The following is a 259764-nucleotide window of genomic DNA, read 5'->3' on the forward strand; positions in this document are numbered from 1 at the left end:
AAAAAGGAAGAATAGGAAGAAAGAAAGAGTGGCCGAGCATTCTCTTTCTCTATCTCGAGATAAACCGGTGGCGGCGCTGTCACACGCTGGGTGTGCCAAACGGGATCGGCAGGAAGGTGCGAAGAAGTTGCTGCTCCTGACGCGGAGGCCTGCGAGAGAAGTTGGAGAAAGAGAAGCGTTTCAGAGAAAGAAATCCAATAAGTCATATTCATTCTCTAATTGAATTTCAAAGCTTCAGCCACCCACAGTAAACAGGAAAAATGCCTAACAGGGTTCGTGTTTGTTTATCCGGCTAACACAATTATGACTGCACGTGGAGTGGACGCTCAACTTCAATGATTTAAAGGTCAGACAACATTTTCAAGTCAACACACTTTTAGCAGGCGTAACCTTTTCTGCTTTCAAATACAGATATAGACATGACTAACTTGAACTTTGCATTTCCCTTGCATAGTCAGGTTCATAATTATTGAACATCCGTCGCACTTAAGCAGAGTAAAAAAAAATGATATTGGACGTCTTTAGCCGTCAATGGCAGTAAATGAGATGAGTATTTGTACAGTAGCTGTTCCTCTTCATTCTGTTTTGGGGCAAAGTCCCCAAAACAGATTTTCATGTCCCCGCACTTGGAAGTGCAATAAAATATGAGGACTTAGTTATCCTAGCTCTGAAACGCCAGCCCATCCCGAGGCTCTCCCCGCATTCACATGGCGGTTGTCAAGGCTGCTTGCACATCCCTCCCGCTAATACAGCAAGCTGCTGTATTTTTATAGACCTTTCCTGAATGTCAAGTCAACTTCCTGTGAAATGTGATTGACAAATTATCAAAAGCGCTCGAATAGTGGCAGGATGGGAACGTATTCCGAGCAACCATGACAACAGTATCAACACAACAATTGCATAACTCTGAATGAGACAGACTCAACAGCCATGACACCCCCCGAAAGAGATTATTTCTGTTCACGGTACAAAAGGTATTGGTGGATACACTTACTGATGTTGAATTAGTCAAGCGTCGGCAGAGTGGGACACCCTGGAGTACGCAGTAAGTATTGCATATACGTGAGGCTTAAAAAGGCGAGAGAGTTGGAAAATTTGATTATTCACGTTCACATTCTTAACAATTCACAATTTAAAAGCTTCACCGAGGCCAACATGAATGCATGTGGAAGTATCCTTGCGAACGATTCAAATCGGGAACCGCAAACCTGCGAGGCAGGCGTGCCAACCACTAGCGCGCCACGTCATTTAAAACCAATTAAACGAACAGCGGCTAATTGTCCCTGACTTGTGACAATCGAGTGTTATAATTCGCGACCAATGTGCTGCAGTAATTTGCTTTGGCACAGGGCAACGTTGAAAAGTAGCAGTGGCAGCGAGCTGCTGTGCACGTGCTGGTGCCAAGTGTGATTCTTTGCCAGCCGAGCTACAAGCAGGATGAGCTCAGGTGCCAGAAGCGCGCCACATGTCTGGTCATGTGACTTGACGTACTGTGAAGTTCCCCAGGGATGGATGAGAGACACACAAATTATTTTATATTTTAAATTAATAATTGGTCATTTAACTATAAAAAATGAATAAATGATTCCTTTTGTTACAATAAACTAGTTTATGAAATGTGAATATTAGCTGAATCTATCTATCTTATACCCTAAATAATTGGTTAATTATATTTAACAGTAATTATAAACATTAAAAGTGAGTATGATTAAAATTTAAATGAAATATTTGTCACAATATATTCATTTTTGTATAATATTCCGTGATCTATTGGCAACTATTTTTATTTTATTAAATAACTGGTTAATTACAATTGAATTAAAATGAACACAAATATCATTTTAGTAAAATATTCAAGCAAATGCTTGGTTAATCATTTATTTAAATTTAATTGAATATCATATATTAATTGATTAAATAAATAAATAAATGAACAAATTGGACTGAATCAAATTAGTTACAAATAACATTTAAAAAAAAAATCCTGAGCATTATCACCCCCTGCAAAACAATATCTAATTTTTGGGAATAGCTGACCTACGAGTCAAACGTTTCCTTTGAGCACAAAAATTTGCCCAGCCCTGATTTCGGTCGTTTTGAAGGGATTAGCAACACACACACACACACACACACACACAGACACACACACACACACACACACACACACACACACACACACACATCTGGCAAGCTTGGCACAGTGACAGGAAATGGCAGTCGCCCGCGCAACAGGAGCCCACTTGCCAATTTCCTGCTCGGCTTTCCACCCATGTAGAGACCCCTAAAGTGGGAGTGCAAATGAAGAACGGAGCATTTCAGTTGCTACGGCTCCACAAAGCCTAAAAACAAAACAATTATTTCAAAGGAAATATTTTGGATAATGATGTCAATAAATAGCATGAGATGTTTTTATCTTTTTCAACATGCATGGTTTGGTTTCCCCTGGGAGGTTTTTACGACAGCTTTGAACAACGCTGTAAAGTCAAACTTCACTGCGCCGTAAGATGATGCGCAGGCCCCATTTTTTTATCTTGCTGAAATGAACCTGTTTTGAGGGGGGTGGTCCCATGTCCCCGCTCAACATACTGCAGACCAATGGTGACTATGGATTTCGTTACTATGACTGCAGCATCGAACCCCTCTTCCGCTTGGAAACGGGCCAAAATGACGACGACTGAATCCGATGCAGTTGCCGTAAGGTTCTGCACCATCCGACCCCCGACGAGACCTGAGGTGGACTCAGCTGCTGAGAATTTGAATCCACTTCTTGCACAAGTCAGCTGCGAGAGTCTCCACAATCTTGATGAAAAGGCCAACTCTGAAACTCACTGTGCAACATTATTAGAGTGGCACTTTTAGTGTTGCACTTGAATGCAGTTCCTCCAGAGCAGCCATGGCAGGCAGCCGTTCGCAATCACCATCATTTTGCCTCCACGAGCCCGAGGGGAGCGTTGCACGCCGCAAGAATTTGCTTGGAGCAACAGTGGGACACCGAGTTTGATCTGGCGCTAACGGCAAACAAAAGCGGTCAGGAACTTGTGCCGCGTTTCAGAAGAGCAGATGTGCACATTTCGTGCATCAAATGTCATGAGGCGTAAACACGTTGACGATTTGCTGCTGGCTGTGAACCACAAATATACTGGTTTGTTTGTTTTTTCAGTTTGGTATCACTAGTGAGCGTACACAAAATCAGCTGATTTTCAATTTTACAGCTTGGGGCTACTGCGGCTGTGGCTCTGTTCAATAATCACATTCCAACTGATTTTTAATGGAAGTCAGCACACATTTGCCATCAAATTACCTCTTATTAACCTCAAATGTTCTAGTAGGCTGTTCCTGGCAGGTTTTGTACTCACAGTCACTGCTGCAATTATGGTGGATAACAAAAACGGCAAACCCAACTCTTTTTTTTTTTTTGTTTTATTATTACTCATCAGTTTCAAGTTATTTCAGAGACCGTGTTTGTGGGGTTTTAAAGGGCACCAACACTTTTATCCACATGAGTAATTCCGAGTGGATGTTTTGCATTTGATTCCAACTGTGTTGCCAAAACATGTTGCCAACAGACACGATAACACAAATCTGCTGTTGTTGTAGCACACACAGCTCGCCTACTTCTCGGTATTCTACAGCTGGATTCACGCTGTATGTTTCCCGTAATAAAATTTCCCAGCTTGTATTCTCAAGTGGCAGATTTGAGCAGATTTTATCAAAAACACTCAGAATCAGATATCGTTGGATCCGGATCAGGCCTCTTCTGGATAATAAGATTAGTACACAGACAATAAAAACAGTTTTGCTCAACACGTCCACATATGCACTGACACCAAAAACACAAAAAGTTGGCACATCATCACGCGGCTTTTTGTAGTCATAACAGTTGACAGTGTTTAGTTTTTTTTTTTGTTTGTTCTTTTTAACAAAACCCAGCAAATGAGTCCCACTTGCTGCCTTTCCAAAGGACGACATGGGTTGTTATTTTTCCAAAGAGGCACTTGAAATTAAATGATTTCACACACCCAGCTCATGACATGTAAGGTCAGCGTAGTGTGCTCAGCCCTCTTGTTATGTCGTTTAAAGTCATTTATCAACATAAAACTTCCGCTTTGCTTGAGACGTCTTCTCAACATTTACAGTTTCATTTCATACGTTTGCAAGTTTTGCTAATAATGACAAACTTTTGAGGACTTACTGACTCTTTTGTATAATTACACACACCCCGCGGTCAACGTCTGTGCTGTTCCTGAGAAACAAACATAACAGGAGGGTTAAGCAAAGCAAAGAGGCACACAGTGTCGGACAAGCTTTGTGTGTAGTTCCCACGCAGTCAAATATACAGCAACTTGGTCCATTTTCAGCGTCAGTCTTTCGGTCATTTTGTGCATCACTATTAAAATCCACACTCTTGGATTAACCACTTGAATTATGAAAGGGGATGTCAACCCCCAAAAATCCTTAACAGGAATATGTTATGTGAGTTCACTCATTAACTGCCGTTGACGGCTTAAGACGTCAAATATCCTTTTTTCTTTTTACTCGGCTGGTAGTGAATGAGTAAAGCAGCAAATGCCATCCATTTTTGGACATCTCAGAGGGCGGCCATTTTGGCACATGCAGTCGACTGAAAATGACATCACAGTTACTCATGGCTCAGCTAACGACCAATCATGGTTGAGCTTCAGGAGAGCCGTGATCGGTCACTACACGAGCCTGGAGCAAACGTGCTGTCATCTTAAGTCGTCAGAAAGTGACTAAATGGCGAAGGTGAGCACGACGCTTGAAGGTCTGACAAATGGCTGACGAGCAATGCTCCATTCAGGGTCTGAAGGCATCTGGTGTCCACACAGACAGAGGTCAACTGATTGCTGTTCAACTTCAAGGAGACATGAAGCATTTTCTCCACAATTTAAAGGGGACATATTATGGGAAAGCGCTTTCTATTGTTTGGATGCAAATAAATAGTTGGGCTCTTGAGTTCCGAAAAGATAGGTTGTGTAATTTCACACTTGGCGGGTGGACGGTTCCTCCAGTGATCCAATTATTTCCATATAAGTCCCATTAAAAAGTCACCTTTCCTTGATATGTCCTTTTTCATGAATGTAAAGGAGCAACGGGAGCGCTGGAGAAGGGGCGGCCGTTCAAAAGCAGGACGAAGACGAGGATGAGGAGAACTTCAAAGAAGAGGGTGAAGTAGAAGAGGAGGAAGTGGAATACTTGGCAAAAGAAGAAGCCAAAAGTAACAAAGAGGAGCCGCATAATGAAGAGGAGGAGCAGGAGGACATTAAAAAAAAAAAGAAACATAAAGGAGAGGAAGGAGAGAAAGACATGAAGGCTTCCATATGTTGTATGATTCATTTTGCTGCAAATATTACTTGTAGTGTTCTTCAAACGTGGACTACTGTACTGCATTGGCTTGTATGCGTAAACTTTGGGTTTTCTTAAGTTAAGGAATGTATGACGACTGGCAACAGATGAGGCCGAGCTTAACAGTCCATCGGTAAAGGCAGTGTAGGACTTTTAACACAGTGAACAGTATCACGACAAAACAAAACAAAAAAAAAAAACATTCAGACGGGTACAACCCTGTCGATAAGCTTTCTTATCAGCGGCGTAACTCGCTCCATGAAGGCAAGCAGGCGGGCAGAGCGATAGAGATACAGCGGAAGGCAAACTTGGTTGAGCAGATCGGTCCTGATTGGCAGCAAATGCGCCACATGCTTTAAAGTGGAGAGCTTTTCATGCAGATAGTGTTTGTACAGTGGTGCCTTGACTTGGGAGCTTCATTTGTTACATGAGAATGCTTGTAACGCAAAACATTTGGTTCTCAACTCCTCTTGTCGAATACTTGATACGGCCCAGACGCACTCAAGACTCGGTCTCTAGCGGCCTTCATATACGTTGAGTTTGGAATACTTGTCTTATAAGGGTTAGAACTAAAGGGACATCAATCGGCGTCTTTGGCATTTTGCATTGAGTGTTACTTTTGTTAAGTTACGTGTGATTGATTAAAAAGATGCAGTTGTCATCACTCGTTAGTCAAGGCGCCACTGAATAACGAGACAGCGGTTCACCAAGTAATGTATGTCTATGGCTCTGCTCCAAGGCAAACAAAAAATTAAGACATTATTACCAAGTGTTCACAAAAAAGAGGCTCGATAGAAAGATAAAAAAAAAAATGGGACTGTCAGAGGATACAACATAATGTCAGGGGGAAAAGGGCTCCCAACAGAAAGTACGTCAATCTGTACAGGTGCATCGGGCAGAAGATCACCATAGCGACAGCCATCGGTAACAGCAGAAATGACGTCGGGGGCAGCAGTTTGCTGGAAGGGGGGGAAGTAAACTTTATGTTGGGATGGGAGGGCGTGGCTGTGTAGCCCCAGATGGGTTTGCAAGTGTGTGCAACTACCTGTTGGTGAGCTTCTGAGTGTCGCAATTAATGAGCTTCAAGTACATGACGCAAAGGGGTACAAAGTACGGCCAGTAGGGGTCAGGATTGAGCTGGGTGGAGTAGCTGCAAAACAAGAGAGAGCAAAGGGTAATTATTCGCTTTGAAGACATCCAAAAATCAGGCCCTTGCTTCATAGGAAGAGAAGAGAAAATGCTCTAACTCGCCCCAATTATTTTCTACAGAGGTGCCGTGAGATCCCATTGATGTGCTTTGAGAAACGAGCTGTCATTCTTTTTTTTTTTAATGCTTTGACCTGTGAGCAAAAATCTGCGATACGCATAACTTCACACTCATGAGTTATAAACACTAAAACTTCTCGGTGACAGTATTAGTCTCCGAACACCTTCCTGTGGCCACGTCAAAGCGGCGTCAGGTTGTACCCCAGGTTGCGGGTCCAGTAGACGAGCGACGGTCCGCTGAGGATCACGGGGACAGTAAAGAGTGCCGACAGACACAGGTGGAGCTGCAGGTCATCTTTGACCTCACGAAGAGCCAACTCTGACAGCAGCGGTGCTCTGGCACATTCTTTGCCCTCTGTTACAGAATCTTTTTTGTGCTTCTGAGGAGCCTGAAAACAGTTGGAGGAAAGATGAAAACTTGTTCTTAATAAATTACATCGTCATTATGTGACGAGTTTGACTTACCAGATTGAGAATGTGACGCAGGGACCTTTCTGTCATCTGGAGTCTCAGTACCTGGACACGCAATTGCAAATATGCTGCAGTGAGTGGAACGGCTATTCTTATTTACACAAAATACAATTTAAATATAGGGGGATATAAATGCATCACCATGTGGACGTAATGCTCCGCAGGTCCGAGAAAACGTTTGCAGGACCTTGTTCACTCACCCGGTACAGGTGCAGCGCAAAGGCAGCCATGATTGACATTGCTCCACAGGTGTTCCATCCCAAGATGGTCAGAAATATCGTGATGAGGATCTGGCTGCGCTGGCGCAGAGTGCCGCAGTCTCTTGAGATGGACGATCTAGAACAGGAACAATTGATAACCCCCTTGTTGTGTTTCTTTGATACACTAAAATGTTCCTGCTGAATACCTAACTGTCATCATCTTAAAATAGCTATTCTGTTTCTATTTTTATCATTGTAGTAATTCCCCCGTCCAGTGCAGGGGTTACATTCAAGACCACCCCCACAATTGGTGATATTCGCTATTTAGAAATACCGATTTTAATTTCCTCCTAGACATGTTTTCATGGCATTAATCTTTATCTAATTAATTTGATCACTTCATTATTTTTCATGTACAATTAATACATAAAAACACATTTTGCTGTCAACTGAAAATTACATCACGTAACTATTTCCTGCTGAAAATGGCAAAATTAGTAAAGTAGGCCACATTTCAACAAATTTGAGAGCAAGAGCACAACACAAAAATATTGAACGGTGTACAGATCCCTCTTATCAAATACCACTTTTTTCCGAACCAAACTTTTAACTTATCTTTCAATATTCATCAATAATCAAGCCCAAAGATGTACATTATAAAATTAACTTATAGCCCTTACTTTCTCTTGGCATGAAAAGCAGGATTAAAGAGGATGACATTCCTTAGTTTTCAAATAAATAAATAAAAGAGACTGTGCTGAAATCTTTTCATTTTTCTTTCAAATTTCCACCATCTCAAACTAAATATTGTGCCACCATCTAATGGTTAACTGAGGAATCAAACCCTAAATAAATACCCATTAATTCAAAATAGAGTTTAACTATATCAAACCATTTCCATGATCTCCTGACTTATTTGTGTTACTCCCTCCACCACAGATGTACACTTGTATACCGCGCAACTGCAAAAAGTGAAGCGCGATATGGCAAAGGACGACGGTATCGTTGATACCTGTGCACCACAGCTAAGACCAAGGAAACAAGCCGCGTGCAGAGTCGGAGCAGCACCGTGCCCCAGAATGCCACAGCTGCGCCGATGATGTAGAGGAGCGGGTGCAGGAGGTACGGCCATTCCGCACATGGCACCGTGTTGTCGTCAAGCACCACGTCGGGGAAGATGGGCGGGGCGACATCCATCATGGGAAGGCAAAGCAGCGACCATGTGTTTTTTAACCAACTACAACTGATGAGGAGAGAAGACTTTGAATAAGGCTCACCTACAAACGGGCCCCAGCATCACCACGCCTACCTGAATAGGATGTGTAGGATATAAACAGACAAGTTGACTTTATGGGGTTGGAGGCCTTTGCAGAGCACAAGGCTCATGGACGCAGCTCTCCGTGACATGCAGATGTTGGACAGTTGCCCACCGCAAGCCAGCAGGAGAGTTACAGTCGTGTACACCGGCACCATGGGGACAAAGAAGCGCAGGATCTGTGCGGGCAAGCAAACAACTCATTAGTCTTGGTAAAGTTCAACATTACGGCATGTCAACAGCGCAACCCGGAACTCAAATTCTGTGACTATTCCATTTCAAGTCTCCTTGTATGTTTGTTACACAGGGCAGCAATTATCAAAAAGTGTCTACATTTTGAGATTTAAAAAAATGTTATCCCAACAAACATAACTCAATTGCAAGCATGAACTATTACGTAATGAATAGTTCAATATGTAAAAAATAATGGGGGTTTTTTCACTTCAATTTGACCCAAAACATAAAATAGACACTCGATCTTAAATAAGAAACAAATGAAAAAAAGTAATACCTGTCCTAACATCTTGGGTAATGACGTCCTCACAGAGACCTGAGGCAAAAGATAAAATATTACAGATTTGAGCTCAACATTAAAAATATACATGGACATGTTTTAAACTTTCTTGCTTTTTTTACATAAACAAAGACCCCCAAAGGGGGTCCAAAATGTCTCCTTTCTACGTTGCTTTTACTTTTACAAATACACATTTAATGACAAAGGACATTTCAGATCTGTTTTTTAATGAAAAACGAGTAAATCCTCCTCATTGAACTATGACCTGTGAGAGGCCATGCATTGAATATGGATTAAAATGTGACAAACTATGGTAAAAAAAAAATTTTGTCCCATTTCTGACATGACTGAATCTATCTGTGTTGGTGGATTGCTGCAAAGTTGGCATACGCAACCTTGTACTGGCAGTTGGGGGAAGTGTGGAGCTGAAGGACGACAGCGGAAACGTTGTCAGGACGATTAGTGTGGAGCATCCCTGACATTTCCGTCACTGATGGTACACTGTCGGAGCAAGCACACATTGCAGGTCAAAATGGGAATATGAATGACAACTCAGCAGGACACACTAAGTATCACAAACCTGGCTGTTGTCAAAACATCTTCCAAGAACCACGGTACCTTCATTCTGTAGACACTGGGCAATCTACCGACTGACAAAAAAAAAATTTGACGTCAAGTTTATTATTCCCTACTTCTACCTCATCAAACATTTGCTGTAAGAAGTAACACAACTCACCTCTCTGCACCTTACACTCACTTGCAATGTTAATTCTGAAAGCCTGATAGACCTAAACACAAAACAATATCAGCGCTACACTGACAAAACTAGAAAACAATGACTGCTTTGCCACATACCTCGTGAAAGTGTTGCAACTTGACGGTGTGGAAAAGTCCACTGGAGATCACTGTCGCTTCGCTGACTGTCATACCTAAAAAAAAATGTAAACAATAAATAAATAGTAAGCTCACTCACTCACTCATCTTGAATGGAGATCAGAATGGTAAACGCATCTCACCTAAGGAGAGGACGTGTGGGACAGAGAGCGACAGAGCCAGCGACTGCTGTCGTTGCCACTCGCACTCCACCGTGAACTGCAATCCAAAAAACCACAATGTGATTCAGTCAAGTGAAACCATGAAGTGACGCGGCACGATATAAAACCTAGCCACTGCTCCCCCAAAAGCTGTGGAACAATGAGGCCATTCCTTTAGTTGGAAGTGAAAACATTTGGCTCGCCAAAGATTTTAAAAACTCAACAGTTCAGTTTTTAAACCTTGATTTGACACAACTTGTGTCCTTCTCGAGACATACACGCTATAGACGTAAGGCAGTTCAATAATAAGGAACGTAAATCTGTGTCACCTGTTTGCCACTGAGGTTGGATGCCGACACCACCAGATGAGTGAATGAAGACAGGTCACTGAGATTCAGCGTCAACACCTGAAGATGGTGACAAAGCATTGAAGCAACCACCAAAAAGCACCGTTCAGAGTAGCAATGTCCTTTAATGACCTTATAGAGAGGAAGAAGCTCAGTCCCATCGGACAAATCCACTGCATGCTCACTGTGAAAAGAAACATTTCTACTGTGCTACAGAACAGTGACACTATTACACGTCGAATGTTGAAGCCGCTGCAGTGTGCTTGCACACTTACCATAAAGAAGCATTCTGCCGCACACAGCCGTATACCCAGCTTGTCATCTCCTGGTCAAGAGTAGTTAGAGTCAGTCTTCCACATTTCAATTAGGTTTGTTAATAATCAAAAGTCACCACCGTTTATGACAAAAAAAGCTGCCCATATTTGTGCAATACTTGACAACAGCAACCAATTGTGGTTACATCATCTACCCCAAACTCCTACGATTGCAATAAATAAAACGCCGGACCGACTGAGCAGTGCAATGTGCTGACATTAATTTGCTTGCATTTCCCTTCATGGCTGATCAGTTCCTTCAGCACTGAAGCATTACAGCAATCCTTGTCCCCAAAAGACTCAATGGTTTTTATAGGAGAATTTAAAAAGTAGCAGAACATTTTCCATATAATTTGTCTCCTTTGACAACTTCCAATCCGTATGAGCATGAATTCATCTTCTATCCTGTTTGTCCTTTCGAGGATTTAAATATTCGGGTGGCAACAATGTATCTGTAAAACTCACAAGGTTGCTGCTCCGACAGTAGAAATGACTGTAGGCTTTCCTGCGACTCGAAAGGGCGAACATAAAATATTTGATCTCAACTTCCTGGAAGCACAGAGCAGTACGGAATAATTTCAGTGACACAAAAAAGCAGCCAATCAATGTTTTTAATGCATTGGAGCCAAGTGTGCAGTACCTTTGGTGTGCTATATGCCAGACGTAGAGTGTTTACTTCAGTCCAAGCCTCTGGAGCATCTGCATCTGCAATTATGCCAAAAGGTTCAAATCACTATAAAGAAAATGAACGTGACTAAATATGAGTCCATCAGCCGAGCACAAAACTACCCAGCATGGAAATAGAAGCTTCCTGAGTGTCTCCCAGCATTCGGGCAGGGTGTCGAACAAAGTGGTGGTTCAACACAGCACTCTTCTTAGCTAGGTTGTCTGTGAACTGAAAAAAAAACACTCAATTAAAAAAAAGCAACGACAACAAAAGTTACCACCACAATTTTTAGTCAAATTCAACCAGCCAGGACAGACTTGTCTTGTTTCAGGATCGATGAGATCAAAGAAAGCCCTGACTGTCACAAGAACCAGCTCTTTGCACCTAAGGAAAAAAAATGGTGTGCTTGATAACTTGGTTAAAAAAAAAAAAACAACTACACAAAAAATGTCGTTTTTTTTTTTTTACCACACTATGGATAGGTGGTCAGTGGAAGCCCAGGACCTTGGAATTGCAGTGGCCTTGGAAAGAAAGAAAAAAAACACACACGTGGTTTATTGGATGGCTTTTAGATGTACTTTTGTGAGTGACGACCCACCAAAGTGCAACTTTCAACTCACCACCAAGGACAATTTAGTTTGGTCTCCCGGAGAAGAAGGTATGGAGATGAGACCAGAGCGCACTTGGTAATCGCGGTATCCACCGCCAATTGACAGGACTGTGACGTTCCTCAGCTCATCTGCCTGCTTCACCCACTTTTTCCTCAGCGCCGAATAGAAATCTGGCACCCAAAAAAGAACAGGTCAGGAAAAAGCGCTTAACAATGAGCAATGAGTTCCTCTTACCTTGCAGGTAATGATCCAAGACCAGCACTGGGGCCAAGTGGGGGGTCGCTTGGGTGATGATAAGACGGACCAGACTGGCGTTGAAGTTGGGCAACGTGAAGAGCGCCCGGGCTACCAAACCGCCCATGGAGTGGCCCACAAGTACCACGCTGTGGGGCGGAGTCTTCAAGTGCTACGAAAAGAAGCAGACTGTTAAAATCTTAAAGTGGGCATACAGTAGCCACTCATTTATTGCGGCGGTTACCTTTGAGAAGCCCCCCGGCTATAAAAAACAATCTGCGACGTGACGACATCTATTTGATCATTTATATTTACAGTGGAACCTTGGACCCGAGTCAACGGACAGAAAACGGTGTCCAGACCACTCATACATTTACGCAGTTCTCAACACAGATAATCAGACTAACGGTGGACTAGAGCTATTTTTGGTACAGCAAAGAGATGATTTTTGGCAAATCCCTTTCCTTGGCAGCCCATCGTAACTGAGGAGAAAAAGAGGAAGCAACATCGCGGCTCATGACGCCATTATCCTCCCGCCAAGCACAGACAAGGTAGGTTTGAAGCAATTCTTTTTAACAATTTTGAGCTTTTATTATATTTACAATAATTTTGCACAATATTGGGCATTATTTGAGCTACAAGAAAAGTACAAAACAATAATTTTGCCATGTGTTGGGTGTTGTTGGGCCAGCAAAAATGTGTGACCTTTGCTCCAAATTAGTTGTTTAAATTGACCTTCCAGCGTTTATGCATCGTACTAATATGAAATGTATAGCCTGTGTGTGCTATAAACAAAAATATCAAAATAATCCTTCCTGAGTGAGGGTCCTGTAACAATGACCAAGTGACGAGAGTTTGTCATTTGAGGCCACACCTTGTAAAGTTTCAGGATAGCCTTGATGCTCTCGTGTAGGAAGTGCGTCTGCCGCCGTAAACTGCCGCCGTACAGAGCCACCAGTTCTTCGTTGAAGTCCACGGTGAACACGTTGAAATGGAGACCGCCTTCTACGTTCTCCGCCTTCCTCATGGCCACCGAACCCAGAGAACGCGCTTGAATGAGGAGACATGAGAACACAAGGTAAGGCAAAGCGAGATACACACATAACGACAATCGGGCCAAATTGGAGCATTTTCCCTCGCTTGCGATCTAAGTCCGCAGACGCCCGATTATTGGATGTTTAAAATCTGAATTGCGAAACCCGCTTACCTTTGGGCGGAAAGCAGTTGTCTCGGTTCAATGCTTGTGTTTACCTTGCTTGTAGCTTCCTGAATTTCCATGCAGGAAGATTACGGGGGCGCCAAAGAGCTGAAGTTCACGGGTCTCCTGAGCGTACACACCTTCCCCGTACAGATAGAGCTCGTACGACGGGTACAGTCTGGTCACGCGGCGAGGCAACGGCACACGCTAAACACACCAACAGACATGGACTCAAGTTATGTATTACCACATTCACATTCAAACGCAAATGGTTTCTTCAGACTATCAGGTGGATGGCAGACATTTACTTCTATCTTTAATGTTTTGTTTTTTTCTGAATGTATTTATATTTGACTCATTTCATTGTAACTCTTTAATGTTCAAATACATTTATAAATTTAAAAGAGCGTTTCAATAAGTTTAAATGGCCTTTCGCTCATCACGGGTGGTTCTGGAACATAACTCCCGTCATTACTTTAGATGGATAGCACCTTCTTACTGAAAAGTACTTGCAAGCAGCCGCTTGTCATGAGTATGCAAATAATTCCTGCCTGACTTGCTTGACAACTGTTTGCATCTGCCAAGAAAAGTTGACTGCCCACCAGAGTATCAAGAATTGGAAGCATTCTGACACAACTCGTAAAGTGGCTCATCCACTGACCACTGATGTGGCAGCTATGTGGCTGCCATGTTTATTTTTATACAACTACACGTTATAATGCTACAAATTCTGATTTATTGTTCAAAAATATGAGGTGCAGGACAACAGATAAGGCACGATCCCCCCTGAGGCTGCGTTCAGCCCTCGGCACCTCCAGCAGTATTTGGTCCGCAGACCTGAGGCAGCGGGCAGGTGCGTAAGGCAGGAGGATCTCGAGAGGAATGCTGGGCGAGAGATTTGAAGATGAACAGAAGTATCTTAAAGCGAGCTCTAAAGTGCACTGGGAGCCAGTGAAGACAGGCCAAGATTGGGGTGATGTGATCCATCTTCCAAGATCTAGTTAAAAGACGAGCAGCAGCATTTTGCACAAGTTGGAGGCGTTTGCGGGAGGACTGGCTGACTCCAAAGTAAAGTGCATTACAGTAATCTATCCAAGATGTATCAAAGGCGTGGATTACTGTTTCGAAGTGCTGCTGGGAAAGAAAGGAGAGAAGTCTTTAGTCAACTGACTAAGACGAAAAAAGCTGGAACGAACAAGAGCACTGATTTGCCGCTGTCATTTAAAATCACTGTCCAATTCAAAAGCCAAGTTCGAGACTGTTGGCTTTAGATAAGATGCCAGACGGGCCAAGGTCAACAGGGTTGAAAGTAGGAGGGCCAATGGGATCGAACACCATAACTTGTGTTTTATTTTCGCTGAAATTCCAGAAATTAAGTGACATCCAAATTTTGATTTTGTCTAGACAGGACAGAAGTGGTCTCAATGAGAGAGTGTCGTTTTGCACAGCAAAACAAAACATTCCTACTTCACACTGACTTAACATCTCAGCATTTAAATCAACAAATCATGACAGCATCGAAATGAAATTGAATCACGCACTACTGAACCGAAATCTAACCCAATCGACACTCTGTCGTAACGAATCCAAGTGCAGTAGTAAAATGAACTTAAATTAAATTCACTACTAGCCTGTAAATAATACAATTACGAACTGCAGTAACTGAGGGAACCTTTATGACGTCTTCTTACGCCGCTGTCAAATGTATGTAACGAAGAAACGTCTACGTCGAGCACCTCTGCATTGTTTACAACAAGACCGGGTTTCATTTCATATGTACGGTCTTTTAAGTTCATTCTACACAAATATTTACAGTTTACTACGGCGTTAGCGGTAGAGCGTTCCGGTCGCGGTAACGAATCTTCGCTTTATGGATATTTCAATCAATGCTTAATTGGACAAGTCGTGGAATGGCGGCCTCGTTTATTCTCCACCAGCATTTTAATGTCCACGTCATAGTTTCCTTACATGTGGATAAGCAAGATAAATCAACATTGACTGTTGTGTTTAGTGGGCTTCTAAAAGCTTTTAGCCACCTACCCGATACTCGGGGTATTGGAACATGTAGGTCATACTGCATTGGTCATCCTCAAAGCCAGTGAGCACCTCTCTCAGGCCGACAGCAACGAGCCCAAGAGCGAAGCCGTAAAAGAGCAGCGTGGCCAGCTTCATGGTTCTTCTCGACTTTCTCAACCGGTCGCACCTTGTCGGTGACCGCGTGTCAGTTGTCATGTTGCCCGCTCGAGTCGAGCCTTCGCCGGGTTGGCACGCACAGCTGCCGGGGAAGTCCACTGAATCCAGCTGGCACCATGACGACGGCGAGCCACCATGATGTTACTTCCGCAATGTGGCGGAAGTGAATCATTGAACCCGCAACTAAAAACCCAAATATTTTCTTCCTGATGCATATATATTTATTGAATTATCTATATTATTTTTGGTTATTTTATTTTATTTTTCAGCTCCAAGGATGGCGGAAGTGACGGAGCTGATTGGAAAACATGAAGAAGCGGAATGGTTCTTTTTTTTCCCATTTATTGTATCTGTTATGAGGATATTAATTTCAGTGTAATAATTATTACATTACATAAACATTGTTTTGGTTGCATGAGCTGTTTTTTCTTCCCAATATAGGCATTATGCAAGCTAGTAAAAGAGGGAAAACATTTGTGTGCAGTAAAGTTCTTTATTCAATAATATCAAAACAGATTTAGATAGAAGGTAAAAACAACTCTAAACGGTAATTAAATTTTAATTGAGGATTAGTTCGTTTAACTTTTTTTTTAAACACACGTATCGACTTCGCTGCTATTTTGCCAAAGTTGATCATGGCTGCATGTATTTGAGCAGCGGCGCGGTGCCCAACCGGTGAGCAAATACACGAGAGCTCCTGAGTTTGAATCCGGCCTTTCTATGTGGCCGTGGTATGTTCTCCCCTTGGCTGCGTGGGTTTTCTTTTCTACGGGTACTCGCCCGAAGAAAGCTGTGATGTACTCCAGTATGTCTCTGATGAAGAGATGCGGCTCGTGGAAGGAATTAATTTACCCAAAGACCTCCAATGCTGTTGGTGGCGCTGTTGCGCATTTTCATTAGTTTGACGATCAGCTCAGCGGGTCAAAGTTGAACCCACAGCGAAAACATGGTGGAACAGGGAAATATCCGCGTGGTTCACCGTGGTGGCAGTAAAATTAACTTTCGAACGCCTGTTGTCACAACCGACTCCAAGTAAGTGCATGTTGCTCCAACTTCTATCGCGGTCCGCGTGCGGAGGCGAACAACCATCACAGTTGTCAAGTATTACATTCATGCCGGGGCTAGCAATTAGCATTACACGTCTCTGTAAAACGCTTTGCGAAGGAGCGCAAAATAAATAACACGCATGTAATGTCCATATGTATGTTTAACAATTCAAAACTTCCCAAATGTCTTAATAACATGTCCCCGGCATAATTTGGTCAAAATAGCCCCAAGCATCGTGGGGGGAAAATGATATTTTGACAGTATATTTATTGTTATTGGCTCGTTTTTAGGGCGTTTGTGTCTCCTGCAGTGCACCAGCTTCCATCCATGTTTTTGTTAAAATACCCCAGCGATTACTACGTTTGTTACACTTTGGTCACTGCTACTTGTTCGCTGAAACAGGCTTGTTTTTTTTTAAGCCAACCCTGTCTCATGAAAGTAACATTGTAGAGTGAACATTTACAGACATTCCGTTCCATTCCATTGCTTTGCATTACCACTGGTCATCAGCGAAATACTGTTTGGTCACTACAGGTTCCTCCTGTGCGCCTCCGGCGAGTGTGTGAAGGTGTACAGCACGGCCACAGAGGAGTGTGTTCAGGAGCTGCAGGGACACACCGACCTGGTCACGGGTGTGTTGCTCAAGCCCTCAAACCACCTACAGGTATGATCAACAGTGACATATTGATTCAAAAGTCATTTTTGGCACATGTTATGCTTCCTTAGCAGTCCAACTTAGCCTTAAAACTGTTCTCGAGTGTCTTTTTAATACGTTTATATCAATATTTAATGAATTAACTCTGAAACTGAAACATTTCAAATGTGCAACTCTATGAAATGAACCATTTCCATGGAATATGTAAAGTGGAAAACCTACTACTGACCTGCAACAAAGCAGGAGACTTAAGATGCTGTTTGGATTATTAATTATTCATTATAATTGTGCAACTTGTGTTGTTGTTCCAGGTCTATTCTTGCTCTACAGATGGCACGGTCCGGGTCTGGGACTTTGCAGATGGTATCCTCATTAAGGTAGCGAAATGGAACCAGAAGACGTATATTTCGGGTCATCTTCTCTCAGAAGGAAAGAAATAGCCCCCTGACACAAGTTTCACCAACCTAAGTGTAATTGGGATGTCATCTCTTCAAGAACAGAATACACCCAAAAAGCCATTTGGGGAAATTGAACAGGAAATCTGCCATTTTGGTTTGCGGTAGCCTTTTGGGGAATTCCATCAGTAGTGCTTCCAACACCAGTTTTACAGATTGACACAAAATTCGATGTACTGTATTTGCAAAACTTTGTTAGCCAATTTTATTTATATGGCCATGGTCCGCCTTCAAATTTCATGAACCATTACAATGATAAAATGCAAAATAATTGACCCCCTGTTTTCTTGACTCTTGACTGATTTCTGTTCTCTTCCAGTCTTACTTTGTTGGACAGCCAATTTATGCCATCTACGCCTCTGCACACCACAAAGGAGTTGTCTTCATTGTCGTCCCTGACAAGGCAAAAGGTAGGCGATTCTTCAGATGCACAACATGTCTCCCTCACCAGCCGATAAAAAATAAATCGATAAATATAAAAATCCTTGCTCAGTAGCGCCCCCTGGAACATTAGAAAAAAACACAAGTTTCATTAATCGACATGACATGCGTTATGTAACTGGACGCATGAAAAATCTCGAACCCTTATTGGAAATTGAACAGGACCACAGACATGCACGCACACAGTCAGTACATTTCAGGTCTCTTTTTTTCACCACTAGAGTGTGCCAGAGACAAACCAACAATACAGTGAACTCATCACTGTTTGCGAGGCAGAAATGAGGTAAAAGGTCACAAGTTTGTGTTGTATGTGTGTGCACGTAGAACTGTTCCAACTCGTGGCGCTACATCTGCCTCAGAGTGGAGACCAGCAAGTGGAGAATCTCGAAACTTTGGACGTGCTATCAGACGTCAGCGCCAATCCAGAATCCATCGCCTTTGGCAGAGGGGTGTGTACGCTGCTTCTTTCAGACATTTTGAACGGCCACAAAAAGACACATCATGCATTTTAGTGAACTATTACAAGCAATTTCTAGGTGTATCAAAAACATGTGTGACTTGCTTTCATCAAAATACCATAAACATGAAGAATTATAAAACACTTGTAACTTGGGCGTGTAAAAGAAACATTTTATTAGACTTATCAAAGCAAAAAAAAAAAAACCCAAAAAGTGACATACTACATCACAGGCATGTAGAAAGCAAAAACAAAAATGGTGCATTTAATACAGGTGTGCAGACTTGTATGATCCATTGTCCAAAACTCTTTGTCGTCACAGGGGGAGTATGTTGCCTCCGTCAAGGGTTTGCGTTTGGTGGTCTTTTTCTTCAGGAAGCAGGAGGCATTCAGGTGAGCTACTTTTACTTAACTGTGTCATGATGAGCACCTCTTTGCGTGTCTACTGTCTGACTTTCTTTGCTGTGTTCTCAAAAGCTTTTCCCTGAAACAAGTCAGCAATAAGGGTGGCAACAACACTTTCACGTGCGTCACCTGTCACCCAACGGATGACGTCATTTCCACCGGGCACGAGGATGGGAAGATTCGCTTGTGGTGAGTCGCGTACGATTATAACGCTAATTTTGGTGTATAGATGGTTGTTTATGTTTTATTCATTTTTGTATTGCTCATCTAGGAGAAACTTCAACCACAAGAAGGAGTACACATATTCAACACTACACTGGCATCACAGCGCTGTCAACTCGCTGTGTTTCACTCCGGAAGGTACGCTGCATGACTCCTTCCACCCAGATCCATTTGCAGCAGGGATGTGATGTGCATTCTGGCGGCCCACGGGCCACACTCATATATATGAATATATATTTATGTGCGGCTTGGGTAATGGATGACCATTTATTACAATGTATTAAATAGGTGCAATACCATCATTCACCAGTAGATGGCATACATTACTGGGTTGCAAAGGCTGGATCTTTTTTACATGCACAAGAAATGTATTATGAAAAATAAAATGTACCCCAATCTACCTTGGTTCAATTAAAAAAAAAGAAGAAAAAAAACATATTGATGTATTTTGTCCATAATTAAAATGGCGTTTTGGTCAAACATCTGGGTAGGAAGTGGGTCGGCCTATCTGGTCCCTCAGTTGCGCTGATGAAAAATGGCGGCCCTTCGCCATAATTTTAGTTAATCATCCCTAATTTACAATATGTGTTTGGGAATTTTGAAATTTTTTATTTGTATTATTTTTCATGAGCAGGTACCAACCTGCTGAGTGGGGGTGTGGAGTCTGTGCTCGTCCAGTGGAAATACGGTCAGGAGAGCCGGCGGGACTTTCTTCCTCGACTCGGAGCCGCAATCACACACGTCACCGTCTCACCTGATGGCTCGCTGTTCTGCACCTCACACGCAGATAACAGTAAGACATTTTGCGTTTGGTCTTTAAAGTTGCTCTAATTATGTTGGACCGTTCAAAAGTCAAGCAAAATATTTCAGAAAGCGTGTTTAAAAGAAGTGTTCTTTCACTGACCTTTCTTTTTAAAACCTATTCATGAGTGTAAAGGATTGTTAGTCGTGGTTAACTGTGTGTTTTCCCCTTTTCCAGAAGTCACAATTATCGAGAGCCCCGTCAAAGTGTCTGCCGTCATTCAAGGCCTCGTCAATGGTGAGTAACTAACTGAAGAAGATGCATTGTTAATGGTGACTCCCAGTTGGACAGCAGACCATATTTTCCATTGAGATCAATTAGATTTGGCTTCAAGCAGCGATGAACGCCCCTTTTTATCATTCCTTATTCATGTCATAATAAAAGAAAAAAATCTTTAGCTTCACGCGTTGTTTGCATCTGTGCGCAGAAGAAAGCATCACCACAGACTTGATGGTGGACCCTCGCAGCAAAGCGCTTGTCCTGAACGGGAAGCCAGGCCACTTGCAGTTTTACTCCCTTCAAAGGGATAAGCTGCTTTTCAACGTAAGCATTTTCCGCAGTCGCTCGACCACTCATTCATTCACTCATAATTTGTCAGATTGTCTTCACGTCTTTTCTTCCTGTAGTTGGACATCGTGCAGCAAGAGTACATCCATGAGCTGGGATTGCAGCAGTTTGAAGTGGTGAGGGCTGCTTTCGATGACTCCGGAGATCGGCTGGCGACGGTTGAAGAGAGGAAACTGAAAGCTGCCGAGTTGGAGCTTCATTTGAAACTGTGGACATTTGACCAACAAACGCAAAGGTAACCCAATGACGTTCAGCACACAATTGCCTCCTTGGTCAAATTGGCGCCGCTGTTATGTTGCTCTCTCAGGTACAGCAATAATAATCCTGGGTCAAGATGATCCGCAAGTATGTTTTATTATGCCAATCTGTCACAAATTGCACAAATCCCAATAAACTTTAATAGTCATCATTAGTGTGTTATCTCTCTAAGCTAAGAGGAAAATCTTTTTCCGTGTACAACTTTGTGAAATTAAAAATCGAAAAGATAATCTCCGCTTTCCCTGAGTCAGTGTTAATTCGACATATTAATTAAACAAATTATAATGAATAGTTTTGAACTTAAAAATACTTTCAATTGTGTTTCTTATGAGTGACTGGGTCAATTTGACCCGACAGTGACACAAGAGGGTTAATAAGGGGAGCAGAAATGTGCAATTATTGCCTTATCATTTGCAGTTTTGTGCTGGACACAACCATCTCAGCCCCCCACGAGGCCAGGATTACGGCCATGTGCTTCGGCGCGGCCGCGGATCACCACAGCGCTCTACTGGTCTCAGCCAGTAAGGATGGACACTTCAAAGCCTGGCAGCAGACGGTGCCCCCCACCCACACGCAAGGTGAGATGGCCGGTCCAAAGTCTGAGGCATAACTCTTAGTGTAGTTACTACATCGTGTGGACGGGGCAAATTGACACAGAAAGATTATATCTTGCAAAAATATTGGAAATTAAAAAAAAAAAAAAAGACATTTTCTTTTTTGCTTCTATTAAAATGGGTTAATTTGACCCAGAACAGGAAGGTTCAATGTATTATAAATGGGTGCAAAACCTCCTTGGTACACCTTTGCCCGTCTATTACTTCCAATTTCAAGAAAGGGCAAGACAAGCGTTCACAGGAACAGCAAGTATGTGGGTCAGTTTGACCCGTACATGTTTTAATGATCCCAAATTGTCAGAACACGAAGAAATCCGATTTGAAATTGCTTATGTCATTCTGAACTCAGCTTACAACTTTGTGAAAATGTGACCTGCTCATTTGTTATTTGTTTTTAATATTAGAATGGGTCAATTTGACCCGCAGCAATCCGCAGGGGGTTAAGGATATTCAAAATGATTGCAAAGCCTCTTTTACGGCACCTTTACTCTCTTTTTACCGTTGGCTGCCAGCAACAGCAATAACATTCCTGGTCAATTTGACCCATTGATTGTTTAATAGGTACAAAATGTCATAACATAAAAAAAAAATGTCATCCTTTATTAACATATTAACGTTATGATACGCATTTTTTTTTTTTTTTTTTTTTATAAACAGGGCAGTTTGACCAGGCACATAACAGGAGAGTTTAACACACAAACAAGAAGCTTGGTTTTATGTCTTTTGGCTCCAATTTTCCATTACAAGATGTTGATTATCATTCTCAGCAAAATGATTGATCGTATTCTGCTGTTATCCATTTATGTTGATATTCTCTCTCTTGCTTTTTTCTCATGATGGGACTAACTGATCCAGACACAGGTCCAATGTGGGCGTGCGACTTTGTGGGCTCTTACCACAGCCTGGCGCCTCAGTGCTGCTGCTTCTCAGCCGACAGCTCCCTGCTCGCCGTCGGCTTCCAGGAGGTGGTGACTTTGTGGAGCCCGGCCAATTGGGAGCTCTTGACCACGTTGTCCCAGCCGCCGGGTGATATCAGGTCAGATTAAAAAAAAAAAAAAAATGTGGGTATGTTTATAGTTGAGTGTGGGAATTGTGCCCCAGATTGTTGCGTTGCCAGCTCGCTGCTGTCATGGCAACCAAAGGAGCCCTTGAGACATCACTGTGCTCAGTCGTAAATATGTTCCTGTTGTAGAGAGCCAGCCGACAACACGTCCATTACTATTCGCTTTTTAATAACGACGTGCCAACCGTTGCTTAACTCTTTCTCCACACCTGAAGCTGTTGGCATCACAGTCCATTAGTTTCAGAACCTCGGAGTTCAGTGTTTTCATCAGTAAGAGGTCTACTGTTGCATCTTTGACATGGTCAGGTCCTTTTTTTTTGGGGTCTCATGTCGGTTTGAATGATTCCTGGAATGAAGTCAAAAGTGACTTTTGGGAAATGAGTTATGAAGAGAGGTTATGAGGATTTCTTTTTCATTTCTGCCACTTTTCGATTATAAAACCAAACAACAACAACAATCAAATTAGCGCTGGACTAAATAAAACCGGTACTTGAAAAAGCACTTGGCGAAAAAAACCCTCAAATAATATGAAAGTTTCTTTTGAGATCTGCCAAGGATTTATTTCTTGAAGTAAGGAAGGGGAAAAAAATACTTTCCACTGTTTTGACAGCTGCCAGCAGCACCGTCTTGTATAATCACCGCCTGCCTATGGATGTGTTGAGCCGGCCGAATTGCTTGACCTCAGAAGCAACCGTCTCCTGACTCATTGTGAAACGCTCAAATATTGAATAATGCTGAGCTCAGCTGCTCGGCGCAGAGGCCCCAGCCTCGTGATGCACGAAGGGAGGTGCACACGTACCATTTTTAATTTTTTTTTCTTGTGTGTGTGTGTGAGTGAGTGAAGTCCATCAAACGGCAATCGCGAGTCTTGGCGTCAACATCACAAGCGCTTTGCTGAAATCAACAGGTGGTGTGTCGGCACAGCCAACTGACAGCGGTACCTCAAGCAGGTGGAAATGTAACCACCCAAAAAATTGCCTGCTAGCACATTTTCTTGCAATATAGGCCATTAAGTTCTCCAAAAAAAAAAAAAGTGCCGTGCGCAGCCATCTGGAAAGTCATGCGCTAAATCTAGCTGATGAGCATCCTTTGTTCGCACATCGTCCATCGAATAACAAAATCACCAAACACCCTTCTGCAACAGATAAGAATATTTTGTAGCTTTTCTGCCACAATCAACAACCACTTTATGGTGAAAATGAACAATGAACGTCTGTTGTAACTTTCTCAGAAGAAAATATCAAACAGACCTTTGCTGATTTTGAAAAATGCTCAATTTAGCCCCGATAATCAAGACACGTAGCCCGCCCGCTTTTGAGGTGCACAGGTTCTAACCCCTTGATTAGCTTGAGGTATTTTTTTTCAAATTTGGCATCTAATCATCTTTGTGGGTGTTCACGTCTGGCATGCGTGTTGAAAGCCTTCACGGCGTGGGTGAAAAAAAAACAAAACAAGATAATCCTTTAAAAAATGTGTGAAGCTGGCTTAGGAGTCTTAAATCACGCACCAAAAGAAACAAAAAAAAACTAACGGCACTTTTTCTCCTTTTTTTTCGACCAGGAATCTTTGTTTCGGCCGATTGAGCTGCTCCAAATACTTGCTGGGGACAACGACGAAGAACCTGCTCTGCTGTTGGAATCTCCTCACGTGCTCGCGTAAAGTTCTTATGACGATAAAGCACGTACGGTGTACGTACTGGACGGAATGTTGCTCATGGCGTTTGTTCCTGTCCTCTTTCTACTAGTGGAGTGGAGCACCTCCATGGACGTCAGCTTGCTCTTGTCTGACCCGCTGTCTGAGAACATGGCAGCGTTCTGCAGTCTGGACGAATCTACTGACTGTAAGCTTGAAATTTGTTAACCCCCGAGTTACATTTGTTGATTGACAGCCTGTTTAATTCTTTTTTTTTTTTTTAAATATATAATATGTCACTGTTGGGTGGAATCCTCATGCTATCAAATTACAACTTTACAAGAAGTTAAAAAAAAAAAAAAGCAGCTTGTTTGATGCTTTTTCTCAAGTTGTGGTATATCTTTTACGTCAAACATGATACCACCTAAAAAAAGTACATTCAATCGATTATTTAACGCTGGCGTTGATTAAGACACAAACACAATGCTGAGTATTTCAAAGTCTGCGATAAACGTGAAGTCCCCTCCGTTGAAAACATCACAAAAGCAAACGTCTGCCCGGCAACATATTCACAAACGGCTTCCTAAAGCTCAAAAGCAATGAGTGATGCAATAAATAAACCAACGAGCTAACTAACTAACTTAATTATCTCCGTGACGCACAATCAGGGAAGCAAGGAAGCGTTGCAAAGCTTAAGTTTAAACAAAGTAACCAACTTAATCCAGTGAATTTTAATATTTTCACTCATTGTCTAAAAAAAACAAAACACCCCGATGTTAAATTGAGGCGACAATTACGCCACACAGCTTCCGCAGAATGAGGAAACTGAAGTAACTTTGCAGCACTTTTCCATCAATTCTCAAATTTAAATTAAGTTCAAGCAAGTGCGGCAGCTTATTTATGTTTGTATTTGGACTCACGCTATTTTCACTATTTTAAAATAGCTAAAATTCAATAAAATCCATTTCTGGTCCAAGCTGACCTCTTTATTTTAAAAACGGGACCGTTGCCAGTTGGATGAATGTAATTCATTTCCTTCTTCTGCCCAGTGTTTGTTTTTAAGCCCTGCGAGCCACGGCCGCTGTTTTGCCAAAAGGCCGTGTGTACGGGAAAGGTGACCCGAGCCGCCTTCTCCCCGAGGGACGCCATGCTGGAAAGCTCCGACGAGAGCTGCCAATGGCTCAACCGATCTCAGCTGTACTTCCTCAGCCAGCGGAAGGTGGGCGGGCAAACACGATTTTCAGAGTGTGTTTATCTTTTACGTGAGGCTGTAATTGATTGAACGTGACACGTACTCTTGCTATGTAGGACCTCATGACGTTTATCACCAAGGCACAGGAGAAACAACTGATGGCTTCGAATAAACAGGTACAGTCTATATGGCGTTGGGTGTCTTTGGCAACAATACTGTAAACATTGATGTCCCTTTCACTGCATTTTATGGCAGTACAGCAGTGCAAGAACTCAGTAGTCATGTTTTTTTTTTTTTTGGAACACAAATGTTCATGGGCCTTTGTGGCCTGTGCAATCTCCTTAAAATGAATATATAATCATACAAATAGTATGAAGAAAAGAACAGACGCTTCATTAATTTTTTTTGTTCAACTGTTAACTTTGACCTGCAGTATGTTTTGTTTTTATTTTTATTATTTCTTTTCTCAATTTTAACAAAAAACGTGTGCGGTTGTATTAACCAAGTAAACAACAAAAAATGCCCCCCCCCCTCCTCTTTTTTCCTTTTTTTTTTTTTTTGCTGTTTTATTAAATATTTGTTCAAATTCTAACATCGTGTTACCTGGTTGCGCAACATTAATAAAATGTCCTCATTGAATTGAGCAAAAATGCAGACGATCCGTTCCTGTGTTGTTGATTAAACGTGCACCGGGTCATATTGACCCATTAGCATTTTGCCTGTCTTTTCAACCTCCCGAATTGATGTATTGATCATGTACATCCGATCTCTTCCTAGCTCGCCATTGACGACACCGTTGCCATGACGCCGTTCCACCTTTTGCTGGGCCAACAGCGGCAAGGAGGAGGCAATCTCGGCCAACCAGATCGTCCCCACGCCGCAGCGAGAGTGCAGGTTCCACAGGGATCCGCTTCCATGAAGGAGGTCGGCTTTGGAAGAACAATTAGGCGCAGGTGTCACAATACTCTGATTTGATTTGAATCTTTTTTGTTTTCCAGCTTCTACAGTCCCCCGCCCACGTCCTCCCTGCCGCCACGTTCCTCTGCTCCATGTTTGTGCAGTCGCTGCTCATCTCAATCACTGACTCCAGGTCAGTACACACACTCCCAACCCAGTACTTTGTTACTACACGAGTACTTGAGCATACAAGTTTATTTTTTTCCCCGCTAGAAGACGTCGACGTTTTTTTTTTTTCATTTTTCCCCAGGAAAAATAATTGAAATAAAAAGTATACATTTCATGTAACGTTACCACTAGCGAGTAACTTATCGTTACCACTAGCTAGTAAACCATCAGTTGTTAGTGTTAACTAGCAACTATAAGTTTAATGTTAGTGCTAGTTAGTGAATGTTTTATGTTGGCCCTAGCTAGTAATTATTTGTTAGCACCAGCTAGAAACTGGTAGATGTTAGCGCTAGCGAGTAACTTTTTTTTCTAGCAATAATTACTAACTGGTATTTGTTAGCTGTAGTACTTTTGCTTGTTACTACTTTCTTAGAATTGTTGGATGTTTGGAAATTTTAAATAGTTTTATCCAAATATTTCTACTCGGTAAAACAATCCTAAGCTTGGTCCAACACAATTTTTAAATGAAGGGGGGTGAGCTAACGCAGTTGTTTTCGTTTGTTGGCGCTCAGAAAATTGCACAAGCAGACCAAACAACTTCTGCAGTTTTTTTTTTCTCAAATGGGTCACGTTGCATGAAAAAATGTTTTTGGTGAAAAATGGCTGAGTCACGCTGAAGCCCCTTTTCATTGTTTTCATGCCCTTTAGTAAAACAAAAGAGGTCGAGGAGGAAATGGAGAGTGAGAAAGAGGAAGAGGACTCCTCCGACGAGGAGCAAGAAATGGAAACTGGCGCTGTTCGAGCCAAGCGGCCGTCGAAGGAAGCGAGCGAGGCGGCCGAGCCCGCTGCACAAGCGATGACGAGAGCGCAGGCCAGAGAAATGAGACGAGTGAAAAAAATGGAGCGCGGATGGCTGAGTGACCTCCTGGACCACTGAGCAAAAACGGAAAGATAACTTTCAAGTTACGGAATTGACATTTTTATTGGGACTATTTTACAATAAATGTGAGCAGCAGCTGTTGTCTCACAGGCTGAATTCACAAAAAGTTGACCATTTTTGTTCGACGCTTCCATTTTTAGCGAATTCCCTCACTGGTGCTCTTTTGCCAAAAATCATCCCGGCCACCAATTTGACCAATCTGAATGAAATTAGGTGGACATGTATTTCATAAAAGGACACATGAGAAAGTATCATTTGAGTGACCGCCGAAATTGAACGGCAGGTCTGCCATTTTGGTTTAAAGCAGCCGTTTTGGGGGAATGGAATTATTCTTTCTTGCATCACAATTTGCAGTAAAATGGCATTTTTTAATGTTCTGTGACATCATGATACAATAATTCTCTCAATAGCATCATTCTTTTCTTCGTTTAACAATACACTTTACAACAGCACGTGCCTCTTACTTGATATTTCTTGGAATTGTAAGGGGTCAATGTCTACAGACAAGAAGGCAAGATAAACATGGCAGATAAGTCCGTCTTCAGGTGGAAGTCTTTATTCTTTTAAAAAAAAAATGTAAGGCTTGAGAGCATGCTTGGATAAAGTTCTTTCCATATTTCATTGTGGCGAGGGAGGCTGCGAAGAAGACATTAAACTTGATGGTGACATCACAAGTCTTATTGGATGTGATACCGCGGCTGATTAGAGCGCACCAATTAAAAGCTTGCTCAATCAGGCAAAAAAAAAAGGTGAATGAGTCTACAGTACACCCATACAAAGTCCTCCGTCGTGGATTGAGAGAAAAATAGAAAAAAAATGTGAAGCTTACCAGCAGAGTGGTAGTTCACCGTCAATGAACAGCTGTGTGCAATAAGGAAATATAAGTTGAGCCACTTTGACCACCGGACAGAGAAGAGAAGCGTACCAAACCTTGACATTGTTAGATAGATACACGATTAAACTTGTAAATTATGCGGTGGATCATTTTGTTTTCTTGCTAGCCTCAACGACCTGCCAAGGAGGGAAATGAAAACTGCTGATGAAAGTCACATCTTATCTGAATCCGGGACCAAAACGTGATCTTATGAAACTGCAGTCTTAGGACTTTGAAAAGTGTTACTTAAGACAAAAAGACTTTTTTTTTTTTTTTTTTTTTTTTTTTTTTTTTTTTTGCTGCTGAGTCACACAGTGAGGCGGATACATATGCCACTTCGTGTCTCACAGTTTTGCAGGGGATACGATTACAAACAAATGAACAACAATGTAGTAGATAAACTGAGAAGTTTACATTTGGAGTTTTTTTTTTTTGATAGACATTGACTTTTATTGGAAATGCAGAATGAGGTTTAAATGGGTGGAGGCAGTACAAGAGCAATAAGCCAGCCAGTCCAGTTTTTTTTTTTTTAGGTTGAACATAAATTGTCATGCGAACAACATTGAAAATGTGAAACGAAAAAGGCTCGATGAGTTTACCTAATAAAACCAATTTCACTGAGTAACTGACATTCTAAATTTGCCAACATATTCAGTTTTGTTTTCGGTAATTTGCAGAAATTTCCAATTTGATAAATGTTTTCAAATTTCAAGATGCCAATAAGCATCCAATAAATTCAATTATCGGAATGTGACCTGTGGTGCAGCGGTGGCACTTTCCACAATTTAGTGTGCGTAATGAGGCGTGACAAATGACCAAAGAATTATAAAGCTTATCTTGATGCTCCAGATGCTCACTTTACGATTTAGTCCCTCGAGTAGATAGTTCACTGTTGCATTAAATGACAAACTAAACCTTTATGAGGTCATATTTCTCAGGTTCACTGTAGTCATTATGTATCAATTAACGTGTGTCAAAAACAAATTCATTCTGTCATACAAGTGGCTGGAAAACAGTTAAGGAAGCGGCCCATGATGTATGCAGTCCATAGTTAAAAATAAATAAATTGAAAACATTAATGCCATGCTCCATCTTCTCTGGCATCAAGAAAAATAATCATATTCTTCACATTTATGTCATATTATATCCTAGTGATGTATTTTTAGGTGAGAGTTTTTATCCCATTGGAATTCAGCCAGCCAGTTTTCAGAGTTGATAGACAGTTGCGATAGCCAATCAGAGCACCAGTTGGTTAGAGTTGAACCTAAAATGATGAACGGGTCTTGTGATTGGATACTCACTCGTGAGGGGGCAGCGCTATGCGCAGTCAACACACCGGAAAGTCATAACTGGCGACCTTTCGAAAATCTAAAATATACTCTTGCTTTTTTTTAACCACAATGGCCAAAGGAGGGAAAAGTGTGGATTTAATTCCGGATACACTTGATAGGCATTTTCAAGACCAACTTTTCAAGAGAAGCTAGGTTGTCCAACACCCAACTCAGTACTGAGTAAGTGTGTTTTTTGTATATTATTTGTCCAGCTATAAATTATGCTATTATAAAGGGGGATGTATTCAAGCGGGACTTCACTGAAGGCCTAGGTGTGAAATGTACAGCTCGTCACCGTTCAGATTTCAAACCAAAATGCCCAACTTCCTGTTCAAATTAAGGCATTGGTCGTGAAGCACCACCAAATTTCACTTCAGTTGGTGAAGTTAGTGACTTGGGCATTTTCACAAAGATACACAGTTAGCCTAAATGTAGTGTCTCGTCCTAATCTTATTAACCTCGAGACCTTTTCCCTTTAAATGCGTCCCTCCCGTTTTGATCAACACATCCACCCACCTTTCATGTAACTGCAGTGGAAGGCCTATTTTTAGGTATTTTCCCAAGTTTCCAGCTACATGAAAGGGAGTCATGTGAGCCGCCCTACTTACTACCAGTGACATCAAAATCCATTGCCCCCCCCCCAACACGCACACCTCAGACAGAAACTCTTACGCCACTTTGAACAAAAAGGATTCTGTGACAGGAGGAATGTGCAAGGCAGACTGCAAAGCCCAGAATCCCTTCAACACAATTCAGCACCGTATATAAAATACTCAACACCTCCTATAGAAATGAAGGTCCTTTATTTTAGATGCCTCTTGCATTACAAACAGTTCCCTCAATTTATGGAGTGATCCATTAAAAAAAAACAAAAAAACAACTAATTTCTCTGATTCAATGAAACACATTATCAATAGACAAAACAGTGTCAGGTTCATGCATATATCGGAAATCACAACAATTTGACAACACAAGGAATATAAAAACATTCAAAACTCACAATGACATTTTTTTTCAAACATTTTTGCACTTTGATATATAGATTCTGACTGGCATTAAATGTTACCGACATAGAATATTTGTATGGCCTTTTGCAATCATCCTGACGAGCTTACAGCGATTTGGAATTAAAGTCTGGTAAGAAACTGGAAAACCAAGCTGCGTTCTTAAGGCAAGTTTGCACTTCGTTGCACAACTTGGACACTCCCAACAGGAAAAAAAATGGCCTTGCTTTCTTCTACATGTGGTGTCGCCCTCCCACACCGTAACCAAGCCAAGACTAGCTTATTTTTCGTGGGTGGCCAGCCACTCTGTGTTGAGCGGCCGTCATAAATTACAATAAGTCACCAAGTGTTTTTTTTTTTGCCTTGCTGAGATGCTTTGGCCATTTTCACCAATCAAGCTGTACTTCAAGTAAAAATGGCACGCATACGTGTTTTGAGGTTCTCCCCCAGTTGGAGAAACTGCAACTCCTGCATCCTGAAGACACCTTGGGGCATTGCCAAGCTAAACATGGCCTACATTCAGACCTCACAGGGACCGTTACGGAACGTCGTTCTGCACTTTTTCCAGCCACACCTCAAACCTGTGGACTTGAGTCTTGTGCAAAAACAAACGCCTGATCAAACATTAGATGTCATGACAGATGTCAATCATGTAAAGTGCTGGCGTGAAACAATTACGAATGGGGGAGGCGAGTGAGAAAAGAAAAGTCCACCTAGAAGAACTGCAACAAATCTCAATGGGGTGGTTAGAATAACAAGTAAACAGAAATGACAATGACATTAGTATAGCCTTAGTAAAAGATAGCCGTAGTTGTTTTTTTTTTTTGTCACCTGATGCAAAGATAGCTGTTTGGAATGCTTCAAGACACATCAGCGGATTTCCCTCTCTTCTTCCTTTCACACCACACGTATGAACCTGGACTTTGGTAACTGAGAGCTATTGTCGCGGCTGTTTTTAGTTCTCCCCGGTTAAGCACAATATTGCTGACATTTTCCTGAATAAATAGTCCTTTGCGTAACCCTTTAACCACAAAAGAAAAAGAAAAAGGACTCGGGATCCCGGTGTTGCTGTTATTGAGATAGTTTGGTTGAGTACTTAAAAAAAACAAAGATTATATATATGTATATACATATATATATATATATATATATATATATATTTATATATATATATATATATATATATATATATATATATCCCAACCTGTGAGCTAACACGGGACGATGAAAGTTGCTTGAAGCATCATCACTGCATTGTTGAACGTGTTAACCCTCTGGTTAGGTTTTCGTTCTAGGGTCAATGCAACCTACTTCATGTTTAATCATTAAAAAAAAACAAAAGAAAAGAAAACAAGTTTGAGATTTTGTTTTTGATCAAATAATTAAACTGGGTCAATGCACCCCGCTTCATGTTCCAGCACCAAAAATATTTTAAAAAATGCATGTACTTTTTTCATCTGGGTCAATTTGACAGGCAATATAAGAGGAGCATAAGGCCGTTTAGAGAACAATTAATCCTCACTGTCATTCACCAAAAACTGGTTTATAGTCCGAAAAATAAAAGTGACCTTCCAATTATTTTGCAGGTCAAATTGACCTCCATTTTTGGGCAGGTCCAACTAACCTTTTTTTTTTTTTTTTGTGGTTAAACATGTCACAAGTCACGTTAGCCCATGAATATTTCTGATGTAGCAAGGAGGACGACCATTACAGGAGGGTTAAGAGAAAGCTGCGCCTAATCTAACATTTAGATTAGTACTCAACCGCTCAGCTCCCGACCGACTCTTTGCTAGGGCTTCAACGCAAGCTTTCGCACTCAACTGGCTACATGTGAAGTCGTTAGTAACGTAGGCTGTAGAAGATATATATTTGCTGTGTATATATACCAAGCTTGATGGATGTACCAAGGGTGGCCCATGTGAAAGGCAGCTAGACATTGGTCGGCGAGGGGCTGTCATCCGTTTCTACCTTCTGCTCCGGCGAGCAGCAGAGGAACAGACGATGGCCGAGACTCTTGAAGGCGAAGTAAAAGTACATGATGTGGCCCGCCGCCACGAAGGACACGGAGATGATGACCAGCAAGCCGAAGGCCTCCGGGTTGGGCGCCAGGATCACCATGATGAAGTGCAGCAGGTCCAAGAGGTAATTCATGGAGTTCTGGACGCCGTTGATCACACCTCGCTCTGACTCGATCACGTTCTCCTGGATCAGCTGAGTCACCGTTAGATCAAAGGACCACAAGCCTGGACGGGAGGAAAAGCGGGTCAGAAGTCACCACGGAGTCATTTTACGATGACTTTGCAGCTCGGCGAACGGAAATTATTATTGGCATCAAGGGTTGAATGTTATTGCACTGACGTGCGGTACAGTCACCAGGGATGTGTGCAAAAAGGCCGCTTGGGTCACAAGTGACACAGTTCCAATTTATTACTCTTGAGCGGCACAGTGGAAAGAGGCGAAACACAAATGGAATCGGATTGGGGCCTCGTCTAAAGCAGATGATAGAATATATAGAGAGGCACCTCGACTAAGAGTTTCATTCATTCGGTCACCAAGCTTGTAACTTAATGTGCTCATGTGTTTTTCGGACTATAAGGCGTACTTAAAAATTATTTAATTTTCTCCAAACTTGACAGTGAGCCTTTGAAAAAGTAACATTTTAATATCGTCAAACAAAGATGAAGCAGTTACTCACCGACCCTCGCAGCAATGACGCCAGCAAACAGAAAACTAACAGACATGTAGGACTTGAGGCTGGGTAGCTCTTCAGTCGGTGCACTGGTGGCGGTCACGTTCTCGACAGAAAGGCTGCCGATGAGGTGCTCGGCCTCGGGCAGCGGCTTCTCCCCGACAAGGTGGGAGTAGATGTCCTGGAAGGGTGAAACACTGAGATCCAGGGGGCTCCCGGGAGCGAAGACGGAGAAAACGCACAGCATGAGGCAAGAGAGCTGCGCCACGCCGGAGATGAAGCCGGTCCGGATCAGGCCGCACTTCTTTCGGACCCATGTGAAGGCGACCGTGCCGCAGATGCCCGACACGGCCGAGGCGCCCATCAAGAGGCTGAGGATGGAGCCGTTGAGGCCCTGCGTATAGGCGTAGCCGGTGGTGATGCAGTCGAATCCCAGCACGGTCATGTAGAGGAAGGCCAGCGACATGCCGGCGAAGAAGATGCTCTGGTTGTAGTACGCCTCCCAGCCGGCCTTGAAGGTGCGCAGGGGCTCGGTCACCTGGTAGCAGCAGCCTCGCTCTTTAGGGGCCTCCGTCTTCACCGTCGGTAAGATTGCGTTCATTAGAGGTTGAGAGGACTCCTCCGGACTTTGGCCTGTCTCGGATTCTGCAAAACAGACCTGGGGATTACCAAGGGTGACTGCAACTACAATCGGACCGCATTGAACATGGAAGTCCGTGATCCCAAGGTGCATAAACATATCTGTCAGAAGCCATTTCAGAGGGGACACAGGTTCATGTCTTGGCATGTCGCAATTTTTGGTTTCAATACTGTAGCATTTACACACCTAGTCGCAGTTGAGGTGGAGCCTATGCCAGCTAATTTCTTGTTAGTCTTCAATGAACCGAAACTGACTTTTGGCAAGAGAAGGACACATTAGAGCCAAACAACCGTTCAAACAAATGGATATTAAACAGGACGTTAGCCATCTTGAGCAAATTCCCAGAGTAGTACCCTAAACGAGCCCCTGATGGCAGTTTCACCAAGTGGCGCGAATTCCAGGACTCGTACTTGAACCAACTTTTAATCGGCAAAATGCCCCAAATGTTGTGGTTCTAGATACCTTTCACAAGGCTGAGTTGTTTGAGCTCCAGCTCGTGCTGCTCCTTCTGGCCGGCTTTGATGGCCAGCGCCGGCGTCTTCTGGTAGACCTTCCACAGCAGCATGTACTCCATAAACATGGAGAACAGGTTCCAGCCCGAGATGAAACCGCAGCCAATGAAGTGCGAGCCGAAGGCCATGATCTGGCCTACCAGCATGGGGGCCAGGATGTTGGTCAGCTGATCGATAATCCGCACCGTGGCATTCATATCTGGTTTATGAGTGGAAAAGCGTATTGCACTTGCTTACGAGATCCCGACATCAAATGTAAAACAGGAGAACAAACGGGGGTTCAAAGTCTGACACGGACGTGATAAAGGATCACGCGAAGTCCACATTTGTGAGCGCAAACACTGACCTGCCAACTTGCTGCTGTCCTGGCCTGCCACAACCACCACCCAGTCCCGCTGGATGGTGATGGACATCGCCGTGCTGGCCAGGTTGGCCATGTTGGCAATGCTGATCACCAGAATGTAGCAGGTGGTCTGGAAAAGAAAGAAGGAAAGCTCGTCTCATATTGCGCGACAGAGAGAGTTCAAATAAAAGTGTTGGACATTTGGTAAAACCACTGAGAAGAGAGTTGTACATAAAAGGGATTTCTATTCTATTCTATTCTATTCTAAAATGAATAGATATGGTGTTAATTCATTCAAGCCCGACCCCAAAAGTCTTGACAAATAAAGTCCACTACAGTCATGGCCAACAAGTGCCTAATTAACAGCCATAAATATGAAAATATATGGAAGACTTTGGGGCGAAGGACCCGTGCTGACTTTGTTTCTCTTGTGTCGGCCGCCACCCAACACAGCTGCCGCTGTTGCTGCTGTCTGGTCAGAATAGCAACAACAAAAATGCATCAACAGGCCTGGCCGCATTTCACTGTCATCTGACCGGCCTTGATGAACCCGTTGACTTGCACGGCCCGTCGCAAAGACCCTCAAGAGTCGTTCAACAAGTCTAAACATGCCTTTGGCACTAGCAAGGCTGCTTTTGTTGCTTTGCTCAGGACACAAGCTCTGTTATTCAAAAAAAGCTTGCCGGGAGGCAGTGATTGACAATTTTTGTTCTCTTCAGTCTACATTTACATGCGCAAATAATTCTTTCATGCTGAATACCAGTGGCTACTTTTCAAAAGGTCAAAAATAATACCGACGTGGAAGTCCATTATCAGTTAGCGAGGAGCAAGCGGTGGGTCGGGCGGGCTGTTGCACTTGAGGTGAAAGGTCAAAGCAAAAGCTTCCAGAGAGATCACATCGCCAGAATTTGAGCGTCTTACCAGCAACCATCCGTTGTAGGCCTCCACGAGCTGCTCTTTGAATCGGAAAACCACCATGAGGATAATCCCGCACACCATCACGCAACTGTTCTGGACGATCAACGACATCTGGGCCACTGCGGGTGCGCAAAAAAACGGCCATTAGGGACAGACGTGACCAAATAGTTTGTTCCGCGGCTTCCGCTGCGCTTTTTTTTCCCCGATGATTTTATTGCACCCCGATCCACCCGAGTGCCTTCAGTCTTTGCCAAACGTGGAATTGTTTTATAACCAAAACAGACGGCCCTCCTAATAGACGTACTACTGAAGTAAATATAGCTCAAGAAATCATAAAACTTGTTTTTTTGTTTTTTTGATGTTTTAATCAACAACCTCAAATAGAGCTTTGTGACCTACAGGGAATCAAGATGAGCTGTGGTATGTACCGGATGCAGAAAAAAAGAGCCTCCAAGTGACACAGTGGGTACAATATTCTTTTTTGTCTTTGTATTTACGGTACTTTTATACAGTACACAGCTTTTATGCAACTGGTGGCTTGCTTCCCCTAAATAAGACAAGTCATTGATTTTTTTTTTTTTTTTTTTTTTTGCACCTCAGTAATATCGTTGTTTGCCTCTTCCAGTTAAAAAGTGCAAAACCATTGTGTGGTTTGTGTGCAAAAAAAAAAAAATATCCCTACTGAAGGCCCATACCTTAACTCATTCACTGCCAACCCAGGTAAAATGAATGTCCTTTTTGACTTCCATATCCGTCAATGGCAGTAAATGAGTCAAGGGTACAAACGGCTCGTGAGCAAAGAAGGGGAAAAAAACATGTGCAGTTGCAGTTTGCTTGAAGCTGTTTTAGTGCTTCACTTGATACAGTTGCTATATCATGTGGTTGCAAAAGTTAAATCTTTCTTCAGCACTAAAGGAAGAGTTCAATTTTTTGGAGACATTTTTACAATTATATTTGATCAATTTCACTTTTTTTGCACGGTATGCACAAAAGTCCACGGCAGTTTAAGGACAGTGAATAACTACTTGTGTTTAGCATTTGTTAATGAATAACTTTGACAAATAAATGAAAAGCATGTCGGAACTACTAGTTGCTCCTCTCTTGCAGACAGAATCTCACCTTTTAACCTCAGACTGTCACAATAATGTGTCAAATGTCAGACTGCTTTTTCTGGTTTTAATCGGACTAAACAAGGCATAATTAATTTTCCTAACAGTGAACACATACCGAACTGAACCGAATACTGGGGATTGTGTGACTCGTTCCAAATACACAAACATAAAATCCGTTCCAAAAAATATGCCTCACCTTTGAGTCTGGGATTCCTGTCCACCCAGTCGCCAATGATGGCCCCAAGCAGCAGGACGGAGCCGGCCACCACCAGCCCGTACACGGCCGTGAGCAGCAAGCTGTTGCCGTACAGCTCCACCAGAAACACGGCCACGGCAAAGTTCCACATTCGGTCACCCTGCAAGTTGAAACCGAAGCGTGTGTTAAAGGAGGCCTACGGTGATTTTCAATGGCTTGTATACAAATTGCAAAGTCTCTGGAGTGGCCATCTCAAAGTTTCGTTTGCAGCCTGTTTGAGGAAATGCGTCTGAGTGAGCCGTTATGAATTTTTAAAAAGACATGTTTCTGGACGCTTATAATGTTATAACATGGTCATCCAAGAGTTTATTTCCATTGTGCTGGAGCCAGTTGTAGATATGATCATTTGAAAAATAATAATAATAAACAGACTGGCAAACATGTATAGAAATAGTGTTTTCTAATTCTAACTTTCTAAATCCTTAGTGTGATAGTGTCTTCAAATAAGTGAATATCATTAGTTTATTAATAATAACATAGTAATAACAACAATGTTTAAAGTCATTTCAGCCAATTAGTTATTTCAGAAGTGGGTATCAAACTGGAAGTCCTTCGCCTTAATTAGCACCCAAGAAGTAGCTGTTTGTTTCAAAAAGGTTGCACAGTCTTCAATTACACTAAATATTGACTTCTGGTGAGAGAGACTTGTTTTGGATTGATTGCCAGGCAACTAACATCCCCCACACAAATTCACATTTGCACGAAAGGACAATTTAGTCTTCAATGAAAAGCGATGTGCTTGTTTTTGTCATGTGGAGGTCGAGAATTCAAACTCAGAACCTATTAACAGTGAGGCAGACGTAATAACCACATTATCCCAAACATGATACTCTAGCACTTTAAAATGAAATGGGTTCACTTACCCAAGTGGACAGAGCATGTCCCAAATAGATTAGGAATTTTGCTGAAGTGAAGAATTCTTGAAGGTATTCTGCAAAGGGGGGGAGGGACAAATATACAAGAGAGGAATTCATTTAAAAAATAATACGGGGGTACAATAACAGTCATATGACACTTACCACAGCATGTCTTCTTGGCTCGAGAATTTTCCATGTTTAAAATTTGGTTATGGAAGAAACGCAAAAAGCTTTTTTTCCTGACGTTACTGAGCTCGACAACAATAAGAGCACAAAAAAGGGAGCAACAAAAATTGCAGGCGACGTCTCTTGCTCTCGTTGTTCTCCTCTCCAAACTTAGCTATCACTGTAGCTGAAGTCGGAGAGAAATGTCTCAATTAGGGGGCGAGCGGCGTTGACTTAGCAGCCGAAAGATGTTTGCGTTTTGGCGTTGTTGTCTCCCAAACGTCACTGGGCTGTGAGCGTCTCTCTTACGCTATTGCTGCCGCTGCTGCTGCTGTGTTTACGTCCAGCTCGGATTTAAGCCTTCTCCACCCCCACCCGAACCCACCCCCTGCTTCCACCTCCTCCTGTCACGTGAGCCACCTGGGCGTCACGTGACGTTTCTGTTCTACTCCAGTCATGTTAAGAACTGAGCTTATTATCCTTCTCTTTTGTTTGTTTTTTTTTCTATTAAAATTACATACTCGTGGTGATTGAACTTTATTTTCATGAACGCATCACCATAAGGTGTTTGTATCGATGTCGCTATGCAGCTGCTGTTCTTTTTTTTTTTTTCAAATTTCCAACCAATTTAGCTAAAATTTTTGCTTCAAACCAAAATAGCAGTCTCGGCAAAGGCTCCTTGAGACTTTTTTTGTGCCGTCTTGTTCCGAAAGAAATTCGTGCTGATTTTTTTTTTCAAACTTTCCTTGGGGCTTCATGGAGTGACTTTGGTGGGGCAAGATCATGTGGGAATCGTAATACAATAAACAATACCTCATTTTGTTGGTTTGCAGGAATGGAGTAACCAAACATGCTGTTGTGTGGACTTAACTGCAAAGATTGATTTAACTTTTTCTCCCTCGGTCAAGTGTATACTTAATAGTAACCCCCCCCATGTGCCTTATCTTTCAACAAACACCAGCTGGTAACAGCAAATGTCGGTTAGGGAAAATTAGAACGTATTGACTCCCCCATATAATAAATCATTAATTGTAAAGTATCATCTTTATATTGATAATAATTACATTTATTACAAATAATTGTAATGAATTAACAAATTATTTGATCAAAATATTAATGGTAAAGCCATCCATATGGAAATCAATTAACCAATTATTTGATAACGTACAATTAAAATATAACAAATGTGTAATGCATATCTCCATTTTAATCAACCAATTCTGGTCTTGGGGGGGGGGACAACTAAATAAATGCAACTGCCATTACAAGCCTGTCAATAATGAATATGCTTACTTTGCACAACCCTGGTCAAGACTGGGCAGAATATTAGAGTAAAGGACTGGTCAAACTGGGCCATCCACGTGACCAAGCAATGCTATTAGTGGCCAGTGTGTCAGCAATTATCGTGACTTGCATTGTCTCGCTGTCAAAAACACACTGACACACCCTAAAGCCCAACGTAAAGAAGGATTAAGTGCTTGGGGGGAGGTTGTCAAATCCCAACCAGAGAAGATGCACCACCCGGGTGACCAAAACGGCACAACTGAATTTTCTTTCCTTCCTCACATTTGGAACATAACATGGTCACGTCCTTGATGCGTGCACGGCCGCAAATAACCATGAAAAGGTCATTGTGCGTCTGCTTTTCATTTGAAAATGTTCACCCTGCTTTCCAAGAAGAAACATGGTCAACATTTAACAGCTGTTTGAGATCAATACATCATATACAGCTCATTATGCAAAGCTTACATGGTTGTTTTGGTGACACACTGCAGCTCCCAATGGTAAATCGGTCCACCAGATGAATTGATCGATACAGTTGAGTACAACATTGTGGAACAACTGTCATTTTTGTACAAATTGCATGTTTCAAAATCTGACAGTGAACCGAAAGGATGTAAAATTTATTGAAATGTTACTAAATGTGGTAAGATTAGGCACATTTGGTAAACGTGACGACTTTCTTGCGGAAAATGTAGAATCATCATCATTGTGAGAAATAATCCCCAGGATGTCCTGAATGAGTTTAACCGTGCAGTTTGAAGTTGGAATGGTGTGCAAACAGTTAAGAAATGTAGAAGGATTCCGTACACATTTTGCATTTCTGCATTCATTAAGCAATTTTGTTGCTTAAATGTTGGATGTGAGTTGTTATGGGATGTGTAACCAAGAGTTTCCAAGAATAAGATTAACAGTTTTAAATAGGAACTATTCAGAATAAAATGAGACATCTGGGGGGTTTTGCCCAAAAGTAACATATCTGCAGTATGATTTTTTAATATCCGGGAGCCTTCATGAGGAAAATGTAGAATAATAAACAATGTCTGAATCTGGGGAGTGTGAACCCCCTTAAAATGTCCAGAATGAATCGATCAGTTTGTCATTGGAATAGTTTAGAACCGGTTGAGAAATGTTGAAGTACGCTATGTTGATAAATTGGATATACTGCCCCCTTGTGCCCAAAAGAACAAAACACCGTTTTATCTCAATGTTCGAGTAGTATGTTTATAAAATAAAATGTGAGTTTTATTTATAATTCAGGCATCTTTCTGGAGCATTTTTAATTTATTTTATCTTATTTTATTTTACAATTCGAGCGACCTGTCCTGCAAGCACTTCCGGGTCACCTCGCTGTGATCAGGAAAGAAAGCAGAGTTGCTAGGCGAAAACACGAATTCGAAAAGAGACAGTCCTCCTCATCATGCCTGCTGCTGTGATTATGGAAGAAAACTTTGACAAACTATTAGAACAGTGTGAAGCTCAAGAACTCGAGGTATGTTCCGAAAACATTTGAGTCTTTCTATGGATGTGCGTTTTGTCCCTGCTGACGCTTTAGCGTAGAACAACAAATACACGAAAAAAAAGCAAACAGTGTCCGTCTAGCTGGGGCTAACAATCTCGACACACGTTCTATATTTTGCTAAAAAATGTCGTTGCTTTCGCCCCGTGTTGGAGTTCACCAGTTTGTTGGCGAGTCGCGGGGTTGTGGTGGGCGGAACAATCCCAACGTCGCTGTCATGGTTACCAACATAGTCGTCATCAATCGCTCGTGTAATTGATCCATATTTTACGGATTGTTGTCCAAACATACCATCGTAACTGTGAATGGTTGTTTACCTATAAAGGTAAAACCTACCCCTCTCCCAAAATTTCTTGAGATTAGGGATGTACAATCCCGAATTATGAGCCTGATCGCCGGCTGTTAATATTAAACGTAGTTTAATTACAACCACATTTACAATAACAACAAAAACAAAACATTTAGTTCCCAAATTCCCATTCAGTTAATGCCTGAAAAAAATGACACTGGTATAGCAACCAAACAAAACTGAACATATTTCTTGAACAGACTGGATTGAGTTATTCTTTTAAATGTGATGTCTGACTTGAGTTCTTGTATTTCTTTATTCAAATGTTTCCATAAAATTATTTATTTTACAGCAACACAATGTTCCATCAGTAAATATTGTTTGTACCACGCACCACTTGTAAATAGCAAGTTTTCCAGTCAATTTTAATTGCACTTCTAGTATTCCATTTTATTACTTATATATTATTGTTTTGTTTCAACAGGCTCCAGGAGGCATTACGACCCCTCAAGTATATGCTCAGCTTCTGGCGCTCTATTTACTACATAATGATATGTAAGTCACGTGTCATCAAAAAAACAAACAAAAAAAAACCAATGAAAGGATGCACTTTGTTTACTGACGTGTCCCTGTGGGTTGTACAGGAATAACGCCAGGTATCTCTGGAAACGGATTCCTCAGGCAATAAAAGCGGTAAGAATCATTATACTCTCCATCCGACTGTGTAATGTCAACAGTGTAATCAAAGATAGTTCATTAAAAAAAAAGGTTGCTAAACTTCCCTCATTTGATGTTTTTAATGATGTTAATTTATTATTGTTTTGGAGGGATAGTGTACGTGCTCGTACGTGACAAATAAAATATTATGACTGGCGGTCATGATGATTCTTGCCTGAAATATTCCAATGAAGAAACAGAGTGTTCATTTCTTATTCCACATAAATCATAAATGCATTTGCTAACAAAAAAGAAGAGGCTTGATCAATTTACAGAACTCTTCAAACCACGTCGTGCTTTTAATGCTTGTGAGTGAATTTCCAATGTTGACAACTTTCTATTTTGATTTTTCTTCATTGTACTCAGGCAAATCCTGAATTAGCAGCAATTTGGACAGTTGGCCAACACATTTGGCAACGAGATTTCCCTGGCATCTACACATCTATTGCGGCTTATCAGTGGTCCGAAAATATTCTCCCGGTAATGGAGGGCCTCCAAGGTACGTTTTGCATTGTGGCTGGAGGACTGTGCGTCAATGTTGCCCACTTGCTGTCTTCAATGAACCTAACATGCTTGCAATGGGAATGTGAATGTCCATTGCGAGCACAGCAATAACATTCAAACTCCACAAACAGAGGCCTTAGTCGAGTTTCGAACCCAGAACGTTGTACTGTGAGGCAGACATGCTGACAAGCCACCATAGTAAAACTGCCCTGTTTCAAATTGTGTGTATTTGGCGTCTGTGCCTGTGTTCGCCAGCAGGGGGCACCAATTGAACACTTCTTCAAATCAGATAGGAAGTCAGAATAGAATGGGAAATAACAGACTATTTTAATCCCGCTTTGAACACCAACGCCAGTTTAATTTTTTCATGCAGACGAAACACAACCTGCAAAGGTTTATTTTGTTCTTTGTTGTTTTTTTTCACATTCACAGGTTTTTTTATCCATACTTTGGACCATTAGCATCATGTGACGTTCTCTTGTGCAAGCATTTTAATAATAGCGTCTCCGTCATGTTTACTGTGCCGCCTCTTGTTGATGTGCAATTGGTGTGTGTGCAAAGTGACGTACAGTTTGTCACAAGACACTTCGTGGAACTGGCAGGATGATAATTGCCGGTGGACGTGTTGATAGATGTTGAAACTTTGGAATTACAAGTAAACAATGCTGTTATGTTTGTTTCTTTAAATGTTCATAGTTCAGTGTGACCTGATGTATGTTAAACAGTAAAAAAAAATACAAAAAAAAACCCCAACTAATTATTCTAGTTTTAGCGCAATTATTTGTTTTGACATTCTATTCTAAATTGGAGTTATGTTTAGTTTTTGTGTTAAACTGAGGTGAATTGAGTGTGTTTAATAGATAATCAGAATCAGAATCAGAAATCCCTTTATTGTCATTGTACTCAAGTGTGCAACGAGATTAGAGAGCTCCCCTCTCCAGTGCAATACAACAATAATTCAGATAAATATATAAATTAGATAAATAAGAGAATAGTTAGTGCAATGGAAAATAATACTGGATAGGATATATAAAAACACATCACGTTGCTGTTCTGCAAGGTAAGGGTGGTCGTGTGTGTGTGTGTGTGAGAGTTTAGAATGGAGATGGCTCTTGGAAAGAAACTGTTTCTCAGTCTATTAGTCCTTCATTTGATGCACCTGTAGCGCCTGCCAGAGGGCATCAGGTCGAACAGGTGTGAGTTTGGGTGGGTATTGTCTTTGACGATATTGAAAGCCCTGCTGAGGCACCGGGCGGTGTAGTGACAGTGAGGGGAGAGGGCAGCCAATAATCCTTTGCGCTGTTTTGACCGTCCTCTGAAGCCTCACTCTGTCCGCCTCAGTGCAGCCGCTGTACCAGGTGGAGACACAGTACGTCATAAAAGAATGAACGTAAAATATTTTATGATTGTGACATGTCTTCCCCCTACTCAGTCAGGTAGTACAAATGCAGTTCAAACAAAAGTATATTTTTATTATAAAAATATTTATCCTCATAAAATAAAATACAAAAACAAACCTTTTTTTGAATTTAAATTATAAATACATTTAAAATGGGTCAATTTGACCCAAAATATCAAAAGCCTTCCAAATATAAATGTTATTATGCTCACTAAAATCTCTCAAGGAAAATGTAACAATCAGTATATTTGTATTTTATATTGTATGTATTGTAGTCTAAGGCCCGCTGCACATTCGATGCAGCCGGGGGAAAAAAAAACAACAACCAAACTGTCTTGTGGTGTACACGGTTCAGGAACTTGAAGGTATATTGTGTTTTACAGGATACTCATCCATTTTTATAATTTCATATGTACCTATGAGGAAGTAAAGTGTGGAGAGTCTCTGCCGCCAAAATGCACAAGTGCAGTCATTGACTGGTGATTGCCAACAGGTCCCAAAAATATTTTGGCCCATTACCTGCCTTTGTAGCAATCTGCTTCTTTCTTGACAATGGTGCCATGTATTTGTCGTTCAATCAAAAAATAATACGGTACAATATATTGTATGAGGAGAGTCAAAACCGGATAAAGAGCCTCACATTTTCTATTGCAGTACGTCAGTAGATGTTCAATGACGACCAGCGTGCGTTTGTCTCAGGTTAACATCGAGGCGTAAGAAACAAACACGAGGGACGGACGTCGAACAACATCTGCCTCACACAATGTTCACTTACTCGTTTGGCATCCTTTTGCGTCCGTCACATGCACCCTGTTTATTTCTCTGTCCGTCCACCATGTCCAGCTCTCGCTTTGGGTGCCGCAAACAGCCAACTGGGACATGTGACACATGCTGCACTGCAGAGGTGGGAGGGCATTTCTGTGAAAGGTTCCCCGGGCTCGCGAGCAAGCAGGCAGGAATGTGCGCTTTGGTTGGTCAGCTCAAATGTCACCAGCTGGAAGGGAGGCGCTATAAAGGACAGCGCCGCGATTTCACCGGCCAGAGTAAACCTATAAGTGATCGAGTGGCAGCACACCCCCAAGGATAACAGAGCTTCTTGTCTGACTCATTTCAAAATCCTTTCCCACTGACCAACAAAGAAGTCCGCCATTTATTTTCCACCATGGACGTCCAGAGGACCGGATCCTTGGTTCGCCCTCCGAGCCCCATGGACAGCCTGGAGAAGCAACTGAGCTGCCCCATCTGCCTGGACATGTTCACCAAGCCCGTGGTCATCCTGCCCTGCCAACACAACCTGTGCCGCAGCTGCGCCAGCGACCTCTACGACTCGCGCAACCCGTACCGCTTCTCCGGCGGCGTTTTCCGCTGCCCCACGTGCAGGTTCGAGGTGGTGCTGGACCGCCACGGCGTCCACGGGCTCCAGCGGAACCTGTTGGTGGAGAACATCATCGACATCTACAAGCAGCAGCAAGAAGTGAGCGGCAACGGCAACACGGAAACCTCCCTCAAGCCCAAAGAGTCCAATGAGCCCAAGTGCCCGGAGCACGAAGACGAGCGAATCAACATCTACTGCAAAACCTGCCAGACTCCGACGTGCTCCATGTGCAAAGTGTTTGGGCAGCATAAAGACTGCGAGGTGGCGCCTTTAGAGAGTGTCTACCAGACCCAAAAGGGCGAACTGAGCAACGCCATCGACAGCCTGGTGGCCAGCAACGCACGCCTGCAGTCTCTGCTCATCCAGATGGAAGACGCCTGCCGCACCGTCCAGGAAAACGCCCAGCGCGCCAAGCAAGGCCTCTCCGAGCGCTTCGACCTGCTCTACGCCGTCCTGGAGGAGCGCAAGACCATCCTCCTGGAGCAGATCGGCAAAGAGCAAGACGGCAAGGTGGCCACGCTGCGGGCGCTGTCCCAGCGCTACGGCGAGCGCCTCCAAGCCAGCACCGACCTCACCGATTCGGCCGTCAGGGCGCTGGAGCAGAGCGGCGCCGCCGAGTTTCTGGTGGCGGCCAAAGGCCTCATCACGCAGACCAAAGACGCGGCCAAAGGCTCCATGGGCGAAGAGCGGCCCGAGCCGGGTTTCGAGAAGATGGATCATTTCGCCGTGTCGACGGAACACGTCGAAGCGGTGCTGGCGAGAATGGACTTTGGCTCAGACGACGAAGATGATTTTGATGACGCAGAGGAGGAGGAAGAGGAGGAATGAAGTGGTGGTGGACTTATGTGCTTGTGAAGGTGTTCTGACAAGAGTATGGCGGGGACTCGAGGATGTTCATGATATCAAGTTATGCGGAGATGTGGGCGAGCGTCACTTGCCAGTACTTTCAGTGCAATATTTAACATCAATGTTGAATACATAACTTTCCTTTTTATACTTTTGTACTTCTGAACCACTTGAATGTTGGTGTTAAGAGGAGATGTCAAGTTTTGAAGAACGAATGTCTTCGATGTGTTGCTTTTTATTTCAAACGTAGCAGAAGGTTATTGATCATTTGCAGTCTCTCACTTTGTCTTGGTTGACTTACTTGGACTTGAATGGAACCCGAAATAAAGCTGCATGACATGAAATTGTGAACCGTCTTTATTGTTCGCTTCTACAATCGCTAATTCGAGAAGCGCCCATTGTCCTTTTTTATTTTTATGTGTTTCGATCCGAACGTGTCCGCCACGCTCTTAGGCTGCATTTAAAAATAACGGCATTGCTATGTCCTGCCCGCCTTGCCTTTGCCGGTGAAAAGCGGGAGGCTATTTTTAAGAGGTGAGAGGGTGAGAAGTGATAGCTGCCCTAGAATAGACCGCCAGAGAAGGACAGGCCAGGTCCTGCTCGCCCCCTCCCACGCAGCTCCCGATTAACTTGGACGTCTTTTCGCAGCACGCTTCAGAAAGGCCGATGCAGTTGCCGCTCTCGTCATCGCCCCCGGGGTCGAGAGACTGCGATAAAAATACATGTCTGCTTCGGGACCGGGTTACAGAAAGCCCCTTGAGATGACCTGCTTGGCTTGCTTGCTTGCTCACGCGTTCTCGTCGCTTTCCAATGCGCAGCCTCAAAATGGTTCCGACGTCGGCAGCCGTTTCATTAATATCGCTCGTGTCATCTTGCTGCTCCAATTGACCTGGTTTAAAAAAAAAAAGCACCTGAAGATAAAATATGATAAAACATCTGCTGGCCTTACTTTGTTTTTTTTTTCCTTCGTACACACAATTTTTAGTACCTTTTGTGTTAATGAAAGAAAGTCTGTCGCAAGCTGTGTGGAACTTGGCCCGACGGCAAAGAAATCTCTAGACTATCGCAGTCGTCGGGAGCCAAAGTGCTAGAAAGCGGGCTCGCGGTTGCAGGTCGCGGGAGTTAGCATTAAGCTAGCGGATTTCCGTAAGGCAAAGTTATATCGTTGTGTTAAATACACTATCTGTGATAAAAAAAATTTACGTTTAGTTTTTCATTAAAGTGGCAATAAACAGGTTCAGATTCAGCTGATGGTCTCTTTCTTTTCTTTTCTCATTTTTATTTACCATATGACGAATCACGTTAGCGACCGCTATCGAGTTTCTTACTGTTTGTCCAATTTGATAGTTTTGTTATCGTGGCTCCCAAATGATTTCTCATCCAAATATATGTCATAATAATGACTTCATTAGTGGGACAGCGAGGTCTTCTGACTTCCGATGTACGGCACGCGACATTGCTGTCGTCTTATTGTATTTGCGTTAGCCGTTAACATAGCCGGAGGCTTCAAAGTGTCATTTTTTTCCCCTTTCAACAGAAGCATATTAAGTACCGATTAGACACGAGACCATAAGCACTGTCGACATGTGCCATACAATAAACAAACTGACTGACACCATGATGAAAACTGCTCAAGTTTCGACATCTAAACCGAGAGGAAGTTTGCTGGACGGGAGTATGGGAAAAACAGTCTTGACAAATCTTGGGACTTCTCCTCTCAGCTGTCTTTTCTCATCCGACGATGTTATTGTCACGGCTGCTGGCCGCCGGCCGCACAAGTGGGGGTGTTGATACACATAAGCAAGGTTGCTAGGAGACCAAAAATGCAGGGCCGCAACCCCGAGGCGTTCATGTGGAGGGCTGCTGGAGGCAACGAGCGCATTTTGCCTCGCGGCTCTCGATGCACTTGACTCTTATCTTCCCGAGCGACGGCAGCCTGAAGGAAGAATAGATCGGGCGGTTTTGACAGTGGAGACACTCCAGCCGTGGGGTAGGCAACTGGCAGCTTGCGGGCCTCATTTGGCCTGCGCCCACACGTTGAGTGGCCCCTCATTTTATTTAATATTAATACATAAATAACTTAGAATATTTATGTACTTGTTTTTTTAAAGGGGGGGTGTAATTGCAAATATGTTTCCTCTACTACAGTGGACCTCCGCATGTTCCAAATTTGGCACCTGTAGAGTCACATGTTCGTGAATTTTTTTTTTCCCTGCGATTTAAAAAATGTTTGTTTTTTTTTTGAGGGGAAGAGAACCCCCGTTCTTTGCAGAAAACACTTATCAAAGCCGACTAAATCAGACAATTTCACCCCCCCCCAACTTCCATAGAGTGCAGCGAGTCGGGAAAATGTCACAAAATGTAACAAAGTTACAGTTTGAAAAATGGTGACATTGGTGGGGGGAAAACAAATATTAAAAGGCTGTCAATGAAAAAAGGATGAACGGGAACTCTGGAGACTGACATAAAAATAATATAAATGAAATCCAAACATCAATTTTATTTTCCAATGGAATGGAAGTATCAGTGTCAATCCTTGTTTTCTTGCCAATCCAATTAAGTTGTCATGATTTAATTTTGCCTTTTCATTCCATCCACAATTCATGCAAATGGGGTTGCCAGAAACTTTTGTCCACTGATGTCAGCGCTCTCTATTTTGCTTCCCAGAGAGTACGCGGCAAAGAGCCTACGGGCTTGTGGCGCAGGCGTACACGTCCATTAGCGCAGAAGATTTTGCTGCCTTTGTGGGCTACTCGGTGGAAGAAGCCGTAAAAGGTGAGTCGCGACACGAGCGCCCCGCCGCGCCGCGCGGAATCCAATATGATGCATTGTGAAAACGTGGTGGGCGTTGTCTTTCTTGTCTTGACCGCTTCTGTTTGCTCGAAGGTGTGGTGAGTCAAGGCTGGCAGGCCGACCCCACCACCAGGATGGTGATGCCAAAAAAGCCAGGTAGGTGCTACATACTTTCGAGTTTTAAACGGTCGACATTTTCACACTACTTAAGTTCTTCTACCAGCGGTTGGTACTCAAAATTGTAGCGCGAGTAGCACGAGTGGGACGCTGACTCCCCCTAGTGGTGATAGAAAGAATTGCTGCTTAAGTACAAGTTGCTTGTAAATGAGACATTTGCGCTTAATCTTTTAGAACTCTGTTTTGAAACTTTTATTTCGGGACAGTTTTCGTTTCACTTTTAAGAACAGTACATTTGAATAATATCATTTAAGTACATCTTTTCTTTTTTTTCCCCCCATATTTAACGCGCAATATTGGTGTTGAAACTGTTTAACGTTATTGTAATGTATGGTACTGCTGCTCGATTATGAAAGAAATATTAATTAATAATGGAAATCTTGATTCTGTAAATGATTGTTTTTTCCTCCGGTGTTATTAAATATATATTACTAGTCACATGCTATTCAACTTCAAACTTTTGCCTGCTACTGTCGGTTACTTCTTCTAATAACTTTTTTTTTTTTAACCCATTTAATTTTCACGTATTTACATTTTGATGTGTTGTTTGATCGCACCTTTTTATTGGAGCCCACCCACTTTCACTTTCACTTTTGAAGATGAAATTTGTGCCTCACCAACCATATTAGAAAATGCAAAACACTTATTAGCAAAAAGAAAAGAAGACTAAACTGGAACTCAGTGTTGTTTCATAGCTTCTTCCTTTTTTTTTTTTTTAATTTATGTATTTTTCAAGTGCCGTCACGTGTCTTCATTTCTGTGAACCGATGAAAAACACACATTTGCTGCACACATGTTCAAGATGAAACCCGCTCCTCCCCCCTCACTCCTCCGACTGCCATGAAGGAGTCATCTTAAGTTATCGACTTAATCCCATGAAGGGGGAAAAAAAAATCTGTCTGGACGCGAGGTCGCGCTTTCAAGTCAACTCGCTCACCTCGGTGTCGTCAACAAAACACGGGTGGCTCGGGATCCTTTGCCCATGTTGACACCCGACTTGAAACACGTGGCGGCCAAAGTGGCGAGTTAAAATCGGCGCCATTCAATGCCTCTCCACCCCCCCGCCCACGACCCCGTTGTCTCTCTGCTGTCCTCTGCGCAGATCTTCCCCCGGTTTCGTCGGTTCCCAACGAGCAGCAGTTGGCCAGACTCACCGACTACGTGGCTTTCCTGGAGAACTGAAAAGCGCGACCACCCTTTCTCCTTCTTTTTGTGCAGACTCATCACCGTGCGTGCATCATTTTCTGATTTAAAAACATACCCAAAAAAAGCACTCTGGTGTGATGACTATTTGTTTTTTTGACGTGCAACATCAATGTCCTCGCTCCATCCTCTTCCTGGAGTCCTTCATTGGCCGCTGGACGATGCTCCGCTGGAATCGAATGCGTAGAGTGCAAAATTTACTCAACATCATTTTAAGAATGGGCTGATAGTGCTTTCAGTTTTTGTTATGGAACTCTTCAGACGTTAGCCTAATCCAATTCAATTTTATAGATCGTGCTTCCTCTTCCAATTCCGTCTTTGGGCCCTTGAGACTTTTCCACGTATCGTGTCATGATTGGCACGTCCACCCAATTTCGTTTTGCTCAGTTTTTTTATTCCCGATGCAAGTGGCCTTTCTCCCATCTTACCCGTGCACCGTTTGACATTTGGATCTGGTAATATGTTTACGTGCATACGTAGTGACTCATGTATATCGACGCATGCATGTGCGGCCATGTGTTGCGGGCCTTCTTGACGGTGCACATGCCAGCGGCAGTGTGAGCGTGAGAAGTTACCCGACTCCCCGCTGGCCTTGGAAGACGTCTGCCAGGACTAAATTTGCTTTCTTGTGACACGTGCACACCAACAGATAAACATATCGGACCAAATGAGATGAGGAAGATGAACTTTAAGTTTGATTTTTGTATTTTGATTTTATTTTTTTAATCTGTAGGCGTAAGATGTGTGTCAAAATAGAGAACGAGAGCACAACAGAGAAAATGGTGAGGACCGCGCGTTGAAACAAATGTTTACATTCTAAAATGTCTTGTCCCAAATATAAGTTGAAAGGGATTGGAAAATAAAAGTCAAGTATGCGGTGATCAAGATGTCGAGTTACATTGTGCACATGTCACTGCACTGCGCCGCCGCTTCGTAAACATGTGAAGAGGACCGAGAAGAACTTAAACGTTCCTCAAAGTTGACGACGCTTTATAACGCTATCGAGATTGTTGACCTTTTGGGAAACCACATGCCGAACATTAAACGTTCCTTTTACGACATTCCAATTTGTTTTGATGCAATCAAAAAGATCGTCGACTGTTCGCCCACCGTGTGTCGACTCTTACTTTTGCGACATTCTAATTAAGATTGTCGACCATGTGCCGAGCGTGAAACGTTACGTTTGTGACCTCAAAACGTGTTTTGGTGCGTCCGTGTTGAAAGTTGGCAAAGCACACGCAAGCGTTAAGCGAGACTTTTAAAACGTTAAAATGTGTTTTGATGCGGTCGAAAAAATTGTTGACCTGTCGGCAAGCGTGCGTCGAGTCTTACTTCTGCGACATTCAAATGTGTTTCGATTCAGTTCGCAAGATTGTTGACCGTAGCGCAGCCAGACATGAAACGTTCCTTTTTGCTACATGAAAATGTGATTTGCTGCGCGTTGACCATTTAATGAGTGACATCAACTCGTCACTAATTGTGTATTTTGGCATGAGGCGGACATGCAAACGAGTAGCTTGTTGAGGTTTGAGCAACCAAGTGTCCAAAAAGCAAATGTTACTTTTGGGACATTTGAATGTTTTTCAATGCGTGAATGCACTCGGCGAGGTCGTCTGAAAGACAAGCCGACTTGGGATCCTGCTGGTGGGAGCTGTTTATATCGCGAGCGAGTAACTCGATGCGCTCAAACAAATTGACACGTTATTATGATGATTACAATCCGGCGAGGTAATGCTGCGAATGCTTGTTTTGAAATGTGGACTTGACCAAAATAACTTCCTTGGATTTCCTCACTGCAGGTTTAGCGCTTTAGCGGCAAAATAATGCTATGGCGAACGAGAGCTTATGACGTTACGCCGCAAAGACGATGCTGGGATTGAGGTCAGGGTTCGAGGGAACAAAAAACTAACAAGGCAAATCTTGGCAATAAATTGTTACACCTCTGCAGTGTAACAGAAGTCTAAATATGCAAATGAAACAAAACATGGCTACAAAGAATATGTTAAAACATTTTTAGAAAACACAACAACCCAAACAAATGGGGGGGTGAACAATTATATTTAGAGAGGAAGTTGAATATTAAAGGTGTCAAGCACAAAGTGTTATTTCGTGCTTTTTATATTTGAATGACTTCGTGTCCTGTAAATAGAGACTGCTACCGGTGACGTCACCTCCATAAGAAAGGATGACCTCCGCTTGATGGCACGGCGCTCAATGCACGCGCGTGTGGCACATTGCAAACAGCAGGGGGCGGTCTTGTGCAACTCTTAACATGATGTCGCCCTGGAAAAGGACACAAACTAAAGTTGTACGAGGAAACGCCGTCCATCTTTATGATCTATATTTGTAAAATATGTGTGGTCCCTTCTCAAGGTTTCTCACTTTTCCCCTAATGAGGTTTCTTGAGTTTTTCCTTGCCCTCCTGGGGGTTAAGATCGGGGATGACGATTGTTGTGATTAAGGGCTATACAAATAAAATTGACTTAAAAGAAATACGTCATTTGATGGAAGGAGAGGCAAAATACAGTCATCTATATCATGGCCCCCGAAAATACAATGATAGACAAATTGATAAAATGGTATTCATAGGTTTTTTGTTGGGGGGGGGGGCATGCTTTCTAACCTGGATTAAAAAGTAAAAATAATCGCAACAAATACTTGATGCGAAATATATACATATTTTAAATAAATACAAAATTGACAAAAAATGACAACATTAGATAAAAATACAATTCTTTAAAAAAATTCAATAACTCGGAAACTATAAAACCAATACAACAAAAAAAACCGATATGGTGAATAAAAATAGTAGTCAAACAAAAGACAAAAATGTCAGCTAAAAAAAATCCGAAATTATTATAAAATACAAAAAAAGTCACAAAAATGAATCGAAAATATTAAAGGAAATTACACACATTTTAAAAAATACAAAAACATCAGACAAAAAAACCCACATTTTTTTTTGTTTTTTTCGTAATACGATCATAACCTCTCTGTTGAATTTGGTTATGGTTTAGAATGTATTTTCGTGTTTTCCTTTTGTTCCTTTGACTATGTCTGTCTCGTTCGTGATTAGGGCCTCCTGTGCTTGTCATCCCGGCCCCTCGTGTTAGCCAATCAGCTCCCTCCGAGCACTTGTGTCTTGTCCAGGTTGTTTTGGACATATGTTAATTTGTTTTGGAAGTCAAACACATTTGTGTTTTGAACGCCTCCCTGCATTTGGTCCATCAGAATGTAGCTTCTCTACTCGTAAGTTTGGCTTCTTCTTCCTCCGTTTGCTTGCTGTTGCTGACGCCAAAAGGACAAGGGCCACTCATCTGAAAATATGTCATTTTCAACAATCATACAGTGGAAGCGCTTATATGAACACTCTGAAATGTTATTTAGAGTTGTATAATGATAAAAGTCTGTTTTAAAGATTTACTCCAGAATTTTATTGGTAAACTAACATCTGATGCCTTCTCTCTTTGTTTAATGTGTCCGTCTCACATCCACACAGTAAAAACGTTTCCATGTGGGGAAACAAGATGAGTCATACGCATGAGAACGTGGGAGACTCGGAGGAGAGCGGAGATGAGAAAAAGATGGAGCACAAGAAGGCAGGCAGGGGAGTCCGTTAGAGAAGGGGAAAGTGCTACGAGGGTCCGGTAGGAGCCAAAGAAAAGTGGTGGGTGGGAGCGAGAGCGCACCAAAGAGCGCAGAGTCGTTGCTTTTGACTCACTCACTCGCTAACGTGAGCCAGCGTTGTTGCCTGCTAACCGGAGTCGATGAACCGACACAACTGAATCATCAGGGTCTCCCATCTTGACTCACAAGAGAGTCTTCAGAGTCCGTAGTCTTCTTCACATTGATCTCGCTAACTTGAGTGAGGGAACTAACACAACTGAATCGTCCGAAATCTCTTGAGTCAGCTGAGAGTCAACGGAGAGTCCGCTCATCTGAACTGTTACAACCGAATCATCCGAATCTGTTTACTTGACTCTGTGAACCCTCATTAGCAAATCTTCCAAAGCCACTGTGATGTCAAAAACAACCAAAAATCATCGAGTCAGTGAACCGATAAAACTAAATCATCGTTTTTCATCATTTCTGGTGAGTCAGCTAATTGGGTCCAGTGGAATGATGCAAGAGAACTTTTCAAGTCTCCTAAATGTAGTAGCCAAACTCATAAAACCAAGTCCTGTGATTCCACATACAAACTATTCATTTGAGTCTGCTGCCTCCCGTCAATCAACAGATACAATTGAACATTTATTGCGAGTTAGCTCATTAAAACGATCCAAACAAATCATGGAAGAGTGCTCATGCGTTTGAATGCGCCTATTCAACGCAATCATCTGAGTCCGCTCAACGTGAGTCGTCGGCTGAACTGATAAAACTGAATCGTCCGAATCAGTGGTCTTTGCGGTGAGTTCGCTAACGCAGGGCAGCAAACATTTACAACCAAATCAGTTGAGTCAACACTGAGTCGGCTCATTCAAGTTCGGTGAATTCACGCAAGCGAACCCTCTTCCTTTGTGGGAGCTGTGGCTGCTTCAAAACAAAACATGGGACTTCCTTTTCAATTTCATGCCAGGAGCCCTGAGAATTTTCTGTGTGTCCTCTCCTGATAATTTGCAATTTTGTATCTTTCAATTAAACTACCAACTGGGCCTAACGTATTTTTTTTCTCTTTCCACTGTGCTTGCACCTAACCACATAAAAGTGTGTGTGTGTGTGTGTTTGAATCCGTTTGTTGGGCTGCCTCCGTAAGCCTGCTGGAGTGAATTTAACAGCTTACTGCTGCTCAATGTGAAAGTCATTTACAACCCGTTGACTTTTACGGCTCTTGTTGGAAAGACGCAACGCCAGCGGTGTTAGTCATCGGGTGCATGTGTGCTGCTTTCGTACTTTGCGTTGAGCTAGAAAGTGACGAGAAAAAAGGAGTTGTGCTTTATCATTTTACATCTGACATCAGAGAAGCCACAGGAGGAACTACGACCTACTTTCTGACGCAAACGCGCCGTGCCGGAAGTAGCAAAGCAGCCCCAAAGCATAAACACCTTTTGTGTTACACAGTAGGACACTTTTGAGTGGCAATCTGTGTTTTTCATAAAGTGATTTTTTTTTTCTTCTTCCGAGTTTCAAGCCAGAGCTGAGATGTTAATTGAATGGGGAGTAATACAGGAAATGAAAAGTTTATTGCTTTAATATTTCAAGCATCCCGAGAGATGTAACATCTGGAAAAACTGCTCGGTTGAAAAGAAAAAAAAAGAGACATCCGTTTCTCGCTTGGCAGGACAAATTTAGTTGGATTTACTTTTTGAAGCATGATAACATACAACTTTTTAAACTGAGCACTCCAGTATTTTTTTCTTTAGAAGTGTCTGAGAGGTTTTATATGAAATAAGTAAATCCAGTAGTGTGACTAAACACTTTGATTATTAGCGTTCAAATAAATCATATAAAGATGGGGCGTCTCAGATTAAATTCAAATGCAGTCACTCTCAGTCCCGTTTGGCCCGACCTTGAAAAAAAAAAAATGTGAAAAACTGATGAAGGGGAGAAAAAAAAAACAGAAGTTGTTTATTAGAAAGTCTATTTTATTTTGTGTTCTATAGTCGGATGAAACACAAGTTTCAGTAAATGAAACCAAAACAGCTCAACAAATACATTCTATCTTGAGATTGCTTTTTGGTTTGTTTGAGGCAGTGGATCAAGAAGTGCACTTCATGTATTTGCATTCAAGCCGTTGTGAGCAATTTAATAGACTTTGTGTGTGTGTGGAGTGTTAGGCTAGAAAGAAAAAATAACACGGGCATCAAATGACATTAAAAGGAGAGACAAAAGCCAATTGGTGAATGTGCAACAAAAGAAGCTTGGTGAAGTGATTCATGCAAGTCCTCAATGTACGGGACATATTTTACCGCTTGCTTAAGTATAAATCTGCACGACGAACATTCGGACAACTTGGCTGTACAAAACAAAATGCACATCATTACCATCTGTAAAACAAACGCTTTAAGTAGCACCAGTAGATAAAAAAAAAAAGAACCAAACAAAACAATTCATGCGGCAATGATTGTTGCTTTTCATTTGTGACATGGAAAATAATAAAAAAACAAAACAAAATGACCAGCTGAAGATATTGGGGCGGAGTCAAGTCCATTTGTGTGGAATCCAGTGCAGCCTCCATTCATACAGTATGACCAGTGTGGCTTGTTCTCCTCAAAACACAGATAAAGGCTGGCCACGGGTGCCACCCGTCTCCTATGTGCTGAGTGAAGCCATCACCCTTTGCTTGATGGGCGCTGGGAACAAAAGGAAAAAATAACATCAGACTGTCAATCGTGCAACATTGAACCCCAAGTTGAACTGGATTCCAAATGTTGATGTAATATTATTTGTTATTATGTAGTAATATTATTCTAAGACACGTTACGTTATGCGAATGTTAACACGGCGATTAAATGTCGGAAAATAAAACGATCCCTTTAAATAATAGTGCAATAAAAATGGATGGCACATGAAAGTAAAGTTGAAATTTTGACCTAAAACGGTACTTATTAGTAAATATTTTAAAAAATATATTTTTTCAGCAAAGCTCTATTGAAAATCTAAAAAATAATAATAATAAAAGAAAATTATATATATATATATTTTTTTTAAATTTATTTATTTTCTCTCTCATGAGCACTTGTTTTGTCGCCTTCTCGGAAAGCGTATTCTTGAATTTGGCATGCACCAGTGTGACGACCTCCTACCTGGTTTTCCACAAGCCTTGGCGCACTGTTCATGTGTGTCGAAGCGATTCTGGTTCCCGCCGCAGCCTCCGTACCAGAAGCGCGCGCAGCTCTTGCTGGGCGTGTCGTAGTGCCACTTGAGGACAAACTTGGCACACGTGCCCTCCTCCTTGGGCAGCTGGCAAATGTCCACGGCTGTGGAGGCCGCAGTTGAGAAGCCAAATATCATTTTTCCAGTTGGAGTCGGAATGCCGAATTATGAGATGATGAATGTCAGGCAATGGAAATTTGGGGGATCTAACCTGGAGCCGGGTGGAGCTCCACCTTGTCCACTTGCTGCTGTTGAGGCTCAGGCTCCTCCGGCACTGTCACCACAGCACATATGGAAATAAGTGCATACTTCAAACTAAATATTTTCCGCTGATGATCTTTCAAAAGATATTCTCACTATCTCTGTGGTACAAACACAATTGACAAATTCCTTTCATTTAGTTGCGTATTTTTGTAATTGTAATTATTTTTGACCAACGTTTCCAATATTTTGTCGAGTTGTACAATGTACTTTTTGTAAATGTTTACGCTTTTTGTCATTTTTTAATTATTCCCAAAATTTGTGTACTTTTCCTCTCAATATTTTAGTACCTTGTGTCTTATTCCCAACATTATTCAAATGTCTATTTTATTCTTGCAGGATAGCGTTTTCTTTGTCCTTTTTTTTTAATTTTTTTTTTAGTTAGGCCTGCTTACCCGTGTCTGGTTTGTCCAGTGGCTTGTTGACTGTGGCGGTGATGACCCGGCTGTTGATGACTGGCCGTTGCGCCGCTGCCTCTGTCAGTGACACAAGCAACAATGTTTATCTTCTGCCGAGAGAGCCTCATTGAAATATTCAACGAGGTTGGCATGTGAAAAGTTTGCCGACTGACTAGTGGTGACGACGCCTTTGTGGGTGGCGAGCACGTGGCCGTCGGCGCCGTGGCCCGTCACCACGGCGTGGTACGTCTGCCCGCTTTCCAGCTTGTCCACGGAAATCTCGGACGCCGACACGTTGGTCTTGACGGCCACGGCGTGGTCGCGCAGTCGCGTCACCGTCACTTGGAAGTAGACAAAGTTCTTGGGGTCCGGGTTGGTCCAACGCAACTTGAAGCCGCTCCGGGTCACGTTGGAAACGTGAAGCTCCTCCGCGTCCAACGCTGAACACGGCGGAAACCCCCCCAAAAAAAGTAAGCAGCATTTTAGCAGTTGAGGACTCAAACACTGAAAATTTGTTCATCTACTATGAGTGTTTTTTTTTAGTGGGGGTCCAATATGTTTCTATTTTTTCACCCCAATATTTTTATACTTTTTATATAATATTTTTGCATGATTGCTTTAATATTTCTTTATGACATTCACAATATTTTGGAACAAGTACGTGTGTATTTTACATGAATATTTTTGTATTTTCAATCAACTTGTTCTTTATCTCCTGAACTTTATCCGTTTTGTCATTTTCATTTAACCGTCTAGTGTCCAATTAAATTTTTTTTTAATTAATCATGAATTAATTATTTATTTTTTATTTTATAAACATAAAATATATATGTACATTTTATTTTATTTTATTACTTTATTGTTTTCTGGCATCTTATATTTTTGTATTTATTTCTAATATTTGTGTTTTGTCTGGGGTTTATATTTTATGGCTTGTGATTATTGTTTGTAACTCTTTGCTAAAAATAATAATAATCCCATCAGTTTTTCCTTTTGTAACAATAGAGCATACATTTGTGCTTGACTGGATGAGTTTCCTGCTGCTTTTCGTGATGTTTTGTCTGGCTCCTGTAAACAAGAAGATCACGTGGAAAAGCGAGGAAGATAATGATTATGCCGATAATGCATCAATAAATCTATGAATAAAAATGAAGAAAAGAACTCACTGTGGTTGGCGTGCTAAAGTGGTGAAAGGGTGTTTTAGGGGCTGGTCACTCTGGAACCACTTGCAGTGTTTGGAAACTTCGGGGGACATGAAGAAAGCGTTTTCGACTGCAATGGAAGACAAACACAATTAGACAGAAATGACCAAATCATTGAAACATTTCACGACAAAAATAATAACGATAAAATATAAGACATCCGTAAAAAAAACAATAGAAAAAAGCTAAAGAACCTAAAATGTTAACATTTCGAGGGCTCTATTTTTGTAGATGGTTTTTCATGCAAGCAAGCAGTGACAATGCTCCGACAGATTGTAGCGTTCTTGTCCCCACCGAAATGCATGTGTGTGTGCTCTCTTTAAAGGGAATGAGAGGCGACAAATGGAGTCGGATGTGTTCACTCCCACAACGGCGCAAACATATTTTTTGGACTGCAACTATGAGCTTCTGTAACCTTCCTCCGTACAGGTTTACGCCGCGCCAGATTTGCACCATCTATGAAAATAGAGTCCAGAATGTTATCAAAAAATATATAGTAAAGAAAAACTAAAAATGTTTGCATACAGAAAATTAGACAGTCATACAATAATATTGTAGCAAAAAAAAAAAAAAAAAACCCTTACTGCTGATGTACTTGGGCAGCATCTGTCCAAAGGTGAGCAGGTGCTTGTCGTAAAACTGCGAGATGGTGTCCAGCCTCTTGAAGAAGACGTCGGAGGGCTCGCTAGCCATGCGGGCCAGGACGCGAGCGTCCGTGGCGCTCAGCTTCTCGCCGACGCCGAAGATGACCAAAAAGTAGCCTCTGCACTTGATCTCGGTGGCGACGCGCACCAGCTGCTCCTCGTCCTCCTCCACGCTGCCCGTCACGAAGAGCATCAACACCTTGCGCGGGCGCTGCACGGGCGCCTTCTCAAACACGTGCTCCACCGTCCACTCCATGGCGGCCGCCAACGAGCGTCCTCCTTCCAGCTGGGGCGTCTTGTCCAGCAGGAACTTGACGATGCCCTGCGCCGACCGGTGCTCGGTCAGGCCGATGTCCACCCGGACGGGAGACTTGGTCTGGTTGTTGAGGAAGTGGTAGGGCGCTTGCTGGAGGACGGCCACTCTGGCGTGGTGAGCGGATGTCTCGGGACTGGAGGACACCTGCAGGTGCTCCACCATGTGCGCGATGTAGCGTTTGATCTCTGTGAAGACGACGGGGTACGTGCTTTCTGAGCTGTCCATCACGAAGCTCATGTCGATGTCCACGTCGGTGGTGAAAGACCTTCGGTCTCGACCGGATGACGGCGGGATGTAGTCGCACATTTGGTCTGGGGCGCAGATGTCTGCAAAAGAGCGAGGCCCGTTCTTTTTTTTTAACACCAACAGTGGAGCAACTCATGTAACAGAAAATATAACATAAAAATGTCCTAACTTTGAGATTTTTGGATGCTCTTACCAAAACAGAGATGGCAGTTCATAACTTTAGTCATGACTGAATCGAACTGTGCGCTTCCCGGGCTGGGCAAAACGATGACCTGGGCTAGTGCCGTATTGTTCACCTTATGGAAATAAAGAAAATCTCATGAATGTGACACATCAAACTTGAAATTTGACCCTTAATCCACACCTAAGAAAAACTCAACCCTACAAAAAAATGAATACAAATCCGAACCCTAAACCAAACCAAAGACCCAGCCCCAAAAAAAGCCTCAAAACCAATCATCATTACCTGCAAGGCTCTGGCGAGGGCCCTGTCGTCACTCTTGACTAGAAACAAGGTGGCCACGCCGGAGTCGTGGAGGCGCAGCGCGGCGTTGGTGACCGCCTGCGCGTTGGCTACCGAGCCACCCACGAAGAAGACGGCCACCTTTCTGACCAGGAAGCCGCTGCGCACCCTCTTGAAGGTGTTGTGCGCCACGAAGCTCATGGCCGTCTCCAGGCTGCGCCGTTTGTTGGTCTGCAGCGTCTGCAGACCCTCCACGCGCCGCAGCAGCGCCCGCTTCTTCAGCGCGTCGGCGAAGCGCACCTCGGTAGTCACCTCGCTGTTGTAGAGGGCCAGGGCCACGCGGGCGCCCCGCGGGCAGTTGCTTTCCGACACGGTGAGGTCGCGCAGCAGCCGCAGCACGGCCTCGCGCATGCCGTTGAAGGCCGGCCGCCCCACGTCGTTGGACGCGTCCAGCACAAAGGCCAACTCCGTCGGGTACAGAGGGCACTCCAGCTTGCCTAAGGGAGGTCACGCATACATCATTTATTTATTTTTTGGGGGTGGGGACATGAATGCTAAAAGTGGAAACGGCGGCGGCGTTTGCTACTTACCGTAGCAGCACGCTGTTCATGAAAGGGACAAAAACGAGAATTAGAGCACATCAAACGTTGAAGCAAATTGCGGACGACTTCTCGAGCAAGAATTTCTGGCGCACTTGAAAGTAAACTTTTAATTTTACACTTAATACAGCACACTGTACAACGTTGCTATATTTGGTAGTACTCATCAATATTTCTGTTTAATACATTTTACTCTTCCTCTAAATTTTGATATTTTCTCTAATATTTCATATAGAAATATATGTTGTCTTATGGTATGAATGCCCTAAAATATTCATTTTGGTTTTTCATATAATAGTCCCAAACTGCATTTTTCAAATATTGAGGCATTTTTAAGAACAACTTTTAATCTATGAAGTTGCTATGACACCTGGTAAGTGTTTTAAAACAGAATGTCTCCTTCAGCTGTGTCGATGAACTGAACGTGTGACACTTACGACAATTGTCTCGGATCTTCTTGACGAGGTCACATTGCTGAAGAGACAAAAAAAAAAAAAACCCACATCAATCTGAATCTCTATTCCAAGTAATGAGCTGTTAAAAGTGTTCGTACCACAACTCCCGGTCCTCTCGGCCCCTTCTGACCCTAAGACACCAAAAGGATAGACGGGGATGTTAACGTTTGGACAACATCAAGATTATCGGATGAAGTGGAAGTGAAGGACGCTGCTTACGTAAGGCCCCGGATAGCCGACCTCTCCTCTCTGCCCAACTGTTCCGGCATTTCCAGACACGCCCTGGCGGGAAAATAGATGGCAGCTTGTGATTGTCACCATAGAATGACGGCAAGCTACCGTGGCTGGACAACTCATGGACTTCCGATTTGGCTTCACGCGATCATATTAACATTAAGATCAAGACAAAGAAACAAACGCAACACAAAGCCACAACTAAAAAGAATTATATACTTAAAACCAAGACATTTTTTGTTTTAGAAACATCCTCTGCGCTAATGCTAGCAGTCAATGTAAGATCCCATTGAGAGGCTAACAGGAAATTCGAGGTGTGATATTCTTGCTAATCTTTTAAAAATGAGTTATTATTAAAGTGCCATCTCGAATGACTTCTGCCATTCTAAACCTTAATGAGAGTGACCTGTTTTGAAATCAAGGTTTATTCATTGTGATGTCAATATCAATCAAAATAAATATGATGATCATAAATCACTCAGCTCTAACCCTACTTTGAAAGATTCAAACTCGAATTTGAAACCCTAACCCTATCTTGAAAACTCGAATTTAAAACCCTAACCCCTATTCTAAAAACCTACTTTGAAAAATCAAAAATATCTTTCAGCTGATGATCTCCTGAGGCGTGTCCGTTACATTTGCTGTTATAACAATGTAGCATTCTATAATGGAAAAATAAAATCAGCAGAAATGATGCTGACACTTCTCTTCTTTTTTGTTCAACGTACACAGTGCTATATGCAATACTGTGCCTCCGCTTAGTGGCCAAAAGTGGAATCACACCCCACAGTTGAAAACAAAAAAAACAATAACGTAATATTGCAGTTTACCCTCTGTCCACGATTTCCTCGAGGACCAGGTCCACCCTTGCTTCCTGCGTTACCAGCTTCTCCCTGCATGGTTAGAAAAAGGAGAACCCGGACACATCAGCAGACAGCAACTACTCAGCAACTCTTTGAATAGGTGGACGTAGTTTTCTCTTGCTTAATTTAAATTAAGTAGCAATATTTTTTCCCAACAGTCATTTTTCTTAATTTCATTTAATTGTCATGACCGTGCCACTTTCTGTCGTTTGTGTGTTTTAAATTGTAATTTCTGTTTATTTCTTGATGTATTTATTTTTGTCCAATCAGATTGCAGCTGATACGTGTTGCCATGCGAATATTACTTCGTCCAACGCTTTCACAATCTCGAGTGCGGGCGTCGACTTTTAGCCAATCAGATTGCAGATTCACTTCCTCGACACCATCTGGAGACAAGTGAGTTTCTCCGTCCTCTCGGTCGTTCATCCACTTCTCGTTTTCTGATTGGTTGAGATCTAATGTGCACCGAAACTTGATTTATGTTGGAAGACGACATTAAAAATGAACTTCCAAGGCGAACTAGCAGAGAAGAAGTGGACTTTATGAGGCTGATCAAGCAGCACTGCTTTCCTGACTGGCTTGTTTCAATCCGGAGATATTTCTGACGGGCACTTTTAGTTTCGTATGAGTGGAACAAGTCGCATACCGACAGGCAGGTGCCTCTGCATTAGAATCTGTGGTAAGCACGATGTGATCTGTTTGTTTAAAATTTTTATACGGATACAAATTGATTGTGAACGAATAAATTATAGTTTACATGTTTAGAGTTGTTGAGGTGATGTATTGGAAGATACAGTGAAGTGTGTCTTGCTTCAGTCATAATGGTATTCATCCTCAAACACGCGAAATGCTCTTCTTTAATGCCACACATTGTCCTTTTTCGGAGTTGAATTGTTCCACTTGGAATTGAAGCGTCCTTCAATCCTATTGTTTTGTTGAGATACTTATTGAATTATCTTTTAGACACACACACACACACGGACCTACACAGAATGCTTACAGTTACACAGCTATCTTAAATGAATTGGAGGCAAAAAACAAGCTGTAAATATTTTTTCTCATGTCAGTGTTTTGCTTACCTTTGGCCCTGGGAACCCTGGAAAGCCTTCATCACCCTAGGGATGAAAAACATGTCATTGTATCAAAACGAGATCATTTGTGGTAATATGATAACAGTCGTATATGAGTATGTTCGAAGTCCAAACAACAGGATGACCAAATGGACTTGCCCTTCTTCCTTTGGCCCCCAAGATCCCGAAGCCATCTCTGCCATCTTCGCCCTTCGAGGAAAACGCGACACATCCTTTTGAGCTGCTCGCCATCTTTCATCAGCATTACAATACAAAATAAAATCTGTCTTACAGACTCTCCGCGGAGTCCGAGGGGTCCCACAACGCCTTTGATGCCTGGATCGCCGGGCTCTCCCTATGCAAAGACACAAACCCGGGACAGAGCGGGACGAATAGAAAAAAAAATGTCAACGTTAAACATCTCTTAGGTATGTATATAAACATTTGATCGCAATATTTTTTTTGTTCTGTCTACGGAGCGTTGTTTTCCTCGGATAGATTACTCATGTGTGCTCAGTAACATGAGAGAGGGCGAGGCTTAGGCTCTACGTGTTTAGAAATTAAACAAGGCTGTCGCGGAAAGAACACAAAGCCACGCCAACATCGGTTCCAGTGCGTACCTTGCGACCGACGGCTCCTCTCCTTCCCTTTTCTCCCGCAGTACCCGGGCTTCCCCCAGGACCCTACAAAGGAATAATATCCCCACATTGGAACAAGACCTTACTTGCTGTTATGATTTTAAATATACAGTGCATCCGGAAAGTATTTACATTTTCCATATTTTGTCTTACTACAGCCGGAATGTGGAATGGGATGCCTTCATTTTTTTCAAAATTCTACACATATCACCTCAAAATGTGTCAATACTTTCTGGATGAACAGTTAAAGTTGACAATTGATTTTTTTTGTAACAGAAAAGCGCGACTAGGCTTACTCACTCTAGGTCCAGGATTTCCATCTTCTCCTCTGGGTCCTGGTGCACCGTTTGGTCCTGCTGGACCCTTGTCAAGAAGACAAATCAGGCAATTGTTACGATGCACCGGCTTTCAGGATGGTACAACTAGACATGATGTAACAATATGTGTATTGAAAAGACCAGACCACCTGTTCAATTTCTCGCATGAGCCCTTGAGACTTTTTTATGCGACCTGTTACAAGAGACCTGTCCACCCAATTTCGTGTCTGCCTGTGAAACTGGTGTCAGGGGCAATTTTTTTTCAAAGTGTCCAGGGGGCCCTACTGAGAGAATTCACCCAAAATGGCTCATTTTCTGTTCAGTTTCTAACATGGGTCCTTGAGACTTTTTCTTGCCTCCTGTTAACGCAGACATGCTTACTCAATTTCATGTAGACTGAAGAAACTGGTTTTGGGAGCTGATTTATTGTTTTGTTTTGTTTTTTTTTTAAATGTTTTTTAACTTTCCTGAGCTTAACACTAACGTGCATGTCATGGCTTTGCTCTAAATTTGAACACTTTCTAAACAATGGCAAAGAGGACTTACTCTTGATCCTCCGATTCCAGGTTCTCCCCTCACACCTTCAACTCCAGGCGGTCCTGCGTTTCCCTTGATTGGAAACAGCGAAATATTAGAACGAGGCGACATTATCACCCTTAGTCATATCACGTCACAAAAAAAAAAAAGCAGACTTACAGCTTGTCCCGGTGCACCTCGTCTCCCATCCCCTCCCTAATGAAAACATCAGCATAAATACAGCGGCCACATGGCAAACCCGACGAGTGGTTGAACATGTTACCCTTCTTCCTGGCTCTCCGGGGGCTCCCTTGTTTCCGTCCTCGCCGGGCTCGCCCTAGCAGTCAAAAGACACAAGCGTACAAAGTCAAGATGAGTTTTTTGCGCTGTACTGTATGGGTCTTATGGATCAAATGTACTCAAAACTAATTACATCACTTTGATTTAACACCACGCGTCGTGGTGCACGTATGGGGTGTGTGTGTGTGTGTATGTGGTGGTTTCATGTGTTTATTCATGTTAGTATTTGATGTAGGAGTGTGTGTTTATGTGTGGGGTGATTGTGTTTGTGTGTGCGTTTTGTGTGGAGTGGCGTGTGCGTGTGTGTTTGAGTGAGTTTGTGTTTTGTGCCCGTTTGGAAGTGTGTTTGTATGTTTCGTGTGTGTGTGTTTGGAGTGTTCTGAGAGTTTATCTCATACTAGTTTCTGTTCCCTGAATTGTTATGATGTCGTATGCTACGTATTATGTTTCTATATACTGTATGCAACTGGGGACATTACCGCTGGTCCAGCATCACCAGGGTCTCCTTTTGGTCCAGGTCGGGCGTTATCCCTTCCACTTGTACCCTATTCAAAAAGAAACAATAGCCAAATTATTTTATTATCACTAATAAACATATTAAAGACTCATTTGACTAAACTCACAGGGTCTCCTCTGATTCCCATTTCTCCTCCGTCTCCTGCTTGGCCTTTGATGCCTTTAGGACCCTGGAAGATTGAAAGACAAAAACGTCAGATGGGAAAATATTGCCTGGGAAATAATCCTACCAAAAAATCCATTACTCACTCTTCTTCCAGAATGTCCTCTGTCTCCAGAGGGCCCAGCTACTCCACTTTTGCCCTGAGAACAACCCCACAAATGCAAATGAATCCAAATCCAAATCCATGTCACAATACTATTCTTTGACTACATTTTAAAAGATTACCTCTTCGCCGTTGATACCGTCCAGGCCGATTTCTCCAGATTCACCCTGCGACAGGTTAGCATTTTTTGATTAGTGCTTTTCAAATAGCTCAGTCTCACAATTTTAATTTGAAAAGGAAATGAAGTCACCTTTTCTCCAGAGTATCCCCGAGAACCCTAAAGAAAGTATGTCGGAAATCATAGTTAGCAGATAGCAAAGTTGACATCATTCAGTGATAAATAGTACGCATAAAAGTTCCCTCTGCGTTTATGTCATCAAAATTTGCCGTGTGCTGCCCACATGCAAAAACGAAAACTCAATTGTTTCGCCGTTTTGCGTCGCCCATCTGTCTATGAAGTTCAAACTTAGTCGCAATCGGCTAACATTTCAAGTTCGTTCTTAATATTTATACATCAAATTTATATAGTGCTTTTCTCTACACTGCGACCAATTGTCTTCAAAGCAAAATGGCAGACTCCTTTTTTTTTTAGGCACGGCTTCTCAAGAAATAAAGAGTATTTCTGTATGGGAAAGCTAAAAAAAAAATAGTGATTCACGTAGCTGCTCTGAGAATTCTAATTTCAAGCTCATGAAAGCAAATTTTGTGTTTCAAAGTTAAACAGCTTTGTGGACTTGACTTTAAGACAATTCAGAGCCGTTTTGAGGTTTAAACTTGTGATGTTCATTTTCACAAGGATTACAATTGTCTGAGAAACCCCCAAAATAATAATGAAGCACTTTCAAGAGGTCTCTGATTCACCAGAAATGTGTACAATCGATGAAATGATTTTTTTTTTTTACCTTGAAACCTCTCTGTCCAGGACAGCCCTGGAAACCTTGAGTTCCATTCACACCCGGAGGACCTCGCTCTCCCTGTTATCAGAGGATTTATCACCAAAATATGTTAACACATGACAATAAAGAAATGAAATAATTCATGAAAACCGAATTATTGCAAATTGTCTAGTAAGTAAACACTGTCAGAAAGGGAACACAAATAAACTTACCGGTCCACCCTCATCACCAGGATGTCCTTGGCTTCCTGCACCACCTGGACGACCCTAAAATAGCACAACAATCCTAAATTATCAGCATTTTTTTACATACTTTTTCAAGGTATTTTGATCTGGTTTTTTTTGCCCAATGATTACCTTATGCCCTGAAACTCCTATGGAGCCCCGGTCTCCTCTTGTGCCCGTACATTTACACGGCACTCCGCAGCACTCTCTCTCTGCAATATTGTCCTTTGTAACATTAAGGAAACGTCGTGTTAGTCAATATACATTATTTTGCATCGCTCTACGCATTGTAGTTGTCCACTTACAAGTTCCTCCATTAGCTCGTAGTCCAAGTCTAGGATGTTGAGTCGTAGGGGTCTGGTGTACCTGAAGCCACGGCCAAATTCTAACAACGCAGCTTCTTCAAACTTGGGCACCCGTTCCAGCCCGACCAAGATCAAACTGTTGACTCCTGGTTGTAGATGGAATATTTGTCTTTTGTCATTTCAGTCAACACCCTAAACCGTCACGGGGGTATGATCTTTACACACCCGTAAAAGGTGCAAAAAAGTTTCACACGTTTCACATGATTTAAGTACATGTAAACGTAATGAATCCAGTGTTGTGTCTTTTAGATATGTGAACGTAAAGAGGTGCTGTCTGGTCGGATGACATGTGGCATGTTAAGATGGAGGGAGCTTGGCCAGTTGTCTCATCCTGTGGCGAGTCTGCATTAGTTTGTGCATGCATGCGCTCATTTTGTTTGTTTTACTGTTCGTCTAGCATTCAATACACAATGGCATTACTGATATATAGAGAGTTGATTATGTTGAAGTGTAGTTGTCACCTGATTGCCGGAGCTCTTGCACTCGCCTTTTCATTTCGGCATAGGGTGCATCAATACCGTCAGTTAGATGAACAACAACCTTCAATGAAAAAAAAAAAAAAAAATCAAATGTTAACATCATCACTCCAAGTACACTCAAACCCAAGTTGACAGGCGCCCCCTGTTCAAGAGCAAATCGTTTTTTTGAACAGACTTTTCAAACTCAGTTTGTGAGCAGTCTTGGCATTGCCGCCGTCAACATTATTCGCTCAGCCCAGCACACACTTCAGCAAAAGGTACTGCGGCTTACTGTTTTTTCTCTCAATTAGCCCTCACTGAGACTATCATGATAGTGAAAAGCGATAGTGATGAGTGCTGTTAGGATCTCTATCTAATGTTTCTGATCTGCACATCTTGTTTTGGCTGAATCTACCATCTGCAATATTCTTAGGAACAAAGAGGCAATAAAGGGTTCATTTATTTGTTCATTTCTTCTCAGCCAAACCCATGGAAATAAGTAAAAGTTTACTTGGTACTGGAATGGAATAAGTATCTCCATTTACGTAAATGGAAAAAAATGACTTTGGTTCGCAAACCGAATTGCTGAAGGAATGAAATTAGTGAACTGATGTTTGACTGCACATGTGTCTCATGAACTCACCTTGACAGTGTCATCTTGTCTGTTTCTGAATCTGTCAGTGTAAGCTGAGATGGTCTTGCCGCTGAGAACGAAGGGGCCTCGCGTGCGAAGGCCTCTAAAGGCATCCAACAGCTGGTCGGCATTGTCGGAGAAGTCCACCTGGACCGGCTGGCCGGTGGAGCCGATGGCAAGCATTCCAATTTGAATGGAGGGAATTTGCCCCGACGAACAACTAATGGTCGACATTTTGGAGATCCTCTGCAGAATGGCAGCCATCTTGCTCAGAAGGTTGGTTTGGGTACTGAAGATATTTTGGGCAGAAACGTCGAAGCCCACTAACACTTCGAGATTGCAAGCTAGAAAAGCCAAGATTGTCAGATGAAACACCAACTATATAGTCCATTATCATCATTCACACGCTTCACAATTCATCGCTTTAACAATTGAGCACTGTACGAGAGCAATACTTCTGGACTCTGTGCAATAATCCTATCCATATGACATATTTACAATCATTATACGGAACGTACTACTGTACACCCATCCATCCATCCATCCATCCATTATCTGTACCGTTTCTCCTCCCAAGGGAACCGGGGGGGTGCTGGAGACTATCCCAGCTGTCTTCGGGCAGTAGGCGGGGGACAACCTGAACTGGTTGCCAGCCAATTGCAGGGCACACATAGACAAACAACCATCCGCGCTCACACTCATACCTAGGGGCAATTTAGAGTGTCCAATCAACCAGGCATGCATGTTTTTGGAGTGTGGGAGGAAACCGGAGTACCCGGAGGAAACCCACGCAGGCACGGGGAGAACATGCAAATTCCGCACAGGTAGGCCGGAGACGGATCGAACCCACGACCTCCGCATTGTGAGGCCATCGTGCAAACCAGTCAGCACCCACCGTGCTGCTCATGGTTGATTCTATATTGTACAATTAATTGTATTATTAGTTGTATTGCGGTTTACCTCCCACAGAAATATGCTGTTCATAGCAAAAGTTTTTTTTTCCACCCCAATTGTTTTTTCTGTATATCTGCCCGTCTGTCTGTTTGTTGATCTATTGAGCTGTTATGATGACGAAATAATGCAGTCACATTTCTTACCTTTGGGAGCTTCCTGTACACCAACGCACAACTTGCCCTTCACTTCGTCGTCTAACGTCCCCAAGATTTGCTCATTGAGCTCGGAGAGCTCCCGGAAGGTTCTGGCTCTGGCCACAGTAGTGGAGTCACTGGCAAGGGCCTCTAACTCATTCTCCGTGTCGCCCACTCCAACGGCAAAGACTCTCACACCGCTCTTCTTTAAGCCGAGTACCGCTGATTTGCTGTCATCAGACGACGGTCCTCCCGTGATGACCATGAGGATCTGAGGAGTGCCTTCATCTTTCCTACTGCCCTTGTCTTTGGAAAAATGAACATTTTGGATGTGTCGAATGGCTGCCCCTGTGTTGGTTCTTCGGCCCCCTTTATAATCGGCACTCTCAATGGCACTAATAATTTCTGGTTTGTTTTTGTAAGTGTTGAGGTAGAACACATCCGACACGTCTGTGCCATAATGCGCCAGTCCAATCCTCAGGTTGTCTCGGTCGCTGTAAAACAGATCTACTAGTTCGGCGACAAATGCCATCACTTTATTGAAATTTTCTCTGCCCAGATTTATGGAGCCATCCACCAAAAACACAATATCAGCCTTCTTCGCTGCAGGAAGGCCTTGTGCTGGGATGAGATGAGACAGAGACGGAAAAAGGGTGTGTCATTAGTGATCCTAGCTGTTAGAACATACTTTAAAAATGCGTTCATTTCCATAACACTCACTTGGAATCTCGTCTGGGGTGGGATCAGGGAGGGTCCCCCTCAGTCTTGCCACAAATCTGTCATTGATTGCAGGCAGGCCAGGGAACGTAGGAACCTGAAGGACGTCTTCCGGTGACTTAGCAATTTGGGCAAGTTGCCTTGTGTCTGCGCCACTTGCTCCAATACCAATACAGTTGACCTTGGATCCCTTGAGCAAAGGCCCATAGAGCGACACATCTTGCGGGGAACGTCCACCTGTGAGAACCACAAGATGCTGGGAGGCCTCCGTAGGTCGAACACCGGCAGAGGGCTTTAACTCATTCTGTATGACATATTCAATAGCGTCTGCTAGGTTGGAGGAGCGGCCGCCCATTTGACGGAGTTTTCTAACAGCCGTGATAACGTCTGTCTTGGCATTATGTGAATTTAGTGAGAACTCTGGTTTGACTCGGTCTGCATACTGGACGAGGGCCACGCGCACTTGGTCAGGTCGTACGTCAAGTTGTCGGACAAGATTCAAGATGAAGTCACGGATGTGAGCGATGCCCGTGACACCTGTGTTATCTGAGCCATCAATCAGGAAAATGATGTCCTTTCGGCCGACGTCTAACACATCTGGAACAAGATAAAAAACGGAGGATGTTTAGTTATCTATTCAAGCAAAGTCAATTAAAAATTGACATCTTACCAAAGATCACATCAGGAGGGCGATAACTTTCAATGATATCAGTGGCGGATATTGTTTTGACTGAATCAATGAGCCGCTGCTCCACGGCTGGAAGCTCCTGGAAACTTTCAACTGTGTATGCAAGTTCCGGCTTCAAGGAAATTTTCCTCAGCTCATCCAGGTCTGAATTCCTTGATCCGATGGCGATAGGTGCAACATGGCTTCTCTTAAGTTGGTCCGCTGGAGCTGTAACATCATCTGTAGAGCTTCCTCCGGTAACTACAATCAAAAACTGAGGCACTCCGTCTTCGATGCGACTTCCGGCGGACCTCTGGTAGATGTTCCGAGAGACCCACTCAAGAGCGCGACCTGTGTTCAGACGACTTCCTCCTCTGCTTCGAAGTTGCGTTACTGCCTGGCGTACTTCGTTTTTAGTGGAATATTCATTCAGGAGGAACTCTACCTTTGCATCGTCGCTATACTGTACAACTGAAATTCGGACTTTATCCAGTCCAACATCTAACTTCTCCACAACTCTTTTGATCATTTCACGAATGGAAGGGAAGTCATTTCGTGCTGTACTTGAGCCGTCGATGAGAAACACAACATCCCTCTTTTCTCCACCTGTGCTTGGTACAATTTCTGTAAAAAAAAAAAAAAAAAAAAGCATTTTGCAACATGAGCTAAGAAACGATATACAGTTGATCCCCACATAATTTTTGCAGAATTTATTTTTCCAATTTCGCCACTGTTTTTTGAGAAAACGTGAATGTTCCTCAGCCTTTTTGGAAAATTTGTTTGGGTTTGAAAACATCAATGGCCATTAATTATACATTCTTAATAAATAGGTGTGGTCAGTCACTGTATAACAAGTTCAACAATCAAGTTCACATCAGTGCAGTAGAATATATATCTACCTTCAATTACTGGGAATTGTGGGATGATCCTGGCAATGTCATCGTCTGATAATTCAGTAAGCGTATTGATTATTGTTTCTTGAACTGTATCCAAGCTTGGAAGATCATCAACAGTGTAGGCAAAGTTGGGTACAAAGGACACGATTTGCAGATCCTTTGTCTTCACATCTCTGGTTCCAATGCTGAATGGAATAACTCTTGATCGCTTGAGAGTGGATGCCGGACGATTAATGTCATCTGTCGGAGACCCACTGGAGATGACAACCAAAAACTGAGGTACACCCTCTTGTTTCCTGCTACCTCGTGCAGCTGTCAGCACATCTTCACTGACAAATTGTAAAGCCTGACCAAGGTTACGCTGTGTGCCTCCCCGCTGCCTTAAGCCCCTGACAGCATTCATGACGTCTTCTTTGGTTGTATGTGTGTTCAGATACATGTCAGCCTGCGCATAATCAGCAAACTGAACCACGCCAATTCGGATCTTATTTTCGCCCACGTTCAGATTGTCCACAGCCCTACGAATGAACTCCTGGATGATAGGGAAATCTCTTCCAATGCCATCAGATCCGTCGATGACAAAGATGATGTCCCTTCGGGGGCCTTGTGACTCGGCTAAGGAAAGAGGAAAATAGTATGTTAGTTCCATTTTTTCCAAGGGAAATTAAAATGTTAGGTTAAAGCCTTTGGAAAAATAGCACCGGGAGCTATTCCATTACTGCTGAAATTAAACACAACAGTTGGAGAATTTATATCACATAAACAGAGTTAGGCATTTGGTTGGTTGAGTAACTGACAAAGGCTATCATTAGGGCCGGAGCCGGAATCAAACCCTACACCTCCTAACTGTGAGGCGGACGTGCTAACGAGTCGCCCACCATGCTGCCCCGTATAACAAACAGTAAGGGGCAATAAACTTGGAACATGAAATGACAGGAACAGAAAGGAAAACATCCGCAGGGTTCAGATTCTTTGGAAAGATTCATGGGTAACATTTAATCTGAATTAGAAGAGGAGAGGGATGTGGGAAGGGAAAAGTTTTAAACACTGTCAAAACATTTGGTCAAACCCTTCAACAAGGAAGTGATGTGTTGTTTAAATTTCATTTTTCTTAAATGTTACTGATTTATACCCATCCTATAAATGAGCTGCAGATGGATGGGAGGAAAAGTGCTGAAGAATTTACTTACCAGTAACTGTTGGTTTCATGGACAAAGCACTTAGCATCCTGCTCATTAAAGAGGAAAGGTCTGTGAATTCAGGCACAGAAAAAACATATCTGGGATCGTGGGCTATCTTCTGCAACTCTCTGCTATCAGAGCTTCGGGTTCCGATGGCAAAGATGAGAACACCCAACTGTTTAAGAGCAGAAGCTGGCACATCCACACGGTCAAAAGACCTTCCGCCTTTGAGAAGGATCAAGAGCTGTTGAACACCTTGCTGACGCCTGCTGCCGGCAGAGGCTGTAAAGACATTTTCCCTCAAGTACTGGAGAGCTGCTCCGGTGTTGAGGGGTCTTCCACCTTTGTGCCGCAATCCTCTGACAATGTCAAGGATCTCGTCCTTTGTTGTGTACGTGTTCAGATAGAATTGGACGGCTGCATCTCCGCTATACTGAACAAGGGAGACGCAATCTTTGTTGTCATCCAAACTCAGTGTCTCGATGACTCTTTGGACAAAGTCCCTCATAGCTGGGAATGAGTTTCTTGTGGCATCAGAGCCATCCAACAAGAAAACAACATCCCTTCCCGATTTGTCTGCTACGGTAACAAAATCAGAAATATTAAGAACCCATCTTCTACCATCTGGTCGCCAAATGTTGATGCAAGCCTGTTTACACATTTGAAAAACTGTGAACTTGTCATTCTTTTGGGATTGATATCTTACATACCCGTTACTGTTGGTGTCATGGGTGTTGCTCTGAGTAGCCTGCTGATCGCTGAGGTGAGCTGTTCTTGGACACTGGGCAGGTCAGAGAGCTCATAAACTGCTATAGCATGACTAGGGTCATGGGAGATCTTTTTCAGCTCGCTGCTGTCAGAGTTCTGTGTTCCAATACTGATTGTAAAGACGCCCTGCTGTTTGAGAGCAGAGGCTGGCGCATCAACCCTGTCAAAAGACCTTCCCCCGTTCAGCAGGATCAAGATTTGCGGGACACCTTGCGAGCGCCGACTCCCTGAGGAGTTTGTAAAGACATTGTCCCTGACAAATCGGAGGGCAGCCCCTGTGTTGAGGGGTCGGCCTCCTCTGTGTCGGAGCCCTCTGACTGCACCCACAACATCCTCTTTTGTGGTGTATGCGTTCAGATAAAAATTGGCATCTGCATTGCTGCTGTACTGGACTACAGAGACACGGTCTTTGTCTACGCCCACATTGAGCTTCTCCACCACTTGCTCAACAAAATTGCGCACGGCTGGGAAGCCATTCCTTGTTCCATCAGAACCATCCAGAAGGAATACAATATCCTTTTTCGCGTCACCTGAGAAAAGACGGGAGGACAAGTGATAAAGAGACACTGACCCTACCTGAAATCTCATTTTATTGGGAAACAGCTGCCTGTTTCCCCGTCAGTCATTTCTAAAGTCAATATTAACTTGTGACAGGATCAATGACTGTAAATGGTGCTTGGGAACGGAGATAAGATAGGCCGCCCCTGTCCACTGAGTGCTGTTTTTGTACACGTACCAAGTACTGATGGCGTTTCTGGCGTGACGTCCATCACAACAGCCTCCACGGAAGACTGAAGCTGTTGTTGGACACTGGGGAGGTCAGTGAATTCAGACACCGATACAGCGTATCTGGTGTCGTGGGCTACCTTCTGCAGCTCTCCGCTATCGGAGTTTTTGGTGCCGATGGCAATGATCAGCACTCCCAGCTGTTTGAGTGCAGAAGCTGGCGCATCCACACTGTCAACAGACCTTCCGCCGCTAAGCAAAATTAGTATCTGTGGGATGCCTTCAAGGCGTCTGCTTCCGGCAGGGGTTGTGAAGACATTATCCCTCAAGTACTGGAGCGCTGCTCCGGTGTTGAGGGGTCTTCCACCTCTGTGCTGCATTCCTCTGACACTGTCAAGGATCTCGTCCTTTGTTGTGTATGTGTTCAGATAGAACTGAATGGCTGCATCTCTGCTATACTGAACCAGGGAGACGCGATCATTGCTGTCATCCAAACTCAGCGTCTCTACGACTCTTTGGACAAAGTCCTTCATAGCTGGGAATGAGTTTCTTGTGGCGTCCGAGCTATCCAACAAGAAAACGACATCCCTTCCCGATCTGCCCGCTACGGTAAACACAAAATGAGACGTATAAGAACCCAGCTTATACTACTTGTTAGCCAAATATAGACACAAACCTGTTCACCTGTTTGAAACTTAGTCAACTTGTCATATATTTGAGATAGAATTCTCGCTTACCCGTCACTGTTGGCGTCATGGATGTGGCTCTTAGTACCCTGCTTATCGCAGAGGTGATCTGTTCTTGGACACTGGGCAGGTCAGAGAGCTCAGAAACTGCTAGAGCATGACTAGGGTCATGGGAGATCTTTTCCAGCTCGCTGCTGTCAGAGTTTTGTGTTCCAATACTGATTGTAAAGACGCCCTGCTTTTTGAGAGCAGAGGCTGGCGCTTCAACGCTGTCAAAAGACCTTCCGCCATTCAGCAGGATCAAGATCTGCGGGACACCTTGCGAGCGCCGACTCCCTGAGGAGTTTGTAAAGACGTTGTCCCTGAGGTATCGGAGGGCAGCCCCTGTGTTGAGGGGTCGGCCTCCTCTGTGTCGGAGCCCTCTGACTGCACCCACAACATCCTCTGGTGTGTTGTATGTGTTCAGGTAAAAATTGGCATCTGCATTGCTGCTGTACTGGACCACAGAGACGCGGTCTTTGTTTACGCCCACATTGAGCTTCTCCACCACTTGTTCAACAAAATTGCGCATGGCTGTGAAGCCATTCCTTGTTCCATCAGAACCATCCAGAAGAAATACAATATCCTTTTTCGTGTCAGCTGAGAAAAGACGGGAGGACAAGTGATAAAGAGACACTGACCCTACCTGAAATCTCATTTTATTGGGAAACAGCTGCCTGTTTCCTTGTCAGTCTTGTCTAAGGTCAAGATTAACTCTTGACTGGACCAATGACTTTAAGTGGTGATCAGATAGGTCGCCCTGCCCAGTGAGTGCTGTGCTTGTACACGTACCAATTACTGATGGCGTTTCTGGCGCGACGTCAATCACAACAGCCTCCACGGAAGACTGAAGCTGTTGTTGGACACTGGGGAGGTCAGTGAATTCAGGCACTGATACAGCGTATCTGGGGTCATGGGCTATCTTCTGCAGCTCTCCGCTATCGGAGTTTCTGGTGCCGATTGCAATGATCAGCACTCCCAGCTGTTTGAGAGCTGAAGCTGGCGCATCCACACTGTCAAAAGACCTTCCACCGCTGAGCAAGATTAGGATCTGTGGGACCCCCTCAAGGTGTCTGCTGCCGGCCGAGGATGTGAAGACATTATTCCTCAAGTACTGGAGAGCTGCTCCGGTGTTGAGGGGTCTTCCACCTCTGTGCTGCATTCCTCTGACAATGTCTAGGATCTCGTCCTTTGTTGTGTACGTGTTCAGATAGAACTGGACGACTGCATCTCTGCTATACTGCACCAGGGAGACGCGATCTTTGTCGTCATCCAAACTCAGTGTCTCTACGACTATTTGGACAAAGTCCCTCATAGCTGGGAATGAGTTTCTTGTGGCGTTTGAGCCATCCAACAAGAAAACAACATCCCTTCCCGATCTGTCCGCTACGTCAAACAAAACATGACATGTATTAAGAACCCAGCTTCTAGTATCTGATAGCCAAATGTTGACGCAAGCCTGCTTACACATTTGAAAAACTGTGAGCTTGTCATCTGTTTCTGACAGAGTTCTCGCTTACCCGTCACTGTTGGTGTCATAGGTGTGGCTCTGAGTACCCTGCTTATTGCAGAAGAGAGCTGTTCTTGGACACTGGGTAGGTCAGAGAGCTCAGAAACTGCTAGAGCATGACTACGGTCATGGGAGATCTTTTTCAGCTCGCTGCTGTCAGAGTTCTGTGTTCCAATACTGATTGTAATGACGCCCTGCTGTTTGAGAGCAGAGGCTGGCGCATCAACCCTGTCAAAAGACCTTCCCCCGTTCAGCAGGATCAAGATTTGCGGGACACCTTGCGAGCGCCGACTCCCTGAGGAGTTTGTAAAGACATTGTCCCTGACAAATCGGAGGGCAGCCCCTGTGTTGAGGGGTCGGCCTCCTCTGTGTCGGAGCCCTCTGACTGCACCCACAACATCCTCTTTTGTGGTGTATGCGTTCAGATAAAAATTGGCATCTGCATTGCTGCTGTACTGGACTACAGAGACACGGTCTTTGTCTACGCCCACATTGAGCTTCTCCACCACTTGCTCAACAAAATTGCGCACGGCTGGGAAGCCATTCCTTGTTCCATCAGAACCATCCAGAAGGAATACAATATCCTTTTTCGCGTCACCTGAGAAAAGACGGGAGGACAAGTGATAAAGAGACACTGACCCTACCTGAAATCTCATTTTATTGGGAAACAGCTGCCTGTTTCCCCGTCAGTCATTTCTAAAGTCAATATTAACTTGTGACAGGATCAATGACTGTAAATGGTGCTTGGGAACGGAGATAAGATAGGCCGCCCCTGTCCACTGAGTGCTGTTTTTGTACACGTACCAAGTACTGATGGCGTTTCTGGCGTGACGTCCATCACAACAGCCTCCACGGAAGACTGAAGCTGTTGTTGGACACTGGGGAGGTCAGTGAATTCAGACACCGATACAGCGTATCTGGTGTCGTGGGCTACCTTCTGCAGCTCTCCGCTATCGGAGTTTTTGGTGCCGATGGCAATGATCAGCACTCCCAGCTGTTTGAGTGCAGAAGCTGGCGCATCCACACTGTCAACAGACCTTCCGCCGCTAAGCAAAATTAGTATCTGTGGGATGCCTTCAAGGCGTCTGCTTCCGGCAGGGGTTGTGAAGACATTATCCCTCAAGTACTGGAGCGCTGCTCCGGTGTTGAGGGGTCTTCCACCTCTGTGCTGCATTCCTCTGACACTGTCAAGGATCTCGTCCTTTGTTGTGTATGTGTTCAGATAGAACTGAATGGCTGCATCTCTGCTATACTGAACCAGGGAGACGCGATCATTGCTGTCATCCAAACTCAGCGTCTCTACGACTCTTTGGACAAAGTCCTTCATAGCTGGGAATGAGTTTCTTGTGGCGTCCGAGCTATCCAACAAGAAAACGACATCCCTTCCCGATCTGCCCGCTACGGTAAACACAAAATGAGACGTATAAGAACCCAGCTTATACTACTTGTTAGCCAAATATAGACACAAACCTGTTCACCTGTTTGAAAATTAGTCAACTTGTCATATATTTGAGATAGAATTTTCGCTTACCCGTCACTGTTGGCATCATGGGTGTGGCTCTTAGTACCCTGCTTATCGCAGAGGTGATCTGTTCTTGGACACTGGGCAGGTCAGAGAGCTCAGAAACTGCTAGAGCATGACTAGGGTCATGGGAGATCTTTTCCAGCTCGCTGCTGTCAGAGTTTTGTGTTCCAATACTGATTGTAAAGACGCCCTGCTTTTTGAGAGCAGAGGCTGGCGCTTCAACGCTGTCAAAAGACCTTCCGCCATTCAGCAGGATCAAGATCTGCGGGACACCTTGCGAGCGCCGACTCCCTGAGGAGTTTGTAAAGACGTTGTCCCTGAGGTATCGGAGGGCAGCCCCTGTGTTGAGGGGTCGGCCGCCTCTGTGTCGGAGCCCTCTGACTGCACCCACAACATCCTCTGGTGTGTTGTATGTGTTCAGGTAAAAATTGGCATCTGCATTGCTGCTGTACTGGACCACAGAGACGCGGTCTTTGTTTACGCCCACATTGAGCTTCTCCACCTCTTGTTCAACAAAATTGCGCATGGCTGTGAAGCCATTCCTTGTTCCATCAGAACCATCCAGAAGAAATACAATATCCTTTTTCGTGTCGGCTGAGAAAAGACGGGAGGACAAGTGATAAAGAGACACTGACCCTACCTGAAATCTCATTTTATTGGGAAACAGCTGCCTGTTTCCTTGTCAGTCTTGTCTAAGGTCAAGATTAACTCTTGACTGGACCAATGACTTTAAGTGGTGATCAGATAGGTCGCCCTGCCCAGTGAGTGCTGTGCTTGTACACGTACCAATTACTGATGGCGTTTCTGGCGCGACGTCAATCACAACAGCCTCCACGGAAGACTGAAGCTGTTGTTGGACACTGGGGAGGTCAGTGAATTCAGGCACTGATACAGCGTATCTGGGGTCATGGGCTATCTTCAGCAGCTCTCCGCTATCGGAGTTTCTGGTGCCGATTGCAATGATCAGCACTCCCAGCTGTTTGAGAGCTGAAGCTGGCGCATCCACACTGTCAAAAGACCTTCCACCGCTGAGCAAGATTAGGATCTGTGGGACCCCCTCAAGGTGTCTGCTGCCGGCCGAGGATGTGAAGACATTATCCCTCAAGTACTGGAGAGCTGCTCCGGTGTTGAGGGGTCTTCCACCTCTGTGCTGCATTCCTCTGAAAATGTCTAGGATCTCGTCCTTTGTTGTGTACGTGTTCAGATAGAACTGGACGACTGCATCTCTGCTATACTGCAACAGGGAGACGCGATCTTTGTCGTCATCCAAACTCAGTGTCTCTACGACTCTTTGGACAAAGTCCCTCATAGCTGGGAATGAGTTTCTTGTGGCGTTTGAGCCATCCAACAAGAAAACAACATCCCTTCCCGATCTGTCCGCTACGTCAAACAAAACATGACATGTATTAAGAACCCAGCTTCTAGTATCTGATAGCCAAATGTTGACGCAAGCCTGCTTACACATTTGAAAAACTGTGAGCTTGTCATCTGTATCTGACAGAGTTCTCGCTTACCCGTCACTGTTGGTGTCATAGGTGTGGCTCTGAGTACCCTGCTTATCGCAGAAGAGAGCTGTTCTTGGACACTGGGTAGGTCAGAGAGCTCAGAAACTGCTAGAGCATGACTAGGGTCATGGGAGATCTTTTTCAGCTCGCTGCTGTCAGAGTTCTGTGTTCCAATACTGATTGTAATGACGCCCTGCTGTTTGAGAGCAGAGGCTGGCGCATCAACCCTGTCAAAAGACCTTCCCCCGTTCAGCAGGATCAAGATTTGCGGGACACCTTGCGAGCGCCGACTCCCTGAGGAGTTTGTAAAGACATTGTCCCTGACAAATCGGAGGGCAGCCCCTGTGTTGAGGGGTCGGCCTCCTCTGTGTCGGAGCCCTCTGACTGCACCCACAACATCCTCTTTTGTGGTGTATGCGTTCAGATAAAAATTGGCATCTGCATTGCTGCTGTACTGGACTACAGAGACACGGTCTTTGTCTACGCCCACATTGAGCTTCTCCACCACTTGCTCAACAAAATTGCGCACGGCTGGGAAGCCATTCCTTGTTCCATCAGAACCATCCAGAAGGAATACAATATCCTTTTTCGCGTCACCTGAGAAAAGACGGGAGGACAAGTGATAAAGAGACACTGACCCTACCTGAAATCTCATTTTATTGGGAAACAGCTGCCTGTTTCCCCGTCAGTCATTTCTAAAGTCAATATTAACTTGTGACAGGATCAATGACTGTAAATGGTGCTTGGGAATGGAGATAAGATAGGCCGCCCCTGACCACTGAGTGCTGTTTTTGTACACGTACCAAGTACTGATGGCGTTTCTGGCGTGACGTCCATCACAACAGCCTCCACGGAAGACTGAAGCTGTTGTTGGACACTGGGGAGGTCAGTGAATTCAGACACCGATACAGCGTATCTGGTGTCGTGGGCTACCTTCTGCAGCTCTCCGCTATCGGAGTTTTTGGTGCCGATGGCAATGATCAGCACTCCCAGCTGTTTGAGTGCAGAAGCTGGCGCATCCACACTGTCAACAGACCTTCCGCCGCTAAGCAAAATTAGTATCTGTGGGATGCCTTCAAGGCGTCTGCTTCCGGCAGGGGTTGTGAAGACATTATCCCTCAAGTACTGGAGCGCTGCTCCGGTGTTGAGGGGTCTTCCACCTCTGTGCTGCATTCCTCTGACACTGTCAAGGATCTCGTCCTTTGTTGTGTATGTGTTCAGATAGAACTGAATGGCTGCATCTCTGCTATACTGAACCAGGGAGACGCGATCATTGCTGTCATCCAAACTCAGCGTCTCTACGACTCTTTGGACAAAGTCCTTCATAGCTGGGAATGAGTTTCTTGTGGCGTCCGAGCTATCCAACAAGAAAACGACATCCCTTCCCGATCTGCCCGCTACGGTAAACACAAAATGAGACGTATAAGAACCCAGCTTATACTACTTGTTAGCCAAATATAGACACAAACCTGTTCACCTGTTTGAAAATTAGTCAACTTGTCATATATTTGAGATAGAATTTTCGCTTACCCGTCACTGTTGGCATCATGGGTGTGGATCTTAGTACCCTGCTTATCGCAGAGGTGATCTGTTCTTGGACACTGGGCAGGTCAGAGAGCTCAGAAACTGCTAGAGCATGACTAGGGTCATGGGAGATCTTTTCCAGCTCGCTGCTGTCAGAGTTTTGTGTTCCAATACTGATTGTAAAGACGCCCTGCTTTTTGAGAGCAGAGGCTGGCGCTTCAACGCTGTCAAAAGACCTTCCGCCATTCAGCAGGATCAAGATCTGCGGGACACCTTGCGAGCGCCGACTCCCTGAGGAGTTTGTAAAGACGTTGTCCCTGAGGTATCGGAGGGCAGCCCCTGTGTTGAGGGGTCGGCCTCCTCTGTGTCGGAGCCCTCTGACTGCACCCACAACATCCTCTTTTGTGGTGTATGCGTTCAGGTAAAAATTGGCATCTGCATTGCTGCTGTACTGGACCACAGAGACGCGGTCTTTGTTTACGCCCACATTGAGCTTCTCCACCACTTGCTCAACAAAATTGCGCACGGCTGTGAAGCCATTCCTTGTTCCATCAGAACCATCCAGAAGAAATACAATATCCTTTTTCGTGTCGGCTGAGAAAAGACGGGAGGACAAGTGATAAAGAGACACTGACCCTACCTGAAATCTCATTTTATTGGGAAACAGCTGCCTGTTTCCTTGTCAGTCTTGTCTAAGGTCAAGATTAACTCTTGACTGGACCAATGACTTTAAGTGGTGATCAGATAGGTCGCCCTGCCCAGTGAGTGCTGTGCTTGTACACGTACCAATTACTGATGGCGTTTCTGGCGCGACGTCAATCACAACAGCCTCCACGGAAGACTGAAGCTGTTGTTGGACACTGGGGAGGTCAGTGAATTCAGGCACTGATACAGCGTATCTGGGGTCATGGGCTATCTTCAGCAGCTCTCCGCTATCGGAGTTTCTGGTGCCGATTGCAATGATCAGCACTCCCAGCTGTTTGAGAGCTGAAGCTGGCGCATCCACACTGTCAAAAGACCTTCCACCGCTGAGCAAGATTAGGATCTGTGGGACCCCCTCAAGGTGTCTGCTGCCGGCCGAGGATGTGAAGACATTATCCCTCAAGTACTGGAGAGCTGCTCCGGTGTTGAGGGGTCTTCCACCTCTGTGCTGCATTCCTCTGACAATGTCTAGGATCTCGTCCTTTGTTGTGTACGTGTTCAGATAGAACTGGACGACTGCATCTCTGCTATACTGCACCAGGGAGACGCGATCTTTGTCGTCATCCAAACTCAGTGTCTCTACGACTCTTTGGACAAAGTCCCTCATAGCTGGGAATGAGTTTCTTGTGGCGTTTGAGCCATCCAACAAGAAAACAACATCCCTTCCCGATCTGTCCGCTACGTCAAACAAAACATGACATGTATTAAGAACCCAGCTTCTAGTATCTGATAGCCAAATGTTGACGCAAGCCTGCTTACACATTTGAAAAACTGTGAGCTTGTCATCTGTTTCTGACAGAGTTCTCGCTTACCCGTCACTGTTGGTGTCATAGGTGTGGCTCTGAGTACCCTGCTTATCGCAGAAGAGAGCTGTTCTTGGACACTGGGTAGGTCAGAGAGCTCAGAAACTGCTAGAGCATGACTAGGGTCATGGGAGATCTTTTTCAGCTCGCTGCTGTCAGAGTTCTGTGTTCCAATACTGATTGTAAAGACGCCCTGCTGTTTGAGAGCAGAGGCTGGCGCATCAACCCTGTCAAAAGACCTTCCCCCGTTCAGCAGGATCAAGATTTGCGGGACACCTTGCGAGCGCCGACTCCCTGAGGAGTTTGTAAAGACATTGTCCCTGACAAATCGGAGGGCAGCCCCTGTGTTGAGGGGTCGGCCTCCTCTGTGTCGGAGCCCTCTGACTGCACCCACAACATCCTCTTTTGTGGTGTATGCGTTCAGATAAAAATTGGCATCTGCATTGCTGCTGTACTGGACTACAGAGACACGGTCTTTGTCTACGCCCACATTGAGCTTCTCCACCACTTGCTCAACAAAATTGCGCACGGCTGGGAAGCCATTCCTTGTTCCATCAGAACCATCCAGAAGGAATACAATATCCTTTTTCGCGTCACCTGAGAAAAGACGGGAGGACAAGTGATAAAGAGACACTGACCCTACCTGAAATCTCATTTTATTGGGAAACAGCTGCCTGTTTCCCCGTCAGTCATTTCTAAAGTCAATATTAACTTGTGACAGGATCAATGACTGTAAATGGTGCTTGGGAACGGAGATAAGATAGGCCGCCCCTGACCACTGAGTGCTGTTTTTGTACACGTACCAAGTACTGATGGCGTTTCTGGCGTGACGTCCATCACAACAGCCTCCACGGAAGACTGAAGCTGTTGTTGGACACTGGGGAGGTCAGTGAATTCAGACACCGATACAGCGTATCTGGTGTCGTGGGCTACCTTCTGCAGCTCTCCGCTATCGGAGTTTTTGGTGCCGATGGCAATGATCAGCACTCCCAGCTGTTTGAGTGCAGAAGCTGGCGCATCCACACTGTCAACAGACCTTCCGCCGCTAAGCAAAATTAGTATCTGTGGGATGCCTTCAAGGCGTCTGCTTCCGGCAGGGGTTGTGAAGACATTATCCCTCAAGTACTGGAGCGCTGCTCCGGTGTTGAGGGGTCTTCCACCTCTGTGCTGCATTCCTCTGACACTGTCAAGGATCTCGTCCTTTGTTGTGTATGTGTTCAGATAGAACTGAATGGCTGCATCTCTGCTATACTGAACCAGGGAGACGCGATCATTGCTGTCATCCAAACTCAGCGTCTCTACGACTCTTTGGACAAAGTCCTTCATAGCTGGGAATGAGTTTCTTGTGGCGTCCGAGCTATCCAACAAGAAAACGACATCCCTTCCCGATCTGCCCGCTACGGTAAACACAAAATGAGACGTATAAGAACCCAGCTTATACTACTTGTTAGCCAAATATAGACACAAACCTGTTCACCTGTTTGAAAATTAGTCAACTTGTCATATATTTGAGATAGAATTTTCGCTTACCCGTCACTGTTGGCATCATGGGTGTGGCTCTTAGTACCCTGCTTATCGCAGAGGTGATCTGTTCTTGGACACTGGGCAGGTCAGAGAGCTCAGAAACTGCTAGAGCATGACTAGGGTCATGGGAGATCTTTTCCAGCTCGCTGCTGTCAGAGTTTTGTGTTCCAATACTGATTGTAAAGACGCCCTGCTTTTTGAGAGCAGAGGCTGGCGCTTCAACGCTGTCAAAAGACCTTCCGCCATTCAGCAGGATCAAGATCTGCGGGACACCTTGCGAGCGCCGACTCCCTGAGGAGTTTGTAAAGACGTTGTCCCTGAGGTATCGGAGGGCAGCCCCTGTGTTGAGGGGTCGGCCGCCTCTGTGTCGGAGCCCTCTGACTGCACCCACAACATCCTCTGGTGTGTTGTATGTGTTCAGGTAAAAATTGGCATCTGCATTGCTGCTGTACTGGACCACAGAGACGCGGTCTTTGTTTACGCCCACATTGAGCTTCTCCACCTCTTGTTCAACAAAATTGCGCATGGCTGTGAAGCCATTCCTTGTTCCATCAGAACCATCCAGAAGAAATACAATATCCTTTTTCGTGTCGGCTGAGAAAAGACGGGAGGACAAGTGATAAAGAGACACTGACCCTACCTGAAATCTCATTTTATTGGGAAACAGCTGCCTGTTTCCTTGTCAGTCTTGTCTAAGGTCAAGATTAACTCTTGACTGGACCAATGACTTTAAGTGGTGATCAGATAGGTCGCCCTGCCCAGTGAGTGCTGTGCTTGTACACGTACCAATTACTGATGGCGTTTCTGGCGCGACGTCAATCACAACAGCCTCCACGGAAGACTGAAGCTGTTGTTGGACACTGGGGAGGTCAGTGAATTCAGGCACTGATACAGCGTATCTGGGGTCATGGGCTATCTTCAGCAGCTCTCCGCTATCGGAGTTTCTGGTGCCGATTGCAATGATCAGCACTCCCAGCTGTTTGAGAGCTGAAGCTGGCGCATCCACACTGTCAAAAGACCTTCCACCGCTGAGCAAGATTAGGATCTGTGGGACCCCCTCAAGGTGTCTGCTGCCGGCCGAGGATGTGAAGACATTATCCCTCAAGTACTGGAGAGCTGCTCCGGTGTTGAGGGGTCTTCCACCTCTGTGCTGCATTCCTCTGACAATGTCTAGGATCTCGTCCTTTGTTGTGTACGTGTTCAGATAGAACTGGACGACTGCATCTCTGCTATACTGAACCAGGGAGACGCGATCATTGCTGTCATCCAAACTCAGCGTCTCTACGACTCTTTGGACAAAGTCCTTCATAGCTGGGAATGAGTTTCTTGTGGCGTTTGAGCCATCCAACAAGAAAACAACATCCCTTCCCGATCTGTCCGCTACGTCAAACAAAACATGACATGTATTAAGAACCCAGCTTCTAGTATCTGATAGCCAAATGTTGACGCAAGCCTGCTTACACATTTGAAAAACTGTGAGCTTGTCATCTGTTTCTGACAGAGTTCTCGCTTACCCGTCACTGTTGGTGTCATAGGTGTGGCTCTGAGTACCCTGCTTATTGCAGAAGAGAGCTGTTCTTGGACACTGGGTAGGTCAGAGAGCTCAGAAACTGCTAGAGCATGACTACGGTCATGGGAGATCTTTTTCAGCTCGCTGCTGTCAGAGTTCTGTGTTCCAATACTGATTGTAAAGACGCCCTGCTGTTTGAGAGCAGAGGCTGGCGCATCAACCCTGTCAAAAGACCTTCCCCCGTTCAGCAGGATCAAGATTTGCGGGACACCTTGCGAGCGCCGACTCCCTGAGGAGTTTGTAAAGACATTGTCCCTGACAAATCGGAGGGCAGCCCCTGTGTTGAGGGGTCGGCCTCCTCTGTGTCGGAGACCTCTGACTGCACCCACAACATCCTCTTTTGTGGTGTATGCGTTCAGATAAAAATTGGCATCTGCATTGCTGCTGTACTGGACTACAGAGACACGGTCTTTGTCTACGCCCACATTGAGCTTCTCCACCACTTGCTCAACAAAATTGCGCACGGCTGGGAAGCCATTCCTTGTTCCATCAGAACCATCCAGAAGGAATACAATATCCTTTTTCGCGTCACCTGAGAAAAGACGGGAGGACAAGTGATAAAGAGACACTGACCCTACCTGAAATCTCATTTTATTGGGAAACAGCTGCCTGTTTCCTTGTCAGTCTTGTTTAAGGTCAAGATTAACTCGTGACAAGATGAATAACAAATTTTTGCTGGCTAATGGGAATCATATACGCCGCCCATGCCCAGTGAGTGCTGTGCTTGTTCACGTACCAATTACTGGTGGCGTTTCTGGCGCGACGTCAATCACAACAGCCTCCACGGAAGACTGAAGCTGTTGTTGGACACTGGGGAGGTCAGTGAATTCAGGCACTGATACAGCGTATCTGGGGTCATGGGCTATTTTCTGCAGCTCTCCGCTATCGGAGTTTCTGGTGCCGATTGCAATGATCAGCACTCCCAGCTTTTTGAGAGCAGAAGCTGGCACATCCACCCTGTCGAAAGACCTTCCGCCGCTAAGCAAGATTAGAATCTGTGGGATGCCTTCAAGGCGTCTGCTGCCGGCAGGGGCTGTGAAGACATTATCCTTCAAGTACTGGAGAGCTGCTCCGGTGTTGAGGGGTCTTCCACCTCTGTGCTGCATTCCTCTGACAATGTCAAGGATCTCGTCCTTTGTTGTGTATGTGTTCAGATAGAACTGAATGGCTGCATCTCTGCTATACTGAACCAGGGAGACACGATCTTTGTTGTCATCCAAACTCAGCTTCTCTACGACTCTTTGGACAAAGTCCCTCATTGCTGGGAATGAGTTTCTTGTGGCGTCCGAGCCATCCAACAAGAAAACAACATCCCTTCCCGATCTGGTCGCTATGGTAAACAATACATGAAATGTGTTAAGAAACCAGCTTTTACTACTTGTTAGCCAAAAAACATCCAGATTGTCCTTTGTTTGGGATAGAAATCTCCTTTCCCTGCTTCTTGAACGTATTCTCCCAAAAAAATGCACACTCTTTTCTGACATCCATTCCTATCTTCTATATACGTGTTCATACTTTTCAATATTCAATTTTTCATATGTTTGGATGGAGAACATGCTTACCAGTCACTGTTGTCGTGGATGTGTATCTTAGCGCTCTGCTCATTACAGAAGAGAGCTGTTCTTGGACATTGTCTAAGCCAGCAAAGTCAAATACTGCTAAAGCATAGCTTGGGTCATGGGATATCGTCTGCAGCTCGTTGTTGTCCGAGCTCCGAGTTCCAATGCTGATCGTCAAGACGCCCTGCTGTTTGAGAGCAGATGCTGGTGCATCTACACCATCAAAAGACCGCCTGCTGTTTAGCAGGATCAAGATCTGTGGAACACCTTGCAGGCGCCTACTCCCGGTTGAGTTTGTAAAGACTTTGTCTTTGACGTATCGGAGGGCAGCCCCGGTGTTTAGGGGTCTGCCTCCTTTGTGTCGGAGCCCTCTCACTGCATCTACAACATCCTCTTTTGTGATGTATGTGTTCAGGTAAAAATTGGCCTCTGCATCTTTGCTATACTGGACCACAGAGACGCGGTCTTTGTTTATGCCCACATTCAGTTTCTTCACCACTTTCTCAACAAAGTCTCGCATGGCAGGGAATCCATTTCTTGTGCCATCAGCACCATCCAGAAGGAATACAATATCCTTTTTGGTGTCAGTTGCCGCTACGAAAATAAGGAAAGTCTTTAAACAAGTCTCATCGTTGGTATCTTTGGTGTTTTTACGTTTAACCAAAAACTTTTCCTAAATTTATATATATATATATATATATATATACATATATATAATTATTTTATTTTTCCCAGAATTAGTAATTGACTTAATGCCACTCACCAGCACCAGGGTCGGCTATGCCTTTACGGGATAAAATTGCAGAGAGTAAATGTTTAGTCAACACAGGCAAGATAGATGATTCGTTGATAAAATGTAAAGTTTCAACACTGTGTGCTATTTCCTCCATTTCTTGTTTATCTGCATCATTTATTCCAATGCCATAAAGGACAATGCCAGCATCTCTTAGGCCTTGCAGCGGCGCTGCAACATTATCGTCAGACTTTTTTCCACTTAAGACAATCATTGTCTGAGGTATTCCCTGCTGGGCTCTGCTCCCGGCTGATGCAGTAAACATGTTTTTTGTAGCATAATCAAGGGCTGCACCAGTGTTCACAGTGGATCCTCCTCTTAGTTTTATGTTGCTCAAATGAGTCATTAGATCATGTTTCTCGCCATAAGAATTCAAGACAAACTCTGCTGTGGCCTCTGTGCCGTACTGAATGACAGCAACTTGAACATTGCTTGGCCCAATTTCTACTTCTTGAACGAACTTTTTTACAAAGTCCAAAACAGGTCTTTCATTTGCTTGCATATCATCAGATCCAGCAAGTAGAAAAACAATATCAGCAGGACCACCGAGTTCTAATTGTGTAACAGTAGAAGTCCCTGAAATTGCACACAAATACTGTTAAACAAATGCATTTTCATACTTGCAAATGGTGCAATGTTTCTTTCAAACAAAATCAAAGAAGAAGTCTACATCTTACCAACAGTAGGTGTATATCTGGTTGTATCATCGTCTCTCAACATGGCTTTGACAGATTCATGAACACTTGGCAGACTTGTAAAGCTTGTGATGGAAAAATAGTGTGATGGCGTAAAAGAAATATTTTGCATTTCCAATGCATCTGCATTTTTTGTTCCAATAGAGAATGTCTTTATTCCATTTTCTTTGAGTGATTGTGCTGGCCCTCTTACGTCATCTTTGGATCTGCCACCACTAAAGACAAACAGATACTGAGGAACCAGAGATGCTCGTCGGCCTCCAACCGAAGCTGCAAATACATTGTCTCTGACAAACTCCAGCGCTTTGCCGAGGAAGAGGGGTCTGCCATACTTATGTCCGATTGTTCGGATGGAATTGAGCACATCCGTCATAGACGAATAAGAATTCAAGTAGAAATTGACAGTGGCATTGCGGCTGTATTGAACGACAGCCACCTGGTCTCTGTCATCAAGGCTTTCCACCATTTGCTCAATGAATTGGCGTATGGCTTCAAAATCGTTTCGTGAGTCATATGATCCATCAATCAGAAACACTACATCATTTTTCCTTGGCTCTGTCATAAAGAGAAAAATGTAAAAAAATAAATACAAGTCAGCTGCCATAAGGAATCAGAGGAGAGTAGAGGAAAATAGTTTCTCATCTTGAATAATCCTTTTGATCCAATAAAATTCTCTCGTAAATGTAGAAAAAAAAAGCCACACTGCACAGCTTACCAAAACTCGCCACTGGGGTTGATTCCTCTAAATGGTGGTCTGCCTCTTTAAGTAGCGACAAAATACCTTCCTTAGCAGTTAGGAGTTCCTTGTAATTGCTCACAGAAAGTGCATATTTAGCATCGTGAGACATTGTCTGAAGTTCTAGGGTATCGGCATTAGCTGTTCCAACGGCAATTATGATCACGCCAGTCTTTTTCAGCATTCTGACGGCCGCTCTAATGTCATCAGCTGACCTGTCATTGCTCAGCACAAAAAGGATTTGCGGAACACCCTGTTGGTATCTACTACCTGCTTCAGGGGTGAAGACATGCTCCCTCAAATACTGGAGAGCCGCGCCAATATTGTTTGGCGAACCGCCTTTGTGAGTCAGGTCTCTTATTTTGTCGACAACAACGTCCGCTGAGGAAAAACGCCCCAAGCCAAAGTGAACCTGCGCCGTGTTGCTGTACTGAACCACAGCCACTTGGTCGTTGTTTGCATGAATATGCAGCTCTGCCACTATCCCTAACACAAAGTCCTTAATATCTTGGAATCTCGGTTCAGACTTATCGGTTCCGTCAAGTAAAAATACAATGTCTCGTCTCATGGAATCTGTATCCAAAAAGGCAGACAGAAAACAAATAGATAGTTAGATAGCTTGATAGATTGATAGATTAATAAGTAGGTAGGCTCTATGCGGGTGGGTGGAGTGCTTTGTGGCTTAACAGAAAACAAAGCTGCAGGCGGGAAGTAAGGTAGGAATCTATCTAGCTAGCTAGCTCGCATAGTAGATGTGTGGCTGGCAATAGTAAAAGATTTTGTCAAAACTGGGAAGGAGTAAGTGGTTCGGAGGGAGGGAGGTAGGTTAGGTAGGTAGGTGCCTGGCAACAGAACACAAAGATGCACTTTGGCAGATATCATAGGGAGGTAGGTAATCTGCTTACCTAATACAGTTGGAGGCTTTGATCTGGTCTGTCGAGGCACTCTTTTCACAAAAGAAACTAGCTGCTGATAGATTCTTCCAACATCCTCAAACTGGGGTAAAGCAAAGGCGTAAGATGGTACATGCGCAATGGTTTGTAGCTCAAGTAGATCAGAATTTTTGGTTCCAACACAGAAGGTGACAACTTGGTCCTGTTTAAGAGCAGTAGCAGCACTCGAGACCTCATCTTCAGATACACCACCACTCAGCAGAATCAATATCTGAGGCACACCTTCTCTGTGCCGACTCCCAGAGGACTCTGTGAAGGTGTTGGTTCTGACATATTCAAGAGCTCTCCCAGTGTTAAGAGGCCCACCACCTTTATGTTTCAACTGCTCCACGGTAGTAAGAACATCTTGTAAACTGGTATAGGTATTGAAACTGAAATGCATCTGTGCATCGCTGCTATACTGCACCAAAGAGACCTGGTCCCCATTGTCACCGATATTGAGTGTTGCAACCACTTGTTTAATGAAACTTTTGATGGCCGGAAAGCCACTCAAAGTTTCATCTGAACCATCCACCAGAAACACTATGTCTTTTTGTGAAGACTCTTGATCCACTAGAAAAAAAGAGTGAAACCATGTTATAGGTCAAAAACACTTCTTAAAGTTACATCATGTAAATGGTTGTTATAGTTTGGTTTATACAGATAAATCTTTGAAGAAAGACAAGTATTGCGCTTGAAAACAAGAATGACAAGGGACATCCTGTGTAAATGGAAAAAAAGTTGGCCAATGAAACAAAAGACTTCCATCAAATCTATGTTCGATGTCAATGATGAGATAATCATTGGCTCAAGGAAGAGCTTCAGAAAGGGAGATGATGTGGAGCTATCAAGAGAAGGCTTTCCATAGAGGAAAGTAAGTGAGCCATACAAGAAACAGGGTAACCAAGTTTCTCTGAACAAGTGGAGAAACTTTAAGCGAAACTGACTGAAACTGATCGTTCCAGATGTTGATACAGTTTCATGAAGCTCGAAAAAGGAGGGAATCTCTCATAAAGCAAAACCAGATTCAATTCTTACCTACGGGAGGTTCAAGCGCTTTTCCAACCTGAACAAATGACACTATCTCTTGTTGGACAGACAAAAGTTCGCCAAAGACAGGTAGATTAAAAATATAAGCAGAAGAAGATGCAATTTTCTCTAGCTCCTCTTGCTTTGCGTTTTTCATTCCAATAGCAAAAGATATCACGGCATGTCGATGGAGGTCAGCTGCAGCTCCTGAAATGTCATCATTGGATGCGCCTCCGGTCAATAAAAACAGAATCCGAGGGACTCCTTGGGCAATTCGGCTTCCGGAGAGACCGTTGAAAATAAAATCCCGCACAAACTCAAGTGCAGCTCCAGTGTTTCTTGGTCTCCCTCCTTTATGTCGAAGGCTTCTCACAGCATAGATGATGGCACGTTTGGAACCGTGGGCCGTCAAGTTGAAGTAAACACTGGTGTCGTCGCTATACTGAAGGACGGCCACTCGGACCTTATCATCATCAATGTCTAGCTCTTCTACCATTCTTCTGATGAACTCCCGAATTGCCGGTAGTCCGTTTCTTGAGTCGTCTGAACCGTCGAGAAGGAACACTATGTCCCTCTTAGTGCGGCCTGCGTCAAGTGTGTAGATGCATAATGACTATTCACAGACCATAAATGCAAAGAGAATGGAAGATACACCCATAGTATGTCAAAGTATATAAGGAATTGTGATGTGTAAAAAGAACTATGGTTGGAAGACTTAGACACAGAAAGCAGTCTAGAGTATATCAAATCCAATAAATGTCGTTATGGATCATGCAAAACCAAGAGAATTTGTCAGAATCATTGGAATTCATGATAGCAACTGTTACGATGGGATTCTTACCTATTAAATCAGATGTTGTGGATTCAGTGGCGTCTTTATTTGAGTTCAGTGTAGCAACGAGTTTAGATTGGATTGAGGGCAACTCCGAAACACGGGTAACCTTGTATATGAAACCAGGTTCAAAGGCAACCATTTCCAAGTTTGAAAAATCAGCATCGCCCACTCCGACCCCCACAGACACAATTTCATGGTCCTTAAGCGCAAGAGCTGGGCTCCTCACGTCATCGGTGGATGGGTTGGTAGCTAGAAGAATCAAAATCTGTGGCACGCCTTCCAGCCTTCTGCTGCCAGAGGAGGAAGTAAAGACGCTGTGCCTCACAAACTGCAAGGCCGCACCGACATTAAGGCGTCTCCCGCCGCCACCATGCCTTAAATTCTTAATGGCATTCATCACGTCACTCTTGGTCTTATGGGAGTTGAGATAAAAGTTGACATTGGCCTTATCGGCAAACTGAACCACAGACACTCTGTCTTGGTTTTCACTGACATAGAGACTCTCCACTATGCTCTTAAGGAAGAGTTTTATGTCTGAAAACCCATTTCGGCTGTTTTCAGAGCCATCCAGTAGGAACACAATATCTCTTTTTACCGCATGACCTTGTACTATAAACGGAAAACATATATGCAGATTTTTAGGAAACCCTTGAGCAAACAGCAGAAATAATTTTTTTTTTCTTACCTTCTCGGAGGACAATCTCGAGCTCGGCTGTCGGAAGGCTCACAAACGTATTGAGTTGTTGAGGCACGGTGTCGAGTTCGCTAAATTCGTTGACTTTGAAGGCAAAGGAAGGGTTGTGTGAAATCTCCTCTATCTGCTTTCGGTCCGCATCCTTGACGCCTATGCCAAACGGCACAACTCCCTCAGTCTTCAGCACACCGGCAGGCTCTTTCACATTGTCCCTGGATCTGCTTCCGGTCAGAACGATCAAAAACTGCGGCACACTCCGTGCCTTGCGGCTGCCATATCTCTCGGACAAGATAGTGTCCTGCATGAACTTCAGAGCTGAGCCCGTGTTGAGATTGCGTCCTCCGGCCAGTGTCATTTGACTGACGGCTCTCACAACCTCATCTTTGGTCTGATAGGTGTTCAGGTAGAAATTAGGTGTCGGCCTCTCACTGTGCTGAACCACAGCAACTCGCACTTTGTCACCTCCGATGTCCAGTGGTTCAATGACTTTGAGGATAAAATCCCGGACATAAGCAAAGTCTGGCTGAACAGAGTCTGTACCATCAATAAGGAAGGCGACATCCCTTTCAGATCCGGTTACCACTGTGGAAAAAAAAAGTTATTAAAATTACAATTAAGTTTTACACAGAAATCATTCACAGCTGCTGTCCATCTAAATCGCAGATTCTGTTTTTGTATTGCTGAAATGTGCAATTTACATCTTTTTGATAGGTTTCTACATTTCTTTCTTTTCACATTAAAATTTGTATTTCATATGCTAAAATATTAAGAATTATAAATAGTGCTCTTATGTTTTCTATGAAAATACATGCACCTGATGTAGCTAAAGAGTTTATACGTCGGACACAGAAAACTCACCAGGTTCCTCAGGGACTACTGACAAGTCCGTATCACCAACCACCGTTATCAACTTTGGCATGATTTGTTCAGCCATAGCTGGCAAATAAGAGAAACTTGGCTCATGGTACGCCAAGTCTGGCACAAAGGCGACTGTTTGCAGCACGGCTTGGTCTGCTTGCCCGGAACTGACCACAAAGGTCAGAATACCTCCAAGAGCCACCTTATCTGCAACACTCTTCATTTCATCCTGGGTTGGACCACCTGTGATGAGAACCAACACCTGCTGGACTCCTTGCCTCTTACGAGAGCCCGCTGCCACACTGAACATGTTGCGGAGGGCATATTCCATGGCAGCACCCGTATTCAAAACTGAGCCTCCTGTCAGTCTGAGTTGTGAGATCCGGTCCACGACATCTTGCCTGTCACGCAGGGTGTTGAGATAAAACTCAATTTTGGGCTGCTCGGCAAACTGCATGAGGCCAATCTGGACTCTGTTAGGGTTCACTTCCAGTTGATTGACCACGTTAATCATGAAGTCTCGCACATATGGAAAGTTATTGCTGCCGATGTAGTTGGAGCCATCCACGAGGAAGACAATGTCTCTGGTCACGGTATGGGTGTGCACTGTTGTTATCTCCACCACTGAGGAGTAAAAATTTGAAAAAAAATATTTCATTATATAGATTGTCACCAAATTATCTTATTACGCACTTTCTTTTTGGGTGGTTGCAAAGTTTTCTTTAAAACGAGTCACTTCAACCCTTAAAATGTGTAGGGGCAGCACAGTGCCTGATTTGTGAGCATGTCCTCACCACAGTTCAAAGTTTCTGGGTTTGATCTAAAATTCTGGATTTTAATCTGGACTATGGCGTTCCTGTTTGGAGTTTGCATGTTCTCTCTGTGCTTGTGTGTTTTTTTTTGCACTTACTCCGGCTTCCTCCCACATTCCAAAAGTGTGTATGTTCGGTACATTGAAGAGTCTAAATTGTGAATAGGTGTGGATTAAAACGTGAATGGTTATTTGACAACCAAGCGAGGGGTAACACTGCATCTTTCATCAAAAGTCATCTTTGGTTAAATGAAGTCTGAAAATTGTCCATAGGTGTTTCTGTGTCTGAAGAGTTGTAACTCTATATGAACGCTGAAATTGACTGGCGACCAGTTACAGATTTAATCCGCATGTTGCCCAAAGTCCGTTGGGATTGGCTTGATCATGACCGCAATTCTAATGAGGACAAATGCTATCAAAAATGGATGAAACGGTGAAATGTATCGACCTTACCTGGCTCAGTGGGCACTTCAGTCACCACAACGCCGGCTAGAGTGGAAAGTGCGTCAATGATCATCTTTGGGCTGCGAAGTAGCATACGAAAGTCCCTCATCATGAACACGACACTCTCGTCAAAGGCAATCTGCTGCAACTCTTGCTCATCAGCCGCCTTGGAACCAGCAGCCAAAGTTAGTACGCCCATTTGCTGCAGAGCCCTGGCTGGTCCAATCACTTCGTCGGTGGACTTTTTAGTTGTCATGAGGAGCAAAAGCTGTGGGACGCCTTGTTGAAGGCGACTCCCCTTATCAGGCCGCAACATGTCTGTCCTCACAAAGTCCAAAGCTGCTCCAATGTTGACTGACTGGCCCTGTCTAGGTTTGATTCGACCCAAAGCGGCCATTAGTTCATCTCTGGATCCATAGGAGTTGAGGTCTATCTCCAGTCGGGGGGCATTGCTAAACTGAGCCAAACCCACTTGCACGCCGTCCGGGCCGATGGGCATGGTGTCAACGAACCTCCGGATGAACTCGCGTACGGAGTTAATAACGGTGGCGCCCATTGTGCTGTCAAGGAGGAAAATGATGTCTCTTTGTCCAACGGCCAAAACTGAAGAAGAGAGAACATAGATTAGAAGGAAGCTCAAAATGAACTGCAACTCTTGATAAGGTGACCTTTCTATGCGCGTCAAATTGCTAATTCCCCATTAAAATCATAACGTTGTGTTGGGTTCATTTCATTGAGTCACTATATACGGTGCTAAACAACCAATAAGGATATTTATGTCAATGAGCAATGGTGATTACTAAGAAGATTTTGTGGGGGGAAAGCATCCACATTAAAGCACTTTGCAATGTTGGATTCTCTCGTTATTTCAACAAACATATTAGACCACCAGCCATAATAAAAGAGAAGCAAGCCCCCACCATCATAAAGTGCTTTAATGGAGACGCTTTCCCCAAAAATATTTTGTGGAAGACTTTTTCTGTCGACAAATCTAGTGTAGCATTAACACTATAATATTGGCCTCCAGCTAATTTAAGGTTTAAAAAAAAAAAAACGAGCTATGCTAATGCAAGTTCTTGATGTTTTTCCTCTTTGGACGCGAATGACTCATTTCAAACCCTATTCACGTTTCTATTCAAATATGAGCAGGCTGATTATAAGGAATATATTTAAACAAATCATCTTCAACCCAGATGATATTTGTAATGCATATTTTAGCATTGGAAGTCATTATTAATTAATTATCCCTAAATTTTGAAATGGACCCTTCTACAAGAAAAAACTGTGACGCACATGTTAAGGATCATTGGACACCCCTCATAACCACAATTACATAAACGTTACCTACCTCCTGTGAACTCATTCTGTATTATAATGGTGCGCTGGACCACACCCTGAACGAACGGCGACAGCTGGTCAACCACGCTCGTCACTGCACTGAAATCCGGGGCCGACAGGACAAACGACCTATCGGTAGCGACTGCTTCCAAATCTGCAGTGGCGGTGTTACCGATGACCACGCCAAACGTGATAACTCCAGCCCTCCTAAGGGCCCGGTCGCCAGCACCGGTATCATCAGTGGATGGCCCAGCACTGATCACAACCACCATCTGGGGTACGCCCTCCTCTGCCCTGCCTCCTGCCGATTGGCTCAAAAGGCTCTGGGCTACTTCCTCCAAGGCCAGGCCCAGGTTAGATTGGGGACCCCCTGAGTATGTAAGTTCCTTCACAGCCTCCAGGACGGATGCTTTGCTCTCATAGCTACTGAGATAGAACTTAATGTCTGGGTTGGCGTGGTACAGGGCTAAGGCCACCCGAACGGCCTCCCTGCCCACATCGAGCCCCTCAACGATTCTCAATGCCAAATCACGCACGTATGGAAAGTTTGCTGCTCCAACGTTCTGCGATCCATCAATTAAGAGTACAAGGTCTGCGGAATCTTGCGCTTTAAGGGGGAGAAAGAGAGAGAGAGAAACAGAACAAAATGGAACTTGTGAAAGGGTTAACGGTGAAAAAGCGGGGAAAGGATCTTGGGTGTCAAGTCACATTCAGTGTGAACAAATCATTGCAAAAACATCATGCTGCATGTTGGCTGAACCAAGGAGATTTGCCCAAGTGATTCTAATTGCTTTGTGACTCTACTTGATTACAGTATAGAATAAGGTGCTTGGTTTCACAATGATGGCTCAAGGTACATCACTTTGCAGGTCTTGTCAGTTTGTCGGCGTTGAAAATAAGCTACCAATAGCTTACGTCACAATTTTCCACAATTCACGAGCTTTGGTTAAGTCGAAAAAAAAAATCCACTCCCTTCCAAAAATATTGCAACAGTGAGGGCATTTGATTTATTGTTGCTTCTGAACCAAAAAACATTAGACGCCAAAAGATGACTATGAGACGAGCGATCAACCTCTCGGTCTGGAGCAACATCGGCGTAACACCCTGTCAAAAATCAGTCCTTCAAAATAAAAGCACTGATAACAGTTTCACCACACTTTTCTGTGGTAGCGTATTCAGGAATTGCATTCAAAATATTTTGTGCCTGTTTATTGAGTGCTATTTTTAAATAAGCCAACACTTAGCCCAAGAAAGTGTGGTGAAACCATTATGAGACACGGGGCTCTTATTTTGAAGGCCTGACGTTACATTGATGATAACTGAGTGATGCAGAGGAGACCGGGAGGGTTATGGCTTTGAGTGCATGCCTACCAAATGTTGGTTTTGACCAATCCCGTCAATGGATGATGATGTCGTCACCGGCGTGCACCTTATTTTGACAACCTGAGTCCTGTTATCTCGATGATTGGCACAGATGGGATTGTGGCGTTGAATGATGGTTGTCAATTTTGCCATGTGACTATGCGATGAAGGGCGTATTAAAGAAAATTTTTGAATCAAGCCGAGAATGTTTTTTTTTTTGCAGCTGCGTAACCCACGCCCAAATACAGTTAGAATACGCCTGGCCATCCGTTGAACACTGATTACGCAACTTTCCAAAATGCTTCGTATGAACGTGCTTCGATTCTAGGAAATAAATGGCCGCGGCAAAATTTTTTGGGGTGGAGGGGGCAAAAACTGAGAAAATTTACGAAAACCCGGACAAAATCTAGGCGGGAAAAAATTGTTGAAAACCAAATCATACAAAGACCAAGGGTCCATTGTGAATGTAATATTGCTCTGGTCTCATATTCACCTTTTGATGTCAAACCCCAAATTTGTCAAAATAAAGAACTTGACTTCCCTGTTGCTGTACCTTTGGAGCCGAGTGTAAATAATCATGATTTGAAAATCAAAAGGGTGAGGAAAATATACCTTTTTAACTTTGTCTGAAAACAATGGAAGGCAAAAAAAATAGAACATACTCTACAGTACATTCCATTGATGACGCCAATCAAAATGTGTTTCTTGTACAAACTCCATGGTGTCAGCCAGCCATGCAGACTCGTGTTACGGACCGCAGATAAAATGATCAATAATGATTCGTTGGCTCATCCTTGTTTGTGCAGAAGTTCGTACTTAGTCAGTTTGTTTCCATATCTGTCATTGTATTCAGTACCTATCCCAAATATAATCATTGGTCAATCTCTGGGCTGACTGACTTTATTATCAATTTTGTTCTCTTTTGTCTTTTCAACTTCATGAATTTACTTCCATATCTGAATTGTGTCAGAACTTTTCAAAAATGACGATGTGGGCCAAACTGACTTGTTTTTAGTACTTGTTCAGCAGGGTAAGGATGGAGACCAGGCCGATTCATCACTGTCTCAGATGCATATTGCACTTTTTTCAAAAAAACAAAACAAAAAAACAGCAACACATTTAGAACATTGTGGTGATTAAGGTCAAACATTTACAAGACACATAAGCAAGTGGGTATCGAGTGGTTAGCCATTGTTAAAAGGTCACTGATTGGTGTAAAAGTTGGGATACGAAATGTGCTCTTGTGGTAGACATTATGAGAGCTGTTAATTATGCAATTGCTAATAACTGCATGTAGGTGGTGCAAATAAGTCCAATATTTCAAACCGGGAGGTCCAAAATATGAACAATTCAATGCTTTCAATTGCAACTATTTGTTTACAGCTCTCAATCACATGCATCTGAGGTGATTTTCAAAATGTCAGGTGATGTTAATTTTGTGGATAATAGAAGGTTATTGTGGGTAAAAGTGTATGTGATTGTGTTAATGAATGAAACAGTCAGCCACATGTGCAGCGGATTCCATCCGGCACATGCGGACACATTAGTATGGTAGTGGAGGACCGTCCCATTTCATTACCTGTCCCTCCTCTACCCCTGGGGCCTTCGTTTGGCATCGGCGCGCCCCCGACTGTGCCATTGTGTCGCAAAAAAACCACCACTAAATCTTGGCTACGCTGAACACGTGAGATTGATGAGGTTGGCTAGCAATCTCCCTGAGCTCCCAGTCCACAGCGTCCTGAACCCCGACTGAAAACACCTCCACGCCGTCCAATCGCAGCACTTGGCTCGGCTCGGCCAGCGAGCGTCCGTCCGTTAGCACCACCAGCACCTGCGCCGTGCCTTCGCTAGCGCGGCTGCCGGCAGCGGCGTTCATATGGGTGCGGATCAAGAAGTCCAAGGCCAGGCCATTCCGGGTGCCACCGCCGAGAAACCGCATAGCCTTGACGTGTGCTAGGACTTCCTGCGTGGGTGCTCTTGAGTTGGAACTCTGTTTGCGGTTTGGTGTTGTACCACACCAAACCAAATTTAAATCTCCTCCCTCCGACCCGGTCCAACGCTTGTATCGGACTGTACAGAAAATTTCTGACATGCTCAAAGTTCTCCTTTAAAATAGGCAATCCTAAACATTTTTAGAGTGGGTGCGTCAATTAGCTTGTTTTTTTTTTTCTGTCCCCCATTCCATGCAATAAGGAAAGCCATACTCAACAAAGTTGGTAAGGAGACCCTAAGACCTATGGTCAGGCTTTTTTTTTATGTCGAGTCATCAAACTTTGCCCCCATTCTCCTCCTCCACACAATGACAAAAACTCAAATATACATCAATTGAGCGCCGCCAATCTGTCTTGTTCCAATTTGGTGGCAATTGGAAGAACTTTGAGGTCAGACTTGACTTCTGACCGTCCCTTGGAAAATCAGCCTGAAAAGCAAAATGACGGACTTCCTGTATCGTTGCAGGTATGGCTACTTGAGACTTTTTGTGGGTCTACTCATGATGGCCCAAACTACAAAATGTCACATTGCTAAATGGAAGTGTTTTGGACGCTAAATTTAAAAAAAATGTAGGCAATTCCACGAGCGCCTCATCATTGTTGAGAATCACCTGTAAAATTCAACTGTTCTGATTGCACTTCAACTTACCATCCTGAGCATTGAGTTTTGGAAGAAATCCTGCGAGCAGGACCCCCACAAGGGTGCAGAGCGGTATCAACCGATGCCTGGTCATCTTCACAAGAAAAATGGGAACAAAGTTGAAATTGTTAGTCTATGCACATAAAATCCAAATCTGATTTACACCAACAAACACAAATTAAAGGTGCAAGCGATGAAGTGTCCATCGTCCCCCTTATTTAAATTCAAATATTTGAAATGATCCTTAAACATGACACGCCCACTTTACACGCTTTTGATTGTGGCTCATTAGGCCGAATTCTGAAAGTGCTAGCTCTGAAAATGGTCTCAAAAGTTTTGAACCACAATGGCTCACTTCCTGTTCAATTTGGAGTATGGCTCTCTGAGGCTTTTTTTGTGAATTCTGTTCTGCTGGAAATTTACTTTTACTTTTAAATGACCAGGGGGTGCTGCTGAGTAAGTTTTGGGATGGTTGTTGGTTATGTTGAGGGCCCCCAAAAAGGTGATGAATTTTCCAGAACAATAACATTGAGAATTTCTTCACAAGTATTCATTTAGTCAGCTCTAGTCCTTTTTTGAACATCCACCCATTCATTTTCTATCGTGCTTGTCCTCATTCTCGTTTTGGGTGAGCTTGAATTTATTAACCTTTTAATATTTTTGCCAGTTTTGTCCAAGAAAACGGTATTGGTCCACGGGAAATCCCATTTGCTGACTGCCAACCCAGAGAGAACATGCAAAGTCCCTCAGAGAAGTTGAAACCACACATGCCGGAACTCTCTCTCGCTATGAGGTAACAGTGCTGACCACTCTTCTACGGCTGTCCCAGAAAAATACATGTTTGTAATAATACCACTCTGCGTGTGTTTGCCTGTAAGCGTGTGGACATGTCAAAAGTCGTCTGTCGTTATGTAACACGCGAACAGAAACACAGTTTTGATGTTTAAAGCACTCGCATGGCACGAATCTCCACGCTGCAACTTTTCTAATCTAAAGTGTTAAAGTGGGATTGCAATGGACCACACACACACGCACAAACAGAACAGAGCAGACTGCACCCATAACGTCACACTTAATCGAAACAAAATGTTATTAAAGCTTGAAATGGTGATGAACGGGCCCTGGAAGCAAGCCCCTGAGATTTGCCCAAAATGAGTGGGCTTCCAACCAAAATGGCTGACTTCCTGTTCCATTTCAGACATGGGTCCTTGAGACTTTATTCAAAGTCCTGTTATGATAGCGCAAAATTTTTCAAACTTTCCAAAATTGAACAACGCTAATCTTGAAAATCATCAAACTTTGACAACAGGCACTGCCCGTATCATTGTCCATGTGTCTAGTTGACCTCCTTCCACCGCCTCACATTAGCGAGGGTTTCAATTCCCGGCTCTGGCCGTCCTGTGTGGAGTTTGCATGTCCTCCCCGTGCTTGTGTGGATTGTTTTCCTGCTACTCTGGTTTCCTTCCACTTTTTTTGAAAATATGCATGGTAGGTTGATTGAGCACTCTAAATTGTCCCTAAATATGATTGTGAGTGTGAACATTTGTCTGTGTGTGCACTGCAAATGGCTGGAAATCAATTTAGGGTGTAGCCCGCCTACTGCCAGAAGACGGCTGGTAGATATTTGCTGCAAATATATTCATAAACACCAATTCCATGGGAGTCTTCACATTGGCCTAATAAGGGAGAAATAGTTCCTGAGCGTTGCTGAGGCGTCTTTTGAAGCATTGTATGTTGACACACCCAGTGATTTATTCTATTCATTAAAAATAAACACTTTTCCTTCCTGACAGTTTTTCTACACGGATAAGGCAGAGCTGACTCAGTCGTACTGACAGGAAATTTGGTGCAAGTCTTTCTTAATAGGATGCCCCAAAAATGTGACAGACTCATGCCTGAAACTGAAATTAAAAGTTTTCCTTCAGTAGTGTCCCTTGCAAAGTAAGAAAATGTGCGGTGTGGATAATGATATGACATGACTGCAGATAAGACACACTTTCACACCTATGGTGAATGCAGACTTTTCAAGCCAACTTGTGAACTGCATAGATTCAAATCCAGTAACTCCTGAGGCACGAGCTCACCATGCTGGCCAGACTCAGGACTTGCCATAGTTAAATAATTGTATCAATGGATAAAAATACCTGCATTGACACAAGAGCTGATTATTGCATATCTTTAACTTCTCCCAACAACAACAAAAAAAACGTGCAGTAAGAGGAATATGCAACTAAGAAGCCACATCAGTGACATAAACTGCAAGTGTAACTCCACACTGCCACCTACTGGCAAAATGCAAGTGCAGGAATCAATTCCAGACTTAAGTACAGCCTCCCAGCTGGAGGATGTGACTTGCACAAGAGAGGAGGCTCCATGATAAAGTTACAAGCTCAGGGGGGAGTTTTCGCTTCACAGCTGCTTCGTGTTAGTCTGTCTGACACGGAGCAGATGTGCACTGGCTGGATTACGGTGCCCATCGTGGGCCTTCATGCCGGCCTACGGGTCAGCTTGACAGACTGGTGCACCGCGGCAACAATGGCGACCATCAACGTTGAGCAAGACGTTGGAAATGTGACATCTTCTAAACTGACGAGTCACACTTGAAACGCTCGCCGTTGATTTACACCGACCCATTTACCGATAGCCGCCGCCATAAAAAAAATGGAGCTTTCAGAACGGTCCAAGTTTCCACACATCTGCGCTGCATCATGGAAAAAAAAAAGCATGAGAGAAGGGAATAGCCATTAAACATGCTGATTTATAGTGTATTTCTTCCAACGGTTTGTTTGCCAGCAACCATACGAGCATCCAAGAGGGGGGGTGGCACTCAATGATGTGAACACCAACTAGGAGACCCTGCAAAGTGGCCCTCTTTCTCCATCTTACAATCCACATCTGACAACTTACAGGAAAACATAAAACTAATTCTTTTGGGGGGTAGGGGTGGGGGGGGCGTGGGGGATTGTAACAGTGTGTGCAGTTTACATGCGCTGGCATTGCTCATCTACAACTATTTTACTAATCAAGTAATCCTTTGGAGATTTTGTTTAACTTTACATTGTCTAAATGCTTTGATTTCAACCCCTCCACAGTAATTATTAATTGATATCTGTCGTCCTTCGTGTAAGCAGACTGATTAATTTTGTTCTATTTAATACAAATAAGGCATTTGCAAATGTCGATTGGATTCGATAGGGGCAGGCAGCATTGAATAAAAAAAACCTTGTTTTAATGTTTTTAATTAGAATTTCATGGATTTACAAAAATAAGCAAAAACTCCAATGCAATTCAACGTGTATAAATGATTTGTGGATTTTTGCCAGGCGCCGTCCAGCCCAGTCCAGATCCTTTGCCAATAGTGGGCTTCCACTGTATAGTTTTACGTAAAATTGAACGCTGACAGATCACACCTGGTTCTCCAAGTACCACTTCACAACCTCCCCCCACCCCATTCCCCTCCCTCCACTTCGTCCTCCTCCTCTTCTTCTTCTTTCCCTTCTGAACACAGCTTATCTGGCTGCTTGGGTGGAAAAAACGGTCTTCGCACTTTTCCATTCTCTTGCTCACTTGTTGAGAGAGTGAAAGAGAGAGCGAGAGAGAGAAAAGAGGAGGAGGAGGAGGAAGGTGTGGTTTTGGGCGACTGCTGCAGTGGAAAGATCTTGCCCATCCAAAAAGATTCCTCTGCTATGCAACTGTTGGGAGTCGGTGCAGCCTGAATGTGTCTCCAAACTGCAATTTATCCATCTTTTATCTCCAGAGTTGAATGCAAAAGTCAGAAAAACAAATGCAACTTCAGCAAGTGTGATTTTTGGACAATACCCAAATTAAACTCAACTTGATTTATTGCATTAAAAATCTGAATTTGGATGACATAAATTGGATTTTTATTGTTTAATTTGAATCATTGCATTGTAAAATTGAATCTGAATTTGAATATATTAGTTTTGTATTTCAATAAACCGAATTTAAAATGAAGAAATGTATTGCGTTTTCTCCGAAACTGTATTTGATCCTCTCAGAAAACGAGAAAAATGTTTTCACGTTCAGCTCAGTTAGGTTCTCCTCAATCCAAATTCAGTTCACTTGACAGGCAGAATTTTAAAACTGATAAAACATCTCAACTTTTCTATTTCAATTTCTAATGTGAGACAGTTTAATCATCCCAAAATAGAATATTTAAAAACAATTTAAGTTAGAAAAAAAAGGCCATCTGTATTCCGACTTTTCCTCCAGATTGTAGAATACATTTAATCAGAATGTTAGATTTTCTGAATTATTTTATAAATGTTTATTGTCTACATGATCTGCTCTGTATTTAATTATTATAAAAATCTAACAACGTAATACATTTTTTCCTTTTTTGGGGGGAAGAAATAAAAAAAAACAAAGAATGCAGAACAAACATAGTCTAAATTGTATTTTCAATTAACTTCTTTGTGTTCAAAGCAGTCAATTTGCAGAACGCCAAAGGCACACAGCGGTGCAGTTCCATTCGAAAGTTTAGAAACATCGACTGAGGCAGCAGCATTTCCACTTGTGCAACAAACCAGAGCAGCATGTGTCCACCTTTTGCTTTGCATTTAGCCCAACTTTGATGTGCAGCTCACCTTTCGGCCCCCCTTAAGTATAGCCTGGGGAGCCAAACTGACAGCGCGCTAAATAAATTGACAAGCCTGTGATTACCGCATGTATGAGACACATGCATGTTATGACTGGAACTGTGGTCAAAAATCAACGTGCGGCAAAAAGTCGTTGAAAAGGCTTACCCTGAGCGGATGCGGCGGCCACTCCACACTCGACTTGCTTCTTAAGTTGAAGAAAAAAAAAATAATCGTATCAGTTGGAAATGACAGCAAGCAGACTTGTGGTCATTATCCTCTTGATAAGGTCCGAAAGGGGGGGGAAGGAGTTCAGGACAGGCAAGCAGTCACCCTCCCGGTCTCGACCCAGAGGAACTGTGGCGCCGAGTTCAAGACTGGGATGGGACAAATTTCCAAACTCTTGGAATTCTGCCGCCTCACTCTATTCCTCCCTCCCACTTCTCTCTGAAGGCAGAAGAGGAAGAGGGGGGAGTCAGGAGATGGAGTGGGGACTAAATGAAAAGCAGACACATACTGCTGCCCTGTTTGGTCTGGATCTGAAGGCACTGAGATGATGTCACAAATTAGTTTCTACCTCGCTTGTCATCTCCACCGTCTCGGAGAGCGACTTTCCGCACAAAAAGCTTCGTTTGTTAGCATTTTTCTTTGATCGCTCTGTCTCGGACGCACCTTTCAGCTTTTTGTATCCCAATGACCTTTTTTTTTTTTATGCCAAATAAACTCAAATTTCTTCCCAAATTTAATATTCCCCAAAAAATTTTAGGGTACAGGAATACTGTGTGCGAGTAAAGCATGTTTTCTAAATTTCATGCGCGTGCTTTCCTGTGATGGACTGGCGACCAGTCGAGCATATACCTCGTCTCGGATAGGATAGGTTACAGTTACACATGACAACGAATCGGACAAGCAATAGCGGATCTGGATGTATGAAAGGCCGTGATAGAGCTGAATCTAAATATTTATTTGAAAAAAAAACAAATCTGTGTTGCAGGATATGCGATTAACCGGGTGCTTATTTGGCCTGTTTTACTGCTGCTTCTCTTTCAGCCACCCCCACCCTCCTCCAACTTGGGGGAAGGCGAGAGTGTCTGTGGGCAGTGCACTGGTACCAGTAGCCAACTTTTGGTTTTTGCAATCACATTTTAGAGCCAAATAAAGGCAGAAGTCTCGGGGTAAGGTTTAGGCTCAGGGTCAGGGTTAGAGTTTTTAAGAGGGTGAAGAGTTTGGCTCAAAGCGAATTAGCTAGCAAGGCGCAACGTGAGAGTCAAGGTTTGAGCAGCCGGTTTGGAGTTTTGAAAATATAAGTTTGACGGTTAGTGGTTAGCTTGGTTAGGTAACGTATCTGACCTGGCCTGTCGTAGATGGTTGTTAGGGAAACTTCTTGTTTGTGTTTTACATTGATACGACTTCTTGCCAACGTGCCTCCCCACATGTGGCGCTCCACGTGGTTCTTCTGGAGGAAGAAAGTCATCAGCTTGCTGTGCTTCATTTCATGTAATGGACTTTCATGCTGCTTAAGCTAACATTGTTTAGCGTCACTCGATGTGGTGAATGTTGCCCACTTGGCTTCCAATGCAGTCGGTACATCCCGGAATGGGGATCCCTCCATATGTGATCCTAATTAGTTTGAACTGAAATAGCTAGAATTTCTGTTTCTTGTGTAGATTTGTGCCGTTTTAAACACTCACACATTAAGACAGAAACATGGCATCCCCCCCAAAAATTTCACAGTCAGGAATGTACATCACAGGACATTGTACATAATTACGCTGCGGTGTGAATGACATTCTTTGGCTACAATGGGAAAAAAAATAGGTTAGGTGCAGAAAAAGCATCTTTTTTTTTTTTTTTTTCAAAATGGCTTTATAATGACAGCTTACAGTGCACGACAGGGGGCCTGCTTCAGTTTACTGTGCATATTGCACAAATGCCTCCACGCCGAATTAACATGAACGGTAAACGTAGTGTAACCTTTTATGAGGTGCTAATTATTAAATACATACTTAAACGCTGCTGTGTTGGCCCCCGAGTGACTCTATTCCGACTGCAGGCACGCTGACAGTCAACAGCAGCAATGTGGAGAATTTTGTTGTTACATGTTTCTTTAAGGAGGAAAAAAAGGGAGAAAATCAAGTTTATTTTTCTTGGCTGGATTAACACCACTGTGTGTGTGTGTGTGTGTGTGTGTTGGTCATTAAGTACATCCACTAGAAGTGTTCATTGCACAGTGGCCTAGTCGAGGGCACTCGATGCATTTATAAATTAATGCTTTTCAGGGGTGGACGTGTCAATCATAACACGGCAAGGTTGAATTTTTTTTTTTTGGGGGGGGGGAATTCCAAGGCCCGTAGTTTTACGAATTCCTACCAGGAAATTCGTCCAAGTAAGCCCAATTGGAAGCAGGCAAACTTGACAGATGGGTGACGCTGAATTACACAGATTGTTTTGCTTATACCATCGCACGTGGGAGGACAATGGTGGCAAAATCTGAGCCTTAGGAATATTCTTCAATGGCCACTCACCTGAATTCAACCCAATCGAGAATGCTTTCCCCAAACATTTTAAGGTATGCGCCCCCTTCAACATCCACATTGAGAATAAATGAAGTCAATTGAAAGGCCGGATGTTTAACAGTGAAAAATAATGAAGAATTACCACAAGCAAGAGTTTTGATGGGCAGTTGATTTGAGTTGTCATTTTGGGTACTGTGGTTTCTATCCATGCATCCATTTTCTGTAGCACTTCAGGTGATTTAGTGTCTATCCTGGCTGACTTTGGGCAAGAGGCGGGGTTACCCTGGACTCACAGGACGCTCAATGACGAACAACCATCCATACTCACACTCAGAACCTACCATGAATGTTTTTGGAACGTGGGAGAAAACCGGAGTACCCTGCGAAAACCCACGCAGGCAAAGGGAGAACATGCACCTCGGAAGACCGGAGCCGGAATTGAACCCTGCCATTCTGCACTATGAGGCAGACGTGCTCACCCGTCGTCCACTGTGCCACCCACATAAAGAACAATCATTCATATTCCATTGACACAGATGATTTTTTTTTAAGTGGTTTTTGGGAGTGTGTAAGAAAACATCTCCATGAGACTTTAAGCATCCCTGCAAGAGAGCCTGCAGCTTTCCAGTAACCAAAGACAAAATTGAGGAGATCAGGACCCACTAACTGCGGTGAAGACCTGGCAAAGCATCGCAAATCGAATTCGGTCATATCCACAGCCCTCATACTTAGTTTGCTACTTTGTCCGCTTTCCGTTGAGCCCCCAAAAATGGAGGCACTGCAAGAAATGCCATCTCAAATATTTCTGTTACGATTGCACAGCTCGGTGTGAAGAATATGAAAGATTCCCAAAGCTCAACAGCAGTACGTTGCTAAAACAGACGTTCTCCGGAGAGGTCAGTGTGTTGTGATACCAAGCCAACACATCTGCACATCTGTTCGCTCCCCTCTGTCGGCAGGCAGCGATCGGCGAAGGTAAACCCTCGCATCCTCAGCGGCTCTACAGTTACACACAGTTCTTTATTCATCAAGTGAACACAGCTTAAAAAAAAGGGAAAAAAAGAAAGAAGTCTCAAAATGTCCCATATGGAAGTACTTATAACACTGGCCCGTGTGTGTCCGTGTTCTGTTCACTGAAAACCATTACTCATGCGAACGTTTGCAGCAAAGCAACGCTCTGTTGTGGCGGCGGCTGCTAAGCAACCGCCGCTGGATGATCCACTAAGTTATGTTCGGAGAGAATCTGATAAGCAGCAAGATCCTACAAAAATTCCCCAGATATCACAAAAGTCATCTAATAGGCGAATGGAAATTGGCTTTATTTTAGAATTAACCCTGAGCTTATCTTGACGCTAAACTTGATCCCTTCTCTTCTGTAAGCATTATTATTAAAAAAAAACAGTTGACAAGAAATGACCTGAAAGGTACTTGGATATCGTATCAGAAAGCAAGGAAAGGTCACAAGGACCTAAACCAGGAATTGAACATTAAGTTCGCAGTTTTTGTTTGAAGCCGCGGAGTAACGCTGTTTGATGATCGATCTGAGGATTCTCCAAATAAAATTTAAAAAATTGCACACAGGACGACTGGTTAGCATGTTCGCCGCACAGTTCGGAGGTGCAGGATTCAATTCCGGCTCCAGCGTTCCTGTGTGGAGTTTGCATGTTCTCCCCGTGCCTGCGTGGGTTTTCTCCGGGTACTCCCGTTTCCTCCCACATTTTAAAAACATGTATGGCAGGATGATTAGACACTCTAAATTGCCCCGAGGTGTGAGTGTGAATGATTCTTTGTCTTTGCGTGCCTTTCGATTGGCTGGCAACCAGTTCAGGGTGTCCCCCGCCTACTGCCAGAGACAGCACTCCGGTGACCCCTCTGAGAAGCGGCGGTTCAAAAAATGGATGGATGGATTTAAAAATCCAGTCACCGTGACGAGCTTTTGTCAGACTCAGCACTCCCAGTGCATTTATCCTGTTGAACATGTACTTATTTTAGGGGTCCCCCTCAAAAAAGTCAGTCACTAGCATCCTCTGGAAAGTTTGAAAAAAGGAGACACCAGTTGACACAAAATTTGGGGGACGGTACCCCCAAAAAAGTCTTCGGGAGATTGGTGTTGTGAGCTTCTAGGTGGCTCAGTGTCGACAGCTGTGAAGAGACTCTTTGATGGACACTATGGTTTGGCTGGATAACAAAGCCGTACTTGTTGTTAATCCCCTCTGACTTATCGTTCCCTCGGTTCAAAAATAAAAAATGAGACAAACGGCCATTTTCCTCAGTGTTCTGGGAGGGGTTCTCCCGCACTGTATATGTGGAAATTCTGAAGAGCATAGCCACATTAGTCATTAACTTGCAGTATACTTGGCGTTTCTACTCATACCAAAATGACATGATCACTTAACTGTCCTTGCTTCATGAAGACATTTGATACAAAGTCACCCGAGGAGAACATGTACTGGCGTGCACGTTGGGGACGAAATCCTTCTTACAAGTCTCACTGCAAAAAGAAACACTGAGTCACGCTGTATGTGCGGTAATATCGACTAAACTAATAATCATCATTTTCGGAGCTTCAGGATGAGAGCTTAGCTGAAGTGACTTCACCATCATTCCTAACTAAATGTGTGCAGCGACCAGTCCAGGGTGTACACCGCCTTGCAATCAGCTCGAATAGGCTTCACTTCTTCACCTTATGCACAATCTTCAGCCGGCTGAACATTGGCCCTCATATGATGACATCAGTAGTCAAATTCACCCCTTAAAAGACTCCGATTGAGCTGGTTATCGAAACGTGGGCCATCACGGCTGGATGATGCCTCTGATGAAGAGAAGTGCTTTTGAAAACGAATGAATAAAAGATTAAAAACGTATTTGCAAACACTGTTATGATTTATTTGACAGTTGTATAAATACACTAAATTAAAACACTGAATGTTTTTTTTCCAATGCTGAGAAACATTGTTGGCAAATGTTTCATTCTTAATATTCTCTTCTTTTCCATTTTGTTAAAGCTGAAAGTTGATGCATGCTGAATGTATTCTAATCACATAAATATGGGTATTTATAAATAGTTCTAAAGGTTTTGGCAAATTTGGCAAAACGGCCATGTAAAAGTAAACTAAATTCATTTAAAATATCATCAGCGGGTTGCATCTGTGAAAATTCTTTGGTCCAATCATGCTTCAAAATTTGTCCTTAAGCTCCTTGTTAGAGACCAGCAAGTCGTGCAAAAAGAACTGAAACTCTGAACAGTTGGAGATGCGCATTCAGAAGTCTCTCTCAACTTTCCACCGACTTCGCTTCCACACAGCATCCATTCACGCCTCTGTCGCACGTCACACAAAGCACTTGAAGTCCTGGTTAACCAAGACTCCTCCCTCGAGGCGTCCGCCCTGGCCAAACTGAGTAATCAGGGGAGAGACCAGCCATGGTGAGAGAGGTGACTGAAATAACCTAACGGTCACTCTTAAACGATCCTGCACGATGATGAAAGTCCCAGCAGATTCAGCACCAAACACCAGAGGATAGAAAAAAATATCTGGACTGATGGAATCTTAAACGAAAACCAGCGAAGATTCTCATTCATCCAGATGATTTTATTTTCATGGCACTACTGTAAATCGATTGGTTAGCGCGGCCGCCTTACAGTTCAGAAGAGGCAGGGTTTGATTCTGGCTTCGGCCTTCCTGTGTGGAGTTTGCATGTTCTCTCCCTGTGCCTGTGTGGCTTTTTTCCGGTTATTCCTGTTTCTTCCCACTTGCCCCCAAAAAAACATGCATTGGACGCTCTATGTTGTCGCTAGGTGTGAGTGTGAGCGCGAGTACAGATGGGTCGGTGGCCAGCGTTTCTGCACGTTGGGGGACCGGAACCCCAGTTTAGTAAACACTGCCTTACTGATTAAGGCCACCTGGGAAAATGGTTTCAGTTTTACACAAAAAGAAAAACATTGACTCATTTCCGCATGGACTCTGGACTCTTTCAGGCCCATCTCGTGTTGGTAGGCCAACAAACGCAAACAACAATCTCCGATGCGTCGTATTAATTCTGACAAATTTCATTTCATCCTGCTCTGTTTTATTTGGCTCGGCAATACAGCTGCTGCAGAATCTCTCATCAATTCTCCGCTGGTTTTCTCGCAGATGTTCCAGTCTGGTATGTGCACATGTTGTGTATTAGACACTTGACTCATTATATTCAAATATTTTAGTGTCAAGTTTTACACCAGGCTGTATGTATCTACACGCTATGGAAATGTGGAACGCATTAACACTTGGTCCTTACATCAAAATAAATCTTACATCTCAGTCTGTTCATATCCTGAAAGCTGTGAAATTGTTAGCTGTTGGTGGCTAATACGGAAATCTGACTTCCTGTTGTGCAACGGTTGAGTCGAAGCAAGACGTTTCACCTTTTATCCCAGAAAGGCTTCTAAACTTGTAAAATTGGAGGTGTTTATGCCTCTGTTGGGTGTGTCCCCTCAACGTGGTCATTACCCAGCAGAGGCATAAACCACACCTAAACATTTCAAACTCAAGAAACATTGTGGATTAAATATGGAACGTCTTCAACAAACAAGAAAGTCAACCTTGGCGGATGACCATGACCTGGATGTCCGAGGTCCATGGACATACAAGAATGCCTGCTTCCCAGTGGAGATTAATTAGCTTGGGGTCTTTACCGGTCCGTTTACGTTCCCCTATGGTCACGAGCTGTGGGCCGGGACCACAAGAACAAGATCTCGGATACAAGCGGCCGAAATGAGTTTCCTCCGCAGGGTGTCCGGGCTCTCCCTTAGAGATAAGGTGAGAAGCTCGGCCATCTGGGAGGGACTCAGAGTCGACGCTGAGAGGAGCCAGATGAGGTGGCTCGGCATTCTTCTCTGGATGCCTCCTGGACGCCTCCCTGGTGAGGTGTTCCGGGCATGTCCCACCGGCAGGAGGCCCCCGAAGACGACCCAAGACACGCAGGAGAGACTTTGTCTCCCGGCTGGCCTGGAACGCCTGGGGTTGAAAGATGTGGCTGGGGAGGGAGGTGTGGGGGCTTCCCTGCTGCTGCCTCTGCGACCTGACCCCCGGATAAGCGGCAGAAAATGGAATGATGGATGATTTGTTTTAATATTTTTTATTTTCAAATATTATCTTGTTTTGTCGCTGAAAAACAAATGAATAATTGTGATTTAATTTCTGACTAAAATAATCATGACTAATAATAAATCAAAAGTTGTGTAAACAAATGTCGAGAGTGTTTGTTTCTATTTAGACGCCACGTTTGCATGGTTCCCTCCATGAAGAACAGTAATTGCTCCGTGCCAGGTCCAAAAGGAAGGCCCCAAACGATGGCAAATGATTTATCCAGTCCCGTTTCCTCCAGCGGGATGAACATCTGCTTCCACAATCTTGTTGTGCTCTTCACATGTTGTATCTGCTCACGTCTCCACTGACATCCTCCGCAAGACTTTCGCCATCCAAATCTTTCATCTGCAACTAAATAACTTTGTTTGTCATGTTTTCTTGTTATTCAACGAAACAATTGGGAGCACATTTTGGAAAAACACGACAACCGCATACTTCAACTACAAGCCGCAGTGTTCAGCTTTTTTATGCAATTATTTAGATATCCTTTTTATGATTATGTATCGCCGTCTTTGTCCACCTAAACATATTTCGATGCCCATGATGGATTGATGAACAAAGTGTACTCTATATTATTATTATTTTTATAATGAATGGGCAGGCGGTTCATAAAATGGATGGCTGGATGGAAAAAAACGGTTGAAGACTCCAAGGAATCTTAACATGGAAATGTGTTGCACATATGCGAGCGCAGCTGCATACCATCTTTCGAGATCGCATGTCCTTTGATTTGCTTCCTCTCACATGATCTACGCTTGTGGACCGCCTCAGATTTTTCGGACATTTCGCTTTTCGACTGCCTTGGTGTATTTGTGCATGCACTGCTCAAAAATCTTTTCATGTGCCGAGCCACAAACTCCCATCGCATTGCCATTATCATCATTTCATTCTCAAGAGTTCCTGATTCCAGCACATCAACGTGCAACAACGTTGAGTTTCGTGTTTTGTGGCCAGTCATAAAGCTTTACAGTGTCAACATTTTTTCGTGGTTGACCATCCTCCGGTTCATTTTGTGTATATGTTGTTCACATTTGGTAACAATTGGCATTTTTTCAAAGGGGGCACTGAAAATAGCTAAATGTTATCCTTAAATGTCTGTTTGAACACAAAATGGCTGCCGCTCGAAAAAGGCGTCTTGAGACTTTGCTAAGTGAAACCGGCTTTGAGAGCTGAACTTTAGTTTAGTTTCTGAGCAGATGACTCCCGTTCGTGGAGGATGATGAACAGATGGGCGTCACCATTCGGATGTTTCGTCGCCAAACAGAATTTGTGTGTTTCGGGTCTTTGTCCGGTGAGAGGAGCCATCAGACTTGCAGCTTTTTGACATTAATCAGCACGTTTCGCTTGAGAGTGCCTCGAGAGTCTTTGGACTTTGTTGTACCCTGACCACATTTAAGACCCGTCCAAAACACATTTTCCAAGAGGCTTTGTGTGTTAAAAGCTCTTCAAAAAAACGAGATGAAAACTGAAATAATAGTTGACAGTCATTCTTTCTTTTCGTTTAAAGTGGCATCGTAACAAGTGAACTTTTTTCCAATGATTCACTTAAGAGTGGACTGAAAAAGAACTGTGTGTCTCCACAGTCACGTTTTGGGAGAAAACGCTCTCTCTTACATGGGCCGTTTTGTGATGCACACATATTTCCACAGCCAATTTGGGGTTTGGAAACACATTCTGGAATATTCCTCTCCCATTTTTTTCCCCCGGCCTGTTATACCTCGAACTCAGTCTCTTTCCCACAATGCCCATTTCATCACTGTTGGAGGTAACTGACAAGCAACATTTTTGCAAGCGCATATATGCCGCTCAGAATATAAATCTTAAATGGCCCAGCTCCACAAAACTTTGTCAGTAGCATCCAGGCCGGCATGACATTTAGTGGACGTGATGCGGGAAATAGTCTTGGGTTGTTCAGAAAGAACGAATCTTTTCGATGAACGTGAGTGAACATCTCAAACATGTCATTTCCCGTTCAAAAACTAGATCTTGATTTTTGTGTTCATTTTCACGTCGTTTTCATGATGTGAAATGATTGATGCGCTGTCTGATGATAGCAATCTGCCACTGAAGCAAATTAGCCATCTCAGCCGCTTCGTGCCACTTTGACAGCTTTGCTGTCATTGCGAGCATGTCCACTCCGGGGTCCTGTTTGCACGTCCGAGCTTCGACTCCAGCTCCCACACAGAAAGTCGACTCTGCAAAAGAGTAAGTGCCGTTGGCTCCGGCTCGCTCCTCTGGTGGATCACGTCAAATTCTGCCAAGCAGCCTCCCACCCTTAAGCTCCCCCGACGCAACCATCCAAGCGAACAATGCCTGCTATTGAACGCTTTCTGTGTGTGTTTAATTGACAGCTGGAGTCGATTAATGTTCGGGCCAACGGGCACGACAAGTACACGTCGCAAACATAGTGAGTATGCTAATGAACGGAGGCGTCCTCTTCCTTCTTCCTCCTTCCAGGAGACTTTGCTGTCCTTAAAAGGCCCCCCTCCAGCTTTACAGATGTGACTCACTGCACGCTCGCTCGTCTTTTCCACCACCCTGGTTTACCTTGACTTGTTAGAATTTCCATGGAATGACTTTGGCTTTCTCAGCATCTGGAATTCATTTGGGCTCATCGGGTTTACAGTTGCATCCTTTCAGTTCTTCTGAATATGTAACGCATATTTCTTTTTTTTGCATTAATTAGGACATAAAGGTTGACATGAAAACGTATATCAATCCACGTGTTGAAACTTGCAAACAGATGTTCACATTAATTTCATAAGAAGTTTTTAAATCGTTGCTGAGGCATGACGACCACTTTAACACGGAATATGTATATATATATATATAAAACTCACCTAGTGTGTTTCTAAGTTTTCATTGCGCACCAATCCAAATCCATTTCCTGCGCCGCCAGTTTTTTTTCGCTTTACCTTCTCCTCAACCCCGCCCGCCCAAACCCATCCAAAAAAGTCACAATTTCATCTATTCCCCAATTAAATTGAAATCTTTGACTGTATCGACACATTTTTGTTGACTTTGTTGCCAGCATTTTAGTCCGATTTTACTGAAGTGCCATGACAAGGATTCTATTTATCTAGCAATTACTAAAATACCACTTCAGGAAATTGCTCACAATCTGATGTTGATAAACAAGTTTCTAATGGTTACAATTTGGCCGTAGAGCTCCAATAATTTCTACGGGGAAAATGGCTTGGAAATTCCGTAGCAGGATCTTGTGAACGAGTGTCTGAGACATCCCAGCGCATAGTTTGGCATCTCCTACTGATTGACAAAGCGCATATGGCAAAGCGGACTGTGTGAAAGCATCAAGTGCACTGTCCTTCTGTTTCATAACAACAGATGTGCTCGCTGTTACTTCCAATACAATTAGTCCTCATCTCATCGTTCGTGCTCAATCCAGTAAAACAACAAAAAACATTTTGATATGATATGCAAATTTTGAGGTTCGGACCTTTTCACTAAAAATAATCCCGAGCAACCGGGCACCTTCGAATTTGAATGGGACATCCCAAACCTCAACAAAGGAGGTCTTCAAAAATATTTACGACTAATAATAATGTGATTTATTCGCAATATACAAGAAGTTGTTGAATTTTCGTTGAGGTGTCTGAAAACTGAAATTACTCCCTTTGCAACTATTTTGTGGGCTTTGGATGCTTTTGGTCTTCAATGTTCTGCACAATACACGATCTTCCGCCCAAACGTAGATGACTTTCTATTCTGTGTGTGTGTGTGTCAAAGGTGAAAGGCTTTCTGAGCAACCTTTACACAAGCACATATTTTACAGGGTGTGGAGGGAATGATGTGAATGAAAAATTTGAATCTGCCGGTGGCCAAGCAAGACAGAAAATTGAGTTATATGTGGTTGCTTTCTAAACTTAGCTCATGACATATTAACGAAGGTTAGTGTAAAAAACAAAAACTCCCTGTTATTTATTACATTTTGCAATTTTGTATCATAGTCATGAAAAAACATTCGATGGTTTTACAAACCTCAAAATCAGCTGGTGTGTGTGTTGGCCGTATTACAAATTGTCCGCGTGTGCGCGTGTGTGTGTGTGAGTGAGTGTGTGAGCCTGCATGTAGCAAACAACTTAAGAGCTCGCATAGTTTTCATGCTGTTTGACAGTCTCATCCATTACTGTTTTCCACTGGGGATTGTTGCCTTCAAACAGCCACAGCTTCCAAACCTGCAGCGCAAAAGTGCTACTGTCCGCTACTTAAGTTAGAAATTTTGTTCTGGGTGGCCCTTCAACACCCCAAAATTGAGAACATTTATTCGTTTTAATATGAAAAGCTCAAAGTAATTCATCGCTAGTGGTTGACGATAGCTGTAAAAATGATCTCACTTGCCCGAAATTGCTACTTCAATCCAAAATGGCCGACTTCCTGTTCTTGAGACTTTTTTGCAAGGCCTGTCATGATAGATATGTCCACCAAATTGGTGTCGGGGGCTAATCTTTTCCAAAAATGATCAATTTTACATAAACCTCGATTTTAAAATTGCGCCCCCGAAGGAGCATGGAATTTGGTAGGCATGACAATCGGGATTAGATGCACCAAAAAGTGTCAAATGGCCATGCCCAAAAAGATACAGGATGTTTGCCAATTCGTTTGAAAGCCAACATTTTAGGTTCATCTACAAGGCTCACACCTTTATTTTAAAAAAATTCTGGTATTAATAAACCTTTTGTTCTCTCTCTCTCGCAATTTTTTTGGGTGAATCAGGCGTGGGCAAACTACGCCCCGGTAGCCACATGCGGCCCGTTAAACGTTTTAATCCCGCCCGCTAAATTTGAAAAAAAATTAAATGAAAAAACCTTGTTAATGTTTTATTTTCTAAATACTGTGGTTTTCAAAGATGTGTATTTTGTTGTAATGTTTCTGTTCACACTCGTTTATTTTATTATTTTTTTCTCCGATGAGGTGAGGTTACCAAAACACTCCATCCATCTACTTCTGGTCCGACCCCTCTGTCAAATTTCAGAACCCATTGTGGCCCGCCCATCAAAAAGTTTGCCCACCCCCCCTCTAGATAGAGCTCATAGACTTCCATTTGAGAACCACCGAACAAGACACCAAAAAGAGACCACATGCTTTGATTTGTCGTGCAAACCAAAGGTTGTTCCATACACTTGAGATTCATCTTGTTGTCTTGCTCCAAACAGTGTCCATATGGAAGAAAAACTCCACTCTCAACTATTCCTCATTGGATGCGTGGAGGGGAAACTTTGAACGCATCCAAAAACTATAAAATTGAGGTTTTCTCATAAAACCGCTGGAGATCATCCATGTTGCGTAACACACAAAGATCCTTTGAATACGACGTTGAAACATCTCCGTTGCAGTCCAAAGGCTGACTTCACTAAAAGTTTCATATACTGGATGGAATTTGGGAGGGAGGCTAACTCCGGCGCACCTTTTGCAACCAGTAGGCAAATCCTGTTGGTCTCATGGTGTGTACACATGTACAACGTGCATGTTTGGGTTCCCGTGCTGCCTTTTTGTAAACATCCACAAAGGCCCGGGAGGGGTGCAGGAGAAGAACTGCACGGCGTGCATTTGAGTGCATGCAGGTCTGTGGAGCGGAAGAGGAATGCGAGCGTTTCCTGCAATTATGGCTTCATCGCAACACTTTCTATCGCCTTGTCTCTCGATAATTAGCGGCAACTCCTGCGCTCGTGGGGCAACTCGGAGAGGGAGATAATCCGAGAGGCCAATGCTTACACTCGAGGATCTTGATCTGTCGACACAGGAAAACAGTCAAGCAAGACGAGGAGACGCCCAAACGTCATCAAGTTATTACTCAACAATTTTTAACGAAGGAACTAACTAATTGGATAGACGTGGATCATAACAGGTCATGCGAAAAAGTCGAAAGGCCAGTCATTTGGGAGAATTCCCGGGAATGCGAGAGCCCTTGCATTAAATTGACAGGAAATCAGACATTCTCAGACGTATTTTGAGGAAGAACATTTAAACAAGTTTCACCAATCAATACCAAATTGCGTATTTATTGATCTCATTCTTAAAGAGAACACAGACCATTAAAACCAAACAATCCTGTCACAGCACTGTCTGCTTCGTTGGTCGTCACATTTCAGTCATCCTGTAGGTGGAGCTAATGCGCAACATAAGCATTGTTGACAACGACCAAACAACTGAAGGAGAAGAAGACATCCAAACATTAGCAACTTGCTAATCAATGCTCGCTTATTGTCATTAAACCACGTATGGCGTTCGAGACCAGTCTTTATTGGGGAAATTAAAAAAGGAAAAAAGCCCCCAGAGGCAAGAACCCCCCCCCCCCGACTGACCATATATCCTGCTTTGTCGTCTTACAAGCCGATTGTTAAAAGGCAATCGTCACATGTTGACGACAACCAGCTGCCATAATTAAAATGTACAGACTGCTGGCAGGGGAAAGCCAACACATGAACATATGGAACAGGGCCAGTAAAAAAGGAACATGACCGCTTACACATACATGTAAACAACAAACACACGGGGGGGCAAAGAACACAGGCCTGCACTTTTACTTCCATTTTTGATTATTAATTCCATCGGATCAAGGATAGAATTTGGTTCTTACATATTCTACCTGAGTACTTTTTGCACCCACATTCTTGAATTAAATTAATAAAACACTCTATATTGTGATTGTGAGGGTGAATGTTCGTCATTGTGTGCCCTGCGATTGGCCGGCAACCAGTTCAGGGTGTGCGACACCTCCAGTCCAAAGACAGTTGGGATAGGCTTCGGCGCAAAACCCACCAAAGCAAAATAAAAATGAGTAAAAACAATGGTACAAGTCAAGCAAAGCAATGAGACAATTTAAAATTGCATAACAAACAAAAATATTAGAATTCAAATCAAATTAAACGACAGACGTTCTATAATGGAAGTCATATGTGACCTATTCATATTTTCTTGTTCCGCCATTTGGACTGTTTAATTTCTCAGCCACTAAAAAAATCATCACAATCCACAGACCTGTCTTGGATTAGCCAGGACAAAAAAAACAAAACAAAAAAAAAAGCCGCATAGCGTTCCACATGAGTTGCAACAACGGCGTTGGTGTGTGTGGATGTAGTCGGCAGGAAGACGTAAAAGAATGTTGTCCGAACAAATGAGAAAACAGGATTTCTGGCCGGGGGTCCCGTGGCTCAAATTAGCCACTTTGAAAACATCAACCAGTGAGTGAGGGAGAGGAAATTGGACAAATGACTTACTTAGGACGCCAACAATAAACGCTTACCACTCAGATGCCTTTTTTTTTCATCTGTACTTTGTGTTGTCACGTTACATCAAAGGGATTGTGACCATTCAACATTTTCACATCCACCAACAAGCAAAATTAAACTAAGTTTTACAATTGTCAACCGTTTAAACAAGAGCACACGTATGACACGAAGTCTCAGCAACGTCATGCATAACATGCGTGTCATGTGACTTGAGATTTAAGCTCCCTCTCAGTTGACCTCCACACGACCCCGCCGTGCTGTCCATTTGATGCGCTCTCCAAGTCGACTGCCTTCAAATACTGTACGTCTAATAAATGTGGGCAGACCCCCCCGCCCCCCACCACTCACCACACTCTTCTTTTTCTTCTTCTTGGGCCCCGTGGTAACCAGACATGTGATTAGAATTGCTGCCGGCCACTGCTGGCGTTTGCCCTGCAGTCAACTCGGTGTGCCTTCAGACGAAAAGCCGCTTTGAGGCTCCTCGCGCCACAAGGTAAGCCAGACACACGGAGCGTCTTTTAGATATACTCGACTCAAAATAGATATAAATTATCACTGTCTGTTCTGTAATATTTGACAAATGCATCTCTCTGTGAAGCTATCACCATATAATTTTGCATTGTCTTGAAAATATACCGCCTTTTAGAAAATGACTCCGATTAATTATTCAAAATACAACTTTTTCCTTTCGGATAAGTTTTTTTTTTTCCAAAAATAAAAATGCACCTGGCTTCCATTTTTACAGTGAAGCTACAACTTTTAGTCAATGTATTTTCTCAAATTTTCTTAATAAAAATAAAATTGAAAATAATAATTAAAAAAATATATATTTAAACAACAAACTCCAACTGGTTTTGTTTAAAATAGCCCTCTCCTGTTGATTTTTTTTCATACATAATATTGCTGAAAATGTTTAAAAATAGAAACATTCTCCAAAAAATATGTTTTCAATTTAACAATAAGTTAAATATGTATACTTTTTTTACCCTCCAAATAAATTTGCATTTCTTTTACTGAGAATGTTCCTCGCCAACTTCTCTGGAAAATACGCAACCACCGCCGGCCCCCGCCCCCATACCTGTTTAGCTCATCCACGTGAAGTTGTCTGGACATGTCATTACAGCGGGACGCATGGAAAAGCCGCACGGGGCCTTGGCCCGAAACTGAACAGGAAGTTGACCATTTTGGTTTGAAGCGTTGACATTTTGGCCACGTTGCAATATTCAGACTTGAGCAAACAAATGTTGAGAGGAGGTCGTCCTAAACATGTCCTGCCATTGCCAAGCTGCCGCTCAAACTGTCTCCATTTTTTTTCCCCTCGAGTTCTCCCTGAGAGGTTCAGACTGCTCAACTTTTGTGTCGACTCAATTTAAAACTGTTAAATTGCATTTGTGAATGATACGCTGTATTTTTTCCTGCTGAGCCTCAAGGTAGGCTGAACGGCATCTGTGTCACTTCATGCATTACCCCACCGAACAAATTGATTTGGGATTGTTTCAACAACTCGAGCAATTGTCGTGGTTGTGCAATGATGAACTGATAAATTGTTGCGGTTTCACCACAAAATCAGCAGCACCAGCGCAACACTGATGCGTTATAGAATTCTCTTCTGATATTTTACAGACACCAAAGAGCTGTCAGGTTGGCGACACGACCTTTGAGGGCCTTTTCCCGAGAATGTTGGGCGTCATGACCGGCAAGAAGCTGGATCTTTCCAAGCTCACTGACGACGAGGCCAAGCACGTGTGGCAAGTTGTTCAGCGAGATTTCGACCTGAGGAAGAAAGAGGAAGACCGGCTTGGGTAAGAAAGTGGATGCAAATGCAGTGTTTTATCTTATCAAGTTGCCAGCAGAAAAGCCTTCACTTGCAAGTCCGAATTGCAGAGGATTGACCTCCTCTCCAAAAATATTGGAACAGTGAGGCCGAGTCCTTCTGCAGTGGGCTGAAAAGGTTTGAGTTTGAAAATATGAAGGCAAGACAAGAGATCAACATTTCTGCTTTGGTCTGAAGATATCAGAAGAAGGTAAAACGCGTGCTTCATCAAACCTTCGCTTTGCTTCCCCTGATGTCGTTTTTTTAAGTGTAGTTTGGGTCATTCTCTTGTTGCCTGAAGAAGGATCTCCCGATCGTTTTTGGTCATGTCAGTGTTTTCTCCAGTCACCAACTAGTTGTTTTAGAAGCTCGAAACATGTTTCTCTCTGAAAGCTATTTCCCTTGATCTGCCCATTTGATACTTGCTACTACCCGTGGTCGATTTGAGCTCCAGGAAATATTCGAGCAGTAAATCAAACGGTTGTTTGGTACGTCATCTGCAGTGATGCGGAATTTGTGTCGGTCTGCCGTTGGTGAAGACGACACTGAGCCAAAAGGCTGAATCTCTCGATTTAACGGTCGGTCTCCATTCCCACCGTCTCTTGTGGTCACGAGTTGTAGGGCGTGACCGATAGAACCAAAATCAGTTTCCACTAGAAGTTGTCCGTGCTCCTCCTTGGAGATGGTGAGAAGCTCCTGAAACCAGGAGGGCCTCGGATTCGAGTCACTTCTTCCCCGCATCGAGAGTAGCCAGATGAACCGATTTGGGCGACGAGTTTGGATGCTTTCTGCCTGGTGAAGTGTTTCAGGCACAACCCATCGGAAGGGGGCACTGGGGAAGACCAGGACATGCTGGCGAGACTGAATGTTCCTTATGCTGGGCTGGGGACAACTCGGGGTCCTCACACAATTAAGTGGACGGGGAAAGGGACGTCGAAATAAATCCTCCGATGTTGCTCTCGGTCATGTCACACTCCAATGTTTCAGATATTTCCCGGTATTTCCGACAGCCTCTGCTCCATAATTTGTTTGTCACGTGAAGAAAAATTTGGGAAAATGCTTTGTTTTGGGGTTTTGCCTCTCAAGACTACAATTACAAGAGTTGGAGGTCTCAATAAGATGGCAACAACAACAACAATAAATAAGCATTTGTAATGCTGAGAGTCGATGGAAAATCAATCACAGCTATTTTTTTTTACCATGACGACTACAATAATTTTTACTCAAACATCCCTAGTCTATAGCAAACAATCTGCCTGAGTGTTCCAATACTTTTGGAGGGGAGTGGCCATCTAAGTAAACGATAATCTAACTGTCTCTGTTATCTAACAGTTCTGGTCAAATGAAATCAAAGCAGAAGCTGCAAAAATAAACAAATAAGAAAATTGAATTGTCTGACCGGAAGTGTGTGTTCGGAATTCAACTCGGGATGAGGTTCTGCCCTGAAAATGCTGCAATGTTCCTTTCAAAAATGGTTTCATAATCTGAAAATTTGACTGGGAGTGCCAAATTGGATTCACATGTCTGATCATAACACCCTTTTCCGCCACTGCCATATTTCCACATGATGCTTATGCGGCTATTGGGCATTTTTTTTCTTCTTTTTTTTTAATATGCATCTCAAGTCGCAAAAAAAAAAATCTTTGGCAAGATTGGTCACGACGTCAGATCAGTGAGCATCAAAGACATCCTTGTCGGCTTTCTGGAGTTTTCTTTGGCTTTTCTGGCTTCTTTTTTCAACTTCTGTCTTTGGAAAACACGAGGATTAGATGTTCAAGATCATAAATTGCATTTTTTTTCATTTGGTGATTTCCTGGCTATTCACACTCGATCAGGTCACGTAACTTTCTTATTCCACGACGAGAAGCTCATTTTACTCGATGTGATCAGACGTGCCTGCCTGCCCCCAAAAGAGAGTTGCAGTCTGATTTCGATTGAACTCAGAGAAACGAGTCGAGCACTTGGACATTTTGCCGAGTTCCGTTCGCATTTTAACCGTGCACCTTTCCGAGGTCTTATGTTTTGCGGTGACGACATAGGAGACCGATTTGTGCAAAAAGGACACTGAGACGATCACTTTGTCTGGGAACAATCTGTTGCTTAAGTCTTTACAGCTGTTCGAGTCTAAGTGAACGTTTGGCTCATGTCCTCACATTCCGGAGGCTTCCCAGTGAAGCAAAAAAAAAAAAAAAAGAAATCCCCTAAAATAAAGCTGCCTGCTTGAAATGAAATATTAACGATAGAATGCGTTGGATTGACGCTGGTTTCACTCTTGAGGCCTAATTAGAAGATCACTTTCTGATGCTGAAGCGCATTGAAATCTGCTCTCTTGGGTGCCCTCTAGTGGCTGTCGAGAGCTCATTCAATCGCCATCCTGCTGCTTGAAACCAAAATGGCCGACTTCCCATTTGGTTTTGGTACGTGTCCTCGAAATTTTGACCGTGTCCAAATTCTCAGGCTGCATCCTCCGAAGGCCACATTTTCGAGCGCATTTTCGAGCCAAATGACGTCACCGCCGCCGCGACTTGGCCGCTTGTGGTTTCCAAATTCTAGAAAGATAATTCTGGGTTCTCTCCGTGGACCGCATATTTGTAGAGGATTAATGTGAATTTGGGCACAACGTGCGGTCAAACCACACCGGAAGTGATTACGACCTTCAGAGGATGAAGCCTGCGAATTCGGACACGACCTTGTTCTTAGATTTCGTGTTGGCCTTTCTCTGATGATTTTTTGTTCCCCTGACTTTCTTGCGGTCGCTTATTTTTCCAATGTTATCTTAAGACAGTGAAGAAGCTGCCACTTGTTCCCCTTTTGTTTTTATTTTCACATCTTGTAAATGTTTATTAGCTTGCTGCAGCATTCAAGCATGCATTCATTCTCATTGACTACCTCGAGCAGGCAGTTACGATCCAAATTGTTTCAGACCGTGATCCCAGAAACAGCAAGGAATTATTTGACCTGTCAAATCCACAACATAAACATAAAGTGGCATGAATAATAAACCCAATCAAGATACTGGCCCAAAGAAAATTGGGTTGAATTGGAAGCTAATGCTAGCCAGGGAAAGAATGGGAAAAGCTCAAGCTGGAAACGAGACGCATGCATCTCATTTGCATAATTGAATCTCATCTTGTTTACTGGATTAGTGCAGGACGTTTCAGATCAAGCCACAGTTACACGATTATTCATGGCCGGCATCCAAATCGGCTGAGGTTTAGCAAGGATATTAACAAAGTAGTTTATTCCGTTTAACCTATTGATCTGGACAATGATCTAATGAGCTGGCCCGAACGGAAGGCTAAATGAAAAACAAGCATCCTCTCATCCTTCCTGGGTGTTCTGCCAGATTCCACCAAACAAGCCCACGTCTGATGTCTGGGACTATTTACCTGATTTATTTTTCTTCCATCCTCTTCTCTTTCTCGAACTGTTGGGGCCAGTGCGTATTAAGTAATCAGCACAGTTTTGCTTCAGGTCATGCCGCATTTGCTCAAAGCACTGAAGTCATTCATAAAAGAAACGTGGCCAAGTCACACTAAGGGAGAGGAAGGCCGTGTTTGTTTGAGGAGGCCTTTTGCTTGAATTTGCAAGACTTTTGAGTATAAAGCCTCTCTGTGGTACAAAAAGCAACTTGCCACATGTGCTCGGCAGTTATTTACGCAAAGTTTTTGCAAAGTTCAAATGAATTCGGGACACTCAACATTGTCCTCGCCACAGCGTTATTTTTTGGGAAGGAAAGAAAGCAACCAGAGAACTGAAAATGAATCCATAGGCCTGATTTATTTATTTGCATCGTGCCTAGAGACAAAAACGACCCTCTTGTAAAGTCGCTTTATTTCTTCGTTGTTATTATTATGCCTAGAGACAAAAACTTTTCATCGTTTTCATCATCTTGTAAGTTGATTTTCTTTCTTCATTTTTTTTGTTATTATTACAGCAAATGTGCATTTTGAAGGAAAGGAACGTATTTGGAAATTCACCAAATTGTGAACGAGTGTCTTCCATATTGAATGTTGAGTTGTCAGAAAATTCATCCCTAAAAGCCATTTTCACTTTGCAATCTGGTAGGTCAATCAATCACTAGTAGACCCACAAAAAAGTCTCAAAATGCCACGGCTGAAATTGCAATTTTGGTTTGAAGTGAAACTCCATCTCCATCAAGCCCACTGAAACTTTTTGCTCGTCTCACATAATTTTGTGAAACTTGGTAGGCATGTCTATCATGAGTAGACCCACAAAAAAGTCTCAAGAAGCCATGAGCAAAAACAGAAGTAAGTCTGCCACTTTGGTTTGAAACCGAAATCTTCAAAGTAAAGTAACCATTTTCCGAGGTTCTACAAAAAAGGAGTCTTGCTTGCAACGACTTTTGAATATTTACTAGACTGATAGGAGACGCTAAATTGTGATGAAATTATGTTGGAAGAGCACAACGTCAAAGTCTGATGAGCTGCCATGAAACACAAAACTGAGCCTATTCCAAAATTTCACAGGTTGACGAAATGACCGTCCCACTCTGAAGAGAATCGTAAGGCAGCAATGTATAGATGCTCCTGACAAACGTTCAAGTTTGCCTTTTCTGTTCTTCCCTAGAGAGCTGAAGACCAAGATTGAGCACGAAGACTGTAAACGAGAGATGCTGGGTGACTGGGCCATTTTGACGCAGTCTCACTGCATTCGCTGTCTGAAAGCTTTCAAATTTCTGGTCAACAAGAAGCGCCAATGTCTGGATTGTCACCTGTCCATCTGTGGCTCCTGCAGCCGTTTCAACAAAAAGGAGCACGGCTGGGTGTGCGATCCTTGTCACATGGCCAGGTAGGAAACATTGTCAAGTTAACAACCCTTTGTCAAGATAAAACTTGCTCCATTGTTGGCCTCAAGGAAGACAATGGGAAAAATCTTCATTTCGATCTTGTAATGTCATTAAAAAAAATCCCAAAAGCACAATAAAAAATGAAAAGACCAGCAGTCCCTCCCGACTACTTTTACATGACTTCTTCTTCCTTTAGACAAAGTCGGTGGCATTTTGCACCCGAAAACAAGCAGAAAACGCAATCAGCTCCAAGCAGCCCTCTTGACAAATTTGGTGCTTCAAACTCACTTCCCCGTTCACTTTCGGGCAAGAGTCCTTGAGACTTTTCCGTGCGTCCTGTTATGATCGACGTGTCAGTTTGCAATGATGACTAATTTTTTTTTCAACCTTTCCAAGTAATGAACTCTCATCAAAACTCGATAACATGCCCTGCTCACATTTGATGGCTCACACACAAAAGGACTGGCAGCTTAGAAGTAATAGCTGATTATGCTGATTATGATTCACGTTCATTTGAACAAATTCAATCGTTGGACTTTGCCAAAGTACAAGTCCTGGAATTTTTCCCCAAATTTCCATTTCAAACCAAATTAGCTTCTCGAGTGTGTTTTGGGTGGTCGTGTTCACTTTCACATTTCCTCGGAGCGGACGGCCAACTTCACATAGGTAATGAAGTCTGGTGAGTCTCCTGCATGTGTCGGATACACGTTGAAAGACTGCAGAGCAAACATGTTCATTCGGATTTCTGTTTTTTATTTCCATTTGCTTCCAGGACTCATAGCCGATTAGCTCTTTCAACCAAAGTCTGGGAAGTCTTACGATCATTTCAGATGCTAGATGACTTACCAGCATCAAATTTGAGCCCAGCAGCAGGGAAGAGTAGTTTTGTTCGTTTGTTTGCCAATCATTCCATGTATTGTATTCTCCAAAAGGGTCCTCAAGATTGGCACCCTGGAATGGTACCACAAGAACGTGGGGCTGCGCTTTAAGCGTTTTGGCAGCGCCAAGGTGATGCGATCACTTTTCAAGAGACTCGGTGGAAAGCACGCATACTCTTATGATGATGATGAAGAGGAGGAGGACGCAAGTGAGTAATGCGTATCGATCCATTTTCTGTTGCAATTGTCCTCATTATGGTGCTGAGTGAGCTGGAGCCGTTTCCCCGCTGTCCGGGCTCCACCCCAGACTGGTTGCCAGCCAATTGCGTTGCTCGGCACTCCCACACCATTCGAGTGAATTATCTTTTGAGTGACAAACGGCTCATCTAATTACTGTTGAAATTCTGGATCCATGTGAAACGCTGCAGGAAGTCAAATAAAAAAAAGTGGCACTCGAACACTTTTTTGGCCTTTCAGTCCAGAGACTGTATCTCAGCTGCTGATTCCAAAATACTTGGCAGTCACCAATTTAAAAAAAAAGCTTTGGCAAGTGGGGAAAAAAAGATACAGTACTCTGTTTTTGGGTGCAGTGAACGACCTTTTTTTGGATTAATTAAATGTTACCAATTATCAGTGTTCTGCCACTGGAGCCTCTCCCAGCTGGTTTGGACCAAGAAGAGGGGTACACCAAATACCATGGGTCCCCACGTTCGGTTCTCGGGAATTCCTGCTCAGCCTGATTTAAATGTTAAATGGGCTGTCACTTGTATTACGCTTTTCCACCCACGGTACTCAAAACGATTCACACTATTACCTCATCTACCGACTGATGACATCCGATGTTTCTCTGCTACAAACACATCTGGTTCAAATGATCAGCTCATCAGCAAGCTTCGCACAGGCCTGTCAACGATCCCTCATTTGAATCAGGTGTGTTGCGGCGGGGGGAAACATCTAAAACAAGCTGGATAGGGGCTCCCGATAACCCGGGGAAAATGCTTTTTTTCCGCCGTACTACAATAAAGTGTAATTTCACATCCACTCCAGTAGTTGGCAGTGGTGCTCGCCTTTCCCATTGTGCGAAGCGAGTATTAACTCTGCAATGTCGATTTGCAAATTGCTGGGGGGGGCGTAACGGAAAATAATTGTGAAGCACTGGATTAGGATGGGTTTGTTCCAAATTGTCGTCTTTCCATGCAGGTCTACACGTTAAGACGTGTAACCTTTTGTGTGTTTTCTGGGGAACGATCCAGTCTTTGTGCCCCAGAGGACACGCATGGAGCAGGGTTGAGCTGAACCGGCTCAACATTGTTCTTTACAATCTCCCATGATGTTCTTCTGAGGTTGAGCACGCAATATGTGGAGGGAGCCTGTTTCCACTTGCACAACAAGTCAACCCCGTTGAGTGACATTATTAAACAGCTGGATACGGAACTGTAACATCAAGTTGGCTACGCACCTCCATGACAAATGGCGCAAAGTCAAAATGAACTCATTTGTGTGTTTGTGAAGAAAACCACGGGGAAAAGATCCCGTACTTCCCTCCAGGTAAAAACGAGAGACTTTTCAAAATGCAAATGGGGGATGAATGGTGCTACTCAAGGAGCTAACACGTCCAGAAAAAACGATGTGATTTGCGTGAGCCTCTTCATTCTTGTGACATGGAGTCAGGGTTTTTTTGGATAACAAGTTACACATTAGCGGTCTGCCAAATCTCTGATGGGACTTAATCTTTTCCATCTTTTCCTGTTCCCCCCATTCTGGCTCCTCGCAGCTGCAGCCACAGCCTTCATAGGGTCTCCGTTTTGGATCAGGCCTCACATCGTCAGCTTTTTTTCCTGCTTTAGTCCTGTCCTCTGGAAATATCGCATGTTCTTGCCACTCGGGACCAAGGAAGTTACGACGTACAAATACTTGATTACTCTACTTAAGTCGAGTTTTCACATCGTTTTATTGAAGTATTTATCTGCGGATGATGACACAATGTAAAAAAGATGTACAACGGAGTGAAGTCAACCACGGTTGGGATTTTGATTCACTGAGAAAGCATCGATTCAAAGCTAGCATTAGCAACAAGCCAGCATTAGCCACTGGTGCAATGTTGGTAGCATGACTTAGTTCAGGTTTTCCCTTAAACACTTGAAGTTGGATTTTTTGGGGGGATATCCATTAACACTGATAGATCAAATTAGCTATGACGCTAGTTTTAAACCCATTTGTTAGCAAACAATAAAAGCCCAAGCTAACAGGTCAGCGCGAGGCTCTGGGTTGTATCATCAACGGCTATGAGTGCGCAGTAAATGATTGGCACATCGTACGTCTTTCACTAATGTGTGCGCTGGTTACTTAAAAACGGGGGTAGAGAGGGATGCTAACTTTTCAAAGTTTATTTTACTACTGTTGGATTCATATTGACACTTGAAACAAATTCACTACAAATTCACACTTCAAGTAAAAAAATCAAATTAGTACTTCTACTTTTATCAGTCTGTTTTAAATGTACTTTTTCCACCTCGGGGACCAACTAAGCGACACTCGATTGTGACAAAACCGCACCCTTTTGTGATTTGGTGTTGATGAACTTTCCAAAGCCTGGCCAGTACATCCTCACACCCGAGCATGTAAATCAAGTATCCTTGTGAGATCATCGATAGGCGAGTGAATTACGCAGACGCAGCTGTGTCCCGGTACCGCTTGGACTGAGTCACACGGTTGGGAAAGGATGCAGAGCGAGCGTCGGTTGGCAGGGCTTAGCCAAGGAGACCTTGTGATCATCCAGTCACATGTATGCTTGGGAAATGATACAATCTGCTCCAAAAAAGAAAGCTAAACTTCTGTAATGTTTGTTTAGATGAAATCGGTTTCCGAGTGAAGTGGTTGCAAGATACAAAGCAACTCATGACATGGAATCCAATTCGATTCCCCAAAATAAATATTCAGTAATCAGTGGCTGGTCCGCATCACACGTTCATGTGACTGCGGGGATTAAATGCAACTTGCGTGACTTCACACACACACACACACACCCTTGCACGCACTTTACTGTGCTTTCATGCACTATGCTTCCTTTTGTGGTCCTTTGGGCCCCAAAAGCTTGGAGGGTGTCATCTTATAGGAGCACACTGTGCTTTTCATTTGTTTTGGGTTTTTTGTTCTAAATTGTCAGAAAAGGAGATCTGTTGGGAGCAGCTCGGTACTTAAGTGGTTAGCTTGCCTGCCTCGCAGTTCTGAGGTTCCAGGATCGAATCTCGGCCCTTGAAATCTTGCGTCCAGTTTGCACTCGGGGACATTCCAAAAATATGCATGTTCGGGTTACCGCACTTCTCTTGTCGTAATGTCATCCTGAGAGAGGCTTCAGCTCTCCTGCGACCCTAATGAGAAAAAAAAAAGAAAGTGGATTTTAAGTTTGTCGTCTAAAAAAGATAATAATGCAAATCATCCCTTTTTTTTTTTACATTTTTGTCCCCCAGAGCATCACAAATACGACACGCAGAGCAACCCCGAAGTCCACAGTAAGTCGATCTAGAGATCGTCGATTTACTTCAAAACCAAGGTTTGCAACTACCTGAAACGCCGTTCGAATGGAGACATATTATGCAATTTGGATCACAATTCAAAATTTGTTGCTGTTCTTCTTTTGTTACGTTGACAACCAGGGCACGGAGCTTGGACTTGCTCGCAAAGCAACTTTGTCGCTGGATTTAGCGGTCATTTTGACCGAGACAAGCCTGACTTTTTTCGCTACCAAATTTTAACCTAGTGGGCAGATGGATGCTGCTCAATCATTTTTAAAAAAAATAGACAACAAAAATAAAAAAAACAACAGATTTTTCATCATTGTTTGTGTATGGAGCATGTGGCAACGTTTAATATCTCACCATTGAACAAACAATTCAAGGTCAGATCTTGAAGAAAAACACCCTACTGTCAAAAACGTATCAATGCATTGATAACATATTTTTTCCACCAGCTCTTGGATTTGAAGACGGTTGTTTGGCTTCACAACGCTATAATAAGGTACAAGACGCTGGAATCTCGGAAGCCGTTCTTCCATTTATTTGATTTTTGGACTGAATAAAAAATAGTTTCTTTCCTTTCTGCTCCCGCCAGATGAAAAAAAACAGAAGGCGTCTCACTGTGGACCCAATCGATTTCGGCCTGGACTGCGACTATGTCGCCAAATCCAGACGGCACTCCCACCAGGTATGTGCTATGCAACTACATTTTGCCTTCAACCAAATTTACTTGCAGTGTTTTTTCTTACTTTTTTGGGGGGCCTGATTTATGATAAACATAACAGAAGGTCTTTCTTCTTCTAGATTCCGCCATCTGATGACATCATGATGATGAATCTGGGCGTGAGGGAGACCGACATGGGTTCTGTTTTCCAACAATTTCTGAAGAACCAACGCAAAGTTCAGGACGTTGGGTCTGACCCGAGCTTGACTCCACAACACGGTAAAAGAAAAATGTGGGATGAAAATATCTTTGGATATGATTTGGATTGATATGTGTCGCCATGTTGTTTTTATAGATGACCTCGTGTACTCGGACAACCGAACCGTTCGGTCTCGTTGCGCGTCCGGGCTCAGCTACTCTTCTTGTGGCAGCGGGAGTGCCGGTGGGCCGCGCGGGGGAGGCGGCGGCAGCGTCTTTTTGGGCCCTGATGATGACGACTCCGAGGAGGACGATGATCTCAGACGGGCCTATCCGGTCTACCATGCTCATTTGGGACCTTGTGACAACGTTTCCCAGGAGAGCCTCAACTACCCCAACCAGCCACCACAGGTCAGCTGTCCTTCGTCAGTCCTTCCATCTATTTTGCTGCTTGTCTCAATTCGTGTTGAGCTGGAGTTGATTTTGAAAGAGATGAGGGCGACACCCTGGACTGGTCACCAGCTCATCGCAGGGCACACATAGACAGCCAATCATACTCACGTCGCACCTCTCAGAGAAGTTTGAGTCCCATTCACACTCAATTCGAAGAAGTGTTTTTGGGACAACCCCCGTTTTCTGATAAAAGGGCCTCGAGGATGTTATCACAGCAATTCCACAATGCGCATCTTGTGTCTTGGTCAATTTGTCTCACAGCGAGCGGCGCTGCACAAAACGATTCCGGAGCAGATGTGAAACTGTCAATCATCCGAGACTGTTGTGACAGCTCCCACTGGCTGCAATCTGAGTTTGGACTCAAACGACCTCTCCAATTGCAAGTGAACAACCGGAGAAAAGCTCAGCGTAAACAGATTGAGCTGCACTAGGAAATGCAAAAAAAAGTGTTTTGTTAGGAGACTTGTCAACTTTCATAAATTTCTAGTGGCTTTCACAACCAGAGGCCGAGCTACACGACTTTTGTTTTCCTTCACGTTGGCGGTGCTTCTTCACCAAACAGGGTTACTTTCAGTTTTTAACAGAGCCAGTCAGCGCCGCGCCCTCCGGCCGCGATCTCAGTGCCGTTCCGGCCTCGACCCAGCGGCCTTATTCATAAAAATTGTCAGCCCCCGCCCCCGTTGGATGGGGGCTGGCACAGTCTGATCATCAGAGAGTCACATGGCACAGAGTAGAGTGTTTGTGGGAGGATGCCGGAGTACCTTGAAAACATGCAAATGGTTGAAACCCAGAACATCAGAAGTGTGAGGCAGACGTGCTTACCACTTCCACCGTGCTGCCTCGATTCTGTAGTTTTCTATTTGTCATCCTCCTTCATGATCTGGTTCTACAGATCACAGACCTGAACCGGCGAATGTCAGCCATCGAGAGCCTTTTAAGCTGCCTGCAGGTCACTCTGACCTCCGAGCAGGTAAATATGATGTTATGGTTCTCTCAAAGCAACAATCTTCTATATTTGTATGCTGTGACGGCCGACCCAAAAGGGGAATGATTGTTTTTCTTGCAGGACACAGAGGCTCCTCAAGGCCGAGAGAGTACCTCTCCTCTTTCCGGGTGGGAGGACGTGGACTTTGAGGAGCATCAACTGAGACAAAAGCTGATCGCGATGGCGGGCGACATAAGCGACCACAGCCCGAGTTCTGACGAGGAGGAGTCCGACCGCTCGATCTCCTCGCAAGCGGTCTGTGTGGCAGCGATGGCGACGAGTCGGGAGGCAGACAAAATGTCTGCCAGAGTCCCTTCCAGACCTTCTTCCAGAAGAAGCGTTGTGACCCCCAGATTGAATGAGCTGACAAATTCTCAGAAGGTACGGATGCAAAGATAATCATCAAAAAAGTTGGGCAGGGAAAAGTCGCCAAAATTGGCGGACTTGAGGTGAAAAAGCAAACGGGCATCTTACTGCTGATTGGCTGCTACCCACTGCACAAGGAACCAATCAGATGGTGTTGTGGGCGGGGCAATCTGCTTCTGCAGGCAGGGCCACCAGCACATGAAGGAGCGAGAGAGAAAATGTTGTGTGCTACAGCGAGCTAAAATAAAGCATTTTTTAATCTATCGGCCTTGAGAGTTATTAAAAAGGCAGATGCCATTATCTGCAAAATGCCAAATATCGGCCCCGATAATCTGCCCGGCCGATAATCGTTCTTCCACTAATCCACAGCCATTGATTTTAACCTCGTGCTAGTCGAAAGAGAACTGGCAGAAGGACCATCCAAATACTGGATGGTTTTTGAAAATTCTGCCACTACTTTGCACGCTGTTTTACATTTTTTTCTTTTGGACGAGTGTCATCTATCAACTCATTGTATACATTTCACTTTGTACATTTGGATAAGTGTAGCATGTCTTTTTTTCAATCTTTAGAACAGAACACAAATGAAAGCCAGAACAGCAGTTGGTGCGATGACACTTTTATGGCTATGCTATTTGACGCGTTTGCCTCCCATCGAGAGCTCGTTTTTCTTTTTCATTTTACACACTTCACCACTACATAAGATTTGCCACACCAACCGATTGTTCCACTTCCATTCAGAACTCTAATTGTCCTTCTTCCAAACCTCTCGGGATGATTGTTCCACTCGAGGCAAACTTGTCAAGAAGGGACCAACACAGCGAGAAAAATGATCAATTTTTAATTGGTCCAGTTTGTTTTATTGCAGCAATATATTGGATTGACGTATTTGTTTGCCTCTTGTATCTTCAGACCGACAATTCAACAGAAAGCTTGGAGAATAAATGTCAAGAGGAGGGCTCAAAGTCGAGCTTCAAAGGTTCCACAGCGTTACTGTTTGAGCTGGAGGGCAAAATAGCCCGAGCGGCCGCCGACGTGCAGAACGCTCAGACTCAGGTGAGGGAAATATTTCCCATGCACTGTATTTTGACAACTCTCAGCGAGGCATCACCAGCGTTTCTTTTTATTCTTAGGTGTCGTATATTGAGAACAGGATCGCCGCTCTCAACCCTGGCGGAATGCCGCTGGAAAAAAGGCACAAGGTAACGACTCTGAATTCCACTGGTGTTTATTGCATACTCCAGAGAAAGTGTTCAGTCCGAGAATAATTCTTGGCCTGTTGTTGTACACAGTAGAGAATTTCTTCATCTTCCTGTGGGGCAGTTGACAATAAACAACAGTCATTATGTTAAGATTGATTACAAAATGAACCTTCAGACCAGAACAATGCTCAACAAACACACTTTTTTCTTTAACTGACATTGTGATTTGTCTGCCTTTACATCTGATTTTTTTTTTCAGTAACTCCGCAAATGTTTGCTATTGTTTGCTTCCATCTACTGGAGGAGCAGCCTCTCCTTCCAAATGTACCAACCCCCTTTTTTTTTTATTAGAAGTGGATAAAATGATTCAGACACATGGAAGGGGTTTGGTCTTTTTGTTTCTCTCTGAGAAAACCCCATCAAACATGAATTTAAGGTTGTGGTTCAGGGTTGCAGAGAGGAGATTAAGGTTGAGGTTTATGGCGTTTGGATTTAGGGCCTGGGTTGGGATTCGGCTTTAGAGTGTAGGGCAAGGCATGTGCAAACCTTTGTGCCCATAAAGGCGACCTTTGAGTTTTAAAATGGACACATCATTCACAGATGAAGTAAAAAGAAAAAAATTGTTAAAAAAAAAAATAACAAGCGTATGTAAAATACATACAGTTGTTTATCTTAAGAAAATAATTCATGCACATTTTAAAATAGATCATGAATTCAATTGTAAATAATTAAAAAAATATATTCAAAATTATGTTTATGTATAGAGTTGACCAGTTTTTCTATTTTTTGTGCAGTATATATGATTCATAGTAAGTAGACAAATGAATTACGTACATTTTAACTATGCCAGTAGGGAAAAATAAAATGAAAAAAAAACAATACAATAATTCCGGCTCATTTTTAAGTATAAAATCTTCTAATTAATGTAATAATATTTTTTTCAACCAATTATTTAGAAACTATAAAAACCATATTTATTTATATTTAACTTAATTTAAAATTGTTCAAGAAAAATTAACAAAGGAATACCTTAATAAAAATCAAAAATTAATCAGTACATTTAAAAAAAAAAAACTAAATGAATAAATTGCAATAAATGTTCTAGGACTCTTCATTGTGTAACTTCTCAGTGTCAAGTCAGGTCAAGTCAATTTTATTTGTATAGCCCTTAATCACAGACAGTCTCAAAGGGCTTTACATAGCCACAATCGACATCCCCGATCTTAACCCCCAGGAGGGCAAGGAAAAACTCAAGAAACCTCATTAGGGGAAAAGTGAGAAACCTTGAGAAGGGACCACAGATGGGGGAATCCCCCTTCCAGGATGACCAGGCTGCAATGGATGCCAACTGGGCAACATTTGACACATACAATGATGCTATGCAATATTAGATGAGATAATATAAGAGTCAATTGAATGAAGTGCTGCAGGAAGATGACTTCAGTGGAGTGGGTCCTCATCCAGGGCCGTAATATCCATGGCAGCATATCCGAAGATGAGCCTTCGATCTTGTACCGGTCAGTGGGCTGGATTTAAGAATGGTGCAGGCCACGGTTTCGGGTCATAGTTTTGGAACTGAAGGATTAGGATTACTGTTATTTTTTGCAGTTATGGGTTAGGATTGGGCGTTTGTAGACCTCCGAGTTAGGATTAGGGTTTCCTCACGTACTCACCATTTTTCAATTTCTTTCGTCTTCTATAGTCTGGAGTCCTACACAGATCAAGAAGCCTCTCCCAACACTTTCTCACAAGTAAGAACCGAGACTTCTGCAGGCCTTGAGCCTGATCCCGAAGGGGCTTTCGCTTCATTAAAAAACATCTTAACCTCGTTAAACCCCGGGAACAGAATGAACTGTTTTGTGTGTTTCATGAACAATGTGCGCTTATGCTGAAGCGCTCTTTGTTTGATGGAAAATGTTCTCTCTGGAGCGGCATTGCCATCACGGCAACGAGCCCGCTTGGACACAGCATTCGAAGTTTTCCAAAGCGTTGGTGTTGACCACCACGAAGCGCCGAAGTGATCCCGCTTTTGCTCCTTGCTCCACCACTCGCATGTTGTAGTTTCTGCATATTTATTTCCAGGCCAGATGGATCCGTTTGCACGGAACTCCCTCTGCAGGGGCTCTCTGACCAGTGCAGTGGTCATACTCAAGAACAGGGCGATGCGTGCGGTATGTCGCCTCCGTGTGCTGCAAGGCCGAGAGAAGGCTTCATTTCCTGCTCTTGTAACGTAGACTTCAGTTCAGCGAGCATCACATGATTTTTAACAGCTTTTTCTTTTCTGAAAAGACTTAAACCGTGGATTCATCAGGCTTAAGGGAAGATTGTGAGAAGAAAATAATCATTCAAGCTCAAAGCAACAAGGCGAATCCTTAAAATGATTCGGAGGTTGACAATTTCATCTCGACTATGCGTCGCAAAGTCTTGCTTCTGATCGGGGGCTCATTTGGGCATGTTGCCTTGGACAACTTTGCCATCGCACAAGTCCTGGAATTCAACCCAAATTATTTCTGTGTGAAGTTGAACTGGGAGTCGACCAGTTTGGCCTGAAGTTGCCATTTTGGCGAACTCCGAATAGGAAATTCATCCAAATGAGGCCCAGTCCGAAGCCAGAAAACGAGATGGACTTGAAGACATTTTCAATTTTGTGGCGGCGTTTAATATAATTTGTCAAAACGTAAATCTTCTCACAGCACTGGAACTTTTTCTTTGCCGTGGCGGCTGCTTTCCAATCAGGCTTTGGGCTGCTGATTCCAATCAACATCGAGGATTTGACTTTCTCCGTCAATCCCAGCATAAATTCCCCAAATCACTCCAATCTTTAACTCTACTAACACATATGTTGACTGCTGCCGCTTCACATTCCCTGCTTTAGATCATTTCTCATGTCATTGTTGTTTGTCTTTCTTTTCTCTCTGTTTTTGCAGGAGGCGGTTACGAAACAGGACTCATGAGGAGAAGACTAAGCCTGATGTGAGATTTCATGCAAAGATATTTGACGATTAACCGTCCTGTTGTGGTTGTTGCGAAAGTTTATTACACCTAAAATGTTCGTGGGTCAATTTTGAGTCGTTGCAACATTTTGACATTTTTGCCACTCTCACAGCGCTTGATGTCACCAGTGGGACAATCTGCCTGACATATAATAGTATGTAAAATTCTTTAAAAAAAAAAAAGTAGATTTGTATTCTGCATATTAATTTTGATTTTGAACCCATATAGAATGCATTTAACAGACATTCCTATTTATTTTTGTCTCTTCTACACTGTGTGCACTTTAACATCAATTCATGCCCTTTTTAACCTGACTAATTTTGAGTCATTTTATGCCATAACGTTCCTTGTCTTATTAGTCTTGATAGAATTATCATAAAATAATCATTTCATTTTCTCTTTGAGACAAAGATTTTCTTGCTTGATTATTATTATTGTTCTGGTTTTCTTTGTCTTGACTTGAACTGCATTACATTTGAAGCATCACACACACACACACACACACACAAAACGACAGCACTTGAGTGTCATGGTGAAATGAGATGCTCAAGAGAGTCCGCCAGATGAGGAGGAGGAGGAGGAGATCATCTGGCATTCGTCACATGCGTGGCGAGTTTACACAGCTGCGAATGTTTGGATGGTACGCAGATATACGCAGTGTGGAATTGCTGACTGATTAAAACATGAACATGACGCTACAATAGCCAGGATCAGACATAAACTACCACCAGGCTACCACTGGGCCACGACCCCGCCCCCCAACTACTACTTAATCCTCCTCCTCCTCCTACTGCATACTAAACACCACTACCAGCACCTCATCCTCCTTTTACTACGTATTTATGACCGACTACTACTACTAACTACTTGTCTGTCTTACTGTACTACTGCATGTGCATGTTTTTTTTTCAAGGCGGGGGTGGAGGAAATGCCAAGTCTTCATTGTCAGCTGCAGGACGCTGCTTCCCATGACCTCAGTGAGGTTTACAACTCCCGTGTGCTTGTCTTCTCCAGCTTGTGCACCCCTCTTATCTAAACAGAGAGAAGATGACTGCAGAAAAGAAAAGTAGTGGAAGCGGTGCTAGTGCTGCTACCACACGTGGCTTGTGACAACACATCAAGAGATGCACAGCAGTTTGGTCCATTGTTCTCACTACCTGCCATCATCTCATGATTTCGGTTTTCATGTGCTCAGCACAAGATTGATGACGACTACTATTACAAATACTACTGGTACCTCAAGTACTACAACCTCAACTACTACTGCCACTACTACCACATACTTACCACTTCTAGTACTAATCTGAATCTACCATACTACTTGTAATCCAGCTACTACCTTTTACTGCTACTATGACTTCAACTACTAGTAGTAAGTGCATGAGAAAAATTATAATTCAATGAGTGTAATTATTTTTGCACGTGTTCAACATAAATGACCTTCATGCTCGTGGATGCTTTATAGTCATCACTACAAAGAATGAAGTGTGTTTATGTTATCTTTTGAGATTATTAGAGCCGATTCACTGCTGAACATGTTAACATAAATATAGAATGCACTACCCCAATTAATTTCAAATTAATCAGACATGCAAGTAAACATGCCACATTGCTCGTAGTGTGTATAACGTTACTTCTGATGAGCTGCGCGTGTCCAGCACGTATAGTGTATTTTGCCTGAATTCAGTATTGCACTTGCACAAAATTGACACATGAGGGCGCCATGGCCTTCATATTACACTCGCGAGCTACAACAAAGTACGTACACTTCAAATATCTGACGTCAGATAGAAATGAATCGTTCTTCCTCTATTTAAATAATAATGCCCACATTTAAAATGCTTGCAGATACGTGTTAATTATTTCGGTTTGGGCATACTGTCTCTTTAAGAAGAGTATGTCTTATTTTAGAAGTTGATGGCGATGGGCTTTAAAAATAGAAAAGGGCGTTGCGTTCAAATGCCGTTTTCAACACGCGTGAAGTATCTGGTGAAATTCGTCACTACAAATGAACTCATTTAAATGGTTCGACCGTATTATACAGGCGTGTCAAAAGGCACATGGTGACGTGGTCATTCAGCAACGTTACTCCTCACGTCACTGCATATTGTGCACGCGTGTCGTGTAGATAGTTGCGTGGCGTTGTGTCAAACAATAGACGACATGGACATATTCCCACGTTCACTGAAGGCAGCGTGATTGAGTGACGACTTGTGTGAAGTTCGTCCTCCCCACCGCGACGTTCCACTTTCAACTTCAGAACTATTGAATTCTTTTTTTTAACGTTTTTCGATTTTAAAATAACAGTGTGGGTTTAAGTTGAGTTAATTGCCGGGTCAGGTAGTAAATCCGTGGAAAGTAAAATGTCTTCCCACGTGGGGAAGATGCGGACTTTTGAAATGTATCTGGAGGCGACCCGCGCGTGAGAGTCGAGTGGCTCCTGAGTCACGAAAGAAACACAGGAAGACGCGTGAACAACGGATGTGTGGCCGTGACGACCGCGGACGCGTTTTGTTTCATGTACTCGTCTGAAGTTGACGTGCTGAACATTAGTTAAGCCTCCCCGAGGCTTCTTCCCGCTTCGGGCTTGACCGAACGAACGCAAGCCCCCCCAGCAGAACCGCGTCGTGTGTGTTCGGACACGTCCTGCTGTGGCTTTCAAACATGGGCACCCAAGGCACGGGACGGAAAAGAAACAGCAACAAGGAGAGATCCACGGCAGAAGACGATGCCTTAAATCTCATCGCCAGAGAGGTGAGTTCATTCAGTCTGTCCGCAAAAAAAGCAACTGTGTGTTTTAGGCTTGGAAAGAGTGACAGATGTCCAATATGCTATCGTTTTCTCATTTGAAGTGAAAAAGAACCAATTGTTTTGGTTGTTAGTTGTGTATTCCGAGCTCAAACCAAGTCACCAAAGTCATACATTGACCCCGATGTGACTCAGAGCAAATGTTCTGGTTGACAGTCATTGTGTATTCTTTAACTTAAACCAGCCTTATATAAAACAGTATTTTTCATATTAGGTGCAAAACAACCAATGGGTTTTGTAAGACTCCCGATGTGTGCGAGACCCATTAAGTGAAAAACAACAATTTGTTTTTCACATCCCCAACGCTGCTCGTGTAATATTGACCCGCAACATACATCATCATCTCATTTACTGCAGTAACGTCATTTATGAACAGAAATATGTTATTAGTTTTTTTTTTTATTTTAAAACTATTCTTTTACATTAAAAATGTCAATTTGACCCGCGATGTCACATGAGGGTTAGATGTCTGCAGTTCATGTAAACATGAGCCACCAGTGATGAAAATGATGTTCCTGCTAATCATCAAAACACACAAGTACTAACTTGCACCACAACCATCTGGATTATTACTATTGTGACACAAGACTGCACGGAGCACAATTTGTTCGATGCTGTTTCTAAATGTACCAAATTCAGCTTGGGGCAAGTTTTTTTACCGCTCCTTTCAACTGATGAGTGTAACATGGTGTAATTTACGCTACTGCTCTGGAGACTATTTATGCCGGTCCTCAGGATAGATAGAGATAAGAGCAATAATAGATAGCCGCCACTGAACACAAGAGAAATGAAAGGAACGGCTACAAATAATCCCACCCAAAATGTAATAAATGTCTCCGCATTGTTGATGACATCACTGAATTCATAGTCCCCTCCGGCACACTTGGAAGAGGTGTGGAGCTGCTGTCCGGCACGATTAGTCATGCGAGCGCTTCACTGGTCAGTCATTCATGCGAACCGCTTCTGTGCACAACTGAAATAAGCAGAATGGCTCGAAATAATCCTGTTGGTAACCGAATACATATTTCCCACAATGTTCGCGATGCCACTAATTGTCTGGCATAAAGTTGACCGTTGAAATAAATGGAACGGATAACGAACAATGGGAGATCATTCTTTCTCAAGTTTTCTGGCCTGAGAGGAGCAGAAATGCTTGTGTGCCTTTTCAAGTGGCGGAAAAGTCCCGTCCGTCATATGTGACGAACTGGGTGGTGGTCCAAGCACCCTGATGAGTTGGCTTGTGCTGCTAAAGAGTTTAAAAATAGCATCCTGAAAAGATCAGCTGTTGCAACACCCCGGTTTTAAACCAGGCCTGTATGGAAGACGCTTCGCGGGGGTGCACCGTGTGCTTGAAAAGGTTTGCTGTACTCTGCACTATTGTTGACCTCATCTCTGACCGTGAAGGAGAGGGTTAAGTGGACATGAAATGAAAAAAATAATTTCTTAAATGAAACTATTACAAAGTGTCTCACGAAAGACATATTTCATATTGATCGATAGCAGGGATTTTACTTTTTACTCGTCAAAATAAGGAGGCGAGAAAAAAAGGCTGAAATTACTTCATTTTATTTGAACATATAATATTTAATCTTTAATTAATAAGAGGTCAATGCAACTATGAAAATGTCCACTAAATAGGTCAATAAAACAAACAAAATGTGCTCATTTGGGCTCGGCGATATAGCTGAAAAATGATTCACTATTAATTTAAGTATTTCATATCAGTCAATATTGATGATTATTGATTAAAAAAATCTATTTGATATAAGAAAGGAAACATATATATATATATATATATATGGGGGATAACACTGCCACATTTTATTTGCTGCATCAGCTGCTTCATTTAGAGAAAAAACAAAACAAAGAGAGGATTCAAATGGTAGGTTGTACGTGTCGTCTCACCGGGGAAGCTCAGTGGGGCGTTTTAAGAGTGTGACGAGTGGATTAGTCTGGCGGGGTTTGGTGGTGAAGATGGGGTGAGCAGCCCATATGTAGAGAGCAGGCCAACAAACATCGGTCCTGCATCCAAATCCAGCACTTAAATCATTGTTATGAGGAGACAAGTAAAGTTCACGTTAGTCAACAGACATTGAAAGAGTACGATTTTGTCCGGCGAGACATTAGCGCAAGGTGCGCAAGGCCAACAACGTCCCTGCTGGTCTATTTCATGACTTTGGTCCTCCAAAAGTCGCCAGGACTGTTTCTCCTTAAAAGGATGTGGTCCAGTTTGTGTTCACTTCCTTCTCGTGACATCATCGCATCAGATTGTTATCGCCAACTGCTTCCTGTTTATTTCTCTGAGCCAGGTTTCACCGTCAGCTTGAGGAAATGGATGGTAGGAAGTCAAGTTCAGGTGTTGTGGCAAACTCGTCCCGACAAGTGCTGTACACTTCGAGACTTAAAAAGGAGCCAAAACGGTAATTCGATGAGTCTCGGATTAACAAAAACAAAAGTCTACAATGAAGTCCAAATCAATATTTAATCACTTCTAACATCTGGAATATCTGAATGAGTGAATGAAATTGGTTTAGGAAAGTGCAGCATAAATTGTTTATCTTCTTTTTAGGAAAGTGTTTTAAGCGCTGCACCGTGTTTGTTTACCGAAGCGACCACTGCTTGCGTTGCAAGTTGGTCACGTCCTGTCTTCTACCGAAGTGGCATGTAAAGTTGCTTTTAGTGTTGCTGTTTGCGTCGTATTTCTTGTTTTGTGATGAGGCAGCTGTTTTCACGTTGCTCATTTGAGTCCTCCTGACCTGACGTCGCCTGCACATTTGCTGATTGCAGGGGTGAAAGTTCCACAGCTGTTCTTATGTTTGCCTTGAGGCCTCGTTGAACTAGCGAGCTTCCACCTCCATTTCTGAGATGAAACTTTATTGACAGAAAACGTAGTTATCAGACATGGAGCGACTGAGTAAAGATTGGATTTATTGTATGAAATGATATCTGTAGAGAACACAGATTTATTTGGTACGTTGCTTGAGCTCTCCACATGGTCCAAAAATGGGATCTTTGTCTTCATTTGCCCCCCTGGGGGAGTCGTCCTATTGAAAATGTGCTGAATTACGTCCCTTTTAGTCCATTCAGGGCAATATAAATAGCTGTAACGGCGGCCCCAAAAAAATGGTGCCACATCTTTCGGCCTAGTTAGGTTAATCCTTCTCGAGGTGGCTGCACAAACAACACCCAAAAGCTCAAGCTGTGTGACGCATCGCTATTAGAAGTAGTCATACGAGTTGTTGGAGTTGTGTCGTTTCTGAAAAACAAAGATTGGGAAAAACCAAATGGGTGGTTCCATCCGGGCAGAGTGAGTTGACATTCAAAAGAAAGCCACTTTCATCGCCATTTGCCGCCTGTCACGACACGCATTGTATTGCATTTTGGCACCGCACACCCTCCCTTTTTTCCTGCGTTGCTTACGCAAGCCGCAGTAGCGCACTTCACAGTTGTGCAGGCTATGCTGGCGACGGCGACCAATAATATTACAGTCCACCAATCGTGTTGTTATCAGACGCTAACGCTATTAGCGCTAATCTCTGCATCCGACACCAGTGCAGCTCTGCTTAGCTTTGACATGATAGTGGTTGATTGTGTCATTTCCCACATGGTGGGTGGGCAGCCAGCCCTCCCCGCCACCCCCGTCGAGGTCCCACTATTTGAATACAAGCAATTAAAAAGCCAATTCCCCATAGGACATTCTTTGAAATGTAAAGACAAAAACTAGTCAGAGGAACCTTGTGGTGTGCTTGTGTGTTCCCGTTGGTTGGTTATGCTGACTGACATGAAGGAAATGCATTAGTGCAATCAAAGGAGGGGTTCTGTTGCCCTGCCCGGAGGCAAACAAGATGTCTCTCCACACATCTACCACAATGTTTGAGGAAGGAAATGCTTACACATTCTTTTGAGTCGCACACACGCGTCAACGCTTTGAGAGGTCCTTATAAGGAAAAGGCCCTCCGTTCCATTCTTTGCCGAGTGAAGCAATGGCGATGTTCTCTAAACACGACTCTAAATACATCCGACAATTCCCTCATGTTGAGTATTTATATGCAACGTTAGAAGCTTATGAATAATTCATTGCAATGACGTTCTGCTGTGTGAAACTCAATAACGACACATTATGGGTTACCTTCTTGTCTTTGGCATGTACATCAAATAAATCAAATGTTCCTATTTTAACGATTTCCTTTTTTTGTGTTTTTTGTTGTTGTTTTTTTTCCTCTTCCCCTTCCAGGCTGAGGCCCGACTGGCAGCCAAGAGGGCAGCGAGGGCAGAAGCCAGAGAAATCCGCATGCGGGAACTTGAGAGGCAACAAAAAGAGGTGAAGTTGGGCTTTCATCTTGTGTTAATCAAGCAAAATGGAAGCACTCTGCCAATTACAATGTCCCATTTTAATACAGTTTGTGTTTTGGCCCCAAAATTCAGCAACCATCAATGAGATGCCTCCTGTCAAGTCAACACATTGACGCTATTCCGTTTTAATTTCAGCGTGTTTGCGCTCGTCATCGGTTTGTTTTTGTGGTCTTTCTTGTCTGGTTTAGCACGTCGGATCTGCACCAGGGGGGACTTTTTTTATAGCTCCCTATTATTAGCGTCACGTAATCTCATACATGCAGACAGACCTCTGCCCCCTGCTTGCTACGACTTAACTATGAAGAGTTACCGCCGCTTAAAGCATACGTTACGATGTCGTCAATATGTCCGCGGCCTTTTTGTTACAGCAAATAATGTGCATGTTCTTAAATATGTAGTCTGCTCGCGACCAATGTGGTATTCAGTCAAAACCTGAAGTCATATGCATGGGATTACTGATCATTGTTGTGCGAGTGTGTGTGTGTGTGTTTCCGTTAAATCCTTTAACTCAGTTCTAAAGTAGCTTAGCAGGTTGCGCTCCTTGCTGCACTCAGTTCATTTTGTTGACTCGAGCAACAGGACTACCGCACGCCGGCCACTGTCGGGTGTTTTTGTAATGGATGATTCATTGAAAACTGAAGACTTGCGACTCAATGGCTGATGGATTATTGATTTTCAATTGGTTTGAGATTGTTTGGCTGTCCCCCGTTTGAATTGAAATTGCTACCTTCCCGCACTGGTGCCAATGCAGTCTGCCCTGGTACCCTGATGTCGACAAAAACAGCCGGGCGTCTCCTCGCCGGGAGGAGACTGAGGGCGGCCTTCACCAGGCGCCCTCGGAGCCCCCCTGTCAAAACGGGCAGCACGGTGAGTTAAATAGCGTAGGTAACGTACAAACGTGACAAGCAACTCATTCTATGAACGGGCTTATTTGAGCACTTGGCTTTCGAGCTAATTCGTGTCCAGACGCAGATAAGCAATAGTTTTGTCTGAGTTTCTGTTGGGCTTGGTGACCCTGACCACCCCCTACCCCAGTCCTCAAATTTGAGAGACTGAGGGATCAATGGTGAGGTTGGTGTCAGGATTTGGGCCAAACTATTAACTCATTCACTGCCAGCCCAGGTGAAATGTACTTTTTGGCGTCTATATCCGTCAACGACAGCGAATGAGTTAATAAAAACCCCATTAAACCTCATTTAAACTCTGCATTGCTGAAAGACCGACCGTGGTCGGACTGGCCTACTCGCAGCCCGGTTCTGTCCCTTGTAACATTTGTGAATCGGTGGTGCGGCAGTGAAAAAAATCGGAGACGGCGACCTTCACCACCAAAATGGCTGATCGCAGACAAACGCACTCCTAAGCTGGCAACTTTGCTCCAGTAGCTCATCGGTACGGACTTGACCCGACAGAACCTGAGCCAGAACATTGGATGCAAGGGCATTACTGCTATCGAGGAGAGCGTTAATGAGGTCGCCAAGGGGGTAAGCGGCAAATCTGCTCCCGAAAGCCAGAATTACAAAGCAGTCAATCCAAGTATTGGGCAAGCATACAGTACAACAAGGACGGCGCTCGTAAATCTGGATTTAAGTGTGGCGTTGCAGGAACGGAAAGGTTAGCGACTAGCAAGCATGCCGGAGGAACTTTAGAGCTCAGAGTGGAACGACAACGAAGTCAAAGGAAAAGCCTTCACGATGTCCATTTTAAAGCTGATCAAACGGATCGTCACGACTTGACTTCGGTGGACGATCTCCCGCTTGGAATGGAAAAAGTGGCTTAGCTTAGCTTAGCTTTAGCATAGGCGATCAACTTTGGCCTTGACTCGGTAAGCTTCCTCTCGCTTCAGGGCTCCTGGCGACAAGCCATTTGGAGCAGCCAACGAATTGGCAGCAGCAGAGCTAGAGCAGAAGTTTCTACACACAACCGAGTGAAGGGCGAATATTACGACTGCCTGGATTCAAAGTCGCCTGATGCGTGACAAAGAATAAATTGTGTCACACAGTGATTGCTTATTGTCTTTCATCATCCCATCTCTACTGGGGCTGGGACACGACCTCCGAAGGAGTAAATTGGTTTTGTCTCTTACGCTGTTTGGAACTAGAGTGAGGCAGAAAAAGGTAGAGTGGTGCCTTACGCTTAATTTGTTCTGTGACCATGCTCGTATCGAATCATCTTTCCTCGTTGAGATGGAAGCAAATTCAATGAATCAATTTCCGTCCCCCGAAAAACACCAACATTGTTTTTTAATGTTGATTTGTTAGAAAATGTGTACTCTTCGTCCTTGTCGTTTTGTGAGGTCTCCTGACGTTTGGCAGACTATCCTATTGGCATCTAGACAATCGTTGGCATTCTCATTGGCAGTGTGGCCAATTTAGAATCTTCATTCAACTGAACAACAGGCTACGTAAAAGTGATGATCCTGAATGGGGTCCCTGTGGATCAGTCTGGTGTGGACTAGACCGAGCTCTGGACATCGTTGAGGTTTGCGAACGTTGGTCGTGCAACTTGTCCAATTTTTTTCATTTTAATTTATTCCCCCCCCCTCTCCAATATGCGTTATTTCATGTTCCCAACTGCCTCTTAACTGAATCTGAACCATCACTCTTGGTCTGTCGCTGGCTGCTCCTGGTTCAGTCGCCGTTTTCAGACATTCTGACTGTTATATTTCTGTTTCTGTACTTTTTGACATCCTCCAATCTCTCTCTCTCTCTCGCTCTGTGTTCCCCCCCCCCCCTTCCTTTTCCCCGATTGCTGGTGGTGTGCAGATCTTTCAGGTGCAGAAGGTATGCTTCTTAAAGTGTGTGCTCCAAGCAAGTCAATATTGGTGGTGGTTTAACTGTTTCATAACTTCATATTTTTTTCTTTTAGAAATATGGCTTGAATCCCAAATCAGATGACAGATCAGACAGCAAATGGGGAGATATTGAGCAATGGATGGTACCGTTTTCGGACTGCAATGGCACTGCCTTTTCACTAACTTGAATACCCGTTTACGTGTGTGATTGTTTTTGAGTGATTTGGGCATGAGGCATTTACGGTCTGGCTCTGTTGTTGTTGTTGTTGTTTTCCTTTATAAATGGAGACCACATGGTCATGAATTCAAGCAAGATCGCAGTCAGCATGACCATCTGTCCTCTCCGTGTGGATTGCATGAAATTTGCTGTGTCTCATTTCTCACGTCATGACTGCATTTATATTTCACCAGGAAAGTTTGACGGTAATGTTGACTGTTTGATGTGAACAATGACTAACCATGACTAAAAGGTAACTTTTTGGCATTGGATCAGCCACATGGAGCTTGAAGTCTTTGTAAAGTGAAAGTAAATGTGTTGTGTACTTTAGTCACAGGACAGTGATACTTGGTCAAACATCTTTCTTTTGACTACATATAACGTTGTCATAATGTGACGACGAGGCGCTTTTTTGGAGGTAAAAATGTCACCTTGGCTCTTTGCTCTTTAGTCTTTGTGTCAAGTATGCACACTTGTGGTGGCCAATGAGGCACTCCAAACTGGCCACACCAACGCAAAGCCATTTTCTTTTAGTTGTCGGCATGGCTAGCTTGTGCTAATTGCACATCAAAAATGCGCTGGATAACCTCTGATGCCAATGAAGGCATTCACGTTCCTATATAGTGGCGGAATGGCGACTCATGCCGAAGTCGCATTGCATCAGAGGTTGTTTTAGCAATGGCCCCAAAAAAAAATCAAGAAAACTGAAAATAAGCTGTTCGATGCTGATTCTCCACAATTCAGTACTACACAGTTCACCGTCTTTGCACATTCTCGGGAATTGTCTTCCACTTTACACGGTCTTTCCTTTCTGATCGGTCGAACTTGGACCAGGACCAGGACGTGAGCTGTTACAACCCAAAAGCATTGAGATCTTGCAATGTATCAGAATCCTAAACGTGCTGATCAAATGCATTTGACGGCGTCACAAAGAGAGCGTCCAGCATCATGAAGTGCTTTAATGTGAACTCTTTCAAATCGTGTGTGTGCGAGTGACCTGCATGTTTGTGGCGTCTCCTCCTGCCCGCTTCATCTCCTTTCCGCCCACCCTTCATGACCTTTTGCCTTCCTCCCACCATGCAGGAGGACAGTGAGCGATACTCACGACCCTCGCAGACGCACACGGTTTGTAGCCCTCCCTCCTGTTGTCTTGCCAGATCTTCCGTCACAAATATTTTCAGTCCTTCGTCAACTGGAAGCTAAAGCGACCATAACGTGTTGCGATGAGCAAAATGTGCACAATATCGACTGCATTCAAATTAAATGATTTCAGGGGTTTGATCACATCTGCATTATGTAACATCTGCAGTTTCAGTAGTTTAAAAGTGAATATTTTTAAGATTCTCGAGACATCATTTTCAGAAGGCCAATCAATAATCAAAATTATAAAAAAAAAAACCTCTGTTTAGTGAATCGTAATAATATGATTCTCCCTCTTTCATGCAGCCACTGAAATGAATTAGATATTCCCAAATATCCAAATTTGATTTAGATCTGTAGTCCGATACCGGGGTACGTATACTTGCTGTGTGAGTGTGTGTTCACCTCTTGTTTCCACAGCTCCGCAAATTAGCAAGAATATGAAATATTCTGTCTCAAGATGACTCTCCATATCCGACATAATTAATTTTCATCCACAAAATAAAGTTGTCAACCCATTTGAAATGTGTCTCGTTTCTTCACGCAGCTTTCCGATGATGACGAACGGATGTCTGTGGGAAGCCGAGGCAGCGTCAGGGTCAGTATCAGAACGCTTGCCGATGTATTTTCATGTTTCAAAAAAGTTGAGCTAGTGAGAGAGGACATGAAAGAGTATTATGGGAATTTTCCTTCTGTGAAATATGTCTGGGTTGTGACATGCAAATATGCAAACGAAATGTTTCGAATGTTTTTTTCGGGGGCACTTTAGTGCACCAAATGATACACAAATAGCTTTGCCTCCAGTCGTCATGACAACCAATGTCATGCGTTAATTCTTGATGTCTGGAGTAAAGACATTCTTTAAAGGACGCATGAGAATCGTTCTAAATTGTTGGGAATAAAATATTTCTTTTTCAAAGCCAGTGATATTTTCGTATCTCTTACACAGTCGGATCGTGATGGGATTTACGGCGCCGGGGTAAGGCTGGTGCTGTGGAATGGAAACGTTTTAACAACAGAATAATTCTGTGTGCTGTGCTGTGTTGTTTTTTTTTTTTAATCTGTGTCATGGCTATTGACCTCAACTGGTTAATATTGACATTTGCTGGTATTTACTAAGAAAATGTCTTTTGCTCAATATTCACACCCTGTAACCCAGCTGGTTTGTTTTTTCCTTTTCTTGGTGTTCTTTGTGCATTTGAGCCGATGGCCAGGATTGTTTACTCGCGTGTTTGTCAACCTTGACATCGCAAATCCTCAATGCATGGAATAATGGTGCGTGCCGGTGTGTGTGTTTGTGGAAGTACACGGCTGCGTTTTGGCAAAATAACCTTGTGCTCTTTGTTCGTATCATCACATTGATCTCATTCTTTCTGCCACTCTTAAAGGGCTCTTCCGTGCTCTCGCATAAGTCCAAGAAAAAGAAGCATAAGCACAAAGAGAAGGAAGTATGTCACTGATCAAACGATTGCCAACTGAGTAACGTTTGAAGAAAATGACTTTTGCACTCTTGCTTTGTAGAGGAACGGCCACAATGACGAGTACAGTGTTCTCTCCAGCCGGGTTAGTAGCAGTTTGGCAAAATGATGCTCCGCTGTAACATGTCAACAAGTCAGTCAAATCATTCTTTTAACAACATTGCGCTTTGGAAAAAAAACACTAACTCTGGATTGATTTGTGCTCCGATTTTGTGGGCTTGAACAAAACCGGTTACACAGTTAATAGTTTTTATTGAAAGTGAAAGCGGAGTGTGATGTGCGTGCATGATTTTTTTTTTTCTCCTTCTGAAATGAGCAAGTGTTGACCTTCTGCGTGTTTGTTTTGTGGATTGCACCTAATCTTTCAGGCTGGGTTTGATAAGATTTACCTTGTGACTGATGGATGACGCGTCATTAAGGACACTTGTGTTGTTTCGGCACAAACGTTTGTGTTCTTTTGGTGTGAGGCGATTACAAAAATGGGCGAAATTATTCTTGGAAATAGATTGCCACTGGAAAATTCAATAGTTTACAATTTGCAATGATTTTTATTTTTGCAATAATTCCCTCAGATGACAGAAAAACTTTCTATCCAATTGGAGGGGCAAAAAAGTGGTACCATGAGTTTGGCTTTTTTTTTTATTTTTGCTTTGACTATCAAGCAAAAATTTGAAAATGAGCACTGTATGGTAGCTGTGAACTCACTTCTTATCTATTATCCGGCTGAGTGAGCAGTGGTTCATTTGTATGAGAAAGGATCGCCCCCGAAAAATTGTCTTGATTCTATTAACGCTAAAACTAACCTTTCTCAGACGAACTCATGGCGGATGTCTCTTTTTCCAAGTTGTCTTTTCTTCCAATCTTATTCTTGACTTTTTCATGCCGCATGTGGGCTTCCTCTCTCAGGCATCTTACGCCTCGTCCGACTTGTACAGCCTCAACGGTCTGCCCGCCGGCAGGAACCCGGGTTCAACTGGTTCCTACCAGGTTCGTATAAGGGCTGCCCTCCACTTGCACCTCTGTCAAGCCACTCTTTTGCCAACATCACACTTGATCAGCCAGTCATATCGGAGCTTTTTATGGGCTCACCATCGTGAGCGACACGCATTTGGATCATTCTTAAGCACCGGATTGAGGATCGGAAATGCGGTGCTGCCAGTTGACCACTTTTTTTTATCTTGCATGAGGTTTCTTTGTACTTTTTCAAAATGTGAACATGCTAAAGCGTGAGCAAAAAGAATGTGTGTCGTCTGTATCATGTCGCATCAAACACAGAACTCGTTATACGAGGACAGTCTCTGTTCCGGCTCGCGGCGAGTCTCCGGCTCCAACTCTGGCTCCCATGTAAGTTTTGTTTTGTTTTGGGTTTTTTTTGGCATGGAGACATTTTTGTGGGGGAGTGTGATCTTATCAATGAAGGATTTTGTGACTTGTTGTGATTTGCTGTGTGGAAAGTTAGCATTTGTTTTGACATGAATGCACCCTAACAGATTTTTGAAGTGGAGGTGATCAAATGACTACTGTTGCTCGCCACAATTTTTATTTTTATGTACTCATTTGTTTTCAAAGGTCATTTTATTGCCTGCCGATTTCGAGCATGTTGACTCACTTTCAAGACTCACACAATATTGCTTGACAACTTAAACACCAAATCTACCAAAAGAAACAGCGGTCTTATTTCTTTTACCAGAAAAAAATGTGTAACTTTGGGGAAAAAAAACTTTACAATTTCCATGCGGAAAAAGCGTTTTGTGAAATTCCAGAAGAAATCCAAAAGCGTGAAAAATCCTGCCTGCTTCTGACGCCGATTTGAGCATGTGCATGTTCCGACACTTTGCTGGATGGAGGCATAACCGCGTGTTTCCTTGACAGCCTTTTGAGTACGGTAGCCTCCGCAGCTCCAACTCCAGAACGTCCAGCCGGGCCAATTCCGCCCGTACCAGCCCAGTGGTGAGCCGTCCAGATAGCATGCCCGCAAGTCGGCAAATCCAGCAACTTTAAAAGTCTTAAATGTTTTCTTGGTGGATGGATGGATCATTTTGTGAACGGCTGTGTGTTGCCTGTACGGCGTGGTGGGCAATCTAGGACAACGGTGGCTCCGTTGCCAGTCTGTTAAGAAGTGCTTCCAGTAGCAGAGGACTCCCCAGAGATCTGGACGATGTTACTATTCCCGATTTTTCTGACGTGAGTCTCGTTTCCACCCGCAGGAGGCCGAAGCCTTCAAGATTGTTGTTTTAGTCTCCCGCATCCTTCCTTCCGTGCGCCCAACCTAACAATTGTGTGGATTGTGTTTGTCTTGTCTTTGTTGTTGCTTCGTGTGTCGGACTAGAAAGATTTCGATAAACTCAACTCACAAGAGAACTTTGAAATAGGGGTGTTCTGATCAGGTTGTTCGTCTGCCGATTCTGATTCCGATACCGACTGACCATGAGCTAGATTGCCTGATGCTGCGACCAATCGCATGGATTTGCTGCAAATTTTTCAATTTAGAGCTGCTCACTAATGATTAGTAGAGTAATCGACACATTTTTTATTCATTGTTGGCGAGAGGGGGGGGCGAGTCGCGACACTATTCTGAGGCTGGTCTCTAGTTGGCCGTAGGCAGCAATTTACGAGCTGCGGGTTTATTTTTTTTGTGTGTGATTGGCAATGAAAGTCATTGATCGGCAAATGCAGATTAAATCAATTGCAGTGGCTCTTATAGAAAAAGGTGAACTGCTTGAAATTGTGGGTGGGGGAGGATATATGTCCTTAAAAAATAAGTGTTCTGCTGTGTTTTTGGACTGGTGTCTTTCTTTGCATGGTTGTGGGCCCAGTGGCCTACATGTCAGCCTGGCGTAACTAATAGCTTTTTCCTTGCCTCCGCAGGAAGACGACCGTGTTTATCTTGAGAAAGTAAGGAGAACAACAAACCCTGAGCAGGTTGTACTACTTTCTATTTGCATGACTCGACTGTGGCTTGGCAATGTCACTTTCTTGCAGGGCTCCCGAGCGGCTTCTGCATTAACAGCGACCACTCTCGCCTCTTTGGGCGGGACTTCCTCGCGCAGAGGAAGTGTCGAGACCGCCATCACAGTCGATGCCGAAACGGCGACGAGAGAAATTAAGGTAGTGCAAAGGACCATTTGCGTTCTCTCCGCAAACGTGTTCGCACCTTCCTTTCTGCTTTGCATCTGCTGATGGCGCTCACTTGACGCTTCTCTTGCTCACTGCTGCTGCTCTTTTCACCAGGAAATTCATGAACTGAAGGATCAGATTCAAGATGTGGAGTCCAAGTACACTCAGAACCTAAAAGAAGTCAAGGTATAAGAACCTGAGACTGATTTTTAATTTCTTTGCTGTCATTTACTCATCAAGGTTAAAAAAAAAAGGCTGTTTTAGTAGCATAGTAACGTCTGCGTCTGACATTGCATCCTCTCCTTCTACAGCGTACGTATTCTTTGTTTGCTCGCTGTTAACTTTTGGCAAACCAACACCGTAGATTTAATACTCGCTGCGCGCAATGGGCAAGGAGAGCACCACGGCCACCTACTGGAGTGGATGTGCAATTACACTTTATTGTAGTATGGCGGGGGGGAAAAGCATGTTCCTCAGGGTCACACGCACCCCCCTCAGCATAGAACCTTGCTCATGAGCTGATCATGTGAATCACGATACGCTTGAGGCAGGCTGGATCGAGGCTCTTGAGGACCGCACGTGGCCACCCCTGACCTATACGTGTTGTCGTCCACTTTTCAACTTGCATGTATGCTCACCACTGCATCAATGCCTTTTCTTCATGTTTCGACGATTTCATCCGACTTAACCTTCTTGAGTAACTTGGGAAAAATGTCATGAAATAAAAATGAATCGCTCCGATGTTTTCAATTTGTGTTCATTCTTATAGGACGCATTAACGGAAGTGGAGGAGAAGTACCGCAAGGCCATGGTATCCAACGCCCAGCTGGACAATGAAAAAAACAACTTGATGTACCAGGTGGACACACTCAAAGACTCTCTAATAGAACTAGAAGAACTCCTGTCCGAGTCAAGGCGGGAGTACGAAGAGAAGGTCAAGGTATGGCATGCAGCCACAACAGTCAAGTGTGATTATTTTCTATTGGCTTTTACAGGTTGACATTAAATGTACGAACCGATTGTCGGATTTATTTTTCTATACGCATTCATTTCCAATCCCCGCAGGACTTTGAACGGCAGAAACATGCCCACAGCGTTCTTCAGTTCCAATTCAACGAAATGAAAGAGACACTGAAACAAAGCGAGGAGCTGCTCAACGTGAGTAGCAACTTGAAAATGTGAATGAACGCTAGTCGCTGTACGCAGAGAGGCAGACGAAAGCAAACCCGTCACTTGCATGCTACGATGTCACCTCACAGATTTTCCTTTCACGCACTGCTTTCCTTTTCTTTGGCTTGTATTTCCTGTCTTATCTTGCCACTGTAGGAGATCCGTCAGTTGCGTATGAAACAGGAGAGTTTTTCTAGGGAAATATCGGATCTACAGGAGACGTTGGAGTGGAAGGATAAGAAAATTGGGGTACGGCCCGCTTCTCCACCTTCTGTTTTTCTGTCATCTTCTTTGGCCTGCATGAAACTGATCTCACTGTTCTGACTTTCTTTTCTAACGCCAACACGTTTTCCTGTCCCCTGCATTCTGCAATGCAAATGTGCTCAGGCCTTAGAGCGACAGAAAGAATACACGGATGCAATCCGAACTGAGCGAGACGAACTCAGAGAAGAGGTGGTGATGCTGAAAGATATTCTAAAGGTACTCCCTTTCAAGACCTTTGTCCAGCTCGGACCTCGGGAAGCTTTGCCACGCCCACAGAGAATTTTCCTCAATTTAACATCATCCATCTGTGTAGTGATGCGTTTTCGTTAAATTGGGTAGAAATTGAAAGAACACGGCCAAGTTTGTCTTGAAGACATGCCTTCTACAATGTTGGAGTTAAACTAGATTTGGAGGCTCAAGTGTTTCAAAGCAATGGCTCACAATGGCGTTTTTATTCGGTCGAAGAATGATGATGACAAAGGAATGAAAAAAAGTATTCATTTGGTACTTTTGCACCTGAATATAAAAAGCAAAAGCTTTTATCTTGATTTTTATTTTTTTTATTTCCAGAAACACGGAATAGTGCTCGGAGCCGATCTGAGCATCAATGGCGATGCCAGTGAGACAGAAACAGACGTCGCCACCAGTGGCGATGCCGCCCCCCAGCCAGCTCAGGGTTCGCAGACGTCCTCGTCGGAAGGAAGCAGCATGCTCGGTAAAACTCTTGGAAACGAAACATCTTTCCTCCTTTTGCATGGCTTTGCATCAACCCAACTCAAGATGTTCATTTCCAAAATGTACTGTTGGATTTAATTGAGTTAGAAGCTGAGTTATGGAAGGAATTAAAACTCACAAGACATGAAACGTAGCACCTGATTTTGGTTTTGAATTTTAATAATTGTACTTTTGGACAAACATCTTGAGTTTTCATGCTCTCCTTGGTGCTTCTTAGGATACCTCTGATTTCTTTCAAAGAGCTTAAAGAGGAACTCCACACTTCTGCCAATATGAGCTCACATATTAATCCATTTGAATGACATTTCTATGAATTTTGACCAAGTTTCTACATTATTTCATCAAGTGAGTCAAAGCTGCTAGATGTGTGTAATTTTTCTTCAAAAAACCTTTTGCAGAACAAGTGATTTACTTTGGGGAGAAAAACTGCACTTCAAACCTTTTCTATATTTTAAAATCTTGATATTTTTCCTCTTTTTCGTCATCTTATATCCACAAAAGCTGTGAATGTTACTGGTGTCATGTGAGGTGGCGACTCAGGTAACTGGTGCTGCTGTACAGACACCACTCAGATGCGCTGCTTTTCTCAAATGCGGTCTTCTCCCTGCCTTCTTCTACACCTCTCGTGTTTCCCCTTGATCCTCCTCCTCCTCTGCGGGTTTCTGAATCAACCAGGTTCTTTGCCTTGTCTTCTGCTATCGCTCTCCTATTGAAGGTTACTCTTGAAAATGGTGTCTCCGTTCAGCCTCCTGTCATAGTATGCTCTTCATGATTTCTCAGGAAGCTCAGAGGAGACTCGGTTGAGAAGTAGAGGAAAGGAAGAGGTGGATCAAGCACAGCATGGAGAAATGTTTGAGGAAGGCCAGATGAGTCACCGGAGTGCCGATAGGCTCTCGAATACTGACGAGGAATCAAGGTCCATGATAGAAAATGAAAGTGACCTTAGCCAGAGCTTGCCGATTGCACTGCAAGTCACAAATTCCAGGGATGAACAAGTTCTCAGTGCCATATTTCCAGAAAATGCATCAAGTCCTGCTGAATCAGTTCCACAAGTCAACTCTGATTTAGAGGAGACAGATACACAAATAAGTGATAACAATGAAGAGAATTCTAAAAACCAACATGAAACCAATGAGGAAGGTCATTTGATGAAAGAAGATCCAGCTGTCAAAGACTCGTGCCCCCAGGAAGATCTTAAAGATCATGAAACAAGTTGCCAAGTAGGTGTTAATAAGTCCGAATCAGGTCGCCAAGAAGGAATAAAAGATTCTGAATCATGTCCCCGTCAAGAAGTCAGTTATGATTCTGAACCATGTCTACAAGTAGATGTCAGAGATTTTGAATCTTGTCCCCACCAAGATATACAAGATTCGGAATCATGTCCCAAAGAAGATCATAAATATTCCGAACCATGTCTCGATGTACAAGGTGTTAAAGATTTTGAACTACATTCCCAAGAAGACGTAAACGATCCAGAATTATGTCATCAGATGGATGGCAAAAAATCGGAATCATGCCCTCAAGAAGACACACGCGATTCTAAATTCTATTCGACGTGTCCCCTTGTGGATATAGAATATTGTGAACCATGTACCCAAGTACAGAGCATCAAAGGACTGGAAACTAATCTCCAGGTAGATGAACACGATTCCAAATCACATCCCCAAAAAGAAGACACAAAAGATCCAGAATCTTGTCTCCAAGTAGAGGTCAAAGATTTTGTCTCACAACACCAAGAAGACATAAAAGATCCAGAATTTTGTTTCCAAGTGGATTCCAAAGATTCTGAACTATGCCGTCAAGAAAATATTGAAGATTCTAAATCCTGTCCACAAGTACAAGATGTCAAAAATCCAGATGATGTCAAAGGTTTTGAATCGTGTCCCCAAGAAGAAAACAGAGTTCCAGAATCGTGTCCCCAAGTAGACGTAATAAACTGTGAATTACGTCCCCGAGAAGAAGATCTAAAGGATTCTGACTTATGTTCCCAGGAAGAAATGAACAATTCTGAATCATGTTCCCAAGTACTAGTTACTGAAGATTCTGAACCTTGTGTGCAAGTAGTCGATCCTGAACTGCCGCATGAAGCCAGCAGCGACGAGGCAGAGAAGAATGTAACCACGCCAGCACGGAAAGGTGCTAATGCCCGTGGGAAAAAGAAAAAAAAGAAGAGGAGAGGCAAAAGGAAAGGAGGCTCCCTTGAGGAACCAAATCACCAAAAGGAAGAAAATGTGACGGATCATGAAAGCATTCAGATGGCAGGCAGAAGTGCAGGTTTAGGAAACAATGAGTCTGCTGCAGGCTGTGGCACTGATGGACACACCCTCGAATGCCTCCAACAATCAACTGTTCATCAAGTCGATGCGTCCGAACAGTTGGATCACTCTGAAACCTCAAATGTTCAAAATCCCAAAGAATCCAAGATGGGTCAAATGCTCGACACGGATGATTTGGAAGCTGGACAGATACTTCAACTGGAAGCCCCTAGTAAGACTTTTTCTGTGACTTTGCCTCTCATTCAGGCAAAAACGGATCACGATACAAATAAAGGAAAAGAAAGTTTGGATTCTGTAGTAGCCCAGGAAGGATGTGTGAAGTGCCCTGAGCCAGAGATCGGTCACAGTGGCGCTGATCTTATTTTTGACTCTGGAAGTTGCTGCAATGACTCTATTCTAGATGACAACACTACCAGAGACTTTTCAGTCCAAGGTGTTGTCCATAATGAAGGCGAAACAACTTCTGAAACTACGAGCTATAATGAAGAAGACTCCGTAGCCAAGTTGGAAGTCGGAAGCAAAGGTGAAACAGAACCTTCTGAAAGTCAGAACCAAGTCTGTGTGATGTCTACGGATGACTTCGATGATGATCACCGAGAGGCAGCGTTGTTGCCATCTGAGTCTGTTGCCATAAATCCTGATACCGTTGAGGTTTTTAAACAGGAAACTTTTACGAACCAAGAAAATGAAGCAGAAGCAGAGTCTGAGTACAGGATCAGAAAGGAAAATGAAGTGTTGGAAAATGAGCAATTGCTCAATTTAGGCAAGCTGGACAATTCCCCGTATGACCTTGACAAGGAGGAGATCGTCTTAGAGACTCGTGCTGAACCGATTGCCGATAATCCGACATTGCTGTGCGAAGATCGTGTTGCTGACGCTGCCTCAGACACCCAGGTGCAGACCCCAGAATCCGAGAAAGTTGAGCAGCATGAAAGCAGTAAAGGTGATCAGGAAGTCACTGATCAAGACGTTTACCAACAGGACAGTGAGGAGGAAGCTGATGAGGATGAGAAAGGGCAGTCCTTTGATTTTGATGACATGGATCTAGATGCAGCCGTGGAGATGCAGACAGTTGAAAACACGGAGCAGAAGGACGTTGAGGTGGCAGTTGAAAAAGTTGTGTCCCACGAACTGAATCTTGATCATGAGAGTAATGTTGCAGAACAAAAGGATAGCGAGGCGTGGACCCGTGTGGCCACACCAGAGACTCCAGATCAGCCAGATGTCGAGATGGCTGTTGAAGTCCTGCCCGATGAATGTAGGAATAATAACAACAGTAATATTGACAAGCCAAAGGACAGCGAGGCGTGTGCACGTGTAGCCGCAGCAGATAACGAGTACGAACAAAACATTTTGGTGGATGTGCAATCCACAAGCGAACAATTGGGAATTGAAGACAACATGAAAGAACAAAGCCACATGAAGGAGGACAGAGAGTCATCCAACACTGGAGTTCCGGAAACCACGGACAAAGACCAAATCCCACCCCAGGCGACGCCTTTAATGGAGGAAACATCAGAACTCGTTGAGAACGCGCAAGATTTAAGCATGACCCTCAACAACCGAGACACGCCCCTTTCTGGAAAAGATGGGAAGAAAAACGGAAAGAAGGGCAAAAGCAAGGGCAAAGATGACTGCAAGGTGACCTAGCGCTTAAATCTCAAAACAAATATGCAGCGTGAGACTGTTTGTTATTTTATTGTTTCTGTTCAGGCAGGCTTTTTACCTGATTTCATTGATGGCTGTAAAGCTTTTCAGTTGACGTCATGAACTTTTAATTTTTTGCAAATTGTATGTGACAAAAAACAATGACAATGCAAATTGCGAGTATTTTCAATAATGCTGTTGATCATTTTGGTTCACGATTCTTTTTTTAATTATTTTTTTATTTAAATCACCCTTTCAGCTCTTTGTGTTTTAGTTAACTGAAAAAAGAGAAAAAGACTGAATGTTTTCTATGCAGGTCCAAATGAAACACTTGTTTATTCAGTCTGTAAATTGTATCCATGGCAACTTTCTGTGTTCAGGTGAATAGAAATAATTAATGAATTAATTTGAGTTAGAATTAGGATAAGGGTTAAGAGTTTGGATTGTGGTTGCAGTTTCAACGTCGTTTTCGGTCGAGGAATATGGGGTATTGTTGGGATTAGGTTTCAAGGGTCTAGTTGGGATTGGGTTGGCTTTAGGATTATAGCATGCACAAAACAATGCAAACTCAATGTCGCTTTTTTGTTGCACTTAATGAATGTGGTCCATTCACAATAAAAAAAAAGATAAAACAAGAAAAGAAATACACTCATGTCATAATTGGGAAATGTTGATCTTAAAGCATTTCAATGTATACAGTGAACCCCATCATACTCAGTTATTTATGATTTTTTTTCTCTTTTTAAATCATTTGCTACCATTGATGGCTAAAAGACGTCAAAGAGCTTTATTTTTTTTTTTTACTTGGCTGGTCGTGAATGAGTCGCTATTTGCTTGTCTATGGACCAAAGCAATAAAATTATTATTTTTGTGTCATCTGGTGGAATCTCGGTGGTGGTGTGAGGTATTCTCTAACATTTATTAGTCTGTTTAAAAAGTGAGTTCAATATCTTTGTGTTTGTGTACGGCGCTCGTGCACATATTTGCCCATGTGTGCTGTCCTGTCAGATTGTGCAAGCATGTCATTTTGTTATTCTTGGGGCGGTACTGTGTGCTGTCGTTGTCTGCGTTGTGCGGCCTCCTCTCCTGAGTTTGTATGCATGTTAACCGACCTCCCTCACGCTGTGCTCCGTCAACCCCTCCATGGATGCCTGCACCTTTTTTTTGCATGCATCTGCCTCCCAACACAGCCCCCCTCACACCGCACCTTTGGCTCCACCCACTCCTGGTATGTTCACTTATTTATCCTTGTGCAGTTCTGATTTGTGTTGTGTTAATCCAGAAACCCCTGATATTCTTTGTGGCTTGTTGCTGTTCTCAAAACTTTCTTTTTACCCCCCCTCCCCAACAGAGATTCGTCTCAGGAAACTAGTGGACGAGCGTGAAAAAATGATAGAGCAGGTATGTTGACGTTTTAACTGAATATGTATAGAATGCCTTCCTCGATCATTCCCGAACGTTCGGTAAGCTGCTCTGAAACACTCCTTTGATTGGCCAAGATGTGATCAATGTAATGAGTCTGTATTTCGTGAGCAATAGGCTGACCAGAAAAAACTGCCAAGATAAAAAATGAGACTGCCCCAAAGAAATCGTACAGGTACCATCAGTCAAGTGGTACAAGTTAAAATAAGACTAGCTAAAAAAATTTAAAAAAAATTGTCATTTTATCCATTCACTTAGGTTGTTGTGATCCTCCATGTTTTTTGTTTTCGTCGCTGTGTTTTCAGATAAAGAAGCTAAAAGCTCAAGTGGACCAGAAAAATGGCACCAATGGCAGTTTGAGTGCAGAAGGTGAACATTTGGAAAACGGCAATGAGCCCAACATCATTGAACTGCAGAGTAAGTGTGCACAACAATGTTTTTTTTCCTGCAGTTCAAACATTTTTTTTCTTTTTTAATCAGGAGATTCCAGCAGGCAAATTAACGACATGAAGTTCAAACTAGCAAAAGCTGAACAAGAAGTGACTGCATTGGAACAAAACGTAAGATTGCAAACTTAGTTTTCTCCTAAACAGAAATTGTTTTTGTTTTTCCCAGCTCTTTTCTAAACCCTATTTTCTTCATCGTTGCACAGGTGAGCAGACTTGAGGGTCAGGTGAGCCGCTACAAGTCGGCGGCTGAAAATGCAGAAAAGGTGGAGGATGAGCTCAAAGCGGAGAAGCGGAAGCTGCAGCGAGAGGTACGCCGCTTATCACAGTCTACCAAGAGCCGAGACCGTCAAATGTTTCTCATGCCCTAAATTAATCATTTAAACCCTAAATATCACCCAAATTCTTTATCAGTGCATTGGTCATAATTGTGTTAATAGTAATTATTTTCCTTATTGTAATTGTCATGGATGTTGCACTAGTTACCTCTAGAATTGGATTTAACGCAAGTACAGTAAGGGCTGACTTCCAGACCAGCCCTGCATTAAGTGAAAAAAAGTTTTTAGAACACTTTATATCTCTTTCTGTAGGGATGAAAAGCATAATCAAAGAGGATTTGAATCTTAAGACTGAACTTGAAATACTTGTTTAAAACAAAATATTGTGCGGCCACTTTGTGGCCAACAATGGAATTACACCCAGAATAAACAGGAGGCAGACCAAAAATGTTACAAATTGCAAAAAAAATGTCAAGTTTCCATGTTGCTAGGCTAACTAAAATCACAAGAACCACATCGATCCATCTGCCCTCTCTTTTTCTCTTGGACTGCCTTAGTTGCGATCCGCACTGGACAAGGTGGACGAGCTGGAGTCCAACAACAGCCACCTCAATAAGCGACTGGAGAAGATGAAGTCCAGCCGCGGCATGGCCCAGACGCCGTAGCAAATACCGTACTTCTCATGTGCCATCTCTCGTTGTGTCCGGTAAGACACCAGGAAGTTGCTTTCGAGCCGAAGCGCCACATGAAGGACGATGCTGAAAGAGTCGCTTGCCTCCCAGACGCTCTCCTTGCCTTCTGTTCACCGTAGTGTTGCTATCAACTTTTTTCAAGAGTGACTGATTAAGCGTGTGCGTTCGGTGTGTCTTTGCAAATGAAAGTGCACATTTCCGAGTGTTTTTGTCTTTTTTTTTTTTGCTCACTTTGCATTCAACGCCAAAGCATTTAGATGATACTGAAGAAATGTGACATCCGGGACTCAAAGCGGTGAAGACGTCAAAGACACTGGGGCAGATGCTGCTTCACTGTTTACAAAAAAAAAAAAAGCTTTTGATTATGAATGTCATACAAACATGAGTTATGTTTGTGCAATAAAGTGTCAAAACCTTTGCTGCAATTTTATCACTGACTCTAACCTGCGATTGTTTTATTAGGATCAGAGAAGTCCCTGTCTCTGTCATTATGGATGAAGTCCACTCGAACTTGATTGCAAAGTTAGAAAGAAAATCTGCCGCAGACGCCACGTTCCCAAATCAACATGAATTTGTGAGGACATCTCTACCGTGTAGAAGGACACACAAAAAAAGTCAAGGACCCATGCCAGAAATTGAACAGGAAGCCGATTTGGTTTGAAGCAGCAAATTCCATGGCTCATCCTTCGACCAACTTACCAAGGAATGTCACCAAATGAGCCAATCAGAAGCAGGTATCCAATTCCACTTTATGGAGTAAAATCACTCCGAGGTCACTGGAGGCCTTGATGGTCGGTCGCAGAACGTCCGCTCTCGGATTCTGTGAATCATGCGGCGACCATAAAAGTCGGCGTACTCCGGCGGCAGTTCGTCGAGACAACGCAGCGCCCTTTCCAGGGTTTGAAGGGCGCGACACGCAGCCACCGGGTCTTTGTTGCCATACGGGTCCTTTTTGTCGTAGCTGTCGGCGGGTAGCTGGCGCCAGAACACGTTGATGCCCACACCGAACTGTAGCGCCAGAGTGTTGTGGAACCACAGGGCTGCCAAAGCATACACACAAAATATTTTGCGGCCATCTTGTGTCAGCTGGATTAGAATTTGGCTCACACCCAACCCTATTGAGGACTAACGCTCTGGAAATAGTGAAGGGAATTTACCAGGAATGAAAAGCAGATCTCCAGGCTCTAGCACACACTCGTATCGTACAGCCTTCACAAACTCTGGATACAAGTTGACGTCTGGCGAGTCAATTTCCAAGACCTCAGATTTGTCACCTAGAAAGGATGAGAAACAAAAAGACGTCACACTCATTTTATTTTTTTCCCCCAAATGAGTTTTTCCGACATGGGTCCTTGAGACTTGTGCATCCCGTTGTAATAGACATGACCACCTTAATCGTGTCCATCAGTAAAATTGGCGCTGCGGGTGAATTTAGCTAAATGATATATTAAACGTTAGGGTTAGGCTGTATCAAATATTGAACTCCAAATTTCAATGCAACTGAACTATACTTAGTATTTTTTTTCCCACGTACCACAAGAGGGAGCCAGCACCAATCGCTGAACAATAGCACTAGAAATCATCACCTTGTTTGGTGGTGGATTTACCTGTCAAATAGAGATGCAATGCATCTTGGGGGCTGTAAAGAACCACTCTCTTCCTCCCCGTCACCTGAGCCAGAAGGTTATCCATCACCTGGAAAGTTTGAGGCTAGAATCTTGAAACGGCAACGTTTATTTTCTGGCCTGGCTGCCACACTCACGTCGTAGTGCGTCCACAGCTGCAGACGGCGTGAACTGATGCGGAACACGCTGGAGAAGAATTGAGCCGGCTCAAAGAAGTTCGGGATGTGAAAGTCCTCGGCTAGTTCGGGAAACTGTTGATGCAGGTCAGCTGGTTCCTGGGGAAAAGACGAGAAAGGCAGAGTGAGTCAGACTAAAAAATTCTGCAGAAATGTATCAAAATCTATGAGACTAGTCAGCCTGGAAATGGCCAAATGACCCTAAAAGAGCTGCTTGAAAATATCAAACTTCCCGATTCATTTTGGAGTACCAGGATGGCTACAATGGTCAATTTTTAATTCTGGGTACCTTTCGGACATCTTCTCCCAGGGACCGAAGATAATAGCTCTCGTCCTGGAATGAGATTTAATATTTTAGAACGTGCGGATGAGAATGACACAACAAGCTTGTATCCAAATGTACCTCACACAAGAAAAAGTCTGCGTGTTTCTCCTCAGACGTCCGCCTCACAAATTCGTCGAACGGAAGCGTCCTGTCACCCAGCATGAGGCAAGTTGATGACTTTTAATGATTGGGTTTAATTGACTTATATTGCAAATATGAATTGTGTTTAATTGACTTTTATTGCAAAAAGTGAAGATACAGCCCACCTATACACAAAGTTTTTTTGAAGAAAGTTCATCTGTGGCACACTGGAGACATGGACCTTCACTTCCTTGTCACCTCCCTTTTGGGCAAGATAGTCCACAGTCCACTTGTCCACGCAGGGTCCCAAACACACTCCTCGCAGCACGGCAGGTTCACGCTGGAGAAGAAAATTAAATTCAAATTCAAACATGCTAACAGAGTATGCCAAAAACCTGTGTAGGACAGTAATGTTTATTCCCAGACATATTGTGCCTTAGTCCACATATGCTAAAGTGCTAAAAAAAAATGCATTTCGAGACAGACCGCTAAAAGTTGCTTTCATTATTTTCAGTATTTGTTTAGCATGTAAATTTAAAAAAAACATGCGAACATGTTGCAATGACAGGTGTCATAATTAATCGACAACTAACTGATCAATAAATTAATTTATATTATTTTAATAATAGATTCATCATTTTGCGCTTTTAGAATTGTCCAAATCCTTTAATCAATTTGCATTTAATTACAAAACAATATCAAACAACAATCAGTTTATAAACAATCAAAAACACTTGGCGATAAATGTGAATGCAAAATTAAAAAAAAAATCGATAGTCCAACCAATAAAAAAATTGCAAAAGATTTATTAATAATCGTTTTATATTGTGTGCCTAAATCGGGTACGACTTCAAATAATTTGATCAGTTGATGTGCAAGCAGCATGGTGTGAGTGGAGTTGAAAACATTACCTGTGGATATATTTGTTGGAGAAAAATATTCCTGTCCACCTCTGTAAACACTGGTACAGATATTTTCTTCTGAGTCGCCATTTGAGGATAAACTGCAACATGAGCGCCATGTACAGGACACGGCAGTGTTTTGTGTTACATTCATAATGTTCCGCCAGCAACCAGAGTTCCTCCTTGTGGAAAAACGGCTTAATGGGAAACCCTAAAATTTGTATTCACTCGTATTTGTACGAATTCAAGTCATTAACTTAGGTAAACCTTTAAATGCGTTGGCCAACCAATAAAGCCAAACATTCAAAACAATAACAAGCGGAGTATACAAGAAGACGGACAGGAAAAACAGTGTCACATTTTTAATGTCCTGGCAGAAACAACCCTCAATGTATTCTTGGTTTTAACATTACTTATTTTTTTCTAGTGTCTAAAATAATCAACATTGATACGATATTAATTTATACATTTATAATGACGTTGACATGTGTGTACCAACCGATAAAACAAAATACTGACTTAAAACAACAACACGACGATACAGATGAACGGACCGGAAATTTGTCTAAACAAGATGGCGCTCTTCATATCAAGAAATTATTCCAAGTTTTCATCGTTACGCGGCTTTAGTCGCCTTACAACCCACGAAAGCGTCCACCTAAAGCGGTGTATAACATCCCAGTTATGTGTTCTATCCCCCGCCGGGGTCGGAGAAGTGGTGGCGCTGCGGGCGTACAGCTCCGACCGCGGCGAACCAAAACCCCATCAAAAGGTGGTGGTCGTCGGTATCCCGAACCCGTTCATTTGGCTCCGGACGCGGGTCTACTACTTCCTCATCAGAGCCTATTTTGATTCCGAGTTCAACATAGAGGAGTTCACGGAAGGGGCTAAACAGGTTCTTGTGATTTTAATGACTACAAAAGGCAAAAGCGCTAACTTTTTCCGACTGCACCATTAGTAAACAAAGCCTTCTATGTGATTTGATTTGACCAAGGAGGACATTTTGAGAAAACGGCTTAAATGGTTTGACTGATGGTGATCTAATTTGTGACGTGTCAACCTAAAAGAGGACATTTTCAGTTCACTAAGTCAGTGGTAGTCAGTCTGCCGTCTGGAAGTATCCTGGTGTCATTTACAAATATTACGCAATGCTTTATTAGGGTTTTATTGTGTGTTTTGTGTCGACAGGCTTTTTGCCATGTTTCCAAGCTGCTGTCCCAGTGTCAGTTTGCTGCTCTCGAGGGGTTGGTGGCCAATGACGTAAGCACGGAGCAGCATTTTCACAAGCCTGTAGGCACGCTTTTATGGCGTCACATCAAGAATTCTGCTGGTTGGGGATGTCAGACCTGTCAAATTAGCACATCTTCTTTGAGTCCTCCTGACCAGTAAAAACATATTAGTGAAGACGGACCATTTGTGTTGAGGAATTCACCAGTATTCCTCGTGCATTTGAAAGGTGGTCTCTTTTTTATTTCCTACATTTTTGGCGCAGTTAATCGGAAAGCTGGAGGAGAAGTGCAGCGTTCTTCCGCCAAGCTACAAGACGGCGTTGTCCGCCCGGTCTGACGAGCTCATGTACACCACGCCGGGGGACGTGGGAATCTACTACGATGACAACGGTCAGCCTGGAAAACAATCAAATATCCGCTATATGATATATGATTTTCAGCTTCTGTCGCAAACACAATTTCCGAATATTCTCAGACATGACTTTGTTGTTTAGCTTCAAATATAACTAACACCGTCTTCAATTGTATTATCACTTTACATTTCAATTACCCTGACTTAAGAACTATACTACTGGTATTTTGTCTTAATTCCTGATTCAAACTGTTCTTTTGAAATAACAGCATATTGATTACCATTTTGTCCACCAGGGAGAAGGTTTGTGAGTATTTTGATGCGTTTCTGGTACCTGACCAGCGCCCGTCTGCCCGACGACACGCTGGAAGGAACTCGTATCTTCCAGATGGCCATTGGAGGAGAGGGAGAGACGGAAAGCAAGAGGCTGCTCACCGCTAACTATGAGTGAGTGTCAACGACTGTGATTATCGTGGGTGTACTGCATGCTCCACACCCACCCGCGATAGCTTCAAATCTGTCTTGAGACCGTATTGAAACTGTTTTTATACACTAGTTTTACTCCTCCCACATACCTTTAACACATTTAAACATACTAAACCTGAATTCTATAGTGCCTGTTAATGATTGCTTACAAATGTATTGTGGCGTTTTCCAATTCCCCTTTTTTGACTTCCTGCTCTTTTTGGAATGCTTACAGATTTCAAAGGGAGTTTACCAAAGGAGTGGCACCGGACTGGACCATTACGCGGATAGAGCACTCCAAGCTTTTAGATTAAGGCGCAGTGCAATGAACTTGAATGAATGAATCGGCCACACGCTGGTGCGTACTGTCTGCAGTGTTTCAGAATTTGACTGGGAGGATGTTCTACCAGGATTTGTATATTTTCTTCCCATTTCCACTCATAAAATTAATTTTTTAATTTAACTGTAAGCAAATGTACTTTGTGTGTTTCTTGATGTATGATCCTATTTTTTGTTGGCCCTAATGTCTAGATTTTTTTTTTTTTTTTTTGGACAGTATTCATGTTTTTAAGCGTTTTTGTACATACTTTATATATATATATATATGCTATAAAATCATAGCCTTAATATTAACAATTTTGAAGTATCAAGACACTAGTTGGTCTTGACACACGGTTGATGGATCAACAAGAGCGAGGTTTTGTCGTGATTGTGTCAATCTGTTGATTCACATGCCAAACTCAAGTTAATTGTCTCTCTGGAAAAGCAACAAACTCGCTTTAATTGGGAGCTTTGACTCAAGTTTGCAGACATCAATGATTCAAATGAATCACGTGCTGACTTAAGTTCATGACAAGCGCCCCAAACGCGGCTGCTTCTGTTGAATCGAGCGACTGCATAAACATGTCGCACTCACCTAAAACACGGTGAACTGCATGGGATGATTCAGTTGAATCTTTTAACTGACTTAGCCAACTCTCTGGAGACACAGCAACCTCCGAAGATTTAGTTGATGAGTCAATTTATCATTCGTGGGAATCAGTCGACTCACTGGGAAACCCGCAGTTTCTGATAATGTGGTTCACTAACTCGAGGCAATTGGGCGATAACCCATCAATGAATGACTCATTAGTGATTCTCATCTGTTTAAAAAAAAAACAAACATCAAGAATGAATAAAGTGGTTAAACACACTGGTTGGTGGCTGATATTTACACATGATGAGATGGGAAAGTTACATTATCAGTTGTTGTGGTATTCAAGCTGGTCAACATAACTCAAATATTTCAATGATACCAAATCACTTGTGAGAATGACTCAGCCCAACCAGGAAGTGAACGAGCTGCAACTCAACTTAATCATCAACCTAGTCATCGTCTTCACTTTGTAGAAAAAAAACAGACCGAAAGAAACATCTGTTTCCAAAATACAACACCAAACGAACAAGGCTAATTAATAAATGATGAACTCAAAAATGCTGATCATTAGGTTCAAAGTCATATCAATTGTTTTTGGTGTCTAAGTTTCCCAATTAAATCAGTGTGTGTGAATTTGAGGCTTTAACCTCATACACTTGGCAGGTTGGCATTTTATGAAATTCAGTCAATTGTTTGCGGACAGGTTTGACCCATCCAATATGGCTGCCGCGTTTACGTATCCAGCAAAGCCCAAAACGATGCAGTACTTTTTTGCCCTGGTTTCGTCTTCAGTGTCCTCCAAATTGACACAGACAGTGAGATTCCTTTTTAAAATGTCCGTATTTTATAAATATAAACAATTTAATAGCATTTTCTGACGTATATTTACAAACGCCACTGTGACTTTTAATCCTTTGCGAAAATGAGCACGAGCGCAGCCAACAGCACCGGAGGCTTCCGCGTTAAACAGCGTTTTTAAAATAACAGTAATTGTTTTTATTTATTTTGATGACTGAATTGTACTCTGACTATAATATATGTGATCAAATAAACCCAAAACAAGAGTAAAATTTAAAAACAGCCCAAACGTGGGCAGCTTTCCAAGTGCATAACGAGAACAAGATGATTTCCTGAAAATGAAGTGCACTGAAAACGAAAGTCAAAATTGAAACGTGCACATGGTGAAAAACACCGACCGGAGAACACGTCAGGTAATTACGAGCACACAACAACTCTTTATCTGGATGGAAAACGCTTTATCATAGTTAAAATGTATTTGAATTGAAAACAAGATCACTTCTGTTTTCATTCTGGTGTGCAGAATGAGCCAATGGAAGCAAATTCAGCAGCTGGAGATGAGACTCTTGGAACATGTGGGTTATTTGTATGATGACAACTTTCCAATGGACATCAGGCAGGGTCTGGCCAATTGGATTGAGGCTCAGGATTGGTGAGTAAGAGCAAAAACAGATGTTCCATATTTTGTAGAAAAAGCAGTAGTGTGTATATTTTTCAGAGGCAAAAAAAAGCCCTGTATTTTCAAATATAACGTATTTAAAAAAATGATGGGGTTCGGGGTTGTTCTTGTTTTAGAAACGAACAATGAAATGATTCAGTATTTCAATACAAAGTTGCATATCCTTTTTAGCTGGTAAAATACATGCTCTTCGGGGTTTAAGTCTGATGTTGAACTTGACCACTGCCCCCTGGCAAAAGTGTCTTTTGTTCTTTCTGCGGTGTGATTTAATTTGTAGTCATCTTGTTTTCCCAACGAGAGACAGCAAACAATTTTTCCCATTTCTCTCACATGGCCTAGCCAGGGTTTGACCCTCTCCCCGATTCAAATATAAAACTTGTCAATGACAATGTCACTTTTCAATTGATCTAATTTTGTCTCATTATCTGGAGCGGGTCACACGCATGTGACGGCAGCTGTGCGTTCCGTCATTATTGTTTTCACCGCATAATTTTTTTTTTTTTGCAATGTTGTCTGTGTTTAGGGACACGGCCGCTGACAACCACTCTATGGCAGCGGTGCTCTTCTCCAGCTTGTTGTCCCAGCTGGCGGTGGCGCTGTCTCAGGAGCACAACTTTCTGCAGAGACACAACATGAAGATCATACAGCAGCAGTTACAGGTAGATTGCTTCCCACAAACATTTTGTTTGTTTTGGGAGCTTTATTGAATGTACCTTTTGTTTGCTCTGTTGCTTGCTGTCACCTGATACAAAACCAAACCGGTTTTACTTGAATTAGGAGATAACTGTCCTCAATTATTGTCTGGTGTGAGTCATATATTATAATCTTTTGTTAATGCCTAACTTCCTGTTAAATGGTCTTTATCAGGAACAGCAAATGTGATGAAATTGGGGGTTTTCATTATCTAAAAGTGTCATGAACTGAAAACAAAAACCAAATAAACATGTTTTCCCCTTGACCCTCATGAGGAGCAGTGGATCGGCTAATGGATTGAGAATAATAACAATAATGATAATACATTCCTGATTTTTTTTTTACCTTAAATGGTATGTGCATTTCCCCCCTCCAAAATCTACATTTATTTTCCAAAATATATTACAAAATGTATTTCCAAGAAAATATATTTTTTTAATTAAAACATGTTTTACAAAAAAAAATGCAAAAATAAATAAACAGCTTCATCTTTCCTAACATGCCTTTCTCTTTAAAATATGCAACTTTTTTTCTTGGAAATGTATTCTATTGCAAACACAGTCACATTTTTTACAATAAAAAAAATATACAACATTTGTTGTTTTTTTTTGGAAATGTTTTTTTACAGACATTACAATATTTTTTTTCTTTTCTTTTTTTAAGTGACTATACATGCAATGGATCATGATGACCCATGAATAATTTTGGAGTACCAAAGAAACAAACATTACAATAGTGTTGAAAAGCAAATGGCTTGTAGGTGTCGTTAGTCACTTGCAAAAAGTGAGTTCCGTTCTGTATTCAGATGAAAGAAAGAAAGAAAATCCTTTCTGACCACAAAAGCTTTTGTACTTTATCTCCGTGACAAGAATGCATGCAAACCTGGGAGGGGAAGTTCAATTTATGTCTGCAGAATTAACAGACATTTTATATCCAAGTCGACATGATCAGTAAGTTGTCGTTTTCTGCCGTCTGACTTTGTAGGTGAAATATGCCAGCAACTCTGCAGCTATGGCCAGAGTGATCTCCAACTGCCTCAAAGAAGAACGGCGGATCCTGTCCAGTGCTTGTATACAGCAGCAGGTTTGTGTGTCTTCTTGTGAGTCTTAGTTGTTTTTTTGTTTTTTTTTGGGAGTTAAAATTGTCCTTCAACATTTTGAAACAGGGACCACTGGAGAAATCCCTGCAAACTTCAATGTCCTTTGAGAGGCAAAAGAACATGGACCACCGAATTGGGATGATCCGCACAAGTGTGCAGGTCTGCAGAATTTCAAATGCTCTGAACGGAAGCGCCGATTCAAAAAATTCAAGTGAAAACATAAATTGTTGTGCAGATGATGGACCAAGACGTCAAATACATCGAGGACCTGCAGGATGATTTTGATTTCCGCTACAAGACGTTGCAGTCTCGAGGTTGGGTGTGCGCGCAAAAAAAAGCAGAAGTCGTGACTTCTCTTCTGATCGTGTTCATACGATGCGGTGTTGATGTGCCGCAGATCCATCCGAGAGGAACTCTGAGCTCATGAAACAGGAAGTAACAAGACTACAGGAAATACTCAACAGACTTGACTTCAAAAGGAAGGTACTTTGTAGTGACCAAATGTTGTCAACCACACACAACCTTTTTGTTCTGTTGATTTCTCAAGAACAACAATCATGTCCTTGGGTCAATTTGAGAATTTATTTTTTTCATTTTCCAGACGCCACTACTGAGTGATTTTGAGCAATATTTTCCACTTGAAAGTCAAATTGGCCGGCTCGAGGCTTTTTTTGTGGCTACCGAGAAGGCTAATTTTTCTAATGTTGTGCTGGGCATGACTGACGAAATTCACTTCAAATAAAACCAAAATAGGCGACTCCCTGTCCAATTTCAACTGTGGGTCTTTGAGTCTTTTTCATGTGACTTGACCACTCAATTTCTTCTCAATCTGAAAAAAATTGTGTCGGGGGCAAAACTGTTTTTTTTTTTTTAACATTCTAGGGGGCAATGTTAGTGAACCCGCAAAATCGATAATTATCCAACAGAGTCGGGAATGAAAGCAAGTACAAACATTTTGCCTGAGCCATTTTCATTGCATAAATTGATAACATTTATGAAGCTAAGAAAAACGCCCATTTTTTAATTGCACGCACTTTTTCCTGTTCAACGCTTTTGCTAGGATATTTTGTCCAAGATAGCCGTCATCATCCAGCAGATTGACGACCTGATGAATTCTCAGCTCAACGCCGAGCTGCGCGACTGGAAGCGCAAACAGCAAATGGCCGCCATCGGGAGTCCGCTGCTCACCAGCCTTGATCAGCTGCAGAGTTGGTAATTGAAATTGCTGACCATGAAATTCCAGTCACATGATCGTCTCAATGGAAGGAATAACATTGTGTCGCTAATTTGCCTCGTAGTGTGGAAGATAGCATAGCTTAGAGAGGAAACCTAAAAAAAAAAAACTGGGAAAGACATCAACCCTATCGAGAATGTATTTTTCCAGCGAGAAGCGTGAACATAATCTAATCCAATTTCTTTCTCCCGTCCTCGTTCAGGTTCACTCTGACAGCGCAGAGTCTGTTCCAGGTGAAGCGGCAATTGGACAAGCTTGGGGAGCTGGTTTTGAAAGTCACCTACGAGAGCGACCCCATCCCCATGCAGAAGCCGCAGATGGAGGAACGCGTTCAATACCTCATCTACCACATTATCAAGAGGTGAGCTCAGCAACCAAGCCGGCAGGCAGAAACCACGGCTTTGTGCGACATCAAAGCCGTGTGTGTGCTGCGTCCTCAGCTCGTTTGTGGTGGAGAAGCAGCCGTGCATGGCGACGCATCCGCAGAAACCTCTCGTCATCAAGACCGGAGTGCAATTCACCACCAAAGTCAGGTCAGTTGCCGCTTTGCTTCAAACTCAGAAGCTCTTGTGGCGGTCCAAATTCTCACCAATTTTGCAAGCGTGCATCCTGGTGGAATGTGTCGATATCGTTGCAAAAGTCATTCAGGAGCGCTCCCTGGAAAGTTGGAAAAAAAAATTGCAACAACATCAGTTTTCCACCTGAACAAAAAAAAATGGGAGGAGTTTGTCTGTCACAAGAAGATGCAGAAGAGGTTTTGTTCATCGACACGAAAAAGGCTGAATATCTTTTCCGAACAGCAGAATTGTTCATGCTTGCAATTCAACAAAAAGTTATCCGTTTGGATTTGTTTTCTTTAAAGCCAAGATGGGCCTTTTTTTGAATGCACTTTTTGTTGTCGTCATTCAGGCTCCTGGTTAAACTGCCAGCAGTTGATTATCAACTCAAAGTGAAAACAACATTTGACAAGTGAGCATTTCTACTTTGTGCAAACGTTCAATTGTTACACAAGAAAAGACAATTGTGAGAACTGATTTTTCTTTTTTCCTTTTTTTTGGGGGCATGTAGGGACCTCCCACCTGGCACAGTGTGAGTACACAAAACCTCAACACAGGATATAGAGTGACAAAATTCATCTGTGAGTTGATTTTTTTTTCATTTCTTGAAAAAAACTCAACTCAACACCGCATGTTCTGCTGTTGCTTGCAGAAAACAATCAAGTTCACGAAAACATTTGCGTTCCTTGGAATTCATTTGCCTCCGCTCCTCAACAATTAAGACGTCATCTTTCTTCATCTTTTACGCTAGAAGCCGACAGTTTTTCATCGTGACCAATACCACGAAAGTCATGGATATCGAGGACTACTCCCATGGATGCCTTTCGGTGGATTTTCGACACGCAGTATGTTAAAAAAAAAAATTAAAATCACACGACATGCAGCTTGCTTGGTTTTCAAATATACATCGTATCCTTTTGTGTTTGCATTGATGCTGAATTTTTCAATGACAACAGCTGAAGGAGAAGAAATACGGCAACGCCACAAAGAGCAATGAGGTAATCACTCATATTTGTGTCTGTCTGTTCCTTGACGTCCGTCTTGCAGAACCACATCATCGTCGTTGGCCGGAATCCTCGCAACTCCAAAATCACTACTTTTTAGAAAGAAAAAAAAACCTCATGGATTGAATTTGAGTTAGCACAAACGACACCGTTGAAGCTGATTTGGAATCTTAGATGTCGATTTTCTACTCTTGCAGAACAACCATCTCGCATTTTTACTTAAATGTATCGACCCGGGTAACCAAACTCGTTTTGCTCGTCGTCGTCCAAAAAGCATCCAGACTTTGAATCTTCAGCTAACATGTTGCCTTCTACGAACTTTCTCGGACCGTTCAAGTGTCCGAAAGAGTTCCTAAATTGATTTGTGAAAGAAAAAATTGGAACGGACCATATTCGGACAGAATGGCTTTCTGCCCGACAGCGCCCAAAATAGCAACGCGAATCTTTGAATGGAGCTAAAGGCCCAAATAACGTTGGGCCAATTTTAAATTTTTTTTTTTGTGTTCCAGAGTTTGCTATCTGTCACCGAAGAACTTCACTCTCTGAGTTTTGAGGCCCACTTCACCATGCAGGCTCTCAACATCGATTTGGAGGTAAGCGCTCCCCAATGTTATTGGCTGCGATGTTGACAGTACGGCGTCATGTGGCATCAATTCTTGCAGACGTGTTCCCTGCCTCTGGTGGTCATTTCAAACGTGAGTCAGATGCCATCGGCTTGGGCCTCCATCATGTGGTATAACATTTTGAACGACAAGCCCAAGGTCAGTCGTTCCTTCATTGTCATACATTATTGCAAGCCGGATCGGATTTTTTTTTTTTTTTTATACAATTGAAAACATTTTGCTTGCTGAGCCCTCATTATGTTCTAATTCTTATTCAGCAATCAAGTACACTTGTCTAATGATCTCATGGGAGGATGAACTTGGTGTCCGGGGCTTTTCATATTTCCATTAGATTGGAAAATGAAATGAAATTCATGACAGCTCGCTCACAGAGCCATTTTCAGAAATAGGCAGGTGTTTACTTTGATTTCATCCGATGGCAGCCACTTTTTTTATTCATGTCTTTTAAATGTACAGTGCTGAGGTTTTTTATTATTTTTTTTCCAGGCTCACGCCATTCTCCCTCTCCAGGGGAATGTTTCGCGTCTGCCTTTATTTCTTCCCCTCTTCTATCGTTTTCCTTTCACATCTTAGATATCGGAGCGCTAAACAGCCGACCGCCCGACTTCTCATTCTGTCTCAGCTTTGTTCATCTTCTTTTTTTTTTTTTCTGTCACTGGGAAGACAAATTGTGATTCTGATGAATACATTCCGCTAACTGTGGCGCGTTGACGTACTCCGGCAGAATTTGGCCTTCTTCAGCAGTCCGCTCCGAGCCACGTGGTCTCAGCTTTCCGAGGTTCTGAGCTGGCAGTTCTGTACCAACTCCATTCAGGGCCTCAACAAGGAACAGCTCCATATGTTGGGGGAAAAACTTCTGGGTAAGATTGGCCTTTTCATTTTCAAGCCCAAAATGTTTTTGCACGTTTTCTCATTGTTGTTTTGGTACAAATGTTTCTAGGTCGACACTTCTCCAATAGTGACCAAGTCCACTGGGCCAAGTTTTCAAAGGTAAGTCTAAAACCGGATACACGGTTGAAATTGGAGCGTTTTTATTTTTGTTTTTTTTCCTTCTGATCAAAGAGGCGAAGGGACTGATTATTCTGCTTCTCAAGATTACGTTAAGAAGCGTTCTGTGATGTTGGCTTTGTTAAGACGGATTTTTCCCATTGACGGCTAAAGTAGTGGTAGTGATTTTTTTTTTCTCAAAGCGATTGCGACATTGACAAATACTGGATGGTCTACTGTGGTTATTTAGACTCGGGGACTCAAGTAGGAGGCCAACGTGAGCAGCAACACTCCATTATTCGACTTTTTTCCACATGAATGAAAGTTACCATGTATGGATCGCTAAGTCAGCGACTTCTGCTACCCGTTTTGTGCTTTTGCTTTTGGAAGACGAGCAAAATACACGAATGTTATTCACGTCACATTTTTGCTGGCTTATTTGTGAGTGTTTTTGTTTGATTATTTGTATCGTTCTGTCTTTTCTTCCCCCTCAGGAGAATATTCCCGGCAAAGCTTTCAGTTTCTGGATATGGCTGGACTCCATCCTGGAATTGATCAAGAAGCACTTGCTGCCTGTGTGGAATGAAAAGTAAGCGGTGGTGTTCATAACGCACGTCGTTGCATTTGCAAGCAAACTTCGGAGCTTCTTCGCACCTCGTCACTTTTGTCTTAATCGGGTGAAGTTGATTTTTTTATTTTCATCCATTGTGCAATTAGTACTGAGAGTGTGGCTTCCTTTTTATTGGTCTGTCGTTGTCTATTAAAGGTTCAATTTCAAGTTTGAAAAGATTGTTTGATCGTTTAATGTTTTGGGTCAGCTGTCTGTTTTAAAGTATAAAAGAACAAAAAAAAAATCAAGAAAAGTCAAAATTGCAAGTGACAATGAACAGCTCCTTTGCGCCGACTTTTTTCTCAACAAAGTTCATCAAACTTGGACACCATGCAATTTTTTTATTTTATTTTTTTCAATTTCTTCTGTGCGGCCCTGTCGAAAGTCTCAATTTAATTTTGGACTCCCGGTTCTTGGTCGGGGCTCATTGGGTTGAATTACGTTGTTGGTGACAATGTCTACTTGAAAACAAAATGGCCGTCCAACTTCCTTTTCAATTTGGCTTCTTGAGACTTTTTCATCTGTACTATTTTGATGGACATCCGCCAAATTTTGTGTTCATGTGTGAAGCAAATTTTAGCAGCTGTTTTTTTCACGCCCGACATTCCACTGATTCCAGGATACGCGACTGTGAGATTTCACGCAAAAAAACAAACAAAAACATTTACATACGACTTTTTCATGTGTTGTGTTTTTATAGACCACCGAAAACTGGTTTGGGGAGCAGCTTTTTTTTTTTTTTTTTTCTATTTTGTCAAAGTGGTCACCACTGAAGAGCCCTGATTTTTTTCCCCTCCCTCTTTCGTCGATGTAGCTACATCATGGGCTTTGTGAGTAAAGAGAAGGAGCGCACTCTGCTGCGGGAGAAAGCGTCGGGCACTTTCCTCCTGCGCTTCAGCGAGAGCCATCTTGGAGGAATCACGTTCACATGGGTGCAACACAGCGACAACGGTGACCACCTCGAGCCCACCGGAACAACCGTACAAGGTTTTCTTTGACCGACTTGTTTTCCGCCATTTTCTTCTTCTCCACAGGAGAGGCGACGTTCAACTCGGTGGTGCCTTACACCAAAAGCCGTCTGAACGCGCTCCAATTTCCCGACATCATCCGGGACTACAAGGTGATCTCGGATGAGGTGGTCCCCAAAAACCCGCTCAAGTTCCTCTATCCTGACATCCCCAAAGACGAGGCCTTTGGACAGCTTTACAACAATCAGCCAAGCAAAGGCACGACCTTCCTTCCTACAAACCCGCAAGACGTTGTTTGATTGATGGTAACCAATCTTTTGGTTTTTCCCCATTTTCCAGCCTATCCATACATACCATCCACGCTGATTCCATGCTCCGAGATGCGGTGAGTGCATGACGCATTCAAATATAGTTTAACCGGGACTGCTGTAGAGACATGTGGTGCGCGGCAGCTCGCTGTGATTTATGAAAACTTATGAATGGTCTCAAATGTTGTTAAGAGTCGCCGCGTTTATCTGTCCTTGTTCTGAAGCAGCTCCAACGTGAGTCCCCCGTCGCCTGCTTGTGATTCGCCCGAGCCTCCGATGACCCCGGGAGAGTTTGACATGCTCAACCAGACCCTGTCCTTCGACATGGATGTTGTGAGTTTGAATGCGTTCAGTCAACACAGAAAATCCGGTCCACCAATCACCAAGTACCTCTGAAACTCATTGTATTTGTCATGCAAAACATCATGTTGCTCTTTATTTTCCAGATTAATTCTCCATATTCAGAGTAAAGACGGATCCAAAGAAAAGTCAACCCTTGGGACAGGATGCCAGCCAATTAAAAAAAAAACTCATTTAATAGTGCGCAGTGTGTTTCATATTTGAGCTTTTCAGTGCATTTCATGTTTTGTTGTGTTGCATTGGGTAAATAAAAGACGGAAAAAATGACACAAAATGCAGTCAAGAGAGCAGCAAATCACACACTTATACTTTGTGTATGTGGCAAATGGAGCCGCCAACAGACCAATACATCACGTATGAGCCATTTTTCAGACGCTAACTCTCTGTGAGTAATTGACAACTCAATAAAAAAAAATAATAGTTGAGTTTGGTTGTAAATGCCATAAGATAGCGTCAAAATCGAACTGAAACGCTTCAACTCACGTAAACTTTCCACCAGATGGCGCCAAAGCGCTCTGTGAAAGGAAGTTTGGTGTGGCCTCTCGAGTATTGTCTTAGTCATTTCCATTCGTTTTTGGGGCCCCTACCCCGCTTGCTTACACGACAGAATAGTTGCTAAGAATTGTATTTATTTTTTTGTAGTTGCTAAGCATTAGGGAGTCTTCTCTCGCACTTTATTTTGTGAGCGGTTTTGTTGTGACTTTGCCCGGATATGACGTTTTCCGATGCGAAAGTGCGCTTGACACAGGTACGACTCTCACGCGCGTACACACGCGCGCGCTATGCGAGGCGTGATTTTCAGAGAATCAGGTGACCTGGCAATTTCTCTCTACCTGGTGCCGAGCCAACTCCACCTTTCTCAATCTTATTTGCCTTTTTTGGGGGAATGCACAAAGCGCGCACTTTACTTGGCGGCTCTTTGACGTTCTCAGCGACACACTAAGTAAGATGTGCTCCGTCTTCGTTTTTTGTTTGTTTACACATAAAGTTACAACTGTTATAACTTTCACTGTTTCTCGTTAGACCACTAATGCTACTTTGATTTGCTAATGCTAACTCAGCCTCATTATTCCTTGCTTTACAGCTTGTCATGCTAACAAGTCTGTTTTATGTGACTCCCTCACCACCACTCTGATCACATTACGACGTAAATAATTACCACATGCCACCTTATTTAAACAGATTCTATTCAGACTCAATAAATTATGCTTAAAATGATGGTTATTTTTTAAGTAGGGCTGATCACAAATCTCTGTTCAATGATTTGTTCTATTTTCATACGTAGACGGTTTAAATGCTTTTGTAACATCTGCATTCTATAGCACCTCTATAGTCAGCCATTGTACTTTTGTAGCACCACAGTGACAACTTAAGAATCGGAAAGTAATGACTTCAACAGTTTGGAGTATTATGATTTCCGTTTGTCGTGGAAATCACAGCTAATTGTAAAAATCTGTGGTTTTATCGCAATTTCTTTCTGCGCTTATTGAATGCTACAAGAACATAAAACTTGTAAACACAAGAGCTGGTGTCGGCCACAGCTCACATCCAGGCGCTCGCAGTCAAACTCACGATACTGTAAGTGGCAGACTGGCAGATCCGCCTCTTAAGGACACTTTGTGGCACTCCATTTGGGATTCTGCTTACATAGATAACGATCGGCTCTGCTTACATTTTTCTTTGTAATAGTGCTTTTCAAAGAATACATGCTGGTGGGCCCGATTGTTTTCACTTTTTGGACTTCACATATTCACGTTGTCGCTGTGCTTTTTTCTGTCCTGCTGAGGAAATGAGGCCAACACAACTGGACTCCAAAATGGAGGAGCTGACGAAGATGTCCCAGGTTTGTATTTGACGTCAGCCTCTGAAAGCATCTCTTCATTGTCGCTAACCTCCTCAAATTGGAGGAAGTCAACAATGAGATCAAATCACTGAAAAAGCTGCACGAAAACCTCTCTTCCATACACGGGAAGGTGTGAGTGTGACGCTGTTTCTTTCATTTGTGCGATTTAGCGGAGGAGCAGCGCACGCAAGACAACGTGCCTAAGGCCAACTTCTTTGTGCGAACAAAGCAGGTAATGCCGACACGCCATCTCAACACGTTAGCTATTCACTAGAAATAATGGATCATTTGTCATGCCGCTCACTCGAGTGATGCAATCCAATCGTCTGAGTTTGCCAAAGTTGAATCAGTGAACTGAGAGTTGATTCAGCAGAGTGTGCTGAGTTTCCAGAATCATCTCAGTCTGCAATGTTTCTGGTTAGTCTTCAAACTCGAGACAGCCTACTGATGCAATTGAATCATCTAAAATAAATCAAATCATTTTTTTTTTCTTTGCTTTTTTGGGGTTGTTTTGTTTTAAAGAAAAGTATAAACTTAATAATAATCTTTAATATTGACTGTATTAGTATTTTGCATCAGAAAAAAAGTCTTTTGTTTGCTTTTTATATGCCAGCACTTTATATTCACAATAAGAAAACTCAAATGTTGTCGAATTTGCTGACAAAAGAGACTTTGCAACTGTTTCCATTCATCCGACACAATAAGTCATGATTTCACATTTAGGACTAAAAATGTTTTATTTCAGTATTCCTGTTTTATTCTATTTGTGTTTGAGCAGAAGCCAATTTATTTGTCTCCGTTTCTGTCACGCGACGTACTGTCAGGAGACTGTCGGCCTACTGTCTGTTTTTGGGTCTTGTGATGTCCGTGTGGGTCGGGCCCCTCTAATGACGCTAAAGATGAAATAAACTCGACTCCAACTATATTTTTGGTTCCTTGCTTCCCGTGGGATTTTTCAAACGATTTTAAAATCTTTGTGCTCGTGAGTCAGTAAATTGAGGCACGATCGACATTAGTTCAGTCGTCACGCACATTTTGTGGCTTTTCTGTTTTGTGGTGCACTGTGCAATTTTTTTATTCATTTTTTCTCTCCCATGTCCAGTTTGAGCTTTGACTTAATACTAGTGATGGGGAAAATGAAGCTTCAGATTTGCTTCATGTTTTTTCCCTCCTCTAGATGGATGGCACTCTCTGTTCACCATTGGGGTGAAAGTCCACTCCCTTGCCATTTCTTAAACGTCTTGATTTAAGACAACAGATGATGGGCTGTCAAAATGTCTTGACACGCCCACCTTTACGTGTGTGGAAGGAGTGAATGTCACACACACTGTTGGATTTTCATTCATTTCAGTGGTGAAAGATAATTTGAGATAAAAGCACCACTATCATTTTTTTCCCTCCCATTAAAGCAAATCAATTTGCGCTGCAAATTAAGAGAAATGATGCATTTCCATTTTTGTTCAATCTTCTCATATTGGCGGGAAAATGTCAGCAATGATAATCCAAACTTTTTTTTTTTTTTTTTTTATACAGCCACAGTAATCCGAGTAGCGGTGTGTTCATTTACTGGAAAGACGGAATGTGTAAGGTCAGGGGTCATTGTCATTGTGCTTGCCAATTTGCCTTGGCAACTCTCGGTGCCCATTTTACAATTTTTTTTTTTTTTAAACATGTGTCACAAATTCACCGAAAATCACCATTTTGGGAAAAATACATTCATAAAAGCTATCTAACATATTGAGTTAGTCTATATTTAAAAAAAGAAATTACACACCAGTGTCTATTGCAAGTGGAGTTCTTTTCCAAAATCAACATTATTTGACTTTAGTCAAGTCCAATCTGGATAGCAAAACTCACCAACCTTTTTCAAACAGAGAGCGACTTCCTGGCTACCGATTAACGTGAAGGGCAAAGTACCAATTTTGCTCAAAATACCTTTAATGTATTCAAATAGAAATCATCTACGTGAAGAAGATAGGAAATGGAAAACGTAATGGCGAGAGCTCTCTGCAAGTGTTTACATTTGGTCACTTCAAGGAAATCACAATGCGAGCTATTTTTAGAAGAAGCCCTCATGTGGTCCTCGCGGGCGCCTCCAAAGCACCATGATCTCCAAGATCCTTGCTGTCTACAACCAATGCTTTTATTATTTTTTAAATTTGGCATTTTGGAAAAGAGCTCATACCGAAAAATCTATTTCAAGTACCGTACATTCTTCTTCGTGTGAGTTGATAAATAGTTGGAACGTTCTAAAAAAACGGATACAGTCAATTGCACTCAGCAAACGGCGGAATTCCAAGAAACTTCTCCACAAATATACAACGCTAATACAAATTCAGGAACGTTCGCATTTCCACACACGAGCACAATGAGAGAACGCACGACACTCCGGAAAATAAAATTAAAAAAAAAACCAACCAAACTTAAGAGAGCAATTTCCACTGAGATATTTGACGCTATATGTAGCTATTCGGGTTGTATATGCGTCTTTTCATACTAAAAGATGCAGCTTGAAAGTTAAGCGTCCAACGACGACGACGACGACGACTGCCGCTCTTAAAGCAGACTGTCCAAACTTTTCTCTGCGCTCTCCTTGTCGCCCGAGTCGTCCGCCGGCCTCTGTTTGTCGGCGTACGGCTGCAAGACGGCCACCATGTCGTGGTGGCCAAAGTGCACGGCCTCGTCCATCGGCGTGTTCCCCCACCTGCGTGCAGGAGGAGCGATTTGTTCATCAGTCATGGTTGGACAGCAAAAAACAACACCTCAAAGGTGCACCCGGCTATTTTCTTGAGCGCTCGTCCTCACTTTGAATGCGGTGTGTTCATTTGGATGCGAATGGGCACAGACACCACCCACCTGTCTCTGGGGACCGGGTTGACCTTACAGGCCTCCAACAGGAAACGCGCCACCTCCGTGTGACCTGCAAGCACAATTGCAGTCACAAGGACGCCGACAAACTTCTGACGCGTTTTTTTTTTTTCCGTCATCTCGTCGTCTGTTGGTTCTGAGGTCAAATGCATGCTCGATAGGGTTCGGATCTGAATATTGTCTCAAACCTTCCACTTCTCGCCTCCAAACGGTGACGTCAATGGGTCAAAGGCTTTTGGAAATGATTGCAAGTGAATGATTTTACAACGACGTAATTCCTTTTCAAGTTTGCCTTTTCTAAGACATTTGCAAGCCTTGGTTTTTAAAGCAAATAATGTGACTCTTCCAAGTTGAGCATTCAGGCATAAAATGGAGGAAAGTAAGCAAGCCGCGGGCAGCATGGAGGACTCGCACTATACACTATAATTGGGAAAAAAAATCTGTCGCAAAATGAAATAAAAACGGAAATTATTATTTTTTTTTTTAAATGAAGGTGAGAGAGCCATCAAATGTAAAAATAATCATCAAATGCCGTATGTGTGTACGCTACCCTCGGCCGCAGCCACGTGAAGGGCCGTTCTGGAGTCGTAGTCCCGCTGCTCCATGTCCATCGACGACAAGGCAAACCTGCACGCAGACACGTTGCTTAAGGCTTCCTGTTAGAGCAACTGCGATCAAATTGGCAGCGTGTGGGTGGTGATGTGAAATAGCACAGCTTTTTATGTCGTTGTTGCTTCCAGTTGAATAGATTTAATATGAATTAAGAATTTATTGGCAGATGGTTGTAGATTCAAAAATAGTTGATTTTTTTTTTTTTTACTGTGACCAAAATTACATCATGAATAAATACAATGAAAATAAGCTGATCTGAAACGCAAGTTATTGTATTTATTATCTTTCCAAAACCCATTTTTTAAAATAACTTTAAAAATGTGGCTCAATTTGAGTTATGAAAAGGTGTCATGAGACATTGTTTGAAAAATACATTTAATATAAGGGGGTCTTTAGAAATTCAATATTCATCATATAATACAAATTTGAAAAGGCAAAAAATAATAAAGCCATTAAAAAGATTGATGTTTTAGCTGCTTTTCTTTCTAAAATCCACAATTTGACTCTTAAAAATATATGGGACAATTTAACCCTGACTAGAAGTTTTTTGTTTTTTTATATCTCGGGAAAAACGCGCACCTCACCTGGGGAGTTTTTGCATCTCGATTTTTAAACCCAAACGCAGAATTCTTCAATCCTGTTCCACGACGGCCTTGCTGTGAATGATCAGATAATCAGCAAGGTCTGCAGAAGCTAGGTAACGATCCTGATCATTTGATTCAGGTGTGTTGAAGCAGGGGGAGATGGAAAACGGGTAGGACAGCGGCCCTCGAGGAACAGGATCGAAGACCTCTTCCTTAAGAGTGGAGTTGAGTTTGACCCGGAGAGTTTTCAAATCCAGAGTCTTCAAAATTTTAGATTATGACCGGAAGGGTTTTAACATTTACATTTGTAAACTTCAAATTACACAACTCAGTTTGACGCTTTGATTTTTCATTTAAGATCACACGGGTCAATTTGACCCAGGAGGTTTTACCATCTATCCATCCAGTATCCAATCCGGGGATTCTGAATTTTCTTTTTCCCATAAAAATACTAGCCTCACTTTCAAAAATCTTTTTTTTATCTCTTTTATGAAGCACTTAAAACACGTGGGTGAGTTTAAGCCGTATCTTAATTTTAAGAGAAGTGGTTCACATCACCTCCTCAGTGCGGAGACGTCTCCCGTGTAGGCGGCAAACAGCAAGTTAATGACCGACTTGACCTGAAGACACAAACCACAATTGATCATTTCGGTACAATGCGAAGCGAGTGTCAACCAAAAAAGCGACGAGTTCTGATTGGCTATTGGCAATCAAAATGCAAATCGCCTCCCTCGAATCTGAAGACACGCGGTGGACAATGACGTCACGCTACGGCACCTCCAATCGGACAAACTACAAGACGAGCCGTTAATTAGAGCCCTCGTTATTATTTCCGTATTTTTTAAAATTAATTCCCCTCGAAACTTAGTCACCATCTAGTAAGGAGAATTAAAAGTAACTGAACTTTGATTTTTTTTTTCAGTTTCAATAATTATAGATAGAAATAAATCTAATTTAATCATTGATCAAAGGTATTGATCTCCCACCAAAGAGTCCAAAAATAATTTTAGCCGACACTGTATAGGTAAATATCTTCATTGCATTTTAACCAAATAAATCCTTAACTCATTACTCTCCAAAGGAACTTTTTACTTTCACATGCAAGTCACATTTTGGAAGTAACTAACCCAACACTGCCCATCATCAATGCATGTCAGCGAAAAAAAACTCATACGAGCACGAGTCAGCGTTGGGCTGCTCATTGTGGTGTGCGCACGTTGGCCACTAGGGGGCAGTGTAATACAGACACACTAAATAGTTTGGAGGAGGAAATGTTGACGACAGTGGCAACTAAATAGCAGAAATTAGTCCACATAGGATAAAGAATATATGAATTTGAAATGTCTTATATTCTGTACACATGTGTTGCTACAGCTTGTGTTCAATTAAGTTGTATCACGCTTTATATCATCTAATGCAATTTTTTTTTTTTTTTTTTTTTTGTCAGCCCATAGCATATTTGTCTGTTAGCATTAAGCTAGCACTTTTGTAAGACCAAGCCTTTTGCTTTGGTGTAATTGTCTTAAGAGGAAACTTGAATTGGGAGTGGCAATGAAGAGCTTTTCATAAAATGTCCACTCGGTGGCAACAGCTGCTTTGATGCGAAATTTTGATTTTCTTCTCCCCAAACAACAATTAGCAGGAGTGGTTGCGTGTTGCTATTGCTTTTTGTCGCCTCTCCAACAACATACTCGGAGTCGCTTTTAATTGTTATTGTCGTCAACAAGCGCCAATGTGTTGTGATCGCCTCGGTTGTCTTGCTTTTTGGCCTCTCAAGTGAGTTGGCACGCCTTGTTGTTGCGCTTTTTAAATGTATTTATTCTCTTCTGTCGGCTCCAACTCCATGCGAGCAGGTGTTGCGTTTGCCATTTAGTTTTTTTGTGGTGCCCTGTTCTGTTTCCACTTTATGTGCTAACAACAACCGAATCTGGACGGCGCATGTTCGACTCAATTTCCAATGATGAGGTAAAGACAACCAATTCAACACGGGAGTGAAGTCTAAAAAAGTCCGCGTGAAGAGCTAAAAGTGCTTTATTGGATTTTAACAACACCACAATGATATAAATATATACTGTCACAGTCAAAGAAACAAATGCATAAAATGATGGAACAAGTACAATTGTGGCTTTTATGGAGACGTTATGTACTGTTAAAGTTACACTCATGTGGACAGACAAAAAGGAAAGACAAAAAAAAAAAAGGATGAACTTGGAAATGCAGGGTTCATTCATTCAACAATTCCCTATTAATTTTTTTTTTTTTAACATTTTTTAAAAACATTTCCATGCACAACTGATTGTCACGAGACACAAATCAACAAACACAATAACATGCACATGACAGCTTTGTGATTTGACATGATTGCCATCCAAAAAATAAAAATGTGCATGCAACATACATCAGTGAGGATGACAAGTGGAGAAGCAAAAGAAAAACATTCAAAAGCCTTTGGCTGGTGACTTTGATTTGAATCAGGAATGCTGATTGCTTGCTGTCAGGACAATTTATTTTGCAAGTTTGGCAAACGGGGGTCCGCAAAATAGATTGTCATCATTTATCCGTTTTCCAAGTGTCGTGTAATATTGGGAGAATTAAGTTGTAGTTTTGAATTTCTTCCAAATGAAATGTTGATTTCGCTTGGAAAAATATACGTTGAGTCTTATATTTACTTTTTGCGCAAGTGACGACATCTTTTTATGATCATAAGTTTGCAACCTTTATCCTTGAAAAATATATGTATGATACATTTATGACTCTTCCCCCGCCCCCCCCCACCAAATGATCAACTTTTAAATTCCTATGGCATGACATGCTAGTTGTGTTTAGTTGACATTTGGGTGCAATTTCTCCACAGGATGGCAAAATATTGAGAACCCCTGAATGAAAGGACCCACAAATTAGCCAACCAAATTTCAAAACAAGCAGTGTTGAGGGGGCGGCCCGAATTCAAGCAAACGCAGAACTGATCCCCACGTCACAATCCAGCAAAGTCCACGACAGACGCATTTTCAGAAATAGGCGTCTCATAAATACAAGCTATTAAAAAGATGCAGTCTTCCCTAATACTTTGTCAACAAAGTCCCATCAAAGAAGCTTTTGGAATTGTTTGTCCCGCACAAAAAATTCCACAACAGCAACAAAGGTCACGAAGCTGTTCAAAAAAAGGCCCCACGATGACACGCTAGCGTCCCCGCTGAATTGGAGTCAAGTCAAAAGCAGCGCCACAGCGGCGACATTCGCGTATGGAGAGTTGACCAAGTGAGAGATTGAGGAGCCGTCGTGACAGCTGACACGATAAACGCGTGAGGAATAACACCAACTTGAGGCAATCAATACTGCAAAATACCAAGTGTCATGAGACTCAAAAAGAGTTTTTTTCCCTTAAAGGAGACCTCCTGAACTTTCCGTTCAACTCAAAAGCGCTGCGGATCTCAAATCCAGTGACGCAACGCTGCCATCTCCTGCCGTCTGTTCGTCATTACGCTTCTATTCAAGCTTGAACGTCACAGAAAAATTTGGTAAAATACGACGAGGCTTGGTTGGCAAACACCACGAGAGCAGATTGCCAACCGCAAGTCCCACACAAAAAGATTGCCAAGCGAGTTGAATTTCACATTAGCGGTTTGTCGACAAGCCTTTCCAAAGTCCGTTTTCCCAAAAAAGTCTCCTTTAAAAACTTTGTCAAGACTTTGAGCAGCTTTTCGACAACTTGGCCTGAGTTTGGCCGTGTTTAGCCGAGATATTGGAACAGTAAGACATGCTGAGGTCACTCAATTACACGATACCTTCTTCCTATTCGACTGTCAATCACTAACTGATTAGAATGTGTCGATTAACGCACGCACACACACACGCGTTGCAGAACTCGAACAGAAACAGGACGAGTGATTGCTGAAACTGCACGGCGCCGGTTTCCGTCACACACGGCGCCACCGTCGAAAAGCCATTTTGTCGGATTTCTCACAGGACAAAAAGTGGCTCCGATTTTTCATTTAGAAGTCTTGTGTTTAAATTGACCACTTTTAAAGTAAATCAATGGCCCGATTGTTTAATGAAGTATAAGAATTCAAATGAATACATGAAAAAAAAAAAACAACCAATTTGAGCGTAAAAAGGGCGAAAGGCATTCAATTAGAATGAAGTAAGCAATTACTAAAACGTATACAAATATGTGAAACAATTTGTATGTTTCACGTGTTTTTGTTTTAGTATTTAAAACCAATAATTGAATGAGGTAAATGCGTTTTTTTTTTTTTGGAGGAATACAGAAAACCTGGTAACGATAGCAACAAAAGACATATCAGGATTCTTGAGAACGTAAATGCTAAGCCTTAAATTGCCTAAACGTGGTCTTAAAGCCGATTGGACCAAAGCTAGACGCGCACGCACAAACATTTGGTTTCAAATGAGGCTGTCTCCTTTGTTTGAGTGTATCACAAGTTCCAGTGTCGTATACACGCTAAGGCAGCTAGCGGGTTGGGAAGAGAAAACAGTGAGTAACATATCCCATATGTCCATCACAAATTAAAAAAAAAAGAAAGAAAAAGCCGTAACTGCTTCACAAGCAATAAATAGTCCTCCAATTGACATAAATATTTGAGGGTGACAGTTGTGCCATACGACGTCCACGTATATTAGCATACTTTGCTAAGTCCTACTCGCCGACATTGTCCATCCTATAGACTACAGTGGTGGAGGTGTCCTGGTGCGACTCGGTGGCTGCGACTTTTTTCCAAAAGGGGGCTTTCAGAGCGAGCTCCTGTTGGAGGCTCTCATAGTCCATGGGTCCGCGGAATTGCTGTGGTGTCAATTGACAGGAATAACACGTTAGTCAGAAAGAGATGAGCATTCACTCAACCGCTTCCATTTTGGAATCAGACTAGAAAAAGAAGGTGAGAAGCCAAGGGAATACTTTGGACCGTGTGTGGTGTACTTGTCGTCTGTGGCCTGTTTTGTGGAAGGGAAGTGTGGAACTGCTACAATCTAACACTCACCTCAGCACACGCACACGCACACGCACACGTACGTGTCCTTACCCGCTGTTCGCCTCCCTCCCGGCGAGGATCGTGTTTCTTCGCAAAGTGCCTCAAGTTGTCGTAATTGTGGAAATTAAAAAGCTCCACCAGGTCCTGCAATGGAAATGCGACATTAAACATTTGACGACTATCATCGTCATTTTCTGCACGGGCAACGAATAAACGATGACGGTAGAATCTGGGCCCGGCTCCCAGACGCACGCTCGTGTTATTTGATGATTTACTAACAAACCGGATTAATCCGGTTTCCAATTACACTTGAAAACAAAAGTAATTTCAATCATTTATTCATAATTGCAGAGAGCCACAGCAGAAGGGTGAAAGAGCCGCACGTAGACGACGCGTCTTAATAATCCAAAATTTGGGTGTGCTCATTCCTTGTTTGCGTCCGTCCGCGTATTGTATGTCCTGCGGTCGGTTTCAGTGAGCGGAACTCCAAAGTGAGACAAAGGGCCGAATAACGCATTTTTATTCAGAGACAATAATGTAGTCATTTTGACTTTCAAGTCGGTAACCGTCCGACTGCCACGTACACAGCTTGGTATTTCGTTAAAACTCTAAACGTGGACGCAAGGCGTGCAAGTATTCCAGTCGGACATACCGTGCAAAACTGAATCCCTCTGACCGAGTTGCCCAGCTTGTCCAAGGGTGGCGACCAGCACATGATGCCCATCACGTTGGGCACCACCAGCAGGATGCCCCCAGAAACGCCCGACTTGGCCGGCAGACCCACCTAGAAAAAAAGAAACCTTGGTCTCTATTCACTTGCTACCGTTTCATTTTTTTTTCTCATCAAATCGTCCCACACGAGTGTGCAAAACTCTTTTGCACTCACATGGAAGGCAAACTGTCCGGAGAAGTCGTACATCCCGCAGGAGTGCATGAGGCTGAGCGTGTCCCTCACCGCCTCGGGGCTGAGAACGCGCTCGCCCGAGATGGGGCAGATGCCGCCGTTAGCCAGCGTGGCAGCCATCACGCTGGCGCTCTCGCAGTTCACCTCGATGGAGCACAGCTGAAGGGAAAAAAAAAAAAAAAAAGCCACGGCTACATTTTACTCCAGTGATCATTACATCAGACCCGAAATGAAAGGTTTGGTATCACGCTGATTTTCACAAAATGATTCGTCGTCAATTTCCGATCACAAATTGCAAACAGCCTTCAAAAATGCTTAGACTGAGCAAAGCTGGGATTTGTTGATCGTAACTTTTATTGTAAAGTACAAGACTGGAGGATTAACGAAAATTGTCTGGAAATGTATGCCTCAAAATGACAAAAAGTATTCAAACTATCGCTGAATGGTCAAATTTTAATTGAAAAAGAATGCAATCCTGCAACAAATGATGTAAACAAAAAAGAAATTATTTAAATAAAAATAAATAAATAAATGAAGTATTTGTAGATGAGGACAAGTTGCAAGTGGAGCATCACCTGAAAGTAGAGGTCCAGCACAGATGTCATGTCCGTCCCTTCAGGAAAACACTGCAAGGGAGGGGAAATGCGGCTTTAGACAACAAGCAGTGCACAAAAAAACTAAAGTAACAAAAGTAACAGGTCAAAAGGACCCACTTTTAATTCAACTACTGAAATAGCCAAACTTTCCCATCATTTTTAAATTAATTGAGATGCACGTCCATGTCTACTCTGAATATTTTCTAAAACATCAACGGGTGTCATCACAGCCGTGAACGTTTGGAAATGAGATCAAACCTTTTTTTCTTTCAAGTAGTAGCCGATGGCAAAGTTCCTGTCGCCTGACTCGCGCTCCGACTGGAATCTGGTACACAAACACGGCACTCTTGTGACTTTTGTGTGTGTGTGTGTGTGTGTGTAAAGTCCAGCGGCCATGTCTGGTGTGGGTCCCTCATGTGTACCGTGCAGCTTTTTGCAATCTGAGACCTTCTTTGCGATTCAACCAAATTCCCAAGCAACATAAATCATGCATGACACGCGAGTAGCTTGGACAGAATGTACTCATCGTACGTACGTGCGTGAAAATAATGGATTGAAAAAATTGTCATTATTATGAGTCATTTTCAAGTGACTTACGTGGCGTTACTGAATCCCACATATTCGTTTCCCGCCATGTTCTTCAGGAAGTTCATGACCTGACAGCACAAAAGCAAACTTTTTAGGCTGTTTTTAAAACCGTCAACGCGATGTGCTCATACTTACATAATCAAATTTTTCCGCGTTGCCCTCACCTTGCTGAGGGAAGAGGAAACAAAAGGCAGTTAAGTGTGGTTCCATCCACCGGGTGAAATGTTGTTACGGAAAAATGACAACACGACGGACGGCAGAATGAGCAGATGTGAATAGATGTTTAAAAACAGCTGTCAAATCACAGAGTAACTTCTAGGAGTTAAAGAGAATGGCTACAGATTGTGTTTAGGTTGGAAGGTGCATGGACTTTTATTTTAGTAGATGTGTGTTATGTACCTGTTAAAAAAAAATGATATGGACTTATGCACAAAAATCTGTTTAACCCTCCTGTTGCGTTCGTTTCTTGACGACAAACTGCATGCTTCCTCATTAAAAAATACTGAAATAATATTTTTGTATTCTTTGATCCGTTAAGACAATTCTTCACTCCTTTTGTGCCTTTGTCCATGTTTGCAATATTTAAAACATGTTAAGAGAATATACAAGAAGAAAAGAAAATAGTAAATCCAACTTTCCAGTGGATGTTTCAGACAGGAGGGTTAAAATTGCGGTCCCTTAGTTTGGCCATGCTTGAAAATCCCAAAGCTAGCGTTGTGCAGAAGTTGTTTAACTTGAATGTTGACTAACATGTGAATGTTGGTGAATACACTTCAAAGCGTCTGACCCACTTTTGGTCGATTTTAACGCAAACCTTTTTTCGGAAGCTGCCTTTTACCACCTAGATAGACTAAAAATATACATGCATATACTTGGACAGAAATATATTGCAAAACGGTATTTAAATTGCTCTAACGCACACAAAACCATTCCTGTTGTTTTGGGGTTTTTTTCGATTACATGTAAAAAGAGACGTTTTTTCAAATTATGAATGCAAACTTTGATTTTTAAGCTTAACTGCGCAGAAGGAAAAGAAAACAAAGATACACGGATGGAGAGTCACTACAAAGGATTTCTACAGGCTGATTGGAGAAGATCAGGAAAAGGGGGAGGGGGATCGAGGGGTTGGGGGGAGTGCGAGGAAAAAGATATGGAAAAGGAAGAAAAAATTACCAACGTCATTTGACCTGCAGCAGCAGTCATTATTTCCCACAGTTCCTAAGTCTGGAAAATATGCAACATACAAAAACAGCAACAGTATGTAGCCTTCAAGCACCACGGAAAACTTTTGGGTGGGGGGGGGGGCACACGGCCATGGCAAACATCCCATAGTTTTTCCCGCTCCAATGATGGAAAATGTTCTTTCCCTGGAACACTTTTGTCTTCATTTAGTGTAAAAACAAGCAAATCAATCTTTTATGAGCCGCCTCCGATTGCGACGTCTTCGGGGGGCGGACTGACATCAATTGCTCTGTCCGTGACTTAGCGACGAGGCTCGGTTGAAAAGCCGCTAAGTTCAAGTGACGGCTAAACTTGGATCATCTGAATGTACAGTAAGACAAAGCCAAAAGGTAAGCAGAGCCGCATTGCTTTTGTGAATTTCTTTGTTCGGCTGACGCTAATTGCCGAATGTAATCTAGCGGGTGGTGATGAAGTGCCGCCTCGGTGACTGAAAATACACACACGGTCACGACGTGAAAAGGTTCGAAGGGTAGCAAGACTTTTCCAAGACACTTGTACGCTGAATGCTTCTTTCTGAGGGGCTCTTGGGCGTCAGGGTCGCCCACTCAAAACAGGAACATTTCTTCCAGACTTGAAATCAGAGTGTGCTTGTAGAATTGATGAGACTTGCATAATATGGCTCACTTAAAGCCGACAGGGCAAACGAGTACTGACCGCCTTTGCGGAATATCGTTACGCTGCTAAAATGTTGCCCCTTTCACGCCGCCCGGCCGCGCTGGCCTCTTCTTGTGTCGCTCGTCAGTGTGACATGGAATTGAGGGGGGATGAGAGAAAATACACTTTGCCGTGTATTTCTAGTCTATCAAAATAGACGATGTTCAAATAAAAACAGTTTGAGGTTTTGTTTTTTTTCGTTTTTTGCTATTTGCGGCAGGGCTCTCGTGGGGGATTATTGGAGTATTAAAAGCGGTACTGAGGCTGTGTGAAAGGGATTAGCAGAAAGCCGGAAGCAGGAGTGCAAACTTGAAGACACGACGAGACTCGCTTGGCTTCTTCGGCCTCTTTTGAGTAGAAAGTCGTTGCCGCTGTCCAACAAGCGGACATTGCAACAGTCACTTCTCATCTGATGCGCTACGTGTGAAAGACGCAAGAGGATCAACTCCACAAAACTTTGCGTGAACGGAGCGAAAAGTGTCCAATTTTGTACAGCGTGGAGAAGATGCCACAATGTCACTTTCTTTCGACTCAATTTTGGAATTTCTGCAACAAGCCGTCCCATCCCGCCATCCCTTTTCTAGACTTGAACGACAATCGTTGGCAAAAACACGATGAACCCTTTGAGCAAAACCATTCAAAGCTTCTGATTGTTTGACTGGATTAGATTTGAAAATGTTCTTTGTTTGTTTTCGCAAATTTTCATTTGAAAATGTTCTACCTGCTAATAGTCCGGCGTCACACACACGTTTCTTGAGCAATAAACGAAAACTGCACAATTCTCTTCTGTCAGTGTCAAGTCAAAAAGAATGACGGCCGCAGAACTGGCCGCAATCCTCGCGAGACTCCTTCACAAAGACGATCGCTGCTGGTCTTTGCTCAATGTACATTTGAAGTGAGGCATATCCCGTGTGTGCGTGGGGGTGTGCGTGCGGGGGTGCGTGCATGTGTGCGTGTGCGTGTGTGCGTGAGACGTCCATCCAATTTTAAACGATTTCAAGCACTTTATTTCTTTGGCCGCCATTTGCAAATCTATTCTTCACTCAACCCTTTTAAGGTGAATTTGGGCAGATGCGGATGCGCGTGTCAATCAGCAATGGTGTATTTTCCATGAGGGCAAGCTGACACTGACGCCGTTTGTGATCTCATCTGTGCGTTTCGCCTGCACTCAAGCTACGCATCACATTTTCATCCTCCGTTGGAAGAGGCCGGATTGCAATCTCAAGAGATGGGATTGCATGTATTTTTCTCTCTTCGCTGCAACTAGAATTGGGCTCCATGAGAGCAAAAAAAAAAATCGGAATTGGCTCGCTTGAAAGATGCCGCGTCAATATAATTTTTTATTTAAGACGTCATAGTGGAAGAGGGTTGGAAATTCTTTGAAAAGACGCAATAAGAAATCCAATCTTTCCGTTGGATGTCGGGTGCAGCATCACCACAGCGGCGTTGACGGCAACGAGTTTCAAGAGACAATTTGAGAGTATCATTTTGTTTTGAACAAGTAAAAAGTAGTGTCTTGCTTTTACCTTGATCAAGGAAGTACAAACGATAGCGCCGGCGTTCACCATCGGGTTGTGGGGCTTATCTGCAAAGCAACCAAAGCTCAGTTAATATTTGGCGTGTGAGCGAATTGTTAACTTGGCCTTGAAGTGGGCGTGTCCGTGAACAACATGACTTATGACGCAAAACAAGCTCGTAAAAGCTCCCGACATCCAAGATTGTTTTGCCAGCGGCTTGACACAAAAAAGGTGACAGCGCCGTCCAAAACAATGCGGTTGAGCGGGTCCCTCGTCAAGCTGCACACTCTTAAGGAGTTGTCACTTGCATGAGCTTCTTGCGCAACAGGACTGGCAAAATTCCTGCACATCATGTTTTGACACATTGAGGTATTCCCTCTGAGTACTTAAAGGACAAAATGAACCCTAGAAAAGATCTCCAGATTGTTCGGAAAAAAAAAAAAAAATGTTATAAAAGGTTGAAATGGACACACCGTCTTCATCCAGAAAGAGTTTGTTAAAACGCAGGCCGCTGGGCTCCTTCCCGATGAAACTGTGCACATACTCGGTGCCGTGGTCGTGAACGGCGACGGCGTACTTGAGCGGCTTGACGCATGACTGCAGACAGAAGGGCACCTTGGTGTCGCCCACGGTGTGTCTGCAACAGACAAATGATTCAGAGTCAGCTGACGGCGTCCAACAATACGTTAAAGACAACAACCGCATCATCGGGGCAGTGACGAAAGGGTCCTCGCACCTCATTGGTCATCAAATGTTGGCAACATGCTCCACCCACAGAGGGAAAAAAAAAAGTTTCCTTGATGTGTCGAACAGACCCCCTTCTGTCTTTTTTGTCAAAGTACGATAGACTTGCCCACTCCATTTTGTGCCTCTAGCTCTCTCTTTTTTTTTTCAACTTTCCAGATCGTTGAAAGAATTCAACTAAGTGATTTTGCCCCAAAAAAGGCTGCTTCAAACCACAGTGGGCAAGTCGCTGTTCCATTTTGGACTTTTTGGTTCGTCCTGGACGTGTCAAAACTATTTCGTGTTCATTGGCCAAACTGCAAAAAATGTCTTCGTCAAACCAGATTGGCCACTTTTTCCTGCTCAATTTCATGCATGGCTGCTCGGGACTTTTCCGTTATGACGACAATGTCCACCTGATTTTGGGTCGATTTGGGAAAGTGCTGTCAAGGCAAACTTTTTTTTAACCTTTTTTGGGGGTCCAGATGTGGTGAGGAGTTTTAGGCATGTCGAAGAAATATTGAGGAAAATCTTGATGGATTCTTAATAATCTGTGAAAGCTCTAAAAAATAATGAAATGGAGGTTAATGGCAATAACCTTGACTTGTTTTGTGCCAATTTATCTTTACAACTTCCGCTTGCGTGTCAATGGAATTTCACTGAACACAGCACAGAACACACTGTTCAAAACAAATGTTGCAACACTCAGAGCATCAATTACTTCCCCGTTTCATTTTCAACTTCCCAACGCATACGAACCTCTGAGGGAGACAAAATGATTCATGAACATTTTAACGTTTTTTTTTTCAGCAAATTTAAAGCCTAAAGCCCCCCCCCCCCCCCCCAAAAAAAAAAACCTCGCCCACTCCTCAATACTTGGTTGAGCTTCCACCTCACCTCTGGCCATCCACCGTGCACAGAGAGACAGCCCACATGTCCGGACTGAATTTGGCAAGTTGAGGAATGTAGTCGGCGACCTGAAAGAGGAGGAAAAAAGTAAGGCATCTGGGGGGAAAAAAAAGGGGGGGGTGCAGCACGGCTACAGTGCAACACTTGAGGATCAGTGGAAAATGTGACACCTCCACATGAATCCTCAAGTCAGAACACCAAACACGAGAACCATGTGACAAGAGGACATGAGTCATGTTAAAAAAAAAACTGCCATCATTTTTGCTGTAAAGTCAAAGTTCATGCATGATCATGCCGATGGAGAATAGAAAGCTTTAAAAAAAATTCAAAAAAAAAAAATACAAGTATGTTGACACTGCCAAGAGAGAAAAGAAAGCCTCGTAATTCGCCTGTTTCAAGTTTATTCTGAAAGGAGACATATTATTCGTCCTTGACATGCTTTTGCCAAAATGCTTTCTTTCGTGAGTTACTGAAGCCTTCGGCCCTGCAGATAACACGCAAACCACCGAATATTGGGCTGGATTGACTTCTTTTCATGTCTTAAGGGACTCCGATATGTAAGCTCTCATGTGCAATTTTTATTTTTTTATTTTTAACTCTGGCCAAAAGAGAAACCGTAAAGAATTGGATAACGTGGTGTCAAACGATGAGTTCAATTCATTCCGTGACCATGCTCGTACATCTCCAATCATTTGTTCCCAATGGATGGAAAAAGCCAGCAAAAATGTTTTGCATATTTTTTTAATAGGAAAAATAGCACTGCATAATATTCTACTCGATAACATACAATAATTTACAGTAATGACATCATACAAATAAAGAATTCAGAAATGTTGGCTTCAATTTAATGGACATTGTGCCGCTCACCTTTGCCACTAGGGGGCAGTATAACACCGACAGATATTTACTGGCATAGGGGCGAGACACCACCACGTTCAGACACGCGCAATTAAAAAGCCACTTTTCCATAATATGTCCCCTTGAAACGAGAATTAGTCTGGACTGCTTTTCACGTCAACGAGTGAACTGACAAAGGACAAACCTGCCCTTCAGAGAGCGTTTTGGCACTCTCGTATAGCTCATCAATGTGGGAAGTGAAGGAGTGGAAGTCTGGGATGACGAACTTCTTGCGGAAGGCCTGCGTGAGCAGGACAATGTTGCTCTGGACACACCTGATGAACGAAACCACAAACAAACAGCATGCTCAAACACAGCGACTGCATGCAACTGAAGGGAGGGAGGGAAGAAAAAAAAAAGAGAGAAAGTTTGCCAATCGAGTTTGCAACCCTGATTTGACAAACTTCCCGTCGTTAATATGGCGGTTCATCGGTTCACCCGCGTCAGCTGCCATGAACCCATATTGACAAGATGGCGCGCCATGTAGCTTTTAGGCTCGTGGCGCTGTTGTGCCAACACTTGAAAAAAGTGCTTCATGGAACAATATTGACTTCAAACGGCAATAAACTCAACCAAAGTCGTCGTCGTAAAATGTTTTCCTCTCCACTTGGTGAATACGAGAGATTGCGAGTCGTGGCCACTCACTTCTTGAACTGGTGCCTGTCCAATGTGACGCCGTCCGGAGTGGTCTTTAAAGTTTCTTTGAGTATTTCCATACATTCCTTTAGTCTGGGATCTCCGGTGCGAAGTCCGGTGGTTTTAAGGGCCTGAAAACGTCACATCATAAACGGCATTCAACTCATTAGTTTATGGCGAGACAAAATCATGCTTCAGCCACACAAACAATGGCAAAAACGTTAATGTTGTGCAATTTCGTGTTGGCCAGCCGTCGTATTGGCAATTTCGTAGCTTCATCCCCAACGAAACGCACGCTTTCACAATGATGAACGCAGCTGCCAAATTTGTTGCGTTTTTGAGAATGAGAAATGTTCGTCACTCGGCCAACAAATGAAAGTAATTGCCGGACTCACGTTGAGGAATTTATGTGCCGAAATGGTTTCTTGACCTTCAGCGACTGTGTAGAAAAGCAAATCCTCCAGACTGGGCAGGATGCCGGCATTTCTTCTGCTAGGTTGGAAAAACATCAAGCATTTTAGGAGTCGATTTTGAAAAGCATATCTTATCTCGTTTTCATTTGCGGCTTACATAACTAAATAACAAGACCATCCGGCTCGCTGTTGTGCAAACAAGAGTTTGAAGATCGTGAGCGACAATTGGGTCAATTCCAATGCGGACCGCGCTTATCTGTTTTTACAACAGCGAGCGATATCAGTGACACACACATTTACACAAGACCGTTTTCAAATAATAAAGCATCAAAACGATTCGTTTGGCCACTTATTGACTTGATGGCAGCCATTTGGAGAGCAAAACGTCATTGATTCGTGCAATTAAAAACAAATCCGAGTCGTTTCTCTTGTTAACATGTCTGTGATGCGCTTTCGTCAAAATACTGCCAAGGTTAAAAAATGACAGCACCCCGTCTACTGCGGCCTCAATGTGGCTTTGGCTAACAAGCTGTTGCGTATTTAAGGAGAGTATTTAAAGAGAGCGAGAGAGCAATCGTTAAAACAGCAAAAACATGAATTGATTGCATTTTCACTCATGGAGGCAGCACTTCAACGTCATCGTATTGCAGAGCTGACTCATCATCATCATCGTCTTCGCCGTCCCGTCTCGTGGATGCAAAAGAAAACAATTCTGGTTTTGCCAGTAAAAGTGGCAAACTACATGAGTGACCGAGCCTGAATTCCCTGCCAAATTGTCTGTGACGTTTGGATTAATAGAATCAACACCGCAGTCCCGTTCACACGCTGGTCGTGACGAAGCAGTAAAGTCAGAAATGGAACAAACGCAGCTCAGCGCTCGACATCAAGTTTTGGAGGAAGTTCTGGCAGAATGTTGCCAACGACTCCCTCATAATCCAGAGCAAGGAGTAATTACTCTTGTGATGTTTGTTTAATCTGCATGCTGGTCCTCATATATACTTTTTTTTAAACTTAATTTTATTCTAATTTTGCAGACCCCCAAGCTATGACCCCAGCGTGAGAACCACTCAGACGGGTGACCAAAAGGATCCAGATGAGCGCTAAACAAGCTACTGCTGCATTCAATTTGGCACTTGTGCTCGACCAACGGGACATTTTAAATTTTAAATCACTCCTGTCAGCCGTCAAGGTAACTTTTTGTCCAACAAAACACGATGCACGCCTGTGTACCTAATTCAACTTGCTAGCAATATTTGCACGGCTTCCGTCTCCAAAAGCAGCAGCAGTAGCGAGTCAACATACGAGAGTGCGTGAGTGCATGTGTTGCACACGGATGATACATTTCACAAAACGGTTCTTCTCCACTGAGGATATTGATTTTTCTTTTTTGGGCTCCATATCACATGACGTGTAATAAATGCGCAAACATCCCGAGGTGAGCGAGCAGATGAGGCATGAATTCGAGTCTGTCTGTTCAGCGCGTTTGTTCGTACATCTTGGTCAGAGGATTCACCGCCGTCGATGTGCGTGTGGCGCTTTTCTTCACTTGAAAATACGACTTTAAATGCTTCCTGTCAACACAAATTCACGTATTTGCCTTGTATTTTTCCTCTACCAACGCCCAGGCTTGTAGGAAGTAATTGGTGTCAAGGAAGTCTGTTGAAGTGATAGGGGAGGAGCTAAGATTAGCCTGGGTTGTTATCAGAACTCATGTCTACGTTCCGGCCATGCTAAGTGGCAATTAAATAAAAAAAAAAAGTGCATTTTTGCAAATCAAATCATCTGTCAGTAATTTATTTGTAATGACAATGTGGAATGAGCTTGAAATATTTATTTTGTAGTTTACTGTCATGACCAACATTGAATGATGATGACCATAAAATGTAAAATGAATCAATTACTTGTGATCTTTCACTATTTGCAGTCTAGTGAGTGTTTACAGTAATGCCCAACCGATGGGAAATTCCACTTCCCAATTTAAGGTAGCGCTCTATCGCCCCTTTTCCAGCACCAAGCCAAGGAAGATTTAGTTTCTGGCAGCTAATAGAAATTCCTGATCTTACAAAGTTCCTGTGGCCCAGGTGGTTTGCATTTAAATGACGCAATATTTGGGTGAAGGTAAAAAAATAAATAAATGAATCATTGGGAATAACCCGTTTACATGGTTTGCATTTAAATGACTTCCTTTGTACACGCCAAGCAATGTGATAGCAGATTAATATCATCATTTTGAATGCTGACTTGTATATCCAGCCACTTAACACCAACACCGTGCCAACGAGCTACACATCAACCGCTGTCTTCTCTTTTCTATTTCTGTCTGTGCATGCATCACATTATCACGAGGCCTTTGGTTCTGTTTGGATGACTTCATCCTTTCGAGTCACACAAGCCGCCACACAAACGTGAGTCATCTTACTACGTACTCAATGAAGTTTGGCTTCGCATCTTCAGCATTCTGTTCTGGTCCCGTCCCAAAATCAATATGAACCAAAAATAGTTCTTTGAAAATAAATTGTTGTATCGGATTGGATTTTTTGCCGGCCGCTAGCTCGGTACGGTTCTGGTCTCGACCTTCCGCCCTTATTCATAAAAATCGTCGTCCCCCGACCCTGTTCCATTTTTTTGCTCTTGGTGCTCCTGACATCATGCCCAAATTCTAATCTTTTCCGTAAATAGCACGACCCCGCGTTGCGTGTTATCTCCCCGGAACGAACATGACTGGCGTGCTAATCTATGATGCGGCTACCGTCTCAATTACCTTTCAAGATAGCTCACTGGGATTTTAAGTGGGTGTACCTGCTGGATTTAGCCACTTGGCACCGTGTCCAGCATTAACGAGGCAGTCTTGTGTCCTAAATACCACGCGAGCAGGGGCTGCACCCAGTTTCCACAAAGCTGTGCAGTGTGGCACACAATGGCATTTGAACTTTTAACTTGTGAGCTGGAAAATGCTACGTTTCCTTTTTCTGTTACTTTGCAAACGTGCATAAATGAGGATTTCCTATTGATTCCACATTAGCGTCTACCTTTATTACACATTGTTTTTTGAGTGAATGCTTTTTTTGTGTGTGCTCACCACCAATGAAAATGCTGTCACGTTTATGATGAGAAATATTTTCATAATTGCAAATCCTCCTATTCACTGCACGTTACCAGCTGCACCTCAGACTCTGAGACACACACGACGTCTGCAAAATGTTTTTCATTCACATACCTTACGGGCAATGTTTGCACACCAGTACGAATCTTGGCCCACTTGTTAGTCAAGGTTGTAATCTACCTGTCGCTCTTTTCTTCTGAGTTAAATTCTAAAAGCAGCAGAAACTGCAAACAAATACAACTCTGTAATATACCATTGTATCGAGCAAGCGAGAGATAGAGAGAGATCTAAGCAAAGGTTTTGTTTTATCTTTCTTTTTCCCAAGATTTTTTTTTTAATCTCATATAACAAAAGTCCACATTGGTGGGTTACAGAAGCAAATTTACAAGAAGCCGTGCCCATCTCCACACTTAAACGTGTAACTAGAGTGAAAACCCGACCAACATACACATATAAAACAAACAATGAAGTTGTTCAGCAGGGGCAAGAAGTACAAGGCAATATAATTACTCTCTGGAAATTAAACCCAAATGATTTAAAAATATTACTCCCTATAGCCGATGTTACTAACCATAACTGTCGCTGTTGACTTGTGTTTCTTGTGTATTTCTATCAGCACTAACTGCATCGTTTGGATGTGCCCTTTTGTTTACCCTTGAACTATGCAAAATGGAATCTAAAATCACACACGTAAGGTGCAAAGGGAAGGGCTCAATTGACAATACTTAACCGAGTCCCAGTTCGTATTCTAAGATATTTGTGTTATTACGACGTAATGGCTAAATATTAGCAGCAGTCGTGCCTCGCACATGTGGATTTGTGATTTTGAGATAAGGCTTCATCAAATCGTTTCATTTCGGTTTCGTATTACTTTTGGTTTCATTTTGCGTGTTCCAAATGAAAATAGCGAAACCATAAAGGTGACTCCATAAACGCTGGCCCGGTAACATCCGGTCATAGCCTCCAAGACGACAGCTAAGCTAAAAGAAGCCAGCAACGAGCCACCACGGGAACCGCCTGTCAACTTTTCCTTACTTGTCAGCGTCGTCCTTTTTCTTCGGTACGTCCAGATTCAGCTCGCCCTCCGCCTTCACGCAGTACGGCCGGACGTGGACATACGCCGCCCGGTACGCGGGGCCATGGAGGAGCTTGAGCCCTGAGGGGGAGGCGGTGCCCGAGCACCGGTGGCGGTACGCGAGCCGCACGACCGAGGGACACTTGAGGTTGGTTTTCAACAACTCCTTGAGCGCTGTGGCGAGCCTAAAATGGAACATCTCAATCCCCGTCGGGTTGATGGAGACACGCTGCTTGGATTAGAAGAAGGCCCGCCGTTAGAAGAGACGATTCGACACGCGTTAGGACTTGTGAGGCGATGACTCATAATAGGCTGGCGCTGGTTTATAAATACAGACGCAAGTTCACGCCCACCTTCGCTCCCATTTGTTTAAAGATGGTGACGTCAGCTACGACGTTTTCTTACAGTAAAGTGTGTACAGTACAGTGAACCCCCGTGTATTCGCGCAAATTGTTAACTGGGGTCGCGAAACCTTTTTGTAACCAAACTCATTTGTGTAAAAGGCTAACGTTGGAAGCAAATGTTGGTTTTTACTGCTTAGTTTGTGCCCTGCTGCTCCAGCCAAAAATCGTCTTATTTACCGAAACATATTTTTCTTGAATGCGGAATATTTGGGTGTTTTCTATTTGTAACTTTGGGGGATAGCCCGAGTCTCTCACCCAAAAAGTAATTGTAAAAGGTTCCCGCACCTCAGCAGTCTAAAAAAGAACGTGGTGTTCCAACTCTCTTTCTCATTGAGATATACGACCTGACAGACTTGACTCTGGGATTTTTTTTATAAATAAATTTGCTCCACCACGCCCTCCAGCGTACAAACTGCAGAAGGGCAAAAGTTGCCACGACTGCAGCAGTTGGTCAAACGCTACCGCCGCTCAAACATGTGCAAGTTGGTGAGATACTACACGCTGTGCGTCTTTTTGTGCTCTCAGCTCCGCTTCGCGAGTGTTTGGGCAGACGATGAGGTCAAGATCGAGGTGGTGCATCAGCTCGACACTTGTGAAAAAAGGAGCAAGAGAGGAGACCTGATGAATGTGCACTACGATGGCTACCTCGCCAAAGATGGGTCCCAGTTCTACTGCAGGTCAGTGGGAAAACGTCTCTTATTGCACCTACTCGTAATAGAAGTTCTACTTTTCAAGAAAGGAAAAAAGTCCTCACTTGAGCTGACGTTTATGCTTATAAGCCCATCCTGTAGTTTACATGTCAAAGTCAAGATATCATCAGCACAGCAAATGCTGAGCAAAAACTACAAGAAGCGCTGCAAAGCATGCTGGAAAGTGTTGCTACGGTATTATGTTGCCAGTTGCAAAAAGAATAATACTAATATCCTTCTGGTGGAGAAAGACAACATATCACCCACCTAAACAAAAATGTAAGAAATCACTATCATGGGCCCGGTTCCTGTGGCAATGCAAACATCCCAGCTGTATTTACAAATATCACAATTTTACATTTGGCAAACTTTATAGAAACACGTCACATGTTATTTAGTAGTAGTAATTAGTCAATTGTGTGCGTGAGAGTAATTGCTGTAATCTTTCTGTCATTTGTGACACACTTTGTAGTAGATTTATTGTGACAAACACCGGTCAATCACAAGATGCTAATAAATATACCAAATGCTGCATAGGTATTCATTTTTTTATCATTGTTTTTATAAACAACTTTCCCAGTTAAATAATAAAACCAGAGTTAGGTAATTTCACGTCAACAGTGCTCAAAGAGTAAACTTTCCAGAAGGTTCTAATTGAGTGTTTTTTTACAAATATTCAGCCGCCACGACAAAGACGGCCACGCGCAGTGGTTCGTTTTGGGCGTGGGACAAGTCATCAAGGGCCTGGACATCGGCATGATGGATATGTGTGCGGGGGAAAAGAGGAAAATAACCGTGCCGCCCGCCTTGGCCTTTGGAGAGAAAGGCAAAGGTAAGTCGCTTGTACGCGACACTCGCTCGTGTTTTTGTCCAATCGGAGCTTCTTTCATATTGTGCCTTTGCCTTGCAGTTCCTCTAGCGGAGAGGCGGGCCTCGCATTCCTTTCTCATCTCTCCGTCGCATGACTGTAAGCATGCACTCGGGTTTTAAGGTTCTACACTTGACTTCTTCTGCTCACTTTGTTTGTTTCTTGAATGCACATGTTGCCTTTGTACGTGTCTGCATGCAAACCCCAACAAAAACTCCAGATTACACAAAAAAAAACTCCCATTGGTATATAAAGCATGAAAATGCTGCTTTTGAAATGCAGGACCTGTCCCACCAAATGCAACGGTGGTATTTGAAGTGGAGGTCTTCTCCGTGTCCCGGGGCCCGCGTAGCATGGAAGCGTTTGGCCAAGTAGACCTCAATGAAGACCGAAGTCTTACAAAGGACGAGGTAAAAAGTCACCAATGGCAGGATGAACCAAATATTGGCTCGGTGAGGATTCGTAAGCAACTTTTGCGTGTATTTTCAGATCAAAGTTCACTTGAAGATGGAGTTTGAAAAAGACGGCAAGCCGCGAGACGACCCCTTCTACGAGAAGATCATCACCGACATCTTCCGCAAGACCGACACCGACAAAGACGGGGTCATCAGTGCCAATGAGTACAACATTTACCAACACGATGAGCTTTAGTCCTTTGGACTTGGAGTGCATTCAAAGCGTGCTAACGTTTCTTCGAGGCCAGGTGTGTCCAAACTCGGCCCTCAAGCGCCGCTGTCCTTCGTGTTTTCCATGTCTCCCCGTTGCAACTTGAGGACAGCGGCGCTTCGGGACCGGAACTGGACATGCCTGCTCTCGCCCGTGACTTTTTTGTTTTACTTTGATAGTCCACAAACGTGTTTTGGGTCTGAAGGCACTGAAGCTTTAACACTCTGAAAAATCGAATGGACCCAGATGGTGTTCCAATTTGTACAAGAAGAATTCTGACCGCACGATTGAACCACTTTTGTCCTAAAGCTTCCTGCAATATTACGATCGACTCAGGTGTGTTTAATTTTCCAAGAGTGTCGCAAATAAAAATCCCCACAATGTCGGTTTTGTTAGTGTTTCAGGAACAGCCATCCAGTAATGTCCGTGGGTCTATTTGACCCAAAGTGTGTTGAATTCTTCCAAAATGTCAGAAGCAGAAAGCTCAATCCAGCAAAATTGTTTTCCCGGGAACAATTGGACGTGGGGTGTGTATAATTATGCAAACGCATCAAAAACAGAATAGAACCCCCGAAAACATTTTTTGGTTTGGTTTTTAGGGAGAGCAATTAAGTCTATTGACCCAGAGTGTGTGCGTGTAATCACACTAAAGTGTCAGAGACAGAATGACGATTTCTCGAAAATATTGTTTGGTTGTTCCTTTTGTTTCTGTGTAACAGCACTACTGACCATGGGGGTCAATTTGACTCAAAAAAGGAGTGTCAGAAATAAAAGGCGGCGGAAATCCCAACGAAACGTTGTCTTCGCTTATTAACGCCAGTACGAAGGTAAAATGTTGAATTTTTATTGTATTTGCTGATTTCATTTTAAAATGGCTCAATTTGACCCACAACAGAACTGGGGGGGTTCCATTCATTCGGAAAAAAGGTGCCAGTGATGTTGCAATTGAGGTGATTTCAAAATCGTGGTTGGAGATCTGTGTACATTTTCAAGACGCTTTTGTACAAAGAAGAGTTTATTTTCAAGAAAAATAAAAACAAATCTGACAGTTGGAATTGAGATGATAACATGGTCTTCCAGATGTCACGATTTCCCAAAATAAAGCCCTTCGTGTTGAAGGGAAGGTTTTGACACTTTAGTTGAAGCGCTAATGTATCCGCACGGTTGATCTTGATGATGTTCTCTCAGTTTATGAGATGTTCATCCGGATTGACGGCACCCAGATGGCCGCCTTCTGCACTTGGGATGTCAGGTCCACACCCAGCGGCGCCCTGCAACAAAACATTTCGTTGACAAAATTCATCAAATAATACTCGCACACGCATGCATGGACGTACTTTGGCTCATAGCTGATATCCGCGTCGGGAGACAGAATTCCTTTCCCTTCCCTGAGTCGCTCAACACCGTTCCTGAGCGTAAAAAAGACACGAAAAAGGTCAAGAAAAAAAGCGATTTGTCAGTCCCAAAGAAGTTGCGGTGACGCACCACGCGATCATCACGCCATTGTCGGTGCAGAATTTGGCAGGAGGGCAGAGCAGGCGGAGGCCGGTTGCCTCGGTGATGAGGCTCAGAGCTTTGCGGATATACTGATTGCTCGCCACACCCCCTGACAGAACCTGTAACATATCGTTGAAAATTTTGAGGGTTTTAATTGAAAACCGAAAAGGGGGTGAAAAAAAAGATAACATTTGATTCTTCCGGCCTTAATTGGAGGAACACTCACCAATGTGGGCTCGAGCGAGTGCAGCAGTCCGTTGGCCTTACAGAAGAGGATGGCGCGATGCGTGCGCTTGGCCAGATGACACGCAACCGTGTGCTGCGTGGCTGCCGCTATGTCGTTCACGCAGGAGAGCAGAGTTCCGCGTTCGATTCCTGCGAACGAAGGGAAATTAGTGTGCGGGTCCCTCACGTGGCTGCAGCTATCAAATAGTTTTACAATTAATTGCAGCTATTATATCATTGTTCACAGCGCAACTGGCTACATTTAAAGATTTAACATAGTTAAGCAACTAGATGTGCACGTGAGGTGGCAGATATCCTTTTTGTCCACTTGGGGTCGCCATTGTCATGTTCCACACTTGAAGAAATTAAAAAGCACAAAAACAGTAAAACTCCCCCCAAAAAGTCTCATGCTGAGTCAAAAGCCAAAGAATAAAAATGTGTTTTTCAGAGGAGGCTTGCTTCCAAAGAGAGGGACGAGCAACAGAAAAGGCTCGATCCCCTCTTAGCCTTCGCTACGTCCTCGGTACCGCCAAAATATGTTTTTTGCTGAGTTTATTATTCTGAGGTCGCAGATTGGAGTGAAGATTGCGTTCGGACGGGCGAAAGAGCTTTAATTTAAGTTGAGCAACATTTAATGTAACATTCTTCAAAAATGTTAGTGTGCAGCATAGCTGACTTCGGACAGAGGGACATCCAAGTCAGAGGGAGCGACTCACTCATGGAAAATGGTGACCCTTGAAAGGGGAAAGTTACTTCTTCCTCTTAGAAAATCTTGCAATGTTTCTTTAAAAAAAAAAAGCAGTTTTAAGAGAGTTGAGAGTTGGCTGATGCGGACTCAGTTTCGTGGCTGGCTAAATCTGCGTGATCAATGATTGGTTGTGACTTGTGTTTCTATTATCTCGCGCATGAATGTGCTTCTCAACGCGCTTCTTTTGTGACCGTTCATTCATCACAGCGAGTTCCTCGTACCTTCCTCTGCTTCTTTTTTCTCGATGGTCATATTCACTTGACTTCGTAGGCCGGCAAAAGAGAAGCAGCAGTTGTACATTTGGCCCATGGGCGTCTTGAAATGAAACCTCAAGCGGTCGCCGTCCTGAGCCAGCAGCTCTATGGCCCGACCTCCGCTCAGCGCGGCGCAACGTGGGTGCTTGGTCAGCGACAGACGTCTTGCCACCTGTGGATACGCACAAAAACATCCGTCAAACACAGAAGATCATGGGGCAATCTATTGGCAGTGAATGACTGAAAAGTGTCTCACCTTATCTAGAGCATCACCTGGAGCTTCGTCCAATGTGCGACCCAGTAGGAGGAAATCGTCCACGTCGCGAGCCACAGCGAGCAGTGAGTGCCCACCAGACACGAGGAGCACCAGGAAGGGGAAGGGGACGGGCCCGAGCAGGCGCACAGTCAAGGCGTGGGCCTCCATGTGGTGGATCGGGATAAAGGGCGTGCGGTGGCGCCTCACAAAACTCCGGCTGAACTCCAAGCCCACGCCCAAGCTCAGGGCCAAGCCCGGTTTCACCGTGGCGGCCACAGCCGACAGCTGACATGGTTCAACGCCGCTCCGCTCCAACGCTTCCTGGACTACACGCTCAATGTGCTCCCTGTGGAGCTGCTGGGCCACGGTGGGGATGATGCCGCCCGTCCTACATTGGGAGACCTTAACTCAGACGAGCAATTTCCTCAACTTTCCAGAGAGTGCTACAGAGTCACTTTTGTTTGGTGGGCTGTGTGGGAGGCACAGCTTGTGCTCGATTGGCTTACCGAAATGTCCTGGTATAATATTGGTGCGGTGGTGCCTGAACTTATTCGTTCAATTCATTCACAAATCAGTCAAGGTACCCGTGTGTTGTAAATTAGTGTATTGTGAGCACATTCTAGCTAAATCGAGCCCACACATTAGTAATAATTCCCCACCGACATATATGTTGGGGGTTCAAATACATTATTTTTGGTAATATTTTACTGCTCTCTTTGCGCTTATATTATTGACAAAATGTGTAAATTGCTCCCGTATACAAAGAATTAAAAAGGTGTGCGGGGGGGTCAGAGCTTGAACACTCTTGACAGGTGAACAGGCGCTCACCTGAGGTGTACCTCTTTCTGAGAGTGGAGCGACTCCCCCAGGATGGTGCCCGTCTCACTGAGCACGGCCGCTCCCGTGTCGTCGCAACTCGTCTCGATGCCTAAAACCAAGCGAGAGGAACCGCCGCCATACCGCCACCGTTTGAAAGGCAACAAAAGTCTCTGGGTGAGCTTGTTCACTTTGGAAGCGAACATGTTAACGGGTATTTGAAGTTAATTTAAATGGGCAAGCGAGTGCGAAACATTTCACTTGATGTTTGGCTTTATTTAATTAAAAAAGAGCGAGAGAGATACAGCGATTGATACACTGCCATCATGAAGTACATAATCAGTTTATTATTCTTCCGAAGTCTATGTACTTACTTCCGGTGTCATACGTAAATAATTCCGTGCATCCGCAATTTTTTTTTTGAATATTTTAAACAAGAACGAATGAACCGCCACCCAAAGAAAATCCATCAATACACACCTAAAATACATCTGTCGTTTGTAAAACTAAAAAGTTGAGCGAAGTGGTCGTTCAAGAGGGAATGTTCTAAATGACGTAATTTCCGTTTAGGTGGGGACGCTTTAGTCAGCTACACTAAGCCGTCACCACGAGAGCCACTTTTTAATTGGCTCTTTTTTACACCGGGGAGCGAAGAATTGATGTCAAAAAGAAGGTAAAGATGCAGATTAGACTTTTTTCCTTTTATATATCAATGCGACGTTCTGATTATATTTTGTGCCGTATTGTTGTTACGTGGCGGTGAAGTATTGGATTTGTGCTTCCTGCTCACTCGTGACAGCGTCCTCTCGTTCTTGAATTGAGTTGATATCCCGCATTTTCCATATAATTTTCCCTCAAGGCGACATGGAACACCCGCCATGTATTTCCGATGAATTGGGGCCATTTGTCGTGCGTGGTGCTCCCCCGACAGTCTATTACATCCCTGCTTTCATATCTGAGGAGGAGGAGGCCTACCTCATGCAGCAGGTCTATCAGGCCCCCACACCCAAGTGGACCCAGTTATCCGGCAGGAGGCTGCAGAACTGGGGAGGCTTGCCGCATCCCAAAGGCATGCTGGAAGAAAAGATACCCGCCTGGCTTCACACGTATTGTCAGAAAGTCTCCTCGCACGGTGCGTTCGCTGGGAAAGCGGCCAACCACGTGCTGGTGAACGAGTACAAAGCAGGAGAAGGGATTATGCCTCACAAAGACGGACCCCTGTACCATCCGACGGTCACCACTATCACACTGGGCTCGCACACCCTCCTGGACTTTTACACGCCTGTAGACCAGTTGGCGGGCGGCTCCTCCGTCGCGGTTGCTGCATTGGAGGAGGACCGGCATCTTTTCTCACTGCTTTTGCAGCCACGCAGCTTGTTGGTGCTACAGGACGATGCTTACCGGAATCTTCTCCATGGCATTGGAGCACGCAAGCTCGATGTTCTGACGGACAAGGTGTTGAACCTGCACGCCGCCGAGGCCCAGTCGGGGGAGACGCTCACCCGGGGGACCAGAGTGTCGCTGACCCTTCGGCATGTGCCCAAAGTCTTGAAGACCAAGCTTCTTCTGGGGAGGAAGTGATTGGGGCAAAACAGTTGACCTGTTGACGAGTCCAGCGTTTCTCTTTTGTGGGATCAAAGGACATTTTTTCACATTCATCTCATGGCTCACCACCAAGTAAAGTAAATGTCTCCAGCTTTACCACAGCCCAGCATTAATTGGCACGCCTCTTAATTTGAAAGTTTCAACCTTAAATGTACCACAAACTCTAATCCGAAATGTGATTCTTAGTCTCTTGGTAAAATGCAGCATTTAAACAATACTTTTAACAACATACTACTTTCTACTAGCCAATACTTTGTCACCATCTTGTGGTATCGTTAGGGTGCTTCAGAACGAGCACAAAGATGAATTTATCAATAGCGAATCAGCATTGACGGAAATTGCAAATTAATTTATAATGTGGGTCTGATTAGTTGAACTAAAATCTATTCTGTTGAGTGTTTTTTTTACTGCCGCACACTGGATTAGATTTCATGAAACAATAATGTGCTACGGTTTATGGTAAAGAATATGTGGAGTTTTCCAGTATAGCCCTCTTCTTGATTTTGGGTCATATTGACCCATAATTAACTTTAATAATCAAAGGAAATGTATTTTACAAAGCACTTTGTTCACTAGCCTTATTTTTGTTGCGGTCTTTTTTATTTCATTCTATTTTGTTTTATGATTTAAATGAACACATTTTAAGAAACAAAAAAAATAGAATGTAAATGGAAATGCCCATGCGCACTTCAAAGTCTTTCTGCATGAATAACAGATACGCTGCATTGTCATTTTGAACACAACGTTGAATAATTAAAGTTGCTCATGCAAGTGTGAAATTAAAGAAACAAGTTCATCTTTCTTGAGTTGCCTATTTCGGCAAGTGTGTTTGTGAGCCGAGCATTTCCGAATGTTTAAGATTTTGATGGATCGCCGCAAATAGGGGTGTCCAGAAGTTCTGCAGGTTCGAATGAAATTTTGAAGTGAATCCCAGTTACTTACAATGAAACTTTGCTTTTTCCGGCACACATGTCCGCTGTGCTCATACGTTAGAATGCCACTAAAATTGTTCCATGAAATTTTTACATGATTGAATTAGGAGCATAGAATCTAGCCCCTCCGACTGCCATGCGCAGATACTAACTTTGCTGTGACTCCCATCCGACAGGAGGACTTTTTATTTAAAAAAATGGAACCAGTGAGTAAGCGGCGGAAAAGCGCAGCGTGCGACCCCAACTCCTGGACGGCGTACCCAGTGCTGTCGGACGAGCAGACGCATGCCGTGGAGATGATTGACGTCTTCGCCGCGCCCGTCCTCGACAAGCGAGCGACGTCCCGACTGGTCGGAGTGCTCAACAACCGCTACCCCTTGACGGGCCTCCAGCACATCAAGAGGGTTCGGCCCACCAAGGCAGAGGAGGGCCGCCCGCACTCTCTGGAGATCCTGCTGTGCCCGGTCAGTAAAGTTCCAGACTCAGACTTGGACTTGTTGAGCATTGGGTGGGACGGGCTGGGCGAACCCTTCGTGGTCAAGGTTCCCGTTCGCCCCCCTTTGACCAGACCCCAATATGAGCTGGCAATCAAGCACTGGCCCACCTCCTTCAATGAAGACAAGCAGATGACCGACGCCCTCCGAGGAAAGTCCTTCAGCTCGACTCAGAAAGCCCGGATGCACGCTTACATGTCGGAAGCCTTGTGTGCCGCCCAAGAAGGGAAGGCCTTGGGGATGGAGGCCGTGGGGGCTGTGGTGGTGGACCCGGTCTCTGAGAGGATGGTGGCGGTGGGCCACGATTGCCGAGGGCAACACCCGCTACATCACGCCGTCATGGTGTGCGTTGATTTGGTGGGCCGAGGGCAAAGTGGCGGCCGCTACAAGTTGGACGCGTACCCCGCTTGCCGCTCGATTCCGACACCCGTCTCAGACTCGGCGCCGCGGCCGTACATCTGCACTGGCTACGACCTGTACGTGACCCGAGAGCCGTGCGTCATGTGCGCCATGGCACTGGTCCATTCGCGGATCGGTCGTGTGTTCTACGGGGCGGCCTTTGCCGACGGAGCCCTGGGGACAAAGTACAAAATCCATACGCTGAAAGACCTGAATCATCGCTTTGAGGTTTTCAATGGAGTCATGAGCCGACAGTGCGAGGAACTCGGCAGTGTGTCTTTTTGAAAACTATTTTTTATGACTCAATATTAAAGTTTTAATTAAATTCTGTTCACTGCAAATTTCAAATACTGGTTTTTGTCTTGGGATTTCAATGTCGAACGTGAGATGGTCTAAGATTTTTAATCACGTCCATAATCATTTACTAAAAGGCATAAGTAAGAAATAATTTCCCAAACATGAGCCTGTCTGATCTAATTCCATTCCATTTTTTTTAGTCAGGTACTACAAAAGTGTTTATGGTGAAAATGTTTGCATCCTTGACTCCCACCAAAAGCATGCGTCAACCTTCGGCGCATGCAGGTGAAACTTTCGAGTCTTCAGACGAGGACCAGGACGGCTCTCATGCGGGAGCACCACCTTGCCTTCCCAGGTGAGACCGACCTTGAACATCATCAAATCAGAGACTTTTTAGCATGGCTAGGACTGACCATGCGCGAGCGAAAGGCACCCAACGGTTCAAACTTTTTAAGAACATTCTGCTAAAGCTAAATAAAAGATTTTGTGGAAAATTGTAATTAACAAAAAAAAAACAAGACAACCTGTGACGTTAAACTGATCAGTATTAACGGCGTGCATCGTGACGTTTCATTACTAGCCTTCAAATTATGACGCGAGGACGAAACAGACTTTTAAAATCGATTGAACTTTTACTCAAATATATTTCCGTGCCTGTACTTTTTTTTATTTCAATAATTATTCGAATGGGTACTTTTACCAATATTTTTTTTATTTAAACAGGCAAATGTATTTTCACAATAGGCTTGATTATGTTCTGGGGCTGCTTTGCTACATCCAGCACAGGGGGTCTTCTATCCGTGCTGGGTAAAATGAGTCCTGACAGGATGAGAACGCAAAGACGAGATTGTTTATATTTGAAATATTTCAGTTGGACAACAAGAAAAATGAGTCAACACAAGAACAAGAGTTCGATCACGTGGTAAGATGAAAATGATTTAATGGGACACAAGAAGTTTGGCTTTCCGCAATATTAACCGACATTTCCCTCACTTTCACAAGACCGTTTTTTTTTACACCACTAAAATCTAACACATTCACAAAAGAAATGCACAAAACACCTGCCCTGTGATTGACTTCAAGTATTCATAGAATATATACACACACACAAGTATATTTTAATCGTGAATAAGGGGAAAGTTCCATTCAATTACTCAATGGTGAATAATTTGTCAGCCTCTAGCAAAAGAGTGTACCAGTAAGAGGCACTGACTTCGGAGGAAGTAAACATTTTGTTGAAAGAAAAAACATTGCGGGCATTGCTCTGGCTAAAACAAACAACCGTTAGTGTCAGCGTGCGAATTCAAGTCGGCCCATGAAGAGCAAAAACTATCGAAACAAAAGTCTCTGATACCTGGGCCTGCCATCGTGTTCCTGGGTCAATATGACCCGAGGAATGTGTCATTCTCCAGGAATGCGTATAAGTTGATTACATTGAAAATGGAATTAATCAGAAACAGCAAAAGTCTTTCTAGGTCATTTGTATCAGAAATGCACACGTTGTTGACATGTATTTAAAACTGTAACAATTTAAAACGGGTCAATTTGGTACAAAATATGTCGGGCTCATCTTGTGTTTGTTTCCCTTGAACAGCAATAATGCGTCTGGGTCATTTTGATGTGGGAAATGTGTAATTAATGTCAAAAGTGTCTGAAACGCACATTTTAAATATCTCAAGAACTCAACTCACAAATATGTGAAATTAAACATTGTCGATTTTGACGACTGGGTCAACTTGACCCAGCACGTTTACCTATCCAAGTATCTAAAGCGCCTCCCCTCCAAATCTGAGAAAATAGTATCTCATTAAACATTAGCTTAACTTGCAAATGTGTGACAACGCACACTTATTCATCCCCCCCCCCGTGTGAATATTTGAACCGTGAAGACATTTGAATTTGACCCGTGACATTACAGGAGGGTTCAACATTCACGCAAGTTACAAATGCACACGACATCCAGTTTTCAAAAGCTTCCATGATTATAAAAGTTTTCTCTCGCTGATTTCAACGACACTAATTGCGTCACGCGCTGTATTTCCCACGCCAGAAAACACTACAAGTGGATGTAGGAGGCGGCTTGGGGGGCGTCACGAAGGATTTAGTACTTGTTAATCCCAAAGATTCTCACGCCGTGCAGTTGCGGTAGCTTGGGGATGAGGACGCTGAGAAGCGAGGCCGTGTTTATGAAGAAGTGCGTTGCGTCGTATTTGGTGTAGAAACTCGCCAAGAAATAACTGGGGAACAAAGAAAAGAGAAAAAAAAAAATCTGAATCCTCGATTCTCAGCATTAAGCAAATGCTCACACAAAAGGATGCTTACAGGATGATGGGAGAAATGGTGAAGAACTTTCTGGAGGACGTGAACTGCACGCCGTAATCGAGCTGTTCCCAATGCGTGAGAAGTCTGGCCTTGCCCTGATCGGGGGTCTCAAAAGGCGTCCCTTTCACCGCATGCATGAACACGTACATTCCCTGCAGACACAACAAGACCGCCGATACGTTTGTGGAACCATTGCAGTTGTGAGTAGGACAAAAAAATAGAGACGGACCATCAGGATTCACGTTTTTGTTTGTTCCAGTTTGCTATCGATAGTTAAACCAAGTCACATTGAGCCGAGAACCTGGAACGATGTTGTGGATGATGTGAAAATTGAGAGAAAACTTTGTTCATGAGGATTTGATGTCATCTGCAGGCTTTTTTTTTTAAGTTTGGGGTTACAGTGGTGCCTTGAGATAAGAACTTAATTTGTTCCATAACGTGGTTGTAACTCAAAATACTTTTAAAAAATCCTCAAATAAAATAAATATTTTTTTGCCTTTGGATGAGAATGAAAATGCAATTAATCAGTTTTAGGCCCCCGCCAAAATATTATTAGATTATAATTATTATAAAATATTTGTATTGTGTGTTTTTCTTTTGTTTTTTTGTTTAAAATAACAAAAATAGCCCTCGATTGTACTTTACGGGGGGGATCATGCAGTAATTACAATAATAATTAGAATATAAAGAAATAAAATTTTTGTGCTTCAATTCAGTGGCTGTTTTGCTGCTCCTTCTGATGGATGTGCCTCGGCCACGCGGGGGCAGCACAGCGCAGACATGCAGCGATAAGGAGATGTCTCAGCTCCTCAGTAGGCCAACGTAATATGAATCGTTCTCCAGAGGAAAATGAATATTTGCCTGTGAGTGTTATATTGTCTGTTTACGTGTTTTGCTCCACTGTTTGTATTCAAATACCTGTTGCATAAATAGACTGGCCGGCAACCAATGTAGGGTGAACTACGCTTCTCTTGGCCAAAGTTTGTTGGGTTAGGCTCCAACTCACCCACAACAACCCTAACGTAGACTTGTGCTACAATAAATGGATGTCTGTGTTTTGTCTCCAGACTCTTATCGCGAACAAAGGCTGGCGTCCTAGATCAGAGTCTGCCGCCCTAAACAAAGAGAAGACTACTGATGGTAGCAGAATGCCTTCATATCAGTCGTGCGTACAGCCGTCTATAATTGCCATTGACGCTGCGTCAAAATGGCTTCCTTCGTTATTGCTTATACTGTGGTACGTTGTGTTCTGGTTTTCAATTGTGACCAAGATCCAAGCTAATTTATTTTCCTAACAATTGAAATTCCATGAATCCCTTCAAGCACCCCCCCCCAAAAAAAAACACCACAATTATTAGTTTGCATTTTAAAATAGGATCATATTGGGGGGAAGAAAAACAAACTTCTGTAAAACGGCGAAGTGTGTCCTCCTCACCAAGTTGTGTATGACGTTGGTGAGCGTCCACACCAGTGGCACGCTGAAGAACGGAATGCTCAGAAGCACAATGTGAAGGATTCCCACGCCGAGTGCGTAGGTCAGCCAGATGCCGCGACTGTTCATGACCCGCGTGTTGGGGTTCACCTCACTGTGTGCCACACCCACATTCATTGTGGTCTAAAAGACACCAATAAAAAAAATTATCATTTGCACAAAAGCGCCACTTCCTGTTTCTAGTTCAATTTTAGGCATGCGTCCTTGAGACATGTTTTGTTTTCACCAGGATACACACACTTGCAAAAGTATTTCTGTTTTATGACCAATTGAGGCACCAAAAAGACATCTAATCCGCACTAAATTAAACACAGCTCCAAATGTAGGGCTCTTGACACACTACTTGGATTACGTGACACAAATGATGCCAAGAATTGCCAGACTGTACCTTTGCTCACTGGAGCTAAAAATGATACCAAGAAAATATATTAGCCAATCTTGTTGAACTTTGTTCCCTGGCCCGCTTTCAGCTTCCAGCTTGGGTGAATGCTTGCACTGTTTACATCACCACAAAGTAGAAGCGTGATCTTCCCTTGGACGTTAACAATGTGGAACTCAATGTTTTTTGGGGGGGAGTTTACTCCACCTTCCTGTTATGATGTTTTTTCATTTTTTATTTTGTATCCCAAAAACGTGACCTGCTAATATTTAGAGAGTGATGTCAAATAAGTAAATGCATGCTTTCTAAAATAACACGTGCTGATTTGTTGCAAAAATAATTTAAAAAATACCATTTGCAAGCACTCTTTCGGATCCACTGTGATAAGAGAAGATCAGTGCATCCGATGGGCTCCACCGTGTCACTTAAAACTGACAAAACTGGGGGACAAAATTAAAGTTAACCCCAGTACATTTCTTTTCCATTGTTATTGATTGGAAATACACGTGCAGTGTTTCACACCAGCAGTTGTGGTTATGTAGTACTGCAGATGGCGCAGACTATGAGTGAAAATGATCTACTTTTGATTCGATTAGGTGGAAGGTGGGCATCCAAAAGCCCCGGCGACTTACAGGTAACGGCAGCTGGTGGTTGAAGTGCCCGGAGAGCCGATCTGCTTCGGAGAAAAAGAGAAGACAGAATTGTTGCTGTTGTTGTTGATGTGTTTCACTAAGCCGACAGCGACGACCGCAGTGAGACACAAGGCAGAAGTAGGCGAAGGCACTGTCAACTCACCAATTGCTCCGTTAGAGGTCTTTCAGGCTTTTTTGCAAGGTTGCATCTCGGACAGTTGTGGTTGATTGTTTTTACCTTCCGTGAACAATACAGTTTTTTAAACATCAATAAAATAAATCGGATATTTATTATGGTTTATATTCAGTATCCATGCCAAACGAAGATGAAATTCTAATAATGACGTGCCTGGCAGTTTAAATTTAGGGCAAAAATACGTCCTCATACTTCCTACTTTTCATTTTCTGCCAATCAGCGCTTAGTAGACCGGGCGCGAATTCGTTTCTGCGTTTGTTTACAACACAGTCGTAGGAGGAGACAAGTTAAGTCTTTGTACATTTTTTTATTTTGTCCATCCAGCATTGGTATGGACGTGTAAATCTCCGTATGAATATTCATTAATTCACTCGTCGCTTTTAAACAGACTTGCAAGCTGCCGGTATCAATCGATAATCCCGTAATGGCAATGAATGACGTCATCTTTTAGCGACCCCGTGAATCATCCCACAGTCACAACCAAGAAGCATTTGCTTCTGTTTGTTTTTGTTTTGTTTGTTTGTTTTTACGTCCGTCATGAAACAGCTGCCCGCAAACACAGTGAGGCTGTTGTCCAGCGCACAGGTCATCACTTCAATGACGAATGTTGTGAAAGAACTGCTTGAAAACGCACTCGATGCAGGGGCTTTCACTATTGACGTCAAACTGGTATTGTCATTTTCGTTCCTATTTTATTTTTGGACTCGAATGACCCCCTCGAATGTGTGATATTACGCAACTAAGTCAATTGTCAGTGAGTCGCCAGTTTCCCCCAATCTCTATCTCGAACTTGATGAATCTCAAAGTTAAGATGAAGTTAGTCGGCTTGGGCATGAGGGTCAGTAAGGCTTGGATTTTGAATTAGTAAGGGTAACAGGAGTGGTTCACGTTGTCCAAACACTAACTGACAAGTATATGAAGTGATGCCTCCACTAGTGAAAATGCATTGTCTTCTACAAGTCGGAGCATCTTACCTTGTTGCAACCCCCTCGCTCCATCTCTGGTTATCATGGTAACAAAATCCATACGAACTCCTCTCTTTGATTTGCCTCTGCAGGAGAACTACGGCCTGGATCGGATTGAGGTCCGTGACAACGGCTGTGGAATCAAAGCCGCCGACGCTCCCGTGATGGCCATTCGCCATTTCACCTCCAAGATCCACAGCCACGAGGACCTGGAGTGCCTCCAAACATACGGCTTCAGGGGTGAGGCGCTCGGCTCCGTTTGCGCCTTTGCAGAGGTCAGTCCAACTGTCAGTCAGACTCCAGAGAGTTATGCGGTTTTAATAAGTGCTGTCATTATTGACAAGTTTTTGAATCAATTCTGCGATTAATTAATGAAATAATGGGATAACATTTATTTTTCATGAAAGTGTATCACAAAACCATTTTTCTTGTTACTGTTTGTTAACCAATTATTGTTGTTTATTTTGTGTTATTTAGTGATTATGAAAAAAAACACCAATAATTAAGCGATATCACATGGGATCGATTGATGTTCTACTCGCCAACCATTTTGAAAGTAATTCAGTTACTTGTTTGGTAATTGTATTCCGAAGTGAAAACAGATGCTTGCAAATGTCAAATTTTGATGACACAAAAGATATTTCATGCAGGACTCTTTTGAGAGACCCCAAATTGCTCCTAAATACGAATATCATTGTGAATTGTTCGTTTGTCAAGTATGCATAATATTTTTATTCTCTCCAGGTGGCCATCACCACCAAGACCGAGGACGATGACATCAGCACCCAGTACACACTCAACGCCCAAGGGAGGATCGTATCTCAGAAGCCGACTCACTTAGGCCAAGGCAAGTCCTAATTATTTTTTTTGTGGGCAGCAGAATCAAAGAATTGCATTTTTACCCCACAAGTAAAAATGTTCCCATGGATCTTAATGTTACATGTTCTCCCATTAATGAATACGTGTTTACGTTTGCTAACCGCATTATGCGATGCAAAACCCAAACCAACTAAACTGTACCACCGACATAAAGAATTATGCATTTTTATCACAAGTATTTAAACCTTCCCAAGATAAAAACAAACTTAGCCATCCTACAGTTTGTTTGAAAGCTTTTGAAAAGTTTTTTTTTTTTTCAACATGCGTTTTCTTTTGAATTCATTCAAAATGTGGTCATCGCATCTTCCAGGTACAACGGTTAGCGTCGTGAAACTTTTCAAGAACCTTCCCGTGAGACGACAATACTACTCATCGGCTAAGAGGTGCAAAGACGAGGTGAAAAAAATCCAGGACCTGCTGGTGGCCTACGCCATTATAAAACCCCAATTGAGACTCACGCTCACTCACAATAAAGTAAGCCTCCCTCTTTTATGACCTTTTGACACGGTGGCTGTCGAAACGTTGGCATACCTCGCTAATCCAATTTGATTTTTTTTTAGTCAATGTCAAGTTTCAACTTGCTGTTCCAAAGTTTAAAAGAGCAGCACTAAGAGCTTTGTATTCAATATAAACAAAAGCTACAAAATGAGCGTATCAAAAGACACGAGGCTTGATCACGTACGTTGCCACTTGTGTGCAGCCACAAGGTGTCCTCAGCAGCTTTCTCATGATTTCGGTTGTGTGCATTATGTAACCAAATAGTCACAGTATTTACTGTATATTCCTTCTCATGTGACAAAATGCCTCTCGACACCGCCCCTCGTTTTAGTGACCAATCCGATTATTTGAAGACTTGTAAAATATTAGAATATAGAGACAACATTTTCCAAGCTTAGTTCTTCAGTAGTGTTGTGAAGTGCAAAAACATCTTACAATTCTTCATGTCACAAATTGGCAAGTATAATCGAGAGTTAAAAGCAGTCTTTTGTTTTTTCTTAATTTCTGACACTTTTGGATAATCAAACATGCCCCGGGATGAAAAGATGAAATTCTTTCCTACTTGATACTGTATATCGTGTTTATCACAATGTGTGTGTGTGTGTGTGTGTGTGTGTCATCGTTATTCTCTTTCTCTCTAATCTATCTACCTACATTTTTAAATAATTATTTTGGGGAGTGATTTACACCAATATTTCAGTCCATCTTAAGTCTTTCAATAAGATGCAAGTATTGAGCAAGTGGATATTGCCATGTCTTGTAGCCTTTCTCGGCGCCGCTAATCACAGCTGTCAGGTGCTCCAAACACAAATATGAGTGACTGTGAACTCGGATTTAGCTGATTATGATGCTTGAGTAAGTTGCTGAACTCAGCTGCAGTTTGTGTTTCAGGCCGCAGCCAGCCAACGTGCGTGCGTGCGTGCGTGTGTGTGAATGTAGGCTATGTGGGTCAACGAGAGGGCACACCACCACTGTATATGACGTTCCTAGAAATCTGTTTCAAGGTTGTTAACGGTGAGTAATGAATGCCCCCATTTTGTACATTCAGCTCTCGCTTGCCCCTATCCTTTACAACGAGCTGTGCAATTCGGGCCCGTGTGTCGTGTTTCACAGCTTCTTGACGACCTGTTTACAGGACCGATCCGTTTACATGTGCCAACTGTACATCAAATTGCTGCTACGTGCCAATCGCGGAGGGCAAGAGTTTGAAAAGCGGAATAACTAAATGATTTTATTTTTACACGTTATTTCTCATGAATTTTTGCGTCAAAGATCGAGTGCTTTGTTTTATCTTGTGTCGTATTGTCAGATAGTTTCTAACTTGGATTGTGCTGATTGACAATGACTAAAACCGCAAAAAGATTTTCGATTGATTTTTTTTTTTTGGTGTGTGTGTTTGGTGGCAGTTTGATCCTTATTTTATCCTGCCTGCTGTTTTGTTTGTTTCTCAGAGACAGCAAAGATTTTGATGGTTCAATTTGACCTCAGGCTTGTTTAAGCATCCAAAAGTGTCAGATATGTCATATTATAAATTTACACTAACGAGGAAAGATTGTGACTTAAAATATAATCAAATTATAGTTGAATGATTTTGGGGGGGAAACAACACTACTTGCCATGTTCTTTTCTGCTATTTATATATGTTTTAAGATAAACACGCTTCAAATTTTCTGCACAGACCAGACAGGTTCAAGGGGGTTGGGTTGGGTTGTGGGGGGGTCAGAACAAAAACAATCATTTTGCTTAGTCAATTTGACCCAGACCGTGTTTAATATTCTGAAAATTAAGTGGTACAGATTAATATTTGACTAGGAGACATTGTCCTGTAAATTGCCCCAAATATTTTCTGGGTCATTATTTAATTGCCCAACAGGAAAACAAAAAAAAATCACATTAAACAATGCATATTATATGAATATGTGTGAAATAAAAATAGATGATCGTAAATGTTCATTTTAGTTCTCTACACCGAAAAAACAACTTTGCAACAATTGCCACATAGCAACAGGCTTCAATTCTTTTATGATAAGAATGACGAGAGCAAGATTTGCCGCAAGTTAATGATGGTTGAGTTAGCGTCTTGACATGAATGTGAATGAAATCATGACCTGCGTCCGTCGGTGTCACGTTGTTGCAGGTGGTGGTCTGGCAGAAGGCCAAGGCGGCTGACCACAGGAGTGCCCTCCTCGCTACGTTGGGGTCCAGCACACTTGCTAACCTGCTCGCATGTCACCATCGTCAAGAGCCAACAGAGGTTTGATCAGAAATAGAAACTTGTCTTGTTCAGGAAAGCTATTCATTGTACCTGAACTGTTTGAAGGCGATTGGCCTTGCCTGGTGGAAATGCGCTGACTCGGGCCGGCCAAAATAACTAAAAGTAAAAAAACATTTTCATTCACGAAAAAAAAAAAGAAAAAGGAAAATGCTTTTACAAAGCTAAAATTAAATTAAAATTCCAAAATTACAATAACTCTGGTCTCTCGCCAGAAAATGTGCTCATTTGATCGCCCGCCAACTTTTTTTTTTTTAAGCTAAGCGCTGTTGTGCTGACTGTAATTGAATTCTGTTTTGAGCGGTCACTTTTCTGCTCACTCACGGTAGGTGCCATGCGGCTCGGTAGCTCGCGGCTAATCGCCTCTGACGGATATAGAGCAGTCCCTTTTCATCTTGTTTCTCTCCTTTTTCTCCTTTGCTTGTTGTTGAGCCGTCGCTGCCGCCAGTTATGAGAGCGACCTTTCGTCTTGTCCGGCGACGCCGACTCCCCGTAGCAATGAAAGTGCTTTTTCTCCCGTTTGTGATCAAGGGGAGTCAAGTTGACACCTCGGGGGAGAATTGGAACCAAAGGAGACAGCTGTGTTTCCTTCGACTTTCAGCCATTGGAGGGCAAAGAGTCGCCGTTTGTGTTGCCATAAAATGACCGTAATGAGCAGAAACGGGGAGAAACACATGTGGCCCCAAATGAAAGCGTGTTGACTTATTTGACCGAGCGTTGCAAAAAATGAGCCCGAAGCCATGTGGAGGGTGGCGGGAAGAAAAAAAAAAAGCACAGCTCTTGGCCACCTGGAATCGATACCACGTTAATTGCGCTCGTAATGTCTTACAAGCTTACTTCCATAATGGACTTTTTAGTAGGATTGTTTGATATTTATGTCCACTCATCATTTTTAGCCGTAGACAACAGCTGCAGGCAAACTTGTCAGGCAACGTTTTTGTAACACAGCCAAAAATTCAAGTGAGTTTTTAGCAAAAGATTGAGTTTAATGGACAAATTCAGGTGGAGTTTTCATTTGCGGTGCTGTTAAATTGTGCTTGGTCGGACTGACTGTGAATAGAAACTTTTTTTTTTTCATAATTTGAATGTTGTCACTCACATGCGGTGGTTTTGGTGAAGCGTGCCATCCCATCAATTTTTTGCTGGTATGTTCAAATGTAGCAATGTAATTTTTTTCACATCCCGATACTATTTCCACGTATTTAAAATTGGAGCAGCACTATAAGACTGACTGACTTGTTTTAGTTTTGTTAATTGTCCCTTTTTATTTTGCATGTTCCGAAGATATTTCTCGAGGGTTTTTTCCCCAAGCCGGGAGCAGATGCCTCTTCAACCAGCACATCCGTCCCAGACAAAACATTTATATTTGTCAACAATCGGCCCGTCCATCATAAGGACATTATGAAGGTATGCTGCTCTTCACGACACGCTATGCTCGGAGTACTCTTAGCTTGAAAACTTTTTTTTTTTTCTCTTTCAATTTCTGATCCGCCGTCAGTTACTTCGCCAACACTATGCTGCGCAGTATGCGGATGAGTCAGTGCAAAACCGCTACCCCATCTTATTGCTTCAAATCACCGTCCCACCCTCTGCTGTCGATGTCAATCTGACACCCGATAAGACTCAAGTTCTTCTCCACAACAAGGTATTCTGCGGAGCTTGAACTCAGACAAATATGAAGGTCCTACTCGCTCAGTTCCTCGTTTGCTTTTAGGAAGCTTTGTTTACTGCGTTGGAAGCTCTGCTGGTTTCTCTTTACGGGTATCGGCCCGGCTGCGAGACGCCGACGGAGCGGCTCTGCCGCAATAGCTCGTTTTTGCCATCCTCGAGGACTGCCACCGAAGAATTGGAGGATGAGATCGTCGCAAAAAAGGATGTTGCGGAATTTCACACTCTTAAAGATCCGATTGAACAATCAGACACCAGACGGACCTCCGACAGCAGCTCTTCATCCTCGGCGGCAGAGGACCGGATTGTCGACCAGATGCCCGTCGGCCTCGAGTCCAAGGTCTCTCTCGGTGATGATGAAACTTCAGACTTGCCAAAGGAACTTCCCGAAGAACTGAAGGACAAGGAAGACTCGCGCAAAGCACGTATGTCGGCAGAAGATTGGAGTAAGGGCACTGCTCTGACGGACTCGGTTTCGGGCGAGCCCCTGCAGCCCGTCAAAATCCATCAGGCCGCCATGCCGAGCAAAAAAACGCTCAACGTTATCACAGAAAAGCGTACGGCTCTGACAGCCTTTGACCTGATCAGCAACCGGACCTTGAGAGCGCCGCTATCGCCGCTCGCTCTGTTCGAGAAGGAAGCTCGCGTCGAGGTTCTCAGGGAGAAACCCACCGCCAGTCTACAGGAAATCAGCAACGCTGTTCATGACGGGTGGAAAAATCTCACCGACGAAGACCGCAACAAGTACGATTCATTGCCTTTGATGTGCTTCTGTTTCTTGATAGAATAACTCCCCGATTCATCGCCCGTCAGCGGATCATTTTCGGTATGGCACCGTGGTGTCACTCGAAAGACAAACGTGTCGTTTCCCGGTTGTTTTTGTTCATCCAAAATCACATCCACACTTAATTCACGAGCGCTCGGGGGAGTGACACAAAGTTGGCGAGTCCAGAACAGATTTGGCAGCAAACAGATGGAGGTAATGAGCGTTAGCGTTTGACCCGTTTGGGCCCCCCTGCGAGTCAAAGGATTTACATTCATGAAGCTAAATCATTTAGCGGGGCAGAGAAAAATAAAATCAGGAAAACATAGCTCGACACGACACTACCAGTCGTCTTTTCGCATTTACGACCCTGCTGCTATGTTGCCGGTCAAATTGACGACTATGATTCAAACGGTAGAAAGCAAATTTCAAAAATTGAACACATTTTAAGACTTTTTTTTCCTGCTGGCCAATTATTATATTTTCTGTCCAGTGGGGGATAAAGATCAGGACCGACTGGGGATAGCAAAAATTGGCAAATGTTTGTCACTCCTTATAATTGCCTTAAAATCATGTGGGATAAAAAAAAAAAATCAATCAATAAATAAATTTAAAAAAAAGCAAGTCATCATGTAGCCCAATATGAGCGTGTTTTTCCTAAACGTATCTGCACTTTACAGGTATGAGGCTAAGGCCAAAAAGCACCTGGAGCACCACGACCGCACTTGCGCCGCCAAATTGGCTAAGAGCTGCAGCGGCGCTTCGAAAGAGCGGCGCGCCACCTCCGCTCCGGGCCAGAAGCGCAAGGCTCCGCTCTCCAACCAGCAGCTGCTGGACGAGCTCTTCTCGGCGCCGCAGCCCCAGAAGAAGCCCCACATCCCCGGTCCGAAGACCTCGCGGGCCGTCCCCTGTTGCGTGGCCGGCCTCCGCTCACGACTCCAGCGCCTCTCGTCGTCCCGGGACACGCCGGCGCCGCGGGGCTTCCGTCTTATCAACCGGCTGGCTTCTCAGAGCGTCTGGGTCATCTTATGTGATCGGAGGCTCGTGCTGTTGAACCCTTTTCGGGTACAGGAGAGCTTGCTGCTCAAGAGACTCCTGCAGAATCAAGTCCTGCCAGCCGTCACGCTGCAGAACGCCATACATGTCACAGAAGGGTAACGTAACACGCTGGCCACTTATCAGCGATGCTTTTAGTACTCCATGAGAAAGGCTCCGTTAGTGTGCATCCAGGGTGGGCCACACCGAGTTCTTTTATCCGGCCCACCGGGCGTTATTAGCATGTATTTGTTGCATCTATTTATTTAAAAATGATGACTTCGTCCGTCTGCCCCAAAACTTTAGATGGTGAATTCCGGTTGAGCGTGTTTTTTTTTCTAGTCTGTGTTGTGGACCCGTGAGTTGTTTCTCGTTTTCAATTGTGCTACTCAAACAATCTTGCCACAATCTTGAAATTGATCGAGATGCTCTTGTGTGTATGTCGCTGAATTTCTTGTGCAGACGTTTAGGGGGAAGCGACTCCATGGAGACTTTGTGCAGCCTGGAGAAACAAAGGCCAGATGTGAACGGCAGGATGTTCATCTCTGACCCGAGAATTGTGGCCAATGGATTTCAAGTCAGACTCACGCCAGGTAAGCCGAATCGTTAACTTGGCAACACGTGAGCACGTTGCAGGGGGCCCTGTGGAAACATTTCACAATTTATTTGCCGGATTGATAACCTGTGGCACAGGTTTTACTTTTGGAGAATCCTGAACAAGTGAGTGAGGGTGTACTCATGGTATGACAAAAGAAGCGCATGTCCGTGATGTCCGCATTGAGCTCCACAAGCGTGACATGTTCCTTGTAAATCTTCCATGATGGCAGCGACCAAAACAAATGGTCAGAACCCAATAACCCAGCGTAAATATTTTTCATTCACGTTTCGTAACATAATAACTGGTAACCGACCGTTTGGCGCAATTTCTTCTTCATTACCGGGATTATTTTCCAGCTTCCCGTGAATTTTGCTTGTTTTTGTTACTTTGCCGCGGTCAAAGTTGGCGCTTTGCCCGATACCGTGACCTTTCCAGCGGGTCTGTAGCCCAGCTTGCAGGTGATCGGAATGGTTGCCCTTTGAAAGAATTCCTGGAATTTTCATTGGTCACTGCACATGGGGTGCGTGTAACATCTTGGAATAGTTGCCACTCTCTTCTTGGAATCCAAACTAAAACATTGGCCGTGGCGTCCAAGTCTTGTGTCAGAAATTTACATTGGCATGATTTGCGATATTTCCTCTTTAAATGACAGGCCGTATTTTTTTCCGACTTCCTTTCGGTCTTCTGGGGCTTCTATTAGTCATTTAACACTCCATTTGGCCCTCCACGGTTTGACTTGGTCAACGGCCAAACTGTAAATCACAATATTTATTTATTATTATTTCCTGGAGCTCGAATCTTGGTCATCTGTGCTTTCTGCTTGTCTTGGCCAGGCGGCGCGTCGGCCGAGAGACATCTGGAAGTGACGGCGCTGGCCGACTGCGTGCCTTTCCTCGGTGTCGAGGACCTCGGGGAGATCATGACGGCGGTTCTTCGCAGGAAGGCCAAAACTGTGCGGGAGTGTCGGCCGCTCAAAGTGTCCAACTACCTCCAAGTGAGTGATAAAGCGAGGAAAAGTGCATCCAGAATAAAAGCACAATGGTCCCTCGCCTATCGCGTGGGATTTGTTCCGGAGCTGAGATGGATACGAGCAATATAGAGAGGCCATACGCACGACCCCCCAAAAAAATGTTTTTTCATTTAAAAAAAAAAAAAAAACACCCAACGACATTGCGCTCTATCCAAACATGGATAAAATGAAATTAAATGTTTGATTGTGTGCCACCAGGTGACGGAATAATGAATAACAGAATCATATGAAACCGTCCTCAGTAGGCTGGCGCAATATTGGTCAATCTTTGCAGCGGATAAAGAATATATGCCTTTGGCTGTTGTATAGCATAAACACAATATTCCATATCTGCTGCTTAAATTAACCATAAACGACACGATCTATTAAAATGTGAATCGGAAGTTGTTTCAAGGAGTTAAAAACTATTTGTGGTGTCTGAATATGGCAGATTTTCATAGAGGGTGTTGTGGCTGAATCTTGAACGTATCCACGGCTATAAACAGAAGACCAACCTTATGGACAAGCTGACCTAGCTTGCCATTGCCAGGACGCACCGCAAAATTTCCTTCTTGTCTGAGTCACCGACGGCATTCTTTGCACAGAGTGAAGCCGTGCGACTCGCCCGACAGATGTCGACGCATTTATCCAGAGAGGATGTGGAGGACATCCTGACACAGATGCAAGAGCAACTTGGTGAGAGCAAGCGCACCTGTTTCCACGGAAGGCCTTTGCTACAGCCGCTGTGTGACGTCCCTCAGACGGAGCACGAGGCCAAAGCTCTCGTAAAACCTTTGGGATTATGAAGCGTTCGGATCGCCTGCTAATTTAACTCCGTTGCGTTGACTTTTTATATCCACCATACATCAAGTGGAGGGTGTAATTCCTTCCAGTCGTGAGGGACATGACTAATTATGGCTCTTGCTTGAGTACTTTTGCTGATGGATGCGAAAATGTAACGCTCTTAAATACCCAAGAATATTCTTCCATGCAAAATTCAATAAAGCCGCGTCATGTGAAGTAGCAAAGATGGCGCCTTCACGGGCCACTTGATTAGGTACACAATGCGTCGGCGGCCCGAGTGGGCTTTTCGCTCACTGCCCTGTAGACGACACCGAATCCCCCGAGGGAAAAGTGCAATGGTATCGCTTCTCTTACGATAATATTATAGTTAGCCCAGCGAAAGGTCAAAACTCGCCACGTGTCTTGTTTTACGTGAGCGCGGCTCCCCTTCCATATGGCTGCGGGCAACGGAAGAGCCGCCGCGGCACCGGGGCCCGTGTGAAACGCTTGTAAATGCACGCCCGAGTTTCTCGTGTCAGCAAATGTATGCGGCGGCGGCGGCGGAATTTGCTCCGTACGTGCTGGCCTTTTCACCCGAGGGCCATATTGGAGTAATTGGGAGGATGAAAGATCAGCAGAGAGCTGCCTTTGGCCAGCTCTCTTTTTACGCCACCTGTTGCAAGCCTTCCCCTCGCCCCCCCTGCCACTGAAAGCAATTTAGCACACTCGGTCAACGCAAGAATACAATATTTTTGGGGTGCAGACGTGAAGCATTGAAGATGTTCTCCCGTTACGTTGCAAATGCGCAGATCCACCTCCTGCTTCTCGGGGAACAGGAGATCAGCTTTCGCAAGGGTTTGATTTCTTTCTTTTTTTTTTTTAAACTAAAATTAAGACGTGGTCTATATTTAAGTGGCTTTCCGTCTATTTTTGGAGCTGTGATGGAGCAGCGCCGCAAAAAGAATGCCTGGCTCATTTTGAAGCACCTGTTTGTGTTTACAAATGTGACACTTTGCAACAAACGTGTGTGACGTCGTGGAAGTTCACAATTCGCAACGGAACAATTCTTGATGTCGTTTCTTAGCCATTAAATCAGACGAGCTGAACCTCGCGCTGCCAGAGATGAAAAGTTTCAACCGTGAATATGTCACAAACAATGATCCCAAAATGATGAATGATCTGGAGCTGACTATTCCGCTGTAGTTTCAGCATAGTTATTTTCAGGTCCCGCTTCAGTTCAGTGCTGCGAGGAGGTGCCCGTTGTCTCAGATCATATTAATTCAGCAACATTGTCACGTTTAACAAATGTGGGGGGGCGGGGCGGGCAAGCATCAGATGCATCGTGCACAAACTCTACGATGAATGTCATTTGTGAGATTTTCAAATCCTTGCGGCCCGTTTGACACATACCGGACACTCCAGCACATCCGCCGGCGTTCGGAGGATGCGCTGCATATCATCTCCAGACAGGAGCTTTCCATAATCTGCCCTCCCTCGGCCTCTCGTTCAGGAACATTTATTCTTCAACACCGTCCCGTCTCTTCCGAAGCAGGTCGCAACCTCGGACCCGGGGTGGATCGGGGGGGCGAGAGCTTTTTCTGAGGCTCTATTTAACCCATCGGTGTAAACCGGCGCAGACGCTGATTAATATTGTCAACATTTCTGGAGTGGACACCAAACTTCCAGTGGCGTACAAAGTCATCAATCATCCGATGGCTTCCCCGAGGCGACTGTCAGCGTTCACGTCGGAATAGTGATTCCTTCTCCCTAATTGAAAAAGCAAACGCGAGCAGACGGAAAGGATAAATCAGTGGCGCAGGCGAAGACAGGTAGCGTTCAACAGCTGGCCATCTGGCCGTTATCATGTCCTGGCTGGCTTTTATGACTTTTCCCGGGAGGGATTGACACAAACAAGCCGTCCGCTCGGCCTCGGCTTGCTGAAGTGATTACAACGTGCGTCGTCAACACGCCGGCCCCCGCGTGACAATGCCGTTTGTTGGCAACCAATTTCAGCGAGGAAGAATTACGATATGGAGGGTGAGATTACTGCGATTCGTTTTGGGTCAGCAGAGGAGATGTTTTAGGTTTGAATCTCGCCTTCCTTCCTGCGTTGCGTTTGTGTGTTCTCTCTGTGCCTGTGTGACACATTTCCGTCCGCATTCCGAAAACATCCATGTTGGCATTTCTTGTCATCATCTTCACCTCAAAAGCGGTGCTTATCTCAAATCCAAAGCGACGCAACACCGCCTCCTAAAGAGATGTTAGTCACTACGGTGGTTCACAAACCAGAATTTCAAAGACAGGCTGGGCGAGACCCATTTCCAAGACTACTCGTTGTAAAAAAAATAATAATAAATTACTTGAATATATTCAGTGGTGGCAGTCAACAGTTGGATTTCAGTTGCTGAATATAAACGTCCATGGCCGTGAAATAATTGAAATGAAAAAGTAAGTGAAGTGTCTTTGTACTTGTTGGAGACTCTCTGTATCTTCCACTAACAACCCAGGCTAAACTCTGCTCATTCTGGACATAGTAAGATTTCAGTCTCAGTTGAGATCCATCACACTCATTATCATGACACCATTGCTGAATTTTTCATCAAATTGCTGGCTATATGTTGCACAGAAAAGAAATGAATTTCTTCATTTCCAACAACCAAAGGACGATCGGACCTTCAATAGAAATAATGTTTAACATTCCTTGAGACCCCAAAAAATCGAGTCCCAGTTGCATCCATTCCAGTTCTGTTAATGTTACACAACAAGAATCGCGTCTCCAGCTGTCTTGGAGCACTCGCATACCCCCGAACATCCTTCTTCCCTCTTCTCTCACTCTCACTTCCTCACCTGTCAAGAGGTGGAATGTCACTGGCGGATGCAGTCCTCCAGAGTCCCGCCGTCAAAACAGATGTCGCGACGCTCAGCTCAGGCGAAGCCTCAAGGAACAAACAAGCGGCAATAAACGGCGAAGGGCGCTTCAACCTGGCTCGGCACCGAGGCGCAATGTCACACCGGCAAAATTGTCCGATTCGAGCAAATTTCTTAAAGTGTGTTTTGGCACATTGGGCGGGACGAGAAGTTAGTTGCGATTGCGACAACATTTGTGGAGAGAGACGACGACGCCGAGTGAAATTGTCTCGGTTGTTTGCTCGTCGAGTGTTCTATCAAATAGAATCATCATAAAAATTGCCGTTCTCTCTCGAGAGAGAGAGAGAGAGCGACAGCGGCTCCAAGTCTCAGACTATTTTTTTCATTCCAAAACAACCAAAGTACTTTCATCAAAATCTGATGTGAAATTTCAAAATAAAAGGCCAAGAAATATCAAAATTTGACCGTTACACACGATTTTGAAAAATCATCAAAAATTAAGTTTTCGTTATCCCGCAACCAGACCAGCGCTGGGGCACACTAGACCACCTCAGGTATCCAACCAAAGTAATTTCATCAGAATCTGATGTGGCATTTAAAAAAAAAGGCATGAGAAATCTTTAAATTTGACCGTTATACCCGATTTCGAAAATTCATTAAAAATTCAGTTTTCGTTATCCCGCAACCAGACGACTGCCGAGGCACACTAGGCCACCTCAGGTATCCAACCAAAGTACTTTCATCATAATCTGATGTAGCATTTAAAAAAAAAGGCATGAGAAATATCACAATTTGTCAGTTACACCCGAAAGAGATTTCTTCTGCATTCTATATTGAAATGCCACATCAGATTTCATTCAAAGTACTTTGGTTGGATAGCTGGGGTTGCCTAGTGTACCCTAGCGCTGGTCTGGTTGCAGGATAACAAAAAACGTCATTTTTAATGAATTTTCAAAATCGGGTGTAACGGTCAAATTTTGATATGTCTTTGGCATTTTATTTTGAAAATGCCACATCATATTTTGTATTGAAAATAAGAGTGGCGGCTGCCTTGACTTGGTCTTTGCGAGTGCAGGCTGGCCTGACTGCAGTCATCTTTTTGCGTGATCGTAATGCTCCCGGTAAGTAGTCAAAATGACAAATGTCTGCCACCAACAGAAGTGACAAAACTAGCGCTGCAACCTTCACATGTGTTTGCTGCACTCTTGCATCACTGGCAAGCAGGGGGAGGCTCGAATGTCAAATATGTATGAAAAGAGGGTTTTGTGGCCGGGCTGTGCTCCAGCTCTCAGCGGGGAAAGGAAGTGGCTCTCTCGGGGTGACGCTCGGAAGTCAAGTGGCAATGAGCCCGGCAGAGGTCACGCTGTCACTTCACATCCTCTCATTTGGCTGCCACACTTACAACAAAAATCAAACAGCTGAGTTATGGAAATCAAAGTCCATTTGCACCTTTGCAATCATCACATGCACTTGATAGAATGTGTGCGTGTGCGCGCGTGCGTTGTCATTTTCCTCCGTGCTTACTCACACCACGTGTGCTCTCAGAAGACATGCAGATTGTCAGCTGCTGAGGCACATGCTTATTAGGGTAGCGTGATATTGCGGGATACGGATGTTGACTATTGCAGTATTTAACATGTACCTTCAAAAATACTTTCCAAAAAAGACATTCATTTTTTTCAAATGTGTTCTGAGCGAATTAATGGTAATTCCCCGAGATCACGTCCAACTAATAAAGATAAAGATGGCCTTAATTGGTCCCACAACGGAGACGTTTGCATAACGGTGGCCTAGCGCATTTTAAATTTGCATCTGACTGGTCAAATTATGATAAAAGCTTTCCCAAAACTCACGAAACAGCAAATGTGCAAAATCTCCACCATTCAGTCCACCGTAGTTGAGTCTTTGCATTTGGAAACAAATCTGGTGCATCGTTTTGGCGAGCTAAAAACAAAGACCAAAAGTCAAGCTAAAAACTTTATTTGGTAAAATAGGTTCAGTATATATCGTGGCTGCATTACATCTGCTATCTTGTTCAATTGCAGTTTGATTCATGTGTACCAAAAGCGATGAAGAAAACAAATAAACAACAAATGTATTTGTATACAATAGAAACATCAAAATCAGTTTTTACAACTTTCGTAGCCACCAAATGTTTCCGTTTGGTGAGCCATAGTGCAAACTGCATTGTAAGAGTAGACGCGTACTCGACGATGTCAACATTGAGACAATCTTTTGTCTTGAACACTGCATTCTTTGAGCCTTCGCTTGAAGTTCTTTTTGAGTCCTGTGAATTGGATTTTCATGAGCATTGATGAAATTGGAGCCGCAGAAGATCTTGAGCTGACCACATCGGAGTCCATCCTCAGAAAAGTTTTGAACTCCATTCGAAGTTGGGAGAATTGCAACGTGAGGGGCGGTGGGTGCAATTTTTTTTTTTTTGTCTGTTCCACTGTGTTCTGCAGGTTTGAACATTTGAGCATTTCTTAGTTTTGATCACTCATCAGTTTCCCAGATCGCACTCATGAATCAGTAATCCAGCATATTTCACCAATTCTTTTTTTTTTTTTTTCACCAAATGCCCTGGTATTTTCTGAAAAACTCACCTATTGCCAGTTTCCTTCTGAAACGCCATAAAGAGGCCATCAAAGTTTTTTTTTCCTTATTAAAATGACTTTTCTCCCTCATGAAATGTTAATAGAAAATAAAATTGCCAAAAAAAATCATAATTTGTTCTTGTCACATTATGACCCCCCCCTAAAAAGTATGTTTGATATTCTGAAAGAAAATATTCCAGTGCCATTAAGTAGTTATGTTTAATTGGCTTGATGATTATGTGGAGAAATTTCCAGACACTGTACAAGGTCCCTGGAAACAAAAGTTTGCAATTTAAACTAAACAGAGGAAAAAGTTGGTCTTGTGCTATTTTTACATGATCGGTATGGATGTTGTAGCTTTTCTTATATAATTTTTTTTTAATTAAAAACAGTTTTCTACCAAATGACAGCAATGCAAGTTCTTCACCACCTAGTTTGTTGTTGTTACGTGTATAATCATTTGTGACAGTATTATGAGTAATTCAGCAAAATTGTATTATTATGGAAGCAAATATAATTGATCATCCCAAAAACTGTCAACTGACTATTTCGGAAAATGAACAACAAAAAAAACAACTTCTGCCTAATCATTTGGAACTCTGACATTTACTGACACGTTTTTTTTTAAACAAAATTGGTCAAGTTAAAAAACAAAAACGTATCCTTTCTATCCCCATTCATTGAGCGCACGCGTACGTGCACGTGCACGTGATTGTGTGTAATTGCAAACTTTCGTCCACTAGATGGCAGAAGGTCCACGAATGAACCGATGCAGCCACCTGCTGCACATTCATCTATGGGGTAAAATTAGTCACAAAATTGAGACCAAATTCAGATTTGATTTGATTTTTTTTTCAGTATTCAGTAATCCGGTTACGTTTCAAAAATTGCTTGTTACTGAAAAAGGAGTGTAGGAACAAAGTATACATCTCGATTGAGACGAAAATCTTTCTACGTGTGGGAGGAGCCACGTTTAGCCTGGGTTGTTATGGAGAGTTTCTCTCACATGTAACTCGTTTATTGTACATTGGCATCATTGTTCATATTTTATTTATTGTTTAAACTAGATCGGCACGTCTTAAAAAATAGGGAGTGTTTGAATTATTAGCTTTTTTTTTTTTTTCACTGCAGTATTCGTTCCCTGTGGCGATTGCGAGGAATATTGTGCTGTGAGATTTTTTTTTTTTTCAGATGTAAAATATGGTGTTGCAATTTTTGTTTCATCTGAAAAGTGCTGATTTTGAAGGTACAAGAATTCTGCTGATTAGAGTTTGGAAAATGAATTGCCTCGCAGATGATTGGGGTGAAAAAGGCGACACTATGCCGCTTTTGAAAAACGCCACTATTCACATTTTAGATTCCAAAAAAAAAAAATTCAGTTATGGTGAGTCAGCGTGGGTTTTGGACAGTACCATAAAGTGGTCCATCTGGACCACGACACAATCTTCGTACGCTGGGGAGGAGTTAAATTTAGCCTGGGTTGTAAGATTTAGTTGTGGAGAGTCTTTGCATTTGTCATTTTTTGGAAAGTCAAATCTTTTTCAGTGACAAAGTTATTTGGGATTTTGGTTTGCGTGGAAACGATAAACTCGGTCATCGGGAGACGACTTTCTCTTCAATGACATATTTGTGTGGCGGTGTGAGAAGCGCCTCAGCTCGGTAACTTGCGAAACACTTGTTGTCTATGGCGAGCGTCTCCTCGCAGAGGAGCGAAAGGAAGCGACAGGAAGCCGTGTGAGCGCGTTTGGCTTATCGGGGCCTCGGCCGCACCTGGAAAAAGACTGGAATTGGTGTTTGGGGGTGGAAAAGGCCCCCCTCAACAGCTCCCTAATCTCTCGTAATAGGTGTGGGGGTTGCAGGGGTGGCTGGGGGAGCGAGGGAGGGGGCGGGCTCAAGAGCAGCCGCAGCGGTCCACCACCATGGACGGGATCTTGCCGTAGATGATCTGCTCTTTGCGGTTGAAGTAGAGCATGTTGATGGGCGACATCTTGGTGGGGGTGCAGCACGGGCCGGCGTTCCCTCGAGGGTTGGCCTTGTTCACCAGGTGGGTGTGCGGGTACTTCTGCAGGTGCATGTACTCGCACTCGCCCGAGCAGTAGTTGGCCTTGTAGCGTTTCGGCGCGATAATCCAGTCCCAGCCGAAGTCCTCGAAGTCCACGGTGAGCGGGTAGCGGCAGCAGCGCGACTCTGGCGAATTCTCGTCGCAGTCCAGGCCCGAGTCCCGGCGGAGGCGCCGCGGACCCTCGCTCAGCTTCACCTCCATGAACGGTTGCTGCCGCCACACAAAAAAAAAAAACAACATGGAGACAACACGACTCTCGCCAGCCACACCGCAGGCAAACCTAACCAGCGCGTCCGGCGAGCACGTCAAATGGCCCCACCCCCCAAAAATAATAAATAATTTTGTGACAAGAGGTTTAGGGTTGGGGTTAAGGCCAGGGTTGGGCTCGGGTTGTCCACAATTAGGGTTTAAATTTGCGTTCCAATTAGGCTTGGGTTGAGGGTTTTTTTTTTTGTTCTTATCCTGTCAAATGACTCAATTTTGGAAACACTATTGACGAACAAAATTACAAAAGTTTCCCACCACATTTACATTACATGTCAAATTGATCGGCAGGTTAAAGTCAATCTCGTGGAAAAATACGCGGAGTCATTACGTTGCCATTGTCAGCAAATTTTGGGAGTCACCCGCAAGTGGAATTGAACATTTTCTTGAAGTGATGCACCGGCGTCTCCGTCGGCATTTTGGAACGCGACGAGTCAAATGTTTCGGAACGGAACCTCACCAGTCCTTCCTCGCCCGGCTCGGCGGAGGTGACGGCCAAGTCGTTGCCGGCGTTGTCGTAGGCGTTGATGTGGATGCCCCAGTTGGTGTCGGGCTGGCGCAGCCACACGCTCAGCACTTGCTTGACGTCGATGCTCTGCCAGGACGGCACCCCGGCCTTCACGTCCAGCTTGAGGGAGCGCACGCGCGCGTGCCTACCGCCATCCGCCGCCGGCGTCAGCCGCGAGATCTGCAGGAAGACGGCGGTGGGCTCCTCGGACGCCCGCAGGTGCACCCACAGCTGCGCGCGCAACACGCGGCTGGCCTGGAACTTGGGGCTCAGCGAGAACAGGCAGCATTTGGGCGAGCCGTTCGCTTGCACCGCCGGATCGGCTGCGGGAGATCGAGACCGCACACATTAAACCACTTTGCAGATGCGAGCCATCGAGAATGATTCTGATCATGGATTCATTTTTGTCCAAATTGTTTTCATAATGCGCACTCTTTTTTGAGCGCTCCTTTCGTTTTCGTTACGTCACTTACGTGATGAAATAAATATTCATTAAATGTCTTTTTCTCAAAGTTGTAATGGAGTAAATCGTGAGCTACCAACAAAGACGACTGCGATTGTTTTTGTGTGTTTCTGGCACTTTTCATTTCCACCTACCTCTGGTCAAAATGCACATAAGCGTAAACATTGTGGTGCCTTGAAGTGCGAGTTTAGTTTAGAGTCGGTATCATGAGCTAATTTAGCATTTTTGGTTTTGTTTTGCTCGTGCAGAACCTGTTGTCGGCTCAATGTCAGTGTACTTCTACTCGAGTACAGCGTACAAGAAGTACTTTTTGACACGTCAGCTCGGTTCCAAAAGAGAGAACACGCTCAGCAGCTTTGAGACATCTGCAACAACATTTTGACTGGTTGAAACTTCATTTACGTTATGAATGGCCAAATTAAGAATGAATTAACTTCAAAGTTGAACTAAAACTGCAGTTGGTGATTTCTGCAATTGGATTCGGACTAGTTGGGCTGCACAACATTGGAAAAATATGTGTGGCATGCAAAATTGCGATATTTGACAGAACTAAAGATAACAATATTTGTATTATCTAATGTAAGAAATTTAAAAAATGCAACAAATTAGATGGATGTATTCTCAGCTAATTACTTGTAATAGACTTGCTTCTTATTTTGTGTTAGTAATGTCCCTATATTCTTCTATATTGGATGACAATGTGCACTTAAAGTTGAACCTAACTGATCAAAGTCATCGAAATGCGGACAATTCCATTTGAAACAAATTGCACGTCTTTATGATTAAGTTCTTATGTGCCATTATCACGACATATTTTACATCTTTCGATCAAGTTTTAACTAGGCAAATTCAAATGAGAGATATTCGTGACTATAGGTTTGTATCTCTGTAATTCCGTTTAGACGACACAAAACTGAATGGAAAGTGCAACATCACAATTAAGCATAAAGACGTTGCTGATATATCGACAAATTAAATTCCGGTTAGTCAAACTTGAAGAAGCCATTGTTGTAAGAAGGATTGAAAGCCTGCTTTGCTTACAAAGGGAACCAACTGTGCATTCATTAGAAAGCAGCATTTTCACGAAAAGAATTCGCAACCGATGCTTCCAAATGCTTAAAGCACACCACATCCGTCCCGAGCGGATCAAAGAGAATCCGATTGGATGTCCACTTACGTTCCGTGGCCATCATCATGATGGTCTCGGTGACGGCGTGCTCGTCGTCCTCGTCCACGACCAAGTCCCGGTTGTCGTCCCCCAGGACGTCGTACTGGTCCAGCAGCTGCTGCAGCGGCGGCGCCCTCGGCAGGAGCTGCTTGACCACATCTCGGCTGATGTTGGGCGCCTCCTTCATGCGCAGCTTGCTCAGGATTTGCGACTTGATGGCGTTCAGGCGCATGCTCTTGATTTGCTGGCGCACGTCGCAGGTGGAGCACGGCTCCGACGACTCCTCCGGCCCGCCGGAGGATTGGTGCGTCTGCGTCAGCGTCTGCTGCTGCTCGCACAGGCACACCGCAGCCAAAAGCATCAGCAAAGTCAAGCCGACGTGAGAGAAACACATTGTGCACCCAGAAAAAAAAAAGAAGACACGCGCGTGCTTAAGGATTCAAGTCCAAACACTGATTGGCATCACTTGATTAGCGCGCACGTTTTTATACTCACACTTCTTTTTTCCAAGTGGCGTCCAAAACGATGATTGGCTGGGCAGGCCAACAATGACTGAACCATGACAACTTTTTTTCCCCCTTCCTCTGTCAAACCATAAAGGGATTGAGGGGAGGGGGATTGGGGGTGTCCTGGGTCGCGAGCAGATTGTGGATAGATTGATTTCTCGTGCGGCGATTGCGCAACCAGCGGAAGCAAACTTGACCTTCTTTGCTCAAGACATGATGCGCATGCGCGTGTTTTTCGTTGCCTACCAGCGTATTACTGCGAATTGCCTTCACCCCCCCCTAATTTTCACTAACCTACGGCTATCGATTTCAAATTCCATTTGTTAAGAAATGCGCTCTACAAATAAACGTGTATTGTTTTATTAAGAATTTATACAATAATGTAGATGCAATTGTATACTGTCTCGTGAATTCTTATTTTCACAGTCATTATGGATAGCATTAAAGTTCTGGTTTCGCGAACAACAAGCGAGTTTGATTAGTTCGACAGCATTTATATAAAAAAAATCTAAACATGGAAGTGACAGGCTGTCTTGGTTGTTGTTTGGCGCACAGAATATGGGTGGGTAGTACCACCAAGTGGTGGTGCACCAACAAAAAAGACAACAACAACAAAAACAGACTCCGAGATACATTATTTTAAATTAGCAGCAGACAAACCTGAGACAAAGTATCTCTCTCTTAAATACACACACACACCATTTCACTCACACATAGATAATTTTTCACTTGCTCTCACACTAATTAAATGCTCACTCTGGAGAATCAGCGATTTGTGCATCCAAGCCATTCCAAATGAGGAAGGGAGGAAAATGCAGCAGTGCCATCTAGTGGACATTTGTAGCCATGCAGTGCAACTGCGCTCAATAACACTGATCACCTCAATTCCCCAAGTGTCCACCAGATAGCGCTGCTGCTGCTTCAGTCCGCTGTGACCTCGCGCTCACTCGCTCATGCACGCGCGCGCATCGTCTGCTGGGCAGAGATCAGTCGAGATGCTCAGCGAGTGAGGACTCGAAGCGACACAAGTGCGAATTGTTCTCACGGGTGAGGACGATTGTTTGTTTTTGTTTATCTGCCCGCGTCATCTTGAACGTCCCCGAGCATGGAGGAGACCAGGAAGACGTCACACGCCTTTCCAAGTACGTCTTGCTCTTCTCTAATCACATGCTTCACTTGTGTTCATCTCGTCATCCATGGAGCCATTGAAGTAAACATCTGTTTTATCTAGTCGATAAATGATACAATACGAGGGTGCCGATCCTCGCTTTACGACGGTACTGCGTTCTCATGTGCGTAGGTCGCAGCACGCCGTTTTCTATTTTTGAAAGGTTGTTTCACTAAATACAACACGCCTTATGTTCTCACGGTTCGTTACCTTGATACGTCGGTGCGGTCGTAAGCCGAGGACCGCCCGTGCCCTTCTACAAACCTCGTTTAAACATCCTTCCCATACCCTCGAAAAAGTCAGGCCAGAAACAGGACAGTCTAGACTCGAGACCAGGGCTACTCAAACTTTTTAAGTCAAGTGCCACCCAAAATAAACAAATAATGAAATAAATACTTTTGGCAGCTACTGTAACATTATGCAATTTAAACACCAACACTAAGTCTAAAAATAGGAAAATAAAGACATGATATAAATAATTATTTACAAATTGAAATTGTACTTAATTGGATTAAAAGCAAACACGTTTAAATGAAAAGTGTAACCGAAATTTGACCTAAATAAATGTTTTTAAAACCAGTCCTTAAAGATTACATGCAAAAATATTGAACTTCAAAGTTAAATAGTGAGCCAGTCATTTTTTGGAGTAGCACTGTTACCACGCTTTGACAATTACTGGTCTTGTTAAGCAGACAAAAAAAACAAATAAATGAGAAATTTGAATAAACAGGACATGAATATTCTGTCAAGTATACGTCACTTATGTCAATAAAAGCAGAATACCTACCGCGTTAATGTCATACTCTTTACACTGAATAAATCTTAACAAGGTTCCTGTCGTGGAAACATAACTCAAACAATCTGGAAGTAATTCTTAACGCGCTGCAGTGTGTCTTCAAAAGACAATAACTCAGTTGAAAACTCATCATTACAGTCAATATATTAAAAAAAAAAAAAGGAATCAAGCCAATGGAAAACAGCCGGCTGGCAAAATGTGTTGTTGATTGTCTTTGTGGATGAATCGGGAGCTGCTACACTTGCTTAGGCGAGCAGATGGGAGGGCGCAGGCGTGTCGTGCCACCTAAATAGGCCAAAAGGACGGAAAGCCATAAAACACTCGCGGCACAAGAGCGGCGTGGAGGCCGGCGGCTTTCAAAACGACAACCTCACAACCCCCCTTGAGACGGCAGCCGCAGCCGCTCGGGTCATGCAGACGTCAGCGTTCATTACCCTTCAGCGTCCTTCACGCTAATTGACAATACGACAGCTGGCGGATGAAGTGCTGCCTGCAGCAGTGAAAATAGGAGCCGTGCTTTTACTGTCAGAGAGAGAGATAAAGATATATAAAAAGAACGACAAGAGTCCATTTTGGGCTTCGTCTGAAATCCAGCAAAATGAGGACAACGTAAAGCGCTGGGAATGTTTTGTGGATGCATCGTCAAATCACCAATCATCTTTTCTCTCTAGGGACCAGCTCTCGCCGCCAGCAGAGGATCCGGACCATCTATAGCAGGGATGAGTGTCTCTAGACCTGTTCCCTGGGCAGTCGAACCCCTCCACATGCAGACTCTTGTTCTCGCAGTCATCCCTGGCAGTCCATCCATGCCCCATCCTCTGTGGGACTATGGGTTGCGTCAAATCCAAGAGGAGCGCTTCCCACGCCGACACTGAAGCTGCCGGGACGCGGGGCGAGAAGGCCTACTTGGTCCGCTCGGAGGACGGTTCTCCCCGGGCTGACCCGGCGCTGCTGGAGTACGCCCAGAAACTCTCGGAGGAGATCATGGCCCGGGCCGTGCAACAGTGGGCGGAGGTGGACCGGCGCTACGGCGACATCCCGTACATCGAGTGCGACGTGCCGTGACGATGAAGGATGGAAGGTTTCGGACACGACGATATCCGAGGAGAAAAAGTGACTTCTGGCTTTTTCTCAACAACTTTTTTTCCCACTCGCAGTACAACTTTGTCGTCCTCGAACATAACAGGGACTATTTGAACCATCGAGATCAAAGAAATTGAGTGGCCGTGTCGGTCCACAGTCCAAATTCTTCCATCGTCTCCCGTGAACCAGGAAGTAGGCATTTTCGTGTGAGTTGCGAGCGAGCCATTCGGTTTCTGACCTACTTTCAAGATTGGATTACACGTGGACTGATTCGAGAAACTGGCCTCCGAAACCAATCCCACACATATTTTTGGATGATGCGCGTCCTCGTTGGTCCTCGTTAGCACGTGGCCTGTTGGCTTTTACTGACTGGAGCTGGCCGTCGTTTTATTGATACTGCTGTGTTGCTTCTCCCGCTCGCCTTAATAACGGCCCCCATCGTTTCCACCGCCGTTAAAGAAGACGTCTAATGGAAATTTGACTTATTAATGTTTTGGTCTCTGCCAGATTGTGACTAACCTGCAGCACTACTTTGCAAACTACTGCCACCAAACACGAGCTTCTCCGCCCATGACGTAACAGCTCGGCTGAGTGAAGTCACCTTTTTCAAGCAACGACCAGACGAGCAAAAATAATCACGTCAAAGCCAAAAGCAAACAACGTAATCAGACTTGAATGCTCGGTGTTTATTTGCCCCTGGAGATGTGTCCGCTGCATGCGCCACATGCACAGGTCTGCTTCATTAACTGACAAGTGCAATTTGGTGCTTTGGCAATGTTTTGGTCATTTCACCGGAGGAAATGCAAATTTGTGCTTTTTTCGATCGTTAGATGACCAAAATTGAAAAGGAATTTGAAATTAAATTGAGCAATTTTCAATTCTGTCTGGAATTGAACCAAAATTGATTGGATTCTTTTTGATCCTGTTATGCAGTGTTTGTGTAATTCTTTAAAAAACTAACCCAAAAAGAAAAAAAATAACAAATTGGGCATCAGTTGCCACACATGTTTGGTCGTCATGGTAACAAAATCTCTACCGGGCATTCGGCATGATCACAAGTGTAAAACGCCTTGAAGTACTGCAGCCAGCAGTGAAAATACAATCCTACTTTGGAGACGAGTGTACGATGTGAATAGTGACTCATTCGCACGAGACAGAACTGCCGCCTCGGAACAATTACAAATACACCTGAAAAGAGAATGGAAAGTGAACTGTCCTTCTTGATCTTCGGGCTCTTTTGACATTTTCATATTGAGACATCCGACACACGTTTTGAAATAAAAAGAGAGGCGAAGCGTTTCGAGAAATGCATGGATGAGTACCGTCGGTTTCCTTGAAGCTTTCTAGAGAAGCTGGCCACAAAGAGTTTTCCACGAGTGGCGCTGTTGAGCTCGGCCATTTGAGGCCATGGACACACGTTTTCCGAAGGGACTTTGATCAAGCAAACAACCCAGTTGTCCGAAAATGGGATCACGACATAAAATACTGCCGCGTGCCGATCAACAGCACCCCGCAGTATTTTATGTCGTGATCCCATTTTCGGACAACTGGGTCGTTTGCTTGACCAAAGTCCCTTCGGAAAACGTGTGTCCATGGATTTTCGGCGACGCACCTCCCCCTCACAACGGCCTCTCCACCGAGCCGCAGAAGGTGATTGCGCAAGCTGGGCGAACCTTGGGAGGTTCCGCCCAGGCGCCAGCCCAACAACAACATCAACAGCACCAATATGCAACCACGTCGTCTCATGAAGCCATCTGGTTTTCAAAATAAAAACAATATATATAAAAAAAAATACTTCTACCTGTACTTGTTTGCTCATTTTCAACACCTACAATCATTTCTGGGAACAAAAATAAAAAAGACATTTGGATTGGTATTTTTTTTTCAGTACATCAGAACTGGGTGCAAGTAATAGAAAATATTTTGATTTACTGAAACAAGTGCTTTTATGGATATTTTACCATTGTCCACGATAAAATTGCTTGCGGGTCAGTGTGACCCACAATTCCATTAGTTCCAATTAAGGCAGCGTTTTAGAGCAACTGCGAGAATCACTCACTCAACTTGTTTAGAAAAATAAATTCATTAGGTTAGATAAAAAAAATTACAAAAATATATATACTTGCAAAAAAAAAAACATTTCCACAATTTTCTGTTTATATTGTAATTAAATGTGTATATTTGGGCGGAAAAGTTCAGGGCTTTTTTTTTTTAATTGAAAAGACATCGTGTGGTCAAATAATGACAAAAAGGTTGTTATTTTTGGTACATTTTTAAAAATAGTTTTCTTTCAATTAACAGTATTTTATCTTTTTTAAAAGGGTCAAAATAACGTGAGTTTTAAAGATTTTGTGGCTTCACACTGCTTGTTGGGCTTTCCTTTGCAGCCTTTAAAAATTCTAAGACAGCAAACGGCGTGCCCATTGCACATTAAAGATCAACAGCGGGTTTGGAACTCGCAACCTCCGAGCGGACAGTCACCCACCGCAGTACACAGCAAGCGCATCGTCAATAAACGCGGAACCATCGTGCTAATCTGCAGCCAATGGCTAATCCCAAACATATTGCTAACACACTAAAGATTAAAGTCGACTCAGCAGTTCTTCTTAAGCGGATGTCGTTTGATTTGCTGCGAGGGAAGCTTGCTGGAAAGTTCACAGTCGACTCACACAATTCATATTTAGTCCATTTATTTGACTTTTTTGTTGAAATTAACATTTACAAGAACAGCCGTGATGTGTTCATTTTTGTCTTTGTCAGTTGGACATTTACATTTGTTCTTTGCTGGCTTATTTTAATTATTTTTATTTATTTATTTTTTTTGGGAGGAAGATTAAACTTGTCTTGGGTCGAATTGACCCAGCCCTAAAAGGGGGTTACAAGTTTCCAATATTTCTCCAAAAAGCAATGGCATTGTGTTGCATTCACTCTCGTCTTATTTCTTTTCTTTTTTTTGATGATTATCAAATGCACCCATGAAGAGCGAGAAAGGAGTTCACAATATAGCCCCAAAATGGTTTGGTGAGTCATTTCCACGATTGGCTTTTTTTTTAATATTATTATTATTTTTTAACTCAACGTGCAGCAAATTGAGCCGGGCCTAAAAAATTTGTGCATTTTCAAAATGCATTTTTTTTTTTTTTTGGGCTCGTTAAACCAACCATGGTTCAAATTGACTTCAGGCTAAAACTAAATAAGAATATATGTAAAGAAAAACAAGAGATGGGTTGGGTTCCAATTAGCTGTGTTTATTTAACTAAACAAATTGATCCAGTGCTGAAAAAAAAAAGAGCTTGCAAAAAAGTGAGTCGCTAAATATTAAAACAAATCAAAACTTCCTCAAAGGCAGACATTCGCGGTCATATTATTTGCAAAATGAAAAAAAGGCTCTTCTTTTTCGTCTTCTCAAGCTCTTGTGAAGTTTTATGTGAGCGTTTCTTTCGGTGGACTTCGGTTTGTTTGATTTAAGACTTGATGACACGCACACGCACACGCACACGCGAGCCCAGACGCAGTGAGGAGCAAACACTTTGCAATCGTCAACGTTAACACGCCACAGAAGCTCCAACTTGCTTTTAGTTTTTGACCTCGTTGAGGGAAAACAAAGCATCGTCCCAAAAATGTTAAAGGTCCACTCACTGATTTTACTCAAATGAATTTGGATTCAAGACGGTTAAAGATTCGGAAGCGGTTCATCGTGACTCATTCATCGCGTCGTTGCGCCAAATCTAGCAAAAAATACGGAGCAGCTCGAAAGGACGAACAAGTTCCTCTTGGACACAAAAACTTTTTGTGTGTTTATGAGGCTTTATTGCGCTGCTCTTTGAACATTGCGGCTGAATACAAATCAAGAGTCTGTGGGGAAGACGACAACGTCACGTGACATAATAATAATGACCGGGCTGATTATTTGACAGCGAGGATCGTTAAGTTAGTCGTAAAGGCTTTGCAAACAAATCGTTCGCGGAGCGGGACGTCGGACGCGTTGGAGTCATAAAAGACGGCATTTATGAGCACTTTGTTTCCAAGCGCCGCTTCACTCGACAGTCAAGATTGCTCGCTTCTCTTCATCGCATCGATAACGAGCCATTCACAACAAATGTGGATTGCAAAGTTTTCTTGTGGCCTCCCGTCAGGTTGTTTCTCAGGAACAGCAATAATGCGTGCCGGGGTCCATTTGATTTTTTTAGATCTCATTATCAACTCAATTTCTAACCATTCTTGATGCATTTGGCAACGTCGGGATAGCTAATCAATAACGGAGCTTATTAATTGATTATATGCATCTGCCAACGACGAGGACATTACTTTCGACGGATTTGATTTTGCACAAGAAAAACAAACATTATTTACTCGATATCAGTTGCTACGTCTTTGTGGGCGTGGCTACTTGAGACTTCTTGTGGGTCTACTCCTTGTGAACATGATGACCAAATGTTATCTGGCTTTGGGGGCGGTATTTTTAAAAAGCCTCCAAATATACATTTTCTCGAAAAATGAAGAAGCCTGGGAAAAAGAAAGCCTGCCAAACGACGGCTCAGCTTGCAAATACGTCAAATGAACCACTTCGGTTGACTATTTAGTGGAAAAACTCTTCCTACAATGGGTAAAAAAAATGAAGCAGCTTCAACTGGACATGCAAAGAGTCAAGACAATAAATCAAATGGCCTCGTGACACGCCAAGTGTTGGCCGTTTGTCTCACCGTCGCGAGGGAACAAAAGCATGACGAGACGAAGCAGCGCTGCACTTTGTTTAGTCGATGAGAAGCCAACGAAACGACGGCACTACATTAGCAGAGACACGTTGTCCATAGATGGACATGCGAGCATGCGGCTGACGCACGCCACTGAATGCTAGCGCATCAGTGAAGTTACAAAAAAAAAAAAAAACACGAGGCACTCAAGTGGCAGTCAAAGCAGTTTTTTTTTTTACAACATCCCTGCCGGGCTTCATTCATGTCACGTCTGCCGAATAGAATCACAAAAAGGTCGTTCGACTCAACTTTTTGGCGGGTCATATTATTATTATTTTTTTATGGCATTTAAACTTGCATCGGGTCAATTTGACCCATGACACAAGGCAGGTAACGGTGAGGGCTGCTGTGGGCCCTCGACTCTGTTTTTTGCTTGAAAGGGGCTCAGGATCTCGGCCCAGCCGCCAGACTCGTGAGGGGAGAAAAGAGGTAAAAAATGTCCGGTAAATGATTCCAACTGGGATGTCATCGTTGGGCAAAACATTTTCATAAATGGCCGTAAACGAAAAAAAAAAAGCTTTCTCATTCGATGACTCAGCAGACACTATTGCGGTTAATATCTCGAGAGAATTAAAAAGTCAATTGGCCGTCATTATTTTTACGTTTTTCCGGATGACCTGACACAAAGTTCATTGGACACGGCGGAGAACGTGTTACAAATTGTCATGTGATGAGATCACAAAGACAGATCCAAGTCGCCAAGTGAGGAGAGGCACTGATCCAAATAGGAGTCCGTAACCTCCTCCAAGGTGGCCGGCTTCCATTTGGGAGCATGGTCCTTGTCCACCAGAACTGGGAACACACACACAAAAGGTGTTGAGCGACATTTTTAGACGTGACACGGCGTGACGCGACGTCTAACTTACCAGCTCGGACGCCCTCGTAGAAGTCACAGCCCCGCTGCGAAGCAAACGCATAAACGCAACATTATGTCAAAGATTCCTTTTTTTTTTCCAACGCAAAAAAAATGATGCTCGAGTGATTTTTAGTTTCATACATTGAATACAGAATAATTTGGTTGTATTTTTTACAGCGGGTCGCATTGACCCGATGCATCCAAGGCACAACGAGGGGGCCTTAAATGTGAAACGCTCAGCAATGAGTCAGTGTTGGCTGGCCGTCTCGTCCTCAAGGGCGAGCGCCGAGCGAGAGCGTCGAGCTTTCGTACCATGCAGGCCTGAGTCAAGCGATACTCCATGACCAAAACGTCCTGCAGGCTGAGCGCGGCGCCGAGCTGCTGCTGCTTGAAGGTCATTTTCAGGGAGGTGGGAGACATTTTGGACAACGTCTGCGGGAGGACAATCAGGGCAAAGAGAACAAGTTGAGGCGACGGACAAAATTCATCATTAAAAGGATGCACGAAAACTCCGATGGCAAATGAACAAGATACGAGCGGCCATTATCTGGCCCTGGGTGAATTTTCCTTGCTTGTGGTCGAATAAAGTATCGGCCCTCCCCCAAAATTGATTTGGTACTTCATGACGAACCATTCCAATTATCGTTTAGTGCGTGTTTGCCGCTCACATCTAAAGTTCCGTGAAGGTCATTCAAAATTGATGGACAACAAATGCACATTTTTGTTCTTTGCTTTTGTACAATTTAAGAAAAATAAAGCATTTCATTTCTATATGCTGATTCAAATTCACTCCTTTTCCAATAGAAAAAACTATTCAAATGTATTCCCTTTTATTCATTTTTTAAAATCTCTCGCATTTTATGAAAGCAGAAAAGTACAAAAACTACATGCAACTATTTTTTTAGAGCATTAAAATGGGTCAATTTGACCCGCTGCATAACAGCAGGGCTTAGCAAAGTGCTTTTGCTTTATTAATCCCGAGTGTGATGAGGAGGACATAAGCAGCAAACAGTGGCGGTGCATGTGGGGGAGGGGCCTATAATCTTTTTTTTTTTTCCCCCTCAATAATCCCTTCTCGGCTTGACCTCATTGGACGCCGCAAATGGATATGAGGTGGAAAAACAGAATTAGGCAAATGAGTTTTAGGGGAGGCTACTTTGCTGTTCGAAGCCCCGCACGGATGTTGATGGAGATGCAGCCCAGGAGGCCCAAAAGCACCACTAACCCCATTAAGTGCTTAACTGCGGGAACTGCTAATTACCAATACACTCAAACGGAAAAGCGGCGCTGCAGCGTTGCTAACAGATGTTGGCCACATGGGGAGGAAGCGGGAGCTGCAAACAGGACAAAATCTCTGGACACCTGCTTCCGTGCACACGCATACACACGTGCACACACACTCACCAGCACCGAGCAGTTGTAAAAAATAAAGAAAATAAAAATAGAATGGACAGAATGGTGGGTTTTATTGAAGGGATTTTACGTTCACTCGTTCAGCACAAATATTTTAATTCCTTTAACGATCGAGTGGGTCAGTTTGACCCGCAACAGTCAATCAGAAAGCCAGACGCAGATGACTAAGTACTTTTCTCAAGATATACTCTTTAAAATATTTAGATTTTTTTTATCTGGCAGGAGATCAAATACCACAGATGTTAAAAAACTGTAGGTATGTTTTTTTTTGCACACATACCTCGACTTGTTTCTTTGCAAATTCGGAGCCGTCAGCCTTCAGGTTGCGCATGATGCCTTCCATACTGCTCGAGTCGAACAGCCTGTGGCGACCACGACCACGACAACGACAACATGGACACGCTAGAAGAATATTACGCAATATGAAGAAGGCAGTTTTGGATCCCTACCTGTCAATGTCAGCCATCTGCTTTTCCAGGACAAAAGGCTTGTCACAATCGAGGTTGCTCTGTGAGAAGCAGCGAATGGAAAATCACGAATAACCCAAATCAGGCCGCCGCGACCGCGGGGCCGACACGTCGGTTCAGGCTCCTCACCTCATTCTGGAAGGAATCCAAAACTCTGGAGATATTCTCAGCAGACGGAGACTTCAAGTCCACCAATTCCTTCTCCAGGTCTGACATCTATTATCGGAAAAAAAAAGGACAAAATGACCCAACTGAAAAGAAATTGACACTTTAACACTTTCAGAAATGATGCAAGAAATCATTCGGCGACGTTGCGTCTATCAAATGTCTGGTGACGCAAGACACGACCGTACCTTCTTGGACTCCACAAAGTGCGTGGCAATTCCAGCTCTGCGCACGTCGCGGCCTCGGAGGCGGAAGCCCGTCAGAGCCAGAAACAGGCCCAACTTGCCCCGAAGCCTCGGGAGGAAATAACCACCTCCCACATCGGGGAACAGACCTGTCACCGTCCCCCCCCAAAAAAAAAATCATGTCACAGCGATGGAGACAAAGCAACCGTGAGCCGTGGCTCATTTGCAGTTTGGGAATTTTAATTACAGGTAGCTTTTACTTCCTTGCGAGTTTTTTTTATTATTTTTATATATATATTTTTGAATTTTGTTCGTTTTTTTTTAAAAACACTTATGTGACAGATCTCCATGCGGGCCTGAGCAGTGGCCATCTGCCTGGAAAAGATTTCCACTTCTGAGCGGACTACGTTGGGGCTTAACAGGCTGAAAGTGTCCATTCGCACCACTTCAACGAATGTAATCATTTTCTTGTCATCTCTCACAGCCACGTTGCGGCTTACCGATGGCGGTCTCGGGCATGGCAAACATCGTCCTCTCCGTGGCCACTCGAAAACGTCCGTGAACTGACACGCCGACTCCCTGCGGGACGAGAAGCAGAAAATCATTTGCGAACGAGGAGGACGTCACAACGATGAAGGCCCAAGTCCTGTTGATGGCGATCTCTCTGGTCGCGTTCTTTCATTTGACAAAAATCGGACCCTTGAAAAAGTTGCGTCAACTTTTTTACAACATCCATGCGCACGATTCCAGAGTTTTTTTTTTTTAATTCAATCTTTAATAAATGCAAATATAGAATTCAAAGGCAAAATTAACGTAATTTTGCACCAAGGATGTCACATGAAAGGCGGAAAAAAGTGAAGCGTTGCGAATACATTCCATACACGCCGAATATCCCGCTCTTTGGATCCAATTATTTTAGTCACCCAAATTAATGTGATCTGTTGCAGATGATTTAAGTCATGCAAAAATAAACACTTGGCCAAAGCCAAAGTGAGGCCGTCATTTCAATTCAAAGTTATATCCGACTGCTGCATTGTGGCGACAATGCTGCGTCACCCAACCGGGCGGCACAGAACGCACACACGCGCACACAACGCACACACGCGCACACAACACACACACGCGCGGTTCTCTGCTGACACCCTCAGACGAAATTTCGGCGTATTGCACCAGAAACGAAAATTCATGTTGTTTGCTCTCCTTTCTGTTTGGATCAACCCCTGACCTCAACCCCATTGTGAAGCCGTAGATTCCAATTAAAAACAACAAAAAAACCAAGCCCTGCATGTTCATCCTACGTGCATGTATGTCGCGGCGTCATTTTAATTAGAATTTCAATTTAAAGTTTTCACTCACCCCTCCCATTGTGATTCCATCAATAAAGGCAATAAATGGCTTCCGGCATGTTCCTGAAAAGATCACACACACACACACACACCCACGCACACGCACACGCACGCACAACGTGTGTGAAGCCAAAACATTTCGTATATGTGAGAGACTGTTGGACACTCAAAGTACAAACCAAAAAAAATGTCGACAAAGCTCACCGATGGCGTTGTTCAGAATGTATTCCTCACGGAAAAAAACACGTGAAAGCGGATCGCCAACTTTCCCCGCTTCAGTAATTGCTGAAAAGACAACGGTTGAAGGCAACAAATGTGACAAGGGTCCATGAAAACACAAATTCCTCTGACTTGTAAGCATGCAGCATTTTTCCAAACTGCAAAAGGTTGTTTTTTTGAGTAACTGATCTGAAACCGAAGCCGAGTAATACGACCACCAAAATTGACCTCGGACATCTCCGCCGGCGCAAAAGGCTTTCCCGCCTGCCCCTTTGATGATCACAAAGTCCGTGTCGCTGTCACTCTCCCATTTCTGAAAAAAAAAAGAAAAATCATTCAAAAGCTGTACGGTGAAACTGAGGTTGAACATTGAAGAAGAGCGCTTGAGCCGGTACCTTGAGTTGAGGGTAGATGGATCGGATCATGGGCATGTTGAGGGCGTTTAGCACTTTGGGCCTGTTCATGGTGATCACACCGGCCCGGCCCACTTTCTCCAGGAGAACCTCAGGTTCCACATGACTGGACATCTGGAGCAAAGAGGAAACAAATCCAGTCCATATGTAAAAAGAATTTTAACATTGAATATAGTCCTTTGGAATGAGCTGCAGCTGCTCTCAGTCTATCAGCACCCCAAGATTTCAGACTTGATCTTTGTTTTCTAAAGACAGTAAATCCAGGTGTTTTTTTTAACAGCAATCGACAGCTACTTTCAGGAGTTTAGGAAACTTGCCCAACGGAACTGAGACGTTGATTAGTTGCTGTAACTCAGAACTGATTTCACAATAGTTTTGAAACAAATAAAAGTGTATTGAGTCAAGAGAGCTAGTTGACGGTTTCAATGAATTATTCCTCTGTGATTTTAAGTGTTGCATCATTTTGTAACTTTGCGGCTCCGTGACAAAATTTGACCAGATGTACTTTATTTTTTAAATGATCACAATTTGTAAAGACATTATTGCAGCAAATATCTGCATGAAAAAACATTCTAGGCCATAAATGTAAAACGATGAAATGGTGGGAACGACTCAACGTTAACTTTTTTTTAATGACAAACTGCAGATGATAGAAAAATTGGTGAATTGGCAATTGCGCCTTGTAGCGTTGTGTGACGTATCGCAAAGTAATTCATTGCGCGTCGTTCGTACACCATATCGTAAACCGAGGACCCATTGTACTGTATGTTGATCCCTCACCATGTGTCCTTGGATTCGATGAAGTCTGCCGATGGCTCTGATTCTGAAAAAAAGCAACAACATGAAGCTGGCCCGCTGCTTTCGCGTATAAATTATTTATCAAAGATATGCCGATCGATCGGCGTGGCAGTGATTATTTGTTTTACACAGGTGTTAGAAAGTAACACCGCAGTGTAACTGGGCCTTATAACATGGTTCATTTCATAATGGCAGCAAAAGAAACACCTTGTGGCAGCAACAGAAGACAAATACCTGTGTTTTGACGTCACTATTATTAATGACATGACTGATTTTGAGAGCCTGTTTGTAGCTAGCGGGTGTTTTTCTTCGGACGCGGCACCTCCTCCAAGTTCACTTCCTGAATGAGGTCGCAGCTATTCATGATTGGCCAGTATTGAATACGTCATAAGAACCCGGATCAACGCTGGAAAAGGTCTTGTCCCAGTGAATGTGTGCGTGTTAGGCTACACTGACACTAAGTGGAGACAATGTGGTACGGCAACCAGGAGAACAGAAAAGGCATATAAGTAGTACTTAAAAATAAAAACGTATGTTAATGCCATGTTAATGCTTGAGCTGAAGGATAACTTTTAGAGCTTTTAGTTTATGTTTTCTTTATTCTGTTGTTAGCCAGCTCCTCCTGATTGGTCTGCGTGAATGACGTCACAGGATGCGTTTGCCACAAACTCGAACATTTCAGTGAGCGCTCATCTCAAGTCTGACTCACGTAAATCCTGAATCCCAAAACAAAACAAAGCTCCAGAAAGACTAAACGGGGCGGAAGTCTTGAATTTTCGATGCGCTCTTTTGGCAAGTAGGATGAGGTCATTTTGTTTGTCTTTACACAAACCACAGTTGAATGCAAACTCATTGAGTCATGGTCACAATTTCTTGTTTTTTTCACCCCAACACAGATCTGTGTTTTTTATGCTGACCACACCTACAAGTATATACTCTTAACGTATCGGCCCACAACGCCCCCCCCCCACACACACACACCCCCTCATGCACCCACGCATACACATCCCCACACACACGCGCACACAAAAAGTCCACAGCAAAGAAGATGCGTCTAGTCAAGCAAGAAGCAAAGCTGCAGGTTTTCAAGAGCTGGCAAGGCGGGATTCATGCGAGTGCATCAGGTGATACAGCTATCTTGGATTTATTCACATTATAAACAGGATTAGATATGAGATGATCCAAGATGACAAATGCATCTGGGATAAGGTGCGGCCTGCGCAAATAGACAGAGGTCGGCCTCTCCCACAGCAAACGCATGAGGTCAGTTTTATCAGCAAGAACAAGCACACGTCTCCAGGAGTTTCTTTGATTGTCGTCATTACAACGATGCAAAGTCCAAAATGTTACTAAAAAAAAGGCATTAGCCTAAAAAAAATTCTTGTCATGTCGTATGTGATGGTAAATGCGCAAAAATAACACTTTTTGCTGGTTAAAAATGCAGCAAGTCAAATGGACCCTTGTTAGGAATTTCTGAAAACAAAACAAAAGAATCTTTTACGCTGCATACATTTCGATGATATACTTTTATTAATTTTGGTAAAATATCCACTTGATGTAATTCAGGATTATTAGAAATGCAATTACACGTTAAACTTAATATATGGCCAGCAAAAAAAAAAAAAGAAAAATCACACAAAAAGTTTCAGCATACAAAGTCACACACCTGCAAGCATTTTTTTTTTGTGTGTAGCAAAGAATCAAACATAAAGAGTTGGTGGGTGGCTTTGGCATTTTTACCGCACCCTCATTATCTTCAAAGACATTTTTGCCGCCATCTCATCGGGTTTTGCTCTAGTCGGAGTCGCTGCTGCAGGAGCTGCTGGACGACTAAAGTTAAAAAGAAACAAGAGTGTAGATGAACATTTTGAGAACGAACATTGGCAGTTTGGTTTTCATAAATATGGACACGGGGCTACAAGACTTACCCCGTGACAGTTTTTTCCTTTTTTGTGGCACTTGCCATGCTTGTGGCCGTGCTTGTGCTTGTGCTTGCCATGACAGTGACCGCCATGTCCGTGGCCGTGCCCGTGGCCGTGATCATGCCCATGATCATGTCCGTGCCCGTGGCCGTGGCAGTGATCATGTCCATGCCCGTGCCCGTGCCCATGGCCGTGCCCGTGGCCGTGATCATGCCCATGATCATGCCCGTGCCCGTGGCCGTGTCCCTGCCCCTGACTCGGTCCACAGCCAGGTGGGCAGCAAGGCTGAGGAAGGCAGCCGCCCGGTGGATGCTGAGGGTTCCCCCCGGGAGGATATTGCGGGTACCCCCCAGGCTGGTTGGGGTATCCTTGAGGGTATTGGTTGCCTTTTCACACAGAGAGAAGTGAGGAAGCGGGATTAGAGAAGTCACTGAGTTCTTCTGTTACGTCGAAGGTCGATTGGAAAGTCATGGAAACAAAGTACATTGAATCTTTCCCGTCGTGTTGCAGGTCAAACGGACACATTTCAAAGTCATCAGAATATATTTCACTCTCCTCGTCAAATTGACGCATTTTTTAGCAATAGAAATACTTTTCCATAAATCTAGCGGGTCAGTTAGTGTCATAAAATACAATCTTTCAATCAATCTTTTGTTGCAGGTTTCAAGTTTTTGTTTTTTTTTGGACCGGGTCAAACTGACCCAGGAATGTTCATCATCGCTGTTCCTGAGAAATAACCTAACGTCAGACTTTTGGGCCAATTTGACCAGAAACATTCCCGAAGGATTAAGAAGCGCATCAAACATGTTTTTGTTATTAATGAGAACTTGAAAGTTTTCATTTCATGCCTCAAATGAGCCCGGAGACAAAATATCTTTTCTTGATCAATGGAATTGAACAAAAATGTCCGTTTTCGAATGGCCACGTGGTTTACCTTGGTTGTTGCCGTACATTTTTCAACAACAATTCAAGATCCTGGGATTGAGCTGAAAAACAACAACAAAAAAAAAAACATGACAAAAGTTCATAATCAGCACAATCTGACAGTAAATCACAAAAGAGCAAAAAAAAAAAAAAAGAGAGAGAGAACAACTTACGGCACAGCGGAGAGTTGAGTTGCAAATGCAGCTCGATGCTTTTTTTGTTGCTCCTTTTATGAGCAGCCACTCCTTGACTTGCCTTCTTCTGCTCCACTCCCACTGCGACTACTGCGAGTGCGTGTGCGTGTGCGTGTGTGCGCGTGCGTGTGCGTGTGCGTGTGATGGTTAACGGGTAACTATTTGACCAATCGTCCTTGCGAGTGACTAATGACTATCGTTTACAATCCGCGTGATTATTTTATTGATTTGATTGACTTTCCTTCGAGGATGTTTTAATATTTTTCCCGTTCCTCCGACAAGTTCTCCAATTTTTGATTGTTCTCCCGAAATGTCGCTTTTAAGAAGGATAACCTTTCATAATTTCATAATAAGAGTCGGATTGTTATGCCGATATAGATGTCACTTTAAAAAGGATTTTTTTCACTTTGCTGTTTTTCAGCCTCGAGATTGTGTCTTCAAAAGGATTTTTTTAATCATCTCGGGACTCGTAAAACGACAATCTGGTCACCGAGGTGTCTTGTTGTCATGCCACCGCATAATTTGGCTTTCCGAAGGTTTGGTAAACTCTCCTGAGTTTGAAACTCAAAAGGGATGTGCTCGTTCTGCCAGTTTTTATGTGGCTGCCGAGAGAGCCACGAGACCACCTAAGCAGGTGGACGCTTGTTTTGCCAAAACATACGCAAGGTTTTGACTCAAATCTCCGGTTAATACGTCTCACACGGCCTCGACATTAGAAAATTCGTCACCGTGAACGACAGAAGCGTAAATGTTTGTCTGCATTTGTTTTGCACTTGAAATAAAAGACAAAACATTTTCTCAAGGCATTCTTTGTCCGTTGCAGAAATTCCTCAACAAAAGTCAAGCAAATGCCCGCCGAGCAACAACGTGATTTAACATGCCGATAAAAATCACATGTTGCTGTTCAAAGGTCTTTATTCATCCCTCCCTTGTGTTGCAGATGGAATGACAACACACACACACGCATTCAGGCAGATAACATCCTATGCATACATTTTTTGCTTCACCTTCGATTTTGCAGCGGAGTAATTAAATCGGGTTCGTCTCCAGCAGGTGACGCTGTGCTTGTTTTTGTTTTCTTAGATATTGAAATAATATTTTTCTCTCCTGTTACGTTTATTTGTGACAAAATCCCCCAAAATGTATTGGTGGGGGTGACCCACAGGCTGTCTGTATATTTAACACTCCTGCTGGGTTAGTTTCTCACAGTCATTTTTTCTATTATCTAACTCAGTCAAAAATGGGAAGGAAAAAAACAAAATATTTACTGCAGTGCATTACCAGTCCGACATCAGACTTAACGTGATATGAATTCACATTTTTTTTACATTTGGACATTGTTTTCTTCTAATGGAGCTCCCGGGTCAATCTGACCCGCCCAGAACATTGTTATTCTTGATAAATGAACCGAGGTAAAACGCGGATCCATGATATTGATTGAAATGGTTGCGACGACGTATTGCGATTGAGAGTTTCCTGGATGTGGATAATTAATGTGGCCTGGGTCAAACTGACCCCAGCTGTTTCTGAGAAACGTATCAAAAAGTGGCCTTAACAAGAGTCTTGAGCAGCGGTGCGCTTAATATTGATTGAAATACCGTATTTTGCCGACTAAAAGCCGCTCCTTTTCCCCTCAATTTTGAACCGTGCGGCTAATGCAAGGGTGCGGCTTTTCTGTCACCAGTAGGGGGCGCTCTACAGTTTAGAAAATACGCAAACTAATTCTTTTTTTTTCTCTCTCTCTTGGGTCTGTTTTGTTTGATCGATCAAAGTTGTTGCCGTGTTAAAAGGCACTCTTTAAAATATCTGTTTATGGACCTTTATGAGTACAAAATTGTTCTGGACATGCATTACACAACTCATTTTTTTCAACATAGAAAACGGCGGCGTATAGCCTGGTGCGGCTGCTATATTTATTTATATGTTATTCATTTTTTACCCCAAAAAGAGTTGCTGCCTTGTAGTCCGGAAAATACGGAAAGTTAATATGGTGAGTTGGAAAGCTTTTTCACAAATCCCTGCTCAAGTTGAGGCCGGAACATTATTTCTGTTTTTGAAAAGCAAACACAAATTGTTCAAAGTGAAGATGAGCTACAAACATTTTTTACATTTTGGCCACTTTTGGAGATGTAAACCCAACTGGGGCCAAACGGAGCCAGTCAGATTTTTGCTCTTCTTGAGAGATGAATGTGAAGGAATTTGGCATATGCAGTCATGTCATTTTGCTTTTGACAATCTCTTTTTATTGCAACGTCCAATCTGTACCATTGTTACAATGATTGTTGTTGTTGAGCTGCGAGGAGACGGGGACATCTCAAGGTCATCGAAGTTACTGTATGGAACATCCGTGGCCGTATCGGTGGTGGCCGTAGGCGTGGTTGTATCTGGGATGGCCGTATCTGTAGACGGGCCCGTAGCCGGGCCCGTAGCCGTAACCGTAGTTATAGCCGAACCCTGGCCTAAACCCTCCGTAGGGGCCGCAAGCCGGGGCTGCGGGATAGCACACCCGCGGAGGAACACATGGCCTGTATGGACCGTACGGCATCGTCACCCAGATGAGCCTAAAGCGGGACAAAACATTCCTGTTACAATCCATCTCGGATCGGCACTGAAAGGTGACAAAATTGCTGCTTTTGCGCTCGGGGGGCAGCTCGATGGCATTCACACCGGTTACGCCGTGACAGAAAATTCAAAGCCGTGCTTGGGAAAGAGTCCAAATGGGTCAACATTTCATCCTCATTTTTAATGTTTCGGACATGAAAAAAGGCGTGCGGGGGCTTGTTCATCACCACCTTTCCATCATTTTTTTTTTTCACACTTCCGTCGCGTGAACGTATACAAAGGAAAAAACAAGTCTCACAGGAGGCTTTTCAAACAAGGAAGTATCGCATGTTGGGAGGAATTTCCCTTCAGTGGAACAGGTGCGGTTTTGGAGGTTTCAACACAAACTTTGTTCTCTAGTCAGAAAACAAACCATAATGATAATAAATCAGAACAATAAAAATTGGGAAAAAAAACAAAACAAATAAATGACCTACCTTGATGAATCTTGTGCTTGTTAAACTCTCAGAGCCAAACTCTGCAATGAAAAAAAAGCACATTTGTAAAATCCATCCTTCCTGACGAGCACAGGCGGCAACGTTTACATTTGGTAAACTTGCCAAAACATGTTTGCAAAATTGTAATCCTGAGACGTAGCGGCTGGATTTACCGTGTGCTGGAGTTGAGATCCTCGCTTGCTCACTTGCTGACATGGAAAAGCTTTTATAAGACGTCAGAACACAAAAAAAAAAAAGAACATCCCGCCTCCAACCACACCTGCACAAATTGAGCGCCGGGCCTCAGAAGGCCTTTTGTGCTTGCAAATTGCTTCAGCGTTAATTACGTTGCACCAAAGGACCATTTTGGGGCATTTCCAGTCTTTCGAAACAAACCCGATTTTGGAAGGCACGC

The 259764-nt window shown here is 43.4% G+C and overlaps 25 protein-coding genes across 60 annotated transcripts; 13 read left to right on the plus strand and 12 right to left on the minus strand.

Annotated features, from left to right (window-relative positions):
• Positions 1-5002: 5002 nt before the first annotated feature.
• On the minus strand, positions 5003-15872 carry pgap1 (post-GPI attachment to proteins inositol deacylase 1). 2 transcript variants are annotated; one of them, XM_088314527.1, is made up of 26 exons: positions 15576-15872; positions 13589-13742; positions 13212-13387; positions 12338-12509; positions 12113-12273; positions 11961-12013; positions 11810-11876; positions 11615-11720; positions 11466-11530; positions 11291-11374; positions 10787-10836; positions 10644-10695; positions 10494-10571; positions 10147-10222; positions 9986-10059; positions 9867-9918; positions 9711-9780; positions 9526-9631; positions 9128-9166; positions 8611-8795; positions 8314-8544; positions 7302-7437; positions 7096-7146; positions 6832-7019; positions 6410-6514; positions 5003-6323 (listed from the first exon to the last, which is right to left on the minus strand). In XM_088314527.1, the coding sequence occupies exons 1-26, from the start codon at positions 15765-15767 to the stop codon at positions 6185-6187; spliced, it is 2862 nt and encodes a 953-aa protein (XP_088170653.1). In that variant the 5' UTR covers positions 15768-15872; the 3' UTR covers positions 5003-6184. The 2 variants fall into 2 exon arrangements, with proteins under 2 accessions (XP_088170653.1, XP_088170654.1); XM_088314528.1 differs by lacking the exons at positions 5003-6323; positions 6410-6514 and having other exon boundaries at positions 6932-7019; positions 7243-7437.
• A 660-nt stretch (positions 15873-16532) lies between these two features.
• On the plus strand, positions 16533-27995 carry wdr75 (WD repeat domain 75). Its single transcript, XM_088314529.1, has 21 exons — positions 16533-16760; positions 17310-17439; positions 17742-17807; positions 18205-18295; positions 18651-18775; positions 19106-19176; positions 19261-19377; positions 19460-19548; positions 20045-20203; positions 20390-20449; positions 20640-20755; positions 20839-21014; positions 21455-21615; positions 22507-22687; positions 24275-24369; positions 24459-24554; positions 25396-25565; positions 25655-25714; positions 26316-26462; positions 26537-26628; positions 27312-27995. The coding sequence occupies exons 1-21, from the start codon at positions 16675-16677 to the stop codon at positions 27538-27540; spliced, it is 2517 nt and encodes an 838-aa protein (XP_088170655.1). The 5' UTR covers positions 16533-16674; the 3' UTR covers positions 27541-27995.
• Positions 27996-31872: 3877 nt separating this feature from the next.
• slc40a1 (solute carrier family 40 member 1) lies at positions 31873-38596 on the minus strand. Its single transcript, XM_088314530.1, has 8 exons — positions 38242-38596; positions 38086-38153; positions 37163-37322; positions 35858-35973; positions 34940-35066; positions 34544-34792; positions 33448-34086; positions 31873-32995 (listed from the first exon to the last, which is right to left on the minus strand). The coding sequence occupies exons 1-8, from the start codon at positions 38273-38275 to the stop codon at positions 32682-32684; spliced, it is 1707 nt and encodes a 568-aa protein (XP_088170656.1). The 5' UTR covers positions 38276-38596; the 3' UTR covers positions 31873-32681.
• A 2255-nt stretch (positions 38597-40851) lies between these two features.
• cops8 (COP9 signalosome subunit 8) lies at positions 40852-51228 on the plus strand. The gene is made up of 7 exons (XM_088314531.1): positions 40852-41017; positions 41818-41888; positions 41978-42026; positions 42417-42549; positions 48842-48949; positions 49061-49123; positions 50247-51228. The coding sequence occupies exons 1-7, from the start codon at positions 40946-40948 to the stop codon at positions 50324-50326; spliced, it is 576 nt and encodes a 191-aa protein (XP_088170657.1). The 5' UTR covers positions 40852-40945; the 3' UTR covers positions 50327-51228.
• Positions 44976-46740, plus strand: trim63b (tripartite motif containing 63b). Its single transcript, XM_088315144.1, has one exon. It carries the CDS (start codon positions 45116-45118, stop codon positions 46154-46156), a length of 1041 nt encoding a protein of 346 aa, XP_088171270.1. The 5' UTR covers positions 44976-45115; the 3' UTR covers positions 46157-46740.
• Positions 51229-56063: 4835 nt separating the features above from the next.
• Positions 56064-106134, minus strand: col6a3 (collagen, type VI, alpha 3). Its single transcript, XM_088314533.1, has 64 exons — positions 105956-106134; positions 101199-101283; positions 97207-97803; positions 95868-96461; positions 94604-95227; positions 93737-94327; positions 93058-93660; positions 92226-92801; positions 91161-91760; positions 90235-90828; positions 89502-90074; positions 88795-89400; positions 88035-88625; positions 87209-87802; positions 86417-87004; positions 85689-86282; positions 83388-83975; positions 82660-83253; positions 81880-82467; positions 81153-81746; positions 80359-80946; positions 79631-80224; positions 77330-77917; positions 76602-77195; positions 75822-76409; positions 73600-74169; positions 72413-73024; positions 71517-72137; positions 70850-71443; positions 70139-70750; positions 69051-69385; positions 68411-68489; positions 67890-68035; positions 67717-67809; positions 67573-67626; positions 67367-67438; positions 66715-66741; positions 66587-66631; positions 66448-66501; positions 66306-66368; positions 66162-66227; positions 65666-65719; positions 65563-65598; positions 65413-65475; positions 64850-64912; positions 64532-64594; positions 64204-64266; positions 64071-64121; positions 63921-63956; positions 62809-62871; positions 61964-62026; positions 61843-61875; positions 61727-61763; positions 61281-61292; positions 60694-61187; positions 60421-60523; positions 59606-60307; positions 58986-59091; positions 58832-58887; positions 57993-58259; positions 57817-57897; positions 57375-57434; positions 57091-57279; positions 56064-56637 (listed from the first exon to the last, which is right to left on the minus strand). The coding sequence occupies exons 2-64, from the start codon at positions 101281-101283 to the stop codon at positions 56597-56599; spliced, it is 20505 nt and encodes a 6834-aa protein (XP_088170659.1). The 5' UTR covers positions 105956-106134; the 3' UTR covers positions 56064-56596.
• On the plus strand, positions 62827-140012 carry mlphb (melanophilin b). Of its 8 annotated transcripts, none has more exons than XM_088314536.1 (20): positions 62827-62941; positions 63112-63237; positions 64206-64339; positions 69089-69317; positions 121070-121172; positions 122303-122481; positions 127083-127304; positions 128235-128389; positions 131651-131692; positions 132151-132197; positions 132291-132383; positions 132500-132638; positions 132715-132968; positions 133903-133980; positions 134077-134376; positions 135274-135417; positions 135495-135563; positions 137266-137314; positions 138491-138536; positions 139471-140012. In XM_088314536.1, the coding sequence occupies exons 6-20, from the start codon at positions 122357-122359 to the stop codon at positions 139625-139627; spliced, it is 1920 nt and encodes a 639-aa protein (XP_088170662.1). In that variant the 5' UTR covers positions 62827-62941; positions 63112-63237; positions 64206-64339; positions 69089-69317; positions 121070-121172; positions 122303-122356; the 3' UTR covers positions 139628-140012. The 8 variants fall into 8 exon arrangements, with proteins under 8 accessions (XP_088170662.1, XP_088170661.1, XP_088170665.1 ...); XM_088314535.1 differs by lacking the exons at positions 62827-62941; positions 63112-63237 and adding exons at positions 63265-63520; positions 101857-101982; XM_088314539.1 differs by lacking the exons at positions 62827-62941; positions 63112-63237 and adding exons at positions 63265-63520; positions 137646-137734 and having other exon boundaries at positions 139471-139612.
• Positions 77897-79541, minus strand: LOC148323869 (collagen alpha-3(VI) chain-like). Its single transcript, XM_088314542.1, has 2 exons — positions 78851-79541; positions 77897-78717 (listed from the first exon to the last, which is right to left on the minus strand). Exons 1-2 carry the CDS (start codon positions 79494-79496, stop codon positions 78044-78046), a joined length of 1320 nt encoding a protein of 439 aa, XP_088170668.1. The 5' UTR covers positions 79497-79541; the 3' UTR covers positions 77897-78043.
• LOC148323870 (collagen alpha-3(VI) chain-like) lies at positions 84737-85599 on the minus strand. Its single transcript, XM_088314543.1, has one exon. It carries the CDS (start codon positions 85552-85554, stop codon positions 84871-84873), a length of 684 nt encoding a protein of 227 aa, XP_088170669.1. The 5' UTR covers positions 85555-85599; the 3' UTR covers positions 84737-84870.
• Positions 140013-140238: 226 nt separating the features above from the next.
• On the plus strand, positions 140239-161429 carry LOC148323871 (uncharacterized). 22 transcript variants are annotated; one of them, XM_088315943.1, is made up of 22 exons: positions 140242-141311; positions 145600-145686; positions 148481-148498; positions 148584-148652; positions 149810-149851; positions 150414-150464; positions 150816-150845; positions 151255-151314; positions 151388-151429; positions 152251-152331; positions 152620-152688; positions 153217-153294; positions 153430-153528; positions 154213-154239; positions 154327-154452; positions 154576-154647; positions 155231-155401; positions 155527-155619; positions 155788-155880; positions 156019-156111; positions 156466-156610; positions 157411-161429. In XM_088315943.1, the coding sequence occupies exons 1-22, from the start codon at positions 141222-141224 to the stop codon at positions 160554-160556; spliced, it is 4782 nt and encodes a 1593-aa protein (XP_088172069.1). In that variant the 5' UTR covers positions 140242-141221; the 3' UTR covers positions 160557-161429. The 22 variants fall into 22 exon arrangements, with proteins under 22 accessions (XP_088172080.1, XP_088172076.1, XP_088172073.1 ...); XM_088315947.1 differs by lacking the exon at positions 155788-155880 and having other exon boundaries at positions 140241-141311; XM_088315945.1 differs by lacking the exon at positions 154576-154647 and having other exon boundaries at positions 140241-141311.
• A 162-nt stretch (positions 161430-161591) lies between these two features.
• LOC148323872 (leucine-rich repeat flightless-interacting protein 2-like) lies at positions 161592-163809 on the plus strand. Of its 3 annotated transcripts, none has more exons than XM_088315970.1 (6): positions 161592-161781; positions 161905-161954; positions 162281-162392; positions 162456-162535; positions 162628-162732; positions 163257-163809. In XM_088315970.1, the coding sequence occupies exons 1-6, from the start codon at positions 161697-161699 to the stop codon at positions 163362-163364; spliced, it is 540 nt and encodes a 179-aa protein (XP_088172096.1). In that variant the 5' UTR covers positions 161592-161696; the 3' UTR covers positions 163365-163809. The 3 variants fall into 3 exon arrangements, with proteins under 3 accessions (XP_088172096.1, XP_088172097.1, XP_088172095.1); XM_088315971.1 differs by having other exon boundaries at positions 162281-162344; XM_088315969.1 differs by having other exon boundaries at positions 161592-161954.
• Positions 162994-167250, minus strand: tyw5 (tRNA-yW synthesizing protein 5). Its single transcript, XM_088315967.1, has 8 exons — positions 166510-167250; positions 165784-165938; positions 165596-165665; positions 165482-165526; positions 165154-165291; positions 164999-165086; positions 164549-164665; positions 162994-164431 (listed from the first exon to the last, which is right to left on the minus strand). The coding sequence occupies exons 1-8, from the start codon at positions 166588-166590 to the stop codon at positions 164154-164156; spliced, it is 972 nt and encodes a 323-aa protein (XP_088172093.1). The 5' UTR covers positions 166591-167250; the 3' UTR covers positions 162994-164153.
• On the plus strand, positions 166901-169740 carry maip1 (matrix AAA peptidase interacting protein 1). Its single transcript, XM_088315968.1, has 5 exons — positions 166901-167395; positions 167689-167760; positions 167993-168119; positions 168378-168528; positions 168782-169740. The coding sequence occupies exons 1-5, from the start codon at positions 167045-167047 to the stop codon at positions 168858-168860; spliced, it is 780 nt and encodes a 259-aa protein (XP_088172094.1). The 5' UTR covers positions 166901-167044; the 3' UTR covers positions 168861-169740.
• A 623-nt stretch (positions 169741-170363) lies between these two features.
• Positions 170364-201250, plus strand: stat4 (signal transducer and activator of transcription 4). Its single transcript, XM_088314927.1, has 27 exons — positions 170364-170673; positions 170784-170912; positions 171463-171598; positions 172617-172715; positions 172798-172890; positions 172967-173045; positions 173129-173214; positions 173792-173943; positions 174168-174326; positions 174406-174498; positions 174875-174934; positions 175034-175054; positions 175274-175367; positions 175479-175520; positions 176036-176119; positions 176189-176287; positions 176874-177009; positions 177090-177139; positions 177631-177725; positions 178561-178697; positions 178781-178972; positions 179054-179099; positions 179250-179355; positions 179469-180325; positions 181169-181225; positions 181396-181457; positions 200388-201250. The coding sequence occupies exons 2-24, from the start codon at positions 170785-170787 to the stop codon at positions 179490-179492; spliced, it is 2211 nt and encodes a 736-aa protein (XP_088171053.1). The 5' UTR covers positions 170364-170673; position 170784; the 3' UTR covers positions 179493-180325; positions 181169-181225; positions 181396-181457; positions 200388-201250.
• On the minus strand, positions 182822-203843 carry glsb (glutaminase b). 3 transcript variants are annotated; one of them, XM_088314925.1, is made up of 18 exons: positions 203492-203843; positions 199336-199429; positions 198950-199071; positions 198450-198579; positions 197396-197475; positions 196249-196412; positions 195785-195843; positions 192498-192530; positions 192372-192430; positions 192033-192099; positions 191754-191804; positions 191161-191337; positions 190927-191058; positions 190326-190418; positions 185848-185909; positions 184644-184720; positions 184082-184145; positions 182822-183929 (listed from the first exon to the last, which is right to left on the minus strand). In XM_088314925.1, exons 1-18 carry the CDS (start codon positions 203728-203730, stop codon positions 183782-183784), a joined length of 1851 nt encoding a protein of 616 aa, XP_088171051.1. In that variant the 5' UTR covers positions 203731-203843; the 3' UTR covers positions 182822-183781. The 3 variants fall into 3 exon arrangements, with proteins under 3 accessions (XP_088171051.1, XP_088171050.1, XP_088171052.1); XM_088314924.1 differs by having other exon boundaries at positions 199336-199432; XM_088314926.1 differs by lacking the exons at positions 182822-183929; positions 184082-184145; positions 184644-184720; positions 185848-185909 and adding an exon at positions 187305-190087 and having other exon boundaries at positions 199336-199432; positions 203492-203842.
• Positions 203844-204038: 195 nt separating this feature from the next.
• fkbp7 (FKBP prolyl isomerase 7) lies at positions 204039-207250 on the plus strand. The gene is made up of 4 exons (XM_088314411.1): positions 204039-204612; positions 205305-205456; positions 205775-205902; positions 205982-207250. Exons 1-4 carry the CDS (start codon positions 204410-204412, stop codon positions 206141-206143), a joined length of 645 nt encoding a protein of 214 aa, XP_088170537.1. The 5' UTR covers positions 204039-204409; the 3' UTR covers positions 206144-207250.
• On the minus strand, positions 207085-210418 carry osgepl1 (O-sialoglycoprotein endopeptidase-like 1). The gene is made up of 7 exons (XM_088314407.1): positions 209967-210418; positions 209139-209526; positions 208850-209054; positions 207882-208030; positions 207644-207774; positions 207496-207567; positions 207085-207429 (listed from the first exon to the last, which is right to left on the minus strand). The coding sequence occupies exons 1-7, from the start codon at positions 210158-210160 to the stop codon at positions 207348-207350; spliced, it is 1221 nt and encodes a 406-aa protein (XP_088170533.1). The 5' UTR covers positions 210161-210418; the 3' UTR covers positions 207085-207347.
• A 109-nt stretch (positions 210419-210527) lies between these two features.
• On the plus strand, positions 210528-212360 carry alkbh6 (alkB homolog 6, nucleotide demethylase). Its single transcript, XM_088314410.1, has 2 exons — positions 210528-210627; positions 210814-212360. The coding sequence occupies exon 2, from the start codon at positions 210819-210821 to the stop codon at positions 211533-211535; it is 717 nt and encodes a 238-aa protein (XP_088170536.1). The 5' UTR covers positions 210528-210627; positions 210814-210818; the 3' UTR covers positions 211536-212360.
• Positions 210532-232877, plus strand: pms1 (PMS1 homolog 1, mismatch repair system component). 3 transcript variants are annotated; one of them, XM_088314405.1, is made up of 16 exons: positions 210532-210627; positions 213882-214036; positions 216720-216866; positions 217071-217168; positions 218471-218644; positions 219760-219942; positions 220412-220514; positions 220857-221020; positions 223182-223298; positions 224601-224723; positions 224815-224961; positions 225031-225728; positions 226428-226901; positions 227245-227375; positions 228214-228374; positions 228995-232877. In XM_088314405.1, exons 5-16 carry the CDS (start codon positions 218594-218596, stop codon positions 229193-229195), a joined length of 2553 nt encoding a protein of 850 aa, XP_088170531.1. In that variant the 5' UTR covers positions 210532-210627; positions 213882-214036; positions 216720-216866; positions 217071-217168; positions 218471-218593; the 3' UTR covers positions 229196-232877. The 3 variants fall into 3 exon arrangements, with proteins under 3 accessions (XP_088170531.1, XP_088170532.1, XP_088170530.1); XM_088314406.1 differs by lacking the exon at positions 218471-218644; XM_088314404.1 differs by lacking the exons at positions 210532-210627; positions 213882-214036; positions 216720-216866; positions 217071-217168; positions 218471-218644 and adding an exon at positions 218930-219371.
• On the plus strand, positions 212689-213732 carry adat3 (adenosine deaminase tRNA specific 3). Its single transcript, XM_088314408.1, has one exon. It carries the CDS (start codon positions 212689-212691, stop codon positions 213667-213669), a length of 981 nt encoding a protein of 326 aa, XP_088170534.1. The 3' UTR covers positions 213670-213732.
• Positions 214605-218639, minus strand: ormdl1 (ORMDL sphingolipid biosynthesis regulator 1). Its single transcript, XM_088314412.1, has 4 exons — positions 218507-218639; positions 217439-217618; positions 216004-216155; positions 214605-215918 (listed from the first exon to the last, which is right to left on the minus strand). The coding sequence occupies exons 2-4, from the start codon at positions 217610-217612 to the stop codon at positions 215783-215785; spliced, it is 462 nt and encodes a 153-aa protein (XP_088170538.1). The 5' UTR covers positions 217613-217618; positions 218507-218639; the 3' UTR covers positions 214605-215782.
• Positions 232878-236389: 3512 nt separating the features above from the next.
• Positions 236390-239811, minus strand: mstnb (myostatin b). Its single transcript, XM_088314470.1, has 4 exons — positions 239598-239811; positions 239112-239430; positions 237424-237794; positions 236390-236909 (listed from the first exon to the last, which is right to left on the minus strand). Exons 1-4 carry the CDS (start codon positions 239661-239663, stop codon positions 236529-236531), a joined length of 1137 nt encoding a protein of 378 aa, XP_088170596.1. The 5' UTR covers positions 239664-239811; the 3' UTR covers positions 236390-236528.
• Positions 239812-240504: 693 nt separating this feature from the next.
• Positions 240505-243754, plus strand: akap19 (A-kinase anchoring protein 19). The gene is made up of 2 exons (XM_088314471.1): positions 240505-240750; positions 242244-243754. Exon 2 carries the CDS (start codon positions 242401-242403, stop codon positions 242635-242637), a length of 237 nt encoding a protein of 78 aa, XP_088170597.1. The 5' UTR covers positions 240505-240750; positions 242244-242400; the 3' UTR covers positions 242638-243754.
• A 3806-nt stretch (positions 243755-247560) lies between these two features.
• Positions 247561-253655, minus strand: hibch (3-hydroxyisobutyryl-CoA hydrolase). The gene is made up of 14 exons (XM_088315696.1): positions 253506-253655; positions 253254-253296; positions 252456-252587; positions 252289-252373; positions 252046-252126; positions 251852-251904; positions 250996-251074; positions 250499-250644; positions 250275-250361; positions 250128-250186; positions 249959-250040; positions 248578-248697; positions 248276-248309; positions 247561-248201 (listed from the first exon to the last, which is right to left on the minus strand). Exons 1-14 carry the CDS (start codon positions 253535-253537, stop codon positions 248086-248088), a joined length of 1149 nt encoding a protein of 382 aa, XP_088171822.1. The 5' UTR covers positions 253538-253655; the 3' UTR covers positions 247561-248085.
• A 1123-nt stretch (positions 253656-254778) lies between these two features.
• Positions 254779-256406, minus strand: LOC148323886 (uncharacterized). Its single transcript, XM_088315906.1, has 4 exons — positions 256291-256406; positions 256128-256179; positions 255200-255579; positions 254779-255101 (listed from the first exon to the last, which is right to left on the minus strand). The coding sequence occupies exons 2-4, from the start codon at positions 256144-256146 to the stop codon at positions 255066-255068; spliced, it is 435 nt and encodes a 144-aa protein (XP_088172032.1). The 5' UTR covers positions 256147-256179; positions 256291-256406; the 3' UTR covers positions 254779-255065.
• Positions 256407-259764: the final 3358 nt, after the last annotated feature.

Source organism: Idiotropiscis lumnitzeri, chromosome 14, assembly GCF_059441095.1.
Source record: "Idiotropiscis lumnitzeri isolate Australia: NSW breed Sydney's pygmy pipehorse chromosome 14, RoL_Ilum_1.0, whole genome shotgun sequence".
NCBI lineage: Eukaryota > Metazoa > Chordata > Actinopteri > Syngnathiformes > Syngnathidae > Idiotropiscis > Idiotropiscis lumnitzeri.

Coding starts and splice junctions, on each gene's coding strand:
- col6a3 (XM_088314533.1), bottom strand. CDS start 101,283: ATGACCAGGCATCGGTTGATACCGCTCTGCACCCTTGTGGGGGTCCTG. Junction 67,439..67,572: donor CTGGTGATGAGGGTGGACCG/GTAAGTTTATTT, acceptor CTCTGATAACAG/GGAGAGCGAGGTCCTCCGGG. Junction 66,369..66,447: donor GAGGACATTCTGGAAGAAGA/GTGAGTAATGGA, acceptor TCAATCTTCCAG/GGTCCTAAAGGCATCAAAGG.
- osgepl1 (XM_088314407.1), bottom strand. CDS start 210,160: ATGTTCGCTTCCAAAGTGAACAAGCTCACCCAGAGACTTTTGTTGCCT. Junction 209,055..209,138: donor CAGGTGATGCTCTAGATAAG/GTGAGACACTTT, acceptor GCGTATCCACAG/GTGGCAAGACGTCTGTCGCT. Junction 207,430..207,495: donor GATATCAGCTATGAGCCAAA/GTACGTCCATGC, acceptor GTTTTGTTGCAG/GGCGCCGCTGGGTGTGGACC.
- LOC148323886 (XM_088315906.1), bottom strand. Junction 255,102..255,199: donor AAGGAAAAAACTGTCACGGG/GTAAGTCTTGTA, acceptor TTTTAACTTTAG/TCGTCCAGCAGCTCCTGCAG.
- cops8 (XM_088314531.1), top strand. CDS start 40,946: ATGCCTGCTGCTGTGATTATGGAAGAAAACTTTGACAAACTATTAGAA. Junction 41,018..41,817: donor GTGAAGCTCAAGAACTCGAG/GTATGTTCCGAA, acceptor TTGTTTCAACAG/GCTCCAGGAGGCATTACGAC. Junction 42,027..42,416: donor TTCCTCAGGCAATAAAAGCG/GTAAGAATCATT, acceptor CATTGTACTCAG/GCAAATCCTGAATTAGCAGC.
- maip1 (XM_088315968.1), top strand. CDS start 167,045: ATGAACGGACCGGAAATTTGTCTAAACAAGATGGCGCTCTTCATATCA. Junction 168,120..168,377: donor AATCTACTACGATGACAACG/GTCAGCCTGGAA, acceptor TTTGTCCACCAG/GGAGAAGGTTTGTGAGTATT. Junction 168,529..168,781: donor CTGCTCACCGCTAACTATGA/GTGAGTGTCAAC, acceptor GAATGCTTACAG/ATTTCAAAGGGAGTTTACCA.
- alkbh6 (XM_088314410.1), top strand. CDS start 210,819: ATGGAACACCCGCCATGTATTTCCGATGAATTGGGGCCATTTGTCGTG.
- adat3 (XM_088314408.1), top strand. CDS start 212,689: ATGGAACCAGTGAGTAAGCGGCGGAAAAGCGCAGCGTGCGACCCCAAC.
- trim63b (XM_088315144.1), top strand. CDS start 45,116: ATGGACGTCCAGAGGACCGGATCCTTGGTTCGCCCTCCGAGCCCCATG.
- LOC148323872 (XM_088315969.1), top strand. CDS start 161,697: ATGGATGCCTGCACCTTTTTTTTGCATGCATCTGCCTCCCAACACAGC. Junction 162,393..162,455: donor CAACATCATTGAACTGCAGA/GTAAGTGTGCAC, acceptor TTTTTTAATCAG/GAGATTCCAGCAGGCAAATT. Junction 162,733..163,256: donor AGCGGAAGCTGCAGCGAGAG/GTACGCCGCTTA, acceptor GGACTGCCTTAG/TTGCGATCCGCACTGGACAA.
- LOC148323869 (XM_088314542.1), bottom strand. CDS start 79,496: ATGAGATTTCAGGTAGGGTCAGTGTCTCTTTATCACTTGTCCTCCCGT. Junction 78,718..78,850: donor CATGATGCCAACAGTGACGG/GTAAGCGAAAAT, acceptor TGTTTACCGTAG/CGGGCAGATCGGGAAGGGAT.
- LOC148323870 (XM_088314543.1), bottom strand. CDS start 85,554: ATGAGATTTCAGGTAGGGTCAGTGTCTCTTTATCACTTGTCCTCCCGT.
- glsb (XM_088314924.1), bottom strand. CDS start 203,730: ATGTTCCATTTTAGGCTCGCCACAGCGCTCAAGGAGTTGTTGAAAACC. Junction 192,431..192,497: donor ACGCGGAAAAATTTGATTAT/GTAAGTATGAGC, acceptor TTGTGCTGTCAG/GTCATGAACTTCCTGAAGAA. Junction 191,338..191,753: donor TGCTGGACCTCTACTTTCAG/GTGATGCTCCAC, acceptor TTTTCCCTTCAG/CTGTGCTCCATCGAGGTGAA.
- tyw5 (XM_088315967.1), bottom strand. CDS start 166,590: ATGGCGACTCAGAAGAAAATATCTGTACCAGTGTTTACAGAGGTGGAC. Junction 165,292..165,481: donor TGGGAGAAGATGTCCGAAAG/GTACCCAGAATT, acceptor TCTTTTCCCCAG/GAACCAGCTGACCTGCATCA. Junction 164,432..164,548: donor AGATCTGCTTTTCATTCCTG/GTAAATTCCCTT, acceptor ATGCTTTGGCAG/CCCTGTGGTTCCACAACACT.
- mstnb (XM_088314470.1), bottom strand. CDS start 239,663: ATGGTTCAGTCATTGTTGGCCTGCCCAGCCAATCATCGTTTTGGACGC. Junction 239,431..239,597: donor GCCACTTGGAAAAAAGAAGT/GTGAGTATAAAA, acceptor CTGTGCGAGCAG/CAGCAGACGCTGACGCAGAC. Junction 237,795..239,111: donor CATGATGATGGCCACGGAAC/GTAAGTGGACAT, acceptor GATCTCCCGCAG/CCGATCCGGCGGTGCAAGCG.
- mlphb (XM_088314536.1), top strand. CDS start 122,357: ATGTTGGGCGTCATGACCGGCAAGAAGCTGGATCTTTCCAAGCTCACT. Junction 132,384..132,499: donor CCAGACGGCACTCCCACCAG/GTATGTGCTATG, acceptor TTCTTCTTCTAG/ATTCCGCCATCTGATGACAT. Junction 134,377..135,273: donor AGCTGACAAATTCTCAGAAG/GTACGGATGCAA, acceptor TTGTATCTTCAG/ACCGACAATTCAACAGAAAG.
- fkbp7 (XM_088314411.1), top strand. CDS start 204,410: ATGTGCAAGTTGGTGAGATACTACACGCTGTGCGTCTTTTTGTGCTCT. Junction 204,613..205,304: donor GGGTCCCAGTTCTACTGCAG/GTCAGTGGGAAA, acceptor ACAAATATTCAG/CCGCCACGACAAAGACGGCC. Junction 205,457..205,774: donor CTTTGGAGAGAAAGGCAAAG/GTAAGTCGCTTG, acceptor TTTGAAATGCAG/GACCTGTCCCACCAAATGCA.
- ormdl1 (XM_088314412.1), bottom strand. CDS start 217,612: ATGAATGTGGGTGTGGCACACAGTGAGGTGAACCCCAACACGCGGGTC. Junction 216,156..217,438: donor CCAACGTCATACACAACTTG/GTGAGGAGGACA, acceptor TTGTGTCTGCAG/GGAATGTACGTGTTCATGCA. Junction 215,919..216,003: donor ACCATTTCTCCCATCATCCT/GTAAGCATCCTT, acceptor TTTGTTCCCCAG/TTATTTCTTGGCGAGTTTCT.
- hibch (XM_088315696.1), bottom strand. CDS start 253,537: ATGTCATTAATAATAGTGACGTCAAAACACAG. Junction 252,374..252,455: donor CCATCTACCCTCAACTCAAG/GTACCGGCTCAA, acceptor TTTTTTTTTCAG/AAATGGGAGAGTGACAGCGA. Junction 250,041..250,127: donor CAGATGGCTGACATTGACAG/GTAGGGATCCAA, acceptor TGGTCGCCACAG/GCTGTTCGACTCGAGCAGTA.
- akap19 (XM_088314471.1), top strand. CDS start 242,401: ATGGGTTGCGTCAAATCCAAGAGGAGCGCTTCCCACGCCGACACTGAA.
- slc40a1 (XM_088314530.1), bottom strand. CDS start 38,275: ATGGAAAATTCTCGAGCCAAGAAGACATGCTGTG. Junction 35,974..37,162: donor CAGGAATCCCAGACTCAAAG/GTGAGGCATATT, acceptor GCGCACCCGCAG/TGGCCCAGATGTCGTTGATC. Junction 35,067..35,857: donor CCTACAACGGATGGTTGCTG/GTAAGACGCTCA, acceptor TTTCTTTTCCAG/ACCACCTGCTACATTCTGGT.
- wdr75 (XM_088314529.1), top strand. CDS start 16,675: ATGGTGGAACAGGGAAATATCCGCGTGGTTCACCGTGGTGGCAGTAAA. Junction 19,177..19,260: donor AGGAAGCAGGAGGCATTCAG/GTGAGCTACTTT, acceptor TGTTCTCAAAAG/CTTTTCCCTGAAACAAGTCA. Junction 21,015..21,454: donor TTTGACCAACAAACGCAAAG/GTAACCCAATGA, acceptor TATCATTTGCAG/TTTTGTGCTGGACACAACCA.
- LOC148323871 (XM_088315943.1), top strand. CDS start 141,222: ATGGGCACCCAAGGCACGGGACGGAAAAGAAACAGCAACAAGGAGAGA. Junction 154,453..154,575: donor CGGCGACGAGAGAAATTAAG/GTAGTGCAAAGG, acceptor TCTTTTCACCAG/GAAATTCATGAACTGAAGGA. Junction 154,648..155,230: donor AGAACCTAAAAGAAGTCAAG/GTATAAGAACCT, acceptor TCATTCTTATAG/GACGCATTAACGGAAGTGGA.
- stat4 (XM_088314927.1), top strand. CDS start 170,785: ATGAGCCAATGGAAGCAAATTCAGCAGCTGGAGATGAGACTCTTGGAA. Junction 170,913..171,462: donor TGGATTGAGGCTCAGGATTG/GTGAGTAAGAGC, acceptor GTCTGTGTTTAG/GGACACGGCCGCTGACAACC. Junction 179,100..179,249: donor ATTCCATGCTCCGAGATGCG/GTGAGTGCATGA, acceptor GTTCTGAAGCAG/CTCCAACGTGAGTCCCCCGT.
- pms1 (XM_088314404.1), top strand. CDS start 219,240: ATGAAACAGCTGCCCGCAAACACAGTGAGGCTGTTGTCCAGCGCACAG. Junction 223,299..224,600: donor ATCGTCAAGAGCCAACAGAG/GTTTGATCAGAA, acceptor CATGTTCCGAAG/ATATTTCTCGAGGGTTTTTT. Junction 224,724..224,814: donor ATCATAAGGACATTATGAAG/GTATGCTGCTCT, acceptor ATCCGCCGTCAG/TTACTTCGCCAACACTATGC.
- pgap1 (XM_088314527.1), bottom strand. CDS start 15,767: ATGACAACTGACACGCGGTCACCGACAAGGTGCGACCGGTTGAGAAAG. Junction 10,223..10,493: donor CCAACCTCAGTGGCAAACAG/GTGACACAGATT, acceptor TTTGGATTGCAG/TTCACGGTGGAGTGCGAGTG. Junction 7,147..7,301: donor TTGCGCTGCACCTGTACCGG/GTGAGTGAACAA, acceptor TTGCGTGTCCAG/GTACTGAGACTCCAGATGAC.